The sequence below is a fragment of the Pocillopora verrucosa genome, chromosome 11 (genome assembly GCF_036669915.1).
Source record: "Pocillopora verrucosa isolate sample1 chromosome 11, ASM3666991v2, whole genome shotgun sequence".
Lineage (NCBI taxonomy): Eukaryota > Metazoa > Cnidaria > Anthozoa > Scleractinia > Pocilloporidae > Pocillopora > Pocillopora verrucosa.
In genome coordinates this window covers 5,716,409-5,945,124 of record NC_089322.1, presented here as the reverse complement: position 1 = coordinate 5,945,124, position 228,716 = coordinate 5,716,409, and the positions used below count along the sequence as shown (strand labels likewise).

The following is a 228,716-nucleotide window of genomic DNA, read 5'->3' as shown; positions in this document are numbered from 1 at the left end:
TGGTACTTGGTGTGAATATTTATTTACCTACCAAGATATTTTCGCTGATACATGTCAATTATATTTTAGAGAGGAAGTAAGGGCAATTGAAAAACTCTCGCTTTCAAAACAATTTGCTCGATGGCGTCAAGGGCCAATAAAAGGGAGGAAAAGAGAGTGGTAAAGATCCACTGTCACTCATAACTTAAACGTCAGTATAATACAGAAAAGTGTTCAGAGCAACAAGGATACGGTTTATATGTGAAAGAAACCATCTTCTTGCTTCCTTATTTGTTAATTTGTTTCTTTCTTTCAGTGTTCACTTGGTTCCACGATAGGTATTTTTCGAGACACAGTCGACCTGAAATATGGAACTCGACAGATCTCACCTGATTTAGCCCCTTCGCATATTAGAGAGAAAAAACTAGGTTAAAATGTTGACACTGAATCACTCAGCCCAAGAACAAAATTACGCAGGGAACTCATGGTCGAAGTCAATGACAAGGGAGTTTTTAAGCTGTACGATTATCGTCTTCTGCTGAGCTGGTAGTTTTTTTCAGCTTGTGAAGTAATTGGTGATGGTAATCTTACAAAAGCTAAATTGCAAGTCTCCTAACATCAAGGATCACTTTTCCCTTAGTTCAAGCATGCTGATGGGATCAAGAACACTGCAAGGTAGTGAGAGGGTGGCGTACGTGGGAGATAAGGGAATGCAACAAGGAGGAGTCCCCATCCTGATGAGTGTGAGGACAAAGAGAGCCTTAATGGAATGGATGCCAATCTGCATGAGAACCATTAAGGCAAGATTCTACTCAAACCACAAAAGCTAACGGTAATAAAAGCATATGCACCAACAGACGATACGATGGACGAGGGTAAGGATGAATTTAACAATCAACTGCTAGACTCTGTTGCAAGCTGCAGTAGTCATGATATGATTTTGAAGATGGGAGACCTGAACGCTTACGGGAGTAACAACATTAACAGAGAGGAGGTACTGAGGAAATTTAGTGTCAGAGTCATGAATGATAATGGGAAAGGTTATGTGATCCCTGTGGTACGAATGGCTTAGTTGTAATTGGAACAGTTTCTCACGTAAAGAGATCTATAAGCTAACCTGGAAGTCACCAGGTGGGAAGACTGTTAACCAGCTCGACCATGTCTTTGTGAATGGACGCATGAGAACATCGATTCTGGACACGAGAGTGATGGGAGGAGCAGACGTATATGGTGACTACTACCTGGTGAGAACCAGAATGAGACTAAAGTTGGCAAAGGCGCATGGGAAGAAGAAAACAAGTATGAGATTTGACGTGTGTTACTTGCAAAGTGAAGAGATCAGGGGGAGATATAACATTTAAGTGAAGAACAGGTTTGCAACGATATAAGATATAGAAGATTCAAAGGAAGCACAACAAGATCTTGGTGACGTACAGAGATGCCACATAGAAAGTTATTGGAAGGTAAAAAAGAAGAGCAAGCCAAGGATAGGAGACACGACGTGGGAAAAAATTCAGGAGGGGTAAGACGCAAAACTTAATATAGAGGGTGCGAGATTGGAACGACTTGAACAGCGATAGAGAGAGGAGTATAGTGCGAAAGAAAAGGAAGTGAAAGAGAGTGCTAGGGAGGATAAGAGGAATTGGTTGGAGGAAAGGGCTACAGCAACAGACAAGGCCGCTGAGAATGGTAGAAACGAGGAGCTAAACAGCATAAACAAGACAATAGCCGGGAACAGAGGAGGCGAGAATTGCGTGTGAAAGACAAACTGGGGGTGCATAAGACAGAATCACAAGAAAGATTGCAGAGCTGGGTAGAGAACTTGAGTAAAATTTTAAACAGAGATGACCCCACAAATCCGGTGGAAGAGAAAGAAGAAACCGAAGAACTGGAGTAGATTGAGGAAATCGATATAGGAAGATGGCGAATACAAGAGGTTAAGGATGCGTTCAGGAAAACAAAGCCAGTGCCCAGACCTACTAAGGGCTGACATGGAATACACCGCAAGTGGGCAGACTGATGATATAACAGGCTTTAGAAAAGAGAAAGGTGGCCAGAAGTGTGTAAGAAGGGACTTGTTGTCAATATATTTAAGAAAGGTGATTTGCGTGATTGTAACAATTGGAGAGGAGTGACTTTGCTACCCACCATCGATAGAATATTCCACAGGATGCTGCTAGAACGGATCAAGAAAGGTTTAGACAAGAAGCTTAAAAAAGAGCAGGCCGGCTTTAGACCAAATGGAAATACAACTGAACAGATCTTTACATTAAAGAAACATCTTAGAGCAGGCAAACGACTGGAGGGCGAGTCTGCACACGCACTTTGTGGACTTTGAAAAGAAGCCCTTGATTCGGTACACAGAGAAAGCTCGTGGAACACCATGGGGAGCTATGGAATTCCGCGCAAGATGGTGAGAGTGGTAGTAGGGATATACGGAGGGTTTGAATGCGCCGTAATCGACGGATGGGAGATATCAGACTGGTTCAAGATTTAGTCAAGAGTAAAGCAGGGATGCGTAATGTCAGGATTCTTATTCCTACTGACTATGGATTGGATCATTAGGAAGAAAACAGTAAGACACTGAGGATGGAGTTTGCAACGAACAGGGAGAGCATTGTGGTGGCGTATCTTGAAGCTATTGTAGACAAGAAAGGTGGAGGCAGTGAAGACATTAGGAACAGAATGCAGAAGGCACGAGGTGCATTCCAGAGGCTATGGAAGGTGTGGGTAGCCAGAAGAATAGGAAAGAGAGCCAAGATGTGCCAATTCAAGACTTTAGTCCGATCGGTCCTGCTACATGGTTGTGAAACATGGAAAATCACAAAGACCGATGAAAGAACACTGAAAAGTTTTCAGTACTAATGCCTAAGACGGATACTGAGGACCAGATGGCAGCAAAGAATGAAAAACAGGAGAGTAGTTGAAATGGTAGACACCAATAAAATTAGTTGCGAGGTGGGAAGAAGAAAGTGGAACTGTTTAGGACATTTACTCAGGAGAGAAGGTGTGAACGACCTTTTTGCGGTATTGGGGTGGACACCAGAATGTCAAAGGGCGAGAGGGAGACCAAAGACCAGTTGGAGAGGGACTGTTGAAAGAGGAAAAAGGCAAGGCGATATCGAAGAGCTGGATTGTGGCTGGTGTGGCGGCACGCAGCAGGGGGGTTGGGCGGACAATGTGACGGCCTTATGCACCTACTGGCCCAACAAGCGATGATGATGATAATGAGGATGATGATACACACCACACGTGATAGTTAATAGTTGATAGGAAAAAGGCAAGGCGATATCGAAGAGCTGGATTGTGGCTGGTGTGGCGGCACGCAGCAGGGGGGTTGGGCGGATGATGATGATAATGAGGATGATGATACACACCACACGTGATAGTTAACTTTAATTTACGTGCTATGGTAACCCGTGGTTTCTCGGCGAAAGGAAAGAAATAATTGCTGTGAAGCTAGATATCGGAAAAAAAATAAATTTAGAGAAAAAGTGTACCGAACTTGTGGGGTACACTGTACTCTCAATCGTCAAATTCTTTCATTGTTTATCATTAACGTTCACCACGTCACAAACTTCCAACGCTCTCTCCTCAAACCTATCACTCTAATTATCACCTCTCCTATTTCAATCTTAACCTAACCGTGACTGCGTGAGTCACATGTCACGCAACTTCCGTTTAAAAGGTTACTTGGAACTTACTTTCGAATCAGTGAGTTAAATGATACATACCGTTCTAGAAGTTTGACAAAACTTGGGAATACTTGAACTGTCTGCAATCAAAGGTTGAACAATTTAGAATGAAACTCCTTTTTTTCAGAATGACCAAGGATTGATTGACTAAAACGAGGAGACTAAAGGAGTTGTTCACCTTCAGGTATGGGATATCACCCCTCCCCCGGTCCTGTGGGTATTTCTCCAGAAAATTCCCCCATCAGGTGAAGAGGAGGGGGGGAGGGAGGAAGGAGGGGGGCATTAATATACAAGTCATGCTAACATTCCTAACTCAAGAAAAAAACCGAAATAAAAGGCAACCTTCTGGCGCTGGTGCCAGGCTTGATTACTGCAACAATCGAATTTAAAATATTGTCAAGAATGTTTTGATCAAACTCCTTTTCACAGCAGCAACAAGGATAAAACATTAGATTTTAAAAAGCCTTTTTAACAGACTTTAATCTTTTTTCAAAGAATCTATGAAATAAGTTCAACAGTTGGTTTTGATTTCTGTGTTAGCGTCAAAATTTCAACCAGGCAAGAAAACAAACAAAAATTGCATATGCGCAATCAGCCTTCAACTCGTAAACAGGAACACGAAAGTGGAACCAGAGTGTTACGTATTGTGACCCTAACAAATAATAGTCCAGTGACATTGCGTCTTTTTGGATAACGTAGATAACTGCAAACGTCACGTTTGTGCGCTGATCCTTTAAGTGTAAGCAGAGCTGTTAAGTCTGGGGTAAGTGAAAAAATAAAAACTGGGAAAGCAAAGCACGTTACCTCTTCTCCACCGGTCCTCAAGGAAATATTTGTAAGAAATTCTCGAATCGGCTGGAGTGGGTTGTGGGGAGAGGGGTAGGGAGGTTTACTTGCAAACATTACACTGCATTCCCTCCATGTATACAAAGCAGAATAATACTAAATCTGGCGATTCTCTAACTGCAGACGTGTCTGGTGTGATATTTCAAGTAATTGGAGTAAGCTCTTGAACAGAGGTCAATCATATTTGGATATCTTCTAGAATGTTCTGCTCAAATTTTTCTTTAATATACACACCATTCTAGCATCCTAACTCAAGAAAAAACGCGGATGAAGAGGCAACCTTCAGACACCCGTGCCTGATGTGATTACTATAACAATCGAATTAAAAATACCTTTCTTACATCCTTAACTCAAAAAAACAACAGATGAAAAAGCAACCTTCGAGCATGGGTGCCTGGCGTGATATTACAACAATCGAATTTCAAATACGGTCAAGACTGTTTTGATCAAAGTCCTTTTCAGAGCCGAGTAACAAGGATAAAACATAAGATTTTAAAAAGCCTTTTTAACAGAATGTGAAAATCTTTTTCAAAGAATCTATGCAGTGACTACAACAGTACAGTTGGTTTTGATTTCTGTGTAAGCGTCAAAATTTCAACCACACAAGACAACAAATTGCTCATGCACAACAAGCCTTCAACGCGTAAACAGGAACACGAATTTTAAAGATAAAAATATTTTTAAAAAATTCTCAAATCGGTAGGAGTGGGTTCTGGGTTGAAGAGAAGGGGGGTTTACTTGCACACCATTCCACATTCCCTCTCTGAATTCAAAGCAGACAAAAGACAACATCAAGAAAATACTCAAGTTGGCGATTTTCTAACTGCAGTCGTGTCTGGTGTGATATTTCAAGTAATTGGAGTAAGCTCTTGGGCAAAGGTCAAACATATTCGCATATCTTCTTCTAGAATTTTCTGCTCAAAATTTTTTCTTAGAACTGCATGCAAACAATTCTTGGAGCAAACAAGGAAAAAGTTCTATATTGAGAGTCTTTCACCGGAGGAAAAACTTTCGCACGAACAATTCAGTTTAAAGTTCACAATCTTCAGCAATAAAACATACCTTATAATTTCTTTATCAAAATACACAGTAGGCCAAGAGCGGATAAGGTTACAAAATTAGGGAAAGATCTCCAATCGACTGTGGAGTTGTTTGTGCCACTTTGCCTCTACGGTGTTCTCTTAGACAAAATACATTTAACCTCCCCAACATCAAAATGTACGCAATGACTAAATCGACGAGAAAGTTCGTGATCCTTTATCCATCTCGAGATCGAAGACCAGTACTGTGTTTCTTGCTGTTGTCCAAAAGCAGTTAGATGTTTAGTTGCAGTTTCAAAATTAGCAAGTCATGGCCCGCTACAGAAACTACAAATTTATACTACAACTCAATGTACTTACCAGCGAGGCTAATTTCAGCGCCTTGAGGAACTACTAAGGCCGACAAATGCTCTCGTTTGTCTTTGAATCTTTTCACTGCCGCTGTGGATCGTGATGGTCAGGCTTGCACGAAGAAGGCTTGCAATCAAAACGTTCCGATCTGTACATTGAAGGTAAAAACAAAGTGCAATAAACGATTATACTTCATCTCATATTGTGCCGTTGTCCATAAAAAAAATTGAACATTCTCACACAAAAAGTTTTGCTGCTTTACGAAATGGCAGCGGGGGTAATCTGCTTTTTGCTTTTTGCTTTTTTCAGCATTATTGTCCAACAAAACAAAGCAGTTCTTTCGTTCATTTGACACACTCAGCGTATCAGATGATGAAATCGTAAAATGTATCAAATAACGTCACTTTTTAACATTTTCACTAATGTAAAGTGACGATAGTAGAGATCGCTGTGCTATTTCACATTTCTGCTAAACCTGTTTTATTAAGCTCCTTCTCCTCCAGCTTGTGTCGTATCGATATAAGTATTCTAGGATGTATGCTTGTTTATTTTCCGTTTAAAACGAGTTTTAACTGCTACACATAACTTTCATGTAAATGGTTGAAGTACACGTACCGTCGTTGAAGTTTTAGAAACCTTTTGGTGAGGTATGCATACTTCATTTGCGATAAAGAACATAGGCTGCTTTCTGTAGTCAACAAAACACTCAAGGAACTCAAAAGCGAAAGCTAATCTGGCTTTGTCGTAATGCACATTATTCACATCCCTAAATAGCTGCACCCTGCTGGTATTATATTAATTGTTTTCGCGTTGGTTTCATCATTGGTCCATTTTTGGCCCCCAGCAAATTAACACGACAATGTGCCTTGACCTGTTGATCTTAAAAAATTTTTCAAACTAACTCCCCTCTACAAAATTAGGTGAAAAATTCCTCGCATTAGACACTATTTCACATTGCTCACATAAATGGTAAGTAGATAATAGAACGGCATCACGGAAATACTAAATTTTAGTGATTTGCTGACCTTACGAGTATCTGGCGTGACATTTTTTAGGCAAGAAAATGTGAATTCTTGAACGGAGGTCAACGATGTTTCATCGTTCTGTTACAGAATGTTTGGATCAAAGTCCTCTTTCAGAATAACCAAGGACTGAATGACTAAAACAAGTAGAACGAAGGAGTTGCTTACTTTAGGGTATGGGATATAATCCCTTCCCCGGCCCTGTCGGTAGTTTTTTTAGAAAACTCCCCCATCAGCGAGGGTGGGGTGAGGGGGGGTAAGGGGGGCCTAAGGTGGGGACATTAATATACACACCTTTCTTACATTCTTAACTCAAAAAAACAACAGATGAAGAAGCAACCTTCTAGCACGGGTGCCTAGCGTGATATAACATTAATCGAATTTAAAATATGGTCAAGAATGTTTTGATCAAAGTCCCTTTTTTAGAGCAGTAACAAGGTTAAAACATTAGATTAAAAATACACTTTTTCACAGACAGACTGTAAAAATCTTTTTCAAAGAATCTATGCAATAAGTATAACAATCGGTTTCGATTTCCGTGTAAGAGTCAAAATTTCAACCACACAAGAAAAGAAACAAAAATGGTTCATGTGCAACAAGCCTTCAACTCGTAAACAGGAACACGAAAGTAAAACCATTGTGTTACGTATTATGACCCTAACAAATAGTAATCCGATGACATTGCTTTTTTTTTGGTGGCGTAGATAACCGCAAACGTCACATTTATGCGCTGATCCGTTAACTAAACAGAGCTGTTTAGTTCGATGTAGGTAAAAACGTTACAAAGTGGGAAAGCAAAGCAGATCAGCTCCCCCCCCAGTCTTTAAGAAAATATTTAAAGAAATTCTCGAATCGGTAGGAGTGGGTTCTGGGGTGAAGGGAAGGGAGCTTTACTTACACACCATTCTACATTCCCTCTCTGGATACAAAGCAGACAAAAGACAACACCAAGAAAATACTCAATTTAGCGATTTTCTAACTGCAGTCGTGTCTGGTGTGATATTTCCAGTAACTGGAGTAAGCTCTTGAACAGAGGTCAACCATATTCGCATTTCTTCTTCTAGAATGTTCTACTCAAATTTTGTTTTTAAACCACATTGAAACAATTCTTGGAGCAAACTAGGGAAAAGGTCTAAATTAAGAGTTTTTCACGGATGGAAACACTTTCGAACGAACAATTCAGTTTAAAGTTCACAATCTTCAGCAATAAAACATAACTTACAATTTCATCATTCAAATACACAGCTAGCAAAGAGCGTATAAGGTTACTAAATTAGGGAAAAATTTTTTTTGGACAACGGTGAATTCGAAAAACATCTCAATTGACTGTGGAGTTGTTTTCTGTCAGTTTGTTTCTATGGTGTTCTCGTAGACAACATACATTCGCAAAACTTCCCCAACATCAAAACATACGCAATGACTAAATCGACAAGAAAGTTCCTGATCCTTTATCAATCTTGAGATAGAAGACTAGTATATGTTTAGTTTTAGTTTCAATATTAGCAAGTCATGGCCGGCTACAGAAACAACTAAATTGCTCTATAACAAAATGTACTCACCAGCGACCCTAATTTCAGCGCCTTGAAGAACAACTAAGGCTGATAAATGCTTTCGTTTGTCTTTCGATCTTTTCACTGCCGCGGTGGATCGTAATGGCCGGCCTCGCACGAACAAGGATTGCAATCAAAACGCCCCGATCTGCACATTGAAGGCAAAAACAAAGCGCAATAAACGATTATACTTTATTCCATATTGTACCGTTGTCCATAAAAAATGGATAATTCTCACACCAAAAATTCTGCTGCTTTAACGAAATGATATTGGGGTTAATCTCCTTTTGGCTTTTTTCAGCATTATTGTCTAACAAAACAAAGCAGTTCTTTCGTTCATTTGACACACGCAGCACATCAGATGGTCAAATCATTAAGTGCATCAAATAACGTCACTTTTGACATTTTCACTAATCTGGGGTGACGATTGTAGAAATTGTTGTGCAATTTGACCTTTTTTTTGCTGAAACTGTTTTATGAAGCTCCTTCTCCTTCAGCGTGTGTCGTATCAAAATCAGTTTTCTGGAATGTATGCTTGTTTATTTTAAAGGACGACGGTGAATTCGAAAAGATCTCCAATCGACTGTGGAGTTGTTTTTACGGCGTTCTCTTAGACAACATACATTCACAAAACCTCCCCAACATCAAGACATACGGAATGACTACAACCGACAAGAAAGTTCGTGATCCTCTTATCAATCTCAAAATCGAAGATAGGACTGTATTCTCGTAGAAAACGTGCCTCTCAGCGAAAGTAGGGGGGAGGGGGAAGGGGACATAACAAAAACCAATTCTAGCATCCTAACTCAAGAAAAAGGCGGCCATGAAGAAGCAATCTTCAAACACCAGTGGCTAGATTATGAATACTACAATAATCGAACATTAAATTATGTTCAAGCATGTTTAGATCAAATTCCTTTCAGGAAGAGTAACAAGGATAAAAATTCGATTTTAAGAAGCATTTTACCGGACTGAAGATAGCTGTTCAAAGAATTCATGAAAATAAGTACAAACAGTGGGTTTGTCAAAATTTGAACCACGCAAGACAACAAACAAAAATTGCCCAGGCACAAACCAGACTTAACTCGAAAACAGGAACACGAAAGTAAAACCAGTGTGTTAGTATTGTGACATAACAAATAATAAAATCAGATGACATCGCGGGGTTTTGAAGGCGTAGACAACCGCAAACGTCACATTTGTGGTTGATTCCCTTCTTCGGTCCTTTAAGAAACAATATTTTAAGAAATTCTCGAATCCGGCGGGAGTGGGTTGTAGAGGAAGGGAAGGGGGTTAACTTGCAACACCCATTCCACATTCATCAATAATACAAAGCAGACAACAGACAACATCAAGACAAATTGCTAAATTGGCGCTTTCTTACGGTAGTCGTGCTGGTGGATATTTTTAATTGGAGTAAGCTCTTGGACAGAGGTCAACATATTACAGTGTATTCTTCTAGAGTTTCTGTTGTCTGTTTGTTTCTCTAAGACAATCGACAGTCGCAAAACTTCCCCAACATCAAAAACACACGCAATGACTAAAATAGATAGAAAGATCACGATCGTTTTTCAATCTCGAAAATCGAAGACTAGTACTGTATTCTTGATGTTGGCCAAAGGCAGGCGTATGTTTAGTTTCAATTTCAAAGTTAGCAAGTCCTGGCCTGCTACAGAAACAACGAAATTACTCAACACAAAATGTCACTACCAGCGAGGCTAATTTTATTGCCTAGAGGAACAAACTGTGGACGATAAGTCGGTATCCTTTGTCTCTCGATATTTTCACTGCCGCTGTAGATTGTGATGGCCGAGCGCGCACGAAAAAGACTCCGGAGTCGTTTTCTTCCAATCAAAATGTCTCGATCTACGTACATCGGAGGTGAAAACAAAAGCGCAATAGAGACGATTATAATTTGAGCTGATGTTGTATTTAACGACGATGGTGAATCACCACAGTTTCTGCATACGAGATAAGATTTACCATTCAGCAAATCAAGAATCGGATTAATTCCGTCTAATTAAGAGAAACCATAGTTCTGATAAATGACAGGAAGGACAAATTCCTAATTTGTTGTATGAAAAACGAAATCGACTTAGCTTGATAAATGATTAAAATGAAGCAGGTAGAAACTCGTTCCATAGAGGGAAGCTTTGCAGTTTGAGTCTACGTGCAAAGAATAGTTAACAACACCCTTAATGGTCTTTCACCGAGCTTTGGTTCTCGTTGTAAACAAACGCTATTGGAATTTTCCTTCTCGAATCTTGAGTACAAATGATCTATACTTCCGTCGTTGAGGATCCTGTCTCCTTCAGGAACTATCGCGGGAACACAGTCGACCTTCAGCCAACAAAATGGACAAGTACTGCCTCGGAAGCAACCACGCTCAAAAAGTGTGAAACCAACTTGCAGAGCGCAAGCATGTCTGATGACATTTCGCGTGTTGACTTTCACCAACTAAAACGGCAGCAGCAGACAGAGTTGCGCCCTGATCTCATTAGAAAAGGAATCCAGGTCCTTCAAAAACGCTGATGGCTAAATTGTAGGTAGGGTAGGGTTAGGAGGAGGGGATCATTAAGGAAGTTTGTTCCGTTTCGGGCTTAATTTGGGGTTAGCGGCGATACTAAAGAGGAAAGAGTCATTTTTTTTGTAAGGGAGAGGAGGGGATCACATAGTTTTCAGGGCGGAAAGGAGGGGGAAATCAGTATGTCTCAAACAGAGTAATGACTTTGGTAGATGGGCTGAAACGTAACTAGCATTGTATATGGTCCATTCTATATTGGGAAAAAATTTAATTACACGGGAAAAACATAGTTTTCAGCAGAATAAGTATATTCATATTAAGTCAACTGAAAACGTTCAATTTCTGCCTTTACGGGTAAATTATGAAAGCAATTCAAACAAAAACTTACCATCGCGATATCTAATATAAATTTCAAAAGCTTTCTAGACAAAGGAAATCCTGCTTTGGTGGGTGCTTTTAAGAGGCTGGAAGGCAAATTTGTTTCCATAATGTCTGTTACCGTGCAGTATGTAGAAAACTTTGCATGTTTGAAACACATTCATTCAGATTTAATAAAAATATTGATTTAATAAGAAGACGTAAAGAAATGCATTCACTCTTTAGTATAACGAATGATCTGCATGACAAACAGAAAGTTAAAAATTCACCAGTTAAGTGTTTATGGAATGTTCTGTGAGACCTTGTTCAAGGCTGGTAGCCTTCACAAAATTGGAAAATTTTTTTCTGTCATCTAATATTTGCTGATTAAATTGCAAGTAATGCTGGATTTTTGCCACCATTTCCAGCCAATCTACAATGGTAATAGGGTGACTGAGTGGAGTCTTATTCGGTCTGTTGTTATCATACACGTGATTAACAAAATTGGACGACTGCCAAAGCAAGAGACCAATTTGTCAATCACGAAGTATGATTACAGAAAGAAGTGGACGACAAAAAGTCCTGTTACCTTTAATCTTAATTGTTATTATTTCTGGAAAAACAAGAAAATACATGTTAGGTCAAATATCTCTGGGTATAGACAATGTATACAGTAAAAAAATATGTCTCCATTTGGAAATTCTTAATTTTTTTTGAGACAAGGTGGGTTGTTGCCTATGGTTATTGTGATTAACTCTGTGGATTGGTGGAACTGTGGCTGAGATGAACTTAGTATGATTCGTTGCTTCAACTGTCCAATTACAGGTATCCAATTAAAGCCAAACTGTCCAATTATGCTGTCCCATTAAAGCTGTACAGAATGAGACGTGAAAAAAGATGAAGCAGATAATGCACCAATCACATTTGAAGAAAATTGCAATGGTTATGATTAGTGCCTGGAATAGCCTGTTCCAGGCATTTCAGTCGGTAAAACAAAGGTGTGGGTGATAGTAAAACAGCACTATAGTAAGGAGCAGAGAAGTGAAAAAGTGAGGAGAGGGAGGCTTGGGTTGAGGTCACTCAATGAATCCCACCTAACCCAAGCCTCTCTTGCTGTTTCACTTTCCGCGCCAGTCTATGCTCCGTTTTACTCGAGCTGAACACCTGGACAGTGAGCCAATGCCCGAAAAACGACCTTGCATCGTTTAAAAAATTATTTTTGTATTATCCGTGTCAAATCAACATAATCTAATTTCATAAAGAAAAATTAGAAATAAATTTTGGCCTCCCAAATTTACGGTGCCGTCTATTTTCTCTGTGCTCATTGATTAAGCAGATTTTTTCATGTCATTCAATAGTTTGGCCAAAATGGCGTAGGTATCTCTTCCATTCTTTAACCGCGATTCAGCGTACTGGATAAGACTGGCTTGCAGGCTTTATACCCTTTGCCTATTGTAACGGATCATCTATATTTAAATTAAAAAAGAACAAAAATTAAAATCAATCAAGTAAGCAGATTGTCTACTGCAGTTAGAGAGAAATGACAATTTCTTTTATGTGCCCTTGACAAATATTTAAATCATCTGCCATTTCTCCTCTGTTTATTACGCCGGCACAAAGGATTCATTGTAAACCAAGGAAAAATGGTTGAAAATCAAATTGTCGATGAGCGATTTTGTCATTTTGGATTCTCAGAGGTTAAAGGTACTGGCTCATCACTTTCAAGTTAGCCAATCAGTGTGTACAAAAAACACTATTCACTTGTGTGGTGTAAACTAATTTTTTGAGATTCAGGTTTTAACATGAAAATGGCACAAACATTCATATATGTTGGACATGCGTCTAACAAGTAACAACAACAGGGTGGTCTGCCTGTAAAACAAACCAAGAAATGCAACCAGGCAAGGGTGGCATGCAAAATTTTCTGGCAAAACAGTAAGCCAAAAGTCTATTAAGTAAAACAAAAGGCCTTTTTTATATCATTTATTCACCTCTTTCTTTGCAGCTTCTGAAATTGAATGTATGCTTCCTCTGCATCATCTTTGGCTTTTTGAAGCTGAAAATAAAAAAATGTGTAAAACAATTTAGGATTCTTCAATTATGGTGTTCACCATAAGTATTCAGAAGCTCAACTTGAACTTCGAGTATATTGCTAAGTGCAGCCTCATGTGAATCACGAGAAAAACAAAAACAAAAACAAAAAAAAACACTCAATCACATGTAAAAAATCAGAGAGAGGTGCAGAGTACATGTTTGTTAGAACCTTACCATTTCTTGGTTCTTGGGTTTGCTTTTTCCAGTGCTTTTGTTGCGTCTCATACTCAACTAGTTTACATGTACGACGGAAAAGCATCTCCTGCAGGGTAAGAGATGGACAAAACAAGCAGTAAACAGTTAAAATAATCATCTGAGACAGCAAGAAGAAATAACCAATTAAAAAAAGGGGTTTCAAAGTTAGGGTACTGGAATTGCAATCCAGAAGTCCCACATTCCAGATCATATGTACTTGATGTTTCCTTATTCAATTATAAAATGATGCATTGTTAATTAAAAAAAATTCCCCAAGTCAGTTAATTTTTACGTTCCAACATTCAATTCTTTTTTTGCAATTTTTCCATCCCTCTTGCTTAGCAGTATGAAAATGAAATGTTAATTATTCCAAAGGGTGTTTTTTCTACAGATAACCTCTCTCTTGTGCTACATTCATGTAAATGCCTCTAATACTCACCAATGAATTGAAAAAAATTGAATGCAATAGAGATAGAGGGGGTAGAACCAGTGTTCTCATTCAAGACACAACCCACAAAATATTTGGATATGGGAAATAGATTGGTCAACAGTCTGGCTGATGAATTCTTGTTGGTGTTTGGTTATTTTTGGTTTCCTCCTCTTTCTTTTTAGATGCGCAGTGATCCTGAGCTTTTCTCAGGCTGTGATAATGCTTCATCCCACCCACCCCAAAAGAAAATAGTAACCTCCTTTCCCCTTCACTAACCCTGCCCACAAAAGGAAAGTTGGTATCCTTTGAAGAGTCACTAAGATCCAAGTTTTCCAATACATATTTCACATACCTTGGCAGCATCCAGGTATCTGGAATAAAGTTCTAAAGTAAAACCTAAGTGTTGTCATCATTAGTGGACATAACATCCAGTGATTCCTAAAGAAAGGAGAAGAACACACACACACACGAGTAAGCCAAAACAAATTAACTCTGGAATTGAAAATACTGCCAGCAACACTAGTTCCTGTCTAAAAAGCTACCATACCTGGACACCATTTAGTGCGCTTGAAAAAGTCACAAATTTCCTGTAACAGTAAAGATACATTTTAAAATTAGCTTTTTGTTAAACAATGACATACTGTTATTGGTACAAATTCTATTATACTGACATGGAGAAGTTCAACAATCAAGAGCTTCTTTTTTTTCTATCATTTCCTTTTTCTCACGATTTAATGTACTATGCAGCAGTGATATGGTGAGGAGAATTTAGATGCTGATCACTTCAACAAGAGAGGAAGACATAACTATCATGCTAAGGTCTTGATAGGTCTTGATTGCCTCTTATTACCAGTTCTCATGATGGTTACAGTGAGTAGAGCTAGCATGTAAGATGAGGTAAAACAGTGGTTATTCACATGCAAAAAAAATCAGCCAAACTATGTCTGGTCCATCATTGCTTGCATTGGAAGTTTGCCACCACAGTACATGATGGAAAGATATGACATAAATATGAAGTAATTAATACAAAATCATATCATTTAGCAATTTCAGACAAAGAACAACAAACCCTTTCAATTCCTTGGTACTATTATCATCCACCAGCCGATGCTGTCATGATGCCAGAGCTAAAGTCATTCACTGCTAATGCAACACCTGAAATTCACAAAGAAATTCAAAATTACCAAACTTACATATATATAAATATGCCATATGGTGAGATTGTCATAATCATACATTATCATAAATTATCAAAAACAATCATACATTTTGCAACATCCTAATACATTATAATACTTAATGAATAATACTTCAAGTATGTCTTTGCCACCCTCATGTTGTTTTCACATGGATGTTCTTTTGATATCAATGTTTTGGCCATACTTTCTGTCAAAATTCACTTGACTAGACCATTCACTAAAATCATGAGATTTAAGGTGTCATTGGCTATTTCAGCCTAAACAACCTTAACGCAGATTACACATTCCCGCAAATAAAACATTGCTACATACGTTGCTGACTGTGTACCATTTTGGTGAAGTTCTACAAAAAACAAATAGAAAAACAACTATTTATTGTAGGAATTAATCTAGAAATTGTTCACTCTCACTTAAAACCTAAAACCAAATCTCACTTTCATCTAAAACCTTGCTCTTATCATGGGTGCTGTTTGGTACAAAGCCAATTTACAAAAGCATATTTCAATTGTTTATTTTATTATTGACATTCAGAGATTGTGTCTTTTCAACCACAATTTCCTGCAGAGTTGGCATTGTTTAATTCCAGGTCTTTTTTCCTCCATAAAAGACCCCCAAAGCAAACCAACAAGATACATGTAAATGTACTCTATCCTTTAACCACAAGTAACACAGGGTGCAAAATCCAAGCCTAGACTGATGTTGTGAGAGGCAAGTATTTACCCTATTAACCCTTAAACTCCAGTGTGTCACCAAAACATTATTTCTCCTCATCATATCAATACAACACCAAGCAGGCAAGTGATGCTCAGATTATTAGTTGATCCAAAACCAAATTCTCTGAACTAACATCATATGAAAACTATGGCAAATAGTAAAGAGAATGACTGAACCATAATGCACCCCTGGAGTAAGATTCTATTGGAAAAATATACAACTACTGACCCCATATGTCTCCTTGGTAAGTGGTGTGTACTCTTCCACAAAATCTCTTTTCTTCTGAAATTCTTCATCAAGATCCTAACAAAGAGGAATAACTTCAGGTTACTTGTATTTCTAGGAAGGCCAAGTTATTCTCTTAATGGTTAAATTCAAAAGAAAGTTAGGTCATCTGTCAGCAGGGCCTCGTTATTTGCTCTTTGGCAAGGGTATTTCTTCACCCAGCAGAAAGGATTGAAACCTAAAGCAACACAAGCTGCTGAGAGGCCTGCAAAGAGTTTAACACTGATAAGGAAGGACCAAGTATTCAGCAGTTTAACCCCTAAGAGTGACTGACATCTAATTTCTCCTTGCCATATCCCCCTGAATCAAACATTAAGGTCAGGAGAATAAAGGAGCTGATCAGCGACTGGAGAAGCTCTTGATTGTTAGACAAAATTCTCCATGTTGGCATCTTAGGAAATGTTTCAAGAACAGTATGGAGAATATGCATACTCCATGTTTGTGTATACCACAGTTCAAACTACAATTATTAATATTTTACTTCCCTGAATGAGACATACACTGTATGTAATTAAAACTTACAATAATCCAGTGATATCACAATTTTACCAATAAAGATTTCTTGGATAAAAGATCAAAACAAAACAAAAAACCATAAAATAAACCATGGAACACTTTGTACCTTGTGACTATGATGCCTGAAATCATCCACAGCTCGTGATAAACTTGTCATAAGGCCTTTTTTCACTTTGCTTCTGGACTGGCGGCTATATAAGAATTTTTAAAAAAGAGTGTTTATATCTTACACTGTAAGTGAGCATGAGAGATGCTATGGACAAACAGTTAGCCACTGGTCTCTGAGTTGAAAAGCCAGGCTGATTAATTACTCAGAGCAAGGAGTTTAATAATGATTCTCAAACTTTCTTTTCCCAAGTTGCAACAGACATGTTCTTGCAAAAAAAATCCCCAGGTATATAAAACCAGCAAGAAAATTGTTCACACATTACCATTGAAATGGTAATATTCTGAAATAGCATACCAATAAAATTCCTAACTTTCGACTGTTCCTCTCAAGTAGCATATTGCTTTAATTGTTTTAACCATTCTACAACATTGACTGGTGGAAGAGGTTATTACAGTGAAATGCAATTCAATTTTTTACTCCATTTCTACATACCTCCTTAGAAGTGGCTCAGTGGATGTTGTGTCAACTGATTTGTGTTAAAAACATATATGACCACCAACAATGAATAGTTGTTGATTTTATGAAAATACACCTACTATGGAGTTTAAATCATGTGTTGTTCTGCCATATTATGTCAGTTTACAAATTTTGAGGAAACAGTCATCCACGCTTACAGGGATTGTGGCCAAACACCTGTAAGCGTATCTTATTATTTGAAAAACTCACATTTTCCTCTTTCAAAAACTTTTGCAAATCTTCATCTTTTGAAAAGGCTGGGTGGGCAACAACAAGTTGAAGAAATCTGGAAGACATCAACCATTTTAATTCTTCAGATGGGCTTATGCAGTGTAAACATGCAAATCAACCATCTAAAGAACTGAATAATTTCTCAGAAAGTTTCTCTAAGTTTTGTTTTTTGTTTCCTGTTGGTTTGTTTTCTTGATTATTTTAGTTTCACTTAGCCAGTTTACTGAAAGAAAAAACCTAAATGGAAAATTAATGACTTTTCCAACCCACTGTTCTTCTTTTCAAGACTCTGTTCTGCAGGAAATCCATATAATTACTGAACTGTTCTCTTTTCCTATTCCTCCATTCCTCTTTTCATTGGTTTTGCCCAATTTCTTTGCTCCAATAAAGACTTTGTCTCAACATGTACAAATGCAGCTCTTTTTCTCCACTATTCCATTTCTCAGAACATTCCTCTACAACCAAAATCTGCATCTCTGTGCTAGCTGCTCGCATACCTTCTTTATTCAATTGCTCTATTATTCACGAAGCTACCCAATCAATCTTTTCTTTCCCTACATCTTGCTTTATTTAAACGATATCTAACAGATGCATGTAGTGTTCATACCAACAATGTACATGTACATACATACATATACCTGCATATACTTTATTTATGCTCAAAATACACAGTGTAGCTGTAAAGCTAATATCTTCAAGAAACTAAGCTAAAATAAAATAAAACATGCTATATTACAATTCCAATACTATTTATAAACTATATATTCTATGTATATTCTGCTGTTTTGTTTCGTTGTCCATAAATTTAGAAATTCTTTCATCAGCCATCATCCCTTCAACAATTCCCTTCATTAACATTTCAAAACTTACTTCTCCACATTGCGACAGTCTCTTGAAAACTCATCAGCAACCATGTTTTTAGCATCTTTCCCTGGAAAAATGAATATTAGTACCAATAGATGACAAAATATCATTATTGTAGAGTAGAGGAAACATTTATCATAAAAACCTAAGGTTTCAATAGGCTAATTCCTTACAATACAACAAATATGCAAGTACGAAAGACATGAAACTATTTAAACTAAATTATGCAGAGTCCAGCTCAGAATGTGCAGCATGTTACAAATAAAGTTCAGCACAGAGCATCCTGTATTTTAATTATGGTATTTAATAATAATTTAAATAAATAAATAGACTTTAATGGCTATCACAAAGTATATTTAAAAAAGAACTAGAATCTCTGCTTATCAAATTGATGCAATTCACAATAACCTCTGAGATTCTCTGGAGTGTTTCATTTCCCACTTACCAAGTTGCTTTTTAGATTTTGCTTCTGCAGCACTGACTGTGGTCATGGGCTTCGGAGGTAAAGGTGGTATCTGAGGAAAGCAATTTATCTCAATTAACCCTTTAACTCCCAAGATCTGATTGTTAATTCTCCCCTATAGCTGCTACACACTTCCCTGTAAATTAGTTATGATAACTTGGTGCTAGATCAAGATAGCAGCTTCTACCTGATAAGTTTGTATATTCTCATTACCTGTTTACTGAATAATGTATAGATATTGTGGGGAGAAGTTTTATTTTAATCACTTCTGGGAGTTAAAGGGTTAAGATATTGTCTTTTGGAGCCCACTTTCATGGCTGTACTTTAGAGCAAAATGAAAATTATAGAGAAATAGTTGACAAAGCAAATAAAATTAAAAAATGACAAGAGATGAGAAAAAAAGAAAAATATCAATTTGGGGATAATTGGTTGATCCAATACTAAATTCTCTGAAATTACATTATAAGAATTGTATGGTTGACAGTAAAGAGAATTACAGATTTGATCTGGGAGTTAAAGGGTGAACAGACTTACAACAACTCCATCCACATTATTGTGAGCTATTAAACAGTGAGAGAGCCACTCTAGGTCTTCATACTGACGAAGAACTACAACTCCTTTCTCTTCTTCACTGTCATCAACCTGTTGAAGCAAATAGCACAGATACATAGAACTGCTTCAAGTGATTCTCTTTACACCCTATAATCAATAGCTACATTCTCCATACTTTTTTCCTAATGTTTCTTATGGTAATGTTAAGGAGAATTTGTTTCTTATCAAGAGCTTTCTCAGTTAGCCATCATTTCCTATTTACCCATGCCCTTATGCTTGTCTCAACAATAACACCATTGGGAGAAATTAGGTGCTGGACAATCTTGTAATGGCTAGAAGAGTTTAAAAACCCTTCGCCATTTGCTTCAGTTCAATACAATACAATACAATATTTATTTTGCCATATACAACATTTACAGATGGAAAAAAAAAATGAAGAAAATTGATGACAGAAAATAAATGGCGAGAAAACCTGAAAGAAACCACGAGGCTTATAACAAGTCAGGCTTTCTCACTTAAAATAACTAATCTTATATTAGAATTACAATATGGACTTATGGTAATTAACTTTGACCGCGCACACGTACACACACACACACGCACACTCATATTAAGTAAGTTAGTTAAGAATTACTGCCTTACAGAAGTTAATACCTAGAGAGAAGAAATTCCTTAAGCTTTCTTTAAAAAGAAGCAGAGGAGGGAGAACTAGTTATGTCAGAATTTAGCGAATTATAAAAGTTTGGACCTTGAAAGTAAATTGAAAACTTCCTGGTGTTCGTTCTGCACAGTGGCAAGCGGAAGGACTGAGCATTCCTAGTATTATAATTGTGGATTTGACTATTCAGTAAAAAAAAGTTATTGAATTTGGAAGGGAGTGTAGAGTTCTCGAATGAAAACATAAAAGTACCTAATTGAAACGAATGGATATCATGAAATTTTAAGAGTTTAAGTTCCTTAAAAATAGGGCCAGTATGGGCAATGTATGTAGAATTGCTTACTATTCTTAACGCACGTTTCTGTAAGGTTACAATTCTTTGAAGGTTTGACTTATAAGTACCAGCCCAAGCTAAATTGCAATAATACAAATATGGAAGGATCATAGAATTGTATAAAGTACGAAGGGAGTGAATAGAGAGAAAATTGGAACATTGTAAAAAAATTATTATTCTCACTCAATCCTAACTATAATCCCTGCAATAATGCATCAAGAAAAATTTTGTACCTCAATGTTAAAAAAAAATTGTCTGATTTTTTTCTTTAGAAAAACTCTTGTATTCAAACTCTCTGCCATTGCCGGATAATTTAGCAATAGAACTGCAAATTGAAGAGCTATAGGGTAAAGGTATTTAAAAAGCATCTTAGAAATTGCAGGTTGTGACTTGCAATACCATCAGGATTTGAAGATGCAGACAGCATACCACTATCATGAATTAAGAAGAGAACAAAACCACGCCCCCTTCTTTGCCCTTCGCCTTAATTCTCGGATGGGATCAAAACATATCTTCTCTTTACAATCTTAATGTTTAACTTGGCAAACCGGCAATTTTTGATAACCCAACCCCGGATTGCTTTAAAAAAATCTACACTATTAGCTGGCCTCAAAATAAAGACCTTTAAAAAGACTGACATGACCTCTCTCGAGGATATCACGAGGTTTATTAGCCAGCTGAAAAGTAACAAAAGCAACAAACCGAAACGGTCGGTTCGTAATGGACGATAATGAATATGGATGATCACAGAAATTTCAGTATTACAACAATCTTCTAGCTGCAGCAGAGAAGAGAAAGGTAAATGTTCGGCTGGATTCGTCACTCTCCCAAACTTCATGAAACTTGGATAGGTTATGGCAAAGCGAAATTCTAAAGCTATCTCATTTTTCAGAATCGTCTTGCAAGTCTGCGAACTATTTCAAGGAAATGCGGATGGATTAAGGTCGCAGTACCATTCTCCGAGGATAACAAGGGTAGATTTCAATAAAATCAGAGATAAGCGAAGTGGACTTACAATGTTGGTTTGTATGGTGAATTTTACGATTTCGCCGTCCTTGCTTGCATCAAGAACTTTCACCGGCCAGGACAAACCGTGTTCTCCGACGCCATTCACTTCACTTTCCGCCTGAAAGGAAAGCAAATTAGACACACCTGCAGGAATCTAAAGCAGCTCTACTTTTCTGTAAAACAGCTGTTACCATCTTGAGTCATCAGAACAGCCCACAATCTGCACTCCGGTGGTTTAATCTCTGTTGCAAGTCGATGATAAAACCTGCGCTTATGGGCGGTGATAGTTAAGTTACATTACACCACATTAAATCTCTTGCTTCAAACAACCGCGTAACAGCCGTCATTTTAACTGACAGCGCAAACTCATTCCCAGGGTCTCTCCTAAAAAGCGCGGCAGTTACGCAAAAATGTTCCAGGAATTAGCAAACGGAGGTGGCCTAGAGCCTTTTCCTGCTATTAAGGCGAAAAGCTGTTTGGCCGGTTGTCATAAAGAAAACTGAATCATTGCTAATATCATGGATGCCCAAAATTCCATTCCTAGCGGGTTTTATTATGATTTCTGTTTCCTTTGGTACAAGTTACTCATCATGTCAAGATTTACCTTGGAAGAATTTAATTTAAGGATTTGATTAGGCATCTTATAAAATCTTGTAACATTTAGCCAGAATATCTCGAGTTTCTAACTTGCAATCCTGACTAATCCTCTTTTGTCTTTCTTTTTCCGACCTCGCCTAAGGGACGGACCATTATTTTTCTAGAGGGGGATGTGAGAAATATTGAAAAAAAACTGTGTGCAGGATCTGAAAAGACATAATAAATTGTTTGCAAATGTGATAAGGTAAAAAAAATATTTTTTTGCAGAGAAGTCAGGTAAGTTATTAAAAAACATTATTACCAAACTGAAATAAAAAATAAAGTAACAAATTCAAGCATTAGTTTAAAAATTATCACAATTTGGTCACTAAAAAGTGGTCACTCTGTATTTAGCAAATAACAAATCTGAAAATAGCAGAATGTTTCTTGAAAAATGAGAATTTATTGTGGCAGTTTAATCTCAATGTTACTTGTCAACATTTCGTCCTACTACAAAACTTCATGGTTATATCAGGTATTTTTCTCAAAAAAATAATATTCTTCAATCTTGGCTATATTTATCATTGTTACTTAATACATATTTCATAGTTCAATAAGGCAATTGTAATATTTAGCACAAATAAAAAGAACTCAGGAAAAAAATGGAAAAAATTGTTTGCACAAAGATGACGTTGGGAAAAAAATGCTTGCAGAGACGTATATGTTTAAAAAAATGTTTGCAGAAGAAAATGTCTCATACCCCCCTTAAGAAAAATAATGGTCCGTCCCTAATTATTTTGTGATTCCCGACCACACCCTTTCGACACGAACAGCTAAGGTCAGCTAAGGGCCCGTTTGAAGTGAGGATAAGCGTGTCAACTAAGGGTTGGCTCATGATTCATCCCCTGTGGGAAATAAGGGGGATTCTGTCGTAGAATTTTAATAATCCCCCTCGTTGGCAGTACACCTATTTACTTTAAAAGTTTCTATTTGTTTTGCCTTTTTAAGGCTAACGGTTAGCCTTATTAATACCCCAAGCCTGGTACAATGTTTTGCGATCTAAACCTTGGAAATAGCAGCAAAGATAAATCCAGGATGGGGGAAGGGGTAAATCCTGTAATATCCTAAATCCCTTCGGTGGAATAATTTTTTGTTTTAATCCAAAAGTATACAAATCTTATGGTTCAGGTCGAGAGAAAGCGCGTACACAGAACGATTCCTCCCCCCCCCCCTACAATCTTACCAACGCCCCTGAATGGAGCGGGTCTAAACTCCAAAAACAGCCCGCTCTTTATTCTTTTCCTAATATCTACACCGTATGAATTTCAAACCATGAACATCACGATCTTCAATGCAAACACGGCAACCAATGAAAGGTTAAATTTTCAGGACAGGTTACTGTCAGAAATTTTCAAGAAAAAGAGGCAGTATCAGCAAGAGTACGCAGTATCAGTAAGAGTATGCAGTGTTGTCACATGACCCGTGCGGCCCCGCGCACGGTTTCATTGTGAAACGGGTATTGAAAAAAAATCCATACCATGTATGGAGGCCGTTGCGACGTTCGCGCGGGTAAGGTCAGAAAGAGAGAGAGAAACAACTGTTTTTATATGATAAAAGATTCAATGACTGAGTAGGCTTGAGTAAGGCTGGGCTAGGCAGGAAAATACTTTGCTTTCGCTCATAACGTGCAGGCTCGTCAAGCTGAAAGTTTTTTCGTCCAGCCCTCACCCCTCCAGTATAAGTAAATAATGTTTCTTGACCCTAAGAATTTTACGCTAGCCACAGAGAATGGGATAAGCACTGACGACTGTTATGCCACTTGAAAACCAATCCTAGAATACAAAAAATTTTTCTTCAAACTCTGGGCACTATGAAAGACCAAGAGAAAAGAATCATTTTCTTTTAGAAAGACATATTCCAACCGAGAAAGAAATCCTAGGCAAAAAAAGGAGTTTGACATTTCAGCTTCTATATTAGATTTAAATTAAACTTACACGTTTATCCCGCGGCAATCCACGTGAAAATAAGCAATGTATAAATTTTCCGTTCCCCACCGAAAATAGTCCACTTTACGAAATATTGAATTTGGACCACTAAGTTGTACTGCACATGCGTAAATACTGAAGCGCGGCAGTCGCATGTGAAATTATATATTTTACAAACATGGTCGGATAAGTGATGTTGCTCTCTAAGGTTAATTTTTTTCCTCTTTTTTCAGTAGAAATTACCTAATTGAAAGCTTTCCTAATTTTAAGTCAAGCTAAAATGTAACTCTGGGAAAATTATCATATTTTTTGTGTCAATTTTTTTTCAGCCGCCTGACAAAATTTTTAACAATAAAAAAAAATGGGTAAATATGCATCTACGACGTTTTCCTCCCTACAAATACCACAAATTAGATTTGTACCTATCCAGACCAATTTTTCGGTATCTTCTGACGGATTCTAAACAGCCGCAATTAAGGAAAGATCGATTAAAATGTTTCACTATTTTATTGAAAGAAACTCGTAACGAAGCAGAAAGTAATTTTAGTTTGACTAAATTATTCATGAGTAAAAATATAGAAAACGCTTCTCCTGTCCGCGAATTAGTAAAAATCGATATACCGAAATGCCTGGGGACTTAAAAAAAAAATCTAAAAGCTGGACTTTGTCTCCTGCAATTATTTATTTCATTTAGAAATGGGTCTCCAACATTCAGAATTGATCAAGAACTTGAACGAACCATGCAGAATGCGATTTTCTCAAAGAGCAGGTAACTATGCACTCTGAATATATTTTTATATCAAAGAGATACTCTGAGGAAGCTTTTTAAATAAGTTCACAAAAAACCTAACATTTTATTCATTAGTGATTATGCGGAAAAAAATCTTCCCTGAAAAATAACGCGAAAACTATTAAAGAAATGGGAATGCTTTCATCTTTGCATTTTCAACGATGGGGAAGTAAAAACTTGCTAAGTCGGAAACATCAGGTAAATTTGAATCAAAAAAACCTCCTATAATCCATATGTTTTTCAATTTTATTTTGGTCGGGTTTCGAAATCAAATTCTGGATAAACCTCATTTCAGCGTGTTTTAAATAATGCGCAATTTAAAAAATTAAGTATTTTTCAGCGAGTTATGTGGAAAACAACTCTTGGGAAAAATCTTGGGAGATCTTTCTTCCTGGAGTTTTCGTTTTCTTCTTCATTTATATTTTTCCGGTGAGAAGCCTTAAAATTATCGCTTTTGGGCAAACACTTTAAGAAATATAACGCTTTATAAAGTAGTATTACGATAAACGCTGAGTTTTTCATGATGGTTTTTCATTGGAACCGGTCCTAACGCAATTTTCACCAGGACAGGTGGTACACAGATAGGTATATTCTATCGACTACATCCATGTAAAGACACTAGCTGGTTTATCGTCCACCAAATGGTGTTCCATATTGCCTCCCATCCTCTGCTATGTTAACGAACAAGACAAGCTATTCGTATAATTTTTAATAGTATTTCAATGAGATCTATCGAAAAGTAAAAAAAAAAAACGGCGTTCGGCGCGCTATGGCAAGAATAATCCTACGAAATACACACCACCTATGAAGTGAAATATCGCAAATATGATAACTTGGTAAAAGGCCAGGACTGAGAGGATAAAACCAACTTTTCATGCCGTCTATATCACAAATAGATTTATGTATTATATTCGAAAACGTTCCATTAGAGAATTCGTATTTGACGATCGGTTTAAAGCAATCACTATCTGAAAAGTACTCTTCAGAATACGGCTAAATTGTCTTTTTAGAATTAAGACGAAAAACTCGAAAGTTTAAAAGCAGAATGGTTCTTTTAAGAAATCTTTAAGAGGAGAACTTACTAAAACTATCATAGCTTTGTTTTCGAAAGGAGTTTTTAGTTGCGTAGACAAAAAACAGGAGTTACTTAAGAGCTCACGAAACTTCGCCACAAGAGTGAAATGTTTCTGGAGGAGTTAAAAAAAACTTCAAAGCCATTCTTTTCACTGGGTGTTTAAGAAAACTGAAAACTGACTCGATCGAACGGGAAATAGAGCATTTATCTTCTACCGCAAAGAGGAGAGAAATGGAAGAAAAACATATTTCACATCTGCTATGATTTAAAATGCGGCTAAGTTTGAGTAGCTACCTTTATTTCAACATGTTTTCAGAGCTATCCAAGAATAAAAAGGATATTTCTTTAGGCAAGTATATTAGAAGACTGTGAATAAACAGCGTTTTTCAAAGACAGAACACGTTTTTTTGAGAAATTTTAACAAGGCATATCTGCGGGACAGCCGTTGTACTACAAAGCTGAATTTACACGGCATGTTTCACAACGCAATAAGTTTGCAGGATCAAAGGAAAAACAACCGTGATGTTCCTCCCAGTTCTTATTTCTTGACTAAAGACAACAGCTTGTTGTTAAATAACATTCCTGATGGTCAATAGGTGCTTTCATTTGATTGAAAAGTACTGTTCCTTTATTTCCACCGACAAGTGAGTTTTTTTGTTATCCCTAGAAAGTGTCAAGTGTGTTTTTTCAGTACAAAATTTCCAGTTGCGCTCGAGTCACCCGTGTTACATAAAAAATTGAACTTAAAAGGTCTTTTAGGGAAAGTGTGAACGCTATCATTGTACAAACAATTGATGAAATTAAAAAAACTTCCCTTGTTTACTATCAAACAATCGGCCACTCTATTCACCTTTTTCGGTGCGAAAGAAAATTTTTAAGCACTATGAAAACCGTTCGAAAGCTAATAACTGCCTGGTTCAATGTCAAAAGCTGAAAAACAATACAAACTCTTGGCACCGGTTCATGAAAAAAACAAAAAAGGGATTCTAAATATAGTATGGATTTCTAAACCATTTTCAAATCGTCTTCTTTCTTTCGAGGTCTGAGAACAATAGAGCGTCTTTTGGTACACGAGGTTTGGATGCACTCTTTTATCTTGATCCATGTGTCGCGCGCGCGCTGGATGTATTCACAAATCCTCGATAATTATTTTGGTGTGATGTATTTTTCAATTATATTTATTTTCTTTTTCCTCCACTGGAATTCACAGTAGAGCGAAATTGATGAATATAAGTATAGCATTTCTCTTAAAAGTTTCAATTATTAAATGGAAGAACTGAAAAATGTTCTTTCCATTTCATCGAAATTAAAAATGTTCTATGCCAGGATAATTAAGGGTTTCGTATAAAACGCCTCCCTTTTTTTAGACAAAAACATGTCTTAGAAATGGGCTGGAAATTGCATCTCACTTAGCCAACTGTTTTTTAACGGGGCAACAAATTTGCTTCTTTCAATTCATGCCAAGTTGGACTCGAAATCGCTATTACATTAAGCTAAGAAAAATTGTGAAATGATAAATTTATTGCTTTCAGCTCAGGGATTTTTATCCAACACTCTTGTTTTACTCAATAACAATTTCTTGTTCAAAAAAGGGAAAAGATATCGATCACTGCAAGATCGATAACTTGCTTGTAATTCTTGAATAAAAAAAAAGTCTTATGAAACTAGTTTCGAAGCACATGGTAAGACACAATTGCAAAATAACAAGCGCTTTGCTAGAGTCAAGAATTTTTATTGCATTCGAAAAGTACCTAGTTCTTCCTTTCGTCAAAATAACAGGTTTAAATTTGTAGTGGTGTTTAGTCAACTGGACAAGTCTTAATGTTTATTAAAATGTTATTTTTCAACCCGTGAACAATCCCTTTTCACCTTTTATTTAGAGAGACAAACACTTCTATATTCCTCGTCACACCTCGGTTTCGCATTTAAAAAAATCGTAGGGAACATCCGACAAAATCAGGATAACTGCTTCTGGAATCTTTCAAAAACGCCCCTCTGTGAAAAATGGTTTCAGCATTTCTTTCATTCACATGTGATATTTAGCAAAAAATACAAATAGTTAATTTTCCTAGTTTCACGTCAAATTTTCATATCCAGAATTTTAAGAAATTAAATTATATTTTACGTTTTACTCAATGTGACAATAATTTTACCATTATTAAAATATTCTCTTAGCGCACGATTTCTGAAAGTTTGTCGAGTGCCCACAAAAACCCATGTGGTTTTAAGAATTGAATAATTGATAAGATCTTTAAACTAAATCGAAAGCCTTGAGTTCCTTTCGTTCCCAGGAACTTCGAGAAATTCGTCTATGAGTTTGGCAAAGAACAACTTGCAATTCTATCCTTCAGAATCATGTTTTTATCTCTCGTACTTCGAATTCATTTTCCGTCTGATCTTGTTCGAGGTATAATTTTGAACAGAACCTCAGCACGCGACCTAGAACATTTTAATAAATAAATAATATACCAAATTAAAACGCTTTTTCTCACTCTAACCGCAGAAGCAATATTCCTTAAGATTATGAATCGAAATTCTGTACACATTGTGATTTTCACAATTGCACTTAGAATTTAGCCCTTCCCTCACACAGAGTTGTTAGCAGGTAAGTTTACGACAACATCCTAAATTACTGTTAGCAATTGCTTTGACTTAAATATATAAGTATCATTTTGTGGAAGTTTCGTTATACTTGAAGAAAAACTTGCAGCAAATGAATTTGTCTACAATGGCCTACAGCTTTGAACGATTGCAACCGAACTGAAAAAATGTGAAAAGATCTCCTTATCAGACGTTTGTGATTTAAAATACTCGTGTGTTTTACGTACAAAACCATTGGCCAATGTTCTGGTTCAGTGTCGTGTCTAATGGTATAATTCAGATAATGCTGTGGAAGAATTGTTCTTGAAAGTTCGTATAAATATGTGGTCTTTCACCACGCTTATTATCCCCACTCACCTAACATGGGTTTTTTTAAAGCTATGGATGACTTAACTAGATCAAATTCCCTCACAGATTCGGAAAAGAAAGAAATTTAAAAGGAAAACAAAGCAAGGACTTTTAAATTTGCACAACCCACATTCGCAAAATGTGACCTCGTGTGCGTGTCAGTACATGTGTTATCTAAAAAATGTGTTTTGTGATGTTGTTTCAAGAGAAGTTGTGCTAACGGCCGCCAAAGTACCAAAAGATAAGATCAAAACTAGAATGAACGGATACAAGGCATTGAAAAACACGCGCCACTACACAGCCCTTCACTCGGGTAGAGCTGTGACAATGACGAAATTAAGTCTAAGTCTAAGTCTTTTTAATTCCAATGATACGGTACTTGAAATGAAATTTTTTTGTTAGAGTGTATAGTTATGTTTCGTGACGAGATTACCGGGAATCACTGACCGAAATTTGATGCTAGAAAAGTACCTTGGCCTCATCTTGTTTCCCTATACAAAGATCTGCCGCTTAATTAGTATGCGGGGTTGCCGTGTTGCCAAAATGAGTTTAAATAAACATTGAAGTAGGTTACTTATACGCGGTTCAAACTCTGTATCTTAAGAACAAATTTAAGGGTCTTAAACAAAGAGGAATCTTGCTGGTGGTGAGGAGAAATGAAATTGTTTTAACATGGAACCACAATGCTGATAGTTACACTGACTGTTTCTTTACTTTTTTTGCAGGAATTATGAATTGTCAAGCGAGGCTAGCTCAAGACAGTTCACACGCTTTTCACGTACATAACCAGTGAGCGCAGAAGAAATCCAATCTTATGTATTGAACGAAATAAAAATATATATATTTCCATGCTTGACTGATTGTGAGTTTAATTTTCATAATTACTTTCGAAATATTACAAACCAGCCTGACTACCGAGTCATGCACTTTTTTCGTATTAGGTCATACAGTTTTAACAACTTTAATTCTGCAAAAGAAAAAAGAAGCCCTTCTATTCCAATTCTCGGAGAACGATACCTGTTAAGTCGGTAAAAGTCGAAGTCCTTCCAAGAGCATATAATCAATTTAATTGGCATTGATGAATCAACTCCCACATTTGAAATTAAGGGGCTCCTATGCTAAATGAAATAGCTACTTGAAACAATTTACAACATCCAAAATTCACTTCATCTGCTATCACGATGCACGTGCCACGAACAATGCGCGCACACGCGGCCTCTGAAAAACGACTTCCAAATACTGGCAATTAAGCTGGATTGATAAGATAAGTTAATTAGCTCGCTGAAATTAAGAAACGAACGAAGCATCGCTGCCAGGTATACTAATTTTTTAAATATCAGTATCTAGCACTAAAGTTATGTTTTTATGATCAAAACAGTAGCACTGTGTCTGATCAAAGTTCCTTTGACTGTCTGTGTGATGTGAAGAGTTGACATTGATCACTGGGGAAAGTTTCAAGGTTGTACTTTATTAAACAAGTCCACTATTCGCGGGAAAATCCGCGTGGCTAGGTTGGATGTTTACACGGGCCTTTGTCAAACGCAATCTAATTACTCTATTACCCTACACGTCGAGAAATTAATCTATGTAAATATTTACCCTCCAAAGTGTTTTTATTCTGTGGTCCCATTGAAAACATGTAGTTCGACTCAACTGAAGACAATTTTTCTGATTCTTTCTTTATACTTGAAAGGTGTCGTTGGTGATCTTTTGTTGCACGACCGAAAACAGCTCTTTAAATTTCACAGACGACTTAATTCCAACGATTTCGTACCTAGTTACGAAGTTCGCGAAAAAGGTTGTTATTTAAATGTTATCTTTTAATTTAGGCGCACTTCGCGGTGATTTGCCGTAAATAATCGCTCGTAATAAGATTAATTTTGCTTGTTATAACACACATACATCAGCTGCCTTAAAAATGCTTTTGTTTGCTTTTTCTAAATTTAAAATATCTTTTCTGTGATTCAAAACTCGTCCAAATTCACGCACGTTATTAAACACTGTCAGTACTTTTGTGATAGGGCCAATCGCAGAACAATGTACCTTTCAGGATGATATCAGTATTTTGGTAACTAAAAAAAAACGTATTTGCTTGTTCGCGCCCAACAGAGCCTCATTAAAACTGCATTGCTTCCCGCAATTAAAAATATATCGTATTCTTTTTCCTTTGATAAAGTATCGACTGAAATGAGGCGGACACGCGACCAGAAAAAATGCGCTTTGTCCCAATGTGCGAATCTGACTGAAATGTTTAATTAGCTATTGGAAATTCAATGGGGTTCCTGAAATTCACCTGTCAATCAACTATAAAGAGCATCTTGTTGAGAACCCATGCCACGCGCCAACCCACGCGCGACCTCTTCACCCCACCAGGTGTTTGTGGCCGCACTTATAATTGTACTAAACTTGTTTTTTCTTAGTTCTGCTAAATACGCACTTTCATAAGAGATTTTAATTGGATGAAAATGAACTTACCGTGTGCCAAATTCGATTTTCATTTCAAAGGCGCGTGCAGATTGATGCGCGTTTATCTAATCGAGTCGCCGTTTTATTAAACCTTTTCCTAAAGAGTGTTAAGCTTTCGGCCCAATTAGTCTTGTTCACTTGGACTAGACTCGAACAATAAAAAGACGTCTGATTTCCTATGTTCTGTGGAACTTCTTTGTTTGCAGTTTAAAATGATATTCTGAATGATTTCCTAGTGATTTTTCTTCTTTTCTTAAATCTTTCATTGCTTTGCTTCTATGTTCCACGTGGGCAAGACTTTCTAGGACAAACAAAAATTGCTCGACAATACTGCAATTTAACTCTAAATTCCTGGCTTTGTTTGATGGCGATTTGTTTGAATGAAATTTAAATTAGACAAAGACTTCGCAACAGAGTGGAAATCATACTTAGAAAAACCTCGGTCCCTAGACCTCGATCAAAAACGTGCGACTCGATTGTTTAGTTTTTGTGGAGTGATTCCGGATAAATTGAAGTGAAAAAACACTTTCAAAGATTACACCCCCACTGCATCAGAATAAAAGCGAAATTCAATGGTATTTAGCGTGATCGCAGCCTACAGGGAAATTGTTTGCTGGTAAACTAAGCTTTTTTAATTTTAAGCGCGTGCAAAGTTGTATAAAGCACAGTGGGTGATTTTTGATCGTAGTTATTTCGGCGCCATGTTTAGCATTAGACGAGAAATGATCTTCACGCGTGCCAAGACATTTTAAGGGTTTTCTGCTAATTTGCTGTTCCCTTTGTGCGCAAAATTTAAACGGTTCCGGGTACGAAAACGAAGACGTTCAGAAACGCTTGGCTATGTTTGAAGTGCGATGCAACACCATTGAAATACTCGAGTAAGCGTGGTATTTATTATCATTTCTTTGTCAAGTTGGACAATTTCATTTACATTACAAAGCCGTCAAAGTCCCGGCACACGCGGCCCAGCTTTTGTGTTTTGATGCACGCGGATTTATGTGACAATCTCTGTCAAACTCATAATGACCAGGATAACCTATTTACTTCAACAAGTTTATAAGAGTACGTTCGCACAAATGGAACAAAAAAATCTTTACTTCATCTCGCTAATGCAATTAAACTTTAAAAATGATTAAAAACTTATTAAATAACTTTCGAATGGCTACCTGCGTTGCAGAGCCTTTGCTATTGGCGCGCTGTACTGCGTTCGAACACTTTATAAACTTTAGAGATTTTGCATCGATAATGAACAAATTTGTGCAAAACTTGCTAAGGAAACTCAAATAACTGACACCTGGAATATCCATATATTACAATACTGTATTATGAAGTAACTAGTGATTATCCCGTACCAATTGAAAGGCGACATACACTCCTATTTCTGTTGTACAACACATAATACTCAATTAGTATTTTATTTTTCGGCCTTTCAACCAACGATAAAATATTTATGTCGGCCTGTGCCCGATATCGCAATTATACAGCTATTTTCAGACTAGCCGGCGACGCAAAAACACTTAGCTCGCATTGGGTACAACATTCTTTTTCACGGAGTTCTGAGGTGCTATGTTCGCCTACGACAACAAACTGTGAAGTTTAATATCCTGAGATCAAAGTATAGATATACCCTAGCACTGCTTACACATTTCCACAATCTCTGTATCTTTTTTTTCCTCTGTTGCTAAGCAATGTTGTATAAACATGGTTCCTTCGGTATGTTAATATCGTTTGCACAGCGTAAAGTAAACATCTGCTCTCCAAAGACGAGGACAAATTTCTTGATTTATTCAGCTTCAAATTAGCCAGCTCTGGATCCCTTTTTTTTTTGTTGTTTTCTTTCCTTTCTTATTGTCAGTTATTTTTCTTTAGAAATCCATCCCTGAATACTAGCTAAACAGTTGTGTCCCAAAACAATCGATCAAATGGAAATTGTAACTACGTAAACACAAATCTTCATAAGAATATACATCCCCATGAAAAGGTGTTGTACATTAAAAAAGATTAGACATTCTTTCTGTAAAACTCGATAAAATATTCATGCAGCTGCCGCTGAAGAGAAAGTTTTTATGCTCCAGTGAAGTTCCCCCGAGGGTGAAAGCTTTTTATAGTTTATTTTGTAAATATAAAATACGCTATTGCGATCTTCAATGGCACGAATGTTTTAAATGTACCGGAAGTGAGTACAAATATTTTAACAGGCATACTGTAACAACTTAGTTTTCGAAGCAGAGTAATGCCTCAGTTTATAAAGTACAACTCTAGAACGTGAAAATTAGAGTTCGCAATTAGGTGATAATGAACTAGTGGGGCGGGGGCAGTTTTCTTCAATTGTTCATACTTGTTATTAAGGGTGCCCTCATGCTTCATCCTGATTGGCTGAGCCGAGACCTCCCTTGAGAGAACAGCTAAGCTCTGTCCAATAGCAATGCGGCAGAGAGATCGCGGTTGGACGGCTCTCCTTGTGTTTTTGTTTGTATTTGCCTCTTTTCAGCTGACATAATGTGCATAAAAGAAAAAAGAGCACACGAACCCTTAAAATACGGCACGCGCCACACAAATTAGCCACAGTTGATACAGTGACAGTAGTCAAAGGCCTCGTGCACTTTTAAGATTCGCGTGCGACTTTAAAACGCAGAAAGTCTTCCAGAACGTTTCATCGGAGTGGTTTAGAAATCAAGGGAATTCTCCTAAATAGTCCGTTCCGAAGCTTTGGCAATCCTGACAGTGCGATTAACAAGATTCTAATATAACTGTATTGAAGGTCATCTCGAAAATGCCTCGATCATTTCTTGTTAAACTGAAAAAGAGTAGTCCAAGCGGTTTTTGCTGGGATGAAGGTGAGTCTAAATTTTGCAAAGGTGATTTCAAGCGCACTAAGAGGGAATTTGAATGCAGCGATTTTTTTTCTCAGTTCTGAAGAGATTTCCTTCCAAACCGAACCTTGAAACGTTTAGGTTTCTCTGATTCAAAATTGCCACACCTCATTAAATATTCATCACCAGGCAAATAGAGACAGCAAAATCTAAAACTGCTCTTTCGCTCCGATTACTCAGCAGGTTGTGATGTGCCGACGGCTCCGCCTAACGTTTGGGAACCAATCCGCGTTGAAATCGAGCCAGCACAGATTTTTCAGCCGATCAAGTTGGACCTCGCTACTCTCGACCCAGAAATTTTAACTGAAAAAGGGCAGCTGAAACCCAAGGCAAGATTTTTCAGTCCATTCACCTTAAGTTCCTTTCATCTTAATGCTGAACATCGTGGTATCGGAGTTGGCAAGCCGTTGTACACAAAGGATGAACCGTGCTCTTTCGACTCAAGAAACACAAGTCCTCTAAGCCTAGACGGTGCCCTTGTACCATCGCCGACTCGAAGCGACGATGGCTACCCAAGCGCGGGAATCTTTATTCCCGGAAGTGGTTTTCTAGGAATAGAGAACACCAAACCTCCTTCTCTTCCTGCGGTCAGCTCTACCTCTAATGCTGTTGGCCGAAAACGTCGTAATGGCACTCCGAAGACCTTTACCTGCGAAGTTTGCGGCAAAGTTTTCAACGCACATTACAATTTGACCCGACACATGCCAGTGCATACCGGCGCCCGTCCATTTAAGTGTAAAATCTGCGGGAAGGGATTCAGACAAGCGAGTACTTTATGCCGCCATAAGATCATCCACACAAAGGAGAAGCCACACAAGTGCAACATCTGTGGCAAGGCATTTAACAGATCTTCAACGTTAAACACTCACATCCGCATCCACGCTGGTTACAAGCCGTTTGTGTGCGATATTTGCGGCAAGGGTTTTCATCAAAAGGGCAATTATAAAAATCACAGACTCACTCACACTGGGGAGAAGCCCTTCAAGTGCCACATCTGCGGCAAGGCTTTCCATCAAGTGTACAATCTCACTTTCCACATGCACACGCATAATGACAAGAAGCCATTTACATGCAAGGAATGCGGCAAGGGATTCTGCCGGAATTTTGACCTTAAAAAACATATCCGCAAATTACACGAGAACAAAGAGCAACGTGACAGAGTTGAACAATAAACCACGCGTCCTCTGTTGTGTTGTTGAAATCGCGAAGAAAAGAAGCGGGTACTTCATAACGCGTGTAATTCATTGACTTGCGTTATGTACAAAGTCTCAAAGAGTTTTATTAAAAGACTGGAACACAGTGACTTTTAACAATAATAGACTGTAAACCAAGATAGTTAAAGGCCATGTGAATGATAACCGGTGTTATGCATAACGGCGCACACGTGGAAGAACAATAGAAAGTTGTAAGCTTTAAGTGAGAATATGTACATTAGTGAACAATACCTGTGAATATATAAATATGTTAAAATATTGGTTTATATACGAATTCAAGGCAACATCGCTATAAAAACGTTAACCTAATCGTGTGTAAATAATATGATACAATCAAGTTTGACTAAGCAATAAAATTGTACAGATTTATCTTACCCAAAAGCGGATGCTATGTTTTTTTTCAATGGGGTTGTTTTTGAAGAAAAGAGGCCAACTTCTGCGCTTAAATATATGTAATATATTCATTTAAAAACGATCACTTCGCAGTTTGAAACACATTTTAATTGAAAGAATTCATTACAGTAAGGTTGTTTTACAAATTGCCTTTGTCGGAATTGTCCAAGACAAATAGATATCATTTGAAAACCTGCTAGCCTTCGCCGTTGTTTGTTTAAAACGAAGAAGTTAAATCGTTGCAGAGTGCAACTAGCGCAAGTTTTTCACCTGTTCAATTAAGTTTAACATTTTCCTATTCGAGTTAACGAGGTATCAAAGATTATTTTTGAGATTGACAAGGAAAGCTTTTGCGAGGTTCGACAAGATCTATGGCCATCCATTATACAAACTCAATCCAAGACGACTAAGACATTTCCTGGTGTCTGCAGCTCTTCTCAAATTAAAATACATGGTAAGAACCGTTTAAGGAAAAACACATATACTCTATCTCGTTGACTACGGATAAAACTTCCAGCCTCAGTCTACGCTTTGCGTATTTTACGTTTGTGTAGGTTACTTATGTATCGCAGAAGTTCAGTCTTTATATTACAATAGTTATTATTTCTCTTTTTTAATACAAAATAACCTAATAGTTTATCTCAATTTACCACCTGTCCTTCGTGGAAGAGAGTGAATCTTCCTTCTTAGGAAAAAACGACAAGCGTGTGGATTTCACCGCAATTTGCGAAACTTCCTGAAGAGAAAAGAACTTTTATTTTCCACATAAAAATTAACCCATCAGTTTGTAATGAACTGTGCTTTAAACACTAAAGTTGGACAAAAAATTCGGTATGCAGGAGGACACTGCTCGACTCTCATATTCCCGCTACATTAGTTAGCATTAAGGTTAGCTCGTACTTATCAAAGCTTAAACTTCGCCGCACACGCTCGCTCCCCTAAATCGCATATCTCTCGCTTTCAGTGATGTGTCGAGAATCAAATGGTACTGCACTGAGAGTTTCCCTTCGAGGTCACGTCGCTATGTGATTGGTCAAGAAAACCATGCGCCATAATCTCGCCCAATCAGATACAAAGCTGGAACCAAACGCGACTTGGTCAACCGCGTTTTCCCGCGCAAACTACCGTTTCGATCTCTCATTGGTTCCTTAGGACGGTTACTGTTTTACGATACTCACTCGAGAAGCGCTGTAAACAGAAAATAAACTACTCGCAATTTGACTAGAGCGAACCAAGTTGTAAAATAAGCTTTATTGTCAAGTCCAGCTGACTGGTGATACAAACAAGAGTACAGCTATTGATTTTTTTTTCGTGCAAACACCACTTCTCAGGCATTACTCAACTTGTTTCACATGCAATGATTTACGTAGTCCACGTGATTATCACAGTATACTTATCCAGTCAATTCTCTCCATTAAATACATGCACTTTTGTTTTAATCCTGAGTTGCATTCACACATTTTTTGGCCAGGCACAGAAAAATGATTTCCATTTAAGCAGCTTGCTGCTTCAAGAGTCGTTTCTTCTTCAAGCTCTCGGGCTCCTCAGGTGGTGGGGGACGCGGAAGACGGAAGAACACTTTCACTGAATCGTAGATGAACCACTGCAGAGCCGTCAGAGTACCGATCATGATGATACGTGGGCCGAGACCCTTCCACAGACCTGTGGCAACAAAAAAAAATTGCAACAAAAATTACATCAATATTCTTTTTCATAAGGAAATTAAATCGCGACTTCATTGGTTCTGCTACACACCACTCCATGGTTGGTCGAGAAAACTCTCGTCCCCCTCCTCTTGACCAATCACAAGCCAAACCAAAACTTGTTCAATCACGCTTTCCCGCGCTTAAGCTATTTACTCTCAGTCTCTGAGTTCTTATTGGCTACTTGAGATATTTTTCTATGTTCTGATTGGCTTTTTCGATTATTTTGGTTTTGGCTTAACATTAGAAAAAGGAAATCGTACCTTTCATTCCCAGCTCACGCGCAGCTTGGATGGGTGTGCTTCCGACGTCATTGTTCAACTTGGACACCACAGTATCAGCAGGGTGAGACACGACCGCGCAGAATACACCAGCTAACGAAATAACAAGCCAGCATTATAAATACAAAACAAAAACAGCAAGGAACACACAATTACAAGTGCCTAGCAGTAACACTAAGTGAAAAGACAGAGGAACAAAGTTTAATGTCACGGCTTAGCGGGCATTTCTTGTCAGCAGCAAGTCTTACAAGAGCATTTTCATGTGGAACTATGCAAAAGCTGGGTTTTTAGAGTTCAAGAAGTGTTTTGGAAGTGTGCACTTTTCAGTCCAAAGTGATTTGCAGTGGTTTCAACCCCTCTGATCCGCCGGGTTAAATTCTCTCACCATTATCTCAGATGGACTCTAAATTCAGGGCATTGAAAAATGCCAGCCAAACATGTCCTCCCTCTACACAAGGAGAAGTATTTTGGCCACTGCAATTCACCTTTGCTACATGCTGCTGATTAATTAGTGGAAAACTTACCGATGTACCCAGCTGCAAAGGTAACAACCAGTTGTTCAGGTTTGGAGCACTCACTCCTAAACAGACAAAAAAAAGATTCTTGTTCAGTGGGAAGAATCTGATGCTGCATTTCCTCAAACTGGCACCTGGGCATATATTTACACTTTCTGCTAAAAAGAGGGGCACTTATTGGAAAGAGGGTGTTGAATCAAGAAGGGTGCTTATTTTTCACCTTTACCGATCCCACTATAGTTGAAGCTTAAAAGTAATAAATAAAATAATAAAAGAAACAAGTTTCCCTTTCATCACAACTATTTAAGAAAGTAAGGGGGGGTGCTCGTTTGACATTATGGACTAAGGGTCGAGCACTCATTTGTGGGAGGGCCCTTATTAGTGCATGGGTGCTTCTTCAAAGAAACACAGAATTCTTTACCAATGTTTATCAAATCTGTTTAGAAAAGTGGTGGCCTTTATGTTACCACACCATAGTATGGTTCAAGAAGTTTGGGCACCAGGCCCTAGCTGGGTCATTGTGCTGTTCTTGAGCAATTCACTCACACAATGCCTTTCTTCAATCAAGAACACCAGACTGCTGTATGGGAGGTGAAGGGTTCAAGCCCCAAACAAGACCAACACTCAGGGTCTTAAAATAACTGAGGAGAATGTGCTGCCTTTGCCACAACACCTGCAAATTGTTAGATATTCTAGTCTTCTAGGATAAGGACGACAAACTGTGGGCTCCATCTCCTGCATCCTCTTTGTAATGGTTAGCAGGTGATGTTAAAGAACCCACATACTTATCACAAAGAGCAAGGAATGTAGCTTTTGGTGTTGGGGTCTGGCCTTGTTATTGTTAATAAAGGCCGCCATTTAAACCAGCTTTGTAAATGAATTGGGCCAGCCTGTCTGAATGTCACAAATAAATAACCAATAATGCTTCAAAACTAGCCTCAGCAGTGCTATAAACCTGGCCTGGACAATTTAATCATGGAATGTCTGCGTAATGTTTATCCAAGAGTGCTGGTTACAAATCAAATTTTCAGCAAGGCTTACCTTGGCTTGGGTACAACATTTTTGTACAAAAATTCCACAGTGCGCTCAAAACAAGCGAACTTCATCATGGTGTATGGAATCTGCCTCATCCACAAAGGGGGGAGGCCTTTGTAAAAGCTAATGAAAAAAAAAATCAACATTGTAAGAACACTGTTTGTAATAACCTTCAACATTATTACTAAATCTGGCATTGTGGTACATTTTGTAGGCTACAATGGAGGATTTGGGCTATATCTATTTAACCCACTTGCAGTCTTGCATGATTGGTAGGACTATGTTGATGGCATTTTCTCAGTCTTTATTTTGTTACTGCCCTTCAAAGTGATAATAAAAGTAATACAGTTAAAGTTCTAATGCATAAATATGTTTCACATCCTTTTCAGAGCCATTCTGACCCTTGCTTGCACTAAAATGACTCAAGAGTCTGGGCCCAAAACATAGATATGCTACCAAGCATATACTCTGAAAGCAGTCTTGGCTTAGGTCTAATACTAAATTGAAAATTGCTCTATCATTACCATAAAACTTGCACGTGACAAAGTTCCCCATCTAAAACATCCCTCAGCAACATGCCATTACATGAATCTACCTACCCCCTAATTCCCTCCTCAGCCATCAGTTTAGGTGCTCCCTCTCGCAGGGTGTTGGCCCAGCCTGGCTGTGTCTGGATACGAACCTTCACAGCTTCCATTGGAGCCAAAGCAATGTCTGCAAAGAACTCTGCGCTAGCTGATGCAGCAAGGTACAGAGAGGTTCGGAAGAGGTATGAATTTTCCTGAGGCAGAAGGAATAAATTAAAAATGACTTTTGCACTATTTCTGGGAAACTCCTTCTTTTTTTTTTAGATATTTTTAAATATAAGGCAGCATCCTGACTTGATTTGCTCCCCCTAACAAGAAGTAAATGTTTTGATACCTTTCTTTTTGCAGTGAACATTACTAATCTTGCAACATAAGATTTAGATTAGAACTGTAGTTAGGAAGTAAGTTGTAACATGCAGCATACATCACACACTATCGAGTCTGTTTGGACAATTCTGGGATCCTGCACAAAAAATCTTTCAGAGTGCATGGAGTTACTTCTTGAGCTTTGACTTAATTTTCTTAGATTCAACACCCCAAGAGAAGACAGCCTAGAATCTCAATATTTTCTAACCAAAAATCGGTGTACCATATTTCCTCAAACAAGCCCCAGGTGCTTATTCAATTATTCTGCTAAAGGAGGAGCATACATCGGGAGAAGGGTGTTTATTAACCAACTATTTACCTGTACTGATTCACCCATGGTTGAAGCTCAAAAACTTATATACCACATATATCAAGTGGAAATAGAAACAGGTTTTCCTTGAACCCAATTTTTTAAAGAAAGAGAAGGAGGAAGGAGAAGGAGAAGGGGAACTGTTTGATTTAATGGCCCAGGGGGTTGGGCCAATATTTGGGGAAGGGTAATTCTTGGAGGGAATATCGTAACTTGCATGGAAATTTCATGTCTGTACACACCTCTCCAATCATGTTACTATAGAGAATCTTAAAAACTTTGAAAAAAGCCCAACTTAGAGGAAATACTAAACTTGGGGGAAAGCTCTTTCTTAGAGGAAATACAGTAACTCCCATGGAAATTGAAATTCTATACATACCTCTCCAATCATGTTACTGTAGAGAATCTTAAACACTTCATAAAAGCCGAACTTGCACAGCCCCTGCATAGAATATCCAATGGCTGTTGGAGCCCATCCCTTGGCCAGTCCTCGAGCGCCATCTTCCTTTATTGTTAGTTTGAAGCCATTTACAATGTTTTTATACTTAGCTGGGTCAACCTAATAAAAACATTAAAAATAAAAATATATATATTTTAGAAGACAAAAGACACATGATTAGGCCTTGAGCACCATGCTACATCTCTATCTTCCACAACATGTCAAGTTTCATCGGGTTCTGTCTGGAGGAAGATGCCAACATTTTGCAGTTTCCATTGAGCTTTATCTGGACTAAATTCTTCATCATTCAAATGAAGTAGAATATAGGATATGTTTTATATGCTGCGTGCTTCAATTTGTGTCAAACAATCAGATCCTTTTTTCCAAACAATAATTGTTGAAGCTGTAAAGCTTTTGGGGTCATTTCTTTAAAAATCCAATGCGCTAATACATTTACAAAAGCTTACAATTTGTCTAAAACCCAATATGTAAGGCCATCTTGAGAATGGTAAAATTAACTAAATTTCATGCAAATTACAGTATTTCAAGAGTTTAACTTTAAAATTGTTTTAGGTACAGAGTGAACTTGTTCATGTGACATGTTCCTGGCTAAGTCACCCATCTTCTAAACCCTTAAACTCCCAGAAGTGATTAACATTAAAATTCTCCCTAATATATCCATACACTATCTAACAAATGGGTAATGAGAATACTCAAACTTATCAGGTAGAAGTTGTCATCTTGATCTAACACCAAATTCTTATTACTAATTTAAAGAAAAATGTGTAGCAGCTGGAGGGGAGAATTAATAATCTGATCTTGGGAATTAAAGGGTTAACCAATGCCTGAAAAGTTACCTGAATTCTGCATTTGACCAAATCAAGAGGCACAACAGCTGTATGTGTGATACCGCAACTAAGAATGCCACCAAATCCGCAATATGCATAGTATGTTGCACTTCCAAACTCGCAACTGTATGACTCACCTAGATGGATCAAGCAGAGAACATACAACTTATTTATGCATCTGATTTCTCCTTTCAATGTCACCCCTGAATCTAGCATTAAGGTTGCGAGAATAAAGGAAATGATCATCCACTAAAGAAGCTCTTAATTATCAAAAAAAATTCATCCTTGGTAGCAGCTTAAGAACTGTATAGAGAACAGTATACAGGGCGTGAAATTGCACCTAATGCAGGTGCCAATGCAACTAAATTTTTCATTTTGGTGACCATATCCTCAAAAGTAGTCACCAAATTGCATAGAATGCTTCATGATAACCACACCTAGAGAAATAGTGAATTAAAAAGATTTGCAAAGATAAATCCGTGGCAAACTTCCTCATTAAGTTTGTTTCCACAATGCGGCACATGCATCTCGATCGATGACTAGACGCCATCTTGGATTTAGTTGAGCTTTAATGTTGTATATCATCCATCCTAGTGTCCACTTTGTAGAACTTAATTTTGAAGGGTCTATCTAGAATAATGACAGTGTAAAAAAATAGGGTTTCATTTATCTTTAAACTATTTTTGAATTGGCTACCACTTTGAAAAATTTAGGAGTCAAGTGGCTATCAGAAAAAAAAAATCAATTTCACGCCCTGGTATACAGGAAGAATATACATTAAGATGTTCAGGTGTAAAGGATTAATGTATACAAGATAATAACTAATCAGCCCAGATGAACAGATCTGAAAAAATATACACTTCACTTGGCAGTATTTTCTCAATCAGAAGGAATGTGTTTTTGTCTGAGAGTCTCAGGAGTTTTTGTAGAGGACTTAGTCAAACATTTTTATAGAGATGCTCAAAACCTCTGAAGGCATTCCTGAGAATTCCAGTACAACCTTTCCTAAAATATTCTGCTTTTTAAAATCTACAGTTTGGAGAAGGTACAGTTTTTCTCATAATATTTGCTTAATCTACTTTAAATATCAGAAAAGTGTCAGTTAAAGTTTTCATAATGCAAGTTTTTTGGTTCAGTTAAAGAAACTGGACAACTGGCATCAGACCTGGAAGTAAGGAAGATATTTTCAAACAACAGGTGTAAGAACTGGTGAGTATTAAATAATACACAAGGTTCCACAATAATTGATCGATCTCTTAGTTTTTTTTGTCTAGTTTTGTTCCCCCTTAATATCAACCAGAGAAACATCTTGCATGTTTTTACACCTAATTCAAACAATACCATAGAAAAGGGCCAAAAGGTTGCATGTGAATAAATCACAATTTGGAGATAATAGAGCTGACGATATATGAAAAAAAAAATCACAAATTGGAATTTCGCAAGGAGAAATTGTAAGTTAACAAGTTAACTTAAACGCACACAAAGTTGCACAAAGTAAGGCGTAATTTGCAGTTATCCAGGCCACATACAAACGCCATGCTGAAGGTAAAGTCTATGTGTAATATCACATAACTGGCAAATGAACTCAAGTAGATGAACTACGTCAAACCTGTTCGGACGTAACCTTTCCTATTGCTTGCGTAATGTTGTAATGTACAAATATAATTCAATTTAAACATACATACACTCACGAGCAGAAGTTCGTCATTTTTTGGTAGAACATTTTGAAGTTGATTTTTAACTGGACTGTTGCCCAAGACTGGCCAGAATATTATCACAATATTCAGAACAATGGGTTAAATATTAAAATACTACATCAATGAACTTCATATATATTCACTGAGAGCTGTGATCGCTCAAGCTTAATATCTAACCGAGTGATTTAAAAACTCCTAAAACACACAGACATTTACACGCTCAGTTACAACTCAGTTTCTGCAAAGTATATCAAACAGGTAAGAAATGGTATAAAATCTAAAGTGAAAGAAGTGCAAGAGAAATCGTGAACCACACACAAGATCTTAAATCAGAAAAGCCGGCTTCGAACGTACCGGTATTAGGCGCCGCCATGATTCTGCTTCGCCTAGTCACCGGAGTTGTTTCTGGTGAGCATTGTGCTACGCTGAACGGGTTCGACAATGGACTGTTCTTTGCTGTTTCAGAAAATCTGGAGAACATTTTGTCCTTTTCTGGCAATAACTGCACAAGTCAGTTAGTATTCCGCTTCGTGAATCACGAGGTTCTTCACCCTCGTTCGAATTCCACGTTAAAGAGGAAGCCGAAGGGAACTATGGGAGATACGTAACATACGCTAATGTGTTGAGTGCACGCATAAATCAAGTTGGGGGTAGCCGCAAAGGTTTAAGTCTGCAGGCTTAGGTAGTGATGCGCGGAGGTCACCATACATCTGCTTGAACCAGTAGAAGTTGGATGTGGAGAGCTTTTCAAAATTTTTTTCCCATTCTTGCCGATGTACCAAATATTTGCACTTTCAACGGAGGGCTTAGAACAGGTTGAATTTTTGTAACCGAAAAAGCCGAGACTGCTGACCAAACGAAGCATTCAGCAAGAAAGTTCTTATTTTCAAAAGAATATAATCGTTCGTCTCATGATGTGGATCGCGACGTTTCCCCTGCATGCTGCGAGTCTTTTTTCAGGCGATGCGGTTCACTGAATACGCGTCATCTATATGCTATCAGTAAAGCTCAGCTGTGATTGGATCGTATTCCACGGCTGTGACTGGTGCATTTTCGGATCAGGTTCAGCTGCAGTCCGTTGCCACACGGCTCTCCTGATGATTGGGTTTTTGATCGTCGGCATCCAGGCTTCTGATATTTCAAATTCACTGTTCCTGTTAATATTTTTAGGGCGAAGTCTTACGTGAATTGCCTCTTTCACCCTGCGTGTGTTGAAATGGGGGTCACGATCAATATACTTTACTCCGCTCCAGAGCGGGCAATGTCCGGTTCTCATTATTATTATCGTATGCTCTTCGGCGGGAGCGTTTTTTTGCCTGCGGTGAAGTCTGAGGCCTAAAGCAACAAGAGCAAGGTCTGAGCGCCAGACCCCCAGCAGCCTTTCTCCGTCTCGTCTCAAATCTTTCCGCGGGTAAAACTGCGCTAATAATGATAATGAAGGTCTATTCGCATAATATTCAACGTGAAATAAAATCGTTACCAGGTTGAATCGTAACAAGAAGCCTTCTCCAATGAAGAGGAGCATTTAACGGCAAGGGCGTGAGTAGCAAGTGGGTCATCATTGTAGTCTTACAGCGAGTTTACCCATGCTGTTTTGCAGTTAACTGCTGAACAGGCGGTGATAGGCGAGGATAAATTGGCACGAAGAGCGAGTCACGTGCTCTCCTGCTGCGCTTCCCGCCGCTCGCCTGAAAAAAGCCTGAAATGACATTCATTCTGTACAATAACCTTACGAAGTATGAATTTCATTAGATTGAACGAGAATGTTAATTTACTACTTTGCGTGGTGTAGGAAAAGAAAACGCCGAAGGGTGTGCAAGGTCTCGGGTAAAAAACAAAAATAAAACGAACACAAATCTCAAACGATCTTAAACCAATATTTTTCGGAGTCGGAGATATTGATACGATTTTTCGGTTTACAAGCACTTTTATTTAATTAAAATGTTGGCTGAAGTCAAATTTCGAGGGGATGGCAGGTGTGAAAACTTTTTGCAATCATTTATTGTGTTTGTTTAAGGAGAGGCATTAATCGACCTCAAGTCCGACAATTTAAAAATATTGCATGTCACATAAAAGTGGGAATGAAAAAGACACGAAAGAAAAAGAAGACTTTGAATTGGACTGAAGCACATGAATAGAGGCTCTGTGTGCCGATCATGCGTTTACTGCATATTCAATTCTATACACCAAAACGTAGTGTCATTTCCAGAACAGCATAAATTTCCATCAGATCGAGAAATGCATATGCATGTACTTCCAACACATTAAGATGACTGACAGCTTTAGAATGTCATGAAACCTTTGTAATTGGTTTATTTTTAGACGTAGAAATAAAAACGACGAATTGCATATGCACAATAAAATTAACGCGAGAAGTATTGGACCACGGCTTTGGACGTTAAGTTCAAAGAGCTTTGTACCTTCCTGCAAAATTTCTAAGAACATAAATTTACTGACAGGGTGAGAGCGTCATTCTAAACCCTCTGGCAATTAGCGGAAAGTGTCAAAAATTGCGTAAACGGAAACGGTAAAGTAGTCAAGGACTGAATAACAGGTGTTTGTGGTACAGAAGTAATGAGAGAAAACAGCCACTTACAAACAAGCGAACTGTAGTTGGCTGCAAAGTTAATGTACATTTTGGGCTTAAAGACGTCCCCTAAAGACGACCAAAATTTGAGCGCCGTAGACTTTTCGCAACGAAGATTGAGGATTCCATCTCAAGTATAGCCCAAGTCAAATTCAGACATGTGTGAGTAAATTTTAAGTTAAATTTGTTCAAAGATCGTCCTCTTTGAGTCAATATGTAGCGGGTAGTAGAACATGGTTTAGAAGCCATCTGGAGAGAAAACAGTTACAAATCTCGATTACGTCGCAAAAAAATTGGAATCTTGCTTCTTACTTTAGAGACAAATTCACAATTCGGAGCAAGTTGTTTCTCCTACAAGAATTTAAACAAAAACAAGCCATTTTGTTTAAAGAGCCTGCGATACGCCATTTTGGAAAACATGATGTCAACTGGTTGCCAGTGAGTGATCTTCAATAATAGCGGCAAAAGCAACTACGTTTAGCTGTACTAAAATGTTATATAAAATGAAGAAGAAAAATATAAATTTTGGAATACTGCGCAATTATTAGATGAGGTTGAGCAGGATATCATGAAATATCAATGTCAGGGTCTGAGTTATCAACTGTAGCCGAAGACTGAGGCTGATAACACAGATAAGAGGTATGATAATTTACGATATCATGCCACAACCGAATTTAATAGTTGTTTTATTATACAATTTTTAACAATCTGCAAAACTGAAGAGCCTTCTATCTGAGTTTGCAAAAGTTTGAGAAATCTTAAGTGTAAGGGGCTTGAAGACTAGGTAGACTTTGAACCCAGTATCGGCAATACCTGCTGCAGATATTGGGTTATCATGTCAACTTCACGCGCTATGTATATTGACTAAATGCTCGACCAATCAGAATTTTCATGGTAAGTGTAATGTAAAATAAAGAAATTTACTGGTTACCCGAAAAAACTCCCCGAGGGTCAAACTGGCAGGTGACCACATTGAATTAAGAGGGTCTAAATGGAATTACTCGATAGCCGTTAAACGGTCAAACATTAAGCCGATAGGCGTAAAAATTGACAAATTTTAACCGTTCGTCGTAAAAAGAATGTAACAGTTAAAAAAATGTCTGGTGATCACAATGGAGATATATCAACCGTTAGCCGTAAATAAGCCGTCACCTCTTTCAATTTAAATATTTACGGTTAATGGTAATGTTATGGTTAATTAACCATTTCGACGAACTACCCTACAGCGATGTCAAGTGTAGACCAGTTCATATGATTGCGCCGTATAAAAAGAAGGTGAAAGCTGATTTACTTTTTGCAATTGCATTTCATTTTTCCTTGACATTTGAACTGCTCACAGGTTGTACGAGGGCAAGTGTGATCCAGAAGAGAGGCCCTAAACACCCTAACGTGAATATGCATATTCTCCATACTGTTCTCTATACATTTTGCAAGGTGCTGACAAGGAGAATTTGCCTAACAATCAAGAGCTTCTTTAGTTGGTGATCAGTTCCTTTATTCTCCTGACCTTAATGTATGATTCAGCAGCGACGCTGTAAGGAGAAATTGGACGGTAGTTTCTCTCAGGGATTAAAGGGCGTTTTCGTATAAAGGGTGGAATAGATTCATTTAATACTGTATTTATTTCATTCGCAACCATTTTTGATAACTCTTTAATTTGAGCTGTGTTTAATTTGCTGCTTCTAGGTCATGATAAATGTCATTTCTTTGTAGCTGCCTTCGTCTGCACCATTTACATAACGTGTACTGATCATGGTGAGTCATATTAGAGCTTAACTCTCGAACCCAGATCCTACTGAGTAACCGCTACTGAAATGTAGTATTTTACCACCGCTCAGCTGTGGAAGGTCTGGGTACAACACTGATAAGAACTACAAGCCGCTTTTCAACCATTCAAGTTGTCCGAACCAAATAGAGCATAGTAATTTCGATGGCTAATCAGACCAAAGGTTAACACACCACTCGGGAGCCGGTAGTGAGAACTGAATCAATTGAAGTAATGCCGAGGGCACTATAAAACGCGAGTAACCCGGATGAACAAAGTGCCTGAAACGCGGGAAAACGCGTGGGATCAATGCACGATTGGTTTAAATTTTTTGTCAGGAGGATGGTGCAAGTTCTCTGGTCCAATCATAGAGCTAGAAGCGGAGGAAACAGATAAAATTCCCGGATTACTTTCGGCGCTCGTTGAAAACTGCTCTTTGGGGGAAGTTACATAGTAAATGATAGAAGGCTGACGCGAAGGCAGAACAACTTTAGAAGCTGATTTAAAAATATTAAAACTCTGCCTTTGTTCTGCTTTTTCTCGTCTATTTCAGGTGTGGAAGGCGATTGCGAACGTTCGGATGAATACATCGAACCCCAAAATTGCACGGGAATTGAGATCTTAACGCGTTCAGTATGGACAGGAATTCAGTGCTTGGACGAGTGTATCCGCCTTCCACACTGCGACAAATTCATTTTTAACGGGACAGAAAAGGAAAACTGTAAACTTTTGAGCACTGATGGCATACCCTCTGTTCCCGGTGTTCGAAACTTACGGAATATATCCGGCGCATGCTCACCAACGAGTATGAACGTGAGTAAATACTAGTTAGCATCGATTATACTTTTATTATACTTACAATAGGCCATTTTACAGTTGTGTACTTAGTTGCCAAGCCTTTGATTTGGAGTGAGGCTGAAGGTGACCTTGTTGTGATAGAGACCAGTATCTAGTTTGCATGATAACAAAGTAATTTGCATTTGAAAAGCAGCAAGGTTTGTATCATAACAGGGTCACCCTTAGCCTCATTCCTGTACAAAGGCTTGGCAACCAAGCACACAACTGTAAAATGGACTATTGTACAGTTTTAGCTTGTCGAATCAAAGGCTAAAGGAAACGAGGAAGAGCATTCTGGTAAGGCGGGGTGTTAGAGTACACTTTTATCAAGCGCCATGATTCCGAGTTCAGTGTTTTCCCACTCAATATTTTAAAAGAGGAGACCCAAGCACTGCTAAAAACGCCAAAACTTTTGACCAAAAAAAAAGGGTTGCAAAGATAGACAAAAAAACAAGACTTCTTCCAAACCCTTTAAAGCGTTATGAGGAGGAGAGAACCTGAGAGCGTGAGGTTGAAAATGTGTGCTGGCAAACCTTCAAGTAAGCTAAACGAAAAGCGCTGGCGGTGGAGAGGGAGAGGGGGGAGTGGTAAGCTGGGATAGACCTAGTCTCGTACTCAGACCTTTCACGGTCAAGCGGATTCAGTTACAATCACACGGTAGGATCTGGGTACGAGAAAAGGATGGATCAACATCTATCCTTGGAGTAGCAGCACTCCTTGTCGTTTAATGACAAAAAAAACTGGGATAGGCTGTGTTAGGATGGGCTTTAATTGTATTTCTTGGATTTCAGATTGTGAAAGATTTTCTTTTGGGAACCAAGTACTGCCCGTATCCACTATCTTGGAAGTCAAACGATCCAAGCTTAGGAAGTTCCTCGTCGATGAATTAACGTTTTAAGTAACAAACAAAAAACAAAATAAAGCAAATTTAATCTTAAACAGTGCAGCCGAGTATAGAGTGAAACTCAAACTTCTCATCAAGTTTCCTGCTTTCGAGAGGTGCCCACTGACTACAGGGAAATTTTAACGTAAATGTCAAAGTAGGATAAATAATGGTAATTGAACTGAGTGGAGTGCAATTTGCATAGGTAATCACATGATTTCGAGTGCAATTTGGAATAAATAAGCACGAGTAAATGTTTTTACAGATTAACAAAATTGCACGAGCCCGTAGGGCGAGTGCAATTTGTGTTCTTTGAAAAAATTAACAAGTGCTTATTTATTCCAAATTGCACGAGAAAAATCATGTGATTACGTGTTAATAATATACATGGAAAAATACGAGATGGCTTATCATAATTAAACATAAGTAAAGCGCGCGCATCAAGTGCAAAAAATAATTTATTCAAACCGTGCGTTCGGTCAAAACAACCGCGTAGGATCAAAACAATAATAGGCAATGATATCTTCACATCTTTAAGGTGCAAGAAAGTTCAAAGTCCGACTAAACAGTTCAAGGAATTGTTCAGTCTGTGTCCGAAGCACTTTCGATGAAATGGAATTGTAGTTTCCGAGGTTTAACAATGACTGTTTTTTAATTTCGGCGTTGGATCGCTCGAGCAAAGTGTTAAGCTGGGTCGGCTCGTAATTTTCGATTTCCTTGGCAATTCCCTTCTCTAAACACCACTTTTTCCAAACTGACAACCAAAAAGCAGTGCTCTTTATAGTGTTTTCGTTGTTTAAGCTGTTTTTCAGCTGCGGCGGCGAAAAAAAACCTACTTAAAACGCCAGCCATTGTTTCACTCGCAAATTTTCAAATTTGCAAACTTTGTCGCGACATCCAAGGCTCGCATTTGATTGGTTATCTGTGAGTTTCTTTGATTATTGACCAATCACAATGTCTGATTTGTTTCTGTCTTTGCACTGAATTAACCCTCTTCTGCACTGAATTAACTCTCTTCTGCACTGAATTACCTGAAAACTGCATTTATCTTAACCAATCAGAACTGAGTAATTTTTCCATGTATATTAGTAGGGCTGAAATCATACGCGTGATTTCAAAATTGAACGAGCGCGCAGCGCGAGTTCAATTTGAAATCACAAGTATGATTTCAGACCAAAATTGCACAACACGAGGTTCAATTACCACTTTATTACATCCATTTTGAAATCGCCCAAATACAGGACTTGGTCAGTTCAAATATTTTATTACTACAATACTGAGCCAGTTTGAAATTAAATTCATCCATTTTTTGGGAGGAAAAAATAAGAGTTTTGGAAACAAAAGTTGCAAAATTTGCCACATGATACTTCATGTCTTTCATCTTCCTGCAATTTGATCGGTTACTTTAAACAAGCCTTGAAGTCTGATTGGTTGTTTTGTTTTTAGTGTAGCCTCCTCATTGGCTGGAAAAAAGATGCGATTTAAAGCAAAAAATGGTGCAATTCGTGAATAAATCGCACCAATTAGAGCCAATCAGATTACAGGGACCACCAGTGATTTCAAAATAGGTGTAATAAAGTATGTAAATATCTCCGCTAGGGTAGAGTATCACTCGCTGGAACAGATGAAAAATGTCATGATATATAAAGATTAAACAAAGGTTCATTAGAACAAATTGGAAAAGTGTTGATGTTTAAATTTTCCTCCGTGTACCTTTTTAGGATATAACTCAAATGGTTGCCGCTCAACAGTATTTATTGTTTTTGCTGCTCATAGCTGTCCTGAAAGGGATGATGCCAATCTCGTACTCGTACCCAGATTCCACCTTGTAACCAAAATGTAACCGCTTGGTAGTGGAAAGTCTGGGTACGAGACTAGGATAACGCAGATTATGGCAGCAAAAATGAAACGTCATATGGCTTCTTTGACCCTTTACCGACCCCCACGATTTGATTGTTAATTCCCCCCTCTAACTGCTGCACGTTTCCTTATAAATTGGTTACAAGAATTTGGTGTTAGATCAAACTAACAACTTCTGCCTGATAAGTTTGAGTATTCTCGTCATTAAGGGGTTAATGGTGGAGATAAAATTCTTGTTTTCAGAAATATGCCTCTCCTTTGAAATGCCTTGCGACGTTAATGGTGGAGCCGAAAGATCACCATCCGGATTTAGATCGACTATTTCATCTCCTTGCCCTTTGCGCTGGGCGCGCAAAAACATGTGCAAAAATGAAGCGTTCTTACAAAAAGTCATCGCTGAGTGATGAGCGGCAGCTAACATTAAATTTACTGATGTGCTATTCCTTAAATGTCTATTAGTGCAATTATTTTCTGAGACCACCGTGAGAGGAAAAAAATTTTTAATAACCTTGAGACAACATATGCTCTTTTGATGAGCATCTATGTTCTCTGAGCAAATACGAAGAATTTCTTTCCCAAACAGGAATGACATTTCAAATTATTATTTGCCAAATTGTTCTTAACTTTTAACACGTGCATCACACTATAGATCTTTTTTCGGAGTTTTCTGCGCTATAAAAGCAATTACTTAACTCGATATTTACACAAAGGTGAACGCTTTTATGGCTCGTTGTATTAGCAGCTGCTGAAGACCACTCTCAGCCAATCACCAAAAAACTGATAGTAACAAGCTTATCATCTTTTGAAAGAGTAAACGTCAGCTCTCTAAACAAAACTGAAAGAAAAATCTCCTTTCAACAAATACTGCATATCAAGCCCATATTTTGCCAAAACTAACGAGTTTGGAAAAATTCTCAACAGACTGGAATTTTATGCTGCAATGCACTCAGGTGAGTTTGTTCTGATTTGTCCGTGTTACTAAAGTGAATAACTGAATTTTTAAAATAAAATTTATCTTTTTGGAATTATGCCATAACATGCATAACCCCCAAAATAACGCAAGATAATGGAAGCCTTAAAGATTGAATGTAAAAACCTGACTAATGCCCCATTCACACCAAAGCTTAAACATGTTTAAAAGTTGTTTTGTTAAACACAGTTTAATTTTTTTTTTCTTCATAGAAACTATTTAGCCGAATATTTTTGACTTGAATGTAGCACATTGGAAATGCAAGTTAGCAAGTACTTGAATCCAATGGAAAATCAAGTTTTTCAGTTCTCTTATAATTTTCATTCAATGAAAACCAGTTTAACAAAACATGTTTTGCTGGTGTGAATGGGGTATAAGTTTAATAAATACAGTCATGTGCCACCGGAATCTCGGAGAAACAGGCTTGAAAGCTTAGATGAAGAGGTCTTCATGAGTTTCTTCCTTGACTGATCTTAAAATCTGATAGACTCGAGATAGAGACTCGAAAAGTAATACAGCGGCCACAAAAATTAATTACAAATTTATGACTATTTTCAGAGTCGAACCTAAAACATATTTATGCCCGCGAGCATAAATTCCCTATTGTTTTATTGTAGATTGTAGTCTTCTGCTTGACTGCCACTACTTGAAAACGCAAATCATCCTCGTCTGCCTTCTTCTGACTCTGAAACAAATCACAGCCATTGGTAAGCTACTCATCTTTGTCCAGATTTATCGCGGCCTGAACACAATGCCGAAGTAACTTATGAAATAACGAATTTATGAGGGAGTTTAGACTTTGTCGGAAATATCAGCATTAGGAATTGATATCTTTTTCTGACGGGAAATTGTAGTTATCGCGCTCATTTGATCCGTAATCGTTTTCTGCCCAAGATAACCACGTCCTAGATTTCGCACCAATTTTCGCCTGCAGAGAGAAACCGATGTGGTTCGTAAGAAGAAGCAACATGGCTTCACGGATTTTACCGCGATATAGCTGGTTGAGTTTCCTTACTCAAGGTTTTTCACAAATATCTTGTTGCAGACTGTTCGTACTCTGCAGTCCTGAAAGGCGATTCCTGTTTCGAGCCCGGTGACCATGTGACAGAAGAGGGATGCAGACAACTTAGCGAAGAGTGTTGTGTTCATAAAAAAAACAAAGTAAAATTTAAATGCCTCAGAACCAAAGAAAAACAGCCCCATAAAGGTAACTATGGAACAAGCTAGTTGGAAAGGCCATTACCCTGCCATCAACTGAAGGAAAATGAGTATTGATTAAAGATTCCCCCGCGAATCATCTACCCGTGGTAGATGATTTAAATTCTATGTCAGTATTGAACTCTGGACAATCGGTTCTAAAGGACTGACAACAAGTAGTAGATGATTTTAATTTGCAATGATAGTAGTCTAGTCACTGTGGTCTACCCTCTTCCACGCTTTGTTGTGGGAATGAACCCGCCCGGGGTCAGCGGTTCAGCCCGTACATGGGAACCGAAAGGGAGAATTTAGGAACTGGGCAAAATTAAATATAGGAAGTGCCCTTATCCCATATGACTTTGGAAACCTTGAATTTAAACAGGCAAGAAGCAATCGAACTAAGTTAAAAAATACTGAATTTGGAATTTCGCGTGCGATTTAAAAGGGCAAATATACGAAATAGAGCATATGCCTGACCAATCACCAAATCGTTTTGAAAAAAATACCTTCGCTCCTTTAATATTTCTTCCTTTTTAAGGAGGCTGCAGCAAAGTTTCATTAGTAGAAAGAAGACCACTTATGAACAAGTTTTTGGAAGGTGACGTTCTTCTGGAGTTCAGGGTTGTCTCTGAACTCCATTGCTGGGACCACTGCATACGGTATAACTATTGTAAAGCATACAATTATCATCAGACCAGTGATCCGTCGTTAGAAAACTGTCAGTTGTTAAAAAGTGATATTGGTCTGTTAAAAGCCAGAGAGGGTCACACATATTACGTTATACCCAAGGAAAACAAGGATTTACAGGTGAGGGAGCAGTCATTATTTGTTACGGGGGGGAGGGGTCGGAAGATCTTTTGGTTTTCAGGGGGAACAGAGTGGGGATCAGTCATCGCTAACAGAGCATATAGGGAGACTAGGCCAATTTTCATTGCTACGGAGCCTTAGGGGGGATAGGGTAAATTTTAGTTTGATACGAACCAAATCCTCCTCTCCCCCCCCCCCCCAGGCAATGAATAACAACGTACCGTTCCCTAAGTTTACTTTTCAACCTTTTCACTGTTTCAGGATCGTAAAATAATCATGATTATGATTTTTCATCATATAAATCCTATAAGTTATATCTTATTTCTCAGAATTTGCTGGGAAGTACGTGTCGCTAAAGAATGCACCGAAATCCTCTCGAGATTCATACTGACAATGGACTTGACTGACGGATTGACAACATTAAGAGGACTTTAAGAAGTTAACGATGTGAAAACGCAACGCCTCTTTAAAGGGAAAGTTACGTGACATACATAGAAACGGCTGCGAAGGAGACTTCGATAAAGCGTGGAGCCTCAGGAACAAGCAAAAGATAACATGATTCGAGGAAGCTCGCCCAGACACGCATAAAGTCTTTCTCTCAGAATAATTATCAAAAGACCAACTTAAATCCAAACATCCATATTTTCCTCTACAGGTGATAAAGAGATTTTCTAGGATCAGTATCAGTGTCTGGGTAACGGCCCACCTACCCCTCCCTTAACCCAACATTCACCCCAGCTTGTTATCAGTTGACTGTTGTTGGGTTAGGGTAGGGGTAGGTGGGCAGTTGCCCAGATACTGATATTAATCCATTTTCTATACCACAATTAATAAAGAAATTGATTTTCATTTTCGTGCTTTAAAAAAGCTTTTTCTTCATATTGCATGACAACATGGTTAGTCGATCAAACAGACTGTCACGCTTTCTCAGGACGTGATTGAAGTAAATTTTCCAATTGCAAAAAAAAAATGCTATGATCTTCGAAGATAGCCTTGTTAAAGTAACTAATTAACCTTTTTGAGAGTCGTTTTCAGTATTCAGATTTATTATTAACTGGTTGCTCATTTGTTTATTTGATATAACCAGCTGTTCGTGATTAGCATATTACGTACAATTAAATATTCAAAACAACAATCAATTACACCACTGAAAAACCGAAACGTTTTATTCGTCAGACGTGTCTACATTAACTAAAGCAGTTTTCATTTTTCATCATTTTTAAATGATACAAAATGCCCGAAAGATCGCTGAAGAATTGGTTTAAGCTCGCCTTTCACTTGTTTGTGAGTGACCAGTGGGAAAAAGTCGAAGAAATCGTGCAGGATAATGATTCCACGTACAGATGGCTGAAGGAGCAGATCCTACGCGAGGTATGCAAAATTGAGGAAAACTCTTTCCGGAGTTTTCTCGGCTCCGCAGCGCTGAATATCCGCGACAGGTTGATCACCATAAAACACGTGAATCCAGGCGAAGAAATTTTCAGCAAGGTCAAATTTTGGCTGAACCAGCAGACGGGAAAATTTGTCTTAGAAGACAGTGACAACGCGACGGAAGACAGAGTGATAGGATGCAAGATCGCTTTGCTCGAGGCTTCGTTCATCTACCTCGATGAGAGCGAGATGGTCGCGAATTTCTTTCGCCATTTGCTGAATAAGCTGCGAGGTATCGCCGGGGTTAATTCAGCCATTGAAGAGAAAAACAACCCTACAATTTTGGCCCAGGTCAAAGTCATTGACGATGCAGCGAAGGAGTACGTAAGAAGTATTGGGCAAGAACTTGGGGATTGGCCCGTATTTGATATCTCCGCCGAGGCCCTGCCGAGCGAGAAACCCGATTACGAGCCCCCAGCGATTTGGTGCTTCGGTGATTATGGCATGGCTGATGGTCAGATGTGCTACCCAGAGAAAGTAGCCATTGATAAAGAGGGGCAGTTCCTTGTGTTGGAAGAGCACACGATCGGAATGGGAGGCGTAGTGACCATCCAACGTATCCAGCTCTTTAACGCTAAAGGAAAATTTTTGAAATGTCTATTGAAGCGAGGCGAAGGAAAGGTCAATGGTATGACAGATTTCTGTCTCACCAAAGACGGAAACATTCTTGTGGCAGACGAAGACGAAAACGGCCACGGAAGGATTCAGATATTCGATTACGAAGGCAACAGGCTTGTGCAAATCATTCCGGAGGTCCATGACCCAGAAGTCCATCCCCACTTCGCGAGCGTTGCTATTGATTCCAATGGTAACATTATTGCTGGTGATTCCTCAAGCTATAGGATCTACATCCTGAGCGCTGCTGAAGGAAAGACCCTCTGCAAGTTTGGAAAGTTTGGTCGTGAAGAAGGCGAATTTCAGGCCATCAATCATGTCAGCTGTGACGATTCCGGTAAGATCTACGTGTCCGATTCAGCGCTGCACAGAATCCAAGTTTTCAGTGGTGCCGGTGACTACCTGAGTTTATTTGGTCCAAAGGGTACTCACTTGCGCTTCTTGCTGTTTGATGCTGCGAGGGGCGAGGTGTATGGCTCGGATTACAGAAATCACAAGGTGAAAGTATTCTCCATGGCTGGGGAGCCGCAGAGAGAGCATGGGAAATATGGCACCGCCCTGCACGAGTGTTGGTTCCCGTTAGGACTGGCCCTGATGCCTGATGGGAGGATCGCGATAGCCGAGAGAGAGAACCACAGGATCACAGTGTTAAAAATTTAAGGTGAGCCAAAAGCTAAACGAATTCTCGATACAGAGCCCATCCTCGATTAATATCATATTTGTACTCCAAGAGAAACGGATTGATGGTATAAAACCTACCTAGTCATAAATCTTTTTGCAGCTTAAATATAGCCGAGTATTTTGTAGGAATTTTTAGCGGGTAACTAGTTTGATTCCCAAGGAAAGTGATGTTTTAAACGTCCTGCGCTTGCGCCGACTAAAGACGTTTGCTGTTTCGTCGTACTCAACAGTATTTAAGTGAATATATATCATGCGTGTCATCTGCTACATGAAAAGCTGCGAGTTTGATCTCTATTTCATATAGAGGAATGGATCAAAAGTTTTGCATTCAGAAAGCAACGTCATCATTGATCGGTTTGACAATCTCAAACAGTCCAAATCGAAGCGTTTTTTCTTTTTCTTCATCTCTGTAATTGCAACTTTAAATTGAAACAGTTTTTATCGAGAAAATTCCTAATACAGTGACAATTTTTTTTTACAAATTTGTTGCTTTATCATATAATCTTATTTTCCTTGCAGATGACGGTTGAAAAGTTGATGGTGGGATGATTAAGGAAGAAGAGGGAGGATTATTGAAAATCTGTGAAAAATTTCATTCAATAAAAAAAATGATTCGAATCATTCTCATTTTTACTAGGTCTTTCTCAAAGACAGGTTAAATAGTTAGCAAAATATATTGAGGAATTGAGTAGTCTAATTTCTCGTTTGTGCAGGTTTAAAAAATACACTCATCTGATTAAACTGGTGTTAAATTAGTGGAACTGTTGTCTTTGCTTTCTTATTTTTTTTGGTCATTTTCCCCAGTTCTTATAACTATGAAACAGATCAATGAAAAAATTGAAATTGAAAATTGAAACCAAGCGCTAATTACTCGACAGAGCCTACGGTTTGTCTACGAAGGGTGGGGGAGGAGGTGGGGGGGGGGGGGGTGATCAGAGCTGGCAATCCACCTTACCACAGGATGTCGATGGATGTTATCAGAGCGTAGTCTACGAACAGTTCTTCCTTTTAGGCGAAGACGTGCGTACTATTAAAAAAAAGTTAGAGAAAATGACAGTTGATGTTAGCGTGTCGCGCTGAATTATCGTGTCCCTCACTCCCATGGTAAAGCGCGACGTACTAACATCAATTATTTTTGGTGACTGACCTTTTTTCATTAGCACGACGGACTTGGCCAAAAGAAGGGACTACTCATAGTCTTATTTGAGAGTACCGGGATAGTTTCATACAACCGTTGTAAGAGGAACACGACGGAAAAGATTTAAATTCAGTTTTACTCGTCGAAGTGCATCATGGGGGAATATTACATACGCAGGAGCCTATTACTTGACATACGCCCCATAAAGGACTAATGCCCCATTCACACCAAAGCTTAAACATGTTTAAAAGTTGTTTTGTTAAACACAGTTTAATTTTTTTTTTCTTCATAGAAACTATTTAACCGAATATTTTTGACTTGAATGTAGCACATTGGAAATACAAGTTAGCTAGTACTTGAATCCAATGGAAAATCAAGTTTTTCAGTTCTCTGTTTATAATTTTCATTCAATGAAAACCAGTTTAACAAAACATGTTTTGCTGGTGTGAATGGGTTATAAGTTGACTCAGGTATTAGTTTTAAATTCATTTTTTTATCTTTCTGTAATTCAGAGTGGAACTTGATTTACAACATTTCTGAAAGTTTTTCAATGGACAAAAATTCTCAGAAAAGCAACCATACGACGAAAATCAAATAGACGCCGTGATCCGGTACCAGGATAATTGTTCACAGAATTTGTACCTTGATATCAACAGCTCAAAGACAAAAACCAATTATGAAATAGATTGCATCAAACTAACCTGTAGCGTTTTTTTTCTTTCTTTTTTTTTGTTCTATGGCTCCTCATTTCAAAGCGGTTTTATATCTGTATAAAAAAAATGCACGACCAGGAACCAATCAGAAAGTACATTCATTATCATTACTGAACAAAAGAGGGCGGGTGGCTTGTCTAATAACAGGAAGTCTATTGATTGTTTACTTATGACGAGAGGGCGTTGTCCCAATTTTCGAATAGCAATTACAAAGTTAAGAGCCTGAGAAAACATTTGAACTCAAAGCCAAATCACGTTTTATATGCAAAGTCCCATAAACCTGCAAAAAAATGTATTCTTTGGAGCGAACTTAGTTGACAACCCGGGAAATCGACCCACGCTGGTTTTAAGCAATACAAATGGAGCGTGTTACGTGACGGTAAATTCGCTTTCTTTGTAAAGAGCTTACTTATCATTCAAGCAGATCTAAGTGTTTCCGGAAAAATGATGAGGTTCATTTGTTACGCAATGCTCTTTGTAAAAATAGAATTCTGCTCACGTCGAGTGCGGTACTTCAAGCGTGAATCACATTTTCCGTCATACGTTGAAGAGTTTGAATACAATTCATAAAGGCAAAGCCCATTGCGGAAAAAAGGCTTCAGGTAAACTGTTCTTTCTTAGCATCGGTGCGCCTCTCCGAATTCCTAGTTTTAATTTTACTGTCGCTCGCTTATTCCTGGCTAAAATGATATGATGTCTTGAAATCAATATTTGCCTCACCGCAACGAACCGGAAGTGAAACACCACAAAAACACTCCACAGCACGAAAAGTCAATCAAACGATCCCAACTTAAAATCTAGGCGTTGTTCCAGATTTTGCCATGGATATTCGATCACGAGGTCCGCTTTATTTGTTAAGCCACTAAAAGGGAAGAAGAGTACGAAATATATCAAGGCTTGAATTCTCTCACTAAGGCGAGTAATCTCCTCAAATATCTCATCATTTTAAACTTCTGTTTACTGTGTTTGAGTAGCGTGACAAAAAGCACAGCAAGTCGTCTCGTAAACCTCTCTTTTGATTGGTCTTTTGAAAGGGCTTTGGGCTATATTCCCTCCGCCTATACTGGTCTTTACTAAGACTTTAGCCATTGAGAAGGCGCTCGTGCGCCCGGTGTGAGCCGCGAAGCTCACATGATACGAGACTGTGAGCGAAGCGTGCACTTGATAGGAGCGTGTGGTGTGTGATTAGCAAGCGGTCTGCTCGCATCTACAAATTTCACCGTTCGTGCTGCAGCTCTGGTGAAAACGTTCTCGTAGGCTCGACACATTTGCAGCTCGACAACTCTTGTGAGTTTACGCGCTAGCTGGAAGGAGTAGGCGACGAATTAATCCTCGTAAGTGAAATGCATGCTATTAAAGGAATTGTAGAAATGGAAAATGGACCGAGATGCTTAGATCATTCCTTAACTCAGCATGGAAACCGAACTGGTAAGCTAAAAAGGGAACTGAACTGGTGCCTTTTACTCAGTGGGTGGCCGCGCTGTTATCTACGAAAATACGATGCCACAATTTAATGAATGAAGAAAAGGTTTGCGTGGGTTTTTTGTTTCATGAAAAGGAATTCAAAATTGATATTTGCATTTGTGGATTAGTTAACCTCGACGAAACGATCTTCGTTAGATAAGTACAGGAAAAGTAACTGTAGTGGAAGAAGTCGGAAAAAATCAGGCTTGGACAAAACACAACGTATTCCTCCCCAATGATAAGCGCCATTACCCAACTGAGCCACGAGGCCACACAATGGGGGCGAGGAAAGTTTAACGTGGGCTCTCCGTTACCCGTTGGGGAATTTGATCTCAAATGACTTGTGACCGATAAATGACAAGTGATTATTAGCCTTTCAACTCAAAGCGTTTCTTTGCCCGAAAGAGAGAGTATGTTCATGAGGCCCTTAGCAACGCAAGCCTGCTAGAGGTCTGCAAACCTCTCCTCCACTGGTATCAAATCTTCGTTTACGCCGCATTAAAAACGCGCGTCCTGCAGTCTTGTAATGAGGACCTACTCTAAGCTAAGCTATGAATTTATACTCAAATTGCGTAAATCAACTGGAAAGTGCAGAATGACAGGGTTAGTAATATCATGTATTTCTAAAGGTTGCGATTACGAACTGTCGTTCGCGATCCGCTTCTTGGAAAATAGAACAACGAATATCAGTTTTTCACCTCACACTTCTTTGTTTCGTCTCTTTCAAGAAAGGAGCATAGAAACACAAATTGAAAACTTGTAGACCGTTTCGCTGTCGAACTTTTCTCCGCAGTTTGACTGATATCTAATCTAATTAGTATAGTTGAAATTTTTCATGTCTAAGACTTCCTCTCTGCGAAAAAAAAAACATTTAAGTGATTACTTTTTGTGGTTTGAAACTAGAATTTAATTATCATAGGAAACATAGTTTGGATATGACCTCATCCTTTATTCAAGTTCAACTTTCATTTTTAGTGTGAAATTTGCCGCCATTGTAGAGAAAGAAAATGGAAAGGAAAGCACCACAGAAGCTGCCATCACATACGAGAATAAAAAGAAAAAACCTAACCAGCATAAATACGGAAAGTGACAAACTTTTGAATCTCGTAACAGAACTGCGTTGGAGTGTGTTGATCAACGAGATTAGCTCAGAATTCGTGAGGTAACCATGCGCAATTTGAGGGGAAAGATCGAAATCGCGTCGTTTGATGGCGTTAAGAACTTTTTTTTTAACATATGTATACAAAACTATGACAAATTTGGCATCTGGGAAGGCCAAACGTTATTGAGATATAAGAGGAAAAACATATCCTTCACAATACAACTATTGCGCCAGAAATGAAAAAAAAAAGGTTTTAAATTCCGGTATCTTAATTGTTCCACGCCGGGATCTGGATTTTCAACGTATGCAAACATCACGTACTGTTACATCCCACGTTGCATTTTAAGTCATGATTTCATTTTTTGCGGTAAAGTTTGTTACATGTATAGATTTCATAGCCGTGCTTCGGAAATAAACAACTTGATTACATGACATTGTTTAGTCATCGAGTGAAGAAATCCTACCAGAGCTTTTTCCTTTTCGGTACCTGTTTTTCTTTTATATTAGCTCCTATTGCAAAGTTTAAGAATGTAAATTAAAGCCTTTGTTCGCTTTTGAAGGAATAGGCCTAACGCTGGCAGTCTTAATTTGAACTCTGTCCGTAAATTTCACCGCGCTTGCGTAGAGCAGAAGCATGGCCAATAAATTCTTGGGAGGTGGAGGAACTTTTAAATTTTATTTCACTTCCTGACGTTAATTGCAGATTAATTGAAAAAAATCTCGTAGAGCTTTTCATGTTTGAGGGAAATTTGACGTAAAGGTATTCTTAACATCTAATTTAGTTACTTGAGGATATCAATGGGATATCGCTTAGGGAAAAGCAAGATTTTCAAAGAATTGCGTGGTTCCTAGCACAAAAGACCGGGAAATTGCAATTTTCTCAAGGGAGGTAGAGATCGTTTCTGTGCTACTTTGTAAAAATATTTGTTAAGTAAATAGAGACGACACGTCTGTAAGGCAACACGAAAAAGACAATTTGAAACTATATACTTAAGTATAAAAAAAAATCTTGCTGCAACACGCAGTTCGAAAAAGAAAAATTGTATGTTTATAGATGACTTTTGCACTTTCTGGTGAGGAAATGCGAAAGAACGGAACTAGCGAATGCAAACTTTATTACGAGTTCTTGTTTAAGAGATCAGTAATTGTTGGGTCTGTGTAAAGTTTCTTCCTTACATTTTCATGTCTATTGCAATATCGCTCGCTACGTTTAAGATTTTGTTAATTACAGAGAATCTTGCATATCGGACTATCTCAAAACTCTGTTGAAGACTGTAGCCAAATACTCAACAAGTTTCCTTCCTCATAGAAATGTTAATTTTGAAACTAAATATTCCGTTTGTCAGTTTTTGCTTGGGTTTGTCCATTCTTGTGGAGAAGAGAAAAACCGCAAATACAACCTTAAAGAAAACAAAGCGAACACCTTTACGTGCGTTTCTATGGCGTGAAAAATTACAGTGTAGACTTAATATAAACAACAATAGCCTTGAATTTACTTTTCAAAGTATTTGAATTGATTTACATGCCTTAATAGGTTATGCTAATGTTAATACAATAAAGTTTGCTGTGTGAGATCAGAAGATCTATTGTCTTCGGGTATTTGAGAGAGATCTTTTGTTCCATGCACGTGAGCATTCATGTTAGCACCTCTGTTTCAAATATGTTTCTCACCATCTGATTGGTCCGGATGCAAATTTCCTACATCGTGATTGGTCATCAGTTAATAGGACACATGAGACGTAAAGGGTATTTAAATATTCGCGGTTGATGAAAGTCAGATTTAGTGACAGTGAAATTTCTTCGAGGAGCGAGTTGTCGGCGTTGTTTCGACCGTTTCTTGTCTTCAGGAATAACTTTCCGAACGTGTCTCCTTATTGAAGATCAAGAGAAGCAACTGGTAAGTTTTTATAACCGCTTATCGACTAGTTTTGGAAGTTAACGGGGCGAGCTGTTTAACCTAAGGGATCAGAGCCGAGAATTATTTGCCTGTATTGTAACACCAAAAAATGGCTCATTCCTTCTGGGAAAAAAATCTTCAACAAACAGCGATCTAACAGGAAAAGGGTTCTGTTTTTATTTCAAGAAGAAATTTTCCTACATGCCTAGCATCTGATCGCTTGAAAAAACCTCATGGAATATTATAAATATAGCAGTGTACAGTTTCCGCTAAGTAATTCGTGGAGCCATGGATTACCTTAGTGAGGTTAATGTTGCTCGAATTTAGCTCATCTGATATTTGTGTTGATGGTTTCGCAACTTCGATGAAACACGCTTTAAGTTCTATGACCGAGAACGAGTTTTACTTTATAATCAAAGAAAAATCCGAGTAATTCTCCGTTATGGTTTTGAGTTCTTTGTGGGCGATCTAATGCATATTTACATGTTCTACAACAAAGCTGGAAATTTATTGGCAAGTTTGCTCGATTTTTAGATGTTTTGTTGGTAAAAATATAGTGATAAATCTCCCTCTTACTCTAAAGTGGAAGAATATAAGTCAAGAAGGGCAAAAAATACAAGAGAGAACCGGCTTTTGCTTGCAGAAATTTCCCGAGCGTTCATTGTTATTGTAAGAAAATCTTCGAGGCGTTGAGGTGAGATGGAAAGCGTTGATGTCGAAACAACTGCAAATCCAAATCGCTGTATTTTTTTTAACGTATATATAAAGAGCGTAATCACTAGCATTTACTTTGCAAGTTTTTTTTAATTAATTGCGCTTAGTTTCTATATCAGTGAAGACGAGCAAAAGTTCGATTCGTTTTGTTCATGCATAATTCTTAAATGCCACATGTCATAGCAATTTGGTATCAATTTTTAATCTAACATGTAAAATGCAAGGCATTGATAATTCCGTCAAAATCGGCAAAGGAAAACTCGACAAGCCCGTTGTCTAACTTTCATTTACAAAGCTGAAAACTGATAACATTTTGGACAACTAGGACAGCGCGTTTTACGAGAGAAATTGAAAGTTCCGAAGCCGCGGAAATATTCTTTAGCTTCATGAGCCGGCAGATTTTTCAGTAGTTAGTAAATTGTGAATCTCCGATTGCCTTAGAGAATATATTACCCGAACTGAAGATCAGAAATTTCTCCATCTTCCATGTAAAAAGGGTCGATAGTTTCCTGCATGGATGTTTTACAAGCTCAGAGTGAATGTAGGTCGCCCTCTTAAAATTTTCGTGAGTATCGGGTATCTTTCGAGATCAAAACAAATTTCCTTTCTGCAGGGTTCTTACTAAAAAAAAATAACCCATGAATTTTAAAATATCACCTCTAAATTGGCCAAGCCCTTCCTGGAGTTTACCGCATTATCATATCAATAAGAATATACGCTCAGATTTTAAACAAACAATTTTTGTTCAACACTGGGCAAATGTAAAGATCGAACTACTGTCTTCAGCGAGGACTCAATCTAGTCGTGTGTTGCAGAAGTGCTCAGATAAATAAACTCCCCGGCGAAAGAAACGGTCTGATTTATCTACAGCTTTGCTTAAGAGCTCACTTTGGCTGTGCCTGGATAACTATTTTCAAAATGTTTTCCTTTCTCTGCTTTCAATAAATTGCGGTGGGTCAAACAGTCTGCTTACTCTATCCTGTGGCATGTTTGGAATGGGATTCCCCTGGTATAACTCATTAGTCGTGCATACTCGAACCTGTCTCAAATAACGTGATTTTGCCTTGAAACCACACTTGAACAAAATGAGAACTGTTGACTCCACAGATCAAATGTCAAAAGGCAATCACATGCTGACAAAAAAAATGCGAAAATTCAAATTACAGCACTGTGGTTTTGTAACTAGTAGTGGTGAGTTCAACAAGGCGAAGTCACCTTAACCTCTTGTTTCATCAAGGTATGTTATTTATTATGTTCAAAAGCTTTCTTGAAATTTGATTTGAATACCTGGATTGTTATCATAGGATTAAAGGACTCTTATTCTTACAGGTTTGTTTTGGTAATAATTTATCAGATTAAGCATTCAAAACTCATGAAGGCTTTTGTTGGAAAATACTTAACCCTTTAACTCCCAAGATCTCATTAGTAATGCTCCTAACTGTCTGCCATACAGTTCTTGTGATGGTAGTTTTGAGAATTTGGTATTGATCAACTTATAGTCCCTTGACTAATATTTTCTTCATTCTCATCCCTTGTCTGCTTGATATTGTACGGAGAAATTTTTTCTTGATCACTCATGGGAATTAAAGGGTTAACTTGAATCTACCTTTCAATCCACAGTGCTTCCAGTCTAGATCCTAGGAAAAAAAATGCCTCCAGGGACAAAGAAACGAAAGACAGAGGATTGTTGTTTTACAAGTTGTGTTGGTGGTAGTCCAAGATATATCACTAGACTTTTTCTTCGTGAGCGAAGAGCAAGTGGAATTGAAAGCATAGGACAGTATTTTGGATGCTTACCTCCTGAGATGCTGAATCTCTTATTCTCTTACCTAGATGCTCCAGCACTGTCCTCAATAGGGGCAACTTGTCGTGTTATGAATTCACATGCCAAACGTTTATGGAAACCATTGTGTATGAGGCTGGCACTTGTTCACAAACCCACTGTTTTGTGTGTGGCAAATCCTTTGAGTGAGGAATCAATATTTTCATATGATAAAGCTGTTGAACTTTGCACAGGTGAAAAGCGCTGGGAAGTAATGGCAGCAAGGAGCTGGTTATACTCAAAATGGCGCTGTGTGGTGTGTTATCGGAACTGTTCTCATCGGGTAGATGTTCATTTTGATGTGACGCTCTGTGACAACTGTCACCCTTTGTTTTACAGACGTAAATGCCATGCCAAGGTATGTCGAGCATCAGGTGTTTGAAAGCCCCAATCTTCAACAGGGTAATAGTAACACTTATAACACCCCTCCCCTACTGAGGTCCTCTGTGCCTTGGGAGGGGTTTATAATTGTTACTTTTTCTCTCTGTCGTAGATTGCTGCTCTGACACTTTAAAACTTTTAAGAAGTGTATTTATTGCTGAAAGAAACAGTGGAGGGAAGAGCCTGGTGCTCTGCATTCCTGTCTCTGGGGGAGAGGGAGTGCATGTTAATATAGGCTCCATTTCTGTTTTTGTGTATTTCTGACTGACGTGCATGGTCCTCTTGTGAAGAGAGGGGCATAAGCTTGTTTCTTGATTGTTGACCATAGTTGAATGTAAGAGAAGTTGGCAGAGACCAGAGAAAAGTTCTACATCCTGTCATGGGAATGGAATAATCTTAATGTTTTTGACATTTCCAATCCTTGCAGTATGCAAGCTAAGACCTCAGTCTTATTTGAACCTGCCTGTAGTAACAACTAAGCTCACTACCTTTTTATCTGTAGCTTAGTAAGTATCAGAGAATACAAGGAATTAGGATGCAACTCTGCATGCTTTAGATTTTTTACCCTTGCCTCATGCTTGTGACATTTGAGGCAAATATCATCTTTATTTCCTTACCATGCTCAAAATTGACCATATTTCTTAATATATTATCAGTGAAAATTTTTCCTTCTCATCTTTAAGCTGATACTTACATTTTTACAAGCAAAAACTCCTTTTTTTTCTCCAATAGGAGCAATTTAGTCTCACTGAGAGAGATCTTAGGACGATTGACAATGACTCTTATGAGTTCCTAGTATCAGATCTTGTTACTCTTGCGAGAAGGAAATATGGAAGTAGAGAAGCACTGCAAGACAGACTTAATCACAAACAACGGCAGAAGAACATGAGGGAAGCAGAGAAACAATGTGCTTTGGTTCAGCGAGAGAGGGAGGTTTTACGAGCCCTTGAAAGTATGAACAGCTCCTACAGTGATATAGAAACTGTTGATGCAAGGTGCATGCCATATGTTAGTACTCCTGCAAGTTACCAGTATGCTCCACAACAATCAGCGGAGGATGCTGCAAAGTGGTTGATTGGATGGAAGAATAGACAGGAGACAAGGCAGAAGCTGCTAATGGCAGAAATCGAGGCACGGTCAACTCGGTGTAAGGGGTGTAGAGCTCGCTACGATTACAGGTAAGGTGTTTGAATTACTTATCAGTTGAAATGGTAAAGGTAAACTCTACTTTCAAGCCAAGTGGCTTACAACCAGGCAGATCTTCTAGTGGTCTCCAAAGTATGAGGTAATCATGAATATTAAGCATGCATCAATCAAATTGGGGTTGGCAAGAGGTCTGCCAATGATCTTACCAGAAAGAACTTTCCAGTGTAGAAATGCTTGTGCCAAAGGACTAATAATACAGCCCTGTGTACAAACTAAGGACTACGTGCATCTCATATATTGGTAATCTCTACCAAAATCTTTGGTTATTTATAAGGAACCTTTATGCTATATTGATGAAATTTTAGCCAGACATTACATGTTTAGAGATAAAACTTACAGATCAATATCAGTATCTGGGCAACTGCCCGCCTACCCTTCCCCTTACCCAACAACAGTCAATTGATAACAAGTTAGGGTGAATGTTGGGTTAGGGGAGGGGTAGGTGGGCAGTTGCCCTGATACTGATATTTATCCAAAATTACTATTATACTTATTTTAATAGATAGTAATTGGTGTTGAAACTACAGATCTCTCTCCAGGTTACCATCAGCCATCAAGTGCACTCATGTCCTGGAAGAAAATGCCACAAAGTTGATGGAAACTATTAAGGAACATTTCAACCATGACATACTTCACTACACACGACATGGACAACTGAATATGGAGACTGGAGTCTATGATATGGAGCACCGATCAGCACAGGAACTGTTCTTGCGAAATGAAAGGAGAACAAAGCTGATGGAGGAATTAGAGATCAGGAAAACAGAGTGGCCTTCCATTTTGAATGGTATGAGTTAACCTATATTTTGGGACACAGCAAAGATTAATTTACAGTGGTGAATACCAAAGGAGGGGGGTCTGTAACCAGCCCAATCCCCCTCCCCTTCCCCATCTGACCTGCAGACCTGTATCAAAGTTTTGATCTGCTGTCAAAATAAAAAACTGGATCTACCTTTGAAATACTGTGACAAGTCTGTCTAACAAAATTATCCTTAAGCATTGTTTCCAAATAAACAAATTAAATCAATGTGACCTAGTTTGTAGAAGGAAATTTTGTCAGATGGAACAAAGAATTTCAGGAATATTCTCCATATTGCCGCCACACCCTTTCTACTCTTATTTCTAATTCAAACAGGACAAAAAAATGCCATGAGCTGCACCTATGCCCAGGACTTCATTTACAAAGGTGTGGCCATACTTGACAACGATGGGAACAAGTGTCGTCTGCGTAATGCTAAGGATGTGGCCAGGGTGATATTAGCGAAGGCATGTGGTTGGAATTCAAGAAATAAAGAAGTAATGAGTGAATTGGAAAAGAAAGGATTTTTTCCACCATTTGATAGCCTCAGACTGGAGAGCCATCTTTTGATGGATGATTTTGTTGAGAGCAGTGTTGTGGTAAGAAAAACCTTTTCATTGCAAGCACATAACAGTGTCATAGAGGTATTCTTCTCGTATGAAAATAGACTTGCACAATTATCTAGGCTTTTCCTGATTTTGAAGCCTTCATGTAGGAATAAGGAGTTTTGCTAATATTCTTTTGTGGGATGCTCTGTGTATAGTGGAGGATTCCCTGGTGTTTTATTAGGCTAGCTAGTACTCAATATCAGACTGAAAAAAATAAAGGAAAAGATTTTTGGGCAAGAAAATAAAACACAATAACCCTGACCAGGACTTGAAGTAGGACCTAAAATCATATGGAATCCAGCTCCCTGTTACACTAGTGATGGTGTACTCTGATCCTCTCTACAAGGGTAGTTCTCAGAAGATAATTGTGGTATTATTAACTGAGTTGATAATGTAAATTGGCCACTGTAAAAAGTTTCAAAGCTGCTGTTTTGAGTGTTAGCCCATTGTCAGAGCTGTGGCCAATTTACATTATCAGCTCAGTTGATAATGCCAAAATTATATTGCTATAATTCCTCACCAACACAGCACCACAATTTTTAAAAACACAGTCTAATTCCATTTTGATCCAAGAAGGACTGTTGTCAGCAATAATGATTGACATCCTTGGCAGAAGTCATCATCAGTTTAGCCGCTCAATTATTAGACCATGTGATCAAATACCCCCCTCCTCCCCCTCCCCCACATTCAAAGCATTAACTGTATTGTATACTGTCAAACCTTTAACTCCAATGAGTGACCAAAAGAGAATTTCTCCTGACGTTATCAATACAATATCAAGCAGACTAGCAATGAGAATAAAGAACAAGATCAATTAGGGGATTATTAGTTGATCCAATACCAAATTCTCTGAACTAACATCAAGAATTATATGGCCGGTAGTAAGGAGAATTGCTGGTGAGATCTTGGGAGTTAAAGGTTGATACATCTCTTCCTTTGAAAACTTAATAATTCTCAATGTTGTGTTTATTTCAGGTTCATGGCGACAATATCATTGCTTGTTCTTCAACTGAGGTAGCAGATAGAATAGCTGTGATCGAGGGCTTGGAAGAAGAACAGAAATCATCTGCTGCGCAGAGATGTGCAAGGATTTATGCTGAATGCAACAGGAAACCAGGTGAAACTTAACCCTTTAACACTCAAGATCTCATGTAGTAATTCTCCCTACTGTCTGCTATGTAGTTCTTGAGATGTTGGTTTGGAGAATTTAACAGTCTTAATAGCTAGGTCATGTAGAGAGTTAGTAGGTCTTCTTAAGCTCTGTTTAAATTTGAATAAAATGAAACGCATATCAAATTGATATCATACCAGCAACAAGAAAAATAAAAATATAGTTTAGTTTGCTGATGGATAAAACACCCTTCATTAACACTGCATATGTGCAGCTCATGAATTAGAAAATAGCTTATAAAATTAATTTTAATTGTTATTATTAAGGAGAGATTTTTAATCAAGGGTAATGGAAATTTAAACCAGAAATCTTTATTAGGCATGAATTCAAATACTCTGAGGAGGTCTGACCTTGTTCACTTGATCTCCAAGCTGCAAATAGTGCATTTCAAGTAGCCAATTGTCATTATCATTTTTATGCATACTTTTAAGTAATGATAGACTAATTTAAAAATTTCAAGACTCTTAGTAGACATATAATAATGTACTTGAAAAAATGATTTGTATCTGATTGGCAAAAAACAAGTGCATTTTTTGATTAACTCAAGTGAAAAGTTGAATACAAGTGCAAATTGCAAATAGCACATGTGCAGTAAGATGTCTGACTTGCCTGAACGAAACTTGACCTGGAATTCCATTACCTAGATGGCCATAAATTTATCATCTCTATTAACCAATTTTCATCATTACTTTTATTCAGACATCACTGCTCTGAGACAATTGCGGAAAAACAGTCTTGTCAAAAGCTTGAATGTAAAGTCTTTTTCTGAATGTGGGCCCAGCTCTGATCGCCGGTGGTCTCCTGCCCATGAGTTCATCAACTGGTAGGTTAACCTTCTTGTCTTAGTCCTTTATAACTTTTTTCTACTTTACTTGCCTGTTAATCAATACAAAAATATTCACAAAGCGTGAGTTGCAGAGCTCTGAAGTCTTGCCCATTAAGTGCGAGACTCTTACCAACAAATTTAATCTTGCACTCTCCAACTAAAACTACTGTTTCTCACCCATGTAAAGTTTCTGGTTTAAATTGTTGATTTTGAGAGGGCAAACTTTTGCTTTAGTTAAGTACCCACCTTTAAAATAATTTACTCCTTGCTCGCCATCAAAAGAAATTGTTGGTCAGAAAAAAGGAACACATGTCTAAGCTACCTTAAATTTTTTCACAATTTCCCAGAAGAGTATGCTTCCACTCTCCCTCAGGAGAGTGATGCATCACAATCAAAGCCATAGAGGTTTAAAACCTCACAGGCTGTCAGCAAATCCACATGATTGCTCTGTATGTGAAAAATTGTCTCAGTATAATTTCTTACTAAGAAGATTATCAATGACAAAGAATTAAGAGTACTTCTAAATTTATTCTTGATATATTTATTCATAAATTTTTGTCTGTTGCAGTGGAACAACTACGTCACTTTTTGGGTACAAGGTGACCACGCCTGAGGCAGTTTCATCTTTGATAAGGCTCAAACAAGAAATCCACTCTCAAACGAAGATGCTTTAGAATCTATAGTAATGTAATGTTAATAGTGATTTTTGTATAAAATGGTCAGTATGCTATTTTGTTGGTGAAAGGTGAAAGTGAGTTAATTTTCCAGCCTTAGGGTGATATCCAAATTATGGATGTGTTATAACCAAGCATCATGGTTCCTACAAGTAGTTTCAGAATAGTAAAATTTACAACTACTTCCTTTGGTGTAAACAACAATGCATCAAATATTAAAACTTGAGCTTAGATTGTAATAATATAAGGTAAAAAATTTAGCTCCGTTATGTCAATCTGCAGTAAATTCAAGTATTAACATATCTTAAATCTAAAAACGTCAGCAGTGTTCTGGCAGAGAAAAAATCTTCTATTGATCGTGTTCTGATTCCAATTTTCAAATTGTGCGAACTACAGTTATTATCACACTATTAGAAATATACATGGTTCACGTTTAGGTTAATGAGAGGGTGCGATCCTCTTTTATTAATAATAATTATTATCTATTAGTTTACTTGGGGCATGATGGTCATGTAATATTTTATGAAGGCTATTTGCATTTGTGCAATTGAAGTGCTGATAAAATTTATTATGCAAGACTTTTTTTGGCCTCTTTTCTTCTCAGATCTTCCAAACCAAAATTTACATGCGACTTTCTAGAGGTAATCTTCTGTCCTGCATCAAAAAAACAAAATTAATCTTACCAAGAAGTACATGTAACAATGATCAACTGGAAAAAACTTATTACAAAATTTATCCAATTTTGGAAAGAACTGAACTTCCATGTTATGCTGTTTGTTTTGCATTTAATAATTATGCAATTGAATATATAATTGTTTTGGATTTTTTAACGACTTTTGCCTTTTAGCAAAGAGATAAATCGTCATTATTGTGCCATACACAAAATTAGTAAGCTTACTTCTTTCAAATGCTTCACACCATCAGCCATTTCTCATGATTTTAGCTCAGTGAGTTTGATGTGAAATCTTAGAACATCTCCCCTAGGTGTTGGGAGAAAATCCTATTAGGTCACTCCTGAGAGTACCAGGGTTAAAAAAAATAAATGAAGTTCCATTTTCTTTCTTTTCTTTTCTGAAATACCATTTGAGGCAGACCCTAGTTTAAATGTTCACTAACTTTCTATATACGTTTTGAATCTTGTTGTCTCTTCAATGGTTTGATGTCATTGTTAAAAATTACGGCAATCTCTTTCCCATGAAAACTCTCTTTAACTCAAATCCAACACTACATGAAGACTTGCATTTTCATAACTGTACAGAGAAACTCAAGAATTTTTTGCACAAGAACCTTTTTATACCAAATGCTATACAAGGAGTGAATGCTTTAATTGATAAATATACTTGTGGTGGTAGTGAAAACCCCACTAAGCAATAGTTTTCTCAACAGAAACATTAGGACTGCTGTTAAATTGTAGATTCTAAAAGTTCACGAGAGTGATTTAAAAACTAAGCAGCAATTGAGCTAGCTGAGAAATCTAAGCTGATACTAGTGCTCAAGAGGTTACAGTTGTAATAGAATAATATTATTAGAATAAAAATTTAGAAATTAGTGGAGTTCAAGATTGACTGTGCAAACATTGTCAAGGATCTACTCTTTCCGGTCTTGTTACAATTCAAACAGAAGGTTATTCAGATATTCAAGAAATAAACTCCATTCATCAACCCTTGTCACATGTCATTATTTAATTTAAATTTATTATAATAGTTACTATTATTTTGACCAGACACTACATGTGCTGTGATTAGGGATTATAAACTCTTTAACTCAAATTTGGAATTCTCCTTACTGTCAACCATACAATTCTTATAATTTTAGTTCAGAGAATTTAGTATTAGATCAGCTAATTATCCCCAATATTTTTCTTTAATCTCATCACTTATCTGGTTGATATTGTATTGATATTGTAAGGAGAAATTCTGTCTTGATCACTCATGGGAGTTATAAGGTTTGGAATGCTATGTTCTGTACCAGATGAATTGAGTTTATCTACTGAGTTGATAATGTTCTTTGGCCAAAGCTCTTTCAAGTATAAATCATTTTTCAGAGAGAGTCAAAGAGGTCATTTGGCTGATCATGCATTACATCCCCTCCCATCCCCTCACTAAAACAACAACAAAGGCCAAATACAAACAAACTAACAACAATCTATTACAAAACACAGACATGCGCTTATTTTTAACAAGTTGAAAAATACACCTCCTTCATTTCATTTTAACATTCAAATTTATTTTGCATTCTTCTGGAAACTCCTTTGGAGATTTCTTTGCCTATTTTATGAACAATTTTGAGACAGTGCAAACTGACTCTTCCCAAAGAAGTTAACCTAGGTCTTCATCATTTATTATTTCACAATGTTCTCATTCTACTGTCCTGCTTCATGTGTAGCCAATCATCACTATTTTCTCATTCTGATCTAGCAGTCCTCATTTAAAAAACCTAACAAAATTCTCCCTACGTAATACAAACTTATGTAAAGCAACTTCATAGGGGAATCTTGGATTTGATCAATTAGAGTGTTCAAGGGTTTTTTCAGAATAAAAAATTTGGATCAATATCAGTATCTGGGCAACTGCCCACCTACCCCTCCCTTAACCCAACATTTTAACCCCAACTTGTTATCAATTGACTGTTGTTGAGTTATGGGAGGGGTAGGTGGGCAGTTGCCCAGATACTGATATTGATCCAAAAATTTTTTTATAATCATTAAGAATTTTGTTTCAGGTAAAAATATATGACACTTAAAATTCAAGATTATTTCATTTCCTACAATATAACACATGTGTAAGCTTGTAAAAAACATTTGCTAAAAATTCAAATATTACTGCTATTAATGTTAGCTTAAAACACTCAAGATTACTCTTCTGAAATAACTCTGACTAGAAAGTGTTCATATGCTGCCATGAATCCATCTGGATCTTCCCAGTGTGGGTAATGTCCAATATTCTTCGACATTGTTGAAAATGTCCCTTTAACAACAAGTTCCCTGAAAAAAAAAAAAAAAACTTTAAATGAAATTGCTTTGAGTAGAAAGATTGGTTCTTTACTTCACTAAAGAGCTGAACATTCACCATCCTTCTTATTTGATGTTCTAAAATTATTCAAAAAGCAGACTAGACTTAAAAAAAAAAAACAAATCACAGGTTAATGGAAGCAACACCCTAGACAAACAACCCTCGAAACAGTAAATAGAGTGATTAGCATCTTTTTTCTCCTTACAATATCACCTTGAACCCTTTGCTTCCCAAGACTGACTTACATCTAATTTCTCCTTACAATATCCCCCCTGAATCAAACATTAAGGTCACAAGAGTAAAGGAAATGATCTTGATTGTTAAACAAATTCTCCTTGTCAGCACCTGAGGAAATCTGTAGAGAACAGTATGGAGAATATGCATACTGATGTTAGGGCGTAGAGAGTTAAATCAAACACTGACTTTCATGAGAATACACAAATTGATCACCAACATAAGCAGCTCTTGACTGTCAAACTCTCCTTGTCAGTATTATAGGAAATGTATAGTGCTGCTATAGTACAGTGTGGAGAATATACATACTGATGTTTGGGTGTGAAGGGTTAATGCAACTAAAACCAAAATGTAGCTTTAGCAGTTTAAGCATTTACTCTCACAAGACAATTATTAATAGAATATTTAATTTACTGATGTAATACAAATATTAAAATTATTTACCTGTATTTGACAAGTGTTTGAGGAGGATTGATTGGATCTGCAGGTCCATAAATAAAATGCACTAAAAAATAGATAAGAGAAATACAGGTAATACAAATTTTTTCTTGTACAACAAATGCATTTTAAAGTACTAAAAATTAAACACTATTCCAAAGTGAAGAAAGCTATGTTCTGGAAGACCAAATAACTGTGTCTTTATGGCAGAAATGCCCATCCAATCAATATATAAATTGATGATCAACACTTTCACTATCTAAGTATGTCATTTTTTAAAATTAGTTTTAAATTCATAATTTTCTAAATTAGCTTAGGGTCCCATCGATTCACTCATTCAATTCACACTACATATGAAAGTACCCCAAAGAACTGTGGTTTTATCCAGATATCAATTAACATCCTATGGCTGCACAGTCATTTTCATTCCACACATCAATTGAGAATTCAGAGTCATGTAATAATGCCATCTGTGATGGTTGGATCTGAACTAGTTGAATTCCACATGACTTTATTTCAGTCCTGCCCTCTCATTGGTTTTCTTTATTTTGTGGCCCTGTTCTCCACAAATGCATTGTAAGTTGAAAACAAGGTACAGTTTTCCGTTACCTGGCACTGTTGTGGTTTGCATGATACCAACCCATCTTGCTCTGTTTTCCTTCCTCTGATTTATGTACTGAAGAATGCTGAAAATAATATTGGAGAACAAAAGATAAAGAAAGCTGTATGCAAATGTAAACTTTACTCCTCTAAATCCAGCGAGTAGTTTCTTTTGCCCCATGCGCTAACTGTTTGCCCTAAAAATATTTGATGAACATTTCAGACATCAGTATTAAATACTCTGTTCTGATCTGAATAATACTATTTTAAAGCCAGCAAATATTTTAAAACAAATCTTTATTACAATCCTGGTCTAAACTTGTTAGGACACCTTCAATATGAATCCTTTAATAATACTGTGGCTATTCAATATGTTCTTTATCTGTTGAAAAACTCACTCGTATTTGAGTGTTCTTGCCCCTCCCCACGTGCACATACCACCCTCCAAGCAATACTGAAACCAACTGCAGCTTTTCTTAGTGTTTCCAGGATTCTAATAAATATTGGAAAGGGGTAGGGGTGCTGTTGCCTACACCATTTTAAAACACCTTCATTTCTAATCGTTTTGCATTAGGTGTTCCAAGAATTCTATTTGAGATTGTAAGTCAGTTGGAATGAAGGTATGTTAATGCGCTTTGGTCGGGCAATTAGCCAGATTTCACCTAGAGTTCTCATTTGCTTCTTGCAGTAGGGTATACGTAATAGAAAGAATAACTGATCAGAAGACAGTCTCCACAAAATACAGCTTGGGTTTGAAGACTTTCTGGTTGAAATATTCTCTTGAGTATTTGGATCCATTTACAATTTATGTTGATGGGACAGATGTCTCTAAAGAGACTGAAAGTTCCAGGTGAGCTTACCTGGGTACTACAAGGTAGCCATCTTTGTGTCTCATGATGGTCCAGAAATCTTCTAGCTCTTCTCTAGGAGGCCGTGTGCCCGGACCAAACACTGAGGCAAGACTGGAAAAAATTATTTGATGGTTTTATCGATTGAGTTGATAAATTGTAAATTGGCCACCGTGGAAAGATTCTCAAGCTAACATTCCAAGCACTAGCCCTTTGCCTGCTCGAAATGTCAGCTACAGAATCTCTATGGTGGTGAGTGAAAACCTCCTTACATCCAATGGGCACTGGTTTGATTCCATTAAGTTTAGGTTAAGAAAACTTAAATTATATTGAATTGGAAGTAGAAGCTAACTTGTAGCAGTGTGTACCTTCTTGCAAAGATTGGGTAGCTTGCTAGTCTTGAAATGAGAGGTCCAAACCATGGATTTGACCCTAACTGTAATGATACATTCAAATCATGAACAAGTATCTTATACCACTAAAAGTACTTCAATTGTAATGATACTTAGTTTAATAACAAAAAATTCAAGCAAAACAGTACCTTCTGAATTACTTTAGGGAAGTTTGTGTCAGGAAATATACCTTAAAATTGATTAAAAAAACCAATGAGAGATTTAATAAATAGTTAAGCATTGATAATGAAATTAACTTTTTCTATTAGAAAAGTAAAAGTTATCATCATTGTGCTGATACTCATACAAATATGAATAACATTTTCACAATAAAAAATTTACTTTCGGAACCTAGTAACAATATGTGTAATAACTTCTTTGTATTGAATCAAAACTCCTCACAATCCATTGACTTTTAACCATGAAATTATAATTTCTCATCATCTCATCTATAGGTAATCCTGAATCTAAAATTTTAAATATTGGGGGTTTCCCAGGGGCTCCTGGCTTGTTTAATTGTATTCTGTTTTCAAAGGGCATTTCTAGATATCGGTATGAGACATCAAGTGACAATAAGAAGCTGTTTACCTCCATTAGTTAAACAAAGGGATTCTATTTTGACATACTCTGTTGGATCCAACCCTTTCTTTTTCCTTTCCTCATATCTGTATAACAAAAGAGAACAAGATTTTCAAAGAATCCAGGATATAATCATTGAAACAAAATTTCAAGAACAATTTTTCTTATATATAGAACTTGAAAAAGAAAATTTTTAGTGTGTTCATGCTTGCACAAGTAGAGCAAGTGACCAAGACAGAATTTCTCCTTACAATATCAATGAAATATCATGCAGACCAGTAATGAGAATATAGAAAAGCATCAATTAGGAGATTAGTATGTGATCCAATATCAAATTCTCCATACACACATCATAAGAATTGAATGGCAGATGTAAGGAGAATTACTGATGAGATCTTGGGAGCAATAGGGTTGATGACGTGGTCCTACTAAGTACCATCACTAAGAATCTTGGGAAAAATTATTCTTAGTAGCCCTTTTAAGTTCAGAGTTTATATTCTCCATACTGTTCTCCAAATATTTGTGAGGTGCTGACAAGGAGCTGACAAGGAGAATTAGTTTAACAATCAAGAGCCTTCTTAGTTGATGATGATTTCCTTTACTCTGGTCACTGTAATGTTTGATTCAAGGATAACAATGTGAGGAAAAATTGGAAGCCAATCACTCTTTGGATTGGAAGGGTCAATACACTTTGTACTATTTCCAAAGCATTAGCTTGCAGACTGTCTTATTAAGTAAACTCCAGAATAGTGCAGTCTCATGCAAGTTGTATGCAAGTTAGGAATTAAATACATGAAAAGGTGATAGAGTGCAATCTAAAGTAAAAACTCATAATACAACTATCCATACCTTGCTAACATCTCAAGAGCCACCGTATCTCCCAAGTCATGGGCTAAAATGTGAACTTTGGTGATTCCAAGATATTCTAGAAATGCCTCTTGTAATGTGGCTTGCTCCATTACTGTGTATTCTCTGTCGCGCTTGGTAATTAAGTGAATATGAGTACACAGTCAGCTTATTAACTGGGGTGTGGTATTTATCACTACTGACAACTAGTTACTACTTGATATCATACTGCTGCAACTATTTGTGTGTGTTTCATATGAAAACTTCACTTTAAACCTTTAACTCCCATGATCTTTTCAGTAATTCTCCTTACTGTCCACTATAAAATTTATGAGATGTTACTTCTGAGAATTTGGTTTTAGATCAACTAATAATCCCCTAATTGATACTTTTCTAGGTTCTCATTGCTTATCTTCTTGATTTTGTATAGATATTGTAAGGAGAAATTCTGTCTTGGTCACTCATGAGAGTTAAAGGTTGAACACGGAGGAAGAGAGTGCAGAAGGAGATAAGGAGCAAAGGCAGGAGAGCTGATGTGCAAACACTCATGTGGAAGATTTACTCACTAGCTGTGTTAAACATGTTTAAAAATGACAACCTTCCTTTTTATACTTACAGGTTTATCACTGAATCCTAACCCAAGCATATCTGCTGCAATGACTCTTCCAAAATTTCTTTTCAGTTTTTCCCAAACCTGAAACATTCCATAATTAGAGCAAAATTTTTCTGAATTAGAGAATCACAAAGATGTCATCAGTTCTTGTTGAAAAACCTTTATTTCAGAACTACTAGATGCAAAAATAACAGCCCTAATGCTAAAATTTTCAGTTGAATGAGGTGCAATAAAATTACGGCAACCATGTTTTGATATCAAAATATGGCTCAGTTTTCAGTGGCAATATGTTGCTATAACTAATTATCCCTGATGGAACATTGAGTGATTGTTAGGCAAATGAGATTAGCTGCCTAAAGCTGGTTACATACCTGGTGATTTCATTTGCTGATTGCTGCAAATTTAATCACAGGTGAAAATAAATGCTCCCTTACCTGTCAGATATTGGCAATTTTATGTCGCAATTGCTGCGATTAGTGAAAATTGCAATTGCTTCATCGTTGAACACCTGGCAAATTTCACTGATTGCTGTGATCAGCATTTAAAATCACCAAGTATGTTGCCAGCTTTATGTAGGATCTTTTTTCAAAAGATAGAACTAATTATCAAATAAGAAAAGGCAAAAAGAGATACTTGACTGAGAAAAGGTAATTCTTTTACCCTCTTCTGTCTTAAATATAGATCAAGCTTACCTTTGACCAGTCATAATTACTGGTAGGAAATCCATGAATGCAGAGAACCACAATATCATCATCTTTCTTATAACCTCTAAAATCTGCAAATAATTTTGTTATTCACAAGTTTTTATCAACAAGGGTAAAGTCATATGGACTGATATCACTGCTGTCTCCTGACCTGACCTCCAAAGCATGAAGTGACTTTGAGCATTGCTCCCACCTCCCCCCCTGGGATATCATTCCATCGTAGTGTTAACCACCCCCCCTACTCTCAAAGTTTCTCACCGGGTTTCCAAGGACGTTGTCAGTACCCATGTACTCTTCGGTGATTAAAGAAGGGGATTTAGAGTCTTGACCAAGAAGACAACACAAGAGCCTTGGTCATAGCTTAAACCTAAACCCAACAATCAAAATGTTCCATAGCACCAAACCATTAGGTCGTGAATAAAGCCCAATAGCGTCTTTCATCCTAACAAACCCTCTTCACGTCTGTGACGATGAAATCGAACTCGTTTGGAATGTCCAGTAAAAATATAAAAGTTATCAAGCTTGCTTTTCTTCGGCATGAATTCCATGTATTTTACCCTCAAGTTGGTCTTGATTTTTCCAGACATGATGGGGATTGCCACGCTAGCAGTGACTTGTATACAAAGCTTCTTTCATTCAATTTGAAAGAGGTCTTTGAAAAATATCCCCTTCTAACGCACGACTTACGACGAAACTTACATCAGCTCAAGGAATTGCAGTCGATTTTTCATTCCAAGCACTCAAACAAAAATCGAGAATCTAACTGAAAAATTCTAATTAATTTTCTAATTCCAGCATAAAAATCAGGGTAAATTTTCAACTGACATGCAAAAGACTGTGCGCATAAAAACATGATATGATCCGAGATCAAAGCACGCTCGCGCGCCACATCTAACCTTGATAAAATATCGCGTTCCCCTCATAATTAAAGTACTGTCCCATTTTCCGCCATTCCTTTAGCCTCTGCGAGAAATTTGGAGCAGGTAAATTGATGAAAGAAGCAATTGCAACCACAGCTACGGCGCAAACTATTTGAAAATTGGAGATCGCCATGTCATGCAGTCTTGGATATGAAATCTTTCGCGCGCGGCCTGGAACAAAATAAATAACTCTCCCCTCCCCCGCCTTTTTTCAAACGACTTAGTAACCGCGGACTTGACGACGCTAGAAATTCGAGCGAACAAAAATGTCAGCAACGAGTCGATCCGTGAAAAAACCTCCAAATGTAGGATGATTTCTCATCATATTAACACAGATTCGAATTCAGCTGTTGTTTTTTTCTACCTGAAGCCAGTTGTAATGTATTGTATTCGTTTTTTTGCGTAGATTCTGGAGAAGAAAATCCACAAGAATCCAAAGTATGATCATATTGGCGCAACCGTTGACACGGGTAGGTTTTTTGAATGAAGATTATTGTTACAAATTCAGATGATCTGATTTTAAATCTGTTAGATGTGTTGCCCTCCGATGACAATATATTTGTAATTTCTTCGTCTCAGGAGCCAGCATTTCAAGATATGAACAAAAGATCGAAGAAATGCGGAAAAGTAGGTGACCTTCTAGTTTGCATGTCGTACTTGTAGCCAATGAATTTAATTAAATAATTTAAACTTAATTTATTCTCAAGTTTGATCTGATCACTGGCTTCGATCGAAAATGAATTACATCTAACTTGTTTTGCGAGCTATGGGTAAAATAGCTGTTTTATCAGCTGTCAATCTCCAGCCTTCATCTATTATAAAATATTTAGCATTCATTGGCTATATTTTATTTATATATGTCTGTAAACATAATTGTCTAAATCTTCTTGAGAATGGGGCAATTATAGCTCTGCATTGAGATTTCTATGGAGGGTACAATATTTAACAAGTCGAAAGGCTAGGAAAAACATTCACCTTACAAAAAAAGTTATGGAAGACATTGTGAAATCCATTACTAATTCTGAAAATTAGTTTTACTGATCCTTGACTGTGACAAACTTCTAACATTTCTCCTCATTAAACTATTCAGATTACAAATACAGGAAGGATGAAATTTTCAAGAGAATGAAGGTTTCAACCTTAGCACAGCTGGTATGTTATATGTTTTGTCTATTGTGATTGTAAGCTTGAAGCAGAACAAACAGCTTACCTATTTAATCCTTTAACCCTTTAACCCCCACAAGTGATTGACATGTAACTTCTCCCTATAAAATCCATTCATCATCTAGCAAAGAGGTAACAAGAATACTTATACTAATCAGGTAGAGGTTGTTTTCTTGATTTAACACCAAATTCATGTAACTTATTTAAAAGGAAATGTGTAGCAGCTAGAAGGGAGAATTAACAATCAGATCTTGGGAGTGAAAGGCTTAACTCCCAGAAGTGATTAACACGTAACTTCTCCCTATAATATTCTTATGCTATCCAGCAAACAGGTATTGAGAATACTTAAAATTATCAAAGTGTAACTTCCTTATTCTATTGCATTATGTCCTGTGCCTTTTATTCAGATAATTTTGTGTTTTATTATTTATTTCTATAAGATTTGCATATATCAATGTTTTGGGTTTTCATCTAGATCCTTCAAGTTGCAGAAGCAGTAAGCTTGGAACAGGAAAGAAACAGTATATCAACAGCTGGAGGTTTGTTACTTGTTTTATTTTATTATGTAATTATTCAACTGTGCCTTCATGAGCCAGCAAACAGATTGACAGATGGACAAGCAGAAATACAAAGAGATAGACAATCAGACTGATTATAATCACATTTTGGATGAAACAGATTTCATCTAAAGCCTGCAGATGCGATTCAAGTAGAGTTATGATCTTAGCAGGTGTGCTGCATTGCAATTGCAGAAAAGGGGGCTGAAAATTCAGGCTTTGAAAGGATTTGAACCTGTGCTTCTTAGATGAGCTGCAAAGCTGCATGAGGCAACTTTTTTAGGGTTATCTTTTCCCATAAAGGAATTTGATCAATTTTTTAATAAAATACATATTTGACCTGCAGAGCCCATGTGCAAAGATCATTGCTCTACTAGACTGATAGTAAGTAAATCAAGACAGATAGGCAGATAGACATTAACATACATAGACAGATACTCAGGCATGAGGTTGGACAGGCACGCACTGAGAAACACAGATGCACCAACAAACACACAGTTTTTTTTAATGGAAAGACAAGTGGGTTGAGACACTGACATGTTTTTTTGTTCTTTAACTATTTTTTGTCAAAATCCAGTTGAAAATTTTTTTTAAAAAAATGAAGGATTTGATGTTGTGCATTTTTTATGAAAGGTGAAAGTGTGATGTCCGATGAAACTATCACAGCTGAAGATAAAGAGACACCAAGAGAGGGTGAAGGTATTCCTCCCTTAAATCTAGAAGATGACGAGGCCAGACCAGACTCCACAGCAAGAAGTAGTGCACGCTCAACTCTACAAAGGTTAGATGCAAGCCTTGTGTATAATGTTCAACTGATTGTCAATGTGTGTACTTTGAATGTCTTGTCAGACTGCACACCTTAAGAATTCCAGTCTTTATGCTTGTGTGGAAAAGTGACTGGAAAAATGAATTCACAAGCTAACTTAATAAATTTTCAGCCAAACCTCAAGTTTGAAAAAAATTCCCCTGTTGTTTTCGTAATAGTTTTTGTTTTGTTTTGTTTTGTTTTGTTTTGTTTTGTTTTGTTTTGTTTTGTTTTGTTTTTTCCTTGTCAAAAAAAATTCACCATCTTCATAATAATAATATCTTGGGTTTATTCACCAAGTCTCATACATGGTGTTGGAGAAGTTGACATACGAGACAAGGATGAAAAAGAAGACAACAGCTTTGATGAAGAACAGTTATCAGTTCCTGAAGTTGAATCTCTGCCTTATCTTTTGCTGGATGTTAGAGATGAAGATGCCTATAAGCAATGTCATATCATAGGAGGTGTGTACTCATAAGGGTCATGTTAGTATTTTAGATGTCTCTTTGGATCAATGTTGGTATCTGAGCAGTGGTGCACCTAACCCTCCCCTAATGCAACAACAGTTAACTAATAACAAGTTAGGGTTGATTTTGGTTTAGGGGAGGGATAGGTGCACAGTTTCTCAGATACTAACATTGATTTGTCTCTTTGAAAAAAGAAAGCTTTCAATTATACATCCTATGGCTGTGTTTTTGGGAGGAGAGTGCTATGTATGTCATAGCTCGCAAGCAGGCTCTCACATAAGTGCTTTGGCACAAGCTAGTTTGTGTTAAAATGACAGGTCCTGTTGCTTTTCACAAATCATAATGAGGCCTTGATCATCTCTATAACGCACCAGTTTTTGTCAAAATGACAGGTCCTATCACCTCTTACCAATCAGGCTCCGGTTGTTCGGAGAATGGATAAATCTGGATATATCTCTATCTTTTGGATAATGCAATACTTTTTTTTAATACTTATCCTCTGGATAGTGAGTTATCCTCTGGATAATGTTATCTTCCCTCTGAACTACTGGGTCCAGAATGCTAAGTTTGTGGACCACGGCAAACCTCTCCTTGGCTCATTTCCAATCTTCCTGCAGATGCTTCCTGCAGACGCTTCCTGCAGACGCTTCCTGCAACACTAATTAATGAGGACCTGTATTTTGTTTTAAAATTTTTAACCAGCATCTTTGATTTGCAAATCATCAGATGGCCAGAGAATAAAAGATATATAGCAGGCGAATGATGCTTAGCAGGTGGTGGTGTGGGGGGGGGGGGGGTGTGTGTGTGTTGGGGGGGGGTGTGTGTTGAGGGGGGGGGGGGAACAGTAGTTCCTGAGTCATTATGTTTTTTCAACCACAGCACCATTCAGTAGTACAGACTGATGCTTAATGTATTTTTAATATTGAACAAAAGTTCGTCAGAATTAACCGTTTTATTTATTTTCAGCTCTTAGTTATCCTTCTTCAATGCTATCAAGATCGTACAACTATTTCACCAAAGAAATTCTTACATTTGTATCCTTTGTTATTAGAGAGGGGGTTATTCTGGATTTTTTTTTCAAATATTGTGAATTTGTAAAATTGCAACATATACCAAACTTAAGGGTTGCTAAGTGAAATCACTGCATGTATCTTATGGCAAAAACGCGCGATATTATTCATAAAATCATAAACCTTTTGAAGACCTGGAATGCCAAAATAGAAATAACTGATTTTCATAGAAGCTGAATTTTTCACCAGACACCAGTAAACGCAATTTTTTTTGGCAAAAGTAGTCCGCCATTAGTGTAGAACACGAGCGGTCCTTCTTTTTTAAGGCGAAAGGCCGTCGTGCGAGTTTAAAACAATCAACGGAAAAAATTAATATTCGCACGCCGCGCGGAGTTATCGTGCGCCTCACTTCCAGAGTTCTACGTGCTGCGCGAACATCATTTTTCTCTTCGCTGATTTTTTTTACTCGTGCGACGCACTTCGCCATAAAGGAACGACTGCTTGCAGTCTGCCATTTGCGTTAGAGGAATTTTTGTATAAATTACATGGAGTAGATAAAATTACTGGGTTTACAACTTGTTTTTAAGGTCAATTTTAAAAATGATATGTTGTCTTTGATGCTTTATCATTTTTTTTTGGTGTTCGCATGCGATTCTTAACTTTAAAAATTTGACAGAAAAATAAGCTGGGAAAGATAATAATACTGTACGATGAAGATGAAAGATTAGCTCCCGCAGCAGCAACGACTTTTGTACAGAGAGAGGTTGACAACGTTTTCATGTTGTCAGGAGGTGAGCAATGTCAGAAAAGCTTCGGCTTTCAATGTTACGGGTTTCAGATAACGAACCGACACTTTCCGAAAATTGCCGAAGATTTTCCGACGACATACGGAAGTTGCTGACAAGTCAATAAGAATTTGTGCAAGTTGAAACATAATTTTCAGAAATTTATCACGATTAAGAAATTTTGCCATAACATACCATAGCATGATTTAAGTATTAATGAGCTCCAAGACCACTAAAGTGAACGGCAGTGATTCATTTCGCAGGTCTCAAAGTGTTGTATAAGAAGTTTCCTGAAGGTTTAGTCGCTGGTCAAGTACCACAGTCCTGCTGGCCCACCCCTCCACCTTCACGAAAGTCATCCGGGAAAGCGACTAGCGCGACTAGACCCAGTCCATGCGCTTCTGCTGACCAGAAATGGTTTTATCCGGAGGGTATCTTTTGCAATGAAAATAAGACGTAACCAAGAATTCTCTTTATAGTAATATTCGATAAAAATACTACGATGATTTCGCTGATTATTTTTACTGATCATAGAGGCAAATCTTCCGAAGAAAAAATTCTAAAATTAAGTTGTAGACTGAGAAAACGTTAAGTTGCTTGAAAGCGCGTGAAAAAGACTCTTTACCTTTTGATTTCGAGTAGCGATTTACTTTTAAATTCTCCTTACAATAATGATACATTTTGCTGCAAAAAGTTGAAGAGAAATAACACAGTTGTCAGCTGAATGTTGCCTTTTTGATTTTACACCTAATTTACTGGTTATGACAAATTTACTTAACAAATAGATTCAATGTTGCCATACTCCTGTTGAGTAAATAGATTACAGATAACATCAGAATGTGGTAAGAACAAAAAAGTGGTACACGAGGCGTTGCTGAGTGTGTCACTTACGTCTTTACACTGTTTTGACGTCTTCTTTATTTTTTTATTGTACAGACCCACGTCAAATTGGAATCTATTTGTTTTATATGGTAAAAAAGTCAAATGCTGGTAATGATGACGTCATCTATGATCTGTCCTCCAATAAATCATAATTAAGAACCAATCAAACTGTGTGTATGATTAAGCTTATAAAAAATAAGGTAGATCTGCAATTCTCGTCAATCTTGTTGATGAGTTCAAATTCCTGTTTGGTATATACGTTAGATTTCTCCTTGACATGAAGGCAGATCTGGTGAAACTCCAAGATAAACTGGATGATGAACTTTTGAGTCAAGACAAGAGCAGTAAGTTGTAGTGAAATAAGATCATGTATAGAACTCCATGGATAATTAACGTTAGAAGGAGCTTGTAAATGTAATTAGTAAAATGAAGAAGAAGAAGAAACACAGGTTGATAGATAATTGATTGATTGATATATTAGTTAATAATTGATTCATTGACTTTATCACGTGACCCGTCCGTCCGCGCGCTCTATTACTGGAAAACATTAGACAAAAATTTCCTTGTGAGGGCCGTTGGCGATGGTGTGAGCTGAACCGGAAAAAGCCGCACTGCCGCGAGCCTAGCTGGGGGTAAGAAAAGAACATAGTATGAAAAAATAGAACGATGGTCATGAAAACAATACATATTGACACCCTGAAGTCGGGCTGGACGGGAAAATATTTGGCTTTCGGTCATGAAGCACGGACAGAGTGCAGCGAGAAATACTGAGCGCTCTTTCGTTAAGATGACGCCTGTTCTACAGGTTAATTAATTAATTGCTGCTTTCATGAATGAAAGTGAATGAATGAATAGTTGAATAAAAGAAGGAATGAAGAAAGAGAGAAAAAAAAGATTGAGACAACACGATTGCTATTTGACAGATGTACTCTCGCTTTATTACTTCACAGGCCGTCAAAATTCTCGTTTGTCCAGTCGATCAGCAGCGTCATCGGCAAGCAGAGCGTCAACTGCCGCCAGCTCTGCCACCAGTCGCAGCTCGAAACCTGTCTGGAAATAATCCAATAGATTTCAAGACATTTCTCTTTTCAGGACCTCATCCAAGGAAGCGCGTGAAGGCTTGGAAGAAGCCTCAATTTGCGAAGGGCCATGTTAACCAGCCTCCATAGAAGGCCACGTGGTAAAAAAGTTTGCAGAGGTATTGCGTGGTTTTGACGATGAAATGGATATTTTGGACAAAGATCAATGGACGAAGAGAGCCGTTAAAGAATTCTCTAGACTGCAGCATACGTTGGGAAGAAGCTTTACTTGCTTTAGTTTGTGTCACTCATTTCACAATCGGGCACTGGTGCTCAATATACTCAATATGTCCTTAACTTTATGTTCTCTCCAACCATTTTAATAATAGATATTCTGTTATGAATGGGAAAGTTTTCCCATGTTTCATGGCTATAATAACTAGATATCGGACGAATTCGGGAAAACAGGGGAACGTCGGTTGTAGGCGTCTGAGACGTACCACAGTGTGATCGTAAAACAAACAAACAAACAAACAAACGAACAAAATCGCTAGCAAAACGAAACTATCTTGGCTTGGCGTGGTCTACTTCGTCTTCTCTCGGTTCGTTCTACCCGTGAGCTTGGAAACCTGGGTCGAATTCATGTAGTTGAGGCTATTAGTGGAGTACTTGTGGTAAACATTTTGAAACATCAAATATCCTCTTTTAGACTATTAATTTTCAAATAGTCCTAAAATAACATTTCCGCAGGAAAAAAAATTGGAAAGCTAATGAAATAAGAAAGTTAAACCCCTAAAGTGAGAGGTCTGCAGATAAGCCTCGATTTCACGTGCTCGACCCAGTTTTCCTGTTTTGCATCCTAAGCATTGGTTATTGTTGTGAACTCCACCTTGTCGCTCCTTCTAACGGGAGTCAAAGTAAACTGCATTATATTTTTTGTCCTGGACGATAATCTTTTTTCATATTTGACGCAATGAGAACGATTGGATTAAAAAAGATATCCCTCGTGCCCATTCATAATTTTAAGTGTTTATTGGCTCAGTGAAGAGTATGAGTCATAAGATTTTGAGTGGAATGGTAGTCGCTGATTACCGCTGAATGAGTCTCTTCACACGACATGTACTTGGAATAGCACTCTGTAAATAAAATGAGAGACTTGAGTAAAAACATATCGTGTACTGTCAGATACTATCTTCTTTCTTAGTCTTTGTTAACAGTTTTTCTGTTTAGACGCGTTTTTGTGGCTGCTGCCTCTTTTTTAATAGGAAGCGAAGCCGCCATGAAACGGGCACGAGTGAGTGAGAGGGTGACGGTCAGTAACAATGTAATTCCGATTTTGATTTAATTTCGACCTGATGTTTCTCAGTGCTTCTGTTGTTGTCGTATTTTTTTTCGGGGGGAAGGGGGTGGGGGAGTATCCCATTAGTTCGATACTCGATACACATTTGAGTTCTCTCCTTTCAAGATACCTGAAGTTTAACAGGGTGGGAATAATAGAATGGTGGAATATCCTAAAACGAGGAATGCCTTGTGTGAAACAAGGGTCTCACAAAAATGGAATCGCAAAGAAATTGTAAAAATAAAAGAAGTGTTGTTTAACGATCATTAGAGGATAGAGGAACCCTAAGGCTTTTAAACTAGCCCCTATAAATTATTATCACAATTACTATTTTTATCATCATCATTATTATTATTATTATTATCATTATTATTATTATTATTATTAATATGTAAAAGTATAAAACAAAGGCTAGTTGATGTGCAGGAAATTCAATGCTCGTTTTAATGAACTTGATGATATGTGAAAACCCGAGTTGCTCTTCAATCGTTTCTGGTTTGCTTTCATTACGTGACATTCTTCTGTCAGAAGAGTGTCGGGAAAAACACCTCGCAAGTATCGTACGTGACAACACCCTCCACGCCTCGACTAACGCTAAAAAAGCTCCATACAATTTCTTATAATTTTATTATAAGGAATTGTGTGGAGCTCTCCGGGATACTTACAGTGCAAGCCCTGTGTGTCTTCTCATGTTAACTGTAACCATATGATTACTGTTTGAATTTTAATTATTCACTATACGCTTCAATCGTCTTTCTCTTGTGGAAGAGACTACGCATAAATATGTAGGATGCTGCAGGTCTTCTGTTTAGTATGAAAACAACGCTACCTTCTTTTTTCTAGAAAATTCTCTAGTATGCATGTCAGCATGACTGAAGATTTCTAGGAGCTTCTATTCACAATAACAATTATTCCTAACAATCACTAACGTCTGATTTTAAGAATTTGGACATTAGAGTGCGATTTTTGATTTTAGACAATAATGTTCGATATGTTATTTTGAACATTAGAATATGATTTTAAGATTTTTGACACTTGTGTCCGATTCTTGATTTTAGATTTTAGACGCTAATTGCCGATTAAGGATTTTGGACACTAATGGCCGACTCTACAGAATTTGGTTGTTCCCTCTATTTCTTTTCATGATTTTCGCTCGGAAAAAACAACATTGTGCAATGTTTTGAAAACCAATGGCGTCGATTACTTTTAGAGTATGACAGATTCATGGGCAAAGTTTGAAATAAATACTGTTTTCTAAGCATTTTTTAAGGTACTGTTCGCAAGAAGTCTTATGATAAATTACTAGTCACATGAACCTATTACGTATCTATTTTTCTATATTTAACCGAGCCTTGTCCAGCGGTTTGTCGAAACTCAGTATGCGTTGTGGCGTAACGTAAACAAGCGCTCCACGTTGGTAGTTGGGGATCGCGAAAGCGGAAAATGGTTCCGGGTTGAATATCTCTTTGTTTTATTTGCCGTAATTGGTTTCTTTTTGAACGATAAGGCACTTATGAGTTTTGATGAGGAGGTTTCGAGCAGCGAGCTGTCTGAACTAGTGCATTATTTTTCAAAATATCCTTACAGAGCGCGGGATGCCAACTCGAAGGTGATAATTTCCAAACACTTTTATGAGAATTCAGGATTAAATATCGTTACAAACTTGTATCCTCAAGTAGATTTTATCTATGATTTATCACGACTACGAAGACTATTACTCAGTCATTTTTTTTTTTGGTTTTTATTTTATCAGATAGAGGGCATCCAGAAGAAATGCTTACAGCTCTTTTCTAAAGATTACAAATTTACGGTTAGTCAATTGAATTCGTCATTTGTCAATTAGTTTCGAGAAATCGCATGGGTTTTTGTTTCCTGTGCGTAACTAGGGTGATGTTCACCAAAGTTTCATGTGTTTGCATATTGCTAAAACGTGTGGTTTTTTTTTTTTTTTACATTTAGACAATCACCAACAGCAATGGAGACTTGTGCAACCATTACCCGCTCAAACTGGTTATTTTAGAGTCAAAGCTTCATTGTGGAGAGTCAGACAAGAACGAAAGGTAACTCTCTATCTGTACTTGAGAAAATCTGATATTTGTTATATTGTTATATAGTTAAATTACTAGGTTGCTCAGTAAATTTTGTGTCCACTGACTTCACCGTCGTCCTGAAAATTTTAAACCTTTGGAGAAATTTCCTTCCGAGCTCGAGTGTCAAAGGGAAATATCGGGTAAGACTTCCGCACAGCCTCATGGTAAAAAAAAAGCTGTGGTCCCTAAGGCAATCTATTGTTTTTTTACCATTGTTTTTTTTGGTATGCATGATGAAGTATGAGGCTAATAATGGAAATCTCATCAAAAATTTAAATATATTGCCCCATCAATTTAGTGTCAGTTACTGTTCAGTGATTGGTGTGATTATTATTGCTTTACATGATCTTTACTTACTGGATTCATTTTGAATTTAGTATGTTTTGAATATATCCCACAAAATTTTTAAGTTGACCCTTTAACTCTCAGAAGTGATCAACATGAAACTTCTCCCTATAATATCCTTACATTATCCAGCAAACAGGTAATGAGAATATTGAAACTTATCAGGTAGATGTTGTTATCTTGATCTTTCACCAAATTCTCATTACTAATTTACAAGGATATGTGTAACAGCCAGAGGAGAGAATATATAATCAGATCTTGGGAGTTAAAGGGTTAACTTTGTCAGTAAGTAAGAGTATCCTACCAAGCAAAACTAAAATTAGAGACACACCCCTAATTTGGACTTGAAGTGAAGTATGTAAAAGGGAAAGTGTGCCTAAAAGCTTATTTAAAGGAAATTTATATTTTAAAAAGAAGTGGAATTTAGCATAATTTCAAACTAGGTTCATAATTAATGTGATAACCTTTTGATAAATGGAGGTGGTAATTTAATATAATCAAATTAATGTTAAGACAAGAGAAGATTTAGTACGGTTGGGACAAATGGTTTTGGTTTGCGATTATTTTTCACTCCTCAGTCAAAAAGCAAATGATGCAAGGGAACTTCGAGATCTGTTTGTGAAGGCTAGATTTGCCAGATGTAGATCAAGATTTGTTGTTCCAGTTATTCTCTTTGAGGGAAAGGTAAAGTTTGTCAAACAAAACAAATCTTTCGAACAGTTTTCCTAATTATGAATGGTTATCGTGGCAAATGAGAATTTCCTTTCTTCATGAGTGTTTTAGTTTTAGTTTTGTCATTTTTCTTAGGGATCAGATTTCCTTGTTATAAACAATAATCTTATTTTATAACAGACAAGACCTTTTATTTGTCCTAGAGAAGTTAAATCTGATTCAGAAACTAGAACTCTATTCTGTAACCTATTAAAAATACATGCATAATGAACAAACAAGAATCAGAGAGATAGACTTCCAATGAAGGCTTGTCTGAAAAAGTTTGATTATTAATTCTTGCAAAGTGAAACTAAAGGTTTTAAATTTTGCTTTCTAGAATATCTGCAGATCAGCTACATTATCAGGAGGACCTGAAATTTATGGTCGATCTGGATATGATTTCCTTTTTGCTGGTAAGAGTGTATTTGGAAATAAATATTGTGACTGAGACCTTGTAATGTCTTTCCCATAAATGGAAACTCTAATTTGTAGAGATCTCCCATTCTTTGGGATGAAATCAAGAATGTTTCTATTTTTCTGACTTGTCTTGGATTTCTGAGATTATCAGCAATCATTCATGAGATATAATGGAAACTTCAATTTTCACTGACATGGACATCAGTGATAAGGTTAGGTTGATAACAGTTCTCTAATTGCTAAGCTCCAATACCAATATTATGGTAAAAAGTGACATGTGAAAGAATCTGAGACAGTCATCTTGTGTATTGAAAAATCTAGGATGGTTAGGAAGCAATGAAACTGCTGAAAGGCCCCTTATGAGTTGTGTTCTCATTTATTCATAAATGGTATATAAAATAATTGTAGAGAAAGATGTTTTTCATCTTGTCACAAGCATGGGATGAAGAAAAAATTCCTCATGAGGAACTCCTAAAAAATTCCCCATGAATAACTTCATAACAATTCCCCATCAGGAACTCCTTTAAAATTCTCCGTGAAGAACTTCTTGTGGGGACTCAGAATTTTTTCTTTCCCTCATGCTCGTGACAAGATGAAGAACATCTTTCTCTCTTTCCCTACTGAGCTTAGACCTTACTATCTTTTTTATTCTAAATAATTGTAGGTGGTGAAAGTATCCCTGATAATCCACTAGAAGAAGTTAATGGAGTGAATGGAACAGGGTCTCTTTATTCAAGGTGAATAATATTGATATTTTTTAAATATTGATATTTATTAAGGATTATATTAATTAAAGGCAAGGCATTTCTTTTCTGCCTTTCTTTAAATCTGTTTATGTAACTGAATGATGCTGTGGACACTGCTGGACCTAGCAGTATGCAAAGCTTTTCACGTAAGAACCTGATAATGGCTGAGCTCTTTGTTGAGATCTTTGTAACTCAGTGGCCCAAAATTGAATGTCTTGTGTTCCATTCCTTTAGTTCTCATGAGGAGTCAAAACACACCTTTCTTTATGCCACATTCAGTTGTCAAAACCTGTGGCAAAAAGTAGCTTAAAATAAATGATTTTTCAAAGCAGCCGCTTTTCTTACAAGAATTCTTAGTGTGCAGTATAGATACTTAATAAGCAAAATATTCATTTGACATAGTTTGATGCTACTTTGGTTTGCAGATTTAATGAATGTAACCGAAGAAGTTACAATTCATAGACCCAACGTTTCGACACTCCTGTCTAGTGCCTTCGTCAGGGAATGACCCCATCATTGACCCCTGATGAAGGCAGTAGACAGGAGTGTCGAAACATTGGGTCTATGAATTGTAACTTCTTCGGTTACATTCATTAAATCTGCAAACCAGAGTAGCATCAAACTATGTCTGATTGTCCACCTGGTTGCCATGTGAACTTTAATATATTAAATTCATTTGATTTTTTTAAATTTTAAGGGAAAGTAATTACATGTTGGAATCAGTAACTGTTGATAATGTTGAGAGGGTCTAACTCAAAGAAAATTTGCTCTCTTTTAATTTGTTCGCTAGTGCCAGTGGTGAATATGACTTATTTGACCGCATCAGAGGTCAGGATATTCGCTTGCTCAAAACTCTCAAAGTAAAATACATCTGTGACTTGATGGTGGAAAAAAAGAAAGTCAAGTTTGGAATGAGGTGAGAATTTGTTGTGACAATGTCAGTTCATGGTGAAGATCACGAGTAAATTATGTATTAATCATTAAACAAATATTTGACAAATATGTGTTGAACATTTTTAGGGTGTCATCTTCAGAGAAGGTGGACAAAATCCAGCGATACTCAGACTTCTGTTTGTGTTCTGTTCCTTATCCAGGTAAATGCTATAAAGACATCGTTCAATTCCATTGTAACTCTCTTCCAAATACAAGTGAAATTTGTAACATTTGAAGAAAGGTTTAATTCAAACTAAAACTTAGAAAAACAACACAAATTTTTTTTCATTATTTTGGTAGTGAGTTAGGTTAGCTCTAATGAGTATTTATTAGATGTTATTTGTACTGCAATATGTTAATTTTTTTTCTCTTTCCATAGGCTGTGAATTTTTTCGAGACTTCAAGGAGAATGAATACAATGCAGATGGTTTACATTTCAATTGGCAACAGGTAATATATCAAGGACTTTTGTGTGGTTTCTTACTTGTTATTTGAAAATAAGTAATATTTGAGAGTTGTTTGTTAGCTTCCTGTAAGTTTTATTGTTGACGTTGTTTCTTTAAAAATCTTTAGCTTAATAGTCTTCTCACCTTTTGCAGGATTATGTTGACACAAAATTAAGTGTTCCTGATTTGCTACTGCATCGTCAGGGAATCGAATGGCACAACTATCAGGTTTGATGTAAAAAATGTTGGTTAAAAAATAGAGTGATTACTTTAAATCAAGAATAAATTAGACATTTTTTTTATAATGTTAGTAGGCTGACTCATTATAAAACAAGGCTATTGATTTCTTAACTGCTCTAACAGAAGGCTAGTACTTGGAACCTCAGCTTCTCAAAATATGCTATCAATGGCAGTTTACCAACCATAAGCATAACCAATGAAATAACTCAACACAATATTTCCACTGTTCACGATATTCATATACAGATTTTTTATGTTACAGTATATTGTTTGTCATCTAGAAGAATTAACATAAGTCATATGATGGGGGAAATTGTTCTTTATGATAATCAACTGATACATAACTGTTTAGTGTAAAATTTGATCTAAGATTATTTGATATTTTGCAGTGATAACATGTTGGCTCAGTCTTATTTTGGTTCTTTTTCTTTTTCTTTTTATTTTTCACAGTTATGGGATCTCGTAACACTGACTCAAAACTATCTTAATCTTTTGATAAGCTGTGTTAAAGATGGTAAGCTCACTACACCAGCTGTTCTACAGGACACGTTTAATTTTACAAGTGCAGTCAGATTAACTGACTTTTGTTTCATTTAGGTGAAGGAGGATTGTTGATACACTGTATTTCAGGATGGGACAGAACTCCGTTATTTATTTCACTCCTTAGGATGTCTTTATGGGCGGTGAGATCATCATCTATTTGTTGACTGGCTTAGTAACCCACACTGAATGTTTGGAGAATATTTGAATAGAGAAAGGTGTTTTTCGTCTTGTCACGAGCGTGGGACAAAGAAAAAGTCCCTATGAGTTCTTTTACAAAGTTCATATGACTAGCGTCTGAGGATCGATTCCTCATGGGAACTCAGAATTTTTTCTTTGTCCCACGTCCGTGACAAGACGCAAAAACATCCTTCTCTATTTCTTTACCAAGCTCAACACTTACCATATCTCTTATTTTATTAACAAACATGGAGCTATCGACATTGCTGATCCTAGCAGTATACAGGACGCTTGTCATATGAACTTCGTAGTAGACTTCATAGGGGACCGAAGAGTCTCTCACTGTAGAGTCTCTGTGGCTCAGTAGTAGAGCAACGAAGCGTGGAATCTGAAGGTCTGAGATTCGATTCCTCATGGGGACTCAGAATTTTTCCTTTGTCCCACGCTCGTGACAAGACGCAAAAATATCTTTCTCTATTTCTTTACCGAGCTCAAAACTTGCCATCTCTCTTATTCCAATATTTGAGTATTTGGTATTAAAACGAGAAGAGTTTGTATATCACGAGGCAAGAGCAAGTGATTGACCCATATGTCGAGGGTTCAATTATCTTTTGAAATGGGTTATTAGGCCAGTAAGCGGACATAATTGTGTTCTGTTGCTATTCAATGATAACATTTGAGCTTACGATTTCTACAGTGACAACTTTTTTATTTGATGACAGAACTTCAAATTTACAATCTCCTTTATTCAACAGTTTTCATACTCTAACTGCTCTCATTGTTTATGCGTACAGGATGGAAGAATTCATCAGTCGCTGAGTCCTGCAGAGCTACTTTTTCTTACAATAGCTTATGACTGGTTCTTATTTGGGTAAGAGTTACTTAACCCTTTAACTTCTGGATCATATTTGTAATTCTCCTTACTGTCAACAATACAATTCATATAATGTTAGTTCAGAGAATTTAGTTGTGGATCAACTAATTATCCCCAAATTGATAGTTTTCTTTATTCTCATCATTTAGCTGGTTGATATTGTATTGGTATTGTGAGGAGAAATTCTGTCTTGGTCTCTCGTGGGAGTTTAAGGGTTAAGGAAGAAATCACGGAAGAGTAGTTGCGGGGTTGTCTTAACTAACACTCCCATCTCCTACTACGGCGAGCTTATCAGATCTTCTGAAGATAATACGCGTCTTGAAATCATGGGTTAGATAACGTAAGAAGATTTTTCTTCGTGTGATTCTCCTTTGGTAGAAATTTATAGTTACTACTCTTTTGTCTCTTACTGAAGGCATGGTCTTCCTGAGAGACTTCAGCGTGGAGAAGAGGTTAGAATCTCAGTTTTTAACCCTTTACACCCCAACATCAGTATGCATATTCTCCATACTGTTCACTATACATTTTTTAAAGTGCTGATAAGGAGAATTTGTACGAAAATCAAGAGCTTCTTTATTTGGTGATCATTTCCCGTATTCTCGTGACCTTAATGTGTGATTCAGGGGTGATATTGTAAGGAGAAATTAGATGCTGGTCACTCTTAGGGGTTGAAGGGTTAACTGAAACTTAGGCATACACGGAGGACCCTCTCAAATTTGCCTCGCTTCTAGCCCAGCGTGTGGCTTTGTGGCTCAGCTGGAAGCACCACTCCACTAGTATCTGAAAGGTGATTTAGTATTATCAACTGAGTTCATAAGGTGAATTGGCCGCCGTTAAGAGCGATTGACGAAGGACTAACGCTCGAAACATCACTCGGCAGGAGATGTCCCTGATTACGTAAAATCATGTTTTTTTTCACTGCTTACTTATTGATGTTTTTCTTTTAGGTTTTCTTCTTTTGTTTCAATTTCTTGAAAAACATAGCGTCAGATGACTTTTCTGTAAATTCATCTTTAACCCGGAGGTAAATGTGTGTTTGTTTGTGTGTTTCTTTTTGATGAGACATCATAAGATTAAAATGACAAAGTATACTTACTAGCAGTCGTTCGGATTCATTCAGCTCAAAAAAAACTTCCAAGGCACAATGTGTCTACGAACAAAGTGTTACACCATGTGTTACACGAATTAGGCAGTGTTGGATGTTGATAATTTACTTATTTCTTCTCTGGAGCATTATTTTGCGTGCAAATTCTTCGCAAAATGGGGCGCAAATTTGGAAACTTAGGCAGGCATGAAAACTCCTAAAACAGAGTCGAGTACACCTTCCTTCCACCTTTTATCCTATACATTTTTGGAAAATGACTATCGTCAAAGACCTCTTTTGCTAATCTAATGGTCTAACAAAGTTGTATGCTTTATTATCAGAGCTGGTGATAAGCGAAGTGACTCTATAGGTCAGTTTGATGTTGGTGCAGTGTTATTAGGTAGGTTGAGCGTACTTGACTGTCACTGCTTTGAAAGTGTTTTATAAAATGCTTTTTGATTTGCACCTGCTTTTCAGAAAGAAACGGAAAGTGATGGCGTATTGATGTGGTCATGGATAGAGTCTTGTCTCTTGCAAGTAAATTGAGCTTGGGAGGTTACAGTGGCGAGACACAACAGCTTTATAGTGTAACATGTGACATCCCATTTCTTCTGAATCGAAATTTTCGTCATCAATTTTCCGTTGACAGATGTTACTCAGTTTATCGATTTGCACGCGGGAGTTACTGAAGTCTGAATATTTCTACTGGCATGATATAACAGGTATAATGCGTGACGCTGAGCAAATTCTTTTTTCCTACACAGATGATCGAATGTCACGCGGGAGTAACTCAAGTTTGAGTAGCTGTAGTAGCATGACGTCAGAACAAAGAACAAGTTTTTTCATAGGTCAGGAGATAGCAGAAGACTCAGAATTAGCTTCTTCCTCATTTACCATGTAAGTTGATTAGTTCTCTATGATATTCGTTCCTTTGGTTCCACTTTGTTGTGTAATGAGAGTATTATACTGCTTCAAATGCTGATTTGATAATAGGAATCTGTTCTTTTTCCTCCTCAGTTGTAACGGCGCACGCGCAGCGTATCACTCTCCACCTCGTTCTCACGCAGATCATGAATTTCGTCACCAGTCCACCAGTCCTCTTCCGGTTCCACGTCGGTCAAGAAAGAACTCAACTCCATCTGATCAAGTATGGACAGGCGCTCTGATTATTGAACAATTTGCGAAATTTTTGTTTTAAATTTTCTTTTTAGGATCTTACTGCTTATTCTATATTCCTACCCCTACATACCCTTGCCAGATTCAAGTGAGAATTTTTATATTGTATTACGACGACATCCTGTCTAGAGGAAGTTTTCACTTGCTGGACTTGACCACAGTATTACAGTTTAATCTATTATTCAATTGTCCTTTTTTCCCCTGTCTTCTTTTTCAGAAACCGTCCTCTACATGTGGAAGGTAATTTAAACTCATTTAACTTTCTATCTTTCTTTCGAGTTTTAAAACTGGAGTAAATTTCCCCACCCACCCCAAATAAATTATTACTTTTCTTTTTAAAGCTGGCAGTTGATATCAGGAACAGGGAGTCCGAACGGAACTACCACTGTACGAGATTCTCCAATATCCGCACTTGGACATGGCAGCAGCTCAACAAGCTTGTGAGTTTTGTTTGCATGTTTGTAGCCGCCTGAGCAACGGTTTTTTAGTTACAAGGTCATATTGTATTTGTCAAACCACTGTCAATAAGCTAGTGAACCAATCAGAACACAAAGAAATCATGCAGCTGGTGCTAAGGGTGGGAAGATGTGCAAACAGTCGTAATGGCGGAAAGTGTATAGCCGGTATAAATGATTGCGGGAAAAATGGTGTAACTTGGGAAAAGAGCGGGAAAGAATCTATGCTGTGATTGTTTGGAGTAGGGTCACGTGTTAACTGAATTCTCTGTGACTCAGAAATGTTTGTCATGCTAAACAGCCAGTCAGGGTGCTATGTAGCTCCCCTTTGCTAGTATTTCGTACACAATGCGTGACCCTTCCTCATTTTGTGTCTATTTACAGAGCTGAAAGCGTGGACGAGTGCTCTGAACGACAGGTGCGCTTAGGAGCCATCCGTAGCTTGTTTCATCAACTTTATTTCAAGGCTGTCGGCTACACGACGAAGTACGAAGCTGGCAATTCCTTCTCGAGTATTCTTGATCAAGTAACCGAGAAATTACGGGAAGGATGGGGTACCGTCGTTTAGCTTAGTCAATTCGAATTCAATTCACGATTCTTAAAAAGAAAATGAAAATTGTTTGAACACCCTTTAACAAAAAATTGCACCTGTTGTAGTACTCAAACCGAGTTTGCGCACTTCATGGTCCTCTGTCACTGTCCTATGCGCCCCTATCTCTAAATGCCCTAAATACCAAATTCCAATTCGATGCAGAAACAATGGACAAGATGAACCACCTAGTGGATTATCCATTGTTAAATTGCTATTTATTCATTCCCATTGAATGTCCTGACTTTCAGTTGTGCTGCGACTAAGTCCTTTCGTTTTGATGATTATCTTCAGAATGATATCCCTTTCGTCAAAGAAGAGAAAATTTGGAAATTACTTTCAATCTCGTCTTTATGGGTCAACTCTCTTCCTCCCTACAAGGAAGGAAGAGAGAGGACCCTAGGAACGAGGTTAGTTTAATTTTAGTTCATCGGTAATAATGCAATGTTCGCGTCGTATTTTAAATTATTTCTACGGTAAACCGAGTTTTAAGAGTTGCGTTAGTCAGAAATTTAAGAAAATTAGCTTTCTTAAGGCGAGAGGTGTTGTCCAAATCAAGTGTAGTTTTTGTTTGCTGAACTCAGTTTCTTTTCACCTAACTTGAGAGAAAAACATTCGACGACATTCTTTAAAACGAGTGAAATCACAGAACTAAACTGAATTTTACGTAGCTTATAAATGCAGTGAAAACAAATCAATACAAATATTGCAGACCAGAATAGACCTTCCAAAATTTCGACAACGATAAACTCTCTGCAATTCTTAACTTCAAGTGAATCAGTGCTTAGTCTCATATACCAACTGACCAGCCTCTTCTGGAAGGACTGTGTAAACAATCTTCAGACAATTAGTACCGAGCGCAAAGCGCAAGGGATCTTTGGAGGAATTAACAACTATGTTTTTCCTTCTTTCTCTGCCGGCCGATAATTTTTTCAGGAGAGAGGTCTGGGTAGGAATTGTTGCAAGACCACGTAAATCATCTAACATGGAAGGAAATTATAAAGACAAAATTAGTATCTAATTGTTGTTGATAACGAATATTTTGTTAATCAGAAGAAGCAGCATTACTAGTTTCCCACTGCGAACTAGAAGAGTTGATCTGTTGATGAAGAAATTAAATCTTTTTGAAAATAGCATTACTTGTAATGCTAAATTGTTAACAGTCCTCCTATACTAACAAATTGTGGTGAAATACATTGAAAATTTCCTCTTCTCTGATAATATTCGCATCCTAATATATTCATAGGTAATAATACTTGTTTGAAAGATGAAATTCTTGATAATCTCTGAGAGTATTTTAAAGTCACTTCACACCTAATATCAAATTAAAGAGTGTTCTCAATATTTGTTTCAGAATGTGTCAAATATCGTTTGGTTGGTTGTTATTTGAATATGTTTTGAAGGTTTCTTAGAGATTTTAATTTCAATATCTCATTAGTAATTCTCTTTACGGTCTACCACACAATTATTTTGAAGTTTCAGAATTCCGCCTCGTGACACCGGTAGAGAAAGTACCCTCTGGAATAGGCAATTTAGCGTTAACAACTGAGTTGAAAACGTAACTTGACCACCGTAAAGAGTTTAAAGGCTGACGTTTCGAGCGTTAGCCCCTCGTCAGTGCGATGGACAAAGGGCTAACGCTCGAAATGCTAGCCTTTAATCTCTGTACGGTGATCAATTTACGTCTTCAACTCAGTTGTTAACACTAAACTACTTGTTACACTCCTACCGACGCAGCACCACAGTTTCTTTAGAAACTTACCCCCTTTATTCATTTATCGTAAGCTTGAACAAACGGCAAAGCTTAATTTGCTTGAGAGCAAGCAATTAGGTGTGAAATAAGCTAAAGTAGTAAAGACAAGAAAGTGAAGCACCTGCCCGTCATCTTGAATAAGTTTGTAATATTGCGCGGAGTCGATCGGCACTAATAGTGTGACGTCACATTCTAGCAAAGTTCCGGTTTCGTCCGTCCATACGTACGCGCGAATACAGCGTTGTCAAAATGTTCCACTCTTGAGAGCTTTTTGAAAAGTTCCGTTTTCAGTGATCGTTTTCATCGGATGCGTGTGGACAGAAACCGTATCCGCGAAGAAAAAGTTGCGTTTTCAAATGAAAACGGATACGTGTTAGCCTACGTGAATTAGTACCCTCTCACCTGAAGGTGAAACGGTGGCGAGGGAACATCGAGTGGTGACTACACAGAAAGCACGCATTCGTCACGTAAACAGAAAACTAGATGTTATGTCAAAAGGATTGAACTCTGAGAATAATGTTTGTATCTTGTCTGCGCATGGGTTTCGTGATTAAAGTTGTTGTTCCAACCTGACTTTGAGGAGAAGACTGCGTAAGGAACGTGAATGGGCAAGAAGTCCTTTCATCAACCACACCTTCACATGAACGTCTACCTAATCATATTTGCTATGGCCTCTCTGAAGCGCAAAACCTTTCACCCAGCCTTTAATCAAGAAAAACAGAGACAAATATCAATAATAAAGTGTAAGTGTAATTGAAATAACATATCTAACATCTGGAACGAGGTTAGCCGAGGACAGCAAGTAAATCTGAACTGCGTTGTATCATTTTTTATGAATCTGAATTACTAATCACGGCCGGGCGGGCGTTTACCAAACTTTTTCGCCCGCGGCTGGGAGAGGGTAGGGGAATTTGTGGTGGTGACTCATGTGAAAAGCATGTGACGGAAGGGCGCTCGACTTGAGATTCAGTCGTGCTCTTGCTTATTGGTTCCTGATGTGTATTATTTACTGCAGTTTGAGATAGTACCCTCATAGTTCTTCGCCCTAACTAAAGCATTGCTGATTTTTGCTCAAGGTTTTCAGAATATTTTGAAAAGGTAAGCTTGATTTACTTGTGATCATTTACATGACGTTACATGCTGGCAATTTGCTCAAAGCGGAAAAAAACCGAAACAACATTCCAGAACTCTAAGACCGAAGCAAGATTCTCAGATGAAAGGGCTGGTCATTGTTTCAAGATGTAACAGTGTAAGATCACAGACCCGCTAACAGGTGAGATTTTCACCGCGATGTCTTTTTGTGGTGAAGTTCTTCAGAACAAAGTGATTGCGATGGGAAAACGCTGAGGTGGCAATTTCAGTTCATTACCTACTCAGTTAATTGATACAAGAGAAAACAAAAGCGTAAACACTAGATTACAATTTGGAGTGATACGCTCCAGTTTGGAATTTTATATTCGGGAAACTTACGAAAACGCTGCGGGGTTTAAGAATCTTCTGTCAATTTATAGCATCGAAATAAACTCGTCCGCTCGCTAATATTATCATCGTTTCATTTCCGTATTACCCCCTACTTCATACTTTAAAAATGCATGCGATTTGTTGAGATAGTAAAACAATGGCGGAAACAATAGATTACCTCTGAGATTAAGGCTTTCTTTTGTTTTAGCCTTCAGAACAGGTGTAGTTTTTTTGTTTTTTTAGGCGGACGAAAGCAAGCGCGAGGCTAGCACGAATACGTGTCACGCTCGAGGAGAGGAGCGCAATAACAAAACTTTTTTTTTTTGGCAGGGGGGTGGGGCGGGGGTTTGAGGATTTTTTTTTTCCCAGCGCGGGTTTGTCCCACGCTTACCACTGCGAAAAAAAAAGCGCATAAACTTGCGTCAAATGCCAAAGGCTTCTAAATGACCCTGACTGTCATGCACAACCTACAATAAGTTTCCTCCACTTGTACAACCTTCCAGAAAACATTTTGTTTGAACTTTTTTTTGGAATAGGTATCCTATTTCACCAAAGAAATTTTGAATATGGCCACTGCCTGGCAATACACTGCAGAGCAACTGAACTACTACAGGATATCTTATGTTGTCACGGACATACTTACCGAGGGTTTGCGAACAATCTTCAAATGTGAATGGGACAAACGCTACAAGACAACTTTAGGAGAATGGAAAGATCAACCTAAAAATGGAATGGACTTTTGGAATAGGGAATCCTCTCGAAATAGAAGTAAAAATGCCCATCTGTTGACAACCATGAAGAATGGCAATAGAGCTGAATGGGATTGTTCCATGCTATTTTATGCTATCCTGTATTCAGATGGCATTCAAATTCTCAATCCAACAGTGCAAAAAAATGTGGATGACCTCAGGAAATTTCGAAATGAAGAATTTGCACATGTACCACAAGGCCATCTTTCTAGCGTTAAATTTAAGAATGATATTCTCAAAGTCCACAATGCATTTCACAATCTTGGTCTTGCCACAGCAAGAATCAAAGAAATACAAAATCAAAGAAGTTTTCCAACAGAGGAGTTAGGAGAGGTCTTACGGAAGGTGGATGACCTTAAACAAGAAGTTTATGAGAAGGAAAACAAACTTCAAGAAAAGGTAATGGAACTTCAAGAAAAGGTAATGGAACTTCAAGAAAAGGAAGGGCAACGACAGGTTTTGGAGGAACAGCTATACACTGAGGTCTCTCCATTCTGCATTCTTCCTTCCCCACCTTCTCATGATGTTGCACCCTGCACTCGTCAGGTTGCTGAAATAAGACGACAACTCAAAGCACTCAAAGGGGCTAATGAAAACTATTTAAGCATCCTGTATATATCTGGAAATCCAGGAAGTGGTAAATCTCAGTTGTCTCGTTTGGTAGCCAAGCGCTTCTTTGATGAAGACTCAAATTCTACCTCTTCATTTGTAATGACACTAAATGCTGAAAACACAGGAGCTCTTTTGGAATCATATGTCTCTTTTGCACGGTATTGTAAATGTCCTGAGTATGCTATTACAAACACTCTCAAATCCAGAGAGATGAACACAGATGAGAAAATTACCAATCTCAAGACCTTAATAAGCACCAAAATTGAGCTTTACACTTCCTGGTTGCTGGTAGTTGACAATGTCACTGATGTATCTGGTATCCATAGTTATTTACCAGATGCTGGGAACAAGCAGTGGGCAAGGGGCCAGATGATAATAACAACACAAGACACCATAACAATCCCATTGACAAGCTCTCGCATACAACATATCTCAGCCAGCAAAGGTATGGATCTTGAGGATGCCAGATTTCTGTTGAAACACCTTTCTGGTGTCACAGATAGTGAGATGGAAGAAGAAGTTGTGCAGGTATTAGACTACCAACCTCTTGCCATGGCAAGTGCTGCCACATATGTTAGAGAAGTTGGACAGCACAGGATGGCTTCCAAGTTTGGTTGGATTGACTATTTGAAGAAATTGGATGAAGGAAAACGAAGAAGTACAGAGAACATACTGGCAGAAACTAACTCAACTTACCCAAAATCCATGACAGCAGCGATAACACTTGCCGTAGAGAAGGCAATGACATCTAAAAAGGTTATTCATCACACATTCTCTTTGCTCTCTCTCTGTGCATCACAACCAATACTTCAAGAAATTGTCACCTGCTACATTTTGGAAACAGATAAAGAGTTTGATGATAAAGAAATGGTTGGTGCAAAACTCCGCCGATGCCCATTGTTGTTATTTACAGAAGAGGAGGGCTGTATCTACATTCGTGTTCATAGAGTTGTCCAGGAAGTCATCAATACTGTCATAAAATGCTACACAAAGGATGAACACCTTAAAGTCATCCATGGGGCCATTGCATCATTTTCACATGCATCCAAGATTGAGAAGGACTTAGATCCTGTGTTTCTCTGCAAGAACATGGTCCCCCATGTAACAAATCTGATTAACGAGACATGTCCATTGTTTTCTGAGCAAGGAATCTCAGAAGTCGCTAAAAGTGGCATAGTAACAGTTCAAGACTTCACTGAAAACTTTCTAACACTTGGAGAAATGTGTATTGAACACTGTGAATTAAACACAGCATTGAAGTGTTGTAATGTGGTCTTAGCCTTTGTCAACTTGGGTGTGGTAGCTTGCAACAAAGCAGAGGCAGCAGCCTACAGTGGCTTGGGTAGAGTGCATTGTGACTTAGGTAAATTGGAGCAGGCAAAGGATTACTTTTCACATGCATTAGACATCTATTTGAAAACTTTCAGGCCAGACCATGTTAATGTTGCCTCTTCTTACAATAATCTTGGTATGGTGTGCAATAAGCTTGGTGACCTTCAGCAGGCAAAAGACTACTACCAACATGCAATGGACATTCAAATGAAAACCCTGGGCCCTGATCATGATGACATTGCAACTTCTTACCACAACCTAGGTACTCTGCATCGTGACCTTGGCGATCTGAAGCAGGCAAAAGTCTTTTTGAAGCATTCATGGTTGTTACGTATCAAAATGCTTGGAGATGAGCATGTAGAGGTTGCATCTACTTACAATGAACTGGGTCTTGTGTACAGGGATCTGGGTAAACTAAAGAAGGCAAGGTGCTATTATGAAAATGCACTCAATATATACTTGAAAAAGCTTAGGCCGGACCATGTCGATGTGGCATCCACTTACAATAACCTAGGTGATGTGGAGGGTGCAATGGGTAACTTTGAGCTAGCAAATGACTACTACGCCCATGCAAAGGACATTTGTTCAAAGAAGTTCGGACCCGAGCATGATTATGTCAAAATGATACAGAAAAACTTAGCTGAGTTACAGCATAGAATGGAGAGAACTCAATGCTGCCTGCCTTGTCTTTGAAAGAGGACAAGAGATCCACAGCCTTCTTATCAGTTCAACAAACTTAATAGGAAAAGGAAAGAAGAAAAAGATGGAAACTGTACTTTTCTTTAAGACAAGAGTATCCAAAAAAAGGACTGTTGGTAGAAACTAATGAGGTTTGATAAACAGACACTTTCAAAAGCTTTTGCAGAAAGGAAAAGATGTGCAAGAGAAAAATGTATGTGAGGAAAAAAACAAATTAACAAATACAGCAGCTGGCACAACAAGTAGCCACATAAATTTCTGCACTGACCCTTAACTCATTTGGAAATAGTCTTTGAGGTTAGAACCTCCAACCCCACTTCCCCTTCTGTCTTTCTGTCAAGACCTTCCCCCCCCCCACACCACCCAATTTTTGGAATAAGTTTTTTGTAGGATGCATGCACATGGGTAATGTTGAATTTTTTCCATTGATCAACACAAGGATGCTTCTTTTGGCATTTAGTTACTGTGATTCTCCTTACTTTGTGCCATACAAGTCTCATGGTATTAGTTTGGAGAATTTGGTATTGGATCAGTTGATAATCCCTTTACTGATATTTTTTCTTTATTCTCATTAATTGACTGTTTGATTGATTGTATCAACATAGTAAGGAGAAATGCTGTCTTCGTCAGTAGTTTTGTAGTTGTGAAACTTTGATCCACTGAGTCATTAAAGAGTTATTGTAAAAAAATACCATCTAATTAGAACTTACTAAGTCACGTTTGGAATAACTGAATTCAACCTGTCTATGAAAAAGGCAACATTTACAAAAATCAGAGGATTGCAACATGGTACAATGACACCAAACAGTTATCATTTAATATTTTTACTATCTTTGAAGAAGACACTTTCTAGACTAGTCAAGCAATGTTCCACAGCAACTTTCACTGGAGCACATTTTGAGAAAAACAAATATTAATTTGCCCAAAGTAATCAAGCTTTGTTCTGACTGGCAAGGTTGTGATTTAATCATCGACAACAACAACCAAAAAAAAAAAAACAAAACAAAACAGAAAACAATCATACAGTGCATTCACAGTAAAGCACATAAATTAGTTGACTCTTTCCCTAAGGTGTTAATACAATTTACACTTTCTTTCAACAGTTGCAAGGTAAACCCTTCAACATTTCTCTGCCTCATTGCTATGGATCACATTGTCTGTTCTTTTTAAAAACCCAGCCCACAACTCTTGACAGACAAATGCAACTCTTCACAAAAATGATTGGTTATGTGTATTTTTTTTTTTTTTTAAGTTCATACAGAAAATAGCGGTTGGACTCTCTAATAAACCCTTTCACTCCAAGATCTGACTGTTAATTCTCTCCTCTAGCTGCTACACTTTACCTTGTAAATTAGTCATGGGAATTTGGTGTTAGATCAAGATAACAACTTCTACTTAATAATAAGTTTGAGTCTTCTCATTACCTGTTTGCAGGATAAAGTATGTGTAAAAATAGGGAGAAATTACATGTTAATCACATCTGGAAGTTGAAAGGTAACTACGGGTACGTCATATTATAGGATTTAAAACACGTTGATGGCTTTAAGCACTCACTATAGTTTATTAATAGAAAAAGGGCATCATGTAGTTTCTTTAAGTTCTATAAATTTGATTGCAAATGGCCACTCTGATCCCATTCATTCTGCCAAATGCACCAAGGCTTTGTCCTCTTTACAAGGAATCTGAATGAATCTACAATTACTTCAACCACGTGACTTTGAATGTTGGATTAACCACTGCAGAGTGATATCTGTGATTCAGAAACAAAAATACAAGTTAAATGTAAATCGAAACTATGACAAAATTTTCAAGCCTGATTGGTTGTACCCAGCCCAATTTGAGCACTAATAGGGCAATGTGTGCATCATGCTTGTGACTGGACAGTGTGATAGGACAGTCGACATGTCATAGCTGTTTAAGTGGACAGTATGGGTCAAGAGTGCCTGCTGTTGTCACACATTTTGCCAAGTGAACTGTCATTTTGTTGTGAAAACTTAACTATTGCTTAGTTTCTTTCTCAAATTTTGTCATAGTTTTGATTAATTGATAACAGGACTTTGGGTAGTCCAATTCTGTCTGTAATCATATGGGTGATTAACAAATGGAACTCCTGCTTTGAGGTCATCCAATTCTGTTAGTCACTCATATAACTACAGACCAAATTGGACTCCACTCAGTTCTACTAGCATTGTTCATAGAGGATGCAAAAAGGAAAAGTTCACAAAGTTGAAACTACATTACCCATTACTTACCAATGTTCTCTTTCTCTTTACATGAAATGGAGTAGCAACAGATTTCTCGATCTTGAATTGATGCCAAGTTACTGTCAGAAAGTAAATTTAGAGACATAGGAATTAAATCATGTACAATACAAATGGCTCTTGGTAAAGGTGCACCACATTAATTTAAAGTACTTGTTGATGGGCAGCAATCGAAGCTACCTTCAACTTGAGGAATAAAAAATTGTTGTTGGGCAAGACAAAAAGTATGAAAGAGACAAGGATGGTTAATAACAATTAAAACTGACAAACAAGGAAAATGAACTTCTTTAAAAAAAAGACATTTCAAAGATGCAAATACACTACCATATATCTCTTTTGAAGGATGGGGGGAAGGGGTTACATTTTAACCCTTTAACTCCCATGAGTGACCAAAAGATAATATCTCCTTACAATATCAATATGATATAAAGCAGACAAATGATGAGAATCACAAAAAACATAAATTTTTGGGATAATTAGGTGAAAACCAAATTCTCCAAACTAACACAATAAGAAATTTTATGGCAGAACATAGAGAGAATTACTAAAGAGATCGTAGGAGTGAAAGGGCTAAGAGTCCTTTTCTGACATATTCTACTTACAGTCTCTCCACTAGTTCTTTTTCATCTAGCGCATTGGGAAGATCCTTTTTATTTCCCAAAACTAAGACCTGAAAAAGTAGTAAGAAACAATATGATATAAATTTTACAAGCCAGTAACCATGTTACATTAAATACATAAAATAGCTACTTCTCAGATAGAAGCAGTAGCAGTCGTTCTAAGGACTGAAAATCCACACCAGCAGATAAATGGATATTCCACAGGCAAGTATCTTTGATAAAAACAAATCTGGACCATCCACCAGACACTCAGCTTTTCACAGAATACAGTCATCTACCTTTTAAACTACCGAAGCTTGGATGGGATGTTAGTGTGTTGCAGGTTTATTTAAAACTATTTTATCAGTTTCAATAGGTCTATATCATAACTATTATACTCCTTGACACAGAGTACCAACCTACTTGTCATCATGCTACCCTATCTCTCACAAAAGAGAGTCTAAGGTATTACTTACTGGAATGCCTGCTAATTGAGGTTTTTCTAAAAGCCCATGGAGTTCATTTCTTGAAGCTTCTAGCTTTTCATGATCTGCAGCATCAACCATATACCTGAAGAAAAAACTCTGCATTAATTACTATAATTTCAATTAGTATTCATTTTGTTGCTGACACACATTAGGTGGAAAATTTAACAATTTACATCATGTTGCTGTTTCTACCATTTTTGGGCCCTGCATAACCAAAATAACATTTCATTTTACGATGACATTTCAGTAGATAAATGTAATTAAGCCATCAAGGGTCATTTCCCCTCCTGTTACCACAGTTTCCACTTAACTACAAATTTTGGGGTCTCTTGCATTGTTCTTGACAATCCTTTGTGTAAAAAGGCAGACCACACACAGAAATCTAGTCTTATCTACACTAGCATCTTCCCCTCTGTTGGGCTGCAAACTTTTTCTTGAAAATTAGTTAGCATAGTTTTTTCCATAAATCAACCTTAACAGACCATTTGAATGCAGCTTTACATCCTTAAGCTTCATCAATACCCACACAATGCAGTTCACTCCTCTACAGTATCGTTCCCACATGCTCCTAAAGCGAGGTTGCCCTCCAATATCCCAGACCTGTGGGAAAAAAAAAAGCTAAAATGATCAACAATAACTTGGTTACATAAGATCTAGTTGCCAGGTGGGATAAATGCACCAGAAAATAAAAATTTCAGGGCGTGAAATTAACTTTTTTCTCTGATAGCCACTTGGCTCCTAAATTCTTCAAAGTGGTAGCCAATTCAAAAAAAGTTGGTCACCATTTTCAAAGACAAAAAAAATCTTTCTTTATGCCGTCAGTGTTCTAGATAGACCCTCCAAAATTAAGATAGGGAAAAGATCTTCAACGTGCTACAAAGTGGACTCTAGGATGGATGATATACAACGTTCAGGCTCATCTAAATCCAAGATGGTGTCTATTTATCGATCGAGATGCATGTGCTACGTTTTGGAAACAAACTTAACGAGGAAGTTTGCCACGGATTCATCTTTGCAAATCTTTTTAATTCACCATATCTCTTGGTAAGATTATGATGAAACATTCTAGTCACCAATTTGGCGTCTAACTTTCAGGATTTGATCGCCAAAGTGAAAAATTTAGTTGCATTGGCGCCTGTATTAGGCGCAATTTCACGCCCTGAGTTTAACCCTTTAACCCCTGAGAGTGACTAGCATCTAATTTCTCCCAAAAGTATAACTCATGCATCACACAGTAAGGTTATAAGAATAAAGGAAATGATCACTAACTAAATATTATCTAGATTGATAAACAAATTCTCCTTGTCAGCACCTTAGGAGAAGTATAGGGAACAGTATGGAGAATATGCATACTGATATGAGGTGTTAAGGGTTAAGAATTAGCACCAGTCTTAAGTTAGTGGTCTGTATTGAAGGAATAAAAATGGATGGTAAAGACTCAAGAATTTGTTACTCAGTACTACTAAGAAGTGTTAACTAAGGAGAAAACCACAACCATCTAAAATTTTGTATGACTTGTAATGAATCTGTCAAAAATCATTTCACTTACACATAACAATTAAAGTAAGGCAACAATCAACCTTTTAACTCCCAAGATCTCATTGTCAATTCTCTCCTCTAACTCTTACACTTATTCTTGTAAATTAGTTATGAGAATTTGATTAAGTTCAAGATAACAAGTTCTACCTGATAAGTTTGAATATTCTCATTACTGTACCTGTTTGCTGGATAATGTAAGATATTATAGGGAGAAGTTTCATGTTGATCACTTCTGAGAGTTGAAGGGTTAAATGACAGATACCATATTAACAAATCTGTGCATTAAAACTAGTTTTTTCATTGAAATAGAATTTAAAGAAAGCGACAAAACTTTTGAGTCTGTAAAACATGTTTCAACAGAAACTTCTGTCCTCCTCAGTTAATTACTGTACAAAGTGTTGAAAGTTGAATTATATGGTAAATAGAGCAATGCTAATTATGATAAATAGTGACAACAAGAAAAGAGGTAAAGCATGAAAGTGTGAGAATTAAAAGGATAGTTTTAGATTTACATGGTGTAATTGCTGATTCAAGGATGATTATTCTCTTTGGATATAAATTGCCTCCTTTATCTTAAGTCGAAAGCCAGTAGAGGCATGATCTAAAATATGGAAGTTATCTGCTGAAAATGCAGAAATAGAATTAAATTACTTGCCATGTAAGAAAATATTATTACAAAATGACTTAACCCTCTAACGTCATTCTCTCCATACTGTTGTGGTGCTGACAAGGAGAATTTGTTTAAAAAAAAAAAAAGAGCTTCCTTAGTAGGTGATCATTCTTGTGACCTTAACCCTTGAACTCCTAAGATCTCATTGGCAATTCTCCCAACTGTCTGCCATACAGTTCTTGTGAAGTGAGTTTGGAGAATTTGGTATTGGATCAACTTATCATCCCCTAATTGATATTTTTCTTTATTCTCATCACTTGTCTGCTTGATATTGTGTTGATATTGTAAGGAGAAATTCTATCTTGGTCACTCATGGGAGTTAAAGGGTTAATGTTTGATTCAGGGGTGGTATTGTCAGGAGAAATTATTTGTTAACCACTCTTAGGGGTTAAAGGGTTTAAGTTGAAGTTGGACTTTACCCTTTCACTCCCAAGATCTAATTAGTAATTCTCCTTACTATCTGCCATACAATTCTTATGACGTTAGTTCAGAGAATTTGGTATTGGATCCACTAATAATCCTAGGATTGATATTCTTCTCTATTTTCATCACCTGCCTGCTTGATATTGTAGTGATATTGTAAGAAGAAATTCTGTCTTGGTCACTTGTGGGAGTGAAAGGGTTAAAAGATGTAAAAAAATGTCTATACACCTGGATGAAATTCACAATGCAAATAACAAAGAAGAAACACTGCAAGAATATGTCATCTTTCAGCTTACCTTTATTGTTACGTTACCCTTGGTGACTTTTCTCATATTGAATCCAACTGTTGGAATCATGTCTTCACTAAACTGACCTGACTGTATTGCAAAAAGTTATTGTAGTGAGTACACAGAACAGGAAAAATGGTAAATTCTAAACTTGAATAAAGAGGTAACTGTCTTTGAATAAAGAGGTAACTTGTTTGTCAAAAACTCCGAGAACCCAACATGAAATTAAAACCCAGGCCTTCAGATTTTAGGCAGCTATGTCCAAATCCTCTTCCACTGAGCTACAGGAAACTTGATGATGAGCTTTCCCATCAACCAAGTAATTATTTGACTTGTGACATGAACATTATCTGAGGTCATAGGGATCACATGAGAGAAAAATAAAATAAAATCTTTAGTCAAAACACAGTATCATATCAGTAGTGTAGTCTCAATTTCCTTCACTCCAATGGAGTGATTAACACTCAAACTCCCCCAGTTTGCACAATTATTACCACTAGAAATCATCTCAGTTTAGTAATCATGAGGCAGAGGAGAGTTCCTTGTTCACCTGGAATCAGGGTACTCCATGAATTCTGTTAACTAATGATTCATTGCTGCTAAATTTGTATTCTATAACCTTTACTCTTCTTTTCTTCTACATCTCTCATGGCTGCTAATCTCTAGATTCACTAAACACGCAGCATCCTTATGATAACCCTGCTATAAACGATACCCACTGTAATAATTCAAAGAAGCTCCCTGAGTGCTTACTAATTTTTTTTCCTACCTTGGGATAGGGTGTATATTCAAGAAGGATGCTTATTTAAAACTGGGGTCCAATTTCTATCAAGCTTATCATGTGATTCATTTATTACTTTTTAAAGAAAATGATGAACTGGAATGTCTAACAAGTAAAAACTTACTTAAAAATAAACTTCAGTAAGGGTAGGTGACAAGCTTAATTTTGACGAGAGGAAGTTTGAAGTACTGGCATTTTTCTACAGAAAAGAGTTTATGTTGCAGATAAACGCAGAATCCGTTTTACGATGTATAAGAGGTATACTTTTCTGTCATGGTAAACAAGCACAGGCCTGAACTTATCCTAAATATTCACGACCAAGGTGTAAAAATGTAAATGTAAATCTCGGCCTATATTAACCATATAAAAGAGAATTTTTTAACGAATTCCAAGGTATTATGATGCGTCACTTATTTGATTGAGGCTAATTTCCCCCCTTGGACTCGGTATAGTACCAACGACAAATTGTAATATTACGCATAGGTACATTTCCAAATAGGGCGCGAAATGAAGACGAATTTAGGACAATGTTTACATACAGTGAGAAAGAACTAAATTAAGGAACGAAAGAGTAATTACAAGGATAACAACTCGAATAAAACGCAAGTCCCTTACAATAGCTTGCATTTAGTAACTGTATATTTCACTTACTGCGATAACATTGACAAAGGTTGTCTTTCCCGAGTACTGCAGGCCAACCAGCGTAAGCTCCATCTCTTCCTTCCAGAACAGACTTTTTATCCAGTCAAGTATACTACGAAAAAAGGCCAACATCTTCGTAGATCTTGTTCGTTTAACGAAACTAAAACTGCAGATTGTCTCTTTTCGTTTTTACTGCTTCCAATCACATGACTCAAGATGGCCGCTCTATACCAGAAGGCATTGCGTTCTCGTTAGACCGCGAGGATCTGGTGACACATTGCAGTCATTCAAAACAATTCAAAAATTACCTCGACAATGGAGGTATGGCGGATTTCATTACGGCGTTCAAATTGAAGGCAAAATGGGCTCGATCGACCAGCTTAAAAGCGAAGTTGAACGCCTAAGTAGTGAACTACAGCAGGCCTGTTTAGAAAAGGTCCAAGCAGCTGAATACGGGCTAGCAGTTTTGGACGAAAAACAGAGATTACAGGAACAATATGATGAGCTGGAAACCCTCTTGGAATCTAACAAGCAGGAACTGGAATGCCTTAAAGAGGTATTTTGAAGGAAATAGTCGTGGTTAACCATTCCGTTTGAAATTAGAGTATTCCTACCATTTGATCTAATCAGATCGAAGATTAGAATCGCGAAAAGAGTTCATAACAAAAGTTTGATTTTCTAATATCTTTAATTATTTACATGCGCTAAGCGAGGGAAATATTATTGTGAGGTAGTCAATCAGAACTTCTTCCTTCCTGATTAGATTAACGTTAATTTTTCAGCTGTAATTTGTACGAATGTTTTCGATTAAAAGGTCATCACGCTTTCTATTTATATCTATCGTATCAAAATATACGGTCTCTTCAAAACTTAAAAGTCATTTTGAAATTATAATTTCTCGTGACGTGTAAGACTGCAAATTTTTGTAGTCTAAATTTCTGAGATTAAAAGATTATGCAGATCGTATTGCTTGGCATTTCCCTCAGAGATCACTCGATACCTATATTGATTGAGTTCCTTTTCAAGGCTCAGGCCATGGGAGAACTCATCGGCACGCTAAGTTTGATCCATTTCTGTAATCGGAGATCGTTCAGGCCTACAAAATTTTGTAATAGATTATCGATAATTTTCAGTTAGACTTTGAATACTTGAGATTTTATCTGAATGCTGTTGATGTCGCAAATAGATTCTATATATAGCTTAACATGCAATGGGCCAATATCAGCCTCTAGATATTTATATATAAGACTGAACTTCTGTTTCTTTCACATTAGTCCTTCTATTTATTTGTTTCAAATTGGTGCCGAATTAAAAACGAAAAGAAGTAAAAAATATTTGTAGCAGTGATCAATGTCCTGAGCCTAAGGTAGATTGTTTACTTAGTGATAAGGAGGTCTTTGGCAGAATTGTGATCAGGTCATCAATATTATCACTGAAATTTGGGAATATTAACCCTGTAACTCCCAAAAGTGATTAACAGAAAACTTCTCTTTACAATATTCATACATTATTCAGCAAACAGGTAATGAGAATATTCAAACTTATCAGGTAGAAGCTGCTATCTTGATCTAGTACCAAATTCTCATAACTAATTTTCAAGGAAATGTGTAGCAGCTAGTGGGGAGAATTAATAATCAGATCTTCGGAGTCAAGGGGTTAATATTCATTTCATACAGAGTCTAATCTAAATATACATTTCAAGTGTTTTTTATTCAGTAAACTCTGAACTAGACTAGACGAAGAATGTTGAAGATCTGTTGTTTTCTCAACCCTTTGACCATAAAAGTGACAAGTATCTAATTTCTCCTCACAATATCCCCCCTGAATCAAACATTATGGTCATAAGAGTAAAGGAAATGATCATTAACCAAAGAAGCTTTTGATTGATAAGTAAATTCTCCTTGTCAGCTTCTATGAAAATATACAGAGAACAGTATGGAGAACATGCATACTGATGTTAGGGTGTAAGGAGTTATTTCTAATATTTTTTCTATCCCTTTTCCTCTCACAAAGGTCCATGAACAGTTGAAACTTGAACAAGAGAAACGCAGCCGTTTTGGTGATGACAGAGAGGAGAGTCTTGTGAAGGAGAGCGAATCAAGAGAAGCCAATTATCTTCATAAAATTACAGATTTAGAGAGTGAAGTTCGCCAAGCAAGAAAAGCTGAAAGGGATGCACTCATTGAAAATGAAAGACTCTGTAATCAAGCCTCCAATTATGTCAAAGAAATCGAGCAATTTGTGCATAGTAAGAAACTCCTTAGAGATGAAATCCGAGAACTCAAGTACCGAGAATCAAAGTATAGTCAAGAATTTAGCGATCTTGAAGAGGAAAACATCAACCTTCAGAAGCAATATTCAGCTCTTAGATCATCGATGGTGGAGTTTGAATCCTTGAAGGTTGAAAACAAAAGTTTGACAGATGAAATGGAAGCATTACAACTCCAACTTCAGGTGGCCTGCGAGAAACGGGACCAATATCAGAAACAGCTCAATGAGGCACTGGAATCTTTAAAGGAGCAACGTGATAGAAACTCCTTGCTGCAGAAGGAATTGCAAGAAATTCACCAGCGGCAGTCACCTACAGTCAGTAGCTGGCATGAGGAAAGCCGGTTTATTGGCATTGAAAGTCCTGAGAAGACTGAAAAACCTGAACAAGTTGTTGAACATCCCTTGATAAAAAGCATTATTGAGGAATACAAACCAGTTCCTGGCTTGGTGGAAGATCTCATGAGGGAACTCCAGATGTCAGAAGTCAAAGAAATGACTCACAAGCTTGAACAGCTGAGCAGTGAGAAGACAGAGCTTACCAATGCCCTGGCTAAGAAAGAGAAGGACGTCTTGAAGTTGAAGGAAGAATTTGATGCCATCCAGACTCTGACTGAAGCAAAGGTTCTGTGTGAAACTCTAGATGACAGTGATGATGGAGTTGAAGAGAGAGAAGCTTTTAATTCAAAAATAAATAATCAGTTGAAAGAACTTGAAGAGGTAAGGAAACTCTTGAAGAGCTATCAGACAAAAGATAACAAGTCTCAAGCTGTGATCAAGGAATTGAAGAATGAGATTGATAACTTGAGAGCAAAGACAGCGAGCTTGCAAACAAAATCTGATGAGGCAACATTCCTGACAAAGAGAGTCAAAGAACTTGAAGAAGAACTGTTGAATTTAAAGAACAAAGGCATTGAATCTGAAGAATTGATCAAAAATCTTCAAGAAGATGTTAAGTCTATGAGTGATCTTGCTGGAAATGCTCAGGGAAGTCTGAACTGCACTCAAGATGAATTGAAGTATGTCAGTGAAGATCTGCAGCGACTCTATAATCATGTTTGCTCAGCAAATGGTGATCACCCAGCCAATTCATTTACCAGGAAAGAAAAACAGGAAAAAGTGTCACATGCAGCATCAAAAATGGAAAGAAATACGGCAGATTCAACTGCAAAAGAAAGCACTGCAGAAGTGAGGCAGTCACCAATGGGAAGTGAGAATCCAAATGAGACCATGGAAAGAGGAGACCCTTATTCCTGTTACAGATTGATCAGCTCGGTGCGTGATCAAGTGAAGTTTTTGAAACAAGCTGTGGAAAAGACAGTGGAAATTTCCAAGCAGCGAGCACTGGAATATCGAGTGGTTGTCAGTGACGATGATGCTAGCAGTGGAGAGGACAGTGATGTTCAAAAGCAGCAAATTGCAATGCTCCAAAGTTTATTGACAACTAAGCGGGAACAGATCACTACACTGCGGACAGTCCTGAAGGCTAATAAGTCTACCTATGAGGTTGCATTGGCAAATCTAAAAAGTCGCTATGAGAATGATAAAGCAGTTCAGTCAGAGACAGTAGGCCAGTTGAAGAGAAACCTGAAGGCATTGAAAGCTGAAGTGTCAACATTTGCCTCACTTCGCAGCATGTATGCCAATAGGTGTGAGGAATATCTGGTTCAAGTTGATGAGCTGCAGCGAAAGCATGCTGCATCAGAGGAAGAAAAGAAAACTCTTAATCACCTCCTCAAACAAGCTATTCACCAGAAAATCGATCTGACACAGAGACTTGAAGAGTTTGAGATTGCCAGGGAAAGACTGCGTGCATACACAAGAAAAGGCAGTAAGGCCAACCGCTCAAAACCAGTTACCCGAGTCTAGACTTTTATTTCCTCCCAGAGGTTACTCATTTTTAGTCAGTATATTCTTGTATAAGATAATGGAATTATATGTATTTGTTTTACTTTCATTCAGTAACTACAATTACCTGTAGGGTGCAAAGGTTATTAATGTTATTCAGTCTTAAGTTCAGTGTTTTGTAGCCAAGGGCGAATTGTTGTTTGTTGTTCTTCCAATGTAAAAATGGTAAACCCTTTAACTCCCATGAGTGACCAAGACAGAATTTCTCCTTACAATATTAATACAATATCAACCAAATAAGTGATGAGAATAAAGAAAAATATCAATTTGGGGATAATCAGTTGATCCAATACTAAATTCTCTGAGCTAACATTGTAAGAATTGTATGGTTGACAGTAAGGAGAATTACAAATTTGGTCTGGGAGTATCAGGGTTAACCTTTCGATCCCTAAGGGCAATTACATCTTATTTCCCCTTACAATATCACCCCTGAATCAACAAAAAGGTCTTGGGAATAAAGGAAATGATCACAAACTCAAGACGCTCTTGATTGTTAGACAAATTCTCCCGATAGGTACATTAGAAATGTATAGAGAACAGTGTGGAGAATTTGCATGCTGATGTTAGGGAGTGAAAGGTTAATCAAAGCATCATGCAACCACATTACAAGTCTCAAGAAAAATATATCTCATGCAGCAAAAGTCACTGGGTTGGAATGGTGCTGATATCCAGCCTGCATCTATTCCACGTGTGTCTTTTGTTGCATATTAGTTAAATTTTATCAGATTTGTAACACAGTTTCATGACTCTTTGATTATCTTTTCATGCAAGTAAATGAAATATTATATTATTAAGGTTTTAATCTTGCACAGTTAAGGTACCTGATTTTGGAGGTTTATGGCAATGGAATTTTTATCTTGAAATATTCATCAAAAACAGACTTTTAAATGAGTATTTTACATTTTACAGTGTGAAAACAATATTTTACAGCATCTCAATATTACCTTTTTAAAAAGTTTGATGGAATAATTATTATAAAAATTTGGTAATTTAATTGCAATGTCTGATATATTGTTATATGAATATTCTTTTAAAATGAGTGTTAGCAACTATCAAATATTTTTATCAGAGAAAAATATATATTTATATATATTTGAACAGTGAGAGCACCCAGCCTAAAGTTTGTTGTGCATGTAGACTGCAGGTGTCAAAGAAGGTAAAAAGCACGTTTGCTATTAATATCAAATTTTTCATGACAAGCATTTTAACCCTGGTTACTTGATTTTGTCAGATGTGATACTGTTGAAAGAATTCCAAATGAAGTATTGAAAATATTCTTATTTTGGCTAATGTTGATTATTGAAAACAATTGAAAGACTTGGTGGAGGTGTTGTATCGTTGTGATGTAAATTCATCCTTCAAAAAATCAGAATAATAATATTTTATAAGAATTGAAATATATTCACTATGGGGACTAAAAAACTATCAGGAAACCTTGACAGATCAGGAGTTCTTGTAATTTTCCAGTATTTTATTCAGGTGGAGTGGCAAATCTAGAACTTTGTTTCATGATATATATACTGGAAAAAAATCCTAAGAGAGATCAGTTGGGTCGTGTTCAAAACTCTATTTTAGGTGGATGTTGGTCTCTCATAAAAAGACATTAAATTAAATAATCATGGTTACATTCAAGTATTTTTATAAACCCTGCATTTTATTTTATTGTTAAGGGAACCCCTCATTTCCCCAGCCACTTTTGACTTTTTATAATCCCAGCATTCTCTCTTGGCATATTTGGTCCAGCAATCCTTTGTGTTTTTATAACTTAACCCTTTAACCCCTAAGATCTGATTGTGAATTCTCCCCTCTAGCTGTCACACACCTCCTTGTAATCAAGTTAAGAGAATTTGGTGTTAGATCAAGATAACTACCCGATACATTTGAGTATTCTCATTACTTGTTTGCTGGATAGTGTGTTTATAATGTTGGGAGAAGTTACTGGTTAATCACTTCTGGGAGGTAAAAGGTTAACTTGACAGAAAAATAGTTTTTTAATGGAATAGAGAAGGATCTGCCAAATAAATACTGGGTAATGATGAGGTTGAAAGCATCTCAACCAACATAAGTCCTTTGTAGCGTGGGTCTTTCATTCCTCAATTGCTGAAACATTTTCATGACGCACACAAGGCTTTAATTTTCAAAACTTGAGTGAATGAACTTCTTTCTTTTGACTGCACATTAATAACATGAAGCTTTGCAAGAAAGCCAAACCTTTTGACTGCCAGAATGGGTGTGACCTCCCCTCATCACAAAAACCCTTATACACTGAGTGCTCCCCCTCCCACAAAAAAGAAAGACCATTGCTACATTCTTGGGCTGATGCATTGCTTGATGACAGAAAATTTTCAAGAGCTGATCACAAACACTGAGAGAAGCATGCAAAAAGTGTGGGGTGCCCTTGCAAGTGACAATAGTAAAGTAACTTACATCAGTTGTATCTAAAATAGCATCCATTTATTCAAAATTTATGCAGTACAACACCACTGTTAACTTCCTTATCCTTCCTCAGTCAGTATACATATTTCATTAAAAAAAGACAGATTAATATTCATATTTGTCAAACTGTCACAAGACAATACAATAGTTTATTGACACACTGACTAAACAATGCTCAAGAATGAGTTAATTTTTAATAAATTTATTTTTTCCCAGATACGGAAGTTTTGCTCCAGGTCTTTATGATAAATTTAAATTTTAAAGTATGTTATAGCTGTAACAAATAAGATCTCAACATTTTTCAAGCTCAATTCTGGAATTTTGCACTTAAACACCACTAATATTTTTAAAAAATTGTCAACAATTAAGTTAATAATAAGTTTAAATGCAAACTTGCAAAGTTGACTGTTCAACATGCAGTCATTTATTACCTTCTGTAACAAACGTAATAGCTACCTTATTTAAAACTGTAATTCAACTTAAGAATGTTTGATGTGTTTGATCAAGAGGAAATGCATTTTCCTTTCAACAAAACTTTCCTTTGTGGTCTGTTATTATTTGTCTGTCAGATTTTGATTCACATCCATCGGTGCATAAAGTTGATAAAGGCCTTCTGCTGAAGATACACTCTTGATTTTCTAAATCTGAAAGAAGGTGAATGCCTTGCCCACTCTACAAGAGAAATGATTACATTTAGATGGCAAAATTCTCAATGAATTGATTTGGATCCTGGTGGTGACTGTAAGTACCTTTTTAAGATTTACAGCTGACACCTTTGGTCTGATGGGAGAGAGCTCTGGAAATATGTGCTGTGGCTGCTTCAATGAACTTTCTCTGAAGTATGGTGCTTGACTAGATTTCTTGAAGGTGGTATGACCAATGGTCTCTGAGGTGCGGCCTCTTTTATCTAAAAAATAAAATAAAAACAACAACAATGACAACTTTTGATTAAGGATTTTTAGATTATAAGTTTAGCACCTCTCGGAATTATGTGTGGAATTACCTTTTTTCTGCTTCTTCTTCTCCCTGTGAGCTGCCATGATCACTTCCAGACTAAGGAGATCTTGGCTTGCTCGAGCTGTTGCTTTACTAACCCTCTGGGATATCGCTTTGTTGGTGTTGCTCTTGAGCTGTCGTTTCTTTTCAAAATATTCCTATTGATATAAACTAGGTTTTAAGCTTGTTCAGTAAGAATCCACAGGAAAAAAAAACAAAACAAAACAGAAAAGAAACTCTTAGAAGTATAAATATATTTTGATTTAATCCTGTTACCCCTACAAGTGATTAGCATCTAATTTCTCCAGACAATATCACTCCTGAATCACACACCAAGGTCATGAGAATGAAGGAAATGATCACCAACTAAAAAAAATTTTAATTGTCAAACATTTTCTCCTTGTAAGCACCTTAAGAAATATATGGAGAACAGTATGGAGAATATGCATACTGATGTTAGAGTGTAAAGGATTATGCTTATCAGTAGGGTAAGAAGCCAGAAAAGAACGCCAGTTAGAAGTATAAGCAGATCTTTAATAAATAAAACATTTTGATGCCCAAAAATCCGATTAAATTTTTTTTAATCACATTGCAAACTAAGGTGTTTGAATTTTACCTTTTGCAACTTTGTCTCATGTTTAAGCTTGAGGCGGCTCCTAGAAAAAATGAAAAAAAAATGAGTAACTTGTAGAAAGATAACATTCTTGGAGTTGAAGAAGTAAAGTACAAAATTAATTTCGGTTCGTTCGTTCGTTCGTTTGTTTTCTTAATCATACTACAAGCATCCTCTCTCTCTCCCATGACTCTGACCCTCCAGAAAATTCCAATTGGTTCATTTAAATTTAATTGCCTTTGAGTTAAAAGGCCCGTATTCCTGTAGCTATGTCCTAATTTCGTTTTTGACGGCGACAGCTTTCTGCCACCTAGAAATTTACATTCCTTGGAGAAGAGAGGAGCTTTTGAGATCTTGCACCCTTCGGGTGGGTGTGGACATTTTGTGGACAACATAACTCACTTTGAGTAAACTTATGCTTCATCCACTCACCCAAATGATTTACTATGCGACAGGTTAAATGATCCGGAAAAACCACGAAATTCAGCCGAGATAAATTTTTCAATTCTCTTGTGCCATTGCCATCTAACAAAATTTTGATATCCTTTAATTTTGACAACGATCCAAACTTTTGGAGATATAAGATAAAAGTATCGCAAACTCATCCGCTTAGCAAACACAAATAAGCTTATCTCATACCGGATTATCAACTATGATAAGCTTCACTTTGTAATCCGCCCTCTCTGAATCGATTATATTTGCAAGTTGATAATAAATGAGACATTAAACGTAATTAACCGCGCAGGCCCCCAACGGAACTAATTTAAAGAACAGAAGACCAATAGCTCCTCTAACACAAACCGCTAAACAATCAAATAATTCTCTAAAAAAGACGTATTGTTTCAACAAAATTGGCGTTTCACACATTCCAGACTAAAAGGAGAACGTGCAAGCGTTTCGCGCCAGTGACGAAAAAAAATTGATTTTTTAACAAGAGTTTAGGACTAATTCTGCGAATATTTTAGTTTAACTGAGTAATTTTTTTGTCTTGATGCCACAAATGGGCAATATTATGGTCACATTTGAGTTGTTTTGTTGTTTTGCTCCTAGAGATAAACTCACCGCGCTCCGCCGACCCAATTCATGTTTTTGTTTAAGAGGTATGTTACAATGGGGAGTAAATGAAGTAGAAACTTTTATTAGCTATTTTACTAGCAAAACATTTTTTCATCGCTATTTTGGTGGACAGAAAAAAAAAAGCTCTTTTCGGGGTTGAGAACTATTTTTTTCTGTTACTTCCTAATGACATGCATGAGAAATATGCAACCCACCGTTACTAGAATGGGAAATATTTACTCGAAAATTTGCATACAGGGAGATCTGAGCATGCGTAATTGACCTGTGATACGTTTAGCGTCGGTGACTCACTGTTTATATATTCTTGCGAATTCAATGCTGGTCGACACTATTTGAAATGTTTTATCCAGTAGATCCACGATCATAATCGTCAAGGAATGTCGAGTCTTCCCAATTTACGCAATTCTTTACCTCGTAAAGGAAAACACTGGTCTTATAACGTCCACGAATGCATTCTTCTGAGGGGACCTAAGACTGGAAATTTCAATCTTCATATTGTAGGAGGTGCAGAGAATGGCGAATTTATCTGTATTGGGGACGTTAAACAAGATAGATTACGGTACAGACGAGGGAAAATTCAACCTGGAGATGTAGTTTTGGAAATCAATGGAACTCCTGTGGCTGGTTATACTCAATTCGATGTGCTACCTTTGATCAAGAGTTCGAAGGAAGCTGCAACTCTTCGCATTGTAAAGCCAGGTTAGAATAAGTGTTTGCGTTAACATTAATCACGATATACCACTTGTATATCTTTCAATGAGCTCACACAACCGATACAGAGCTAATCACGACATTATCAATCTTAACTTATGGATTTTTGCAGTATAAGTTGTCGCGTGTGATGTCGATAATTACATATAATTCGAACAAGCTGTTTAAAATCCTGCAATCGAGTTTAATTGGAATGTTAGATGAAATACCTCCGTAATGGCATCAGAAACGCATGCCTGCGGAATCTCATGAATTTCCCTGTATCTGATCCGCACGAACCCAAAAAAATGCAATCCAAACTTTCAATGAACCATGCTGTTATTTTTATTGAGACGGGAACTGTGATCGGATTTGCCTCTGTTTGGAAACTAATACTTATAGCTGTCAATGTTTCGTAAGGGAAGCTTTATTATTGATGATGATATTACAGATTGATGTGTCACCAATATTATGTGGGTCATTGAACATAATTTTCAATTGAAGGATTAAACATGAATGTTGCGTTCCTGTGGCTTGGGCAATCGTGGCTTTTTCCTTGTGGTATTCCCTTAAAATTAGACTCTGACTTACACATCAAACTGAAATTAAGACTTTTGAGGCAACGTTATTTTTTCATCAGTAATTGATTTATCGTGATATTATGATATTGCAACCTACACTTATTTAAAGGTTTTTCTAAGGACAACATTCCAAGCCTGCCCACAAATTAAAAAATAATGATGAGCTTATTAAGTCCTTAGTATACAAATAGTTTCATGTTTGAAAGTTCCAAAAGACTTTCTTAGTATGTGAGTTGCATACTATTTTCATGAATCTATCAGAACACTTCATCCACTCAACAATTGATACAATTTGAAGTTCTTAATTTGCCGTAAAGAGGAAAATTAATTCTGTGTTAATGGCAAATTACAGCATTTATATTGAATATTGTGTACTCCTTGTATGACCGTTTTTAGTTTGACATAAAGTTTGAAAAGTTTATTTCACAAATATCCTCTCTTCTTAGGAATAAAAGGGGTAAGTTTCTAAAGAAACCTTAGTGTTGTATCAGTGAGGGATTATAACAGGAAATTTTCTTTTATCAACCAAGTTAGTGATGTAAATTAGCCATCATAAAGAGTTTCAAAGCTGACATTTTTTTATCATTTGCTCTGATAAGGGCTAATGCTTTAAACATCAGCTTAAAAAGTCTTTGTGGTGGTGAAGTTACATTATCGACTCAGTTGATAAACCAAATTATTTATTCCTATTTGCTATATTCCGATATACTCAGTTGAGTCAATGCTGCAAGCTATCTGCGTAGTTTTGTAGAGGGTGAGAATAATTGGAATCTTGATAATCCCAGACTGTTTATGATTGTGTCACTAATTATTTTATAATTGCATTTACACTGATTCTGCTCTTTGTCAAGTTCCATGTGAGATGCAAACTTAGAGAGTATGTATATGAAGTTGGGAATAACAAAAGAAGGCTAGTTTTTTTATCCTAACATCAGAATGCAAATTCTCTGTACAAATCTTCAAACAATCTGTATCAATGGTTCTTACAAGAAGTTGTTTAACAATAAAGAGCTTCTTGAGTTTGCGATCATTTCCTTTATTCTCATGGGAGAAATTAGATGCTTATCACTCTAAGGGATTAATAGGTTAATAAGCTGCATGGGGTAGAACTGCTGGGAGAATACATCAAGTAATAAATTTGCAAGTAGGCTACTGGAACAATTATCTTCAACATGACAAAAAATGAAAATATTATTTAAAAAAAAAACATTCAGCCCCCAGGAATGCCATAATCACAAGCCAAAGGGGAGTAATTTCAAATTTTCTATGCAGAGTTTTATTAAACTTTCCATTATTCATTTATTTTGTTACAGGAGAACAAATTTCAAGAGACTTGCAGAAATATCTTTCAACCAGATTTGACAAAGTTTCAGTGGATAGTGACTTGCAGCAAACCATCAGAGAAAATCTTTACAACAGGACAGTACCATGTAAGTTTTACCTCAGTTCTCAAATTTTCACGCGATTGTCAAGTCTTTGAACTCTAAAGTTATGGTGCTTTTTTTTTGTTTGCAACTCTTTGAATATTTCTTTTGCATTGTGTAGGGAAGGATGTCCATTGCTTGTATAAAAAGTTTACTGTCAAAATACCAACTGTGTAAAATTTTCCGACTCCGCCTAAATCAGTCAAAAAGCATTTTATCAAATGACTGTTGCTCTTCATTTTTCTGTCTTTAATCTTTAAGCTTAGAACTTGCAGGTCATACGCCTCTTTCTAGTCTTGCTTGTGTCACCATGTACAACTCTCATACAGGAATTTTGTATGATGTTTATTCAATAAAGGCTCTTGTAGGGCTATACTGGTTTTATAATAATATTTGTTATGAAATTTGACCTTAAATTCTTCTTACTGGACAGGTACAACACGATCCCCAAGAAATGGTGAAATACCAGGAGTTGATTATGTGTTTCTCTCCTTGGAGGAGTTTGCAAGGTTAGAACGAAGTGGCAGCCTTCTTGAAAGTGGAATTTATGAAGGGAACCACTATGGCACACCAAAACCACCAAGGGAACCTCTGCCAGCTGATAACATGATCTTTGTGCCGGCTAAGGGGAAGGCAACAGAAGACAAGGGGAGACCAAGAACAGCAGATAATCTCGGACCACTGCCACCAAACTGGGAAGTTGCATACACTGAGGATAACGTCAAGTATTTTATAGAGTTAGTATTGCTTAAGTGTTCAGCTATACCTGTATGGTTTACAGATCAGACTGATTGTTAAGTTTTAACTCCCATGAGTGACAACTTGACTTGGTGTGAAAAGGGTCTGGGACTGAAGGCATCAAAACTATCTGAATGATAAAAATTATCTGCAGATACAGCTGAATTAAGTTCAAAGCAGAAATTTCTATCAAAGCTGGTTACCAGCAGTCTTCTGCTACCCATTAAACCTCTTATGGCTGTCTGTTTAGCTAAGGAGCAGGCTCACTTGTTTGGGTCTCACTAACATAAGTTGCAGCAATAGCATTCTGACTGCTCAGGGTTGACAGACAAACTACATACTTGTTAATAAAAGAATTATTATAAGCAGCTGTCTTTTTTATCCTTAGAACACTGAAAATTATATTTCAAGCTTCTAGATTTCAATTTTTTTTGGAAGGAGCCTCTCCCTCCCCCTTTCTTTCTTTCTCCCCTCCCCCCCCCCCCTGGACAAAGGTTACTTGTGGTCCCTTCTCTGGGCACAGCTGCTTATGCTAAAAAGTTATTGAAATCCCTGTTATAGTGAAGAGAAAGACTAAAGATCTTATTATTTACTATTTCAGTCATAGGACTGGCACCACTCAATGGGTTGACCCAAGAATGGCACAGGTGAAGAAAGCCACAGTTGATGATTGTGACGAGGATGGTACGTTATCAGTATTTTTGGGAATGTAGTTTGTTTCCTGTTTTTTGGGAGGTGGGTTTATCATGTTCCTGAGAGCACCATTGTTTTTCCATTAAGCTTCCTTTGAATATTAGGAAGAAAACTTCTGATCAATGGATAATAGCTTTAAGATGCATGATATTTGTACTGTTGACTGCAAACAGCTTTGCATGTAAATAGTTTGTTTTTCCTTTCAGAACTGCCCTATGGCTGGGAAAGAGTAGATGATCCCAAATATGGAACATATTACATAGAGTAAGTGTGTGATTCCTGCCGTAAAATATAAAATAACCCATTACTCCCAGGAAAGAGGTGGCTTATTGGTGAACATGCTGAATTCCAGGCTGAGAGGTCTGAGTTCAAGAAGTAGTTGTGTCTTTGTGTTGTGAGAGATCTTTTCTGCAACAAGGAGTATAGATTGGGAACAAATGAGCTGATGAAATGCTAGGGGGTACCTTGGGTAGGGGGTACCTTGGGACTGCCCCCCCTCCCCCCCCCCCAGTGGGAGTGGTAACACTTTATGTGAAGGAAACTGGGCAAGGCTGGTAGGGTTGCTGCTAGGCTTAAGGCAAACGTTACCTTTTTCTTCACTCCCAGGAGTGATCAAAATGTCATTTCTGCACACAATATCAATTCATTGTCAGGAAAGGAACATTGACTAGACTATTTCATTTACACTACATTCTCAAAGGTAAAATTTGTTGCAAAGAAATGTAAAAAAAAATGGAAAAGAGAATTGCTCTTGAGATCTCAAGGGTGAACAGCTTAAATGGTTTCTTTATGTAAAGTATGGTTTGTACACACCTTCATTGAAGATTAATAAGAGGTTAGACTTTCTAGTGACAAGTTTGTGACAAGACGAAAAAACGTCTTTCTCTTCCCCACAGATTCTTTTGTAATTTAGAAATACTGTATTTCAAAGGTGGCAAGCAAACATTTAATAATATAGTAGTTATTTCGTATCCTTTACAGTCATGTCAACAGAAAGACTCAGTTTGAGAACCCAGTGCATGCACGCAGACGACAGAGTCAGTCAAGCAGTGTGTCATACTCCACTGCACCTCCTCCACATGAGGGACCCCCATCCTTCCAGTCTGCAGCAGCTTTGGCTAAAGCACAAGAAGCTGAGGCCCACTCAAGGTCTGTTCACCCTTCACAACCTAACATTAGTATGCATATTCTCTATACTGTTCTTTATACATTTCCCAAGATGTAGACAAAGAGAATTTGTTTACCAGTCAAGAGCGTTTTTATTTGGTGATCATTTCTTTTATTCTTGTGACCTTAATGTGAGATTTCGCAGCAATACTGTAAAGAGAATTAAGATGCTAATCACTTGTAGGGGTAAAAGGGGTCAATGAATTAACAAATCTCTTTGTTTTTTTTTTGGAATGTTAACCTTTCAATTCTAGGAGTGAGTACCAAAACACCTTCAGGCAGAGAGGTATTGGGAATGAATACAAACATAAACAAGGGGATATTGTTTAGTTTAACACCTGAAATTATAAGAAATGAATGGCAGAAATTGCAGAGAATTTATATTTGCAAATCAGGAAAGAGACGTTTTCAGGGGCTTTATCATGGATGGTCCATCCCCAAAATTTGAATCCGAATTTTTCAATCTCTGCCATTCTTGCGTATTGGTCACTTTAATGACAATGGACTCTCCAACACCACTGGTGAATTCGCCTACACCACTGGCCAACTTGCTGACAACTTCGGTGAATTTGCTATGAAAACACCAAGTTTTGCTACACAAGTTGTTACCAAAGAGTGAAGACGACTGTCACCGAGTTGACTCATGGTGTCACCGAGTTGACTTATGGTGTCACCGAGTTGACTTATGGTGTCACCGAGTCGACTTGTCGGTGAAGTGACTGGGTACCGCCATCATTAATGTTCCTTACCATCTTTTCACACTGAACTTTCTTAATACTTTGATTTCCCATCAGATGGCCAGATGTTGAGTTTTCTCAGCCGCCTCCGCCAGCATACACAGACGATGGCACCAACCAGCAGTTGCGATCCCACCCCTCTTCTGTGGACGGAAGACAGCTGCAAGGTCAGGTCATAGTAACAGAATTGATCAAAGGAATGCGTGGGTTCGGCTTCACCATCGTGGGTGGGGACCAAGTTGGGGAACTCCTACAGATCAAGAGCATCGTCCCAGACGGTGCCGCGGCAAAGGATGGTCTGCTAAGAATGGGTGATGCTCTGAAAAGGGTCAATGGCATGTCTGTGTTGACTCGAAGTCATCAAGATGTTGTCAGCATGTTTCAAGCCATGCCCATCGGGGAGAGTGTCGAGTTGGAGGTGGTGCGTGGCTATCCTTTGCCCTTTGATCCGGATGACCCCAATGTGGAGACAATTGGATCCTACACAGTGGTACACGGGACCTCAAATGGGTCAGAGTCACCTCTGCCGCGGTCCTCTGAGGAGAACAGTCCAACGTATCCCCCGCATCCACAAGGACAGGCGTTCAATAAATGGAGTAACTCACAAGGTAAGAATGAACTTATAATGACACTTGAACTGAGTGGGATGAAATTTGAGTCCAGTTCGGTCTGTAATCATACGAGTGGTTAGCAAAATCAGACGATCGTGAAGCGGGAGTCCGATTTTTAAATAACGATCATGATTGTAGGCGGAATTCGGCGACACAATGTCCTGTTACCAGGCAATCAAAACTATGACAAAATTTGAGGAACAAAGGAGCCATCGGTTAAACGTTTTCATGAAAAACAACACTCAACTCAGCGAATTTCTCAAAATGGTGCGCAAAACGCAGCAAAATGAAACTGGAGAAGTAAATATTCGCTTAAATTGTTCACAAAACCCACATTTTTTGCAGAACCGCTGGAATCTCCATTTGCCCCAGGAGGGTACCCTGGATCAAGCTTCCCTCGGACATCCACCAACAACACCCTTCCACGAGGCACCCCTGAGCTTATCACAGTCCCGGTGGTGAAGGGCCCCATGGGATTTGGGTTCACTATCGCTGACAGCCCGTATGGTCAGAAGGTGAAGCAAATTTTGGATGCGCCCAGATGTGTTGGGCTTCAAGAAGGCGACATTTTGGTGGAGATTAACGGGCGATTGATCCGTAACTGTACTCACAATCAAGCGGTTAATATTCTGAAGGAGTGTCCCAAGGGACAGGAGGCATTTATCGTGGTTCAAAGAGGAGGTATGTTGTTAAAGGAGCTGTTACTAAGTTCTTGTATGTTCAAAGGCTGGATATGATTATTTCAATCCACCAAATGGAACAATTTTTAGTGCAGGGAATCTGTGATTGCAAGTTTTGCTTTACGGCTTCTTGTGAAATATTCCCAAGCACTGACAGTTAACGACTATTCACCAAAATAGAGGTGGCCAGTGAAGCGCACAGCGCGAAGCGGCGAGGTAAATATCCATCGCTAGTCACCGACACTGAGATGAATTGTAGTTTTAGTATATACTGAAGTAAAAGGATAAGACAACGCAAAAAGACGATTTTAACTCATCTATCCCTGCCACGATTACTAAATTTTCAGATGCAAATCCTGCGCGCAAATGCTGGGAGGTGAGTATGAAAGGATTTTGGGAGTTTGAGTAGCCAATCAGAGCGCGCCTTCAACGCAATCCACTGTTATAATATGTACTAGATGTTGTTCTTAAGTTTTTTTTTTTTCACGTATATTTTACTCGAGTTATCTTAAACTCTCGGTGTCTTGAAGCACTTTTGCTGGTCCTACAAGGTTAGAGATTTTGGAACTCACGGACTGGTTTAAATATATTTATTTTTCTTTTTGATTCACAGGGATTCCAACACCACTTCGAAACAGCCCTTCATTTGGAAGAAGAGAAAAGGTAATTGATATTTTAAATCTCCTAACGTCAGTGTTTGATACACTGATGTGGAGAAAATGATTAGGAAGAAGGAAAGTGTGCGCATGGAGCAGCAAATTCTCTATACTAGCCAGTAAGGGTGTGTCTGGTTATCAATTGAAAAACTAACTTTACGATTTTACGATCTTAGGAGTTAAAAGGTATTAGTGGGGTTTCTACAGAGCGAGCTTTGGCCGCACGTATCTGAGGAATTACCCTCTTTCTTTTTAAGGAGCAGGAAGTTATCGCACCAAGAGTTGCTCGTCCAAAATCCACTCCTGTTATGGGCTCAAATCATGTCGGTCAGTCTCTAGTGGAACATGGAAGCACTGGAAACCTAGCAACTGCCGGAGAGAGCACTAGGAATCAGGAGACTGGGTACGAGAACAGAATGCTTGGACAGCCATCTTTGGACAAACGTTCTGAGGCTCTGTTTAATTCATATCCATCACTCAAGAAGGCTGTCGCTAATGCTGCGAGAAGGTAAACTCGTGAATCGTGTATCGCTGTGTTTAAAGCAATGGAATATCTAACGTGATCCAGCTTTTATTGGTTTTGCTTCACTTCGCTATTTGATTGGTCAAGAAAACTCGCGCCATAATTTCAACCAATCAGATGCAAAATCTAAAACCAATCGCGACGTGGTCACTCGCGTTGTCCCGCGCTTCAAGCAGGTTGCAGGTTTTGACTTTGAGTTCTCATTGGTTAATGATGATGTCAAACGTTATTCTGATTGGTAGCTGTGACTGTTTAGGTTTTGGATTTTCGACACTCAATTAAAAACTTCCGGTGTGGAAAAATATTTGAGATTGTAATGGAAGAATTAAAATAATGATTTTAGATTAAACTTATCGTGACTTAATGATTGATGTGAAATTATATTTATCGAAACAGATATTCAATCGTGCAAGGTTTTGAACCAAGAAGTGCCTTTAATCTTGTCTCAACTAATTTTCAGGTCAATGGAAAACTTGACTGCTCCAGAAACACTGCCTCCCCCGGAAAGCCCTGACTCAATCAGTTTCACAGTGCACCTTCAAAGGGGGGAGATGGGGTTTGGTTTTCGTATCATTGGGGGTCAGGAGGAAGGCACACAGGTAATGAAAAGAACCAACAGTTACAGTTTTGAGAACGTGTTTGGCACTTTTTCTCGATTTGTTTGTTCATCAGTAAATTGTAACATTTTCGTGGTAAATGGGATTGTCTTCGTCATTATTAGGTGGCAATAGGTACGATCGTCCGGGGGGGACCTGCCGACTTGGACGGTCACCTTCAGCGAGGAGATGAGATTCATAATGTTGACGGTATAAACGTGATTGGTGCCACGCATCGCCGTGTGATCACACTTATGGGTAACGCTGCGCTGGCTAAGGAGGTCAAGCTTGGTATCTATAGAAACCCGAACAAATCAGGACGTAAGTAAAAACATGATTTATTTTGGGTGCGATAGAGGGTGATTTCGTGTAGACGAAAGTCATCGAATGACTTTCTTCCTCGAAGAAAAATAGAAAAGTTAAGACATTCTACCTTGCGTTCTTCTGAACCTCCCTTGAAAAAATATTGTGTTCCTCTGTTTTCTGAAATAAAAACGGATGCGAAAATTAAACAAAAAAAGATAATAACAAGACAGAGCATTAAGTTTTGATGATCTCTTTAGTGAAAGGGAACATGGCGTCTTTTTTTTTTTCTCTTGGAATGCTTCCTCGTGATGATCAAGCAATGGCTGGCATAGTCGCTCTAAAATTCTGCAACCTCAAAATTGCATTCTGCACCAGCCTGTTAGGTCCTTCGCTAAGGTTCCCCCTGATGGTCAAGAAACCACGAGCTTATTATAAAAGATCTCTCTACAGATAGGAAGTAATAGTAACCTTCAGTATGTAGCTGATCCGTGCGTAGTCTTTCTCGTCATAGCTTTTGTTCTCGCTAAAGTTTCTGTCATAAATTCTATCTGTTTTGTTATTTATGGCGGGGCGCATGCAATCTAGTTATGGATGACTAGTAAAAGCTTAAATTTCCTAAAAGCTGGTTTTCATTCTATCCGTGAAAATCTACACGCCGTATTACCCTCCTCCGACCCAACGTCGTTATTTTTTTCATGTGCTCATTTTTACCCAAGGGGCTACTCCCACGGGTGCCATGCGGCGTTCCCGTTCAGCATCAACGGAACTCTCCGAAGCCGCTCTTGGGGGAATCAAGGCAAGAGAGGGGTCAAAGTCAACCGGGAATCTCAACCACTACGGGAGGAACCACTACCACGACCCGGACGAGACTTCTTCCCTTCGGAGCTATCACTCTACCCCTGGGGAAAGTTTGACTTCTGGTGGGTTACCACCTCAAAGGAACAGGCGCGTAAGTGAGAGTGACGCAAGAGCTGAGCCCCAGGGTCCCACGTCTTACCGCGACGTCATGCTGGAACGAGAGGAAAATGAGAGCTTTGGGTTCGTGATATTTTCTTCTGTTCACAAAAGCGGATCAACAATAGGTGAGTGATAAATTTTAGTTGTTCAAAAGTCAAATAGGGTACTTTAGTTTCATTAACTGAGCTGATAACGTGAATTAGTTGATATCTTGACAAACATCCTGCGCACTTCCAGGATCAGCGGTTTCAAAAGCGTGGAATAGGGAGATAGAGTAAGGAAGATAGAGTAAAATAGGTTGTGTTTGTTATCGTGGTAAATAACCCTTTTAAAGTATGATCGCTTGTCTTACGATGTGGTCACTGCTTATGAGGATCATGTCGAATAAGGAATATGTTAAATTTTAGGCTGATTCGTCAAATGATGAAGATTTAAAACAGTTGTGACTAGTCACGAGTCCCCTTTTTTCTCTCGTGATTTCATTCCCAGACCCCTTGTTACATGCTCCCTCTCTGTTCTCAGGTCGTATCATTCAAGGCAGTCCTGCCGATCGTTGTCGTCAGCTTCACGTGGGTGATCGTCTGGTAGCAGTCAATGACGTCAGTATCGTCGGTCAGCATCACGGTGATATTGTAGAAACTATTAAACAATCTGGAAGAACTGTCACTCTTAGGATAGCCCAGCAACGGCCTTTGGGTACGTTATAGTATATGCACTTAATCCTTTTCATCCCAACATCAGTATGCATATTCTCCATACTGTTCTCTATAAATTTCCTAGGGTACTGAGAGGGAGAATTCGTTTAACAATCGAGGTTTCTGTCATTGGTGATCATATCCTTTATTCTCATGACCTTAATGTGTGATTCAGGGGTGAAATTGTAAGGAGAAGTTAGATGCCAGTCACTCTCAGAGATAGCCCTCGACGGCAACGGGAACGTGACGAAACAGACGTTTTAATGAGCAGACAATTTCACACGTGCATTTGAAAAACGTTGTAGTTACAAAGTCGTCCTATGCTAGATAACTTCTTTAAATCGCTAAATGTTTCGTCAAAGCAGGAGCTAAGAAACCCCGACGGCAATTCATTCTCGTTGCTATTTGAAATTCCGTGCTACAGCCAAATTTTCCGCTAAAGAACAGATCTGATCTGGTTGGAGGAGATAAAATTATCGAGCTGCCTATGCAATTTGTGATGGATGTTTTCCGAGGCGTTGCTGTCGTCACATTTGACATTCTCTTTCATATCTGTCAAAAAAGTTTTGTAATTGTATTTTTCATTTCACGCAGATAACACGGACTCTAGAAGATTGTCGCGAATGGTAAGTAGTTCATTTGAGATAGTTTAAGGATACTGCATAAATCTCATTACAAACTTTTTTAAAATTAAGGAAATTTATGGGTTTTTTTAACGGAAAAGTTATTTTTAACGGAAAAGTCACGAAAAGATATGAAGGAGTGAGTGATTGCAGCATAACCCCTGTGTGTCTGACTACAGATAGCGATTACTGATGAGTCATTTAATGCCTTCTTACACAGAGTACCCCGAATATCACCAAAGCAAGCGATGCTTATGACGGCAACAATGACTATAGAAGGGACGCTGACCAGTGGAGCAGAGATCACGCGTACTCAGACCAGGTAGGAAGTAAAGATACGGACCTCTTGTGGTGGTCTTGTTTTGATCGCTGGCCTAATCTTAGCTAAGACATCCAGTTACGATCTACTTTAGTAAAAATGTCACCTGAAAGTTGAATTATCATTTTTTTTTTTGTCGTTAGGTTGTTCCCGATAATCGCTTCCAAAGCCTTCCCAGGACACAGAACCACAATTCACAACCGCCACCAAAAGTCCCTCCCCGGGTGGCTCCAAAACCTTCACGAGAGAAAGTGCTTCGGGTGAAAGAAGAGCAACGGCGTCAAGAAAACAGTGTCTATAATGTGCGAAACGATCCAAGGAGGAGATCGAATCCAGAGATTCAGTACAAACAACCACAGTTTTCTCAGGGTTACACCGGAGGGATAAACGATGAGCGGGGCTATGACCTACAGACCATGGAGGTGGATCTGATTCGGGATTCCCAGGGGTATGGGTTTAGTATCCGAGGGGGAAGAGAGCTGGATTTACCGATATTCGTGCTGCGCATGGCTGAGGGTGGAGCTGCTCAAAGAGATGGCAGGCTCAGGGTAAGTGAAAGCGCAAGAGCAGCATTTTTTAAAAATCATATTTTAGTGAATTTTCATAGCGGCTCAGCTCGTGATTGGAAACGTCATATTTGCTGTCACACGAATTGCAAATAAGTTGAAATGTGTAAGCTTAGTGAGTTGACTCTATAACCCCTAAGAGTGACTAGCATCTAATTTCTCCTTTCAATCTCACACCTGAATCAAACAGTAAGGTCGTGAGAATAAAGGAAATGATCACCAACTAAAGAAGCTCGTGATTGTTAAACAAATTCTCCTTGTCAGCATCTTAGGAAATGTATAGAGAACAGTTTGGAGAATATGTATACTGATGTTAGGGTCACCCATTCTTTTAGGTTGGAGACGAGATATTGGAGATCAATGGAAGAAGTACAGAGAATATTCCACACGCTGATGCTATAAGTTTGATCAAAAGCGGCGGCAACAGAGTTCACTTGTTGATCACCAGAAATAACAAACCGGTTTATATGGGTAAGTAACAAATAATTTCAACGTGGTAAGCCAAGAAAGCTAATAGGCTCCCCTCCACCCTCTCCTCAGTAGGTGCAATAAACTTATCCGCTAGAATAAGTCACAAACCAGTTTCACTTAACGATATCGCTTCGTGTAGATAATGCAAATGTAACCGGTTTAACTTGGCAAGCTATAGGATAGTGTTTCCTTAGTAAGTGTATAGACCAGTTTGCTTAGATAAGTCACAAACTAGTTTTGCGGGGTGATTAAACAACCAACCGGTTTTTACTCGTTAGGCATCATTGGAGCGCTTTTCGATTGAGTTTCGTAAAAGTGAAACCAAGTCAATCACAACGTCCAATTAGAAGAAATAACCAAACTGTCTAACGCGCGGGAAAACGCGGGCGACCAAGTCTTTAGTTTTGCACCTGATTGGTTGAGAAAGTGGCGCGAGTTTTTATGGACCCATCACAGAACGAAGTGAAGAAAAAGCAAAGCAATCCCGAATTACTATCGACTCTATATACAGGATGCGTGAGTTTTGAATATCACTGCATGTCTGGTTTTGTAACGTGTTCATTTAACAATTGGTTCATTGGTTCTTGAGTGCTCTCTAAACTTCCCAAGTGCTTCATATCTCGATGAACGCACACATGACGGATGAACGCACACATGACGTATGAACCAAGTGTTTTATAACATTTTCAACCTGATGGAAATTTTTTTTCTCGAGGGATTTGTTTGCTGACGTCATGAGCGTGCACAATAAGAATATGAAGCACGCTCGCGCAATTGAATTTGATTAGACAAATTTACTAGCTATGTTATAAAGCATGTTTATAACTACTTGACGCACGCAACATCTAATCATCCTCACTTCGTTTGTTTGTTTTTTTTCTGTAGATGGTATCCCTAACGGCGGACACACTATTCTTAAGAGTGGTAGCCTTCCTCGTTCTTCTTGGAAGAGTCAAACATACCATAGCATGTACCAGTCATAAAAAGTCGGAGGAAGTTTTTTCCTATGGTAAATTTTTACTAAAAGCCTGCACGAAGTTGTCATAAAATCGAAACTATTTTCAGAAACCATAAAATTTCTAAATTTTTGTCAATTGAATCTTTTCAGATGTTTTAAAATATTAGGGAATTTATAAACTGAGAGGGAGTTTGAGCCTGTTTGTTAAAGAGTTCACTTTCCACATTTACCCTGTGTATTTATTCCAAACTTTTGTGTACATACATGTAACATTTTGTCATCGAGTTTCGCACGCTCACTGGTCAAAAATGAATTTCACTTCAAGTTTCAAGTCTCAGTTTTCGACTTGTCTACCTTTTCACTCCCGTTAATGACCAGGAAGTAATTTCTCCTTAAAATATCCATACGCTATCAAGTCAGAAGGTAATGAGAGTAAAGAAAAACATCAACTAGAAGATATTCGACTAAATTGCAAATTCTCAAAACTAACATTTTAATAATTGTATAGCTGACAGTAAGGAGAATTATTGTTCAGATCTAGGGAGTGCAACGGAAAGACGAATTTATTTTGCGGCGTCTGTTGTATTTGTAGCTAGCCCGAGAATCTTCCTAATGCATATGAAAGTTGCGCGTGATAATCTTTAGTTGTGCAAACTCCGCGTCCACGATCACATTATCTCAATAGTTGTATAAAATTAATTGTGGTATAGGTATGATTTTACAGTCCACTTAGCCTTTACATGTGGCCATCATTGATTGAAACTAGCTCACAGCTCTTTTCTTATATCATCACCAATCTTCCTCCTCCTGTAAAATCTGCTTCTCCCCTCCACACATCCCCTGGAATAGACATTTTCCTGTCCAATTTTTTAACCAGAGTTCAATGTCCCCAACGCATTTCAGTACTATTTCATAAATGTAATAATAATATTATTTCGTGAATTCTTTGAGCAGACAGACGGAGTGTAATTTATAAACTTTGAAGTCCATACTCAAAAATGGAGAGAGCATAGCTTATTAGTTTTTCTTTTTAATTTTGTAAATTAGCTGTGCATGACACGAAGAACCAGTCGAGCCTGCGACACCGAGGTTCGTCGCTGACTTTGGTACATGCGTAGTCCAAAATTTACTCGTAAGGCTTCTTAGTTCTGTGCCCTGCAACTGCCATTGCAATTTCTAGAATACAAGTTAGGCCTCTTTTAGAAGCGTAGTAAAACGTTTCCACGAATTTCCTGTTTTAAGCAATTTTTTTCTAACGTCATAAACGATATAAGTTGATGTTATAGTTGTTACGTGTGAGGAATTACATTGAAAACAGCTTTAAGATTTTATTCAAGCTTGTATTAAGGTTAGGCCTGAGCTCAATCAGAAGCTACATTGCAGTAGCCACGCTAATTTTTTTTGACATGTATAAATAGTAACGTAGCGATTTTTAAAATAGTTTAACTACTGAGAGCACCTAGAGTGAACTAGGTGTAAATTATGACGTAATTGACAGTTTGGCCAATGAGAATTGGGCGTAAATTGTGACGTAATTAACAGATTGGCCAATCAGAACGCCCTTTTTATGTTTTCTATTTAATTGTGATTGTATTAATCGTGCTTGGGTTTGATTTGCTGTATAGTTTTAGTCCTTTACACGTTAACAACATTCTTTTATTCTCTTGACCCAAATGTTTAATTCAGGGGTGATACTGTGTCGAGAAATTAGATACTGGTTACTCTTAGGATTTAAAGGATGAAAGACAGTCTGTGAGGTGCTTCGGGGTAAATTTTTATTGGTTATCTTCAACAATTCATCATAGGTACTATGATTTGAGGGAATTTAATAAACACTCTTTGTTATTCAAAAGGTCTGTGGAGAAGGTTGGTAAATAGCTCGGAGTAGTTTACAGCCTGTTCATTAGTATCGCTTGCGTATTGTGAGTGTGCGAATAAATTCCTTACAACAGGAGTGTATTTTTAAGCAATTGAATAGAATATAAATTGATTGATGTATTTTAGACGATATTTTTAGTGGACCGATCGTAAGATTCTCTCATCAGTTGTGATGCTGTGCTCACACGGTAACATAAAATGCTGAATTTTATGCTGTTAATGAGATGTTTTATACTTTTATCAAAGTTTGATGGTTGTGCTATAATTCAAGTGTTTACACGTGTTGTGTAAATTGTAAAGTTAAATATCCTCGTCAGCGAAAGCTCTGCATCTCCTGATAAACATTTGTACATGATGTAATTGATGAAAATAAAATAAAGTGATTGTCAACTCTCATTTGGCAACTAAACGTTTTAACATGTGAAATCCCGTGATCGAAAAGGGAATTTTACCAATAGATCACTAAAAATGTCTTTGTTTGTCAGCACTGAAAATTTGGCGCTCTCAGGAAAGTATGAGATTTCAGCAACGCGACTGCAAGGGGTCTGGAACAATTAATTATTAGCCCCAGATCCCCGGTAAACCTCTCCCCGACACGGCTCAAATCTTTGCCCGGGTGGAGAAACGAGCGTCCTTCTGCGCTAGAGATGACGACCAGCTCACAGGCTCTACGGACCGCGAGTGATTATTTTCCTTGATTCTCTTTGTTTTCTTTTGTCTGAAATTTTTTTTAAGTTATAAGGGAGGAGATTCTAAAAACTCGTATCACATGTGAGTCAAGGACTTCAGCGTGAGGTCTTGAACGAGTAAGGCAAGCTGAATAAACGAGAACGTCTGCACCACATTGGTATTAAATGCTACCTTTTTCCTATTCGAAAAGTTCACTTATTAAAGCATAGGCGCCCTGTTGGTCCTGAATCGCCCCGTCTTTATTACATTGGAGGAATATAAGAAAAAAAGCAACCTTATTTGTGCGCTTCTGCGTACCATCCTCACTTCTTCAAATACATTTTCCACAAGCTACGCTACCTAAATCACTCGAATTTGAAAACGTAGAGTTCTATTTATTACCCGACCTGCTGTCTATAACCACACCAATATCCAGATTCATTGTTTTCCCAGAACGGAGCCTTTTAAGAATGCTGACATCACCAGACTTTGTGCGGGGCGGGGTGCCCTGTTTAAGGGGGAAGTAGAATAAGGCCAACATTATACGCTTGCCTCAGGAAGTAGTAAAGCATTTTTGCCGTCGATGAACAACCTCTTTTCCAGCGAGATCAGAAATTTTTTGTGTCATTTCATAGAGGACACAAGCTCCTTTCACGATGTTGCATCTGGATCCCTTTGTAGTCCCTTTGTGATTTAAATGTGTGAACATTGGAGTGAAAGGAACGGAGAAGTGCTTTCCTCTAGCACTGTTTATATTAATTGCACCGTCCTGTTCAGTCGGTGAACGAAATCCTTATGGTCGACCATTCGAATAAACACGTCTGAGCAGTTGACATCTCAAAGCTGCCTTTTGTTATTAGCTAAATTAGCAAGGTAGTTGTCTGTAGTTGGTCTTATTGGGTCAAGAAAAAAAATTCATGTGGAGGATTTAACTAAGTTTTCAATTAGCGTCCTTTAAATTAAGCAAGATCAATATTTGTGACACAAAAGCAAAGAAGACAATAGATCGAGATCTATAGATTTTAATTTATTATGTTCAAACCTATAGTGATCATTTGTATCATTTTGTAATTGATCTAAGGTATAAGAAAATGCTCTTCTGGACGAACAAAGATCCAGCTTGGAACAAATTCCAAATCATTTATTTAGTTTTATTTCAACACATGCGATTCTGAAAAACACTGCCGATGGCTCCAAGGAACCACCATTTGATTAAAATCAACTTTAAACATTCATTTAGGAATTTTTTCCCGTTTTTAGGAAAAAAACCGTTGAAAACAGATATTCGTTTGATTAACTTCACACGTCATTAGCAGGTGGAAAGAAATCACCGGGGCTTTTTGTGTTCCTGCTTCCGCGAGCCAAGGGAAACGAACATTCCTGGGTACGAAGTTGTCAAGACTTTTATCTTTGACACCATTGGATTCTGCCCTAAAATTCTAGGTACTCCTTTGTATTTTTTTCTGCCCAAAAATGAAAAATATGTGTTTTTTCTAAACTTCTTGGAGCCTTTGCTGAGAGAATGTTTACTCATATCCAATATGACAGTTGTGTTAACAAATTCATAATGTATTTGATTTTCTTATTAAATCGTGACGAATGAATCAGATTCCGTGCAAACATTTACCCAACGCTGATTATTTTTCAAAGACTACTCAAATTTTCATTGCATTTGCTGAGAGGAAATCACAAAGCTTCCATTGAACAAAGATGAGTTCGTTTTCTTTCAAACAGGTTCTTATCGTTTTCTTCTGCTACAAGATATTACCAGGTACGATTTTTGAAGTTCATTTTATTTTTAAGTGCATCTCCTTTCATTCTTTCTACAAAACGACGTAGTCACTTTCCTGACCCGCGGTAAAATGCTACAAACAGGGCTTCAGACAGAGTCAATTCTCTTGAGAGACAAGATAGTTTTTTTCCTCCTTTGCAAAACGGTTAGTTGCTTACTTCAAAAATTCTACTCTAATTCATGCCAAACTATTTCGCTTAATTTAATTTGAAATTCAAGAAAATATTTGTAAGAAACTTTTAATGGATTGAATTTTCGAAACAAAAATCACAATACTCGCTAACATGCCTTTTTAGTAAGCTCCAAGCGTATATCAGCCAGAATGGTACCCAGCATCCATGGCAAGTTGGCATTGACACACTGGTACAACTCCACATGCAGAAAATTAACCCTAAGTTTGATATATCCAGGGCAAATAAAACTGATACATTGACCGACGTTTGAGATATTGGATTTTAAAGTCAGAGTTATGAGTCAAAAATATATCAGCTGCTGTTAAAGTAGTTCTCCCTGAATTTCTCAGATTTAGCACGCCTTCCTGGATGGGTCATGGCATCACTGTAATGTTACCCCAGCTCTCTCCAGTCTGAAGTCTATTAAATTATTTTTTCTGGTCCCAGAAAAATGCAAAACTCGAAAGAATCTTCGATTTTCCAACCAAATCTGCTCTGCGACTTGTTTACTATTTACCTCGGCGGAAAAAAATCTTCCCCATGTAGTTTATTAAAACATTCATTGAAACTAACATTTTCCCTTCTTTTCTTTAGGAGAGGCCACATGGCACAAATTAAATTTTGGTCCTCCCGCTTGCTTTGAGGCCAGAAATAATCGTCCAGGTTACGTCACTTACCGAGGCTCGCAAGGCATTCTGGTTGGTGCCTTGAAGCTTGTGCACAGGTCAGGCCACGTGCGATGCGTCTCGGATGTCGCTTTCAACAGTCGCTGGGGTTGCCATGATTACAGTTCTCTCAAGGCGAGCCCACTGAATGTGGTTATCACTGATAAGCAGAACAACCTGATCTTTCCGCTGCCGCAGTTTATCAAAAATGCAGCAGGTTTATGGTACGACATGCCAGTGGTAAATGACTTGCACTCTGACGAGCTCGTGTTCTCCAACTTCGATTTCCCGTTGTATCTCCAGCCACATATGGAGCTCCGCGTTTGGTACGGCGAAGATCTGAAGAATTGGTATGACGGAGATAACCAGGGAAGGGTGTGTGTGGACGTGTTTGGTTACGTCATTGGAGACATTGGAGGCGGTCAAGGAGGGTCTTCGGGAGGAGGAGGGAACTCGCGAGCGCAGGTCCTGTTGAAAGATCTGAGAGAGAGCCTGGGGCACGTTATGCAGAACAACTGGAAGTAAGCAGAATGAGCTCGACAAAGATACGCAAAGTGATATCATACGTCGTGCGAACCTTTGCTTTAGATGCTGATTTGAAATAAACAGCAACTTTAACTTTACTTATGTTTGACTGAAATTTTCTATCTTCACTGAAACAATACTCTTTCCATCACAGAAATCGTTACTCGATATTTTGAACCTGCCTACGTGTGTAGTACTTACCTTTAGAGCAAACTCTATTACTTTTTCTTAATGACCGGAAAGTCACCCATTCTTAATTTTAGTCGCTTTTCTTAATCACAGTGTTACCTCAGGAAAACCAAAATTACCACAGGAACACCAGAACCACCACAGGAACACCAGAACCACCACAGGTATACCCAAGAGCCAGCCATGTTTTGACTATAGCCACATAAACTGAATCGAACACACAAAGTCAATGTTCACCGGAAATAAAAAAAAACAAACAAAAACAAAAACACTTCATTTCGTTGTTTGACTTCATTCGCATTTCTTTAATTTTCTTTTTGTCTTTCTTACAAATTGTTTACTTATTGATTTTTTTTTGTGGGCGTGTCTATACCTCCTCGCCTCGATGTGGCTAAATTGTTAAAAACGAGAGTGAAACGATGGAGTGTTTATTTTTTCTTATTACGGCGTTTACCTCAATACTTCAACTTCATGCACTCGACCCATTTCTCCACGCTCTTGTTCAAACCTGTCGATCCCCAAGAGACTCCTTACCAGTTCCCTTACCTGTCCTTATATCTGTAGCGTTGCAGTTGTGTCTTCCGTTGTAGTTATGTCCTCACACCTAATAACCAATAGAATGCGGTTTTATTTCTTCCAATCAAAGTGCGTTGTGAACGTGTCTTCTGCGTGTCACTTCCCAACTAGGGGAGGGATGCAATGCAAAATTGTGAGACTATCGTTAAGTTTTCCGCGCTCGAAGGTTGAGAATTTTATGGGCTATTCTTGTTTCATGGGCTTATCCTTGATGCCTTTTGGGACACTTCGGATTGTTGAAAGATTAATATTCTTGTTGCGTTTTTAAGCGCGAAGTATCAGTGAAATTTTCTTCGATACGTTGGAAAGGTTAGGAAGACGAGAATTTGACGTAGCTTCCCTTATTGGTTTGGAGTGTGCTGGTGATCGAAGTTGTGCTTTTTTGTCGGAACTACTAAAGGAAGGTAAGGTTTCGGTTGCATTTTATGTTAGTATTTTGTTAAATTCAAATATTACAACCATTCTTCAAAGATCACGTTCAAGTTTTGGGCTTAATACTGTAGATTTCATGTGACAGCATGGCGAAGCGTGCGAGTAACTACTAACTTGGATTCATTGAATCCTTCAGTGTCGAGGGCTGATTTTTATATTTTGCGTGGGACATGTAAAACTAGATGTTACATAATTGAAAAACAGGGCAGATCTCGGTGTTTCAATGCCCAAAAATGTGTGATTTTCTCCATCTCATTGTGCCTACAATGATGGCTATTATGGATACAGTGGAAGACATGTATTCATTGTAAATGTATGGGACTACGCAAAAATTCAACCTCTGGTATGGTTGATGTCAAATATCACATATCCTGGGAGGTTAACTCACAAACTGCTAACTCGTATGATGAAGATCTGGTCTCTTTCATAAAGGATAGGGTGCTGTCTCCCAATGCTCTCCAACAAGTAACAGTTGGGTTACAATATATTAAATCACTCTCTTTGCTCACCCAGAAGGGACAGAATTGCAGCAAAATTACTCTTCACTTAATAATTAGTGCTTTGCTATTTAAATCAGTGGCTGACATATGCCACTTTCTTTATTTTGATCAATTTAGAGTAAAGTCCCCTGTACCAAATTATAAGGAATATGATAACAATATGTATGTTATATGTTACCACATTATCCATACTTTTTCAGCTATGTTTCACAAACATTAAAATGAAATAAACACTAATTCATGCAGAAATGAATACTTAATTCAATACAGACTATTGCCTACTATTAGCAATTATTGCTCCTACATGTGTTAGCAAGAACTTGGTCTTGTTGGCATTCATTGTGAGCATTTGGCGATCTGTATATTAGTGGAGAAACTCTCTGCAACTATCTTTGCTAAGAAAATACCAATCCTTTCACCCTTACTAAATATCATTCATACAGGCATGGATGAGAACCAGCAGCAAAGCAAAGAAAACAAAAGTGCTGATGAGGTGGTAAGCTCTATTCTAAACATTTTCTTGGCGAATTATGCACTAGTTATAAAAAGGTATATGTTGTGCTTAATTTTTGTCCTTGGTATAAACATCATTTTCCTTTGGTTTTGTTAATGATATGAATGAAAAATGTATTTTGTGTAAAGAAAGATAAAATTTAGCTCCTAGCCTAAGTTATGATGAGATGATGTGTCACTATCAATTTGGCCTCTATTAAAAGTAAAAGAATTAAACTAAGGATAAAACTAAACCACAGCATACCTATACTAAACCCTCAGCCTATTTGTATCAATATTACTATTTTTTCTGGTGTTCACCCAATAGATTCAATCCACTCACAGACAAATATGGCACCTGTGCATTTTACTATTACTCTTAGGCTAAGGCACTCGTAGAAAGCAATATTTCACAAAACAACAACATTATGTATGCAAGGTTTAAATTTTCAGACCTTTACTGCTTGTTTTTATGATTGGTTCCAGTATTTTCTTGCACAAAGAGTTCTGGTTGAATGTACCAGTCACCATGTTTTTTGGTATGGTGGTTTACAGTAATTGTTGTATGAAGTAACCTTCACCAATATTAATTTTGTGAACTTGTCACTGACAAAGAGCTAGTTCATGATTAGACATTGATCGTTTCATTAATTGCCATGCTCTACATTTATCATTGAAGTACTGATTAACTCCTTTGCCATCAGTAATTGCATTAAAGATACTGTGTTAGAAATCACAGCACTGTACCCCAAAATCTAATGTCGTCCTCAGCACAATCTCATTTTTTGAGCAAGGCAAAAGTAAAAATCAAACAAGACCACACAGACATCATCACAGAGACAACATTGCTATGTATAATGTTTATATAGTTAGTTACATAAAAGGTACTCTATTCATTAATTCAGTGTCAATACTCACCCTCGTAGCAGCTATAATTTTTAGCCAACTTGGGAAATAGTGGCCTAAAATGGACCCTTTTGGACATCTGAACTTTTAAATTTCCAGGGGAAGGTTCCCCAGACTTTGCCATCCAAGTGGGAATAAATGGCTGTCACACTGTCATTTTGGTCCCTCCCAGCTGCTCAAACGTTGTCCCTCCTTTCCACAATCTTACCAAAGCCCCCATATGTGTAGTAATAAAAACATTGAAGTGAAGTGTGCTATCTCAGCAAGAGGTGATAATCATGCACACTTTTAAGTGAGTCATCATAGCAGATGTTTGGTGAGGTATTGCATTCTGTGCTCAAAATCTAGTTCATGTAGACCTGGGAAAAAAGAATGGGGTGTAGCAGCCATTCATGTTGTTTAATTGCTCTAAGCTCTAATTCGATACTACTGTTCATTTGGCTATCTTTCTTGCCAATACTGTTTCGTTATTTGAGTTTTCTTGAAGACACTTCCCATTGAGAAGAAGCATTATATGTGTTTACAAATTAGAAGTAAAGAAAAGTGAAAAAAAAATAGGAGAGTGACAGGATGGTATCAAAGACAGTGGTACAATTTTTTTTTGCAGGGGGGTCATTTTTTTATTTTTGAATCAGAGTTTTAGCCTAAGTATGTCTAAGTTTCTACACTTGTTGTTTAGTCTTGTGACTTCTTGCTTTAAGAAGTGAGGTAAAATTGTTTGAATTTGTTTTTTTCATTACAGCCACTTGAGTCTGTAAATGGAAAGAAAACACTGAAAAATGACGGTAGGGAATACATTGCTTGCACTATAAAGTATTGAAAGTAATTTGCAACTCTCCATATTTGTTATTTGTAATTGACATGCTTTGCACAGGTGTTGTGGGGTTAGTGGAGAAGTTAACTGTATTTCAAAAATTAAATCACTTTAAATTGCAGTGAAAGCTATTACTTTTATAGTTATAAAAGTATCAAAGGTAACTTCTCTGAGAACCTTCTCCAGTGTCTGTGATATAGAAGTGTCCACTAAATATAGGTTCATTTATTAAGAAATGTGGGAAGAATAGTATGCAACTGATAATACAAGTAAGGACTGGAAAAGAATATTTATTCCTTGCTAATAATCTCAGAACAGCTGTGTGGAGCTGGAAATTAACAGTGCTGGAATACAACAGTAAATCCTGCTGATAAACTGAGAACAGCTGTGTGGGGCTGGAAATTAACAGTGCTGGAATACAATAGTTAACTCCTGCTGAGAAACTGAGAACAGCTGAGAGGGGCTGGAAAATAACAGTGCTGGAATACAACAGTTATCCACGACTGAAATTCAGAAACAGGAAACTTTTAAATACTTTTGTGCAACAATATACTGAGCATGCAGTAATATCTTCCATTGCCTCAATTCCAGTTACTTGTAGAAAGGTCATCTCTGAACCATTAAATAGGATCTGTTTTACCGGTTATGGAAGAAAAAATCTTAACCCTTTAACCCCTAAAAGTGACCAGCTTCTAATTTCTCCTTACAATATCTCCCCTGAATCAAACATTGAGTTCATGAGAATAAAGGAAATGACCAACAATTTATAAATCTCTTGATTTTTATAAAAACTCTCTTTGTCAGGGCTTCAGGAAATGTATAGAGAACAGTATGGAGAATATGCATAATGATGTTAGGGTGTAAAGGGTTAATCAATAAATGTATGTTAAAGGTAGCAATCTTCTATAACTATTACTTATTCACAAATACTATATTTTATTTAGCAGATTGTAGCTTCAATGGATGCCAGAAATATTTTTATGAAAAACTGGCAGATGCAGTTTTGTATTGTACTCCAGGATATACATCTTTCCCAAAAGATGGTATTTCTTCAGAGAAGAATGAAAACTTAAATGCTTTCTTTAATCAGTATAAAAGACGATTTTTTGAACGACGTAGCCTGAAAAGACCAGTCTACACACTAAAACTTGACCAAGAAGGTAAGATTGTCCGTGACAAAAATGGCATCCTTGTTGTTTTGGTCAACAGTTATGTTCAAGGAGAGCTTAAGACTACAAAGCAACTTCTCTACAGAGAGGCTGTAGATGGTGTATTAAGCAGTTTACACTACATTAAAGGTGTCCTTGGAGAGGATACTTGCCTCCCTGGAGGGGTGAATGCCTTGAGTAGGCTATTCAATCAAAAATATGTATTTAAGGGTATTTTCAACCTTATTAGGGCCTTCTTGGCTCGATGCTCAACATGTCAGGTCAACAACCCCTTGCCAATGCGAGTGCTTCCCCCTCCTGTCCCCATTAGATCTTTTTGCCCCCATTCCAGACTACAGTGTGACCTTATTGACATGGCCCCAAAGAAGCACCGTAGTTTTATGCAGAATAATTGTTGGAGCTACCGTTACATTCTAACAGTCAAGTGCTGTTTCTCGAAGTTTTGTTGGCTGTTCCCGTTAAAAACAAAGTCTGCAGAAGAAGTGTATGCCGTTCTGAAGGCCTTGTTCATCAAGGAAGGGTCACCTACTGTAATTCAGTCAGATAATGGTGGTGAATTCATTGGAGAGGTAGTGCAAAAACTTTGCAAAGAATTTGAAGTTTGCATGGTTCATGGTAGGCCACACCACCCACAGTCTCAAGGCCAGATAGAAAATCTCAACAAGCAAGTCAAAAGGTTACTTGCAAGGTTTTTACAACAGTTGCCTAGAGATCTTCAGGCCAATGTCTGGCCTTTACTACTCTCTGCTATTGCAGACCTTTTGAATTGCAAGTGGCACAGCACAATTAATGATGTGCCTTTTCGAATATATAAGAACCGTGAGCCTTCCTGCTTGGTGGACTACATCATCCCAGATGATAGTATGTGGACAGAAAGTATTGAAGATGGTTGCCTTGAGGATTATGAATTTTCATCAGAAGATTTCATTGAACTTGAGAGACATGGGGAAAGCACTTCCATGGATAAATCTAAATTAGAAGAGATAACAGAGGCCATCCTGCAAATTTCTTCTGAGACCATATTATTGTCCTCATTGGGTGTTTCAGCTAAGCAGCTGTCAGCAGCTGTTAAGAAGATAGTGCAAGGAAATTCACATTCTCCACCTTCTCACAGTCACAACAACATCCCACTTCAATCAGTGGATTCAGAGGCAGAATTCCAGGTAGAGAGCATCACCAAATACCTCTTCAACTTGAGTGAAGAATACAAATCTAAGATGGTGGATGTGCTTGAAGCAACAGAACACACCATTCAAAAGAATCACAAACGGGCTCTTAAGAGGGCTAAAGAGCGGGAATTTAAGGTGGGAGACAAAGTTCTCTTCCAAAATCCACGTTCAGAAGGATTGCATTTTTCAAAGCCAGATCCCTTTCAGCCCTTGAATGTTCTGGGGGTCATCAAAGAGGTGCGTCCTGGAGGAATGTTCAAGGTGGAGATAGAATGTGGAGAGCAACTGGTAGTTAAATCCATTTTTGGTGGCCAGATGGTTTTGTTCAAGGAAAAGCAGTGTGAACTTCCCCTTTGTGAAACACCCCCAAGTTATCTTTGCTGAATATGCACAATTTCATTTCAGAGTTTGGCCTAACTGTGCGTAAGGAGATGTATAATCGAAGTCTAAGGTTGAGGAAAGTGGCTCACCATAGAAGTATTGATGATTTATTGAAGAGTTATTGTCAGGTTCTGGATTATGGACTCCTTGCCATGGTATCGTCGTTTTCTGACAGAGAGGAAGATGAAGCTGTGTTTCACCAGAAGTTTGTAACTGGCCTTCAAACTTTACAGGCTTTGGGTTTTCAGTACTTTCTCTATGGTACAATCTTTTGGGAGAGAGACAGAAAGCAAAACCTGGGAAAGTCAATTCTAAGTCATCTCACCAGTTACGAGGAGCACTCTGACTGCTTGTTGTGCGTTGGAGAGCAAAAAGAAACTCCATGCTTTCATCCCTGCTGCCAGAATCTTGTGCTTCAGATGGCTGTTAACTGTGGGCTCTTCTGTGTAACAATAGATGGTTGCATTGTACCATCTGATGATAGTATAATGAAAACATCTCAGACAGCTCCAAAGGAAACCCCTCTGTTAAGTAGCCATACAACTGAGGCTAGTACTTCATGCCATGATAAAGACAGTATCAAAAGACCTAGCACCCAAGTCGGTGTTGATGAGCCAGTGTTCAATAAGGATGATCTGCTTGACCATACAAATGATGTAAATGTTGATGTTGGATCCAACAGATGCAGTACACCCCAAGGAAGTCTGAAAACCCATGAAGTCACCCTTGGTGAGCCATCCACATCATTGCTGTTCATGCCAGGAAGCAATCAAGGAATGCTATGGAAGCCAGCTGAGTTGAAGGACAAGTGTCAGCAACATCTAGAGAACATTGATCCTTATTGCAGTGAACTGGCCAAGTTTGTAATGCCCTTGAAGGGCTTTCTTGCAGCCATAAATCCTTCTCAAGATAATGCCACAGAAAGAAGTAACTTGAGGTACTTTTTAAAGATTATTGACAAGCATGCAAATAAAGATGTACAGAGCCAAGTGCGCCTAAGTAGCAACAATGGCAGTCAGGAGTGTATGCAAGTTCAAGGGTACAGCTCATTCTGTGGACTTTGTGCAATGAACAATGCAATAGGTTGTTCCAGGAAAGGACCTACTATGTTCAATTTGTTTGACCTAGATTTGGCAGCAGACATCATTTGGTTAAAACAGGTTTGTGAAGTTGGCTGTGGATTTTCTGTACCTTTAGAGCCTATGCGGGGTCTTGATGGTGACTACAGTATTTTAGCAATGGAGGAGGCAGCAATTAGGAAGAACTGTACATTTCAAAGACTAGATTTACCCTTGAGGGCACTTGTGGATGGTGCTGCAATTAATTCCCTTGACACCAGCAGTCTCCAGGAATTTTATTCCCTTCTTCTGGGATTGTTCCAGGCAGATGAGAGACCATCACTCATTGTGAGGACAAAGGAATATCACTTTGTTACTCTGCTCTTTAAAGCAGATGCAATTGTACTTCTTGATAGTCGCAGGACATCTGCTCTTCCACTGTCCCTTAAAGATGGCCTAGGTTACATTCAGAGAGAAGCATATCAGAACCCAGATTTTGCTGCTGTAAACCTTCAAGGGCCTGGAACTTATGGCAATCCTGTGAGAGTGAATGACTTGCCAGAAGTTAAGCTGCACACAAATTTTCATTGCACACTGGATGAGGTGTGGGATTTAAGCAGTACTATAAGTGATGATACCATCATTGCCACACTCCATGGACAAGTCAAAGCAAAAGATGTTCGTACCCTCAAGCCAGGTAACCAAATAAATGATGTTGTGATCAACTACATTGGTCCATTCTTAATGAGTCAGAAAAAGGATGTGTATGTGGCAAGCACCTTTTGGCTAAATCACAGCAGCCAAGAGCTGGGTGTTAAGGAAATGCTTAGGTGTGATTTTCACAAGTATGAAAAGTTTGTATTTCCTGTTCATTGCCCTGGTCACTGGTGGTGTGTCTTAATAGACAGGCCAATGAAGTTGTATGGGGAATTTGACTCCCTTTGTAAAGATCGAAGGAGTGATTATGTTTTTCAGGTCTTGTGCAGGGAATTCAAAACTGCAAATATTGATATTTCTTCATTTCGAAGGTTAAGTCAGGAGGAAAGAGAAAAGTTGCCTTCTCAAGGACAGAATGTTTTTGACTGTGGTGTCTTTGTGTTGGGTTTTATCAGTGCATTTGTCAACAACTTGGAAATGAATTTCAGCTTAAGGGATATGCCATTCCTGCGGAATTCATTTGCGAAAATTATCATGAATGGGCAACCAGTATGTGACATTAAAAATTGTCCCAGTACCCAAGAAAGTTGTCATCCAGCTTGTGAAGAAGGTGGCCATGGAAGTGTCCTTGGGCTAGTTGGTTGCTCTACCATTGAAACTATGAGATGTAGGGGTCAAGAGAATATTTGCAGTGACAAAGAATCTGGAGTAAGTGGTACAGGACTTATACATTGTGCTGGTGAAAACAGCAGTGCAAGAATAGGTGAAGATGGAATTAAGAAATGCAGAACAGGAGTGAGTCCATTTAGTCCTGACAAAACCATGGAAGAGGTTTCTGTTGGTTTTGGTGTTGCTTTTCCTGGTAAGTATGAATTAGGGGATTTTGAGAAGGATTATGAAGATATGGAAGATGATCCATTTGTTGTCCCCCCTCCTCTTCTGCCATTAGACATTCAACTACGGGACAAAGACACAGAGTTGTCAAATGAAAACAATATTCAAGGTAATTAATATGTTGACCATTTTCACTCTTTGTCTCTTTGTTTTTGTAATATGAATTTTTTGCTATATTGTTCCATAATTATTCATCTCTATAAACCTTGTTTTTTTGTTATATGCTAAAGAAAGCATTGTTGTGCCTTTTTACAGCCAGTGAACCAGATGATGAAGATTTGGTCTTGTATGAGCTCCTCAAGCCTCCTTATGATGCTTCTCACGAGGTATGCAGAATTTGTGAGTGATCTGTGGTTTTCTTCTGCTTGGGTTTTCTCTTACATTATTATTATTATTATTATTATTATTATTATTATTATTATCATCATCATCATCGTCATTATCATTATTATTTTTTTTACTGCTGTTGTTGTTGTTGTTGTTGTATACTATGCAGAGATGTTCTTGTAACATGCCCAGTAGTTTAGGGGAATATCATTATTATTATTACTATTATTATAATCATTTTATATTATGCAGAGATGTTCTTGTTAACATGTCAAGTAGTTTAGGGGAATATCATTATTGTTCTTATTATTAAATTATTATTATTATTATTATTATTTTAGTACTATTACTTTTGTGTTTTGTTTCCCTTTGATGACTAGTTTTGGATGTTTTTTATTGCCTTGTGTCTGCAATGAATTTTAAGTTAAATTATTATAAATACATCTAATGATTAATAGTCCTTTAATTGCTAAATTTGTTTGTTGGGTTAACATAATGATGCGGTTGTTTTCATTGTCCCTTGAGTTAATTTATAGCATATCATCATTAACATACTGATACTTGGTAAGTGGTACTTACCCGATGAAATTAAGCCAAATGTGCATTTTAGTACGAATTTGGTGAAGACAGTCTTTCACAAGCCAAGTGTCATTAGATTTTCTTTCCTAATGGAGACTGATTTTCTTCACAGCTTCCAACCCTACAGATGCTCTATTCTAAAGAAGAAAGGAAGGTATTCCAAGGCCTTAACCCCATCACTGAGCAATATCTTTTCAAACTAAGGAAGGAGAAAGGGATAAATGTTCCAAGAGGGTGTTACCATGCAGTGATGACAACAGAAGAAATGGTAGATTTTGATTACTGGAGGCAGGTAAGGAAGGGGAAGTCGAGACAAAGATTTTTCCATTACAGGTGGGATAGAGCCTTCGAAGTTTGGACCAAGGAGAACACAGAAGAGTTGATAGATGTGGCAAGTATCTTAGAGCGAGTTGATAGTGATGGATGGGTCTTATTGAACATCACAGAACAGTATCACTATGAAATGTGGAGAGACTGGAAATGGAGGCAACTTGAGGAGAAAGACCTTTTGTAATTTTAAATAAAATCAATAAGGCAAGCTATTTGGCACAGTGTAATACTAATAATTAACCCTTTAGCTACCATGTGTGACCAAGACAGAATTTCTCTTTACACTATCAATACAATATCAAGCAGACAAGTGATGAGAATGAAGAAAATTATTGATAAGGGGATTATTAGTTGATCCAATACCAAATTCTCAAAACTAACATCACAAGAACTATATGGCAGACAGTAAGGAGAAATACTAATGAGATCTTGGGAGTTTAAGGGTTAAACACTTAATGGGTCATGTGTTCATTCTAACAGTTTCAATTGGGTTTTGAAGCATGCTTAATTCAAGTCATATCCAAAATTCCCTTGCTCCACATTGTGAATTGTACTTAGACATGGCCAGAGAACATCAACAGAGAATGTGACCTCTTAAGCATGTTCGCATCAGACCTATGAATTTGTCCACAAAACTTCCTTTGGAATTGTTGAGTTCCAGAGTTTCACATCTAGTGCATTTCCAGAGCAGTAGAATTTAAAAAAATTGACACAAACATTTAAATTGCAAAGAATTTATTTAAAACCTTTATGTTTACAGCAACCCACATAAAAAGAAATCTTACCAACAATTATGAATGAATTAGTGAATAAAATAGCCTTGACTCCTCAATCTGGTGTCAACTGCTTTATTTTATTCAAAAGTATATAAGGGTAAATTGGAGAGTTACTTAATGTGATCTGTGAAATAATATTGAATAATTAGAGCCAAACAGTTGCAAGTAAGTAGGAAGGTAGAATGGATTTATGGTATATTAGTGCACTATGGTCCACTTTAAATTTCACAAATTCCAAAAAAACTATTTCACCTGAAGTTATTTGCTTGAATTATTTGTAGTGAAGATGTTTATTTCCATAGAAGTGTTGCATGTTCAAGTACAACTGGAGCAGTTTTTTTTTTTAACTATCCATTTGTGTTCGTTAAATGAGCAATTTCAGCTTGAATTTTTAGTTAGATTAATTATGGATTGCACATGTTGTGTGCACAAGTGTTTATTTGTTGCAAACACTTACAGTGTATCCTATTTATCAAGAGAATTTTGTCAACAAAGGACATCAGCAGGAAAAAGGTAACCAAAATTTGTATGAAACATTAAAAAAGGAACAACTAGCGTGATTTTACTTAACCCATGAAACAGTATGTAAACAAACCTGTATGACACCAGCGGCATGTTTGATTGTTGGATCACCCCCATGTTGTGTGTGGAAAACATGACATAAGCCAAAAATTTTTGTAACGCATAGTAGTCTATGATCAATTTCATTGGTTGGAGAAAATCACTCTATGTTCATCTACAATATCTTGTCGAGAAATAAATTATGACAGAGCTTTGCCTTAGCATGAGCATGAATGATATTGCTCAATTGTCTTCTTTAGTGAGGCATGTAATTGATGAGGAGAAAGTAATACCTGTTTATATTGTCATCTGTTAAAAATTTGATTAAATCTGAATTACTTAGGGTTGGTTTTCTTTATTTCCTCATATAGGCATCTTGCTTTTTGGGCAGATGTCTCTCTGGAATGAAATTTATTTTTTTCCATTTTCATCTTAATTGGAAAGGCCAAAAAATACAACAACAAAAACCACATCAAGTCTAATATTAAGGCGACAAAGTCTCTGTGAACCAGTTTAATTGCAGTATTACTCAGAGTGCTTTTCAATTGAGTACTGTGAAACCAAAACCAAAGTAACTGCAATGGCCACTCAGAAAAAGGGAAATATCACATGGAACCAATCAGGACTCAAAGTAAATACATGCAAATGGCCTGAAGTGCAGAAAAATGCGAGGAACAAAGTTATGATTGATTTTGGGTTTGCATCTGATTGGTTGAGAGGGTGGCGCAAGATTTCTGGGCCAATCACAGAGCATACTTGGGCAAAACCATCACAATCTTGGATTACTTTTGACACTCAATTGAAAATTGCTCTATCCAAAGCGGTTCCTTGCTTTTCTTTTGAGGCATATATTATGTCTCTCAAAGGGGACAGTGGGTTTAATTCACATTTGAAATCCAAATTCAAAGAATTTTTAGCACACTTAAACAAACGTGGGTGACACTGCCATAGGTTCAATTTTTCTAGGTTCAAAAAATTTTTAAAGTAGTCTTTTGAGTTTCGTTCAAGATTGCAATTGAAAATAGAGAGAACCCTCAAATTCTCACACACTGGTAGAACTTCCAGTGCAGAATCAACATTTTCTTGATTGAGGGTATGTACATTTCCTCCAATTTCTAGAACCCTAAGAACATAGGAAAAAATGTATGAATAAATTATTAACTTGCATTGAGATTATTGTCAAGTGATTACAACCCCCTGAAAGTAAATAGAGAAGATCTACGTTTTCTCGTGTTTGTGTCGTTCGTTTCGCTAAGACAGAGAATCATTCAAGGATTCAGAGTTATACCATTCCATATGATTTTAGGGACGAAGGTGATAGCACGCTCACAACACGCTTCCAATCGAAAACAAAAGAAACTGACTATAACGCTTGCTGAGCATGCTAAAACACAATTTGCTCATGCTTTTATTTCTTATAACACTCTACAAAAAATAAAGCTTGCGCCGTTGAACAGTGAAGCGCGAGCAGGCAAACACGCAAAGCGTGTTAACCTTCGAATACAAAAGCTAGCGTAATAGCGGGCACAGCATAGTAGCGTGTAACCCGGTGTGCAGCACGCATGTTAACTGAACCTAACGCTTAGTCATTACACAGTCAATGTACTCTCATTCTTACGGTAAAAACCGAACCTCCCATCGGTGTTTATATCGTAAAAAACAAAGTTGAAACATTTGGCCGCGAACGAGTTGCAAGGATTCAAGGCAGACACTTCAATTACTTTTTTTTTTATGTGGAGTGGTTACTTTTGATGATATTTGTAGTATGTTGAAGCACAAAATGTAACTCAGTGCCAGACGAATTGCGCCGATCGCGTAAACAACCAAACATGTGCAAGATATTCATAAAGCGCCATAACATATAGCCGGTAAAGGCCGAAACATTTGTGTAAAAGTTTATTCCATCGGATGACCAGAGCGATTTTTAGGGGATGATAAACAAAATCAACAGTAAGGAACAATTTTTTTTTCAACAACTCTTTGTTTCTGGGAGCACTACGACTCTCAAACGATTGTTTTCTCTTAATCACGCGCTCAGTCACGTGCCTGAAACTCGATTCAATCAATGCAGTAAACAATTTGCGAAACGGGAACTTATATAAGATTACGTGATGGTGTATAACTTTTGAAGGCGTTAAAATTCATTTGTCGTACCATTATTTACCATTGTTTACCATTATGTAAGCTTGCCCATCACAATGAAGTGCTATTGAGTTCAAGAGGAAAACATTTGGATGAACGGCAGAAAAATCTAGCTACGTTTTACTTTAGTGTGTCCTCCTGTGTTAACTTGCACGCTAAGCGTAACATCGATCACGCTTTTCAAACCGAAACAAAGACCAAGCGTGCTAACTTGACCAAAACGAAACAGTGTGTACTTATTGTTAAAAAATAATATATGCGCATATTAAACACGCTAAGCGTGTTGTGAGCGTGTTATCACCTTGTCCCTGAAATTATATGGCGGGTCACATTTGTCATTTGGAGGCAATTTAAAACTAGGAGTGCGGCTGTAGCCCTGTCGGCCACTTCCCCTCTGCGACGAAGATCTTGAATAAATCTCCTAAAAGAGACGTCTGCGATTTTTGAGATTTTCAAAAGAGACACGATGATTTTAAACCAGCCAAAACTTTTCTAAACAAAAAACAAACAAAAACAAAGCAGATACTACCCTTATAAATTAGCTTTGACAGAGCCTCAACAGAGCAAGGTTGCTGGCTCTTTCGCTGTGCGGGTACTTGTGGGGTTTTCACCATCCTGTGTATGTCATGCTTACGAGCTCAGATAGTCTAAAGAGAGCGTAAAGGCCATCTACGACTGTTACGTATTTTCTTACTTTTCGCGCGTATTTTTAGCCTTGACGCTTTGTTTGTCATCTAAAATTTCAACCCCTATCCAATCGGGATGATAGAAGCAAATAAGTTCAATTGTATACCTCAGATTCTCCAGACTTTGCCGGTTTGATGCCAAGACATTTAAAATGGCAGCCATGTGGCACGTACCTTGCAGCGATAACTCTTCGACGTTGGGTTGTCGAGCGAGGAGCTTTGCCACTTGTACAGATGTAACATTGTTACAGTCACTGATATCCAAATATTTCAAATCGTGACATGAAAGTGATTCCAACACCTAAAAAAAAGACAGACAACGCAATCAAAAGGCAGGGCCAAGATAGTTTATAAATTCGAGATTCGAATTATCTCAAGATGGTGTCACCTTGTGACCAGACGTTAATAAGGGGAGGAGGGAGGGGAAGATGTGATGTTCTATGCTATATTTCATGGCGAATAAGGTGGCCTGATCGAGAGACAAAAGAAACAAAAATAAACAAGATATAATAGAAGTAATCAAAGATTATGAGAGAGCGTTAGATGCCCCAAATTCAAATTACTTTTCATTTCATTCATATTCATGCCTGAAATTGACACATTTTAACGTCTGCTTTACTGCATTTGTGGCGTTCGCGTTGTTGATATCCGCGCTTTTGCTGTTATAAATAAGGATATTTAAGTCTAGCGTGAATTAATTTCCCGTGGAATTTCCTTGTTTTATTGCTAGCAAGTAGAGCGATTTTTATATGCTGCAACTGTTTCGACTGTGGTCTCGGGTCTGTTGCGTGACAGCTTCAATGTCCGTAAAATTTATATAACTTATATAATAACAGATAAGCTAACATATGGTTTGATGCTACTCTGGTTTACAGATTTAATGAGTGTAACCGAAGAAGTTACAATTCATAGACCTAACGTTTCGACACTCCTGTCTAGTTTGAATAGCCACAACGTTAAAGTTGCTCAAAAACCTTTTCAGACTTTGGGGCATATTTTCGCCAAACCCAAGGATCCTCACGATGGCGGTTTGCTTCCTGACGGCTATTTACACTTCATCAGAAAAAAAGGCCGCTAATTAGTGATCATATAAAACGACCTCTTGTTGCATCGTTTAGATCACCTTTGATGAAGGCACTAGACAGGAGTGTCGAAACGTTGGGTTTATGGATTCTAACGTCTTCGGTTACATTCATTAAATCTGTAAACCAGAGTAGCATCAAACCAAGTCTGTTTGTCCACTTGAACTTTAATATATTTTAACAGATAAGCTATTTACATTAAACTTCCATGATGCAAAACATTTTTCTTTTTACCGATAATATTCACAGTGTGGCAAAAACTTTTTTCGGTAGAATTATATATTTTTCTATGGGCAGTGTTCCAAGCTTGTTATATCTTAGTAACAAGATATATTAGAAGTAATCAAAGATTATTGGAAAGCGTTCAGACCACAGGCAACCGCAAACGAACGCAATAATAGGCTAAGCTCCAAAACTCCCGTTTGGTACTAACCTCATCGTTAACAGCTTGATTAAGGGCAGAAAGTCCCACCATTTCCAGACTGCATCTTTGGTGCAAAAATTCCTGGAGTAGTTTGGAGGATGTCAGTCGCTCGCAATAACCAAGGTTAATACCGATCAGTCCCATCGGAATGAATTCGCAGAGTTCTTCTCCACTTATATTCGTACAATAAATGTCCAGGCTTATCAGTCGGACCATATCCTTCAACGGTGCAAAGTTACTTACTTTGACACAGAATCTAAGGCTGAGAAATTTCACGTGGGTGATGTTAGACCATATGCCTTTGTTAGGAATGTAGGTCATCCTCCTCTCGAAACATCGGAAGTCAAGAAGCGTAAATGGCCTTTTAGTAGAAACCAAAATTTTGTAAAATGTTCTGCATGTTAAAGACACATTTACAAGATCCGAAGTTGAAAGAATGTTGAATAAAGCGAGAAGGCAAACGTGGGGCAAGCGGTCAATTGTCGACATCTTTACCTATAATGTTGAAACTTTGCCGATTAAACCTGTATTAGCGGTCGGAATGACTGTATGGCCGATTATTTAAGGTTGACTGCTTAGGTCAAGACAAAAGAAAAAAGCCCTTATGACCCCTTCAAGGTTGACCGCGGTGACCACTTGATAAAGGTAACACAAAGAATAATTAGAGGAAATCAAAACTTAATTCGACAGTTGACCGTTTTATAAAGGGTGACTGCCGCTTAAAAGGCATAGGTCGCACTTGGGCAAAGGTTCTATCTTGGGGAATTTTCAGTTTCGCTTTCAAGTAAGAGTTATCATAATTCAAATTCTGCGACCCACTTTTCCTTGAGTGACATAGCGTTAGGATTTATATCTTTTGAACGAAAAACAAATTAGCTAAATGCCGACACTTTTGCTGAAAAGGGTTTCCTGTAACCCAAGGCGAAATACCAGGATTGTGCGATACACTCCTGTACGCAAAGTATCCGATCAAAGCTGGCAAAATTCAAGACAACCTAATCAGAGAAACTCTGGTTTCAGTGACTGTTGAGGTATCAAAACCACTTCAAATATTTTTCGTCGTCAGGGGGTTTAAAATATACGTCTTCGGAATTCTGATTTCCTTTTAGCACATTAAGCTTACTTTAAACCGAAATTTTTGAGCTGATTAGTTTTTTCTTGCATGGGAAAATAACCGAGATTGCATCGGTCTTCTGTTACTCTTTCGATGATTGTGAATACCGGGACCCTTTGTCACTTCACTTCCTTTTTTTTACTCAACAAAGTTTCCAACCTCTTTTCATTGCCACACCAAAGCCCTACAGCATCTCTGATGTTTTTGCCGATTTTCCAATAAACTAGGAAAATTCCTGGATAAATTCCGAAATAGAAAAGTTAGGGTGCAATTTGGAAAAGTGTCTCCTGGACAGATTTTGACCGCAAAACTTTGCCAAGTGCGATCAATTCTCAGATGTGAGAAAAGTCTTTGTGCCGTTTGCCGACAAATAGTACTTCTTTGTTCTGCTAACTGAAAAACTCACTCGCGATCACGTATGGTCCATAATCTAAAACCAACTTCGCCGAACAACTGCTGTTCTGCTCGCCTGTTTTTTTTCAGGTAAGAAACATTTTCTATTTAACTTCTATGATCACGCAACGGTGATCGTACCCCATTATACGAAACCTAAAGGTTTTGTAGCTGGAAATCTCTCCCATGGAGAACTTTGTAACAGCCTGGAATACGATACATCGTATTACTACTTTTTTATGACAAAACGACTATTGCGAAAACAATTTAGTTCTAGAGGTTATTACTTTTATTCTTAAAATAAGAAAAATAATATTGTAGCTGACTAGTTAAATCGCGAACTTTTCAAAACTCATCCTTTGTTGAATACGGTAAAGAGTTTGATCGACGAAAGCACGGCAATCTAAGTTTCAGTTTATTACATTGTCCGCTGTTGTCATTAGCCGTTTGAATTTCCACGAGTATAAGCGTTGTTCGGGTATCCTCGCTGATGATATTTCAGATGATTTGCAGGATCCTTGAAAGAAATGAATCAGTGGTAAACAGTCATTCATTTAATGGGCTACAATCTCTGACAAAAGTCTTTGAAACACTTCGAATCCTTCCGGCTTCCTGCCCATTGCAATGTTGCCTAACACAATCTAAGTGAGACTCCATGTTAGTTTACCGCACTAACACCGCAAGGTACGAGGGGGAGGTTAGTCCTATCTTGAGAACTGTGTTCCAACACTTTTTCACAGATTGTGGATTCTCTTTCTCCGGATGCTTAAGGGCCTATTTACACTGTACGTCAGAGTTTCTCGCATGCGACAAGCTTACGACAGGCCAACTACAGACTTGTGTCGTGTGAATCAAACCAAAAACTCGCGATCGCTTACGACTTTCACATGCGACACAAAAAATGTCGTAGGCTTTGAAAACATTTTCTAAAACGCTGCGACAATCGTAACCGAATTCGACAGAAATTACTTAATATATTGTCACAGATTTCTAGGGGAAGGGGAGGAAGGCGAAGTTTTCTTGCGTCAAAATGTCGACAATACACAATCGAGCACAACTTTTTAAAATAGCCGTCATGAGGACCATTTTATGACGAATGCCAGACAAAATGGCATTTGAAATTGTACGCGATTTTTGCAGGGAGTAAATAAAATGTCGTGCGCGTGTAATTGGTCCTAGCCTGTCTTAAGGTTACTTCTCACCTTCAGAGACTGAAAAGATCGATTTTTCTTTTACTAGACTAAACTGAATTCAAACTTTCAACCTAACGTTTCCTTTAACAAAAATTCCGAAATCTTTAAAAGCACCCGAGTTATTAAGAAAAACGCATTTTCAAAAAAAAAGTTGATAAATCAGGAAGGTGTCATAATCTTGGACCCTGGGGAAATTTTCGCGGCAACCGCTCATGTTGAGGTTCGATTTTAATGTTATTTCCATATTTTGTTTACAGCGCGCATTTGACAAAATTCACACATGGAAAGCTCTTTGTTTATGGAAATATATTTGATTTCGTGAAAGCGACTGGTAATGGCGGAGCTCCACGTTGGCGTCCAGATTTCGATCTAAGAAGTCGCCGTCAAACTAAAATTGGTAAAATTTCCGCACAGCCCCATACTATTGTAAAGCAAATCTGTTCTCCCAATGGCAATCTATTGTTTTTGTTATTGTCTTCTCTATCCAAAAACTGAATGCATAATGTGCGGAAATTTTACCCCAAAATTTGCCATAAATGATGTTAAAACGAGGTTTCCTTTTCGTTACGCAAGTACCAGCCTTGTTACAAAGACATTAACAATTGCCTCGAATCGCAATTTTGAAAGCTGTATGTCGATTCGTTGTCTTGCTCCTCAGCACATTTTGCGGTTTTTCCATTTTTGCCGCGGGTTTTTTCTTTGCCCTTCGCAACTTTGCACATTAATGTGTCGTCCTCCTCAACGCTCCACTCAGCGATCGAGATAAGCAATAAAGAAACGTGCCTGCAATGAGTTACTTTTCTTGGTTAATCTTGATCATCGTCATTGACGCCAGGAGGTTCCGTTGTCCTATTGGTTTGCGGTTTCAGGAGGCAAGCGGATAATCACCTGGCGTGACGCGGTTGTTCGCGAACCTTTATGAACTAAAATCTCGCATTTGATTTTGGGAGGAGTACAACCACTTTGAGCGAATTTATGGGGTATACAGATTTGACCGATTTTCGTCAAATTTCGCCAAAACATCCTAGGAATAATGTCAAACAAAAGTGTCTTGGGAAGTTTTGATATTTGAAATATTTATCCCGTGGCTTCCATTTACGCAACACGACTTGCACATTTTTAGTTATTCCAACTTTAGATGCCAATATCTAGACAACCAATTAGAATATCAAAAAAGCCTATTACACTTTTGTTGACTGACGCCTTGTGAATAGGACTGTGCAGCCAATTAGTTCGTGCTGCAGCATCCCATACGCGATAAATTTAAAAATAGAAGACCCTTCGGTCGTTTCACGCCTTACCGGATCCTGACACTTCCTTAAAAGAAAAGTTGCTTGAAGTCTATTTTTATTGCAAACTGCATTTATGAAGCTTTCTTCTGATATATCGTTTGCTAGGATTGTAGTGAAACTGGTGCGCGAACGAATTTTTTCCCGAAGGACACCCGCGAAGGGAAGTAACCTTAAGCTTGTCGCATGCGATTAAGTCGTACCGTATATATCGGCCCTAAACACAAAAATTATACATGACTTTTATATATCGAAGTGAATACTCTGATACATCCTCTTATGTTTTTCTTTATATGCCTGGGAGCCGAGCAAACTGATAACTACCCATATTCTCTCGTTCTCTTTAAAATAGAATTGTTGATCAATTTTTGCTGAGTTGGCTACCATGGCCCGAGATGGAGGATCACGTGGTGAGATAAACTAATTTTCTTCTCTGCTGTCCTGAGAAGGTTTCCTATACTTTCAGAATAGAACAGAATTCTGGCTACCCTAACAACTCAACAGGAAATCGTCACTTTTAAATTAAATGTTCTAAGGGAGTCCTTGAAATTGCTTGGAGGTTTATCGCCTATCATGAATTAAAAGCAGTGAACAAGGCTGTAATGAATTACACACAACTCCAGATGAGGGTTTCTGGTGTAGTGAAGTACTGGTGCATTTTATCCCTGAGAAGCAATCAAACTACTGTTTTGTCACTTTTAACATTACTTAAAAATTAATAATCGATGACTTAGATGTCATGCATATCAAAGAATATTGGCACGGAAAGAGGTACTCTCTTTAATGGTTCATGTGCATATTCCAGGATGAGCTTTATTGTATCTCTAGTGTGAACATTGGTGGTGATATTTTTGACAAAGGCCATCATTGAACGGTCATGTTTACGGGTTTTGAAGGAAAGATTAAACCACAGAGGCCCAGGGCTAAACAGTTTCGTAAAATGTTGTTGTATATTGATATTACTGAGTGATACATTTCTTATGTTTGAAGAGCATGTCATTAACATGGACTGGCTTGAAAGGGAAATAGTTATGGAAGAGGAACTGGAAAGAGGAAGAGAAGAAAAAAGAAAAGGTGATGAGCAAACGAAAAGAGAGGAACAAATAAAGAGAGAAGAACAAAGAAAGAGAGAAGAACAAAGAAAGAGAGAAGAACGAAGAAAAAGAGAAAGGGAATGGAAAGCGCAACAGGAGAGGGTAAAAAGGTTAGGAAGAAAAAGAGAGAGACGTCAAGAGATGAGAGGCGCGGAGTTAGAGAGAGGAAGAGTGGGCGTAACGGCAAAAGAAAGGACCCGGGATGAAATTAACAGAGGAAGAGATAAGAGAAGAGGTAAGTGTAAAACCAAGCATTAAGCAAGTGTTGACTGACTGTAAAAGGTCCCATTTCAGTGGCATGTCTAACAAGTCGCTTGGGGCTTCTTTCCAAGTGACCCTTAAATGATAAGATTACACACAGCACACGATTGTAGTGAATGTGTAGATGAAGTGTTGTGTTTAATCATATCTATCTCGCTCAAATATCTAGAGGAAACACTTTGGTTGAAGGAGACAAATCTTACAGTTTTAATTTGATAGCTATGGCAACATCAAAATCTTGTGAAAGATAGGAGGAGAAAGCATTGTAGGAACGGTCAAAATTCTGGTACAGGTATTTCATGAAGACGAATAATAAATGTATACACGACTGTTGGTGTGTCTGGTGCCAAAAGATTCCCTTTTGTCTAACCCTGACCCAAAAGGTTTTATCGTTTGAGTCTAAGGTGAGGCCAGATGATGCTCACCTGAGGCAGGACTTTTAATTGGGACTCTGTGTTTTTTCCGGCTCTACTCAGAGAGGTTAAAGTTACAGGACATTTTTCTGGAAAACTTCCCTTCCCTCTTATTTGGACTGCAACAACATTGTGCTTGTCTGTAATTTTCTCATTTATATTTTTATTCCAGTTCGGTGTCACAAGTGTCGAGGGTTTGGCCACGTACGTGCCGAATGCCCAACGAGACGCGGCCCGGTTGTGCCCCACCAAGATCAAGATCAAGGAAAAGAAGTGATAGTTAATAATTATCATTTTCACGCCTCTCTTGACAATGTAAGATTTCACTAATAAGTTTAGTCAGTTATCTTACATTGCCAAGAGGTTTATTTTATACTTTAATACTAATATTCAATTAATTAAAAACGTACACGTGATTTATCAGTATTATAAATTTAATGTATATTGTTTCTTTTTTTATTTTTACGTGATCGAAAGACATTAAATATTTGGAAGAGAAACTTAAAACTTGTCCTTTGCTTACATAGATTTTTCTTTTGTTACGCCCTACTAAGTGACTCTTGATGTCATGTCAAGTTCTCCATTGGTTCCACAAGTAAACAGACACCATGCACTAAACCCTTTAATTATTCTGTTACGGTGAATAGTACCCGTGGGCCTCTTCGTAGATGTTCACTTTGCTTATAACGCAAAGATAAATCAATAGTTTGCCGTCAATGTATGCACATGCATCTGTGTATACAGAGACTTCTGGGGAAATTTCTCATTGCCTGAAAACATTTTTAACGCTAAACTGACTTAAATTCCAAGGGTGTGAGGAATATGCAGACCCTTTTAAACAATCAGAACATCACAGTGGTAAAACATAACACCAAAACTTGCAGACTGATAAACTGATATTTTATAGGGAAGGCTACATTCTCTTTTCCAGCAAAATAATCTCCTCAGACTCAGTGATATTTGTCGAATAATCCCCAGGCTTTGTGCAGGGGATTCTACAGTGTACCGGCTAAAATTATTGACCTCACCCGAGGGTAAGCTTTCATTGAATGTGGAAATTCTCAAAAAATGAAACAAATTCTGACAATTTATCCAGCGAGTTAACATACCAAATCCAATCTTCACCCCAATTTTCCATTTTCTCAATCAACTCTAAAAACACGTGGTTAATTGTGACAATTCATCCTACAAGTAGATAATATCACAACTTTTCTATATCCAATCTTTACCCCGATTTGTTCAATTAACTTTAGAAAAACGGGGTAAATCGCGACAATTCGAGTGGTTAATATCATAACTTGCAATATTCAATCTTTACCCCTGATTTTCCATTTGTTCAATGAATTCTAGAAAAACGGGATAAGTTCTGACAATTCATCACGCAAGTGGAATATAACCTTAGTTGTCATGTCAAATCTTTACCCCAATTTTCTTTGTTTTAATGAATTAGTTCTAGAAAAACAGGGTAAACTCTGAGAGTTCATAATACCCTTAGCTCCCATATGCCATCCTTCACTCCGAGTTTCCAATTTTGCCATATCAAATCTTTACCCTTATTTTCCATTTTTTTTTCGTTTATTAGAGACAAATAAGGTTAAATCTTACAATTAATCCCACATGTAGGATACATCATAGCTTTTCATAGTCAATCTTCACCCCGATTTTCCGTTTCTTGAGTAAATTCTGGAAAAATGGGGTAAAATCTGAGTATTCATCCTTTAAGTGGAATACATCCTAGCATGTCACATTCAATCTTTGTCCCGGTTTTTTGCTTTTTTCCAAGAATTCTGTACACAATGGGGTAAAAAAAGGACAATTCATCCTACAAGTGAAACATATCCCAACTTGTTATGTGTAATCTTTACCCGATTTTCCGTTATTTTCAGAGAATTCTAAAAAAACAATTCATCTCATAAAAGAATGTATTCTAACGTGCCGAATTAATTTTTCAATGAATTCTGAAAACGGGCTAAATTGTGTCCATTCATCTTTAAACTGAAATAAATTATAACTCGGGACATCCCTAATTTTCCATTTTTTTTCTAATTAATTCCAGAAAAAGGGGGTTAATTCTGAGAATTGGTCCCGTAAGTGGAATACATTTTAAGTTTCCATATCCAATCTTCAACCCGGTCTTCTATTTTTATTTCAATGAATTCCAGAAAAACGGGGTAAGTTATAAGAATTTATAGCGTAAGTGGAGTATATCCTAAGTTGTCATATCTTATCTTGACCCCGATTTTCCTTTTTTAATGAATTAATTCAAGAAAAAGAGGGTAAACTCTGAGAATCCATGCTACAACTTCCCAAATGCCATCTTTGCTCCGATTTTCCATTTTTTTTAGTGAATTCTAGAGAACAAGGGTAAATTCTTAGAGTTCATCCCGCAAGTGGAATGCAACCTGTACGTTGTCTTGTCAAATCTTCCCTGATTTTCCTTTTTTTTAATGAATTAATTATACAAAAACGGGGTAAACTCTGAATTTATGCTAATAGCGGATAATTCCCGTAGTTCCCTTATGCCATCTTTACTCTGGTTTTGCAATTTTTTTTTCAAGGAATTATAGAAAAACGGGGTGAATTCTAGTAACTCATCCTCCAAGTGGAATATATTCTATTGACCTGCCACATCTAATCTACTTTACCCCGATTTTCCATTTTTTTTTGGATGAATTATAGAAAAACGGGGCACATTCTGAAAATGCTTCCACCAATTGGAATTTATCATGTTTATCCTACTGACTTGCCATATCCTATCTTTACCCGATTTTCCATTTTTTTTTTCAGTAAATTCTAGAAAAACGGGGTACATTCTGAGAATTCACGCTACAACTGGATAATACCCTAAGTTCCCATGTGCCATCTTTACCCCTATTTTCCATGACTTTTTTCAGCGGTGAAATTCTACGATTAGCGCTAATCGTTAGCCCCCCAAAATAAAGCGATACGCAATAACTTAATTGTGATTAGGAGTTTTTTATAACACCCGCTTTCAGTTATTATTAACGTCCATAGAAATTCAAAACTTAGGCACAACAACATGCTATAAAATATATTCTTCCTCTTTAATTGTAGTTATTCCCCAATGAAGTCTCAATTAGAGACGAAACGCGTCCGAAATAAACGAGAAGCTTACAACTACAAAAAGTGTTTCTTTGTGCGGCTCGCTAGTCTTAGTTAAAAATGAAAGATAGAAAAAATTATAAGTTTTAAAAGAAGTTTATGTTCTGAGTGAATTCTAGAAAAGCGGGGTAAATTCTGAGAATTCTTCCTTCAAGTGGAATTGATCCTAGGGTGCCAAATCCAATCTTTAACCCGATTTTCCATTTTTTTTTCAATGAATTCCAGAAAAACGGTATGAATTTTAAGAATTCGTCCCCCAAGTGGCTAATACCCTCAGTTCCCATATGCCATATTCACCCCGATTTTCCATTTGATCGGTGAATTTTAGAAAAACGAGGTAAATTCTGAGCATTCATACTACAAGTGGATAATAGCCGAAGTACCCATACGCTATCTTTACCCCGATTTGTGATTCATTCCAGGACTTCTACTTTTTCTCGACTTTGAAAAGGCCTTCGACACGGTAGAATGGTCTTTTCTTCCAAAAACTTTACAGTGTTACAATTTTTGGCAATCTGCTATCAACTGGAAGCTCTTTTACCATAACACAGAAAGCTGCATTCTTAACTACGGTTGGTCTAGCAACTTCTTCAAACTTGAAAGGGGGGTAAGGCAAGGCTGCCCTCTCTCTCCGTATCTCTTTATTCTCTGTGTAGAAATATTAGCCGAAACAATACGGCAAAATAAAAACATTAAGGGCATAAAAATAAACGAACAAGAAGTAGAAATCAGTCAATACGCGGATGATACTACCCTTATTTTAGATCGATCGCCCGCCTCTCTAACAACCTCCTTACAAATATTAGACTTTTTCAGCGAGATTTCTGGTCTCCGATTAAATAGCAAGAAAACTGAAGCTTTGTGGATCGGTGCGAATATTCGAAACGAAACACATCTCAGACCCGACAAAGATTTTAAATAGGTAAAAGATAAGGTTAAGGCTCTAGGCGTATGGCTCTCCACCAACCCCAAAACCACTATAGAAGCTAATTACAACGAAAAACTAACCAAAATCAGAAACAGCTTAAGCTGCTGGGAACTGCGCCGTTTAACCTTATTAGGAAAAATTACAGTTTTAGAAAGCCTTATTGCCTCTCAACTGGTTTACATCCTGTCCCCTCTGCCGTCCAACCACAGCGCTCTAACAGAAATAAATAATATGTTCTTCAATTTTGTATGGGATGGCAAGGGAGACAAGGTAAAGCACAACATAATGATCAACGACTACGAGAACGGAGGGTTAAGGATGATTGATATCAAAATTTTCAACAAAGCTCTTAAATCAAGTTGGGTAAAAAAATATCTAGATCCGGAAAATCAAGGAAAATGGAAACTTTTGTTTGACTATGAATTACAAAATCTAGGTGGTGTCGAATTTTTTCGTACCAACCTTAATAAACAAGATCTGTTAAAAACTATAAAAACTGCAGAGGCCTTTACTTCAGAAATACTCCACATCTGGTCAGAAATCTCACTTGAAACTAATTTCTCCTCCATTGATCAGCTAAAGGCGCAAAGTCTATGGCATAACTCTCTTATACGTGTCGGTAACAAACCTGTATACTATCGTTCATGGTCTGTAAAGGGAGTTAAAACAGTGGGCCATTTTATGAATGATGCGAATAGTTTCCTATCTTTCTCTGATTTTAAAGAGCTTTACGACATTAAAACAAACTTCCTTACTTTTCAAGGCATCTTATCAGCTGTTAAGGCCTTACAAAAAAGCAATGAAGCTAACTTCAACAGCTGTAATACTGCATACGAAACTACCTTCGACACCTTCCTAAAGACGACAAAACCAAAAAGACTAACATATAAAATTCTGACGAGCAACAGAATGCATGCTCGAAACACCAGATAATGTCGACTGGAAGGCAGTTTACAGAACTCCTTTTCTGTGCACAAAAATCACAAAATTGATTGTTTTTCAATTTAAGCTACTGCACAGAAGACTAGCCACCAACACTTTTCTTACCAAGGTAAACCTTAGGGACAATGAGCAGTGCACTTTTTGTAAAAGTGAGAAAGAGACTCTCATCCACCTATTTTGGACTTGTGATATATCCAACCGTTTCTGGCAAGGTCTTAAACAATGGATAATTAACCTTGGAGAACCTTTCGCAGAAATTTTCAATCTATCGCCATTTATAGTACTAGGGCTTAAGCCACACAAAAACAAGAAACTAAACTTCCTTTTTGTGGTCACTAGATATTTTGTATGGATATGCAGAATGCGCAACATCTCTCCGGCAATAAAAACTTTCCCCTCTTCTTCTCACATTATAATGCATAAATCATTATTATAAGAAAAACCATGCTTAAAACAAGCACAACACGCATTAACTTAGTGTTTTCTTTAATTCTGTTTACATATAATTTGATGTTTGTATCCTTTTTTCCTGCACTTTTTTGTTTTCTTTTAAACTACCTTCTTTTCTATAAATTGTGAGTAGTGCACTCTGGCTGTAAACGCTTTTTTGTTTTTTTCTTTTCTTTTCTTTTAATATATTGTTATTTGTTTAGTCGCTCTTCAACCAGTATTTTTTTAAATATTGTATTGCACTGTAACGTACGTATTTGTAAAAAACAAAAAACGTAAGTAATGTAGCTATAGATGTAACTGTACTGTAAGTTATTTTCTGTAGCCGTGATATAAGTAATATAGCTGTAATTAAAGTAATATAGTTGTTTTTGTATTAAAAAATAAATTAAAAAATTTATAAAAAATAAATAAAAATATTGTGACAGTCAGATTTTAAAAAAAAAATATTTACCCCGATTTTCCATTTTTTTCAACAAATTCTAGAAAAACAGGGTAAAATCTAAGAATGCATCATCCAAATTGAAGAGATCCCAAGTTGCCATATTCAATTTTCAACCCGATTCTCCATTTTTTTTCAATGAATTCTAGAGAAACGGGATTAATTCTGCGAATTCATCGGCAAGTGGCTAACACGTTAAGTTCCCATATGCCATCTTTACCCCGATTTACCATTTGATCAGTGAATTCGAGAAAAACGGGGTAAATTCTGAGCATTCATGTTACAAGTGAATAATACCCGAAGTTCCCATATGCTATCTTTACCCCGAATTTCCATTTTTTTCAGTGAATTTGGCAAAAAACGGGGTAAAATCTGAGAATTCATCCTCCAAATAAAAAGGATCCCAAGTTACCATATCCAATCTTTAACCCGATTTTCCATTTTTTTTCAACGAATTCTAGAAAAACGGGATAAATTCTACGAATTCATCCGCAAGTGGCCAACACGCTAAGTTCCCATATGCCATCTTTACTCAGATTTTCCATTTGATCAGCGAATTCTAGAAAAACGGGGTAAATTCTGTGAAATTCATTCTTTAGGTGGAATATATCCTACTGACTTGCCATAGCCAACTTTACCCCGATTTTCGATTGGATCATTGTGTGAATTTGTCATAAACGGGGTAAATTATGACAAATCCACCCAAACGTGCAATAAATCCAACATTGATCTAGAAACAGTACTAAAAAAAGAACAGCTAAAATCAGCGGAACCGCAATAAAATCACATCACAATCTACTACTTCAAATTTTTACGGAGGGCTTAGTGCGATACAGCAAAAACCTACAATATTTAAAATAAACAACCAAAGGCCAAACTTCTGTGATTCAAGGAAGACTTCGTGACGCGACGCAGACAAATTATCACAACTTTGACCTCTCAGTCGATCTCACCTCCAGCAGATCAGCGAAGCGTCAAAAATATATAATTTCATGCCGACGAACCATAATCTATGATCTTCAGCTATTAAACAAAATAAAACAATTGTGATATGACACCACATTGTGCTTTTGTCTTAGCTTGTGTGTAAAATGTTGTCAATAGAGTCGCAAGTCGAACAATGAGGACAGTAAATAAAGCAAGACTGCAAATAAAGCGTGAACAATAACGCATCTTTTGGTCGAAAGTCGCTTTGTTATTTACGTAGCGAGTTATTCTTCCACGTTTAGGCTATAACAACGATGCGATCACACGGCGCCAACGAAGGAACGATAGAACTTCAAAGAAAATAATGTGAGAGGCCAATGATCCGGTTCGCAGTGATCATGCGAACAGCATGTTTTCCTGAGATCAGTTACCGGAAAATACTGGTCAAATTTTCCACTTATCCCGACCCCCTCGAATAAGTACTTTTGCTTGAAGACATAACTACAACGGAGTCTCTTAACCAGTCCCAAGCCGCGTGTCGCTCGATAGATCACAGGATATGATTGGCCACTCTATCACATTACGTCAGAGGACATATCTGCAATGAGAGGACATAAGTGCAACGGTACATATATCCGTCAGTTCCACCTCCGGTGATAGTACAGCGAGTTCCTCACTTTACTTGTCTGAATGAAGGGCCTGGAGGTTGTAGCTGAGATAAATGACTATAGCATTGTAGTCACAGCTTAAATCTGTACAAGAAACTGGCTTACCTCAAAATTGAAATTCGTAAATGATTTCACTGAATATGTCGGACCTGTATGAGTCGCCGTATATTCAGAAACGGTATCGTTGACCAGCCTGAATAAGGCGAAAATTTTGAATGCAACGTCTCTGGATTCAATTCACAAAGAAGCAGTTGCGATGCATTCTACAAGCATAAATTGAATAATCCATGCACAGATTAATTAGAACGTAGCGACACTGTTGGATCAACTATCGTGATCTACAGCCGCTGCGAACCATGAAAAAGCTGATGACGATCCTGTATCGATTCATGATCCAAGATCGATCGTCAAATTATTTCAATTCTTCGATCATGCATCAATTGATCAATGCACAGATGCATGAGATCAGTAGCTCCGCCGCAATACAAATAAAAGCTGCAACGATTTTAGATCGACCGTTAGGATGTACAATCGCAGCAACCATAAAACAGTATTGACAATCTTGTATCAATTTGATATTCAAGATTATCAATAGGGCAGGTAACCAAGGAATATTTCTTCCGTCCCAGTCCCTTTCCCTTTCCGCATCCTCTTAACATAAATCATGGCCGCTTAGTGGGCGATCATGAGTTTACACTACAACAGAAATTAAAAAAATTTTAAATTATCACCGATAAAAAAAACAAACAAAAAAAATTATTTCCCTCGAAATCAGATACTAATATGTTCCGATGTGTATATCCTCCAGCTGTCCAATACAGCTGCAATGAGTTCCGCTCCACTGCAAGCCAGAAAGGGTCCTTGACATTTTTGTGGATAACAGTAATGTTGGTGCCATCCATATTTGAGCGCTTGATGTTTTGTGCGTTTCTATCGCACCAAAATATGTAACCCAGATTGTAGTGATAATCCACAGCTAAAGCGAGTGATAAATTAGAAATGACTGAAAAACTCCAGTTACTATCATAATCCAAAGCCATTATGCGGTCTATAGCAGCAACCAAAATACATGAAGAGTTGCACGGACGGCTCAGCTCTAGGAAAAAGAAAATTCGTAACTCAAATCAATTAAACCTATTAAATCCGACATAATCAGTCAATGCCAGTCGATATCAATTAAATGCATGGTGTGACGAACTAAAAGCGACAGTCAAGATTTATGTGCTCTTCATCGATTCTGAATGATGGATTACCTGTCGTTTGTCGTACGAAGCGGCTACATTCCATATCTTTCACAGGGTTTTGACTATATACAGTGAATAAGCACTATACTTCGCTATGATTGGTTGAGTTTCCACAACAGTGATTGACGCATTTCGATATCGTGTGTCTTAGCAGTCCACTGTCGTGTGGCTCTCGTACTTCTTGGTTATGGGCAAACAAGAAATTCCTCTTTATTATCGTATTAGCTCGTATTTCTAGCCTGTTCCAGTCATTCAATTAGTAAAACTTCGTGAAATATCAAACGGAGTGATAGTAAGTGACGAGTGAGGCCTGCATCAAGTCCGTAAAACCATACATCAAGCTATATTAACACTTTTACCACTGGAATTGCCGACCGCCAGTAGAAACACAGAGACACAGAGGTGTCTTGACGAGTCTCAAAAGACTCTCAACGAAAAACTCGGCGTTTGCGGGAAATTATCTTTCAGTTGCTCGTGACAAAGCTAACTTCAACTCTGCTTACTGGCGATTTCTGCTTCAAGTTTTAAACAACTCAAACTCGCTGTAAACTTCGCCGAGCTTAATCGCTTCGCAAATTTAGAGGCTCTTTTGGGCCGTAAGTCGCTGATTCAAACGATAAAATGTTCTCTTTTCAAAGAAGACATATCTTCCTCAAGGTTTCCGTGATGTGCAGATACACCTATTAGATAATTCTGCCAGAAAAAGTTTTGATTTAAATCACGCGTCAGTGGATGCCACCGTGAAATGAATTTAGGATGTTTATGGACTTTTTAGTGCGCGGCAAGAACTGAAAAAAATCATATATATGGGCCTAATAGACCTAAAACGCTCTTTCTTCAGAAAAAATTTTTTTCTCTAGCTATTTATAATGCGTTCAGCACATTCATTAAGATATTTCTGAAAGGAAAAGTTTTGTTATTAATCACGCGCAATCCTGAAATAATTGTTTAATCTGTTGTCTTCTACTGTCTTTTGCAGTGTCATACAAGAACTGGAATAATTCGCTGGTGGCTTTAGGCCAGAATGTGTATCGAGTGCGAATTGTAACCGCTTCCGATGAAGCTGAATGCTGAGAAAAGGTGCGAAACATTTTCTGGTTGGATCGACGCCTCTGCAATAAGTGCTTTTGAGTTAAAAAAAAATTACAATTAGCGTTTCAGTTCAAGATGAAACCCGTATAGTAATCAAGATCGTTTTTGGATCAAAAGTTTAGTTCATACAAAATTCTCAATATAGTTATCAAGACCCATGAACGTTGGTAAGCAACAACTACTTTTTTTGTGATTATGTCACGTAGTTGTGAATCGAAGCGAAACGTATCGCTAATTTTTTATTTTTCTTTTTGGCTCTTCAACTGCTACGTGCATGTTCCAAATTGAGATAATTCTCCCGCTGAGCTCTGATCGCACAATGGTGAGGCAATTTCTTCATGAAATGATTTCAGTCGAGCGCTTCGAGCTAATAACGCTCCAAGGAAGCATCCTACACTGGTTTTGTGTCTATCGCATGCGCGTGTATCAATCCGGGAGTCGAGATTCAATTTTAGCTTGGAAAGAAACATTTATATGAATGCCGGACTGAAAAGACACTCCGTAAAAGACAATAGGAAGCACCGGGGAGCACCAGTCCAAATTGGATCAAGATCAGAATTCTATTTTTACTTGCCATCGCTCGCTCGCTCACTAACTAACTCATCCGTGTAACATAGTGACTTCAGCGACCACAAAAACCGACAAATGGCAGGTAGAAGTTTTGAGCATCAGTTTCATAAAACGGCAGAGAGGCCTGTGATTGCCAAGGATTATGTTTTATTTCGTTCATTTACACAGAAATAATTTTTTTTTCATTTTTTATTCAGACTATTTGATTCATTGTGTGTTATCCAATTTTCATAGTAGTTGTGTCACTCAACGAGGTATTTCTCACAAAAGTCGTAGTCAGACCATAATCCTTGGACTTACTTGCTCATTGCCACTCACGTTGAGATTAAAATTTTCATATGCAATATTTCCGTAAGATTATATCCAAATTGATTAACCTTTTCCACAAGAACATTTTGTTTTGCATATTTATCAACCAATTCATTACTTTTCTGACTCAGCTCTCATACTGAAAGATTCCGAAAGTGACGAACTTTTGGAATGAAGCGATTAAATCATCCGCTAATAAACAAATAGGTATTATTCCTTCGAAAGAAACAGATTTTCCACATAAGAGCACAAAACACAGAGCTGAGCTAAAGCTGTCACGCCACCTGCCAGTCATTTGTACAGTGTTAGAGCACTTTCCGGACCTCCATCTGGCTGTTTTTTTCTTTAATTGAAAGTGAAATTTCGGAACAAGCGAGCTGGCAAGTAGCAAAGGCAAAACTAAACAAAGGTTTGTAAACATGCCAAGCGCCGTAATTGACTTGAGCAGAGACGAAAATCACAAAAGAAAAAACGAAATGGACTCTCTGAGTTTTGAAGGTTTTCGCGCTCAGTTAGATTGTAAGCTTACTACGGTAACTAAGTAAAACTCAAAGATATCGTCCGCCCTTCGAGTGAACAACTAAAGCTTGCTCTGACATCCTTTCAAGTGCGTCGAGTGAAAGGCCACATTTGAACAAGGAATCTGACTGACTTATTTCAGCGTGTTTTAAGAAAGTTAAAAACGTGCTGAAGACGCTTTTCTTCGCTTCGAAAATTATATTTTGTTTTGAAAATAGAAAGTTATACTAAGAGAGCTTGACGGATTCTTTTTTTATGAAACAAATAAAGAAGCCTTAACTGTGCTCTGTTCTGTTGTAAATCAATTAGGAAGTCGCGAGAAACACGAGACATAGTCGAACGTTTCTCCTTACACTTCTTTCGTGCTCTAGCTGCTTGCTGTGTGCTTTACAACAGAACAGAGCACAGTCAAGGCTTCTTCATTTGTTCATTAAATAACATTTCAAGTTAAGTTTTCGGGCTATTACCACAACAATATTTAGCTCCATTAATTTTAAAGATTTAAAGACCTTGGTAAACCCTTTAACTCCCATGAGTGACCAAGACTGAATTTCTCCCTCCAATTACGAAACAACATCAAGCAGACAAGTGATGAGAATAGAGACAAATATCAATTTGGGGATCATCAGTTGATCCAACACTAAATTCTCCAAAATAACATCACAAGAATTTTTTGGCAGACAGTAAGGAGAATTCAGTACTAACGAGATCTTGGGAGTGAATGGGTTAATAGATACCACAGGAAATCTTCGAGAGGTGCTTCATGTTCAAAGCTACGACGCTGAAAGGTCATAGCTGGATCATATTTTTTGGGGATGAGATCGAATATTGAACAAATAATAACAATGCTCACCCGAAGAGGCTGACAACTCATTAAAACAGGCAACGCTAAAAATCATCACTGCACTCAGAAGCATAGAACGGGACGAGATAGAGGGACGTGAATACAAAGGGCATACGAGGCCATGTACGCCCTTTTTGAACAGAGATCTATTACATGGGAGTAGTAAAGAATCGGGAACTTAAGTGAAGTTTCGTCGGGGCCTTAACTTTGTCAAATCCTATCTATGAGAGAGGATATGTACTTATTTCCCACAGAGCATCATCGCCCGGTTCACCTCCGATTTGAATTCTACCCAGCCCCTCTTCTTACATGGTATGATATCCGAGATTTAAAATAAAAATGAAATGAATGGGTGGCCAGTAATCAGATCCTTGCGCTCTTTCTTCTCTCCGAACCGAGAAAAGAGCCAGAAGTAGACTTTATAAACGTAAATAAAACTAGAAATGTTATTTCGATGTAAATTTCACAAGAAACCCAACGCAAGGTGAGAAGTTTATATGTAGATTTCATAGCATATTTCATGGTTATTTTCACAGAAACGTACGCTTCCCCCGTATCAACATTACCTAGATCCATTTTTGAGAAAAAAAAAAAGCGGCTGAAAAGCGATGATCTCTCACCAAAATCGTGTGTGTTTGAACTTCGAAATTACCCCTCGCCGAGTATTTCCTGTTGGCAACTTGCCATGCTTGTCCCTTGGCGATCCTTGTGCAAACGCAAGGATCTGGTTACTGGCAACTCAGTTATTGAAACCGTCTTACGAGTGAGACCACGTCATTATTAGACTCAACCCTGCTGATACACCACAACTAACGGCGACATGGAAGGGCCCAAGAAGGGTGTCATGCTTTTGAGTACAATCTTCATTTCAAGTCTCGCTTGTTTTCATGCGGTGTCCGCTTCTTCTGGTAAGTGTTATTACCCTGTTGAATATTTGATTGTATTATCAAGGCAAAATGATATGACACACATTTGTTTACACAACTGTAAAGATTTGGTACATTTTTACAATTGAAGGATTGAAAAATGTCCATGTAATTCCCTGCCGAACAAATTGCAAATGCTCTTTGAAATACTTCCGGCCACAATTTTAGGGCAATTTGGTCATCAATCCCTGATAAAAACGCACCAAAATTGTTTAATATAAGCAATAGCACTCTCGCCTAGAAGTAAGAGATTGAGACAGACAAGCCAACAGGCTCATAGCTTACCGTGACATGGACAAGTACAAGTCAATAGTGGTATGATAGAGTAGATCAAGAAAAGGAGAAACGTTAGAACTGTGTGTTACAAGACCTCCTAGGCTGCACCATCGTCCTCGATCGTATTAACACACTTTTTGCTCTTTAGTAGACCTCATTTTAAATCGTATACTTAGATTGTTGTAGAACAGTTTTATGGGTGAATCATTGGAAAGCGCTACTGATCATTTCTATGCAAATAGCGCTATAAAAATACTCGAATTATTATTATTATTACATGAATACGTCTTACAACAATAAAGAAAGCTGAATAAACGTGTAGAGTTTTAGATATAGCAAAATACCATCATGTGTTTGTGGTTTTCGTTTTTGCTGAAGCTTTAAGCATTACATTTCCTTTTTATCAGCCTTTGTTCGAGATTACTTATATGAATTGCAAATTTCTCTACTGAAGTAAAAGAACATGTAGGTCGTAGTTTGCTATATCGCTACAGGCATCAAATGCGCTATAAGAGCAATCTTGTCGCAAAAACACACTAAAGTATAGATTTTAAAAAAAATTCAAATCTTTGGTTTGGCGGAAAAAAGTCTTTGTCTTATGATTATTGACTGATTTAGGGCGGGCCGGACGGGAAAATAGTAATATGAAACCAGTTTTTAAGAATTTGGTTACGAAAATAACGAAAAAAATTTAAACACGAGGATTTTCGTAAAATGTCTGGTTGTGTAAAACAGAGATAAGTACAATTTGGATACAATTCGAGACGAATTTCGAATATATTCAGGGAGTTGTAATTTAGGCATACAAAATGAAAAGCAGTCTAAAGAACACAAGGAGTCTTAGAATTAAACTGAAGGGAAAATGTAAATTTAATTCCTGAAGAGTGGATCCGCATGCAGAAAGTAAGTGGAAGCGTGAAATCTATCAATTCATACACTGGCCGTGTAGCGCTAACCGCGAGTCGATTACAAGAAAAGCAATAATGAACAAACTATAAAAGGTCAATTGAAAAGGTGAAATGTGAGCACGTGGGATCGGAAGTTTTTCTTTTTAATAAATAACGTCGGATTTCTTGTAACCTTTTCTTTCTTCGAAGGAAAGAGATATCCATACATGGAGTATTAGAATATAATGCAATAATGACGATAATGAAAACTTTCGGAATCTGTTCTTCACTGTTATTATGCTTCCGACCCCGATCGAGCTCTCTCATTTAGCCTCTGTGCATTAAAAAAAAAGATATCGGTTATTAAAACAAAACTTAGCACAGCAGATTCCAACGGAGCCCTGTTGCAAAGGAGTCGGTCTTATTCAAAAGGAATGCATATTAATAATTTTTTAACAACCGTGGAATTTGATCGTTGCGTTATAGTAGGTCTTTACTTTTCACTATTTGCGGTATGAAAACAAAGTGAGATGTTACAGAAAGAGAAAAAACAACAATGCACTGCAGAATTAAATGTTGTCATTAAAAAGATTAATAAAATAAACCATGATAATTTCAGTATCATTAGATTTGCTTTACAATTAGCAGATTAAGTGAACTGATGAGATTCTGAGACAGACTTTGACCTTGAAAAACTGTCTTGTGTAGTAACGCAACTGCCATGAAAACAAAACGGAAAAAAAGTTCCGCATTCGTTTTTATCAAAAAAAATATTAGAAGATTTTGTGCTTTTGCATGTAACATCGCTTTTGACATAATAAATCAACTTTTGGAAATTTGAAATTCATGCTAATGTGAAATCTGGACTCCATTACTTCGTATGCAGTAGAAAACAATCAGATAATGGATATCGATCGAGAAAAGAGAATGTGCGCATAACATGTTTGTGCCTCTGAGTGCCCTCCTTCAGAGACGGAAGCAAAACTTATTTCTCTAATATTCAATTTTGTTTCGTCTTTATTCTGTATTCAGGACTAGGGAGTCCTTTTGATAATATCATACTTGTTCAAAGAAAATGCTTGATAAAGTGAACTAGGCTGAGCAACGCTTCACCAAAACATTTAATATTTTGAAAATCGAATTTTTTATTGTCTTTCTTCTAAACGACTCAGCGGGAGGGAGAATGATGGCTCATAACCGTTTTTCCTGTAGGAAAATGTACATTCCCCTTATCATGGGCGAAAAAAACGGACTATGAGATCGGATATATTAAGTTTATTGTGCTGTATATATATCTAGATATATATATATTTTTTTTTTTGGGGGGGGGGGAAGGGTGGGATATGAGGAATGTGGCAATTCCTCACCGGTACCAAATCATTATTTGAGATCGATTATCATTAATTCGCCTCTGATTCTTTTGAAAAATGTATTATGGTTGTTTACGATTATTTTCCTTTGTTTGTTCTTTTTCATAGCAATGAGACATTCGTGCAACTCGCCATGTCTTCTGGTTGCAAATGAAGACTGCGTATTAGCTTTGGATTACGACAACAAGTCGGTATTTCCAGTCGTTTCCAATTTATCATTCGCTGTAGATGTAGACTTTCATTACAATAAGGGCTACATATTTTGGTGCGACTATGAAAGTATCCAGCGCTCGAACATGGACGGCACAAACATCACAGTTATCCACAATGAGACTTACTGCGAGGGGTTGGCAGTAGAGTGGGACTCATTGCAGCTGTATTGGACTGATTATTATAACAATAGTATAATGGTATCAGACCTCGATGGAAATAACAAACGCATTGTTTTCTCTTCGCTCTCTAAACCAACCGATATCGTTCTTGATCCACACCAAGGGTAAGTACTTTATGAACGCGTGAAAGATCCCGCAAACCAATTATTAATTGGGGAGACTTTTTCAATGAAAATCTAAGGTTGAGATAAAATGGTGAAGTAAATTGCTTATAAATCTAATAACCGATGCAGCTGAGTGATTTTCTCCACAGATTGATGTTTTGGATTGATACTGGAAATATTTCTAAGGTGGAAAGATCAACTTTATACGGAACACAGCGTGTCACTATAGCGGTGCATAAATATAGGTTTTCAATTGGTATCACTCTTGATAGAAGAAGAAAGCTTATATTCTGGCTGAGTCAATGGAACTTGATAGAGTCCATGAACTATAGTGGCAACAATAGAAGGACAGTTTTTCAAAGCGATGGAGTCAACTTTTTTGGACTTACTTTTATCTCGTCTGATTTATTCGCCACTAACCGGTGGTTATCAAGGAGCGTTTACAGACTGAATCCCTCCGATGGAATAGTTAAAAGTAAAGTAACCGTCACAAGCTACTGGGGACGCTCTTTTGGTCTCGTTGCGTATGATAGCTCCTTGCAGTTTCCAGGTTTGCCATCAAATTATTCAAACTTGCATTGGTTATTCTGGAACTTGGAAATTTAATCCTGTGATTGAAGACTTTGGCAGTCTAGTCCGATATAAAAAATGATCCCAAGCAAAAGCGACATTGACCACTTTCGCGAATTACTTCATTGCTGTATGAAAGCGGTTGTAAAATTACATTTGTATAATTCCACCGTCAGATTAGTATCAAAAGAAACTAATGGACCCCTTTCGTTTTGAATGTAAATTAAGAGGCAGTAATTATAAACTACAAATCTAAAAGTTGTTAATACCAGTTACAAACTAAAACTCGACAAAATATCTCCCAGTTGGCTCGGAAGCTGACATACACTTTAAAATACAACTTGACACAGAGTTCTCACTAAAAACAGCATTTCGGCCATATTTTGTTTCTTACCAGAAATTGGTCAAAAATCGCAAATCAATTGGCTGCTTTCGAGTGCATTCCTCCTGTGTGTTCACGTTGGGTAGATTTTCATTTGAGTTTTGTTCCTTTTTCATCACAGTGGTTACTTGTCCAGTGCCTTCACCATCCAGTGATACAAGAGCCACATGTCCGAGGAATGCAACAGTGCTTCACAATGCAGTGTATTACAATACAACCTGTCAGTTCTCGTGTGAGGATGGCTATGTAGGATCTGGCTCTCAAGTAAGAAGATGTCAGCGTAATGGAACTTGGAGTGGACAGAATTTTTCTTGTCAAAGTAGGTCCTCGAAGCTTGGTAATGACCAATATGTAATATATTCCGTTTTATTTTGTAAATAACCACATATTGGGAGTGAATATGAGTCGCTGCCGATCCCCGTGTACAAGTGTACCTCTGGTCAGCGGAATTTTTACTGCAGAGGTGAAGCAGCATGGGACTCCTTGCCAGGGGAGTTGAGGAACTATGCGAGTTTAAAATCGAAAAACAAACTACAGGCCCTTCTCTTTGACGAGTTTTAACTGTCCATACACTAACACTGAAATTAGACTCTTAAGTAGCGTTAAGAATTATAATTATATGCGTTTTAATATTGATATTAGTACTTTATAAGTTGTATTTTCTAGGGGCCGTTTATTAAGACAAAGTTTAGCCGTTCTCATCGCCCAGAACTCAGCGACATATCCGGGACTTTCATTGAGACGCTGGCGCTAAATTTAAAAGCTAATTTAAAAAATGCATTCATCGGCACGAAGCGAATCGACAGACCTGTTCTCGAAGGCGGTGATGAGATCTTCCGGCCAATTTCTCGGGTGGTTCCCACGTATTTTCACTCGAGGAGTAGTTCTGCCATTGAATTAAGTACTTCTCTCTGCCTCCTTTCACTCGTTTTGTGACAATACGCTCGACTTCGTAAACGCCCACAACAATTGGGCGGTATTTTGAATTACAGGCACGATCGCAAACATCATTGAATAATGTCGCGTAAAAGCCTGGCTGATGTCTCAAACGCTTGGACATGTTATCTCTCATTCAACTGAATGGATTGAATAAAGCTTGACTCTTTCAGGTGTTTTGATTAATCAAAACGGATCCAAATATGAATAATTATCTAACTATTCCCTCAGGCGTAAGCCTGTTTTAGGTGGGTATTTGTTTGTTTTTCTCTTTGCCGTCCGGACTTCAAAGAGAAAAAAAATCCGGTAATATGCTCTCGGCCATACTGTGCATTAACCGGCGAGCGTGAAGTTCAAGTGAGTGACCCGTGCCTCGCACGCTCTTGTAAACTCTATCGCACCTTGGGATTTACTTTACGCATCCAACCGTTTGATTGACAGCAGCTGAAATCTGCAAAGAGACTCAAGTATTCCCAAAGCTAAATATGTTGGCCAATATAGCCGACTAGTTCTAGACCAGCAAATTATGCCGCGCGTTGATAAATTGGGCACTGTAAGTTCATGTCGCGAGAAACATTAGCTTTCTAGGCGCTGTTTAACAAAACTGCGTTCTAAACTATCTTGAATTTAGCTGAATCTTTTATCTGAACATTCATTACTGCGAATAGCGTCAGGGGGCCGAAAGCAAAGAGTTTCTTTTTCCTTAGAGCTATCTAGGACTCTTCTTAGGGGAATGTTTGAATAAAAGCATACAAGTACATATAGGAACGTGGTTAAATGGTCGAGCGCTTCTAAGGAACCATGAGAATTCTCCAATAAGTCTTCTGCGTAAATGAATGGTGACGTCATTATTCAACGAGTTTGCGAACACCGGTTGATTTTGAAAGAAGCAAGTGTTTTTTTACTTTCGATTTCTTGATAGCAAATTCCAGTGCATAAGAGCCATTGATTTTAGGGTAGTCTGCCCAAATTTTGTTTTCATCTTTAGGAGGTCTAGGAAAGTCTCTAAGGGGATCGAAATGATCTTTGTGAACGTATTCCTAGGTTATTTAGTATTATCAACTCCTTACCTGCATGCGAAGGTAAATGTAAATTGGAAAAGAAAAATTTAGTTTAAATGTTTTATTTAATCAACATTTTTATTTGGCTTCTTGCTTTTTAAAGTTAATAAAACTTTTAATTATGTTATAACCATATTGATTATTATCTATGTGTGTTGTATTGCAGAGATCACATGCCCAGTACTGTCTCCACCAACTCATGGAACAAGATATGGATGTCCAGGAAATGTGCCATTATATAACGGTACCGTCTGTCGGTTCACGTGTAATAATGGCTATGTAGGATCAGGATCTCAAGTCAGAAGATGTCAGTACGATGGAATTTGGAGTGGACAGAACTTCGTTTGTAAAAGTAGGTTCCCAAAGTTTATCAGATAGAAAGAGTAATGTTCATACGTCAAAACGAACAAGAAGTCATTGATAACTGATCGCGCAAAAAATGTTAGTTTATCTCAGCTTCTTTCTATTTTTTAGTCATCAACTGTACATCGCTGATGATAAATTGCATTTGCAGCTCAGTTCTAACACAGGGCTGTGTCTAAGAACTCAGCCAACCAATATAATTATTCCAGTTCATTAAGTTCTCCCACACGCGCAGTCAATAACCATTGAGTTTTTCTAAAACCAAAAAGAGAGGTAATTCTTCAGTCGATAGTTGATGAAATGCGAGAGTTATGAAACTCCAAACTATCCCCTTGTTATACCTGATTGTGAGCTTTTTAAAATCATGTTTATTTGATACTTTTCCAGTTTTGATTCTGGTCTTACTATTTTGTTTGCCTCATATAAATTTATAAAAGACACTACATTCCGCGTTATGGGTAAATTTTTTTAGCCGAGGATCGGAGAACCATTTCTACCCGACATCAAATGTCTGCATGGCTTACGCTGAACTTATTTCTCTCTATAGTCAGAATTAAATGCCAGGTTGTGATGTACTCGAAAGATGAGTGTCATGCTAATTATAATGGGATTTCTCCTTCAGCTTTAAAGTGCCCGACCTTGTCATTACCGAGGAATGGTGTCCTCTTGGGATGTAACACCAATAACACAGAGATGTCATATGACCCTGAATGCAGGTTCTTTTGTAAGGAAGGATCTGAAGCGATTGGTGCAACAATAAAGAGGTGTGCTGAAAATGGAACGTGGATTGGACCAGACCTTGTTTGTCCAGGTACGAGATATGCGAACTATTGGTACTATCAAAATGTTATGGAATTTAAGTGGTTTTCCCTAATTTTTACTTGTTGTATTCATTGCGTCGCATGACGAATCGATTCGAGATCGTCAGTGGTCTTTACGCCCAACGTTTGCAGCGATTGTAGATCGCGATAGTCGACCTAACATCGTTGCACCGTTAATACTCGGGGCCACGCGGTTGATCTCATATTTCTGTACATGGATCAATCAATGTACGGTGAAAGAGATCTAATAACTTGACGACCCTGGATCACGAATCGATACAGGGTCGTCAATAGTCTTCATAAGGTTGAAGCAGTTGTAGATCATGACAATCAATCAAACAACATCGCAGCAATCTTATGTATGGGGCCTGTCAGATGATTCCATGCTTCTGCGCATCAATCACTCGATTTATAATCGTAGAATGGATCTTCACTGTCTTTATGTGTTTAAGACTCAGTGACGATACATTTGCCATTATCTGGCTGTATTCAATTTTATCAATGATATCAATATTGAACAAGCGGCGACATGTGCAAGTTCGCTATATTACACTTCTACTATAAATTCTAACTTTCTTGAGGGCTTGGTCCTGTTTACATCTTAAGCCGTTGTTACGATATCGCTGTTGATTTGATAGGTATGAATCATAAAGTCTTTAATTTATACAGAATAGCTATGAACTCACTGTAGATTGCCAACGATTGAGCTGAAAAAAATACTTACAAGCACGAGGTTTACGTTATGATGATGATGATGATAGCTTGTCTCGGTTATAGATCCAACGAGTGGTAAGTACACAATGATACAATATCTGCGGATCAATATTTGAAAACTCTCTACATAGCTTGAAGGTTTGCATACTCATGTAGATGTTTAGGAGTAATAGTTATCATCTTAACAAGCCAAGATTTCTCGAGGTGCAAATACGAGAATCTTGAGTTTCGTGAGGGGGAAAATATTGTTTCAGTACACCTGAACGTAAAGAAGCTGTATACTCCAAATTAGCCATGCGAAATGCGTTCTGTTTACTTTCACTTACTCTCGATAATATCTCCTACCTCTCCTTCAGATCTTTCAGCAGGGACTGTACTGGGTGAGTCCTTCCTCGAGCAGACGATTCAGGACCGCCTACAATATTCTGAATGAGACATATAACCCTTTCCCACACACCCTCCCCCAGCTGCCGTCTGCATACTTTTTCCTCAGGTCCTCGCCTACCCTGACTTATCGCGCCTGGCTTGTCCTGTTCACAAAGTTCAAGGCATCTTCCAGAAAGCCTGCGGGTATAATACAACGCTGAGAGGCCATATCTGACTACATCATTGAGGAGAAGACTACGCAAAGCTATGTTATGAGTTAAAGTATTAGGAGTTCTTCATTGTTGCTGATGGACTGCAGTAAATAATGTTCAAGGCAAGACAAAGAGTGAGAAAAACGTTCAATGGCAAAACGTAAGGAGCTTGCACAAACTAAGCACTTAACATGATGAAATAAAAAATAATAACAAAAAAGTAAGCGTAAATGTTTCTCAAAGTCGAAGGCAACACATCGAAAGGCGCAATTTTCATATATAACTATAGCAACAGTGATCTTCAAGCATGAAAAGATATCATGTATTCGTGTCAAATAAAGATCTCGTGCTAAAAGCTAGTTCTTTTGTTTTAGTGTGCGAGCGTGCCGTGTGCGTGCGTTCACCTTATTCCCTGAATCCCGCGGAGGGTCACATATAATAAATTTTGAGTTCCATTGTTGACGAAGACACATGTTGTTAATTTGTCACAAATGCTGAACGAAGGAAAAATCTGAGTCCGCTTTGACAAATCGAACCACAGACCTTCCGAATTCACGGTTCGATGATCTACTATGGAGCTTAAAGAGCACTCGTTGATGACCAAGGCCGTATACGTGGCTCGAGTTTATTTGAGACATTTCTGGTTTAATGTATTCAGTCTCTGAACTCAACATTACTCAGTTATCGCTTTTCTGATTCTAACGGGGATGCGAGACAAATAATACCCATATATAAAAATTCAATCGCCTATCCTCCCCACTAACGTCCCACCACTGCATATACGAACATACGAGGCCATTTAAGCCCTTTTGAACCGAGATCTATTTTATAGGAGTAATAAAGAAGATAGAATTTTGGTGAAGTTTCATCGGCTTTGTCAAATCTTATCTATGGATAAGTCCAGCGGAACATTATCACCAGTTCACCTCCTATTTAAATTCTACCCAGGCCCCTCTCTTACGTGTTACAATATCCATGACTTAAAATTCCCCAGATTGAAGCCGTCTCACCCTACTCGGCGCACAACAGCAAACGTAGACATGAAAGGACTCAAGAAGGCTTTTCTGCTTTGGAGCACAATCTTCATCTCAACTCTCGCTTGCTTTCATGAGGTATCTGCTTCTTCGGGTAAGCCACAGATTTTTGACAAGCAATCATTTCCTGTTCAAAACGAACCGAAATTGTTTAAATACAAGCCACGGCACGCTCACTTAGAAGTTGAAAATTGATGCGGAAAATCCAACAGGCTCCTAATTAAACGTAAAATAGGACCATAAAAAATCAATGAGACGATGTATTGATCGAAAGATTACCAGTCAAATTCCCGTTCAAATATGAGTTATGTTAAGAGTAGTGTAAATACAAGGCCTTCTGATTTACACCATCGTCCTTGAACGTATTTAAACATCTTTTACTTATTCACAAATCTTATTTAATTAAATTAGAGGTCATCGAGAAAGTCTGAAGTCCACCGATTGATTAAAACCGTGCATTGTTAGACCTCGCGATAAAAACCGGCCCTATGTATTTTTCGGATTTCTTCTAACCTTGTCTTTTTCGAAGGAAAGAGATATCCGTACATGGAATATTAGAATATAATGCAATAATGACAAACATAATGGAAACTTTCAGAATCTGTTCTTCACTGTTATTATGCTTCCGACCCCGATCGAGTTCACTCATTTAGGCTCTGTGCCTTAAAAAAAAGATATCGGCAATTAAGACCAAACTTAGCAGGGACAGATTCCAACGGAGCCCTGTTGCAAAGAAGTCGGTCTTATTCGAAATGAATGCATGCCAATAATTTGTTAAGAACTGTGAAATTTGATCGTTGCGTTACAAAAGGTCTCTACTTTCCAATATTCGCTGTATGAAAACAAAGTGAGATGTTAAAGAAAGACAGACACAAATCAACGCCTTGCAGATTATGTATTGTCGTTGAAAAAGAGGGCTAACACCTGACAAAGATAAATAATATAAAACCAAAATTACAGTATTTTTAGACTTGCTTTGCAATTAGCAGATTAAGTGAATTGATGAGATTCTGAGACAGACTTTGACCTTGAAAAACTGTCTCGTGTAGTAATACAACTGCCATAAAAATATCAGAAGATGTTGTGCTTTTGCACGTAACATTGCTTTTGACGTAATAAATAGAGAATATTACATGGGCGTGCGTAGATATGGAATTTCTCTTCGAGTGCTTAACTTCGTGGTCAAGCCCTGGGGCCGATCATGCAAAATTGCACGATGACGTTGACCTTTTCGGAAATGCTCGGATTACATCCGATCGCTCTGAAATTCCGGCTGTAGTATGTAAACATTCTAAGCCAATCACATGTCGAGTTTTAGCTCCGAACTATCAAACGTGACCTCGGGAGCCCGATCCGAAAATCACTTGCGTACGATTTCAATCTGCGATAATGGCGTCCGATGCGAAACGCTAGAGATACAGCGTAGCTAAGGCTTTAGAGATGATTTTTGACGATGGAAGTGAGCATGGTGGTATCTCTAGCGATGAGGAATCCTAATTAGATAGAAAACTGGAAAATCCTAGCGAAGAATCGAGGTAAGTAATCTGTAACGAATCCTTGTTTTTTTGCCTTGAAACAAACCTTTAAATGTATCTTTGTGAATGAAAATCAATATATATTGTGATCAAACATGATTTTCAAGCGACCGAGAAAATAATCTTCGATGGAATGTTAGAACGCAACGGTCTAAATTACCAGCCGATGACAGATCGAATGACGCAGTGTGCGTCCGAACTAAATCAAATTAAATATTTTATTTTTAAAACGATAGTTGTATATATATCGACCTTTACATTATCTTATATGTTTTGTATGTTTTTTAGATGTGGTTCTACTTGTTGCATGCCGAAAATTCACAAAACAAACAAATTATGCTCAAGAATGAGTGGAATGATATAAAATGACAGTTTCCGGTTTCACTTCTGAATTGTTTTACTCTTGAAAAATACTGGTGGTGCATTGTAAGTGAAAGGCTTTCGATATATGTTGCGCTTTATGTATTTTGAGGTTGATTATCTCATTTGTCCCTGTTTCAAGGCAAAATTTCAGAAGTCAAACAAAGAAATATAGGTCCAATGGTTGCGCTGTAGACTTCAAGAGGGATTAGTAAATTTGGGCTTGGGGTGATGATGAGGTCAGACTAATTAGTCAGTATGTCAATCAGTGTTCACTAAATATGTGTAACACATCTCAGATTTGTTATTTTCCAACCAATTTTTATGGAGATGTTGCCCATATAACAAGGAACCTCTTTAGTTAATTTTTGCCTCATTACTTTATATTATTTGGGTATCACTTAATTCACAGTTCAAATTTTGATGATATTTTATGCTAATTAATGTTAGTTTCTTTTTCAGCCAGACTCTCTGGATGTCTTGCCCATAAGATAAGGAATATTTTATCTTGAAATGTTTCCTTGTAACTCCAATCCATTCAGGCCCAGGCTGTTTCAGAGTCAAAAGTTGTACGATAATTTATGCAAATTGTATGCCATTTTTTAGCATGATTTAAAATCCATGGATTTTTGGAGGCAAAATATATTTTTTCTGAAAAGCTAATTTTGTCCTCTTTCAAATGAGATATAGCACTAATCACTAGTGTAAACACTGTTGACAAAAAAAATAAAAGAAAAAGGTTGCCATCATTTGTCATTTTTTTAAAGTCTCCTATAAAGAGCACGAGTGAGCGCAGCGAACGAGTGAGATGTCGAGTTGAACACGAGTTTTGATTTGATTTGATTGTCTTTATCATTTAAACGCAATAACCCTTTACTGGCAAGAAAAGCCGACTTCATTTCTGAATGAAAATAAATGAATCGACAATCCTCGAATAACAATCTTAGAGTGCGTTGGCGCTTACTCCTAAGATGGAAAAATGCGTTGAATCATGATTACAAAACAACAATGGTCGTAATTTTCAATTCTCAAAATTCTCATTTATTGACTTTGTCCTGGTGGCAAATCTTCCAGTTGTCGATTTTCATTCTCAGACGAGAGAAATGCTGACACTAAAGCCACTGAATACGCAACTTTCGGTTTTTCTTTTAGTATATTGGTTTTGTTCCCTTTCTAGGAAAGTTTGAACCTCACTGTCTGTCAGCGATACGGATTTTTTAGTGTTTTAGCCGCCATAATTCGAGAAAGCTCCGACGAAAAACTTGTATTAAGAATGGTGAAGGCTTTGCCATTAATTCATCAACCTGACCGAGTGGCGCCCAAGGCGAGTGACGTGTCAGCAGCTGATTGGCTATATTAACACACGTGAAAAAAAACGATATTTTTTCACGTGTGTTGTTACGGCTTTTCTCAGGGCCGGAAATCCCTGTATAACACCACAGTTTATGTGATAAATCAACTTTTCCAAATTTGAAATTCATGCTAATATGAAATCTAAACTCCATTACTTCGAGAATGCGCACGTAACATGTAGCACCTCTGAGAGCCCTCCTTTATAGTCTGGAGCAAAACTTATTTCTCTAACGCTCAAGTTGGTTTTGTCCTTATTCTCTACTCATAACTGGGGAGTCCTTTAGATAATATCATACTTGTTCAAAGAACATGCTTAATAGAGTGGAAAAGACGGAACAACGCGACACCAAAAACATTTGATATTTTGAAAATAGTTATGCATTGCCGTTCTTCTTAACGACTTAGCGGAAAGAAGAAGGATGGCTCCTAACCGTTTTTCCCACAGAAAAATGGACTTTCCCCTTTATCACGAGCGAAAAAACGGACTATGAGATCAGAAATATTACGTTTATCGTGCTGAGTCCAGGGATTTTTTTGGTTTTGTTTTGTTCGTCGGGGATGTGAGGAATGCGACAATTCCCCAGCAGTACTAAATCTGTATTTGAGATCGACTATCATTAAATCGCGTCTAAATTGTTTTATAAAATATTTTATGGACTGATCGTTTTACCATTATTTTCCTTCGCGTGTTCTTTTCCTTAGCACTGAGGCATCCGTGCAACTCGCCATGTCTTCTGGTTGCAGATTTTGACCGCGTATTAGCTTTGGATTACGACAACAAGTCGATATTTCCAGTCGTTTCCACTTTACCACTCGTTAGAGATGTAGATTTTCATTACAACCAGGGCTACATATTTTGGTGTGTTATGGGACTTATCCAGCGCTCGAATATGGATGGCACAAACATCACAGTTATCCACTATGGAGTGCCGTGCCGTGGGTTGGCAGTAGAGTGGGACTCATTCCAGCTGTACTGGACTAGTTATTTTCAAACTATAATGGTATCAGATCGCGACGGAAATAACAAACGCACTGTTGTTTCTTCGCTGTTGGGACCAACCGATATCGTTCTTGATCCACACCAAGGGTAAGTACTGTATGAACGAGTGGACGATCCCGCAAACCAATTAATTATTAGTGGAGATTTTTCCAATGAAAATCTAAGGTTGAGATGAATTTGTGTAGTAAATTGCTGATAAATCCAATAACCGATGCAGCTGAGTGATTTCCTCCACAGATTGATGTTTTGGATTGATACGGGAAATATTTCTAAGGTGGAAAGATCAACTCTATACGGAACACAGCGTGTTACTTTAGCGGTGCATAATAATAATCATCGAGCTGGTATCACTCTTGATAGAAGAAGAAAGCTGATATTCTGGCTGAGTAAATGGAACTCAATAGAATCCATAGACTATAATGGCCACAATAGAAGGATAGTTTTTCAAAGAGGTGGAGTCGACTTTCAGGGGATTACTTTCATCTCGTCTGATTTATTCACCATTAACCATTGGTCATCAGAAATCGTTTACAGACTGAATCCCTCCGATGGAAAAGTGAAAAGTAATGTAACCGTCACAAGCTACTGGAGAGGCTTTTATGATCTCGTTGCATATGATAGCTCCTTGCAGTTACCAGGTTTGCCATCAAATTATTCAAACTTGAACTGGTTATTCTGGAACTTGGAACTTTAATCCTGTGTTTGAAGATCTAAAAAATGATCCCGAGCAAAACTGAGCGACATTGATCACTCTCACAAATTAATTCATTGCTGTATGTAAGTGGTTGTAAAATTACATTTGTATAATTCCACTGTCAGATTGGTATCAAAATAAAAAAATGGACCCCTTTCGTTTTGAATGTCAAGGGAGAGGCAATAATTATAAACTACAAATTTAGACGTTGCAAATACCAATTAAAAGCTAAAACTCGACAAAATATCTTCCAATTGGCTCGGAAGCTGACATACGCTTTAAAATGCAACTTGACACAGAGTTCTCACTAAAAACAGCATTTTGGCCATATTTTGTTTCTTACCAGAAATTGGTCAAAAATCGAAAATCAATTGGCTGCTGTCGAGTGCATTCCTCCTGTGTTTACGTTGGGTAGATTTTCACTTGAGTTTTGTTCCTTTCTCATCACAGTGGTAACTTGTCCAGTGCCTTCACCATCCAGTGGTACAAGAACCATATGTCCGAGGAATGCAACAGTGCATCACAATACAGTGTATTACAATACAACCTGTCAGTTCTCGTGTGAGGATGGCTATGTAGGATCTGGCTCTCAAGTAAGAAGATGTCAGCGCAATGGAACTTGGAGTGGACAGAATTATTCTTGTCAAAGTAGGTCCTCGAAGCTTGGTAATGACCGATATGCAATATATTCCGTTTTATTTTGTAAATAACCACCGGCAGGTCAGTATATTCGGTGTCCGGTGGGAGTGAATATGAGTCGCTGCCGTGTACAAGTGTACCTCTGGTCAGCGGAGTTTTTACTGCAAAGGTGAAGCAGCATGGAACTCCTTGCCAGGGGAGTTGAGGAACTATGCGACTTTTAAATCGAAAAACAAACTACAGGCCCTTCTCTTTGACGAGTTTTAACTGTCCATACACTAACTCTGAAATTAGACTCTTAAGTAGTTTTAAGAATTATAATTATATGCGTTTTAATATTGATATTAGTACTTTATAAGCTGTATTTTCTAGGGGCCGGTTATTAAGACAAAGTTTAGCCGTTCTCATCGCCCAGAACTCAGCGACATATCCGGGACTTTTATTGAGACGCTGGTGCTAAATTTAAAAGCTAATTAAAAAAATGCATTCATCGGCACGAAGCAGATCGACAGACCTGTTCTCGAAGGCGGTGATGAAATCTTCCGGCAAATGTTCGGGTGGTTCCCACGTATTTTCACTCGAGGAGTAGTTCTGCCATTGAATTAAGTACTTCTCTCTGCCTCCTTTCACTCGTTTTGTGACAATACGCTCGACTTCGTAAACGCCCATAACAATTGGGCGGTATTTTGAATTACAGGCACGATCGCAAACATCATTAAATAATGTCGCGTAAAAGCTTGGCTGATGTCTCATATGCTTGGACATGTCATCTCTCATTCAACTGAATGGATTGAATAAAACTTAACTTTTTTAGATGTTTTGATTAATGAAAACGGATCCAAATATGAATAATTATTTAACTATTCACTCAGGCGTAAGCCTGAGGGAATAGTTAGATAATTATTTAGGCGGATGATGATGAAAATTCATATATTTGCACTGCGGTGGAGAGATGAAATTAAGAGATCCTCGCAGCTAAGAACACTACTGAAACGAGTAGTTGTAAATTGGACCTGAAAAAAATTCAGGCCCGTACGGGAACACCCAATTCATTGACCAGCACCCAGTTGGCTTGTTAGCTCAATTGGTAGAGCGCTGCACCGGTATCGCAGAGGTCATGGGTTCAAATCCCGAACGGGCCTGAATTTTTTTCAGGTCCTATTTTCAACTACTCGTTTCAGTAGTGTTCTTAGCTGCGAGGATCTCTTAATTTCATCTCTCCACCGCGGTGCGGTGGAGAGATGAATTTTCATATATCTAAAATCATCATTCACTTGTATGTTTATTTGTACCCTATTTAGGCGGGTGTTTGTTTTTTTTTCTCTTTACCGTCCGGACTTCAAAGAGAAAAATATCCGGTAATATGTTCTCGGTCATTATTGCGTTCACCGGCACAGTAAAAGAGCGCGAGCGTGAAGTTCAAGTGAGTGACCCGTGCCTCGCATCCAACCGTTTGATTGAAAGCAGCTGAAATCTGCTAAGAGACTCAAGTATTCCCCAAGCTAAATCTGTTGGCCAATCACAGCCGACTAGTTCTGGACCTGCAAATTAGTATGCCGCGCGTTGATAAATTGGGCACTGTAAGTTCATGTCGCGAGAAACAATAGCATTCTAGGCGATGTTTAACAAAACCGCGTTCTAAACTATCTTGAATTTAGCTGAATCTTTTATCTGAACATTCATTACTGTGAATAGCGTCAAGAGAGCGAAAGCAAAGAGCTTCTTTTTCCTTAGAGCTATCTAGGACCTTTTTTAGGGGAGTGTTTGAATAAAAGCATATAAGTACATATAGGAACGTGGGAAAATGGTCGAACGTTTCTAAAGAACCATGAGAATTTTCCAATAAGTCTTCTGCGTAAACGAATGGTGACGTCATTATTCAACGAGTTTGCGAACACCGGTTAATTTTGAAAGAAGCAAGTGTTTTTGACTTTCGATTTCATGATAGTAAATTCCAGTCCATAAGAGCCATTGATTTTAGGGTAGTCTGCCCAAATTTTGTTTTTATCTTTAGGAGGTCTAGGAAAGTCTCTAAAGGGATGGAAATGATCTTTGTGAACGTATTCCTAGGTTATTTAGTATTATCAACTCCTTACCTGCATGCGAAGGTAAATGCAAATTGGAAAAAGAAAAAATTGAGTTTAAATGCTGTATTTAATCAACGTTTTTACTTGGCTTCTTGCTTTTGAAAGTTGATAAAACTTTCAATTATTTTATAACCATATTGATTATTATCTATGTGTGTTGTATTGCAGAGATCACATGTCCAGTACTGTCTCCACCAACTCATGGAAAAAGATATGGATGTCCAGGAAATTTCCCATTATATAACGGTACCGTCTGTCGGTTCACGTGTAATAATGGCTATGTAGGATCAGGATCTCAAGTCAGAAGGTGTCAGTACGATGGAATTTGGAGTGGACAGAACTTTGTTTGTAAAAGTAGGTTCCCAAAGTTTATCGGATAGAAAGAGTAATGTTCATACGTCAAAACGAACAAGAAGTCGTTGATAACTGATTGTGCAAAAAATGTTAGTTTATCTCAGCTTCTTTCTATTTTTTAGTCATCAACTGTACATCGCTGATGATAAATTGCATTTGCAGCTCAGTTCTAACACAGGGCTGTGTCTAAGAATTCGGCCAACCAATATAATTATTCCAGTTCATTTAGTTCTCCTACACACGCAGTCAATAACCATTGAGTTTTTCTAAAACCAAAAAGAGAGGTAATTCTTCAGTCGATAGTTGATGAAATGCGAGGGTTATGAAACTCCAAACTATCCCCTTGTTATACCTGATTGTGAGCTTTTTAAAATCATGTTTATTTGACACTGTTCTAGTTTTGATTTTGGTCTTACTATTTTGTTTGCCTCATATACATTTATAAAAGACACTACATGCCGTGTTAAGCGTAAATTTTTTAGCCGGGGATCGGAGAACCATTTCTACCCGACATCAAATGTCTGCATGGCTTACGCTGAACTTATTTCTCTCTATAGTCAGAATTAAATGCCAGGTTGTGATGTACTCGAAAGATGAGTGTCATGCTAATTATAATCGGATTTCTTCTTCAGCGTTAAAGTGCCCGACCTTGTCATTACCGAGGAATGGTGTCCTCTTGGGATGTAACACCAATAACACAGAGATGTTATATGACACTGAATGCAGGTTCTTTTGTAAGGAAGGATCTGAAGCGATTGGTGCAACAATAAAGAGGTGTGCTGAAAATGGGACGTGGATTGGACCAGACCTTATTTGTCCAGGTACGAGATATGCGAACTATTGGTACTATCAAAATGTTATGGAATTTAAGTGGTTTTCGCTAGTTTTTACTTGTTGTATTCATTGCGTCGCATGACGAATCGATTCGATATCGTCAGTGGTCTTTCCGCCCAACGCTTGCAGCGATTGTAGATCGCGATAGTCGACCTAACATCGTTGCATCCGTTAATTCTCGGGGCCACGCGGTTGATCTCATATTTCTGTACATGGATCAATCAATGTACGGTGAAAGAGATCTAATAACTTGACGACCCTGGATCACGAATCGATATAGGGTCGTCAATAGTCTTCATAAGGCTGAAGCAGTTGTAGGTCATGACAATCAATCAAACAACATCGCAACAGTCTTATGTATGGGTTCTGTCAGCTGATAGTGTGCATCTGCACATATATCACTCGATTTACAATTGCGTAATGGATCGTCTCTGTCTTTATGTGTTTAAGACTCAGTGACGATACATTTGCCATTATCCCGCCGTATTCAATCTTCTCAATGATATCAATATTGAATAAGCGGCAGCATGTGCAGGTTCGCTATATTACACTTCTACTATAAATTCTAACTTTCTTGAGGGCTTGGTCCTGTTTACATCTTAAGCCGTTGTTACGATATCGCTGTTGATTTGGTAAGTATGAATTATAAAGTCTTTAATTTATACAGAATAGCTATGAACTCACTGTAGATTGCCAACGATTGAGCTGAAAAAAACATTTATAAGGACGAGATTTACGTTATGATGATGATGATAGCTTGTCTCGGTTATAGATCCAACGAGTGGTAAGTACACAATGATACAATATCTGCAGATCGATGTTTGAAAACTCTCTACATAGCTTGAAGGTTTGCATACTCATGTAGATGTTTAGGAATAATAGTTATCATCTTAACAAGCCGAGATTTCCCGAGGTGCAAATACGAGAAGCTTGAGTATCGTGAGGGGGAAAATATTGTTTCAGTATACCTGAACGTAAAGAAGCTGTATACTCCAAATTAGCCATGCGAAATGCGTTCTGTTTACTTTCACTTACTCTCGATAATATCTCTAACTCTCCTTCAGGTCTTTCAGCAGGGACTGTGCTGGGTGGGTCCTTCCTCGAGCAGATGATTCAGGACCGCTTACAATATCCTGAATGAGACATATAACCCTTTCCCACATACCCTACCCCGGCTGCCGTCTGCGTACTTTTTCCTCAGGTCCTCGCCTACCCTGACTTATCGCGCCTGGCTTGTCCTGTTCACAAAGTTCAAGGCATATTCCAGAAAGCCTGCGAACCTGGGTATAATACAACGCTGAGAGGCCATATCTGACTACATCACTGAGGAGAAGACTACGCAAAGGTATGTTATGAGTTAAAGCATTAAGCTCGCTATTACGAGCGTTCGGAGTTCTTCATTGTTGCTGATGGACTGCAGTAAATAATGTTCAACGCAAGACAAAGAGTGAGAAAAACGTTCAATGGCATAACGTAAGGAGCTTGCACAAACTAAACACTTTACATGATGAAATAAAAAATAATAACAAAAAAAGTAAGCGTAAATGTTTCTCAAAGTCGAAGGCAATACATCGAAAGGCGCGATTTTCATATATAACTATAGCAACAGTGATCTTCAAGCGTGTGAAGATATCATATATTCGTGCGAAATAAAGATCTCGTGTTAAAAGCTAGTTCTTTTGTTTTAGCGTGCGAGCGTGCCGTGTGCGTGCGTTCATCTTATTCCCTGAATCCCGCGGAGGGTCACATATAATAAATTTTGAGTTCTACTGTTGACGAAGAAACATGTTGTTAATTTGTCACAAATGCTGAACGAAGGAAAAATCTGAGTCCGCTTTGACAAATCGAACCACAGACCTTCGGAATTCACGGTTCGATGATCTACCATGGAGCTTAAAGAGCACTCGTTGATGACCAAGGCCGTATACTTGGCTCGAGTTTATTTGAGACATTTGTGGTTTAATGTATTCAGTCTCTGAACTCAATAGTACTCAGTTATCACTTTTCTGATTCTAACGGGGATGCGAGACAAATAATACCCATATATAAAAATTCAATCGCCCATCCCCCCCACTAACGTCCCACCACTGCATATACGAACATACAAGGCCATTTAAGCCCTTTTGAACCGAGATCTATTTTATAGGAGTAATTAAAAACATAGTATTTTCCTGAAGTTTCATCGGGGGCTTTGTCAAAACTTATCTACCAGTAAGTCCAGCAGAGCGTTATCGCCCAGTTCACGTCCTATTTGAATTCTACCCAGGCCCCTCTCTTACGTGTTACGATATCCATGACTAAAATTTCTCAGAATGAAGCCGTCTTACCCTACTCGGCGCACAATAACAAACGTAGACATGAAAGGACTCAAGAGGGTTTTTCTGCTTTGGAGCACAATCTTCATCTCAAGTCTCGCTTGCTTTCAGGAGGTATCTGCTTCTTCAGGTTGGCCACAGATTTTTGACAAGTAATCATTTCCTGTTCAAAACGAACCGAAATTGTTTAAATACAAGCCATGGCACGCTCACTTAGAAGTTGAAAGTTGAAGCGGTGACAACAACCGGCCCTTTTATTCGGATTTGTTGTAACCTTTTCTTTTTTCGGCTACTGATCACTGCAATCGAAGGAAAGGGATATCCGTACACGGAGTAGTGGAATCTAATGCAATAATGACATGATGGAAACTTTGGGAATCTGTTCTTCATTGTTATTATACTTCCGACCCCGATCGAGTTCACTGATTTAGGCTCTGTGCCTTAGGGAAAAAAGATATCGGCAATCAAAACATAAAACTTAGCAAAGATAGATTCCAACGGAGTCCTGTTGCAAAGAATTCGGTCTCATCGAAAGGAATGCATGCTAATAATTTGTTCACAACCATGGACCTCGATCGTTGCGTTACAGAAGGTCTTTACTTTCCAATATTTGCGGTATGAAAACAAAGTGAGATGTCAAAGAAAGAGAAAAACGACGATGCATTGCAAATGGCATTAAATGTCGCTATTGAAAAAGAGGCCTAACACATAATAAAATAATATAAATAATATAAAACCAAAATCTCAGTATTTTTAGATTTGCTTTGCAGTCCGCAGATTAAGTGAAGTGATGTCAGACTTTGACCTTGAAAAACTGTCTTACTGATAATAACACAACTGCCATAAAAACGAAACGGCATAAACAATTCCGCTTTCTTTTGTTGTGAGAAACCCGACTTCATTAAAAATTTAAGATTTTGTGCTTTTGCATGTGACAACGCTTTTTACATAATCAATAAATCAATCTTTCTAAATTTGAAATTTATGCTAATGTAAAACCTTAACTCCATTATTTCGTATCAAATAATAAACAATCAAATAATGAGTATCAATTGAGAAAAGAGAATGTGCGCACAACAGGTTTGCGCCTCTGAGTGCCCTCTTTCATAGTTCGAAGCAAACCTTATTTCTCTAACACTCAAGCTGGTTTCGTCTTTATTCTGTATTCACTTTTTAAACTACCTTAAAGCATGGAACACTAACTCAGATCCATTAGGGTGATAGTTAATGGGCTGTCAATCATTGTCCATGGTAATCGTGTCACACTTTACTAACGAATCACATCAAGTTACGTAATGTGGATCTTGCATACCTAGTATGTTCCTTCGAGATGTTGACTCTTTACAAATTGACTTTCTACCTCAGTAAAATTGCATACATTCCCAGTTAAGATCTTTTAAAATAAAAACGATATTTGCACATTACACATACATGGAGATCCACAGAGAAAAGAGCTTTCAAAGACCGTTACATAACAATAACAGTAAACAGAACGATTAGGGAACAAAGGGGGTACCTAGGGAACCGCTTCTAAACGAGCTACGTGCTCTTCGAAGAAGCAGTCTGATTATAAATTCAGTGCGGAGGATGAAAGCCACGATTTATTTCACATAAAGTCACCTTGAGCGAAAGAGGTTTGAAAAAAAGGGCTGAAATTAGAATAACAGAATTCTTTCCTGATCGTGAATTCGACATGAGGTTTACCCAAAATGAAAATCTGTAAGGAAACAAAATATAAAAAGATAACAATTAATCTGGTTGCTAAACTAGGTCTCTAAGAGCATATTATAATAAAGCTCGGATATAACACGTACTGTCATTGGTTGAAAGAGCATGCTCTATGAGAGTATAGAGCATAGAACTGAGCTAAAGCTGTCACGCCATCTGCCAAATCGTACTATGTCCGATCTTTTCCGGGACTTCTTTCTAGCTTTTCTTTCGTTAATAAAAGTGAAATTTCGGAACAAGCGAGCAAAGGTTTGCAAAAATGCCAGGCGCAGTAATTTACGTTACTGTAACGTGAGCAGAGACAAAAATCCTCAAAGATAAAACAAGATAGACAGTCCGAGTTTTTTTAACGGTTTTCACGCTCAGTTAGATTGCGAGTTTACGTACGGTAATAAAAATCAAACACAGCTAACACTTATATAGTATATTAAGTTTCGATTTAAAATAGAAAAAAACAGGAATTATGAAAAATATAACCTGGCATAACTGTTAAAATTCATACTAATCATGATGGTGTCAGAGCGACTTAAGGCCTATCGCGGCTAGCTAATCATGGCGATCTTCGGTCATCGCAGTGGAGCAAGCCTCAGGAACTAAATCGACTACCCTTCGAGTGAAAAAATTACAGCTTGCCCTGATTACCTTTCCGATGCGTTAAGTGGAAGGCCAGATCAGTCACTGCAACCGAGTTTTACGGCGCTGTCATTCCGAGTGATCTTTTTGTCTTAGTGAATTCGGCTGTTGTTCATTCATAATACACTCGCCTTGAACAGTTTGTTTTCTACTTGTCATGTGAAATAACTTGCGTATTTTTGTGAGCCACGATTGGGCAGAATTTCACTGAGCATTTCACTTTCAGATCCTGTATTAGAAACTAAAAAACTTCAGGCAAAAGTGTTAAATTCGACATGCTGAGCTATTTTAGTTTGTAAACTATTGCAGAATATGAACTTTGATGGTTTGACACTTTTGACAGCTTTAGTCTTGTACAGCCAATCAGATTATTTGAAACATTCTAACAGGAATTCTGATTGGCTTATTGTAGCGATTTGTTTTGAAAATTGAAAATAATTCTTGTGGAATTTAACGGATTCTTTATTATAAAACAAATAGAGAAGCCTTGACGGTACTCTGTTCTGTTGTAAAGCACTTAGGAAGCGGCTAGAGCACTCAAGAAGTAGGGAGAAACACTCGACTACGTCTCGTGTTTCCCCCTACACTTCTTTCGTGCTCTAGCCGCTTCCTGCGTGCTTTACAACAGAACAGAGCACAGTCAAGGCTTCTCTATTTGTTAAATAGATGATCAACTAACTTTTATAGTTTTTGCTGAATAGCTTACGATATACATAGGCATAGTATTTTCATTTATATTCCCAACACCTAGTTAAGTTAGAATTACATAGAAAGAAAAGTTCCTGCTTGATACCAATTTCGTCTTTTAACAATATCGGTCCATACGAATTAATTATCAATTGGTATTTTCAATCGAGAAATATCAATTATTGTGCTCTTCAATTAAATGAATCAAATTCAGTTTAATTTGGATTGATAGTTATCGATTGGCTCCCGCATTTCAGGCAATGTGATTTAATACAGGGGTTGTGCCTCATCACCTTTTTCGTTTTTCTTTCACTTAAAACTAAGTAACCATAAATACCAGTCAAAACAATTTAAAAGGCGTTGATTGCTTTTTATAATCGACAGAAATCAGTACAGGTATAAAAAGTATTGCTATTCGAGTAATTTGCCTTTTTTATTATTTCCTGTAGAACTGAGACGACGTGCTTGCAATCATCCATGTCTTTTGGTTCCCAGTTATGACCACATATTGGCTTTGGACTTCGGTAATAAGACAAGTTATTCAGTAATTTCCAATTTGACCAAGGCTGCAGCTTTAGACTTTCATTACAACTTGGGCTACATATTTTGGAGTGATATAGGAGACCGAAACATCAAGCGCTCCAATATGGACGGCACAAATATTAGAATTATCCACAACGACACAGGGTACTGTTGGGGTCTAGCAGTGGAATGGAACTCATTAAAATTGTATTGGACCGATTCAACAAATGGTACCATATCGGTATCAGACTTTCAGGGAAATCACAAAAGAATTCTCTGGTCATCAAAAGCTGAAAGGCCGGACGGAATTGTTCTCGACCTACACAAGGGGTAAATATACATAAGAAGTAAAATTCACCGATACGTAATAATGTAGTAAATATTCTGTAAAACTAGAGGCAAGTGGCATTCAAGTGCTGTAATATTGGAATAATGTAAGAAGTGATAATATGACGATTTAAGTCAAGAAAAACAATCTTAATGTCTTTTCCCTTACCCTAGACTCATAAATAATTCCTATGCATGTAATGGTACCGTTGACAACCCAAAGGGATCTCCTTTGGAAGGTACATAAGATGCTTCATGTAACATGTAGAAGGCGGATCTCATAACTCGAAGATCACATCTGAATAACAAGTATTAAGGGTATTCGATGGGAGGAAGTTTGCGATCAGGAGCGGCTCATATCGAATTACAGACCACAGGGAAGCATGAATTTAAGGGTCCATCTAAAGTCTTACTCAAAATTTATAGTGGCTTTCAAACCTTGCCAAACTCAAACTTGCAAAGAGAGAGTTCCTTATATACTGGTTGCAAACCAGTCTATTTAAAGTTACAGCTTTATAAATAGTTAGACATGGTCGGAAACCATTTCTAAGGACACAAATACTGTTTTACTTTATTGACCACTAATTCACTCTGTGAGATAGGACGTGAAGCTTTTAGGATAAAGTGTGAGAACCACTTCGCAAGTGGATCTCCTTTAGTCTGTGTTTTCTTTGATAAATACCATATTTTCTTGACAAATTATGCATCCCTTACTGCCCTAAGCCACTCCCTTTAGACCGAGCATGTTTCACTTTCTCACCCTCGGGAAATTTATGAGTAGATAATTGCGATGGCTTATTCGACAGATTGATGTTTTGGACTGACTGGGGGAACCCGCCGAAAATCGAGAAATCAACTTTACATGGCACAAATCGTGTCGCCATAGTAACGACCAATCTTACGCACCCATTTGGTATCACTCTTGATCGACGAAACAAACTTATTTTCTGGGTGGACAATGGAATGAACGTGATAGAATCCGTTGACTACAATGGAAACAGCAGAAAACTTCTCTTTCACCGGCCAGGAATGTCATTCAGTGGAGTTACTTTTACGTCGTCCTATTTGTTCATCAATGGTTGGAATCAAAATTGGGTTTCTCAATTGGATGCCTATAATGGAACAGTGGTAGGAAATGTAACAACCGGCGGCATTTTAACCGGGGGAATCGTCGCATTGAACGGCTCACTGCAGTTACCAGGTTTGTGTTGCAACTTAACAAACTACACTTATAAATATGTAGCACGGGAAGATGGAAGGAGAAAAACTTAATGAGAGAGGGAAGTGAACGCAGTCGAAAAGTAAGAGCTTCTTTTTCTTGAAGGTTGTAACCGCTCCCTTTCTCCATCGTTTATTTTGAAATGCTAAAACGGTTAATGACAAAATGTAAACATTTAAGTTTTTCAAGGTAGTCCCATATCTGCCCCTAAATTTTGCTTATGAAAAGAATAAGTGAGATGGTAAGTTTTGAGCTCTGTAAAGAAATAAAGAAGGATGTTTTTCGTCTTGTCACGAGCGTGGGATAGAGAAAAAAATTCTAATTTTTCATAAGGAATCGAACCTCAGACCTTCGGATTCCGCGCTCTGATGCTCTACCACTGAGCCACAGAGACTCTACCGTGGGCGAAAGAAATAGTTAAATGGAAGTAGAGCACGCTCGTGACAAGACGAGAAACATTTTTCTCTAAGGTTTCTGTTGTTGTTGATTTGAAGTGTGTAGGTTTCTTATCTGGAATGATCATTTTTGTATAAAAACAACAGTTCCAGATATTTTTGTTACGTTTTATTTTCTTTTTCTTCGCAGTAACAATGTGTCCGGCGTTACCTGCGCCGACTGATGGAGCAATACTTGGATGCCCAGGAAATGCAAGTGTAAATTATGATACAGTCTGTCAGTTCTTGTGCAACAATGGCTACATAGGTTATGGTTCTCAAGAAAGAAGATGTCAACACGATGGAACCTGGAGTGGACGAGAGTTTATTTTTCAAAGTAAGTAACAGTATATTCACTTTCCGATGAAAAATTGTATGATGATTTAGGAGAGAAGATCATACTTCAATATTTCCTATTTTTAACTACGAAAATGGCCATTGACGTTTTCCGCTAAGCAAATCAGATCGCAAAGTTTCGATCGGCCGAAGTTTGAGTATTAAATAGTGCGGAGTAATGTTGTCTGTCTGCCTGTTTGTTTGTTACTTGTTTTTTTCGTTTTTTATTTGAAAGAAAAGTGGAAATAATTCTCAAAATTTATTCCAAAACTGTGCGACAAACTTTGAAAAAAGGGTACTCCCAACAGATTTTAACTGCAACCACCATCTCACTTTAGAGTTAGTTCGATCATTTATTAGATAATCATATTGATTTTTATTGTTCAGCTGTTAAATGCACTTTACCAACCAATGGCATACTCTTGGGATGTAACACGAACTCCACAGAGATGTCACTTGGCGCAGAATGTAGGTTCTCTTGTAAGGAAAGAGCTGAGGAGATCGGTTCAACAGTCAGGAAATGTTCAGAGAATGGAACCTGGAGTGGTGTGGACCTCGTCTGTGCAGGTATAAGATTTACGAATACCTACTTCTGGAGAGTGTTGCTCCCTTGTACTATTGATGATCTTGGAAGACGAATCAGTTTAAGATCATCAATAGTCTTTCCAAGGTTGGCTGCGATTGTAGATCGCGACAATTGATCTAACATCGTGGTGACAATCATTTTTCTAATGGCTACGTCGTATATCATATGTGTGTAGGAATTCAAAGAACTTACGATCTAACATCACGAATCGATACAAGATCGTAAGTAGCCTTTTCAAGGTTTGTAGCGGTTATTGATCATGATTAATCTAACAACAGCTAAGTAATCTTTTGTTTGGGTCGGAGCAGCCGAGCCAATGTATTGGCGCTCGGATCAGTTGATTTATGATCGAAAACAAAACGGAAAAAAAGTTCCACATTCGTTTTTATCAAAAAAAATATTAGAAGATTTTGTGCTTTTGCATGTAACATCGCTTTTGACATAATAAATCAACTTTTGGAAATTTGAAATTCATGCTAATGTGAAATCTGGACTCCATTACTTTGTATCCAGTAGTAAGCAATCAGATAATGGATATCGATTGAGAAAAGAGAATGTGCGCATAACATGTTTGTGCCTCTGAGTGCCCTCCTTCAGAGACGGAAGCAAAACTTATTTCTCTAATATTCAAGTTTGTTTCGTCTTTATTCTGTGTTCAGGACTGGGGAGTCCTTTTGATAATATCATACTTGTTCAAAGAACATGCTTGATAAAGTGAACTAGGCTGAGCAACGCTTCACCAAAAACATTTTATATTTTAAAATCGAATTTTCTATTGTCATTCTTGTAAACGACTCAGTGGGAGGGAGAATGATGGCTCATAACCATTTTTCCCGTAGAAATGTACATTCCCCTTATCATGGACAAAAAAACGGACTATGAGAACAGAAATATTAAGTTTATTGTGCTGTATATATATCTAGATATATATATATATATTTTTTTTTTTGGGGGGGGGGGGGAGAAAGGGTGAGATATTAGGAATATGGTAATTCCTCACCGGTACCAAATCTTTATTTGAGGTCGATCGTCATGAATTCGCCACTGAATTTTAAAAAAATGTATTATGGTTGTTTACGATTATTTTCCTTTGTTTGTTCTTTTTCATAGCAATGAGGCATTCGTGCAACTCGCCATGTCTTCTGGTTGCAAATGTAGACCGCGTATTAGCTTTGGATTACGACAACAAGTCGATATTTCCAGTCGCTTCCAATTTATCATCAGCTATAGATGTAGACTTTCATTACAATAAGGGTTACATATTTTGGTGCAACTTTCTATCCAGTATCCAGCGCTCGAATATGGACGGCACAAACATCACCGTTATCCACAATGAGACTTCCTGTTATGGTTTGGCAGTAGAGTGGGACTCCTTGCAGCTGTATTGGACCGGTTATCACAACAAAACTATGATGGTATCAGACCTCGATGGAAATAACAAACGCATTGTTTTCTCTTCGCTCTCTGGACCAACCGATATCGTTCTTGATCCACACCAAGGGTAAGTACTGTATGAACGCGTGAAAGATCCAGCAAACCAATTATTAATTAGGGAGACTTTTTCAATGAAAATCTAAGGTTGAGATAAAATGGTAAAGTAAATTGCTTATAAATATAATAACCGATGCAGCTGAGTGATTTTCTCCACAGATTGATGTTTTGGATTGATACTGGAAATATTTCTAAGGTGGAAAGATCAACTTTATACGGAACACAGCGTGTCACTATAGCGGTACATAATTATCCGTATTCAACTGGTATCACTCTTGATAGAAGAAGAATGCTTATATTCTGGCTGAGTCAATGGAACTTGATAGAGTCCATAGACTATAGTGGCAACAATAGAAGGAAAGTTTTTCAAAGAGATGGAGTCAACTTTTTTGGACTTACTTTCATCTCGTCTGACTTATTCGCCACTAACCGGCGGTTATCAGGGAGCGTTTACAGACTGAATACCTCCGATGGAAAAGTTAAAAGTAATGTAACCGTCACAAGCTACTGGGGAGGCTTTTTTTGGTCTCGTTGCAAATGATAGCGCCTTGTAGTTACCAGGTTTGCCATCAAATTATTCAAACTTGAACTGGTTTTTCTGAAACTTGGAACTTTAATCCTGTGATTGAAGTCCGATATAGACAATGATCCCAAGCAAAAGCGACATTGACCACTTTCGCTAATTACTTCATTGCTGTATGTAAGCGGTTGTAAAATTACATTTGTATAATTCCACCGTCAGATTAGTATCAAAAGAGAAAAATGGACCCCTTTCGTTTTGAATGTAAATTGAGAGGCAGTAATTTTAAACTACAAATCTAAAAGTTGCCAATACCAGTTAAAAATTAAAACTCCACAAAATATCTCCCAGTTGGCTCGGAAGCTGACATACGCTTTAAAATGCAACTTAACACAGAGTTCTCACTAAAAACAGCATTTCGGCCATATTTTGTTTCTTACCAGAAATTGGTCAAAAATCGCAAATCAATTGGCTGTTGTCGAGTGCATTCCTCCTGTGTTTACGTTGGGTAGATTTTCACTTGAGTTTTGTTCCTTTTTCATCACAGTGATAACATGTCCAGTGGCTTCACCATCCAGTGGTACAAGAGCCATATGTCCGAGGAACGCAACAGTGCATCACAATACAGTGTATTACAATACAACCTGTCAATTCTCGTGTAAGGATGGCTATGTAGGATCTGGCTCTCAAGTAAGAAGATGTCAGCGCAATGGAACTTGGAGTGGACAGAATTATTCTTGTCAAAGTAGGTCCTCGAAGCTTGGTAATGACCGATATGTAATATATTCCGTTTTATTTTGTAAATAACCACCGGCAGGTCAGTACATTCGGTGTCTGGTGGGAGTGAGTATGAGTCGCTGCCATGTACAAGTGTACCTCTGGTCAGCGGAATTTTTACTGCAAAGGTGAAGCAGCATGGAACTCCTTGCCAGGGGAGTTGAGGAACTATGCGACTTTTAAATCGAAAAAAAACTACAGGCCCTTCTCTTTGACGAGTTTTAACTGTCCATACACTAACTCTGAAATTAGACTCTTAAGTAGTTTTAAGAATTATAATTATATGCGTTTTAATATTGATATTAGTACTTTATAAGCTGTATTTTCAAGGGGCCGGTTATTAAGACAAAGTTTAGCCGTTCTCATCGCCCAGAACTCAGCGACATATCCGGGACTTTTATTGAGACGCTGGTGCTAAATTTAAAAGCTAATTAAAAAAATGCATTCATCGGCACGAAGCGGATCGACAGACCTGTTCTCGAAGGCGGTGATGAGATCTTCCGGCAAATTTTCGGGTGGTTCTCATGTATTTTCATTCGAGGAGTAGTTCTGCCATTGAATTAAGTACTTCTCTCTGCCTCCTTTCACTCGTTTTGTGACAATATACGCTCGACTTCGTAAACGCCCACAACAATTAGGCGGTATTTTGAATTACAGGCACGATCGCAAACATCATTGAATAATGTCGCGTAAAAGCCTGGCTGATGTCTCAAATGCTTGGACATGTTATCTCTCATTCAACTGAATGGATTGAATAAAACTTGACTCTTTCAGGTGTTTTGATTAATCAAAACGGATCCAAATATGAATAATTATCTAACTATTCCCTCTGGCGTAAGCCTGTTTTAGGCGGGTATTTGTTTGTTTTTCTCTTTGCCGTCCGGACTTCAAAGAGAAAAAAAATCCGGTAATATGCTCTCGGTCATACTGTGCGTTAACCGGCACAGTAAAAGAGCGCGAGCGTGAAGTTCAAGTGAGTGACCCTTGCCTCGCACGCTCTTGTAAACTCTATCGCACCTTGGGATTTACTTTACGCATCCAACCGTTTGATTGACAGCAGCTGAAATCTGCAAAGAGACTCAAGTATTCCCAAAGCTAAATCTTTTGGCCAATATAGCCGACTAGTTCTAGACCTGCAAATTATGCCGCGCGTTGATAAATTGGGCACTGTAAGTTCATGTCGCGAGAAACATTAGCTTTCTAGGCGATGTTTAACAAAACTGCGTTCTAAACTATCTTGAATTTAGCTGAATCTTTTATCTGAACATTCATTACTGTGAATAGCGTCAGGAGGCCGAAAGCAAAGAGTTTCTTTTTCCTTAGAGCTATCTAGGACTCTTCTTAGGGGAATGTTTGAACAAAAGCATACAAGTACATATAGGAACGTGGTAAAATGGTCGAGCGTTTCTAAGGAACCATGAGAATTCTCCAATAAGTGTTCTGCGTAAATGAATGGTGACGTCATTATTCAACGAGTTTGCGAACACCGGTTGATTTTGAAAGAAGCAAGTGTTTTTGACTTTCGATTTCTTGATAGCACATTCCAGTTCATAAGAGTCATTGATTTTAGGGCAGTCTGCCCAAATTTTGTTTTCATCTTTAGGAGGTCTAGGAAAGTCTCTAAGGGGATCGAAATGGTCTTTGTAAACGTATTCCTAGGCTATTTAGTATTATCAACTCCTTACCTGCATGCGAAGGTGAATGTAAATTGGAAAAAGAAAAATTTAGTTTAAATGTTTCATTTAATCAACATTTTTATTTGGCTTCTTGCTTTTGAAAGTTAATAAAACTTTTAATTATGTTATAACCATATTGATTATTATCTATGTGTGTTGTATTACAGAGATCACATGTCCAGTACTGTCTCCACCAACTCATGGAAAAAGATATGGATGTCCAGGAAATTTCCCATTATATAACGGTACCGTCTGTCGGTTCACGTGTAATAATGGCTATGTAGGATCAGGATCTCAAGTCAGAAGGTGTCAGTACGATGGAATTTGGAGTGGACAGAACTTTGTTTGTAAAAGTAGGTTCCCAAAGTTTATCGGATAGAAAGAGTAATGTTCATAAGTCAAAACGAACAAGAAGTCGTTGATAACTGATTGTGCAAAAAATGTTAGTTTATCTCAGCTTCTTTCTATTTTTTAGTCATCAACTGTACATCGCTGATGATAAATTGCATTTGCAGCTCAGTTCTAACACAGGGCTGTGTCTAAGAATTCGGCCAACCAATATAATTATTCCAGTTCATTTAGTTCTCCTTTTTTTCTAAAACCAAAAAGAGAGGTAATTCTTCAGTCGATAGTTGATGAAATGCGAGAGTTATGAAACTCCAAACTATCTCCTTGTTATACCTGATTGTGAGCTTTTTAAAATCATGTTTATTTGACACTGTTCTAGTTTTGATTTTGGTCTTACTATTTTGTTTGCCTCATATACATTTATAAAAGACACTACATGCCGTGTTAAGCGTAAATTTTTTAGCCGGGGATCGGAGAACCATTTCTACCCGACATCAAATGTCTGCATGGCTTACGCTGAACTTATTTCTCTCTATAGTCAGAATTAAATGCCAGGTTGTGATGTACTCGAAAGATGAGTGTCATGCTAATTATAATCGGATTTCTTCTTCAGCGTTAAAGTGCCCGACCTTGTCATTACCGAGGAATGGTGTCCTCTTGGGATGTAACACCAATAACACAGAGATGTTATATGACACTGAATGCAGGTTCTTTTGTAAGGAAGGATCTGAAGCGATTGGTGCAACAATAAAGAGGTGTGCTGAAAATGGGACGTGGATTGGACCAGACCTTATTTGTCCAGGTACGAGATATGCGAACTATTGGTACTATCAAAATGTTATGGAATTTAAGTGGTTTTCGCTAGTTTTTACTTGTTGTATTCATTGCGTCGCATGACGAATCGATTCGATATCGTCAGTGGTCTTTCCGCCCAACGCTTGCAGCGATTGTAGATCGCGATAGTCGACCTAACATCGTTGCATCCGTTAATTCTCGGGGCCACGCGGTTGATCTCATATTTCTGTACATGGATCAATCAATGTACGGTGAAAGAGATCTAATAACTTGACGACCCTGGATCACGAATCGATATAGGGTCGTCAATAGTCTTCATAAGGCTGAAGCAGTTGTAGGTCATGACAATCAATCAAACAACATCGCAACAGTCTTATGTATGGGTTCTGTCAGCTGATAGTGTGCATCTGCACATATATCACTCGATTTACAATTGCGTAATGGATCGTCTCTGTCTTTATGTGTTTAAGACTCAGTGACGATACATTTGCCATTATCCCGCCGTATTCAATCTTCTCAATGATATCAATATTGAATAAGCGGCAGCATGTGCAGGTTCGCTATATTACACTTCTACTATAAATTCTAACTTTCTTGAGGGCTTGGTCCTGTTTACATCTTAAGCCGTTGTTACGATATCGCTGTTGATTTGGTAAGTATGAATTATTAAGTCTTTAATTTATACAGAATAGCTATGAACTCACTGTAGATTGCCAACGATTGAGCTGAAAAAAACACTTATAAGGACGAGATTTACGTTATGATGATGATGATAGCTTGTCTCGGTTATAGATCCAACGAGTGGTAAGTACACAATGATACAATATCTGCAGATCGATGTTTGAAAACTCTCTACATAGCTTGAAGGTTTGCATACTCATGTAGATGTTTAGGAATAATAGTTATCATCTTAACAAGCCGAGATTTCCCGAGGTGCAAATACGAGAAGCTTCACACTGAAGAAGAAGAAGAAAGACTTTATTTATTGAGGATAGCACGTGATAGTGCACAAACACTAATAAACTTGTGGTCCTCCTAATTACAATAAATATATAAATACAATAGAATCATTAATAGAATGAAATATAAATAGAAAATTAGCTAAAACAAGTAAGAATATATAAAACTACTATCAATAAAATTTACGGATTAAAATGAGCTAAGCATGATTGGTCCTTATAGTAATATTTAAATACGTTGTCTTTAAAGGCCTTAAGTGTATTAGACTTTTTTAATTCAGGCTTTAACTGATTCCATAATTTTATGGCAGAAACTAGAAAAGTTTTCCCTCCTTCTCTAGCCCTTTTAAACTTAGGTAATAAAAAGTTGTATTTACAAAATCTAGTGTTGCGTGAATGTACTGAACTTAATAATCTTAAGCTATCATTAAGATAATTAGGTACACAATAATTAATCCTTTTAAATAGTATTGAACATTTAGCCATCTTAGTAGATCTTAGTAGCTTGAGTATCGTGATGGGGAAAATATTGTTTCAGTATACCTGAACGTAAAGAAGCTGTATACTCCAAATTAGCCATGCGAAATGCGTTCTGTTTACTTTCACTTACTCTCGATAATATCTCTAACTCTCCTTCAGGTCTTTCAGCAGGGACTGTGCTGGGTGGGTCCTTCCTCGAGCAGATGATTCAGGACCGCTTACAATATCCTGAATGAGACATATAACCCTTTCCCACATACCCTACCCCGGCTGCCGTCTGCATACTTTTTCCTCAGGTCCTCGCCTACCCTGACTTATCGCGCCTGGCTTGTCCTGTTCACAAATTTCAAGGCATATTCCAGAAAGCCTGCGAACCTGGGTATAATACAACGCTGAGAGGCCATATCTGACTACATCACTGAGGAGAAGACTACGCAAAGGTATGTTATGAGTTAAAGCATTAAGCTCGCTATTACGAGCGTTCGGAGTTCTTCATTGTTGCTGATGGACTGCAGTAAATAATGTTCAACGCAAGACAAAGAGTGAGAAAAACGTTCAATGGCAAAACTTAAGGAGCTTGCACAAACTAAGCACTTTACATGATGAAATAAAAAATAATAACAAAAAAAGTAAGCGTCAATGTTTCTCAAAGTCGAAGGCAATACATCGAAAGGCGCGATTTTCATATATAACTATAGCAACAGTGATCTTCATGCGTGTGAAGATATCATGTATTCGTGCGAAATAAAGATCTCGTGTTAAAAGCTAGTTGTTTTGTTTTAGCGTGTGAGCGTGCCGTGTGCGTACGTTCACCTTATTCCCTGAATCCCGCGGAGGGTCACATATAATAAATTTTGAGTTCTACTGTTGACGAAGAAACATGTTGTTAATTTGTCACAAATGCTGAACGAAGGAAAAATCTGAGTCCGCTTTGACAAATCGAACCACAGACCTTCGGAATTCACGGTTCGATGATCTACCATGGAGCTTAAAGAGCACTCGTTGATGACCAAGGCCGTATACTTGGCTCGAGTTTATTTGAGATATTTCTGGTTTAATGCATTCAGTCTCTGAACTCAATGTTACTTAGTTATCGCTTTTATGATTCTAACGGGGATGCGAGACAAATAATACCCATATATAAAAATTCAATCGCCCATCTCCCCCGCCAATGTCCCGCCACTGCATATACGAACATACGAGGCCATTTAAGCCCTTTTGAACCGAGGTCTATTTTATAGGAGTAATTAAAAAGATAGTATTTTTGTGAAGTTTCATCGGGGGCTTTGTCAAATCTTATCTACCAGTAAGTCCAGCAGAGCGTTATCGCCCAGTTCACGTCCTATTTAAATTCTACTCAGGCCCCTCTCTTACGTGTTACGATATCCATGACTAAAATTTCTCAGAATGAAGCCGTCTTACCCTACTCGGCGCACAATAACAAACGTAGACATGAAAGGACTCAAAAGGGTTTTTCTGCTTTGGAGCACAATCTTCATCTCAAGTCTCGCTTGCTTTCAGGAGGTATCTGCTTCTTCAGGTTAGCCACAGATTTTTGACAAGTAATCATTTCCTGTTCAAAACGAACCGAAATTGTTTAAATACAAGCCATGGCACGCTCACTTCGAAGTTGAAAGTTGAAGCGGAAAAGCCAACAGGCTCCAAACTAAAGGTAAAATACGACTAGAAAAAGTCAATCGTACGATGTATTGATCGAAGGATAGTCATTGAGTTCAAATAGGAGTTATGCCAAGAGTAGTGTAATTACAAGGCCTTCTGAGTTACGCCATTGTCCTCGAACGTATTTATACATCTTTTACTTATTCGTACACCTCTTTATCACAAAATGGTCTGATTATTTAAACAAAGGTTAGACGTTGTTTAACAAAGCCGCATCCTAAACGAAGTCAAACTCTTCACGGTGGCCAATTTACATTATCAACTCAGTCGATAATTTTACATTACCCTGTTATACTCTTCCAACGACGGAGCACCACAGTTTCTTTAGAAACTTATTTCTTTTAATTTTCAATTTAGCTAAACCTTTAATTTGAACATTTCTTTTTGTGAACAGTGTCAAAAAGGCCGAAAGCGACATTTTTTCAATTAAATGAGAGGTCATCGAGAGAGTTTGAAGTCCTCTGATTGCGTAAAACCGTGCATTGTTAGACCTTGTGACAACAACCGGCCCTATGTATTTTTCGGATTTGTTGTATCCTTTTCTTTCTTCGGTTACTGATCACTGCAATCGAAGGAAAGGGATATCCGTACATGGAGTATTGGAATCTAATGCAATAATGACATGATGGAAACTTTGGGAATCTGTTCTTCATTATTATTATGCTTCCGACCCCGATCGAGTTCACTGATTTAGGCTCTGTGCCTTAGGGAAAAAAGATATCGGCAATCAAAACATAAAACTTAGCAAAGATAGATTCCAACGGAGTCCTGTTGCAAAGAATTCGGTCTCATCGAAAGGAATGCATGCTAATAATTTGTTCACAACCATGGACCTCGATCGTTGCGTTACAGAAGGTCTCTACTTTCCAATATTTGCGGTATGAAAACAAAGTGAGATGTCAAAGAAATAGAAAAACGACGATGCATTGCAAATGGCATTAAATGTCGCTATTGAAAAAGAGGGCTAACACATAATAAAATAATATAAATGATATAAAACCAAAATCTCAGTATTTTTAGATTTGCTTTGCAGTCAGCAGATTAAGTGAATTGATGACAGACTTTGACCTTGAAAAACTGTCTTACTGATAGTAACACAACTGCCATAAAAACGAAACGGCATAAACAATTCCGCTTTCTTTTGTTGTGAGAAACCCGACTTCATTAAAAAAATATATGAAGATTTTGTGCTTTTGCATGTGACAAGGCTTTTTACATAATCAATAAATCAATCTTTCTAAATTTTAAATTTATGCTAATGTAAAACCTTAACTCCATTATTTCGTATCAAATAATAAACAATCAGATAATGATTATCGATTGAGAAAAGAGAATGTGCGCACAACAGGTTTGCGCCTCTGAGTGCCCTCCTTTATAGTTCGAAGCAAACCTTATTTCTCTAACACTCAAGCTGGTTTCATCTTTATTCTGTATTCACTTTTTAAACTACCCTAAAGCATGGAACACTAACTCAGATCCAATAGGGTGATAGTTAATGGGCTGTCAATTATTTTCCATAGTAATCGTGTCACACTTTACTAACGAATCACATCAAGTTACGTAATGTGGATCTTGCATACCTAGTATGTTCCTTCGAGATGTTGACTCTTTACAAATTGACTTTCTACCTCAGTAAAATTGCATACATTCCCAGTTAAGATCTTTTAAAATAAAAACGATATTTGGAATTTAAAAATTGTTTGGATCCTGTTAACAAAATTGAAATTACACATACAAGGAGATCCACAGAGAAAAGAGCTTTCAAAGACCGTTACATAACAATAACAGTAAACAGAACGATTAGAGAACAAAGGGGGTACCTAGGGAACCGCTTCTTAACGAGCTACGTGCTCTTCGAAGAAGTAGTCTGATTATAAATTCAGTGCGGAGGATGAAAGCCACGATTTATTTCACATAAAGTCACCTTGAGCGAAAGAGGTTTGAAAAAAAGGGCTGAAATTAGAATAGCAGAATTCTTTCCTGATCGTGAATTATACATGAGGTTTACCCAAAATGAAAATCTGTAAGGAAACAAAATATAAAAAGATAACGATTAATCTGGTTGCTAAACTAGGTCTCTAAGAGCATATTATAATAAAGCTCGGATATAACACGTACTGTCGTTGGTTGAAAGAGCGTGCTCTATGAGAGTATAGAGCATAGAACTGAGCTAAAGCTGTCACGCCATCTGCCAAATCGTACCATGTCCGACCTTTTCCGGGACTTCTTTCTAGCTTTTCTTTCGTTAATAAAAGTGAAATTTCGGAACAAGCGAGCAAAGGTTTGCAAAAATGCCAGGCGCAGTAATTTACGTTACTGTAACGTGAGCAGAGACAAAAATCCTCAAAGATAAAACAAGATAGACAGTCCGAGTTTTGTTAACGGTTTTCACGCTCAGTTAGATTGCGAGTTTACGTACGGTAATAAAAATCAAACACAGCTAACACTTATATAGTATATTAAGTTTCGATTTAAAATAGAAAAAAACAGGAATTATGAAAAATATAACCTGGCATAACTGTTAAAATTCATACTAATCATGATGGTGTCAGAGCGACTTAAGGCCTATCGCGGCTAGCTAATCATGGCGATCTTCGGTCATCGCAGTGGAGCAAGCCTCAGGAACTAAATCGACTACCCTTCGAGTGAAAAAATTACAGCTTGCCCTGATTACCTTTCCGATGCGTTGAGTGGAAGGCCAGATCAGTCACTGCAACCGAGTTTTACGGCGCTGTCATTCCGAGTGATCTTTTTGTCTTAGTGAATTCGGCTGTTGTTCATTCATAATACACTCGCCTTGAACAGTTTGTTTTCTACTTGTCATGTGAAATAACTTGCGTATTTTTGTGAGCCACGATTGGGCAGAATTTCACTGAGCATTTCACTTTCAGATCCTGTATTAGAAACTAAAAAACTTCAGGCAAAAGTGTTAAATTCGACATGCCGAGCTATTTTAGTTTGTAAACTATTGCAGAATATGAACTTTGATGGTTTGACACTTTTGACAGCTTTAGTCTTGTACAGCCAATCAGATTATTTGAAACATTCTAACAGGAATTCTGATTGGCTTATTGTAGCGATTTGTTTTGAAAATTGAAAATAATTCTTGGGGAATTTAACGGATTCTTTATTATAAAACAAATAGAGAAGCCTTGACGGTGCTCTGTTCTGTTGTAAAGCACTTAGGAAGCGGCTAGAGCACTCAAGAAGTAGGGAGAAACACTCGACTACGTCTCGTGTTTCCCCCTACACTTCTTTCGTGCTCTAGCCGCTTCCTGCGTGCTTTACAACAGAACAGAGCACAGTCAAGGCTTCTCTATTTGTTAAATAGATGATCAACTAACTTTTATAGTTTTTGCTGAATAGCTTACGATATACATAGGCATAGTATTTCCATTTATATTCCCAAAACCTAGTTAAGTTAGAATTACATAGAAAGAAAAGTTCCTGCTTGATACAAGTTTCGTCTTTTCACAATATCGGTCCATACGAATTAATTATCAATTGGTATTTTCAATCGAGAAATATCAATTATTCTGCTCTTCAATTAAATGAATCAAATTGAGTTTAATTTGGATTGATAGTTATCGATTGGCTCCCGCATTTCAGGCAATGTGATTTAATACAGGGGTTGTGCCTCATCACCTTTTTCGTTTTTCTTTCACTTAAAACTAAGTAACCATAAATACCAGTCAAAACAATTTAAAAGGCGTTGATTGCAATTTATAATCGACAGAAATCAGTGCAGGTATAAAAAATATTGCTATTCGAGTACTTTGCCTTTTTTATTATTTCCTGTAGAACTGAGACAACGTACTTGCAATCATCCATGTCTTTTGGTTCCCAGTTATGACCACATATTGGCTTTGGATTTCAGCAATAAGACGAGTTATTCAGTCATTTCCAAATTGACCAAGGCTGCAGCTTTAGACTTTCATTACAACTTGGGTTACAGTTGTCCCCCTTTAGACCATGAAGAAAAGTTTAAAAAGAGCATATTTCACTCTATCTCTCTAAGGAAATTTATGAATAGATAATTAAGGTGATTTACTCTACAGATTGATGTTTTGGACTGACAGGGGGAACCCACCGAAGATCGAGAAATTAACTTTACATGGCACAAACCGTGTCGCCATAGTAACGACCAATCTTTTGAAGCCATATGGTATCACTCTTGATCGACGAAACAAACTTATTTTCTGGGTGGACGATGGAATGGACGTGATAGAATCCGTTGACTACAATGGAAACAGCAGAAAACTTCTCTTTCACCGGCCAGGAATGTCATTCAGTGGAGTTACTTTTACGTCGTCCTATTTGTTCATCAATGGTTGGAATCAAAATTGGGTTTCTCAATTAGATGCCTATAATGGAACAGTGGTAGGAAATGTAACAACCGGCGGCATTTTAACCGGGGGAATCGTCGCATTGAACGGCTCACTGCAGTTACCAGGTTTGTGTTGCAACTTAACAAACTACACTTATAAATATGTAGCACGGGAAGATGGAAGGAGAAAAACTTAATTAGAGAGGGAAGTGAACGCAGTCGAAAAGTAAGAGCTTCTTTTTCTTGAAGGTTGTAACCGCTCCCTTTCTCCATCGTTTATTTTGAAATGCTAAAACGAAACGGTTAATGACAAAATGTAAACATAAGTTTTGCAAGGTAGTCCCATATCTGCCCCTAAATTTTGCTTGTAAATAGAATAAGTGAGATGGTAAGTTTTGAGCTCTGTAAAGAAATAAAGAAGGATGTTTTTCGTCTTGTCACGAGCGTGGGATAGAGAAAAAAAATTCTAATTTTTCATAAGGAATCGAATCTCAGACCTTCGGATTCCGCGCTTTGATGCTCTTCCACTGAGCCACAGAGACTCTACCTTGGGCGAAAGAAATAGCTAAATGGAAATAGAGCACGCTCGTGACAAGACGAGAAACATTTTTCTCTAAGGTTTCTGTTGTTGTTGATTTGAAGTGTGTAGGTTTCTTATCTGGAATGATCATTGTTGTATAAAAACAACAGTTCCAGATACTTTTGTTACGTTTTATTTCCTTTTTCTTTGCAGTGACAATGTGTCCGGCGTTACCTGCGCCGACTGATGGAGCAATACTTGGATGCCCAGGAAATGCAAGTGTAAATTATGATACAGTCTGTCAGTTCTTGTGCAACAATGGCTACAAAGGTTATGGTTCTCAAGAAAGAAGATGTCAACACGATGGAACCTGGAGTGGACGAGAGTTTATTTGTCAAAGTAAGTAGCAGTATATTCACTTTCCGATGAAAAATTGTGTGATGATTTAGGAGAGAAGATCATACTTCAATATTTCCTATTTTTAACTACGAAAATGGCCATTGACGTTTTCCGCTAAGCAAATCAGATTGCAAAGTTTCGATCGGCCGAAGTTTGAGTATTAAATAGTGCGGAGTAATGTTGTCTGTCTGCCTGTTTGTTTGTTACTTGTTTTTTTCGTTTTTTATTTGAAAGAAAAGTGGAAATAATTCTCAAAATTTATTCGAAAACTGTGCGACAAACTTTGAGAAAAGGGTACTCCCAACAGATTTTAACTGCAACCACCATCTCACTTTAGAGTTAGTTCGATCATTTATTAGATAATCATATTGATTTTTATTGTTCAGCTGTTAAATGCACTTTACCAACCAATGGCATACTCTTGGGATGTAACACGAACTCCACAGAGATGTCACTTGGCGCAGAATGTAGGTTCTCTTGTAAGGAAAGAGCTGAGGAGATCGGTTCAACAGTCAGGAAATGTTCAGAGAATGGAACCTGGAGTGGTATGGACCTCGTCTGTGCAGGTATAAGATTTACGAATACCTACTTCTGGAGAGTGTTGCTCCCTTGTACTATTGATGATCTTGGAAGACGAATCAGTTCAAGATCATCAATAGTCTTTCCAAGGTTGGCTGCGATTGTAGATCGCGACAATTGATCTAACATCGTGGTGACAATCATTTTTCTAATGGCTACGTCGTATATCATATGTGTGTAGGAATTCAAAGAACTTACGATCTAACATCACGAATCGATACAAGATCGTAAGTAGCCTTTTCAAGGTTTGTAGCGGTTATTGATCATGATTGATCTAACAACAGCTAAGTAATCTTTTGTTTGGGTCGGAGCAGCCGAGCCAACGTATCGGCGCTCGGATCAGTCGATTTATGATCGTAGAATGGATCGTCACTGTCTGTAAGCGTACAAGACTCAGTAACGATACATTTGTCTCGTACTGCACATTCGCTTTTATTAGTGATTTTGATACTGAATAGGGAGATGACACCTGCTGGTCCAATGTAACCTAATTATAAATACTAATCCCATGTTGAGCCTATTCGTTTAGAGTGCTGGTCTTTATTGCGATGTGGTTCACGATACCATCAGTTGGCATCTTAAGGCCTTTGATCCAGACCGAGAAGATACAGAGTCACTGTAGACTGACAGAGATTAAACTGACTGACGGTAAGTAGATGCAGATGATAACTCACGTTTGAACATTTTGAACATGAACCCTGAGGACGTGGAATTTTTTCAGGTACCTGAAATATAGATTTTTTTGGGTGGTAAGAATTTAACCTATCGTTTTCGTAGTGCTTAAGCAGTCAGAGGTCTAAAAAATATATGCAATAAAAGCAAAAGAGAATAAAGAAACAAAGAAAAGGTATTTCGAAAACTAAATTCTAATTTTTAGATTAATTTTTCACTGAATTTTCTTGTTAACATTGTTTCTGATTGCTTTTCAGATGTTTTCATCTTGTCCCTGCGGTACAGAGATGCAAAGAAGTCTATTCCAAAGGATACAATGGGACAATTATTTTCTCTTGATTTCTTGCATTACATTTGGAACTCTGAAATGGTCTCTTCTAGGGATGCACGAATTTGTAATGATTTACCAACTGATGCAAAATCAAATATTACCGCTTCATAGATTCGTTATATATATTTAGATACAAAACGTAATGCTACTATTTTTTATAAGATCCTTGTTGAGAACACAAATGTGATTTATCGATTCAGGTAGTTAATAAGTCAATACCTAAAATTAAACCTTTAGTCATGGTGATCAATCTGAAAACAAAACAACCTTGACTATTTGTTTAAACATACAGGCTAAATTATAAAAAAATGCTTTAGCATTTTGGAAACAAAAATAATTCAACCGCTCATTTTCTATAAGTTAATGGATTGTTTTGCTTCTTTGAGCTTGGGGAACTTCCATCACTGTGGATGATTAGTGGTTAGTTACTTATAAGGATATTCCTGCAAATGTGTTGCATGTAGCGGCCAATGAAAGGAAGAAAAGGGAAAACAAATAGACTGCTCTAATCCCTGGACATGTAAGCTTTGTTTCATGTGACGGAGCAGGAGTAATGATCACTGAAATAAAAATTGAAAGCAATCCTCCTTAGTATCACAGAAACATATCAAACTCTTTCCCCAGAGCGACGAACATTTGTTTTTCTCGGTTCCAGGTGTACGCAACCACTAACCCCACGTAATACGCATGCTCTCCGTTACGAATTTTCAAAATGGCGGACAGGCCAAAGAGGGAAATTAAAAAACAAAGCGATTTTGCAATGAATACTCAACATACACCCCCGTTAGAAAGGCGAATCCACGGAAGAAAGATACAAAACTGTATCATATCGAGATCGATATGATATTAAATCGATACCGAGGACTCGTTTCCAACTTGCTAAGAAGTGCATTTAATTTCCCTCCGCCACGATTACTAGCTTTCTTGACAGCTTTCTGAAGACAGAATACTTTCTTTCTGAAGACTTCTGATATGTGGCTATTGATTATTACACCTCGTATACCTCATTGCTCAAACACTTTGTTCGCGATTGTTGAAAGGACCGATTCATGGTTCTCCGTCTTCGTCTTTACATTGCTTTGAAATAGAATAGATTAGTAAGCTGAAACGAAAAATTAATCAGGGAAGTTTACGAAAAATCCAGCAAACAAGCTTAAAAAAGGCATTTATTAAGACTTCATTCTTCAACAAACTTCACAAATCTTACTTGTTTATCTTGTAAGTAAACGATGGCAGATTAATTCCCGAAGCGCCTTCTGTGTTTCCCGATCCCTCTCCTACTGCTTTCACGCTTACAAAACAGGAAAAATCAAAAGGAGGAAGATACAGCTGTTTTGAAACGCCATTTGACGAGGGTAAATCTGCTTTTTGTTCGACACTTTATATATCAAAATAAAGGAAATTTGTTCCTCTTTTTGATTCTGGCGGTACATTTAATTTGCGCCTGCGTAAAAGAGATATCGCCAGAGACCCTTTGCTCGGTCGTGTTTTGATCAAAACGCCTTGTTAATTTCACGCAACCGCTCTGAGAAAAGGTAAAAATGACGAGGGAAAAAATTTACCTTAAAGTTAGAAAATTAGCGAAATAGAAAGCCACAATATTATAGTTTAATATTTCAGAGGTACATTGAGTGCTTTTTCCGTAGAGAATCCCATACGATGGTAAAACATTCGAAAATTACACTCGATTTGAGTGGGGTGTTGAAGTGGGCGTGGTCACTACATTCATGTTAAGACTATTTGTACCCCATGAGTTTGATATGTGTATAAAGAACAGTATGGAGATTTTGTGTGCTGGTGTTAGGGTGTAGAACGTTAAACTTCGGGGGACGTAACCTGCAGAAAGAGAAGGAATTCATTCAAGATGCACACTAAGCTTAACCAATCAAATGCAAACCTTTTTTTATCTCGGGAAGATTGTCTTTCTTTTCTTTTAACACTTAAGAGGTAAGAGATCTGGAAAAAAAGCAAAAGAGAGTCTCAGTGAAGAAGTATGTCAGACGGTTAACTGTAAAAGGCTTGTCTGCTCTGACAAAAGACGGTTAAAGATCAGGCCATTTGACGGTTGAAGATTGATTTCTCGAAACGATAGCCTAGCGAAAGTCGTCAGTCGAGGCGCTAAATTTTCATAAAATTGTATAAAATTCCTGCAGAAGTCTGTGCTAGACGATCGAAAGACTTGGAGAACTTTTCCCCAAAGGGCTATTCTCTGTTATGTCAAAAAGTAATCACTCCGATTTATTTTATGTTCATGCGTACTGAAGGGAAAAAAATTGCGTGGAGCGGAATTGCATAGTTCCTAATTTCCGCGCAATTTCGGCGATGGAGTCGCAAAAGAGCGGCAGGAGGAAATCAAACGAAGAAACAAAAACGATTTTCGTGGGTTTATTTTTGAGTTATTTTTTTTAATTAAAAAAAATTTATGTTAACGTACAGAAAGTGGTATGTTGCTCGCACCAATCAAATCGTTTAGGGTATGTATCTCGCACCAATCAGATCACCGCATTAGGGTATGTATCTCGCACCAATCAGAGCGTCGTTTTTGTTTGAGAGGTGTTCAAATTTCAACCAAGATATGGGAGATTCGGGGAGAACGGTTTGTAAATTGGAATCATCTTTTAGAATGAGAAACGTTGGCTTTTCTGTGTTTTTAACGAGTATTATATCGCAATGGAAATGGAGTTCTGTGTACTGTAGCGCGATCATGGTTATTGTTCCTCCACGACGAAAGTGAGTGGAAAATTTTTGAATCAAATATCGCTTGAAGTGTTGATGAGTTGCATCAAGCATTTTGATTGAGAAGTTCTTTAACGGCAAGCTTTGTTGCAAGATTCATTATTTGTTGAGTGTGCCGATTATATTTTTCTGGATTGGTTTGCTCGGTGCTATTTCTAGATGAATGTCTGATTAAAATTAACTATGGACGATTTTGTGTAAGTTTTCGATGACTGGAGGAAATGATCTTGTGGAGACGTTTGTGTTTGGCCAAGGACGAATTCAGATACCATCGTTAGCATGTTTATTTGATTTTGATTGCTGGAATTAATGATTTACGGAGGTAAGTTAATATGTTGTGATCTACTAACGTCGAAAATATATTAAGTCGATGAAAAAGTTTTGGTCTCGGTCCGCATTTTTGTCAACAAAATAAACACATACCACTTAAAAAGATGATAACACGGACCACGTGCAAAGCTGTTGATTGTTTCTTGAATGTTGGGCGGTTAAATATTCAATGGCGAGATCTCATTTACATCTACATCTACTTTTATTACGTTTGTAAAACCTGTATAGACATCACACCAACCAAATCGCCCACAAAGTAAGAAGACTATATGAAGGCTTGAAATTATATTACGATCGATTTTAATCAAGAAATGGGCTAGGAATATTCCACAATTGTGCAAATAATCGTGAAAGCTGATCGCGGAGAAGCGATTGCGTGACACTTGCTACGTTGTAAGATGACATGTTATCATATAGCAGACGAGAAAACTCTTCAGATTCTCAGTCTCCATTTTGTACCCACTCTGCAGTCTGCAATCTACATTTTCTACCTAGTCTACATTTTGTATCCGGTGTGCAGTCTGCTGTCTGCATTTTGTACTAACACGTACCGTGGCACCAATACAGTTTATTTTTGGTTACAGTTATTCGCACAACACGCATAATCTACCACAAAATACCTGTGTGTGAGTTAATTCGACATTTTCGTTCTTTTCCGCGTTAATACTCTTCTTTCCTTTTGTAAGAATGTAGACATCACTTACAATGTTTCAAGTAATCAACCCACTCTACAAAAAGTAACTCTTGCATTCGTAACATGCCTATGTTACTACAAACACAATTGGATTTCTCTCACAGCTCTCAAAATACATACGTCTTGATTCCTGATTCTTATCAAACTGAAATCTGACTTGCAAATGGTACCTTCATAAATAAGTTGTGACTAAAGAAAAGAATAATAGCCCCATGCCTCGAAAATAATTTCCACTACGATCTATGACTGGAGAGATACTTAGGCCTAGTTCAAACGTCGATCTTTACATGTACCGAACCTAACGTTTCTATTAAGTACATGTAAAGATCGACGTTTGAATCAATTAGGATCGGCAGATTTGTATAGACGTTTAAATCAACTGCCGCTCTTAATTATTCGAGTCGACCCAAATTGCAATTAGGTTCGGTACATGTAAAGATCGACGTTTGAACTAGGCCTTAGCGTGTTTTCTAAAACATTTATCCTTTTTTAAATTGATGAACACTTCAATTTCCTACAGCTGAGACAAGACTCCAGGCTAATGGCAGATTTCATATTAACGGATTTTTAGAGTGCCTTCCATCATTATTTAAACATTTACCAAGGTCAAGTCGGTAAACGTGGATGGTTATTTAGCGGCAGATAATGCAACAACCCTTTGTCATACCCGGATCTGATAATATCTGCATTAGCATTCGCAACTCCTGTTTAGAACACATTTCTGATAAAATTCCTATTCTTCAGTCTTGTCACAAGCAAGAAGGATGACAGAATTAGAATAGAATGGTATTTTAGAGCACATAAGTTAACAATTTATCATAATTCCTCCTTACACTGGTAAGGACTCCACCCCACCCTACACAGTAGGAAGACGCCACTCCACTTCACCCCTATTGATTGTTACCAGAACTTAAAAAATTTGGTTGTACACTCGAGCTTTTGTGTAAGCTCGTTCTTTGTCGAAGACGAATGATGACAACAAACGGCAATGCCTTGTTGGAGATGTTCGGAATATTTATTTTGTTTTTATCAAGAGAACACTACAGAGTAATTTCGTGTGGAGGTGAGTAAAATTTCTACTCATTTGGTTGTGTCCTTGTTAATGTAAGTTCTGGCACACGTTTGGGAATACAAGGCGAAAACTGTCGATGAGTGCCAAACGATTCTCTCTTTTGGTTATCTGGGTTGCGTTTAGAATTAAAGGTGCGTGGTCGAACGGTTGTCTTATAAAACAAATGAGCCCGATTAACTACAAGAAATAAACGAATCAAGATCTCTGAGACGAATAAAATAATCCGCGGCAAACGTGCTGAAACATGTAAAGACAGGAGGAAGTATTAACATCACCTGCTAAAGCTCAAACCTACAGGATTAATGACTGCTCTATAAAGCTCTAATCGACGAATGTATTGGCCATTTTAAATTATTCATTTGTTGAGCAGTCATAGAAGTTTGAGTGAAGTTTAGCAATTTTTTCATTACGTATACAACAGTCTTGCGACTGAGGTTTTGTATGGAAATTTGCATGCTGTTTGGATCACCGCATGTCTTGCATTCCACGGATAGAAACACGGCAAACCAACGTAAGAAAATTAATGGAGTAAATTGCTACTTAGGTAGCAGCCAAGGTTCGTTTGACCCAACGCAAATGTATTTAACAGATTCCTTTATTTATTATATTTATTTACGTGAGTACATTTGAGGGTTAGGCGACTGCTTAGGATGTGTACAGACACCAGTACGTCATTGTCGAGCGTAGATCAAATAAGAGTCGTCACGTACGTAACGTCACGCACGTCACGTTTCATTAAAAAAAATCTCACAGAGCCATTGAAGACTATCTTGCTTGTTGTGAAAATCTATCGAATAACCTTCGTTGTTCTGAGTTATTTCAAGCACAAACTTTTCTTTTTTCTTTCCTTCGTTATATCACTGTTTGAAAAAACTTCCCAGTGACGCGAGGAGGTAAATTACATTTGCAGCCTGTTTTTTTGAAAGGTCACGCAACACTTCCTGCCTATCCTCCCAACTTGTGGCCGCATCTTCATAGCAACCGTTGCTGACCAGAGTATTTTTCATTTATTTTCGATTCTAGTAATAAACGAGAGGAACCGAATTAAAAAAAACAAACAAATGAGAGTTCGTAAGTGCGTTTAAATTTTGCGAGATATAAAGAGATTTAATGCCAATACAACAATCTCCTCTGAGCAAAGATTTTTCTACTTTGACAATTGCACACACAGTCCTCTTCATGTTAGCTTTTGGATTTATTTATATTTTTGGACCTCATTATTAAAAAAATATTTAGATTATCCTACATTTTACAATTAATTTATCATCATTCTTGACACTATTCGTACTTTGTTATTTAGCACTTATTTATATTCGTAGAAATTTTTTAACATTATTCTTGTAAATATTTATTATTATCATATTCGTTGTGAAGCGCTATCGATCTTTTTGTTGTATATAGCGCTGTATAAGCGATAAATTTATTCATTATTTATTTAAGATTAGGTTACTTAGTAACTTCCTTGAAATTTAAGGGACATGACACAAATCAGGACAATGTTGGCTGGAAGAATTTAGTGAAAAAAAAAATTTGATGGACATACTCTTCATAAACGTTCTAGAAATCTTTTCATATTTTCCAGTTGTCTTCTATAAAACAACCAGGCAAATTTTGCTTAGTCCGAGAATGACAATCTCGCAAACGGAGTCTTCGAGCTGCTCGCAAAAGTCTTCACACAACTGTAAATTCAATCAGGTTTCTCGTTTGCGTCGCCGTCATGACTGCGTTAAGTCACTAATTTTCAAGGAATAGGAATGGTAGTCAATTTCTTTGGCTGTTGATACTCCTCCCCTTCTCCTCCCCACCCTTACTGCTCTCAATCGGACTGTTTGCAGGCATTAACTTAGATCCTTCTAATAACCTCCCCCTCTCTCGCCCTTACCCCACTCCCACTCCCAAATATCACCCCTGAACGCAACGATTGATGGTCTAGCGTAATTACTCCAGGATGTTTTGTTTGGTTGTTTTTAATTTGTTTGTTTGCTTAACATTCGGACTACATGACATGTTCGAGTCACGGTAAAATGTGAAACAAAATAAACTCACCTCGCGGAACTCCCAAGGCTCGCACTAACCTCATGAATAAAAGGAAATTTGAATAGCTTTAGTCAAATGAACTTGATTAGGTTAGTTGCAGTTCAACCAATCTTGATAAATGTTGTTCTCCCTTCTAGTGTTAACTGTCCCTTGCAAGCCCCCATGCCTCATTGTATCAACAACGTCAGAAATAGTGGCCTTGGATTTTGACAACAACACAAGTTCCCAGATAATATCAGGTTTATCAAGGGTCATAGCCCTTGATGTTCATTACAGCTTGGGGTACATTTTTTGGACTGACGTTTCAGACTTAAATATCAAGAGATCTTGTATCGACGGAACAAATGTTACTATAATTCATTCCACAACTGGAACGTGTGACGGGCTTGCTGTGGAATGGATGAGATACCAGTTGTACTGGACTGACACGACAGATGATGTCATTCGAGTATCAGACCTTGAGGGCAAAAATACACGTATCTTAATTTCCTTAGGTCTTGATGAGCCTCGAGGAATTGCACTTGACCCTGAGCGTGGGTGAGCTGATGTTCATGAGGATATTAAAATTAATGATGTCTATTGGCTCATAATGTTTGATAGAGATCCATGGAGTCCGCCAGTCAATTAGTCATGCGGACAGACAGAGAGACAGTCACTCGGTCAGTCAGCCAGCCAGCTAGACAAGCTAGACAATAAGTGGGTGGGTCATCTAGATAGTTCGTCAGTCAGTCTGGCAGTCAACAGTCAGGCAGCCAGTCAGGCGAGCATCCAAACAGTCATTCTGTCAGTCAGACAGTCAGTTTTTCAGTCAGTAAGTCAGCCAGTCAGTCAGTGAGTCTATCAGTTAGTTAGTCAGTCAGTCAGGCAGGCATCCTGCCAGCCAATCAGCCAGTCAATCATCTGTCAGTCAGACAGCCAATCAGTTAGTCAGTCAGACAGTCAGTCAATCAACCAGTTGGTCAGTCAATCTGTCAGTTAGACAGTCATTCAGTCAGTTAGATAGTAAATCAGTCAGTCAATAAGTCAATCAACCACAACCCGAGTTAGTTCACTTGCAGTTCTAATTGATATGGGGAAACCGTATACTACCATGACCTAACTGTTACTGATATATCATTTCTTCATCGACAGATCCATGTTCTGGACTGACTGGGGAGCAGCGCCAAAAA

General features: G+C 37.7%; 23 protein-coding genes and 1 long non-coding RNA gene across 42 annotated transcripts in view; 19 read left to right on the top strand and 5 right to left on the bottom strand.

Annotated features, from left to right (window-relative positions):
• Positions 1-14,592: 14,592 nt before the first annotated feature.
• On the bottom strand, positions 14,593-24,658 carry LOC131795319 (sorting nexin-32). Its single transcript, XM_066173930.1, has 11 exons — positions 24,516-24,658; positions 24,103-24,175; positions 21,540-21,650; positions 19,515-19,622; positions 18,963-19,032; positions 18,524-18,584; positions 16,904-17,708; positions 16,225-16,299; positions 15,595-15,625; positions 15,153-15,238; positions 14,593-14,670 (listed from the first exon to the last, which is right to left on the bottom strand). Exons 1-7 carry the CDS (start codon positions 24,656-24,658, stop codon positions 17,567-17,569), a joined length of 708 nt encoding a protein of 235 aa, XP_066030027.1. The 3' UTR covers positions 14,593-14,670; positions 15,153-15,238; positions 15,595-15,625; positions 16,225-16,299; positions 16,904-17,566.
• A 61-nt stretch (positions 24,659-24,719) lies between these two features.
• Positions 24,720-29,762, top strand: LOC131795344 (uncharacterized). Its single transcript, XR_009341030.2, has 2 exons — positions 24,720-24,862; positions 29,633-29,762. It is a non-coding gene; the product is annotated as an uncharacterized lncRNA (long non-coding RNA).
• Positions 29,763-33,872: 4,110 nt separating this feature from the next.
• LOC131795299 (fez family zinc finger protein 2) lies at positions 33,873-35,841 on the top strand. Of its 2 annotated transcripts, none has more exons than XM_059112872.2 (2): positions 33,873-34,210; positions 34,430-35,841. In XM_059112872.2, the coding sequence occupies exons 1-2, from the start codon at positions 34,147-34,149 to the stop codon at positions 35,416-35,418; spliced, it is 1,053 nt and encodes a 350-aa protein (XP_058968855.1). In that variant the 5' UTR covers positions 33,873-34,146; the 3' UTR covers positions 35,419-35,841. The 2 variants fall into 2 exon arrangements, with proteins under 2 accessions (XP_058968855.1, XP_058968854.1); XM_059112871.2 differs by having other exon boundaries at positions 33,874-34,210; positions 34,427-35,841.
• A 1,243-nt stretch (positions 35,842-37,084) lies between these two features.
• Positions 37,085-44,210, bottom strand: LOC131795326 (solute carrier family 25 member 3-like). Its single transcript, XM_059112906.2, has 8 exons — positions 43,989-44,210; positions 41,947-42,074; positions 41,030-41,209; positions 39,987-40,168; positions 39,394-39,510; positions 38,362-38,417; positions 37,820-37,930; positions 37,085-37,515 (listed from the first exon to the last, which is right to left on the bottom strand). The coding sequence occupies exons 1-8, from the start codon at positions 44,113-44,115 to the stop codon at positions 37,346-37,348; spliced, it is 1,071 nt and encodes a 356-aa protein (XP_058968889.2). The 5' UTR covers positions 44,116-44,210; the 3' UTR covers positions 37,085-37,345.
• Positions 44,211-46,026: 1,816 nt separating this feature from the next.
• On the top strand, positions 46,027-51,624 carry LOC131795346 (uncharacterized). The gene is made up of 4 exons (XM_059112925.2): positions 46,027-46,383; positions 47,908-47,976; positions 48,540-48,799; positions 49,615-51,624. The coding sequence occupies exons 1-4, from the start codon at positions 46,380-46,382 to the stop codon at positions 49,711-49,713; spliced, it is 432 nt and encodes a 143-aa protein (XP_058968908.2). The 5' UTR covers positions 46,027-46,379; the 3' UTR covers positions 49,714-51,624.
• A 487-nt stretch (positions 51,625-52,111) lies between these two features.
• On the top strand, positions 52,112-54,998 carry LOC131795302 (uncharacterized). The gene is made up of 5 exons (XM_059112875.2): positions 52,112-52,516; positions 53,154-53,243; positions 53,582-53,743; positions 54,272-54,540; positions 54,870-54,998. The coding sequence occupies exons 1-5, from the start codon at positions 52,507-52,509 to the stop codon at positions 54,894-54,896; spliced, it is 558 nt and encodes a 185-aa protein (XP_058968858.2). The 5' UTR covers positions 52,112-52,506; the 3' UTR covers positions 54,897-54,998.
• Positions 54,999-55,666: 668 nt separating this feature from the next.
• Positions 55,667-58,021, top strand: LOC131795301 (E3 ubiquitin-protein ligase TRIM71-like). The gene is made up of 2 exons (XM_059112873.2): positions 55,667-57,247; positions 57,787-58,021. The coding sequence occupies exon 1, from the start codon at positions 55,774-55,776 to the stop codon at positions 57,244-57,246; it is 1,473 nt and encodes a 490-aa protein (XP_058968856.2). The 5' UTR covers positions 55,667-55,773; the 3' UTR covers position 57,247; positions 57,787-58,021.
• Positions 58,022-60,258: 2,237 nt separating this feature from the next.
• Positions 60,259-73,423, top strand: LOC131795305 (uncharacterized). Of its 6 annotated transcripts, none has more exons than XM_066174355.1 (9): positions 60,260-60,452; positions 61,558-63,581; positions 65,916-66,475; positions 67,231-67,676; positions 68,232-68,491; positions 68,840-69,102; positions 70,087-70,228; positions 70,982-71,105; positions 71,677-73,423. In XM_066174355.1, exons 3-9 carry the CDS (start codon positions 65,945-65,947, stop codon positions 71,780-71,782), a joined length of 1,872 nt encoding a protein of 623 aa, XP_066030452.1. In that variant the 5' UTR covers positions 60,260-60,452; positions 61,558-63,581; positions 65,916-65,944; the 3' UTR covers positions 71,783-73,423. The 6 variants fall into 6 exon arrangements, with proteins under 6 accessions (XP_066030455.1, XP_066030453.1, XP_066030452.1 ...); XM_059112879.2 differs by lacking the exon at positions 60,260-60,452 and adding an exon at positions 60,501-60,546; XM_059112880.2 differs by lacking the exon at positions 60,260-60,452 and adding an exon at positions 60,502-60,546 and having other exon boundaries at positions 68,244-68,491.
• Positions 73,424-73,630: 207 nt separating this feature from the next.
• On the bottom strand, positions 73,631-81,121 carry LOC131795306 (mesoderm-specific transcript protein-like). Its single transcript, XM_059112881.2, has 11 exons — positions 80,944-81,121; positions 80,036-80,118; positions 79,347-79,424; positions 78,734-78,864; positions 77,894-77,970; positions 77,455-77,495; positions 77,282-77,349; positions 76,926-77,027; positions 76,075-76,151; positions 75,472-75,532; positions 73,631-74,765 (listed from the first exon to the last, which is right to left on the bottom strand). Exons 1-11 carry the CDS (start codon positions 81,098-81,100, stop codon positions 74,636-74,638), a joined length of 1,005 nt encoding a protein of 334 aa, XP_058968864.2. The 5' UTR covers positions 81,101-81,121; the 3' UTR covers positions 73,631-74,635.
• Positions 81,122-81,204: 83 nt separating this feature from the next.
• Positions 81,205-88,823, top strand: LOC131795268 (centrosomal protein of 41 kDa B-like). Its single transcript, XM_059112829.2, has 12 exons — positions 81,205-81,272; positions 81,374-81,437; positions 81,547-81,594; positions 82,058-82,119; positions 82,607-82,670; positions 83,322-83,469; positions 83,794-83,957; positions 84,927-84,994; positions 85,647-85,761; positions 86,019-86,186; positions 86,925-86,981; positions 87,588-88,823. Exons 1-12 carry the CDS (start codon positions 81,234-81,236, stop codon positions 87,695-87,697), a joined length of 1,107 nt encoding a protein of 368 aa, XP_058968812.1. The 5' UTR covers positions 81,205-81,233; the 3' UTR covers positions 87,698-88,823.
• Positions 88,824-90,400: 1,577 nt separating this feature from the next.
• Positions 90,401-101,177, top strand: LOC131795267 (myotubularin-related protein 14-like). Its single transcript, XM_059112828.2, has 21 exons — positions 90,401-90,604; positions 90,749-90,805; positions 90,955-91,055; positions 92,009-92,114; positions 92,479-92,554; positions 93,223-93,295; positions 94,095-94,220; positions 94,325-94,398; positions 94,617-94,687; positions 94,837-94,911; positions 95,374-95,437; positions 95,521-95,606; positions 96,438-96,514; positions 96,933-96,969; positions 97,465-97,541; positions 97,943-98,001; positions 98,366-98,498; positions 98,619-98,748; positions 98,995-99,017; positions 99,119-99,217; positions 99,617-101,177. The coding sequence occupies exons 1-21, from the start codon at positions 90,509-90,511 to the stop codon at positions 99,798-99,800; spliced, it is 1,824 nt and encodes a 607-aa protein (XP_058968811.2). The 5' UTR covers positions 90,401-90,508; the 3' UTR covers positions 99,801-101,177.
• Positions 101,178-102,409: 1,232 nt separating this feature from the next.
• LOC131795315 (uncharacterized) lies at positions 102,410-107,270 on the top strand. Of its 2 annotated transcripts, none has more exons than XM_059112893.2 (2): positions 102,410-102,672; positions 103,572-107,270. In XM_059112893.2, the coding sequence occupies exon 2, from the start codon at positions 103,602-103,604 to the stop codon at positions 106,419-106,421; it is 2,820 nt and encodes a 939-aa protein (XP_058968876.2). In that variant the 5' UTR covers positions 102,410-102,672; positions 103,572-103,601; the 3' UTR covers positions 106,422-107,270. The 2 variants fall into 2 exon arrangements, with proteins under 2 accessions (XP_058968876.2, XP_066030348.1); XM_066174251.1 differs by having other exon boundaries at positions 102,410-102,847.
• Positions 107,271-107,601: 331 nt separating this feature from the next.
• Positions 107,602-114,338, bottom strand: LOC131795320 (ADP-ribosylation factor-like protein 8B-A). Its single transcript, XM_059112899.2, has 7 exons — positions 114,127-114,338; positions 112,704-112,784; positions 110,302-110,375; positions 109,764-109,857; positions 109,291-109,358; positions 108,680-108,750; positions 107,602-108,177 (listed from the first exon to the last, which is right to left on the bottom strand). Exons 1-7 carry the CDS (start codon positions 114,247-114,249, stop codon positions 108,131-108,133), a joined length of 558 nt encoding a protein of 185 aa, XP_058968882.1. The 5' UTR covers positions 114,250-114,338; the 3' UTR covers positions 107,602-108,130.
• Positions 114,339-114,415: 77 nt separating this feature from the next.
• On the top strand, positions 114,416-120,571 carry LOC131795332 (protein bicaudal D homolog 2). Its single transcript, XM_059112912.2, has 2 exons — positions 114,416-114,673; positions 116,131-120,571. Exons 1-2 carry the CDS (start codon positions 114,479-114,481, stop codon positions 118,252-118,254), a joined length of 2,319 nt encoding a protein of 772 aa, XP_058968895.2. The 5' UTR covers positions 114,416-114,478; the 3' UTR covers positions 118,255-120,571.
• Positions 120,572-120,766: 195 nt separating this feature from the next.
• LOC131795272 (uncharacterized) lies at positions 120,767-124,464 on the bottom strand. Of its 2 annotated transcripts, none has more exons than XM_059112839.2 (5): positions 124,336-124,464; positions 122,342-122,381; positions 121,733-121,883; positions 121,479-121,636; positions 120,767-121,401 (listed from the first exon to the last, which is right to left on the bottom strand). In XM_059112839.2, exons 1-5 carry the CDS (start codon positions 124,374-124,376, stop codon positions 121,255-121,257), a joined length of 537 nt encoding a protein of 178 aa, XP_058968822.2. In that variant the 5' UTR covers positions 124,377-124,464; the 3' UTR covers positions 120,767-121,254. The 2 variants fall into 2 exon arrangements, with proteins under 2 accessions (XP_058968822.2, XP_066030350.1); XM_066174253.1 differs by lacking the exon at positions 124,336-124,464 and adding an exon at positions 123,401-123,423 and having other exon boundaries at positions 120,768-121,401.
• On the top strand, positions 123,686-139,680 carry LOC131795273 (membrane-associated guanylate kinase, WW and PDZ domain-containing protein 1). Its single transcript, XM_059112841.2, has 19 exons — positions 123,686-124,114; positions 126,000-126,116; positions 126,544-126,847; positions 127,450-127,532; positions 127,748-127,805; positions 128,523-128,690; positions 129,503-130,053; positions 130,402-130,737; positions 131,350-131,399; positions 131,650-131,900; positions 132,376-132,514; positions 132,637-132,832; positions 133,534-133,899; positions 134,297-134,470; positions 135,064-135,095; positions 135,313-135,414; positions 135,555-135,959; positions 136,313-136,448; positions 137,334-139,680. The coding sequence occupies exons 1-19, from the start codon at positions 123,793-123,795 to the stop codon at positions 137,429-137,431; spliced, it is 3,888 nt and encodes a 1,295-aa protein (XP_058968824.2). The 5' UTR covers positions 123,686-123,792; the 3' UTR covers positions 137,432-139,680.
• Positions 139,681-141,612: 1,932 nt separating this feature from the next.
• On the top strand, positions 141,613-143,184 carry LOC131795307 (uncharacterized). Its single transcript, XM_059112882.2, has 2 exons — positions 141,613-141,724; positions 142,513-143,184. The coding sequence occupies exons 1-2, from the start codon at positions 141,664-141,666 to the stop codon at positions 143,106-143,108; spliced, it is 657 nt and encodes a 218-aa protein (XP_058968865.2). The 5' UTR covers positions 141,613-141,663; the 3' UTR covers positions 143,109-143,184.
• A 2,599-nt stretch (positions 143,185-145,783) lies between these two features.
• On the top strand, positions 145,784-165,498 carry LOC131777680 (octapeptide-repeat protein T2-like). 2 transcript variants are annotated; one of them, XM_066174131.1, is made up of 4 exons: positions 145,784-146,047; positions 163,634-163,651; positions 164,232-164,570; positions 165,182-165,497. In XM_066174131.1, the coding sequence occupies exons 3-4, from the start codon at positions 164,246-164,248 to the stop codon at positions 165,337-165,339; spliced, it is 483 nt and encodes a 160-aa protein (XP_066030228.1). In that variant the 5' UTR covers positions 145,784-146,047; positions 163,634-163,651; positions 164,232-164,245; the 3' UTR covers positions 165,340-165,497. The 2 variants fall into 2 exon arrangements, with proteins under 2 accessions (XP_066030228.1, XP_066030227.1); XM_066174130.1 differs by lacking the exon at positions 145,784-146,047 and adding an exon at positions 148,102-148,177 and having other exon boundaries at positions 163,594-163,651; positions 165,182-165,498.
• LOC136284257 (uncharacterized) lies at positions 149,359-155,260 on the top strand. The gene is made up of 4 exons (XM_066174129.1): positions 149,359-149,490; positions 149,761-152,454; positions 152,601-152,671; positions 153,364-155,260. The coding sequence occupies exons 2-4, from the start codon at positions 149,787-149,789 to the stop codon at positions 153,763-153,765; spliced, it is 3,141 nt and encodes a 1,046-aa protein (XP_066030226.1). The 5' UTR covers positions 149,359-149,490; positions 149,761-149,786; the 3' UTR covers positions 153,766-155,260.
• Positions 165,499-181,498: 16,000 nt separating the features above from the next.
• On the top strand, positions 181,499-207,818 carry LOC131795293 (low-density lipoprotein receptor-related protein 6-like). Of its 2 annotated transcripts, XM_066174326.1 has the most exons (11): positions 181,499-181,572; positions 182,096-182,293; positions 184,138-184,323; positions 184,957-185,145; positions 202,150-202,552; positions 203,356-203,750; positions 204,354-204,539; positions 204,926-205,105; positions 206,235-206,625; positions 206,775-207,176; positions 207,683-207,818. In XM_066174326.1, the coding sequence occupies exons 4-10, from the start codon at positions 185,028-185,030 to the stop codon at positions 207,154-207,156; spliced, it is 2,055 nt and encodes a 684-aa protein (XP_066030423.1). In that variant the 5' UTR covers positions 181,499-181,572; positions 182,096-182,293; positions 184,138-184,323; positions 184,957-185,027; the 3' UTR covers positions 207,157-207,176; positions 207,683-207,818. The 2 variants fall into 2 exon arrangements, with proteins under 2 accessions (XP_066030423.1, XP_066030424.1); XM_066174327.1 differs by lacking the exons at positions 181,499-181,572; positions 182,096-182,293; positions 184,138-184,323; positions 184,957-185,145 and adding an exon at positions 197,544-197,682.
• LOC131795314 (low-density lipoprotein receptor-related protein 8) lies at positions 187,443-196,419 on the top strand. Its single transcript, XM_066174328.1, has 6 exons — positions 187,443-187,575; positions 191,432-191,816; positions 191,967-192,367; positions 192,874-193,071; positions 195,318-195,503; positions 196,136-196,419. The coding sequence occupies exons 1-6, from the start codon at positions 187,488-187,490 to the stop codon at positions 196,417-196,419; spliced, it is 1,542 nt and encodes a 513-aa protein (XP_066030425.1). The 5' UTR covers positions 187,443-187,487.
• On the top strand, positions 207,378-210,889 carry LOC136284111 (E-selectin-like). The gene is given in 5 exon segments (XM_066173929.1): positions 207,378-207,399; positions 207,683-207,880; positions 209,756-209,941; positions 210,550-210,797; positions 210,800-210,889. Coding segments are annotated over 5 exon segments (744 nt in total).
• A 1,582-nt stretch (positions 210,890-212,471) lies between these two features.
• LOC131795312 (complement C2-like) lies at positions 212,472-221,244 on the top strand. 3 transcript variants are annotated; one of them, XM_066174331.1, is made up of 6 exons: positions 212,472-212,610; positions 217,909-218,303; positions 218,911-219,096; positions 219,483-219,662; positions 220,205-220,323; positions 220,605-221,244. In XM_066174331.1, exons 2-5 carry the CDS (start codon positions 217,913-217,915, stop codon positions 220,255-220,257), a joined length of 810 nt encoding a protein of 269 aa, XP_066030428.1. In that variant the 5' UTR covers positions 212,472-212,610; positions 217,909-217,912; the 3' UTR covers positions 220,258-220,323; positions 220,605-221,244. The 3 variants fall into 3 exon arrangements, with proteins under 3 accessions (XP_066030428.1, XP_066030427.1, XP_066030426.1); XM_066174330.1 differs by having other exon boundaries at positions 220,205-220,396; XM_066174329.1 differs by having other exon boundaries at positions 219,483-220,323.
• Positions 221,245-225,356: 4,112 nt separating this feature from the next.
• LOC131795292 (low-density lipoprotein receptor-related protein 4-like) overlaps positions 225,357-228,716 on the top strand; it is a 29,251-nt gene continuing 25,891 nt past the window's right edge. For 5 of the 7 annotated variants that reach the window (XM_066174505.1, XM_066174510.1, XM_066174507.1 and 2 more), the window contains exons 1-3: positions 225,357-225,501; positions 227,685-228,084; positions 228,679-228,716. The exon at positions 228,679-228,716 is cut by the window's right edge and continues 360 nt beyond it. In XM_066174505.1, the coding sequence (XP_066030602.1) occupies positions 225,408-225,501; positions 227,685-228,084; positions 228,679-228,716 (532 nt within the window). In that variant the 5' untranslated portion in view covers positions 225,357-225,407. The remainder of the gene's footprint in view (positions 225,502-227,684; positions 228,085-228,678) is intronic. The other 2 variants (XM_066174506.1, XM_066174508.1) reach the window with 2 other exon arrangements.

What these genes read in the sequence shown, in the direction of transcription:
- LOC131795301 (XM_059112873.2), top strand. Translation starts at nt 55,774, where the DNA reads ATGCCCGAAAGATCGCTGAAGAATTGGTTTAAGCTCGCCTTTCACTTG.
- LOC131795293 (XM_066174326.1), top strand. Translation starts at nt 185,028, where the DNA reads ATGTCATATGACCCTGAATGCAGGTTCTTTTGTAAGGAAGGATCTGAA. An exon ending in ACCAGACCTTGTTTGTCCAG is followed by an intron (nt 185,146 to 202,149) that starts GTACGAGATATG and finishes TATTTCCTGTAG; the next exon opens with AACTGAGACGACGTGCTTGC. An exon ending in CGGCTCACTGCAGTTACCAG is followed by an intron (nt 203,751 to 204,353) that starts GTTTGTGTTGCA and finishes TTTTCTTCGCAG; the next exon opens with TAACAATGTGTCCGGCGTTA.
- LOC131795314 (XM_066174328.1), top strand. Translation starts at nt 187,488, where the DNA reads ATGAAAGGACTCAAGAAGGCTTTTCTGCTTTGGAGCACAATCTTCATC. An exon ending in TGAGGTATCTGCTTCTTCGG is followed by an intron (nt 187,576 to 191,431) that starts GTAAGCCACAGA and finishes TCTTTTCCTTAG; the next exon opens with CACTGAGGCATCCGTGCAAC. An exon ending in TAGCTCCTTGCAGTTACCAG is followed by an intron (nt 192,368 to 192,873) that starts GTTTGCCATCAA and finishes TTCTCATCACAG; the next exon opens with TGGTAACTTGTCCAGTGCCT.
- LOC131795268 (XM_059112829.2), top strand. Translation starts at nt 81,234, where the DNA reads ATGTCAGCAACGAGTCGATCCGTGAAAAAACCTCCAAAT. An exon ending in TTTCAACCTTAGCACAGCTG is followed by an intron (nt 82,120 to 82,606) that starts GTATGTTATATG and finishes GTTTTCATCTAG; the next exon opens with ATCCTTCAAGTTGCAGAAGC. An exon ending in GAAATGGTTTTATCCGGAGG is followed by an intron (nt 86,187 to 86,924) that starts GTATCTTTTGCA and finishes ACATGAAGGCAG; the next exon opens with ATCTGGTGAAACTCCAAGAT.
- LOC131795302 (XM_059112875.2), top strand. An exon ending in GAAACAAATCACAGCCATTG is followed by an intron (nt 53,244 to 53,581) that starts GTAAGCTACTCA and finishes ATCTTGTTGCAG; the next exon opens with ACTGTTCGTACTCTGCAGTC. An exon ending in AGGAAAACAAGGATTTACAG is followed by an intron (nt 54,541 to 54,869) that starts GTGAGGGAGCAG and finishes CTTATTTCTCAG; the next exon opens with AATTTGCTGGGAAGTACGTG.
- LOC131795306 (XM_059112881.2), bottom strand. Translation starts at nt 81,100, where the DNA reads ATGGCGATCTCCAATTTTCAAATAGTTTGCGCCGTAGCTGTGGTTGCA. An exon ending in GCTCTTGAGATGTTAGCAAG is followed by an intron (nt 77,971 to 78,733) that starts GTATGGATAGTT and finishes TTTGTTATACAG; the next exon opens with ATATGAGGAAAGGAAAAAGA. An exon ending in GGCTACCTTGTAGTACCCAG is followed by an intron (nt 76,152 to 76,925) that starts GTAAGCTCACCT and finishes TATTATTTTCAG; the next exon opens with CATTCTTCAGTACATAAATC.
- LOC131795312 (XM_066174329.1), top strand. Translation starts at nt 217,913, where the DNA reads ATGTTTTGGACTGACAGGGGGAACCCACCGAAGATCGAGAAATTAACT. An exon ending in CGGCTCACTGCAGTTACCAG is followed by an intron (nt 218,304 to 218,910) that starts GTTTGTGTTGCA and finishes TTTTCTTTGCAG; the next exon opens with TGACAATGTGTCCGGCGTTA. An exon ending in ACGAGAGTTTATTTGTCAAA is followed by an intron (nt 219,097 to 219,482) that starts GTAAGTAGCAGT and finishes TTTATTGTTCAG; the next exon opens with CTGTTAAATGCACTTTACCA.
- LOC131795272 (XM_059112839.2), bottom strand. Translation starts at nt 124,376, where the DNA reads ATGAGATTCCGCAGGCATGCGTTTCTGATGCCATTACGGAG. An exon ending in TTTCTGATGCCATTACGGAG is followed by an intron (nt 122,382 to 124,335) that starts GTATTTCATCTA and finishes CATTTTTTCTAG; the next exon opens with GAGCCGCCTCAAGCTTAAAC. An exon ending in GAAGAAGAAGCAGAAAAAAG is followed by an intron (nt 121,637 to 121,732) that starts GTAATTCCACAC and finishes TTTATTTTTTAG; the next exon opens with ATAAAAGAGGCCGCACCTCA.
- LOC131795305 (XM_066174358.1), top strand. Translation starts at nt 65,945, where the DNA reads ATGCCTCCAGGGACAAAGAAACGAAAGACAGAGGATTGTTGTTTTACA. An exon ending in GTGGCCTTCCATTTTGAATG is followed by an intron (nt 68,492 to 68,839) that starts GTATGAGTTAAC and finishes TAATTCAAACAG; the next exon opens with GACAAAAAAATGCCATGAGC. An exon ending in GCCCATGAGTTCATCAACTG is followed by an intron (nt 71,106 to 71,676) that starts GTAGGTTAACCT and finishes TGTCTGTTGCAG; the next exon opens with TGGAACAACTACGTCACTTT.
- LOC131777680 (XM_066174130.1), top strand. Translation starts at nt 163,627, where the DNA reads ATGGCCCGAGATGGAGGATCACGTG. An exon ending in CCGAGATGGAGGATCACGTG is followed by an intron (nt 163,652 to 164,231) that starts GTGAGATAAACT and finishes TTATGTTTGAAG; the next exon opens with AGCATGTCATTAACATGGAC. An exon ending in AGGAAGAGATAAGAGAAGAG is followed by an intron (nt 164,571 to 165,181) that starts GTAAGTGTAAAA and finishes TTTTTATTCCAG; the next exon opens with TTCGGTGTCACAAGTGTCGA.
- LOC131795267 (XM_059112828.2), top strand. Translation starts at nt 90,509, where the DNA reads ATGAGTTTTGATGAGGAGGTTTCGAGCAGCGAGCTGTCTGAACTAGTG. An exon ending in CGCGGGATGCCAACTCGAAG is followed by an intron (nt 90,605 to 90,748) that starts GTGATAATTTCC and finishes TTATTTTATCAG; the next exon opens with ATAGAGGGCATCCAGAAGAA. An exon ending in GATAAGCTGTGTTAAAGATG is followed by an intron (nt 95,438 to 95,520) that starts GTAAGCTCACTA and finishes TGTTTCATTTAG; the next exon opens with GTGAAGGAGGATTGTTGATA.
- LOC131795273 (XM_059112841.2), top strand. Translation starts at nt 123,793, where the DNA reads ATGTCGAGTCTTCCCAATTTACGCAATTCTTTACCTCGTAAAGGAAAA. An exon ending in TGATGATTGTGACGAGGATG is followed by an intron (nt 127,533 to 127,747) that starts GTACGTTATCAG and finishes TTTTCCTTTCAG; the next exon opens with AACTGCCCTATGGCTGGGAA. An exon ending in AGCCCAGCAACGGCCTTTGG is followed by an intron (nt 134,471 to 135,063) that starts GTACGTTATAGT and finishes CATTTCACGCAG; the next exon opens with ATAACACGGACTCTAGAAGA.
- LOC131795299 (XM_059112871.2), top strand. Translation starts at nt 34,147, where the DNA reads ATGCCTCGATCATTTCTTGTTAAACTGAAAAAGAGTAGTCCAAGCGGT. An exon ending in CGGTTTTTGCTGGGATGAAG is followed by an intron (nt 34,211 to 34,426) that starts GTGAGTCTAAAT and finishes CCGATTACTCAG; the next exon opens with CAGGTTGTGATGTGCCGACG.
- LOC136284257 (XM_066174129.1), top strand. Translation starts at nt 149,787, where the DNA reads ATGTATAATCGAAGTCTAAGGTTGAGGAAAGTGGCTCACCATAGAAGT. An exon ending in AAATGAAAACAATATTCAAG is followed by an intron (nt 152,455 to 152,600) that starts GTAATTAATATG and finishes GCCTTTTTACAG; the next exon opens with CCAGTGAACCAGATGATGAA. An exon ending in CTTATGATGCTTCTCACGAG is followed by an intron (nt 152,672 to 153,363) that starts GTATGCAGAATT and finishes TTTTCTTCACAG; the next exon opens with CTTCCAACCCTACAGATGCT.
- LOC131795315 (XM_059112893.2), top strand. Translation starts at nt 103,602, where the DNA reads ATGGCCACTGCCTGGCAATACACTGCAGAGCAACTGAACTACTACAGG.
- LOC131795320 (XM_059112899.2), bottom strand. Translation starts at nt 114,249, where the DNA reads ATGTTGGCCTTTTTTCGTAGTATACTTGACTGGATAAAAAGTCTGTTC. An exon ending in CCTTTGTCAATGTTATCGCA is followed by an intron (nt 112,785 to 114,126) that starts GTAAGTGAAATA and finishes TTTGCAATACAG; the next exon opens with TCAGGTCAGTTTAGTGAAGA. An exon ending in CTCAATTAGCAGGCATTCCA is followed by an intron (nt 109,359 to 109,763) that starts GTAAGTAATACC and finishes CTACTTTTTCAG; the next exon opens with GTCTTAGTTTTGGGAAATAA.
- LOC131795346 (XM_059112925.2), top strand. An exon ending in CATAACGTGTACTGATCATG is followed by an intron (nt 47,977 to 48,539) that starts GTGAGTCATATT and finishes CGTCTATTTCAG; the next exon opens with GTGTGGAAGGCGATTGCGAA. An exon ending in GCTCACCAACGAGTATGAAC is followed by an intron (nt 48,800 to 49,614) that starts GTGAGTAAATAC and finishes CTTGGATTTCAG; the next exon opens with ATTGTGAAAGATTTTCTTTT.
- LOC131795326 (XM_059112906.2), bottom strand. Translation starts at nt 44,115, where the DNA reads ATGTTCTCCAGATTTTCTGAAACAGCAAAGAACAGTCCATTGTCGAAC. An exon ending in GCTGAGGAGGGAATTAGGGG is followed by an intron (nt 39,511 to 39,986) that starts GTAGGTAGATTC and finishes TTTTTTCATTAG; the next exon opens with CTTTTACAAAGGCCTCCCCC. An exon ending in GCGTGAGCTGGGAATGAAAG is followed by an intron (nt 37,516 to 37,819) that starts GTACGATTTCCT and finishes TTGTTGCCACAG; the next exon opens with GTCTGTGGAAGGGTCTCGGC.
- LOC131795332 (XM_059112912.2), top strand. Translation starts at nt 114,479, where the DNA reads ATGGGCTCGATCGACCAGCTTAAAAGCGAAGTTGAACGCCTAAGTAGT. An exon ending in AACTGGAATGCCTTAAAGAG is followed by an intron (nt 114,674 to 116,130) that starts GTATTTTGAAGG and finishes CCTCTCACAAAG; the next exon opens with GTCCATGAACAGTTGAAACT.
- LOC131795307 (XM_059112882.2), top strand. Translation starts at nt 141,664, where the DNA reads ATGAGTTCGTTTTCTTTCAAACAGGTTCTTATCGTTTTCTTCTGCTAC. An exon ending in CTGCTACAAGATATTACCAG is followed by an intron (nt 141,725 to 142,512) that starts GTACGATTTTTG and finishes TCTTTTCTTTAG; the next exon opens with GAGAGGCCACATGGCACAAA.
- LOC131795319 (XM_066173930.1), bottom strand. Translation starts at nt 24,658, where the DNA reads ATGAATAATTTAGTCAAACTAAAATTACTTTCTGCTTCGTTACGAGTT. An exon ending in CGAAAAATTGGTCTGGATAG is followed by an intron (nt 24,176 to 24,515) that starts GTACAAATCTAA and finishes TATTTCGTAAAG; the next exon opens with TGGACTATTTTCGGTGGGGA. An exon ending in GACTGTCGCAATGTGGAGAA is followed by an intron (nt 17,709 to 18,523) that starts GTAAGTTTTGAA and finishes GATGTCTTCCAG; the next exon opens with ATTTCTTCAACTTGTTGTTG.